A 288358-nucleotide genomic window follows, 5' to 3' on the forward strand; every position below is an offset into this window, starting at 1 on the left:
ATAGTGGTTATGTGTTATTTGTTTCAACATTACCAGTAAAATGTCGGGGAAGTCATACTATGAATCAGTTATTTCATTAAAATCTCGGAAATTCAGATGATTTTTATATACATTAACTCAATCCATTATTCATGCATTAACTAAACATCCAGAATGGCCTCTCTTTTAGGTTGTAAAAGCTCCCCTGGGTTGTTTCCTTTTCAAAGAGGAGGATCACTTCTTCATCCCATAGTACAGTCGACACCACTGCTCTGATGGACTGAGGGAAGTAACACCAGCTGTGTGGACGCTGGATCCAGTAACCACGGAATACCTGTCTCCTCTGCTGCCCAAACAGCCCAGGACAAGCGCTCCTCCCCACATACCTTCCATTCCCCTGACTGTTTTTAAGGAAATCTGAGGATGACATTTTCTCTGGTCATTGGGCTGACCCAAAGCACAGTATAATTTGCTTCAGACTCTGGAGCAAGGAAAAAAAAGGCCCCAAGACCTTAACAAGCAGCATCTGGAGGTGGATTGTCTCCACAGACAAACCAAGAAGGAGTGGGAAGTCCTTCCAGGGTAGAGAGGACATTGTGAAGAAGACATCAATCCCAAGCACATACTGGGTTTCGCAAAAATCACATTTTCAAACAGCATTACTTCATACTCATCTGCTCACTTCTTTTCATTTCCAATGATCTCTAGAAGGAAAACTGGTCAGGGAAAGATTGTCCTCCAACTAAGGTAGTTGCTGCCGGTTGAATTCTGCCCCCACAAATTTATATGTTGAAGCCATAACCCAATGTGTCTGTATTTTGAGTAAGGAAGTAATTAAGGTTAAATGAGATCATAAGAGCCCACTAGATATGACATGATTAATATCATTATTAAAGAGACATCAGAGAGCTCGCTTGCTCTCTCTCTCTCTCTCTACCCTGTGAGGACACAGGGAGAAGGTAGCTGCATGCAAGACCAAAAGGAGAAATCAAACTCTGCTGGAACCTTGGTCTTGGACTTCCAGGCTCCAGAACTGTGGAAAAATAAGTGTCTGTTGTCTCACCCCCGACTCTGTGGTATTTTGTTATGACAACCGGAGCACACTGACAGCGGCCACACCCGTCCTGTATTCTAGCTAATTTCTGGAGTCCAAACATTTACAAACCTTTCCAGTAGACTTGGAAATCAGTAGTTGGGATACATTAAAATTAATTAGAACAATGCAACCCCTCATCAAGATTATTAGCTGTTTGGGTTCTCGGAGGACCCACCCTATACATTTTCCTTCAGCTTCTCTGTAGTGTGGTTCAAGTCCAATCTTCTTAGATACATAGTCATTCCAGGGTGGAGCTTCCTCTCAATAGAGGAGGGTGTGGCCTGAAGTTCACTGATCATACAGTACAAAGATGCAACTAGTGAGTGGCAGGCATGCCATCTGTCCTATACTGTCCTATACTCAAAACTGTCCCATACTCTGGTCATACATGGACCCTCCTCCATGCCTCTCTATCCCCCAACTCACTACAGGGTTGGGGAACATTTTTCTGCCAAGGGACATTTCAATATTTATAATATCATTTGCAGGCCATATAAAATTATCAACTTAAAAATTAGCCTGCTATATTTGATCCAATATTTAACTCACCCCTAATGCCTTGGCAGGGCCAGACCAAATGATTTATCCAGCAGGACATTCCTCACCCCTGCTAAAGGTAGGAAGCTTACTAAAATCTGTTCCAAGATTACTATTTATAACATTTCTTTAGCACTTTACCTTTACTTTCTCTGAGCCTTTGCTACTCAAAGTCAGGTACAAAGAATAGCAGCACTGGCATCTTTTAGGCGCTGCTTAGAAATGCATACTTACAGGCCCCACCCCAGACAGACTGAATCAGAATCTGTTTTAACAGATCCCAGTGCTTCATATGCATGGGAAAGTTTGAGGAGCCCTACTCTGAATGACGGATAGATGACATAGTATGATGAAGACAGCACTGGGAGACAATATCAAGTGAATAGGATATGCGATTGGGCTCATCACAGCTTCTCTGAGCCTTGATTTCTCTGCATTTACAAATTGGGAGGCTGAACTAGAAGATCTCTAATGTGCCATCCAACTTAACACTTCCATATTCTATCCTCTAAATAAGATCCTGATTTGACACAGTGCTCTCTTTCAGATCTTTCTATCAGTAGAACCTGACAGACATCCCAATATAATAGTTGCTCAATAATTATCTGCTAATTGACCCACTTGAAATAAGCTTAAACTATGTTCACCCTGGGATTGTGATGTAGCTAACCATGTGTAAGAGGCTGCTGATAGTTCCAGTGGTTGGAGCAGTGACTCAGAAAGGCCTATAAGTCACAGAGAGGAAGCCTCTAGTGAGCTTTGGGAGCAGCAGACTTTGGCTACTTTGGCCTCTGTGGGAATTGCTTTCACAACAACATATAGGTCCCTCCAACATCCAGTGCCTGTCAAGCTGCCTCAAAGGCCCTGGCACTCTCCACTGTCTAGAAACTGCAGGAGCAGATGGTAAATGGAGACTAAAATAACTCCACCCACATGTTAGAGCATGAGTGTGGTGGTATGCAACACTGACCAGTAACACTGCCTCTAAGTAATAAGTGTTTATTTCTCTTTCTTGCAAAATCCTAGCTGATACAGTGGCTGTGCTTCATGGAAGCCTCAAATCCATGACCCCTCCTCTCCAGTTGCTCTTTTACCCTCATCCTCACCATGCCCCACTTCCTTACCACTACATCTGCATCCCAGCCCCCAAGGAAGAGGAAAGGAGAAAGTGAGTGGGAAGCATGGACCTTTCCCTTATATACCCAGACATCACATATATCACTTCCACACTTAACCTCTGGCCAGAGCTAAATCACATGCTGCACACAGCTGAAAGCAAGACTGGGAAATGCAGACTTGTTCTGGAAGCCATGTGCCCCTATGAAAATCCTAACACCAGTGTAAATGGGAGAATGGAAATGAAGGACCGCTAGCGGTCTCTCCCACAGTGAGCATATGTGAAAAACCCCAAGGAAGAGTTTATGGGAACTTGAAGGTGGATTCATGTTCAGAAAACATTGGTTTTGGACCTTTGTTTCTCACCCAGACTAAATATGAGTTGCAGATAATTCAAAACAAGTACAGAGAAGACGAGAGGTTACTAGGTTGACTTACTTTCTGGAAATATGAGTCTTTCCAGAACTTCTTTATTAATTGATATGAGTAAAAATTTCCCCCTTTCCTGTCCTTCAGACAGAAATAGTCACACCTCAGAATGACTAAGTGTTTTGCAGTCAACCTCAAAAGATACTAGCTTCAAGGAAGTGATTACACCATAAATGTCTGAAGTGGATTTGGATGCTTCAAATGCCAGGTCCATCATTTCTTTTCAGTCCCTGTAATCTTCTCAGAGGCAAAAGGCAATAATCAAATAGTCAACTGGGACTTTGGGAAATGGTATTTGTGCTCAGCCTTCTATTTGTGTGCTATCTTCCCAAACACCCATTATGAAAATGAGAAGCTAGCTCCTAAGAGTCACCAGGAAAGGTTGTTAAAAGCACAGAGGCCCGCCCCCTTCTCCAATGAGTCTCCAATAAGCCTGGATTAGATTCCAGGAACATGTATTTTTTTTAAAGCTTTAAAATTGTTTAATTCCACTTTTAAAATTTAAAATTTAATATATAGATTTGAAGTTTACAAGCTAATCAGGGAGATATTAGCTTGTTATAAATAATTATATTGATAAATCAACAGAGATAGGCAAACCACTATGAATTAATATTATAATATTTAGAAATATTTTTCACCAATGTTATTAAAAGCATTTTGCTATATAGATATTAAATGATTATAATCTTTAATAACTTATCTACTGGATTACTAGTAAGTAGCTCTTATTACACATAAAAAATAGTCTATAGAGTTGCATTTCATTTTCTGTAAGAACTAAAGGGAAACTTTGAATTTTTGTATTGGTCAGTGGCCCACTATTGAGAATCATGGTTATAGCAATAGATACTGTTATAGACAATCAGAGAATAAGGCAATTTGTAAGTGATTGTATCCACTAATGTTTAACCAGGAAAACAAAAGTTCTTCAAGTATTTACAACAATGGAAATTTACTGCAGGGACGTGGTTATAGGGGTGGAGAGCTGAGAAGTCAAACTGAGGCAGCCAATAACCCAGAGGTTACCAACAGCAGGAAGCCACTACTGAGGCTGGGGACAAAAGGAAGAGTCAGTGCCATCTGAGACCTGGGACCAGCACCACCTAATGAAGCTGGAACCGCCTCAGGTGTGCCTGCGGGGAGCTGGAGTGTCACAGGTGTTGCTGCTACCAGACTGGTCACCTAAGACTGTGGGGGAGAAAAGCAATGCCCTGTCTTCTCCCTTCCCTCACCCTCCAATCTCTCATCAATTAGCTTTACCCAATGGAAATCCAGTTGACAGGAAAGTCTGAGAAACACATCATTCAGAGGTCAAATACTAAGCAGAGAAGAGGCAGGGTGAGGAATGGATCTTCAGGCACCAAGTGGAAGACCACCACACTTAAAGATGCTGTGAGGATAATACATTGGTGATTAAGGATGTGACAAGGGTGAAGGGGGAGATGATTCAAAATGAAGAAGATTGCCAATGATTAATTACAGGCCAAGAAAGAATGCTTGATTACGTTTCACAGCAATGGATAGGTCCCTCCTATACAAGAATTTTGATTAAGTTCAAAATGGAACCACAGGTAGAGAGATCAGACTTTCTGCTTCTGGTATAAATTAAACTCCTAAATCTAAAAAAGTACTAGGAAACTGCAATGCATTATGTAAGGATACAGCATATACCAAGTCATATTGATTTCATCCTTTTTACAAACCATTCTTTGTTCATAAACAACTCATGACTGTCAGGTTTCAGAAATATGAATTAATCTGAGGTAACTTATACAGACTAGAAAAAAGGAAGATGAAAAAATACATCTGATTTTCTTGGAATTATTTTTTTTAAAGAGCTTGGTTTCATATGAATAATTTTTCTTATGTATAATAAACTTTCTCATTAATATCAATATTTTTCTCTTATCTGTTACAGTACATTTTAATGAACAATATCTCGGTATATAATCAATTTTATTTACTTACTCTTTGAGTTTTTTAATATGCAAAAGATGACTTCAATAAATTCTATGTTTTATAAAACTCAATTTGGAGTTAAGATATATTAGTTTTAATTCCCAAGCTTCATTTAAATGTTCAGAGTTAGAACTTGAATTTTTATTCTTTATAAATTAATACCTATGACATATTAGAAACTCCAGGTTCTGGAAGGCTTGTAGATGAAGAAAAGAAAGGAGAGAAAGAGTAAAAAAGAAGAAAACAGAAGTGAAAAGAAGAGAAGGGGGTAAAAGTTGTCAGAGCAAGAATCTGAATCATCTTACAATTTATTGAGTGAAATGCATGTAAGTAATAGCTACACTAAGAATACATTTATAATTCATTTCAAAGATATTTTTAGTTTTCAAGTCATTGGTTTACCCTTTTCTATATTGATTTTTTTTTTACTTTATAAATTAGACTTTGTATCAGATAGATTATATTCTGTTTTTACCTATATCCCTACTTTCAATAATATCTTAGTACTCTTCACAGTTTTAGTTCTAAAATTTTTCCCCATAAACATCTTAAAATATTTTAAAAACAACTTAGCCAATAGTTTCTTTAATAGTTTAGATTAAGTGGAAACATAATTCATAGATCCAACAAACTTGGTGGTCTCAGATGGATAAAAACAAAACAAACTTGATTGTAAACATATCATAGAAAAAGTAGTAAAGACCAAAGAAAACCTTGAAAGCAGACAGAGAAAAATGACACACCACAAATGGAAGACAAGAATTACAACTAACTTTTTTGTTGCTGTTTATTTTTTAAAGATTTTTTAAATCAGTTTTAGGTTCACAGAAAAGTTGAGAAGCTACAAAGATTTCCTAAATACCCTCTGCCCCCACACATGCATAGCCTTCCAGTTATCAGTATTCCCCACAGAGTGTGCCTTTGTTACAATTAATAATCTACATTGACACATCATTATCATTCAGAGTCCATATTTTACATTGGAGTACATTCTTGGGTTTTATGTTTTATAAGTTTGCATAATGATATATAACCATCATTATAGTATCATACAGAGTATTCTCACTACCCTAATGATCTTCTGTGCTCCACCTGTGATCCCACCACCATGACTAACTTTACAAAAGAAGCAGTGGAAACAAAAAGACAATGAAATGTCATATTTAAAATTCCAGGGGGGGAAAGCTGTCAAACCAGAATATTATATCCCGAGAAAATGTTGTTGTTGTTTTTCAAAGTGAAGGCAAAATAAAGACATTGCAAATAAAAGAAATCTGACAGAATTGTCACCAGCTGACCTGCACTAAAAGAAATGCTAAAGGAAGTTACGCAGACTGAAAAGAGCTGACATCATATGGAATCACAAATCTGCAAGAAAGAAAGAAAAGCACCAGAAATGTTAAATATGTGGGTAAATATAAATAACTTTTTTTAAAAAGACATATATGACTGTTCAAAGAAAAGTTAACAAAACTGACAAATCTTTAGTTTGACCAAGAAAAAAGAGGGAAGATCAAAATAAGTAAAATTATAAATTGAAGGAAAGTATACATTTGATACCACAGAAATAAAAGAAAACTTTAAAAACTACTATGAACAACTATATGCCAACAAATTAGATAATCTAGAAGGAATGGATAAATTCCTAGATGCGTAAAACCTACCAAGATTGATCATAAAGAAATGGAATATATGAACAGACCAATTACTAGCAAGGAGGTTGAATCAATAATAAAAAATCTCCCAACAAAGAAAAGCCCAGGTCAGGACTAGATGGTTTGACAGGTAAAATCTATCAAACATTTAAAGAATGAATACCAATCCTTCTCAAACTCTTCCAAATAAATTGAAGACGGAACACCCCAAATTCATTTTACAAGGCAAACATTATATTGATATGTAAGCCATATAAGTACATTACAAGAAAAGAAAACTACAGGCCAATATCCCTGATGAATATAGATACAAAAAGTCTCAGCAAAATACTAGCAAACCAACTCCAGTACATTAAAATGATGATTCACCATGACCAAGTGGGATTCACCCCTGAGATGCCAGATTGGTTCAATGTATGCAAAGCAATAAATATGATGCATCTAAAAACCATATGGTCAGCTCAATAGGTGCAGAAAAAGAATATGACAAAATTCAAAATCTATTCATGATAAAAACTATCAACAAGTTGATTATAGAAGGAATAGACCTCAAAATAATAAAGGCCTTATATGACAAGCCCACAGCTAAAATCATACTCCACAATGAAAAGATGAAAGTTTTCCTGCTAAGATCAGGAATAAGACAAGGTACCACTCCTATTCAACATAGTACTGAAAGTCCTAGCCAGAGCAATAAAGCAAGGGGGGGGAAAGTCATCCAAATTGGAAAGAAGTTTCTGTTTGCAGATGACACAATCATATCTAGAAAATCCTAAATATCACCAAAAAACTATTAGAGCTAATAAACAAATTCAAGAAGGTTGCATGACACACAATCAATATAAAAAAATCAGTTGTATTTCTTTTTTTAAAAAAATATATTTTATTGATACTTTACAGAAAGGAAGGAAGATAGATAGAGAGGTAGAAACATCGATGAGAGAGAAACATCGATCAGCTGCCTCCCGCACACCTCCCACTGGGGATGTGCCCGCAACCAAGGTACATGCCCTTGACCGGAATCGAACCCGGGACCCTTCAGTCCGCAGGCTGATGCTCTATCCACTGAGCCAAACCGGTTTTGGCAAGTTGTATTTCTTTACTCTAATGATGACCTATCTGAAAGAGTAATAAAATAATTCCACTTGCAACAGCATAAAAAAACCCACTTATGAATAAATTTAACCAAGGAGGCAAAAGATCTGTACAATGAAACTGTAAGACATTGGTGAAAGAAATTGAAGTAAATACAAATGAATGGAAAGCTATCCTGTGTTCATGTATTGGAAGAACTGACATTTTTAACATGTTCATAATACCCAACATGATTTTGAGATTCAATACAATCCTTATCAAGATTCCAATGGTACTTTTCATAGAAATAGGAAAAAAATAATACTAAAATTTGCATGGAACCACAAGAACTCTAATAGCCAACATAATCTTGAGAAAGAAGAATAAAGCTGGAAGCATTATACTTCTTGATTACAATTTATATAACAAAACTAGAGTAATCAAACCAGTATGATACTACCATAAAAATAGACACATAGAAAAGAATCAAGCCCAGAAATAAACCCATGCATATATGGTCAACTAAAATTAAACATGGGAGCCAGGAATACCCAATGAGGAAGAGATATTCTCTTTAATAATGGTGTTGGCAAAATTGGATATTCACATACAAAAAGATAAAACCACCCCCTACACAAAAATTAACGCAAAATTGAATAAAGAATTTAATGTAAGACCTGAAACCATAATTTTCCTAGAAGAAAATATAGAGAAAAAGCTTCTTGATGTTGGTCTTTGCAATGCTTTTTTTTCATATATATAACACTGAAGCACAAGCAACACAAACAAAATTAAACAAGTAGGACTAAACTTGTTTAACTAAAAAGCTGCTGCATAGCAAAGGAAAACATCAACAAAATAAAAAGGCATTCTATGGATTGGGAGAAAATATATGCAAACCATATATTTGATAAGGGGTTAATATCCAAAATACACAAGAAAGGAACTTATTTAAGTCAATAACAAAAAACACACACACAAAAACAAATACACCAATTAAAAATTGGACAGAGAAACCAAATAAAGATTTTTCCAAAGAAGACATATAAATGGCAAGCAGGTACATTAAAATGAAAAGGTGTTCAGTGTCACCAGGAAAATGCAAATTAAAACCACAATAAAACATCACCACACACCTGTTAGAAGGGTTATGATAAAAAAAAAAAAGAAGTGTTGATGAGTATATGAAGAAAAGGAAACTCTTGAACACTTTTAGTAGGATGTAAATTGGCACAGCATTTTAAAAAGCAGTATGGGGTTTCCTCTCAAATAAAAATAGAACTAGCATATTATCCAGAAATTCTACTTCTGAGTATCTCTGCACCTCCATGATCATTGCAGCATTAATTACAATAACCAAGACATGGAGAAAGCTAAGTGTTCATCAACAGATAAATGGAGGAAGAAGTTATGATATACATAGATTGTTCCTGACTTATGATGGTTTGACTTACAATTTTTTTTACTTTATGATGGTGCTAAGCAATACACACTCAGTAGAAATCATACTTTGCATTTTGAATTTTTATATTTTCCTGGGCTACTGGTATATGTTATGATACTCTCTCATGATACTGGGCAGTGGCTGCAGCTCCCAGTCAGCTCTGCAATCACAGTGATAAACAACTAATAGTCTACAGTGTGTTCATTGTGTTAGATAATTTTGCCCAATTGAAGGCTAATGTAACTGTTCTGAAAACATTTAAGGCAGGCTAAGCTAAGCTGCAATGTTTAGTAGGTTAGATGTAGTCAGTGTATTGTCAATTTATAATGTTTTCAACTTGTAATGGGCTTATCAGGACATTGTCCCATCGTAAATTAAGGAACATCTGTATGTACATGGAATATTATCTATCCTTTTTAATAAAGAGGGAATATGCTAATTGACCATCATGCCCTCACAAAGATGGCAGCGACCACAGCCACAAGATGGCGGTGCCTAGTCCCCTCAACCCCACCAGGGCAGCAGGTCACTCTGCACACCTGCCTCTACAGTCCCCCAGTCCCCTCAGCCACCCAGCCACCCAGGGCCAGCCCAAGGTGCAGGCAAGCCTCAGATGGCAGCTGCCCAGCTGAGCAGGGCTGGCCCATGGCACAGGCAAGCCTCCTATGGTGGCTGCCTAGCCACCCAGGGCTGGCCTGAGGTGCAGGCAAGCCTCCCATGGTGGCTGCCCAGCCGATGCCTGAGGCACAGGCAAGCCTCGGATGTCAGCTGCCCAGCCACCCAGGGCTGCCCCAAGGCACAGGCAAGCCTCGGATGGCTGCTGCCCAGTCGCCCAGGGCCGCCCGAAGCTCAGCTAACCAGGGCCAGCCAAGGCTTGCGCTGCCAGCAGTGGCAGCAGCAGAGATGTGATGGGGACATAGCCTTCCCCTGATCGCCAGGTCACCTCCCACCTCTGAGGGCTCCTGGACTGTGAGAGGGGGCAGGCTGAGCTGAGGGACCCCCCCCCCCTCCAGTGCATGAATTTTCATGCACCGGGCCTCTAGTCTTACCTAATAATAGACAAACATGTATTGACCATACCTCCACTACGCCTACAGCTAATCAGAGTGAGTATGCAAATTAACCCAACAAAAATGGAAGTTAATTTGCATATGTAGGTGCCTGCGGCCTGGGTCCTGGGAACATCCTCAGCACCCATGTCACTCGGAGGTAGGCCCTGCCTGGGCCCTGTGCAGCCTGGGAAGGGCCTGAGCCAGGGGGTCCCTCAGCAGGGCCGAGCCTGTGATTGGAGCCGAGGGGGAGCTCTGCCCAGGCCTAAAGCCTGGGTCAGAGGCTTTAGGCCTGGGCAGAGGCAGAGCCAGTGATCGGAGGTAGCTGGGGAGCCCATGCCTAGGCCCCGCCGAGGCTTTAGGCCTAGCCAGGGGCGGAGCTGGCGATCGGAGGAAGCTGGGGGGCCCCTGCCCAGGCCCTGAGGTTTTAGGCCTGGTCAGGGGCAGAGCCGGCCATCGGAGGAAGCTGGGGGTCCCCTGCCCAGGCCTAAAGCCTCTGGCCAAGGCTTTAGGCCTGGGCAGGGGCCGAGCTGGCAATTGGTGTGAACTACAGAGGAAACACCTTTTCTGACCACTCATTGGCTAAGCTCCCTGTATGCCACTGGTAATATTCTTAGTAACTTGGGTAATAGAATCCAAAAAGGTGATCTAGAGTTTTTCCACCATGATCCTGGAGAAAAATACAAAGGTCCACTGCTGGAGGGCTAAAAAATGTCATATTCTGCCCTAGTTGGTTTGGCTCAGTGGGTAATGCCTCAGCCTGCTGACCGCAGAGTCCAGGTTCGATTCTGATCAAGGGCATGTACCTAGGTTGCAGGCTACTCCCTGGCTGGGGCCCAGGTCAGGGCTCATGCAGGAGGCAACCAATCAAAGTGTTCCTCTCACTTTGATGTGTCTCTCTATCTTTCCCTTTCTCTTCCACATTCTCTAAAAATCAATGGAAACATATCCTCAGGTGAGGATAAAAAAAAAGAAAGAAAGAATATCATATCCTATGAAAGACACATCTTGAAAATGCCTAAAGAAAGTTTTCATTTTTTCATGGTGAAGGGACTGGAGGCCATGTTGATGAAAACACCTTGGTGGCTGCGGTGACTGGCAGTGGCTGCAGCATCAGGGTGATGGGGCTGGTGCCTTCCCCTGATCAGCCCGGTCGCCTCCCACAGAGGGAGGCCAGACTGCGGCTTAGGCCAGCTCCCCTAAGCCATCAGTAGGACATCCCCTGAGGGGTCCCAGTATGTGAGAGGGGGCAGGCTGGGCTGAGGGACCCCTCCCAGTGCACAAATTTCGTGCACTGGGCCCCTAGTACGTATGTATGTATATATTATGCAAATTAGCCAGGACGCTTTAAAGCATCACAGCTGGCTCAGGAGGAGGCTGCATCATGACCAGATCAGGAGGAGCTGTGCATGCAGATGGGCGGGAAGGGACTGCGTGCCTTCCCCAACCCCAGCGGCCAGGGGGAGGCTAGGACTGGGGGCAGGCCAGAGCGGAGACACAACACACAGGGGCGCCTGCTCCAAGCCTCCACGGCATGGCTGGAAGAAGGCTCCCAGTGGACACACACAAGGGCGCCTGCTCTGAGCCACCATAGCCAGACTGTGGCTTAGGCCTGCTCCTACTAGGGAGTGGGCCTAAACCATCAGTAGGACATCCCCTAAGGGCTCCCGGACTGTGAGAGGGGGCAGGCTGGGCTGAGGGACCCCCCCTCCAGTGCATGAATTTTGTGCACCGGGCCTCTAGTTCAGCTATAAAAAGGAAAAATCCTGCCATTTACAACAAAATTGATGATCCTTTCAGGCATTATGCTAAGTGAACTAAGTCAGACAGCTAAGACAAATACTGTATGATCTCACTTATGTGTAGAATCTTAAAAAAAACAAAAAACTGAACTCATAGAGACAGAGAATAGACTGGTGTTTGCCAAGAGCAAGGTTGGCAGGGAAGTAGGTGAAGGTGGTCAAATGGCACAAACTTCCAATTCCAAAATGTGTAAATTCTGAGGATCCAATGTACAGCATGGTAACTACAGTTAACCATAGTGTATTATATACTTAAAAGTTGCTGAGAGAATAAATCTCAAAAAAAATCATCACATTGTATACCTTAAACATACACAATGTTATATGCCAATTATATTTCAATAAAGCTGGGAGAATATTAGTAGCAAATAAGCATATAAGATGTTCCATATCATATGTCATCAGGCAAATAGAAAGTAAACAAGATGCCGCTACACATTTGTTAGAATAGCCAAATCCAGAACACTGATCATATCAAATGCTGTGGATGTGGAGCAAGAGGAGCTTTCTTTCTTTTTTTTAAATATATTTTTATTGATTTCAGAGAGGAAAGGAGGGGAGAGAAAGATAGAAACATCAATGATGAGAGAGAATCATTGATTGGCTGCCTCTTGCACACCCCCTACTGGGGATCGAGCCCACAACCCAGGCATGTGCCCTTGACCGGAATCGAACCTGGGACTCTTCAGTCCACAGGCTGACACTCTATCCACTGAGAAAATCAGCTAGGGCTAAGAGGAGCTTTCATTCATTGCTGGTGGGAATGTGAAATGGTGCAGGCATTTTGGAAGCACATTTGGCAGTTTCTTACATAACTAAGCATACTCTTACCATACAATCCAGCAATTTAACTCCCTGGTATTTATCCAAATGAGCTGAAAACTGATATAGACACAAAAATCTACCCACAAATGTTTATAGCAGCTCCATTCTTAATTGCCAAAACTTGGAAGTAACCATGATGTCCTTAAGTAGATGAATGTATAAATAAACTGTGGTGCATCTAGACAGTGATTATATTATTTAGTGCTAGAAAGAAATCATCTATGAAGCCATGAAAAGACATAAAAGGACCCTACATGCAAATTACTAAATGAAAGAAGTCGATCTGAAAAGGCCTCATTTTGTTGGTTCCAACTATATAACATTCTGGGAAAGGCAAAACAATGGAGGCAGTAGAAAGATCAGCAGTTGTCAGGGCTTGGACAAAAGAAGATATGAATATATGGAGTACAGAGGATTTTTAGGGCAATGAAAATACTCAGTATGATACTATGATACTGTAACGATGGCTGTATTACACATATGTCCAAACCAATAGAATATACAACACCAAGAGTGAACCATAATGTAAACCATCAACTTTGGGTGATAGTAATATGTCAATGTAGGTTCATCAATTGTAACAAATGCATCACTCAATTTGGAGTGATTATTTATAACTAGAGGCCCAGTGCACAAAATTAGTGCACAGGGGGTTGTCCCTCAGCCTGGCCTGCACCCACTCCAATCTGGGACCCCTCAGGGGATGTCTGACTGCTGGTTTAGGGGCATTAACTCCAGCCATTAGGAAAATCACACAGAATGTCCTTGACATACAGTGTGGTTTTATGAGTTGTTTTAATAATAATGGCCATTTCTTTAAATAATATCTGCTTACATACAATACAGCTGGTACTATGTGAATTCAGAATGTTAATATTACAAAATCATAGAAGGTTGTAGTGGAAATAACCTTGAATTGTCTAGTTCAAACTTTTATAAATATTGGAATTCCCTTTTCAAAGATTTTGAATGCTTTTTGTCCTAAGAAGCTTAACCAACTTTTAAGACAACCCATTTTCTGTGAAAGGACTGAGGGACTGTCACCCCCGGGCTGGGCTGAAAGGACTGGGGGACTCCGGCAGCAGGTGCATGGAATGGCTGAAAGGGTAGGTCCGGCTGCTCTGTGCACCTGCCACCCCCCTCCCAGGTGGGGCTGAAAGCACAGAGGGATTCTGGCAGCAAGCAAGCAGTGCAGCCTGCCGCCTCCTGGGACTGGGGGACTCCGGCAGGGCTGAGGGGACTGGGCACCACTAACTTTGTGATGGCATGACAGTCAATTTGCATATTCCCTCTTTATTATATGGGGGAGGTTGTGGGTGTATTAGGGCAGGGAATATATGGGAAATCTCTATACCTTCTGCTCAATTTTGTTGTGAACTTAAAACTACTCTAGAAATTAAATCAATTAAAAAATCTTAAGGAATATTCAATGCAACTACTATAACTAATGTGAGTTTATCAAGGTTAGAGAACACATAGTCACAAAACAAGAAAATCGTTGTTTCTTTATAGCATCCGAAATGAAAAATTTTTTAAACATTTCTGCTTATATTAGTGTCCCTTCCTGCACCCTAATTTCCACTTTTATGCTTTAAATTAGCCAATAAAGAATGAACCATAAAACCCTAGATACCCCACCATCAGCCCCTGATAAAGGCAGAGCCCCAGGTCCGTTTTCTCTCTCTCTCCCCACCCCACCCAAGACCTTGCTGTGTGATCTCTCACATGTGCCCTATACCTTCCAGGATCTGTAAATGGTAAATCTTGTTCATCAAAGTACCCACATAATCTGTAATATCTGTGTCTGAAAAAAATAAGCCTGTATCCAGAACATATTTTTAGAAATCCATCCAATTCAATAATAAAAAGACAAACTATTAAAATCATGGACAAAGCAACTTGATGGACACTCCACAAAGAAATATATATTAATAACCAATAAGCATATGAAAATGCTCAATATGTTATTGTCAATGGGAAATGCAAATTAAAATCACAAAGAGATATTACTACACACCCACTAAAATGGCTAAAATTCAAAATACTGAGCAATCGGAAATTGCATGTACTGCTGGTAGGAGTGCAAATGGCACACCTGCTTTGGAAAAAGTTTAGCAGTTTTTTAATCATGTTTTTTTCCCCATTACCTAGCAATTCCACTCCTAAGTAGGTACATGAGAGACATGAAAACATGCGCAAACAAGAGTTTATAGGAACATTATTCACAACTAGAGGCCCAGTGCATGGATTCATGCACTGGAGGGGTCCCTCGGCCTGGCCTGCAAGGATCAGGCCAAGGCTCTCCAACATCCCCCAAGGGGTCCCAGATTGCGAGAGGATGGTTCTCGGGTGACACACCCCAGAATCGGACTGCCTCCTCTCTGGTTCCAGGTGCCACTGGAAAACCACAGCTGCCAAGTCACCACAGATGCTCCTGCGTTGAGCATCTGCCCCCTGGTGGTCAATGAGCATCATAGCTACCGGTAGAACGGTCAGCCAGTTGGCTGGTTGCTTAGGCTTTTATATATATAGATAGTCCCAAACTGGAGACAACTGATAAATGAATTAATTTCAGAAAGATGAAAAGTTGGAGTATTCAATCACATATAGGTGTGCTTCAATCAAAGCAGAGAGCCTCTGGGAAGCTCAGCGGGAGGGTTGGGGAGGGTTGGGGAGGGTCTCCTTCAGCCATCTCATCAGTGCCTAAGATAGGGAAATGGTTTTCTTGAAAACATTTGAAGGTGTGGCTTTTATCAAATGGAGTGAAATCAGTAAAATTCCCTAACATCCACAAACTTCTTAAGAAAATTGTTTCAGCATAAACACTCTTAGCTTGGACTAAAAGGGACAAAGATATAGGGCAGTGGTCGGCAAACTCATTAGTCAAAAGAGCCAAATATCAACAGTACAAAGATTGAAATTTCTTTTGAGAGCCAAATTTTTTAAACTTAAACTTCTTCTAACGCCACGTCTTCAAAATAGGCTCACCCAGGCCATGGTATTTTGTAGAAGAGCCACACTCAGGGGGCCAAAGAGCCCCATGTGGCTCGCTAGCTGCAGTTTGCCCACCACGGGTATAGGGAATAAAAACAGACTAAAGGACTCCCAAAATTCTTTAGTGTAAGCAACCTAATGAAACTACTAAACTGTAAACATGAGCTACCTTTCATGAAAAAAAAAAAAAAAAGGATGATAGAACCAAGAGCCCAGGAGGAAGATCCATGAGCCAGAGAGAATTATTCCCTGTCCTTGAAATCCAATCAGGAAATTCCCATTCCTCAGCTGGATTTGGGAACTGCCTTTATTTTATTTTTATTTTATTTTATTTTTTCCATCACCATTTATCCCCTCTATGCCCTCTTCCACCTCCACCCATGCCCCTTCACCCTCACAATCACCACACTGTTGTCCATGAGTCCTCTCTCTCTTTTTTTTTCTTTTTTGATCAATCCCTCCAGCACCACCCATAATCCCTCACCCCACCCCAAGCCATTTGTCTGCTCTCTGTCCATGAGTCTGTCTCTATTTTGCTTGGTAGCTCAGTTTGTTCATTAAATTCCATATATGAGTGAAATCACGTGGTACTTGTCTTTCTCTGACTGGCTTATTTTACTTATCATAATGTTCTCCAGGTCCATCTATGTTGTTGCAAAGGGTAAAATGCTCTTCCTTTTTACAGAAGAATAGTATTCCATTCATTATATAAATATACTACAGCTTTTTTATCCACTCATCTACTCATGGACACTTGAGCTGCTTCCAAATCTTGGCTATTGTAAATAACAATGCAATTAATAAACATGTGCATATATTTTTTCAAATTAGTGTTTCAGTTTCTTTGGATAAATTCCCAGAATCACCGGGTAGTAAGGTAGTTTCATTTTTAATTTTTTGAGGAAACGCCATACTGCTTTCCACAGTGACTGCACGAATCTGCATTCCCACCAACAGAGCCCGAGGGTTCCCTTTTCTCCACATCCTTGTCAACAATTGTTTGTTGATTTATTGATGGTAGCCATTCTGACAGGTGTGAGGTGATATCTCATTGTGGTTTTAATTTGCATTTCTCTGATGATTAGTGACTTTGAGCATCCTTCCACATGTCTATTGGGCAATCTGTATATCCTCTTTGGAGAAGTGTCTATTCAGGTCATGTTGGTAGGTTTCTTACCTTCCCATTTCCCTCTTTTAAATTTTTTTTCTAACCCTAACCATAACCCTTTTCCTATTTTTTTTACCACAATATCTGCAACTGTTACACTATGCCTGTCCCACCATTGTATATTGGGAGCAAACTCTCTATATAGATAGATAGATCATGATAGATGATGATAGATGATAGATAGATAGATAGATAGATAGATAGATAGATAGATAGATAGATGAGTATTTTTATGGTTGTTCTCTACTTCAAACTTATCAAATTCCCTACTTCATTCTCTTTTTTTTTTATTATTTTCCCCCAGAAGTGATGCATTATTTGACAACACTCTGGAAATGGAAAAGACGAAGTTATAATAATTTTTTAAAAGTGTCATCACTGTGGCAACCCCATTATCTATGATATATCTGGGTTCAGAATATCCTTCAGGTCAAAATTCTGTTATTCTAATGCCATGCTTCACCACAGGGACCACTCCCATGGGTTTGTTGGTGATTCCAGACACCAATATTTTTAATTGCTTCTGGGCACTGAAGACACGGAAGATTTTGGACCCCACTGCAACACATCCCAGATGAGTGAGAGGCCTACTTTTCTTTTATAAAGTAAGAGAAGGGTAATTTTGAAGGGGAAATGGCCAAGGAAAACAGCATAAAATGTTGCCCTAACTGCATTTTCAGACAGATCACTTTTAGGAAAAGGACATGTGGAAGTCAAGAATCTGGCGATAGATTCTTTAAAAACTACCTGGTCGATACACCACCTGCAAGGTCTTCATGTAACCCACATTCCTCAATTTAGAAATTGAAATATTCCTGAATAAAAATTCTAGAAATGTAACTTTTAAAAATGTGGGCCAGGGCAAAACGTATCTTCTCCAGTTCTCTTGACTTGAAGTAGACATTAAAAAAACAATTACTGGAAATTACTATGAGAGAACTTGATTCAAAACAAGCAAGGTTTTTTACTTTCATTTTAGCTACACACCAGAAAGCCATGGTGTGTGAGTGTGTGTTTGTGTGTGTGTGTGTGTTTGTGTGTTTTCTTCAGTGTGTCTCTATACAAATATTCTGAATAAGAAAGAAAACTGGCAACTTGAACTGAACTTATAATAAAACTTTGAATATTTTTGCATTATTCAGGTCTGATGGTGCTTCTGAGCACAAGGACCCAGCTCAGGGATGGTGTTCAGTCAAATTGCCTTATAAGTAAGAATCTAAGCATAAGGTTTGATATTACTTTAGGACTCAAAATATCATAATTCAAAAAGTCAAATGAATCCAAGGAGATGACCTCTATTTTGATAAGATCTTTAAAAGTAATAACATCTTTGTCCATTTCATTGTGTTCTTTGACTTATAGTGTGATTAAAGTCAAGTTTTGGTGACTGACAGTAGGAACTAACATCTTTTTACTACCCAAAGTGAAGTTATAAGTCAACCCTTTGAGGTGCTATAGATGGAAAGAAGTGTCTATGGAATTTCACTGAACCAAAATTCTGTGAGCAGTTCATTCAACCTTCAGGGAGCTGCCACTTAATACATCCAAAGACAAAGAAAATGTCAACTCAATCTATTTCAGGAGCAGACACTGTAATGAAGACAGGTCAATTATATTTTCTTGATTCTGAACATAATATTTCAGCTCTTTGATAGAAGTAGCATAGCTGGCTGAGTGGAGTGCAGCAAGGACTATCTTTTATATATTGTGGTTACTCTCCCCTGCTTGCATGAGATGACCCACTTTCTAGTAAGCAAGTGGCAAGTCTGCTTACTTTAGAAAAGAGCCATGACCAGGAATTTTTTAGCAAATTTCAAATGCCATGTTGGGGAATGGAATCCAGCCTTAAACTTGGAAGATGTTTATCAACCAGGTTTTATTATGTTTTAACTCAAATCTATAAGTGGCTATTATACTTAGCACCAGCAATAACATTTATACTAATAGCTGCCATTTTTACTATTTTTTCTGTACCAAAGACTGTTCTTAACATACATTATTTTGTGAAATTCTCATAATAAACATATGAGACAAATTTTTTGTATTATTTCATTTTATATACAAAAGAAATGGTAGGAGAACTGGGTATCACAAGGCAGCATGCTGAAATAAAAAGAATTTGCATCATAGCAGTATTATCTTCACATTGAAAACGTTTAAAAAAACAAGTTTAATATGTCACATTATATTAATGTGGCTAATTTTATCAGTTTTATACTTTTACTTATTGTTACTAGTAAAACTAAGTTGCATACTTAAGAACCATAAATATGAGGACTTTATGCACCATTTATATTTACATAAGTTTAAACAATAACAACTAATTTAAGCCAACAACATATAATGTATTATGTTTTCTTTTATGGGATCTGCATTTTCTCAAGTTTCTGAAGCACTGGAGTACCTTTGATACTATAAGAAGATAAAAGTAAGAACTAATGATGCTTATCTTGGAGGGAAGAAATTGAAAGTAGAGAAATAAGGAAATACATCAGAAGAGTCTTCAATGATCATATATTTTTCTTCATGATCCCACATGCTAGAGTTATAATTAATGAGTGAAAGCCACACACACACACACACACAGTTGTGGAATGGGAAATGTAGAAATTTATTCCCCTTTATTGTGGCTATTTTAACATGGAATTCCATGTCTGCTTTGGGCCTTGGGTGTAGGGTAAACCAGAAGACCAGAAGATCTTGAGTGTAGGGTAGACCAGAAGATCCTTAAGGCCCTTCTTGTGCTGAGATTATCTGTCTTTTCAGGGAAAAGCATTGAAGTTAGGAAGACATAAGATAGACTTCATCCAGTCACTATTTCTCCAGGATTAGATCTGTTTGTGATAAAATCCGAAAAATATGCAATATCTCAAAGACATAAGAGGCACCAACCAGAAGGGAGTTGGGGAGAAGCAAGTAGTTGTTATCCCCAAGAAAGCTCCTTTACAACTGAAATGGGAGGAAGAAAAGCAAGGATTAAGCTGATAACATGTCTGATTGCTGTGGCTAGTACTTCCAGCACTATGTGTTTTTATTTTACTTTATTGGAGTGACATTGGTTAATAAAACCATACAGGTTTCAAGTGTACAACTTAATAAAACAACATCTGCATACTGCATCATGCACTCATCGCCCAAAGTAAAGTCTCTTTCCATCTTCATTTATCCCTCCTTTGTTCATTTCCATGTCCCCCAATGCTCCTCTCTCTCTGGCTATCACCATACTGTTATCTGTGTCTAGCTTAATCCCTTCAGCTTTTTCACCCAGTCCCCCAACCCCACTTCTCTCTGACAGCTGTCAGTCTGTTCTATGTATCTATGCTTCTGTTTCTATTTTGTTCGAATAAGAGTGGTGAGAGCAAACATCCCTGTCTTGTTCCTGATCTTAAGGAGAACACTTGTAGTTTCTGCCCATTGAATATGATGCTGGCTGTGGGTTTGTCATATATGGCCTTTATTATGTTGAGGAATGATCCTTCTATTCCCACTTTGCTGAGAGTTTTTATCATAAATGGGTCCTGGATTTCATCAAATGCTTTTTCTGCATCTATTAAAAAGCTTTTTCACAGCAAAAGTAACCATCAGCAAAATAAAAAGAGAACCCACTGAATGGGAGAACATATTCACCAATGATACATCTAATAAGGGGTTATTTTCTAAAATATATAAAGAACTTATACTATTCAAGACCAGGAACACAAAGAACCCAATTAAAATATTGGCAAAGGATCTGAATAGACACTTCTCTAAAGAGGATATACAGCCCTGGCCGATGTGACTCAGTTGAGTATCATCTCGTGCACCAAAAGGTCACTGGTTCCATTCCTGGCCAGGGCACAGGTTTGATCCTGTTAGGGGAAGCAACCAATCAATGTTTCTCTTTCACATCAATGTTTCTCTCTCTCTCTCTCCCTTTCTCTCTCTCTCTCTCTCTCTCTCCCTCTCTCTCTCTCTCTCTCTCTCTGTCTCTCTCTCTCCCTCAATAAAAAAAAGTTAATAAATGAAACATTAAAAGAGAGGACATACAAATGACAAATAGACATATGAAAAAATGTTCAAAATCACTAATCATCAGAGAGATGCAAATTAAAACCACAATGAGATATCACCTCATAATGGCTATCATCAATAAATCAAATAACAAGTGCTGGCGAGGATGTGAAGAAAAGAAAACCCTCGTTCACTGCTGGTGGGAATGCAGACCGATGCAGCCACTGTGGAAAACAGTATGAAGTTTCCTAAAAAAAGTTAATAGTGGAACTGCCTTTCGACCCAGTGATTACACTTCTGGAAATATATCCAAAGAAATACAAAACATCAATTCAAAAGAATATATCCACCCCTATGTTCATTGCAGCATTATTTACAATAACTAAGATCTGGAAACAGCCCACGTGCCTATCAGTAGATGAGTGTATAAAAAAGCTGTGGTACATTTACACAACAGAATACTATGCAGCTGTAAAAAAGAGGGATCTCTTATCCTTTGCAAGAGCATGAATAGACCTGGAGATTATTATGCTAAGTGAAATAAGCTAGTCAGAGAAAGACAGATACCATATGATATCATTCATATATGGAATATAATGAACAAAATGAACAAAATAGAACCAGAGGCATAGGTATATGGAACATATTGACAGTTATCAGAGTGGAGAGAGTTTGGGGGGATGGATGAAGAGAGTAAGCAAAAAAAAATGTGTGTATACAACACATAAACACAGACAACAGTATGGTGATAGATGGAAAGAGGTTGAGGGTAGGTGAAGGTAGCAAGGGGGGTATAATTGAGGAGTGAGAGAGACTTTGCTTTAGGCTATGGGCACATGATGCAGTGTGTAGATACTTGGTTGAGTGTACACTTGAAACCTGTAGGGTTTTGTGAACCAATGTCACCCCAATAAATGCAATTAAAAAAATAAGTTTAACTTTTTTACTTGTGTGTTTTTCATGGCATTTGGCTGATGAGTATTGACAGAATAAATAAATTACCTAATTGATGCAAGCATTTTATAAATTATCTCCCTAGAGATTTCTTAACATCTTGAACTTTATAACTTCCCAAGGTTATAGAATGAAAACAATTTTACCTCCCTGCTTCTTCAGCAAAGGAGACACTATCCCATCTCCTGGCAAACCGCAGGAGACTTATTTCAGTGGGATTTAGTCTTCTAAAAGTAAATCCATAAATCAGGAATGTGGGATGTGAAAGCCTTATGAATCATTTTTAAATTATAAAACCAGTTACATTATGCATATATTGTGTATTTATTCACAACCATGTGTCATCATTTATTAAAAAAAATCTAATTCAAATTACATCTGTGATCTGCAGCCTGTTACTTTTTCAAGGTATTAATACATCATAGGGTTCAGCAGTTCTTGGAAGTACAAAGTAAAAAGTATTGCTATAAAATCTATGTTACATAAACCCAGAGAAATTACAATAAAGGATGGATAGGGAAGAAATAGGGTTTGGAAATCATTCTGAAAGAGCATGATGTCCAAGATAAACAGTGCCTGGACACTAGTTAAAGGCAATGAAAACAGATTTTGTTGCAATAGGGAAGAGAATCCAGCACAAACCAACATTATCTTCCATCTGTGCAGAGCTGACTGGACATTTTAAAGGTAGAATGAAGGAGTAAGGATGGGGAACAAGTGGGGACTGAAGCATAGTCAGGGAAAGTAGAAATGTATAAAAAGAGGGAAAAGGGTTAGTCAATGTGAAAAGGTTGTCTGGATTTGTTAACTGGTGCTCATCTCAAGTAAGGCTCCTACCCTTCCACGAAGATTGAGGACAAGGGTTTTATCTTCAGAAATTGATGAGAGCAAACAGTAAATTATTTTGCCAGCCTTGAGCATTCCCAGAACTTAAGGTGGGCTATGGTCATTCTAGGAACCTTGAGCTGTTAGAAATTATGCTAATGTTTGTTCAAGTCTCCTGTGAGGGTTTGGATGAAATTCTTTGTGCTAAGAGTCTTCAGTCCTTATTGGCCAAGTTTGGGGCTTAATCAAGAAATGGGCTTAGAAGAGCCTGTGTTTGATCAAGAAAAGGGTCTTTGTCAATGGTAAGATTGACCAGGCAACCTGGAGCTCAGAGACCCAATACAACATTGTATATGTCTTCTGCCGGTATGGTAACTAGGTTACTGGTATAGACTGTGGTAGTCCTTAAAGTGGTCTCCACAACATCCACACTACCCTCTCTCTATGTGTAGCATCCATACAGTTTGAGTGTGTCTGATCCTGTTCTCAGCTTGTGCAGACAGAGGGTAATGGGGAGGTTAATGGGTCTGAGCTAATCAGGATTGTTCCTTCCCTCTTGGTTCAGGTGCTCCATGTCTTAGCCAGTTGGCACATATCATTCCCATAGCCACATGGGTTCATAGGTGTGCGCCAATTTGTGAGAAACTCACTATTTATGCGACATGACAGTGAGAAGTCACCACTCTCTTTTTGGGAGTCATATGGCCCAGTTATAAAAGTTAGCCATCCCCCTACAGTGAGAGAAAGCATCTGAGAATAAACTTATATACAGAGGAAGGCAAAGTAAAGAGAAACATCTGGGGCTAGAACCAGACCTCTGATCAAACATTTAATCTTATTCTGCCCTTAGCCAATAAATCTCCCTTTTTGTTTAATATAGCCTAGGTTTACTTTTTTATCACTTTTCTATCAATTAAAAGAGTCCAAAGTTAAATGTAAATTGTAATATGACCTTTAAAAAAAAAAACAATGCAAACACAATCAGACTAGAAATGATAAAGAAATGTTTTGCAATTTAATGGTTTGGTGTTTCATATATAAGATGAGGGAGAATTTCAAACTTATTGCCCCATAGGAAAAGATGCTGGGTAAGTAGAGGCCTAAGAATGATCCAAGACATCATCCTTTGTATTGGGGCACTTTTGTTCACTAGGCACTTTTTATTATCCCCAGCAAGAATTGGTTGCTACTAAGTATATGTTAAAATAAAATTAGTTAGTGAATAATGACCCCTTTTAAATTCATGTACCATAATGATGTCAATTTATTTGAATAGTTGTCTTAGAAGGCCACTGTTATGAACTTGGCATAAGTGCATTGACATGAAAGTCCTTTTATGCCCCTGTGCTCCCTACACTCTCATTATTTCCCAATAAAAAAACAAAGGTTCCCTAGAAATGCCACAGTTAACATCATTACTAAGCATTTTACCATCATTTGCTAAATTAATGTGACCTACAGCAATGAGTCAAGACCTTCGCGGAACAGTTGAAATGAGATGTACAAATCCCTTTGTAAATTGCTTTAAATAAAAGCAAGTTCATTCTTGTTGATAGACTTGATTGCTTTAAATGTCAATGCCTCTCTTTTCCTGATAGTCATTGCAGGCTCCAAAATAAGAATGGATGATTTATAACTCTTGGGAATTAACTTTCTGAAACTATATTGGATGCGTTTTCAGCTTTAAAGCAGCAAGAATTTGGGCTGGGTCAGGATACTACATATTATATTAGATCTTCTCCTCATATAGATTAGAAAAGGAATAAGAAGAAAAGACTACAAAATATACCTGACATTGTTTTTTTTGTTTGTTTGTTTTAAATATATTTTATTGGTTTTTTACAGAGATGAAGGAAGAGGGACAGAGAGTTAGAAACATTGATGAGAGAGAAACATCAATCAGCTGCCTCCTGCACACCTCCCACTGGGGATGTGCCCGCAACCAAGGTACATGCCCCTGGCCGGAATCGAACCCGGGACCTTTCAGTCCACAGGCCGACGCTCTATCCACCGAGCCAAACTGGTTAGGGCCGGACATTGTTGATAACCATTCATATCTAAAAGGATTGGAAGGGAGTCATAGTGGTTTAAATGGTGGACTCAGAGAATAAATCACCAGGGTTCAAGTCCTGGTCCTTCTCCTTCTTAGTTGTTATAACCATAGAGAAAGTTGAACTTATTAAGCCTCATTTTCCCATTCTGTAAAATATCTATAATAATAAAAGTGTAATATGCTAATTAGACTGGACAGCCAAACAGCAAAACGACCGTCGGGGGGCCTTTCGGACGACCATCCGGAGGACCATCTGGGACCACGCTATGACACCCACTGGGGCCAGGCCAACTGAGGCAGGTGCGATGCTATTGGTCAGGGGCCCGGCTATCACCCCATGATCGCCCTGCAGAGGGAGGCCAAGGCCACCAGGCGCTGGGGTGATCAATCAGGGGGTTCCACGATCGCCCCAAAGAAGGATGCCCAGGCCACTGACCAGCGGGCTGCGGCGAGTGGGTGGGACTTCCTCTGCAAGGGAAGCCCAGTCCCGGGTGCCAGAGGGAAGCTGGTGCCAGCAGCCAGGGGAAGGAAGGCCTACTCTTGCACAAATTTCGTGCATTGGGCCTCTAGTAATATAAAAGCAAATAGTACCTATCACATAATGCTGTTTTGAGAACTCAGTGCTTATAAAGTTCTCAGCCACATTGCTTAGTAATAGTCAATAAATTTAGCTTATTGTTTTACTAAGAGAGAATAATAATCTAATGTAGAAAATTAACATTAATACAAATATGTTTCGAATTTTATTTATTCTTACTGCAGTTTTAGTAGCATTCAAAGAGGAATTCAGGATATTTCTGAGATTTTGAAATCTGATTTAAGGTATGTCTTTTGATGTGGGACTTGATTAGGAATGGATAAAGACAAAGATATAATACTTCAAGAATGGTGATTACAGCAATGCAAGGGTTTCCAGACAGGGAGTTTGAATAGTCTTGGGGTATAAACTATGGCTTTATATTTTCTAAGGAGTGTTAATAGGTCTTTCATGAAAGTCTTTAAATGAGCAATAAGGTTAGTGCAATTTTTATTTTCCTAAGAGAAATATAGGAAAATTATGTTAATGAACACATTGAAATAATAAAGTCACACTAATTTGGACAATAAGCTGTTTGAATTTCTCATTTTCAATGTAAAATGAAATAGTGGTCAACCCAAAATTAATTTCCTTTTTTATGATAGTTTTGTGCTGCAAACATCAATTCTAAATTTCATTTTGTAAAAAGTGCTGCTAAATATTTTTGTTTTCATTTAGTACTTCCTATCTCTGCATAGATGAAAAGGAACCATGAAGGAAACAAGTTGTTCTCATATTACACTTTCTCTTCAGAGAATCCATATTTGCAGAATTAAGAAGCAACATACTATAATAAACAATAAAGCATTACATCAAGGGTCTGATTTCTTTATTTAGGAGGTTCTTGTTATTTGTGGGTTTTTTTTAGGAGGTTCTTGAAGATGAATTTGGGGTCAGACTACTGTAACCTTTTTCCTTTCCTTTTTTAAAAAAAATTGTTGGAGGTGAAGAAAAAAAACATTAAAGAGCATGGCAACAATTCTTTCTCCTTATCAATCTCTGATTCTACCATATTTTTCTTAGCATTTAAGCACTCTCATGGCTTCACAACCCTACTTAGGAATTTATATTCTATAGATCAATAGCACAATCCCTCACATTGCTAACACTTCAAATCTCTTGCCCCTTTCTTTCTAGGTCCCACTTATCTTGCAAAATGCCATTCATTGATGAACCTGGCTATTGCAGATCTGGATCCATGTCCACTTACTCTTGACCATGCAAAATTCTTGGTTATTTTAGATAACAGTAGTGTGAAAATTTTGAAGAGTGTTGGCAAATCCACCACTTGGTTATAATGAAATCAAGTCACAAATCAAATACCGCCACAGATATAGACATTTTGTCTATAATCATTTATTAGCAAGCTGGCTGGAAAGGTTCTGTAAGTCCAGCTCTCTGACCTTTTAGAGACCTGTCACATCTTGCATGAACCTAATTTGAAGCAGACACGACACTGCAGAAACAGGATTCTGTTACCCTTACATTTGTCATCAGATAAACAGAAAACCTTTGACCAATGTCTAGACACAGGTTCATTATACTTCTCTCCTGTAAGTATTAGTAATGTCTCCAAAATATTTTAGGCCACCCATATATCTTGAATATCACCAATTTCCACCACTAATAGCCCATTTCCCACAACTGCATTAATTTATGAGCCTCTTATTTCACAAATAAAAATGTATTCTTAACATTCTTTATGCTAATTAGAGAAAGAGCCTGATGTTGATCAGGGATTAAAAAGAGCTATTGTTTTCGTAGTAATTGCCTATGAAGTGTGGCCTTTCTGACACCCTGAAAGGTGAATTTCTGAGATGACAACTGACTGCTCCCCCAGAGCAGATTTGCTTAATCTTTTTCATCTAGAGGAGCCCTTTAGATGATTTTTAAGATACAAAAGGTTAAAGAAGAATGATAAATGTGGCATAGTATATTCAAGTGGAAATTTGATTTCCACAAAAAAATGACTTTTAAAATAATCTTTTCTGGAAAAAAGTAAAAACAGATAGTTAAGCTAAGTTTACCTTTCTCAAAATTAAGCTTTTTCCTTCCTTTAAAAATTTTTAAGCACTCATAAAGCTAACATAATGAATTTCTGCTAAATAACTAGATTAAACCAAAAGAGAATTTTGTTTTTCTAAATTTGGCTCAATAAAGTTAATTCAAAGAAAGGTTATGAATTTACTTTATCAATGTTATTTCTAGCATGAAATTTTATTGATAATCAATAAATATCAAAGCTTCCAAAATCATAAGCCAAAGCAAAATGAATAAAAATATAGCTTAAGAAATGATTTTAAATAACACTGCAAAAACAGTGTGAGTGAGGAAGGGAGGCTTTGAAACTAAGAAACAATAGTTCAATAACCAGCACAGACCACTCTTGATTACTCAGCACTCAATCATCCTGTTGTTTCTACCTATGTACTCTGGACCCTGTCTCTACTCTAAATTCAATCCCTAACTCAGTGCTTTGGCCATTCTAACTTTCTTTCAGACCCTTAAAACTACAAAAGCAACTCTTGCCTTAGGATCATCACACTTTGCCTGGACCACTCCCTACCCCCGTAGAGTTTTATACCTGAGGCGTTAATTTTCATCTTTAAGTCTTAGCTAAATTATCTCTTCCACAAAGTGGGCTTCCTTAACCCTGCAACCAAAATAGCAACCAAACCTTGTTCAGATGGTATATATTCATTATGTTCACTTACATGACTATCTGTTTTATACCTGTCTCCATCCATAGAATGTGAGCTCCCTACTTAGTTTATCATTTTATATATAACACCTAGCACAGCTCCTGACATTTAATACTGCTGAATAAATATGGGCTGAATGGATGCTGTACTGACCAACTCACTGTGTTGGCAGGAGGGTCATAGTCATCCACAAAAGAAATTCACTTTGGGTTGGGGAAGTGTTGGGTCAGTAAGTGTGAGAAGCCTAGTGGGAAGGACAGCTTTCTTGCCCTCGGGGTCAGCACAGTCACCAAGATCAGACTTACATTACTAGTCTATAAGAATGTAAGAAACAGAGCTAATCATCTAAGGGGGAGACCCTAGAAAACGGATATTTAGAAAAATTGGAAAATAAGTAAGTAAGTGTCCAGATTATGGACACTTTGCAGGACAACCATGGGATATACAGCTGTTCTATTTCCGCTTAAAACTGAGCAAAAAGGTTCACTTTCTTTGCAGTAGCACTAGTCTAGTTTAGCCATTAGGAAGATATCTGAAAGCTAACTGTCATTGAAAAATAAATTAATAAAGAGGCTGGTAACATATCAACTCAGTAGAGGGAAAATTTGGGACCTGAAAATAGAAGAGAATTCAGGAAATGTAGTCTTCCAAGTCCACTTATACTTTGTCCCTTTTCTTTCAGTTTTTTCACTCGCCTAAAACAAATCATTTTCACTACAAGATTTAGTCTCCACCAACACCCCTCCACTAGATTACATGGGAAATACATAACTTGTAATTGGGGCCAGCTTCATAGACATACCAGCTGCACTTGCACAGGACCCTATGCTCAGAAGGGCAACTCTAATGTTCTGTTGCTGTCATGAAATTAAATGAAGTTTTAAACAAGTGATCTAGCATTTTTATTTTGCACTAGATCTCACAAATTATAAAACTAGTCTTGCTTACAGTATAAGTTCTGGGCCATTTCATACTAAAAGCATAGCCATATATATGTCCTGCCCAGCCTTGGATTTTATTTAAAAACCTATTTTATTAATGTAAATTGAGAAGGTGCTATGTCCAATTGCCTGCCCCAATTCCTGAAATTTCTACCCCTGCTCTTGGCTACCACATCAGTACTGCTACATAATAAGCACAGATGAGAATTCAGATAAAGCTTACAATTAATGGGTCCTCTAAAGGTGATCTTGCACATAAGTGAATGAGAGCATGGGCATGTTGTCTGCTTGGTGAATGTTAAAGTATGTGTACTTTAATGTAAGCTGTTCCCCTCTTCCTCTACTCCCTCAAATCCCTGGCCTCACACCAGCTGGAAATACAGTGGGAATTATCAGTGCATTATTACAGATTCTAGTTTTCTTCTTAAAGGTTTGTCTTATAAAAACAAAGCTTTATATAGAAAGCATTTTCTAGTTCTCCAAGTGTTTTTACCTACTTTGTATCATTTGATTACCACAATAACTGTGAGGCAGGCAGAGTGGATCTTACAATCCCGCACGGCAATTGGGGCAATTGCGTAAAGGACAGATATCAGAAGGCAGACAATTCAAGGTCAGATCTTGTCTAGACCACTTCCTGGTGTGTTCAATGGAGTTTTATAGAGATTAAATGTGAATGTGTATAAAACTCCAAGTACAATGCCAAGCATGTAATAGGTACTCCATATGCAGGAGCTTTTGTTGTCATGGGCATGCTTTCTAGGGAATTGAGGACAAGCACCATCCTGATTAGAACCCATGTCCTCATATCATCACTGCCAAGATACCTGGCCCTGGTAGTTCCCAGAAAGCATCATGTTCCCTCATGGCTCTTTGGCCTTTTTCATCTGATGCTCTCTCCAAAATCGCTGCTGCCATTTCCATCTGGCTAATTCCACTTATCCTTTAGGACTTATCTCATGTGGCCCTTTTTCAGAAACCTTTCCCCAAAAAGCCTTTCTTCATCCTGTGAGGTGAGTGGGCACCCATTCTCCTCTCTGATCGCTATGGTTGCACAATGTTGTATTATGGCTGTCTGTTTCCTTTGTTGGTGTCCTTTGTTGTCTGTACTTACCTGTAAGGTAGGACCTGCGTCTTTACTCAGCTTCTGCAGTCCCTGGGTAGATATTCAATAAATATTTACTCCTTAAATGAATAAACACACAAATGAATAAAAGAAGGTAAAAAGGAATTACTTAATTTGCTTTGTGTCTGTGCCCCCTGGTAACAAAATTGAGATGAAAACCAGGATTTCTACTCTCCTGGAGAGAAGCCAGCACTCCCTTTTGCAGCTAAAAGCAGCCAAACATGACTTCTCTAAATAAAAGGGCTTCTTGAGTTTCCAGGAATCTGGCCTGTAGCCACAGGTATGGAAGTGATAGCCTGCTGGATCTGGGTTGGGGAAAGAGTATCACTTGATTACAAAAATCATTTTTCTTGGCACTAGTCAAAGAAGAGGACAGAGACATCTGCATGTCCCAATGACATCACTTGGCCCTGCCTTGTACAATAGAGAGAAAAAACTGTCATGGCAAATTTCCAGTTTATCTAGACACAGCTGAGTCAAAGCCAAGATCTTCCACCCCTACTGATCCCAACACTGAAAATGCCGCTGAGAACTGAACAACATTGCCTGGAAAGAGCGAAACTCTTCAGATTTGCAGCGGTGAATTTGAGGCACTCTCATCATAGCCTTCCTGTCCTGTATGCTTCCATTTACCCACCCATCTTCCACTCAGGGAAACCACTCCCTCCAATTTGAGGATTATCATCCATAAGCATTTCTTTTATACTCAAACTACACAGGCATATATTCTTAAAGCTATATCACATCGTTTTACATTTTCTAAACTTTATGTTATGTCATGTTGTATTATTCATTCATCTTTAATTTATGTAAACTTACTGTGTCCTCTCAATGTGACATTGTTAAGTTTATCCACATAGATATTTGCAGTGGCATTCCCCTGGGTGACATCAAATTTGACAGCTGGCAGCTCAAGGTGTGTTACATGTGCTATGTGAGACTGGTGCGTGGGAAGCAGAGGACAATACACACAGGTCCTTGCCTCTTCTCATCTGGGGGTAAGCGTGTATCCTGTATCCGGAATGTCACAGAGCTGGGGGTATCTGTGGTCTGTTTTACCATGTAGACTAAGCTGATCTCATTTCCTGTGCTTTGTTTGCTCTTTGAGTGAGTCTATAATCAGATAGTCCATTGTTGCTGAAGAATACTAGGCTGGAAGTCAGAAACCTAGATTCTTGTCCCAGTTCTGTAATAAGAGCCCACATGTCCTCTGCCAAGTTACTTCACCTTCCCAAGCCTTGGAATGCACATAGAATGTAGCTTGATTTCCATAAGCTGCACAGTCTTAGGGAAATGTGAGACACACTTATTGGGTCAAATGTGGTGAAATTGTTCAATTGTGTTCAGAAGGACCCAATCATAGTCTCTGCTCCCCCACTTCCCAACTGGAGATAATCAGGCATATTACTGAGCTTTCCTAAGTCTCCCTTACCTTCTCCCCACAAATTGAGAACATAATGATTAAATTATGTAATGTATGTAAAGTGCTCAGTGCAAGACTGGCACATAAAAAGTGATGGATGTTAGCTGGGAGTAAGTAGTAATATTTCTCTGGTGATAACCTTTTGCTATTCTTTTGTGTAATCTCAGTCCTCCTAAAAGTCTGTCCTACACCTATTTCTCTGAGTCTTTAGAGGGTATTTGGCCAACCTCTGCTATAAATGGAGCCCCTACAACCAGCAGTGTCACCATGAGGGCACTGAGACGCCCACCGCCACAGCAGGAGCTACGCTGGTTCCGACCACCACAGGCAGTGACATGCACTTCCTTCCCCAGCACATTTCCCAGAATTAAAAGGATATCTCTCTCAGTCTCATTGTTTTATTTTGTTTTGTTGTTTTTTCAATTTTGATTGTTGATGTGTATTTTCAACCCTTTTCTTCCGAGCACTTGTGGAAGTTGGGCCGGAAACAAGTTGCAGTGACAGAACTGCCTGCGTCTCCCAACAACTAAGGGTAGTTTGGAACATACTTATGTTTCAGGATTCCTGGGACCCCTTCTCAATGCCCTTCAGGCTCTGAGGTCTCTCCTTCAGTGCCAGTTAAAGACCCTTACCTCTCCTTAGTTAACATACCTCTCAAAGTCTTGGGGGAAGGCAAACTCTCTGGCCCCTCTCAGAGGACATAGTGAGGGGTGTGTAGAGAGAATAATTGCCCCAAAAATGTCCACATCCTGACCCCCTGACTGTGAATATGTCACCTTGCCTGGCAAAAAGGACTTTCCAGGTGTGAATAAGTTAGGGTCTTGAGATGGGAGACTATCCCGGATTACCAATTGGGCCCAATGTAATTGTGAGGGTCCTTATAAGAGGGAAGCAAGACAGTCAGAGTTGGAGAAGGAGATGTGAGGCTGAAATGTTATGTGTGTGAGAGAGATTTGAAGGTGCTGCCCTACTAGCTTTTAACATGAAGGAAGGAGACACGAGTCCAGGAATGCAGTGGCCTATAGTAGCTGGAAAAGGCAAGGAACAGATTGTCCCCACAGCTTCCAGAAGGAATGTAGCCCTGCCAACACCTTGATTTCAGAACTTCCGATTTCCAGAAGGCTAACATGATATATTTGTGTTGTTTTCAACTACTGTTTGTGGCAATTTGTTATAGCAGCAATAAGTAACCACTACAGGTGAGTAAGTTGGACATGATAAATCCACTCCAGTGTTTCTATCTCCTTAAGCCTTTTGATTCCTTCTGCCTTAAGCCAAGGCATTTCTGGCAACTCAGAGTCCTTGATTATCGATATGATTTCCTGAGTGTACATTTCAATCAACCCTACAAGCAAATGTTGAAAACCATTCTTGGGTGTTTGAATCCAGAATCTCCTGGATGTGCCTCTAGTTGATAAATTCAGCCTAATCTAAAATTATGTTTTTTTCTTCCTGGTGTATGGCCTTTAAAATCCACTCCCACATATTCTTCCCTGGTTTCTGCTGGTAGCAATTAGCAAAATCCTGCAATTCATTAAGTGTGTGAGCCTTCTCCTCTGATGTAAGACTTCGTATTTTCTTCCTGGGTCTTACTGGTGAGCCTGACTCTGGAGTTGTCAGGAATAGAGAAATGGAGAATCTTAAGGTGGCAAGAGAATAATCCTGTGAGGAGAAAGGCATCCCCTTCTTAGGTCACCAGGTGAGATTTTTACATGAAGAAACAAGGGAGGAGGGTCTGCTCCTTCTGGGGAGGAAGCTTCCTTGAGGTTTGAATCTACCCAGCATCTTCCTTCCAATCCCCTTTCCCAGAATTGCCCTATCTTCACACACACACACACACACACACACACACACACACACACACACACACACACACAGTGTAAGGCTAGAAACCCACAACCTCTGCTGCAATTCAGCAACCCACGAAGGCTGACCCTGTCTCATTTGCATTTCTACAAAACATGAAAGATGTTTTAGGAGCAACACAGATGTTCCTTGCTTCTCTGACTGTTTCTTAAAAATATAATTTAATCCCTGCATTTACCTTTTTTTTTTTTCATTAGGCTTCTGGCACAAATAAAAACAGGTAACCCATATTCTGAAGGTAGTGTATCCTTGTTGCTCTCACATCCAAACAGATAAGACTACCATCCCCAGGTTCCCCCATTTTCTTGGGAATAATGATACTGATTACTATAGGGCAACAGTTCAGTTGCTGGAGACAGACTCCATGCTGGCTGTTTTAAGAAAAGAGTCTTATCACAGACTGTTAAACACATTCCCGAATCATTAGGAAGGCTGCAGAAACAAACTCTGGGCTGTGCTTCTAAGGACAACTTTGAAATTACATTGCAGTGCCTGAAAGCCTCGAGATCCAATATCAGGAGGCTGCCAACCAAGGAAAAAAAGCTATTTTCACACTTGCTGGTTCCAGAACTACCCTGGCCCTGCTGGGACCCATACAAACAGAAAGGAGGCTCATTGCCCACCTCACATTCAAGTCCCAAGCAAATGCTTCTGTTCAGCAGAACCTGATTCATATCCAAAAAACTAACTGCAAGGGAGTTCTAGATGTAATTTTTTAAATCTTTATTATTGAAAATACTACATATGTCCCCTTCTTTTCCCTTTTGACCTCTCTAGCCTGCCCCCAACCCCCCTCCCCAGCCCTCACCACCCTTTTGTCTGTGTCCATAGGTTATGCATACTAGTATATGCATACAAGCTCTTTGGTTGATCTCTTACCATCTACCCAACCTCCCCTACCTTCCCTCTATGATTCTGTAGTCTGTTCCATGTTTCTATGTCTCTGGATCTATTTTGTTCATTAGATTCCACATATAAATGAGATCATGTGATACTTGTCTTTCTTTGACTGGCTTATTTCTCTTAGCATAATACTCTCCAGGTTCCTCTATGCTGACTCAAAGGGTAAGAGATCCTTCTTTTTTACTGCTGCATAGTATTCCATGCTATAAATGTACCACAGCTTCTTTAACCATTCATCTACTTATGGGCACTTGGGCTGTTGCCAGATCTTAGCTATTGTAAATTGTGCTGCTATAAACATACATTCTTTCTGACTGGTGTTTCAGGTTTCTTAGGATATATTCCTAGAAGTGGGATCACTGAGTCAAATGGCAGTTTCAAATTTAATTTTTTTTAGGAAACTCCATACTATTTTCCAAAATGGCTGCACCAGTCTGCATTCCCACCAGCAGTGTACTGGGGTTCACTTTTGTCCACATCCTAGCCAGCACTTGTCATTTGTTGATTTGTTGATGGTGGCCTTTCTGACAGGTGTGAGTGATACTTCATTGTCGTTTTAATTTGTATCTCTCTGATGATCAGTGACTTTAAGCATTTTTTCATGTCTCTTGGCTTTCTGTGTGTCTGCTTTGAAAAAGTGTTTATTTAGGTCCTTTGCCCATTTTTAATTGGATTGTCTTACTTTTGTTTAATTGTATGAGTTCCTTATATATTTTGGAGATTAACCCTTTATCAGATGTTCATTGCCAAATATGTTCTCCCATACAGTGGGCTCCCTTTTCATTTTGTTAATGGTTTCTTTTGCTGTGCAGAAGTTTTGTGTTTTGATGTAGTCCCATTTGCTTATTTTCTCTTTTGTTTCCTTTGCCCTAGGAGATGTATTGTTAAACATACTAGTATTACTACAAGAGATGTCTGAGATTTTGCTGCCTATAGTTTCTTCTAGGATTTTTATGGTTTCACAACTTACATTTAAGCATTTTATCCATTTTGAGTTTATTTTTGTGTATGGTATAAGTTGGTGGTATAGTTTCATTCTTTTGCATGTAACTGTCCAATTTTCCCAACACCTTGAATGATGCATCTTCTCCTCTAGGCAGGCAGATAAAGGAACCAATCCACAGTGTTGGCTCACTGCCCCTGAGAATTCCTAAATGAGGTACCATCGAGGCCCTGAGCTAACCAGCTGCAGTGATGAGTCAGAGATCTGCCAGGCATCTCTTCTCCGCAGATGAGCTGGGAGTCAGAGCACAAGTGGGGAGAAAGGCAGGACCAGTCTCCTGCCAGTGAAGAAGGCAATTCAACCTCAGCGCATCTATCACTTGGCTCAGAGATCTGAACTCTGAATGGTGTTCCATTGTTATCTTTTTGTATTTTGAATTTATCTTTATAGCTACTTTCTCTTGTTTTTAAGTTCTCCAATTTTATTTCAGGAAGGTGAAGACTTCTCTACTATATCCAAGATGTATAGTTGAAGCAATACTGAGAGAGAAATGGGTCCTACCAGAGGGGAATTCCCTCTGACAAGCTTCTCAATTTAAGATTGCTCAACTTAGGTAGAATCTGGCAAATGGGAGCCAAATATGCATTGTTTTGATTTTGAAATTTGGATCTATACAATTAACTCAGGGAAAACTAGCATGCTATATAAATGCTAATTAATTACTCCTTATTTAAATAACAACAATTAAGCCATTGTTCAAGCTGTATTGGTTTGCATATGCAAATTGTGTTTTTCTCTGCTACTGGAAACTCTCTGATCACAGCTGCATGAAAAACTGTCTGGTTTATAAAGTTTCCATCAATCTTCACATGATAAAGCCTAGTTATGCAGAATTAATTAGCATTCTTGAAATTAAAAATGTGACTTTCATTTACATCTATCTTTAACTCGTAGGATGGTACATTAATCCCTAAGAGAACTTGTAAAGAATAATCATTTAACATGAAATGAAATAATAAAACATTTAAACTGGGATGTACATATGTGAACAGGCTTGAGAATGAGTGTGAGTCTGACAAATCAAACATATGGAGCCTGTTGATTCATATAAGAGCAATGATCCTGAGAACCCCCAAGCAGTTCTCCAGTGACTAAGCCTGGTCTTGTTTTCTCTATACCTTTTTCCACTTTCCCAGAAGCATTTTTAAACTGTGTGCTGTTTTCTACACTGAAATCATCAAATTACCTCAGAATTTTACAGTAAAGCAAAAGGAAGACCATTAATTAATCATAGCAATAACAGGTGCGCAGGCTGTTTTACCATCTCCCACACTCCCTGCAACCAGAAACCTTTTGCTATCCTCTGCACTCACACTAAGGAAGACTGTCTTGGTCTCATTTATTGCACATGTATAGGAAGTTTTTTATATATTAAAAGAGAGGCTGTCTCTAAAACCCCAAACCAATCCATAGTAAGAAATCTTCCCCCTCTTCCCCAAATACTTGATCTACTAGTAGAAATCATATGTGATCTAGAAGTAAACTTGAGCATTTATAGAAATTCAATATGGATAATTCAGTAAAGAAAAAATATCTAACTTTTCTCACAACTATGCAGGTCCAGCCATAAATCACATTGTTCCTCTGGGTCTTAAGCCTTGAGTGCATCAGACTTTTTCTAGGGGAAAATAAAAGTGCAGCCTGGAGAATGGACATGGCACAGTCAAGAAGTAATTAGTCAACCAGTTTAGAAGAGAGGACATTTACAGAAATAGAAGTAGATAAATTGGGGGAGACTAGACATTGGAGAAAGGTAAAGATCAGAATATGAAATCTGGATGTTTATGTCGCAAGCAGTAGTATCGTATTGACTATTGACTCAAACTGCTATCAATAAGCCTTGAACCCCGTGGACCAGAAGTCATTAAAAAAATATCGCAGGTCATGCAGGAGAACACAGAGGAGAGCACCCTCTGCTCTGAACCATACAACTGCTGCCCCCAAATCTTAGGAAGAGTAAAAAGTGGATGTGGAGACTTTAAATAAGGCTTGAACACACAAAAAAGTCAGACCTTATAGTTTGAGCCTGAAGCCTCCCGCTTAGATACAGGTGGTTTTTCTGAACAAAGTCACTGATTTTTACAGAAATCGTGACCTGTAGATTCTAAGACTTTCAAGATGCTTCTAAGATATTTACAAAGCAATAAAGACTTAACCAACTAATATGTCAAAGAGTTAAAATGATAAAAATAATTAGGTGAGCAGGAATAGAGCAGAAAAAGGCTTTAAAATCTGCTGTAGGAGAATGGCCTCAGATAGTTCTTTTTAATTTTACTTATTTTATTTTATTTATTTCTCCCTTTTTATTTTATATTTTTAATTCTATAAAAAATTCATTTACACAATAAAGATTCTTTGAATGCTTACTGTGTGCCATCGGAAGGTTATCAGAGCACAGGCTTGGAGTCATGGTTGCCTTTAAGTCAACACTGCCATTTTCTGGCCATGGAATTTTGGCAAATTGTGTATGCTCTGTGGCCCTCAGCTACCTTTTTTTAAAAAAAATGATACCCATCTCAAAATCTGTTAAAAGATTTTGGTTTATGAAATGCCAATAATAAATGATCAATTAAAGAAGGCTTAACATTTTCAAAGTTTCATTTTTTTATATTATCAAAAAATATTAAAAGATTTACTACTGTGAGTTAGGGCATTAGCTACTTTCCTAGTTATAGACTCTGCCTATAGAAATAGCTTTGGTTAGAACTTAAATGTCTTCATTAAATCTTTAAATTTCTGTAAGAAATATAAATTATAACTTATTGGTTATTTAGGGATGGTGAAGTCAATTTCCAAGGATTAGTTTTCACTGCTTCTCCTCTAATTGAAAAAAAAATAACAAGCTAAAAGCTATTTATTTGTTTTACATGATTCTACTCAAACATTTGGGATGTATGCCTTCTATCTTCTCAAGCATTTAAAAATTGTTTCAAGCAATCATGAAATATATAATAACTTTTCTCTTGCTCTTCCCATTCTGTTTGAGTTCAATTGTTCAAGATTCAGTTATTTAAGCTTTTAGTAACTGATCATTATGATTCTATTACATCAGCAACTCAGCCTAAAATTTTTTACAACTAAACACTTAAAAAAGCATCTCATGCCCTAGTCAGTTTGGCTCTGTGGATAGAGTGTCGGCCTGCAGACTGAAGAGTCTGGAGTTCGATTCTGGTCAAGGGCACATGCCCAGGTTGAGGATTCGGTCCTCAGTAGGGGGTGTTCAGGAGGCAGCTAATCAATGATTCTCTCTCATAATTGATGGAAGGAGAGGGAGAGAGAGATAGAAACATCAATGATGAATCATTGATTGGCTACCTTCTGCATATCCCCAACGATTAAAAGTGCAACCCAGGTATGTGTCCCTGACCAGAATCAAACCTGGGACCCTTCAGTCTGCAGGCCAATGCTCTATCCACTGAGCCAAACCAGCTAGGGCAAAAAAATATATATTTTTAAAAAGCATATCAATACTTAGATTTCTTTAGACAGACATAATACAATTGATAAAAATTCAAGAAATTAGCTAAATACAAAATATTCATTAATAAGCCTGTTGTCTTTGATAGTATTGGGGTGATGTTTCTACTGAGTAAAAAGCTTTGTGCAAGTTGGAAAAATACTTAAGAGCTACATTACCAGGTATCATTTTTTACCTACAGAAAAATAACAAACACATCAGAAACTTTATAGCCTAGTTTCAAGAGCTGTTTTGTCTAGAAATAGAAAAAAATCTACCATATTTACCCATAGTTGACATGTCTCCATCAGTTAGAAAGGAAGGCAAAGGTACTAGCAAAATGTGATTTTAATCAGTTGCTTGAGGCATCCAACAGAAATGTTTTGACCTTATAATGTCTCCTTCCAAGGATGCTGTGCAAGCAAGTTCTTTTTCACAAAAACAGTGACTGTTCAAAACCAACATGGCTAGGTAAAATATCAGCAACAGCTGTGAATTTCTTTACAAACCCATCAGCAGGAACAGTCGGTAATTTAACAACCAAATAAGCGAAGTAAATGACTCTACAGAGAACTCTTTTCTACAGGATGCGGGATGGCAGTTGATGCAATCAAATTACTCAGGCTCTCCCACTGAGTTTGCATTTCTTCAAATACAGTGCCAACTATTGTTACTGCTGTTATCACCACCTAGGTCTGAATGTCCCAAACTTCTAAATGCCCATCTGCTACTCCATTCAAGTATGACATCTCCATGTTTCCCAAATACATTGGGAACTTTCACAGATTCTTATTTCTTCATGCTGTTACCTCTTCCTGGAATGACTTGTATTTACTTCTCCCCTTAGAAAAAGTCTACTCATTCTTCCAGAACCTTTCCAAAACATTATCTCTCCTTGGAAAGCTCTCTAGACACCCTGCCTCCCAGGATCACTCTCATAATCCTCCTCTTGAACTTGTTATTACAAATCACTGAAGCCTTCCATTCACTGACCATAATCTTCTGTCTTTCTAGATCACCCTTACTAATATTCTTGCTCCAACATTCCAACATAGGCTCTTCAATTCTTCTCTCATAGCACCATCTTTTTTTTCTCATACCACCATCTTTTATTGTCCCTCTTCCTCTCACATCCTCACTTATTTCTTTGCCATGCTTAAATTTCTCAATAAACTTCATTATATGTACTTTCTTACATTAACTCTTAGGTCCTTCATGCATCTTTTACTATACTGAATTACTTTGTCTAAGCCTCAACCCTGAATGTGGGAAGCAGTGGTTTTGGGATATATTTTGAAGGAATATGAGATGCAAGAAAGAGAGTCAAGGATGATTACATGATTGTGGCCTGAGGAATTCAAGAACAGAGTTGACAGTTTCAGTAATGGGGAAGTCAGGGAGAAAAACAAATATGGGTAAGTAGTATTCCAAAACTTAGTGTTGGACAGGTGCATTTTAGGTGCCTAGTTGACATGTCAGTAGATGTGTTGACAACTTGATTATTCAACTTTGAAGTTCAAGGAAAGATCTTAGATGGAGAAATAAATTTAGGATTCATTAGCATTCTAGATGGTTTTAAAACTCATAAGACAAGAAGAAATCCTTCATAAATGAATGAGTTATCCAAAGTCTCCAAGGAGAAAGCCTTGGGCACCCCAACAGTTTATGGCTGGTGGAGTCAGAAAAAGTACTGAAAAGCAAGTCGTTAGAGGAAAGGTAAGGAAAGCCTGTGTGTTTGGAGTCCTGATATCTAAGTGAAGAGATATTTCAGTAATAAGAGAGTGATTAGGTGTGTCAAATACTGATGTTCCATAAAACTTTCACTATGTTATTCAATGGTAACAAGAAATCCTCAAATTTCAGGGGCTTATATCAACAAAGGTTTATTTCTCTCTTATATTACATACTGGCTGTAGGTCAGCTATAGCTCTGCTCTATTCTGTAATACCAGGATCTGGGTTGAAGGAACAACCCCCATCTAGGAAATACCATTCTCATGACAAATGGTAGAAGAACCCACATGATACACTTAAACTTGTGCTTTAAACTGAATTCCTGATACTGCTCCCTTTAGTTACTTAGCCAAGTGGCCAAACCTAACTTGAAGAGAGCCTGGGGAAGGTAGCCTAGCTATGTGCCCTAAAAGAGAGGAAGATTTTGATTAATAATTGTCAGCCTCTGGAAAATGATGGCAACAAGATGGCATAATTGATGTTTTCTATCATCTTCCCCTTCTCCTTCTCCCAAGAACACAATTTTGGCAATCACCCATTGACAAGAGTGGAAATATGCAAGTCCAGCGGAAAAGATCCAGAACACCTTTAGAGCAAAACAATCTGAGTTTGGACACACTGAAGAGGGTAAGAAGAACAGTTTCACTTTACCTGTGTCACTCTTCCCCAAAGTGGCACAGTTCAATGACAAGAGAGACCTTCACCATGTGAGATTTCCCCCACGGGGGAAAGTGATAGCCTGTGAGTGAGCACCCAGCTTCCCCATTGTGTGGGATGCTGCCAAAGAGGCCCACTTCTTTCTCACCCTGTCCAGAATACTGAGGTGTGCTAACTGTGGGATTGGAAGGGACAGAGAAAACAGCAGCCCAGGGCTCCAAATGTATCAAAGAGATGTGAATCCTACTTACTACTTCAAGCCCCAAATAGCTAAAGTAATCTTGATCAAGAAGAGCAAATCTGAAGGCAACACAGTTCCTAATTCCAAACTGTATTATAAAACTATAGCAATCAAATCAGTATGGTGTTGGCATAAAAACAGACACACAATAAATAAAACAAGCCTATGGGACAGAATAGAGAGCCCAGCAATAAAACTAAGTATACCTGTTAAATTAATTTTCAACAAAGGCACCAAGAACACACAATGAGAAATTATGATTTCATCAATAAATGGCAGTGGGAAAGCTGGATATTCATATGCAAAAGAATGAAACTGGACTCTTAGTTTACACTATCCATACAAAAAATCAATTCAAAATGTAATAAAGAGTTAAATGTAAGACCTGCCATAAAATTCCTAAAAGAAAATATAGAGGGTAAGTTCCTTGACTTTGGTTTGGCAATGATTTTTTTTGGATTTGACACCAAAAGCAAAGGCAAAAAACTCAAATGTAAACAAGTGGGACTACATCAAACTAAAAAGTTCCTGCACAACAACAACAACAAAAAAAATTAACAAAATAAATGGGAGAGAATATTTTCTAGCCATATATCTAATAATGGATTAATGTCCAAAATATATAAAGATCTCTTACAACTCAGTATCAAAAAAATAGGCAAATAACCTTAATAGACATTTTCCAAAGAAGACATACACATGTCCAGTTGTATATGAAAAGATGTTAAGCATTACTAATCATCAGGGTTAGAAATCAAAACCATAATGAGGCATCACCTCACACCTGTTAAGATGTCTATTATCAAAAAGATAAGAGATAACAAATGTTGGCAAGGATGTAGAGAAAGGGAACTCTTGTACACTGTTAGTGGCAATGTGACTTGGCATAGCCATTATGAAAAACAGTATGGAGGTCCCTCAAGAAATTAAAAATAGAACTACCATATGACCCAATCATCTCATTTCTGACTATACGGGGTGGGGAAAAAGTAGGTTTACAGTTGTGAGTACACAAAACAGACTTTATTCTTGTATTATTATTTATTAATTATTGTATTATTTTCCATACAAACAAATTTTGCCCCACCTTGTATATCCAAAGGAAACAAAATTTCTAACTGGGAGAGATATCTGTTCTCTCATTGCAACATTATTCATATCTAAGTGTTTGTTGATGGATGAGTGGATTTTTTTAAATGTGTTGTATATACATAGTGAAATATTATTCAACTTTAGAAAAGGAAACACTGCCATTTGCAACAACATAGATGAACCTGGAGGGCAACATGCTAAGTGAAATAAGTCAGACAAAGAAAGACATACACTGTATGATCTCACTTATATGTGGAATCAAAAAGAAGAAGAAGAAGAAGAAGAAGAAGAAGAAGAAGAAGAAGAAGGAGGAGGAGGAGGAGGAGGAGGAGGAGGAGGAGGAGGAGGAGGAGGAGAAGAAGAAGAAGAGAAGAAGAAAGAAAGGTAAATTCATAGAAACAGAGAGTAGAAAATTGTTTCCCAGGGATGGGAATAGGAAAAAGGCAACAGGTTGGTCAAAGGATACATTCAGTTACAAGATGAGTAAGTTCTGAGGATCTAATACACAGCATAGTGACTATAGTTAAAAATACTATATTGCATATTTGAAATTTGCTAAGAGAGTAAATATTAAACATTCTTACAGGCACACAAAACAACTATGCAAGGTTATAGATGTGTTAGTTAACTTAATTACGGGAATCATTTCACAATGCATATGTACATCAAATCATCATATTATACACTTTAAATATATGACAATTTTATTTGTCAATAATACCTCAATAAAGCTGGAAAAATTATTTTCAGTCTCTGCCCCATCTACCATTTTAATAACATTTTTATCTATAGCTATTTATTGCTCTACTAGTGGCTGGGTGCACAAAATTCATGCACAGTGAAAGGGAATTAATTAGAGGAAATATTTTAATATTGCTATTTGCCCTTTCTCTATAATAAAAGTGTGAGAGATAAAAGGAAATGAGTACAATGAATATGAAAATAATACATAATTTTATTAATAAATAAACAATAACAAAATGATATAACAACAATAATAAACTCATGATATAAAAACAACATTGATGCAAATAATGACTGATAAAGTGATTAAACTTATTCTAATATCTCCCTGTATACCACATTAAGAGTGAAAACACTTTCAGAGTGCTTGACTAATTTCCCTTGGGATAAAGTACTTAAAACTTTAACTTTAACATCACATGCTCTTCAAACTCGAGAGAAAGCAACATATAACTGACCATGTACGAAAACGGGTTCAGGTAGGAATATTCCTACTCTGTCTAGAGTTTGTCCTTGTGATTTATTAATAGTCATTGAAAATGCTGGCATCACAGGAAACTATCACTGAATTAATTTAAATGGGAGGCCAGTGTCAGATGGGGACAAATCAATTCTTGGAATCAGAACAACCTCTCCCTCTGCAGATCCTGTTAATACTTCAGCTTCGATAATGTTAGGTCATAATCTTTTGATAATAAATCTGGTACCATTACAAATACCCCATTTACTATTAAGATTTCTCAATAGCATGATGATTGCACCCACTTTCAATCTTAATTTATGACACGGCATTCCTGAAGGAGTAATACTATTAAGAAATTCGATGGGAAATTTTTCCTTTTCAGCATCATCTGTTGAGTCAATGGAATCATCACTCAAATAGGTGTGAAAATCTCCATCAAGTATATCCAAAATTTCTTCATTTAATTTTTGAACATGCTCATTTTTTGGACAAAAAAATCACATGTTTAGATATATTTTTAATATTATCTATAGATATAGTATTTCCAAAGGTAGCTTCAATAATAGATCCGTTACAAATCATTTCACAGAGGATTTCAATAATATCCATTCCTACATTAAAACTGCTATCAAGTTTGCCATCTCCAAGTTTTACTAACCATTCACTATAAGCAGAATCCTCTGATCTCATATTTGTTTTAAGAGACAACTTTCTGAAACATCCCCAAACATCACAGTACTTTAAACTTGTTTGTACTATGGCCGATCGCATAGCATGCGGCACAACACTGAGACATTGTCGAAAATCCCCTCCGAGAAGAACTTTCCCACCAAATGCAACATTCAAATTCATAATTTCTCTTAGTAATCTGTCTATGGTGTTTATACAGGACTGTATGCCATGGTGCATTCATCAATAATAAGAAGTTGGGCCTTATTAATGGTTTTAGCAACTTCGCTCTTTATATCGAGTCTAGAAATTGAAGTTTCATTTAATGGAATTGGTAATTTATATTGGGAATGAAAGGTTTTCCACCAAGAAGTAAATTTGCAGCAATTCCTGTAGATGCTGTGGGTAAAACAATACCACCACGACCTCTAATATAATGTATTAAAACTTTATAAAGATATGTTTTTCCACTACTGCCTGGGCCATCCAAGAAAAAGCATTTGGGGTGTACAGTTTGATCTTCGATGACTGAAGTTATAGTCTGAAAAGCTGCCAACTGTTCATCATTCAGAGAATTGATCAAAACCTCTGCCTGTTGTCGCTCATACGATTCATCAAATGCATTTGCATTCATAAATAAAAGTCTGGAAATTTGAAATGTGAACATTTCATTCCATGCAATGTGAATACCTCCTGAATTTCGTTAAGGGCATGCATTTCACAGTTCACACAGGCACCTTCTCTTCGGTGCAATTTCCAACAGAAAGCTTCAATAAAATGAGATTTATTCTCATCCCATAATTTGTGTGCATCAGAAGGACATCCAAACACACATATGTATGCAAAAACTTGCCATAGTTGTTTGGGCATATTAAGGATGATTGCATCGTCAATCGCATCTTTCCATATAGTGTCGTCAAGTAGTAATCCTCGGTGTTTAGCAGCTTCATGAAATGTATTATAAGTTACACCTCCTACAGTTCACAGATCCTCAAAACTTATCGCACCTTTTACATGCAGAAGCAAAAGTCTAAGGTAATATCGTTCTGGTTCTCTAAAGCTCACAGTGAACAGTCTACCTAACACTTTATTCCCACCCTTTCGGCGTTTTGTCCACAAAGAATTATTAAACACATAATGCTGTGGAATCTTCCAATAATAATTACGTGCATCAGAGTCTTCTCTATTCAATAAGAACCAAGCCATCAAAGTTGAGTTATGTCTTTTAGCCCTATCTAAAACTTCAGCGAAATCATCAGCAATCATTTGGCAAATGAATAGCTAATCTTATGATTGCATGAGATTGGTCATGCATTCGCATTCCAAAAAGTCTCCAAACAACCTCAGGAGCACTCACATACCTGGAGTCAATGAAGTCCTGTACTTAGTCATGATTGATAATATTTTTTTCAGAAATTTGAATATTTGCACAATCATGCCCTTTATAAATGTATTTCAATAGATATTTGACACTTCTAATTGATGCACAGACTTCAACATTTATATGACAGTTATATTTGAGGCACAAATACGGGTTATAAGGGACAATCCAAGTATTATCGACAATTTTATTTCCAATAGAAATGGTACTACCAGATCTTCGTTGGTATTTGGGATATCCATCAATATTTCCAATGGTCACATTTTGAAATTCTTTTGGATACCCCTTTGAACATTTTCCATACATGGACTATTTGGATTTTGTATTCCACATGGTCCATATACCATATTTGATTTTACAATTTGAAAAAGTCGAGGACACTGGTCCTAATCTGGAATTTCTGCCTTAACTATACTGTCAATGTCATCTTCTGAACGTAATTTGGACTCACTATCTAATATCAATAATATGTGAGCATGAGGCAGTTCGCGTTTCTGAAATTCAATGACATGAATCTTAGCTATTACTTTGCCAAATAAATGGAATTTACATACACCATTTAAAAGAGCATTCAGCTTAATATTAAAAACTCTGGCTACCAAGTCAGGTCTGTTTTCAACTTTTTGCCAGCGTTGTAAATTGTTTGTAATATCTGCCCCTTTGGGGTTGCATGTCATGGTTATAAATAAATAGGGCTTGCCATACTTCTTTACCATATTGCCATAGCATCCTGATATCGCTGCTGCATATTTCTGGGACTACCCTCAAAAGATGATGGAAGTATTATCATTTTACCAATCGGCACATTGACATTTTCAGATCTAGATTTGAGATAATCCATCAAACCACTAAATTTTCCAACTCTCAACTTAGATTGGTTTACTTTAATGAAATTTATCCGATTGGCCTCCATTTTTTAATATGAATCCACAATAAACTGTTGAGTTAATTTTCCTGCATTTAAAATAGGATTGAACGTGTCCTGCACAGAGAGATGAAATCCGTAATACTGCATTTGTGTGACTCGTGTCCTTACCTTTCGTCTAGTATTATTGTCGATTACACTGTTGTCTCTGAATCTTAATGCAATATCTGTTCCCCAGCCTTTTTCACCATGTGGAAAAAGAATAGGATATGTCATTGCATCTAATGTAGGAAACAGGATACTGATCTGTTTCATTTTAGTGGCACTTGGATTATTGGGATCTGGTTTACAATGAATGAGCAAGTCCCTTTCAAAAGGAGGTTCTCCATCTTCATTTCTGAATATGACAGCAACCTCGGTTACACGGGGAAATTTAAATCTACCTGGGTCACTGTTAGGATCGTATTTAATCGCCATTGTTACTTCCATGGGAGCTATACCTTTTGCTGCTGCTTCAGATTGGGCTTCCTTTTCTACCTCATGTAACATCTTGTACGATTTTGTTAATTCATTTATTTCACGTATGAGGTTGTTGATGTTGATCATGAGTCTTTCTGAGCAGCCCTGGTTTTCTGGCATTGCTAATCTTGTAGCTTCGGCTGTATCCAAAATATAGAGTTGAGCAAACTTCTGAGAAACACCATCTGAAGGATGTAAAGTTCCAGTATGGTGATAAACTTGTCTGTGTATTCTAAAACAGTATGGCCCATACCCTGATGGCGATGCAATATTTGCACCCATAGAAGCAAAAGCAAAAGAACTATTTATGGATCAAATATTTTCCATGAAATTTTTACTGTCAGACTCTTCGTTTGTCATTAATCTTTTTGAATATGCTGGGTAATCTGGAAAATGTATATCATTTGGACAGATTTTCCCTTTGCTACAACATCGAGTAAATTTCCCATAGGATGGTTTTTCATCAGAGAAATTTAGTGATAGGCAAAATTCACATCTAACAGTCATTCCACCACAACTATGTTGGAGAATTGCATCCTCATGTACTCCATTTTCGCTGAGAAGGCAGTTCCTACCAGTATTGCTAGTACTTGTTGATGACTGTTCTCTAGACATATTCTGTCTTCACCACTGCCTTCTTTCAACTTCAAAGGCACGTTGGTCTTTAGATATTTTCTGTCGCTGGTGTTTTTTGGCTTCAGAGAGACGTTTTCCCAATAGCGGCTCTTCAGATATATTCTCTCGCAGGCGTCACCTTCTTTCAAGATCAGACGCACGTTGCTCTTCAGACATTTTCTGTCGATAACGTCGGCATCTTTCTGCTGCAGAGCTACATTGTATCAATAGTTTTTCTTTGGACATAGTCCCACCTCTCTACTGCCACGGTCTGAGATACAGGTGAATGAGAGTCCTGGCTTCCGGGCCTTTGAGAGCTGTGTGACCAACGGCTGATTCTGTGGGGGTGGGACTTCCTCCTTCCTGTTGTCAGTTTCCACAGCTGGGATGAGGAAGCTGGGGCTCCAGAGGGAGTGATGCCCTCTAAGCCTCCAGCTTTCTCACTCTGTTGGACCCCATGAGCAGGCTTTGGCAGGGGCTGCCCGGGTCCCTGATTGCGGCTTGGATCCGGCCAGCAGCGTCAGGCGCTGCCCGCACCACCTGCTTATGCAAATTTACCTACCATCTTTGTTGGTTTAATTTGCATATCACTCCTGATTGTCTGTGGGCATAGTGGAGGTACGGTCAATTAGCATCTTTCTCTTTTATTAGTGTAGATTAAAACCCATTAATTGTTATATATGAATTTTATATATAATAACCTTCTAAACTCTCAACCTTAACACTAATTATAAATTCTTTTTAATTTTCTAACTACACAATCATCTCATCTACAAATAATGACAGATGTTTTTTCTCTGTCCAATCCTTACAGGTTTATTTCTTTTCTTATTTTACTCTGCTGGCTAGAACTTCTAGCATATTGGAGAAATATGGTGAAAGCAAACATTTTTGCCTTGTTCCTTATATCAAGGGAGAAAGTTTTCACTGTTTAGCCATTAAATTGACTCTAGTTTTTTGTGTTGTTTTTTTTATATATCTTTATCATATTAAATAAGTATTCTTTAATATGATAGATTTTTTATTATGGATGGATGTCAAATTATATCAAATGTTTTTTCCTGAATTTCTTAAAATGAGGGTAATTTTTCTCTCCTAATCAGTTATTTTGATGACTTACATAGATTGGCTTTCTAATGTTAAACTAATCTCACTGTTTTAGATAAACCCAATAAATTATGATGGATTGTAGTTGTTAAATATTACTGAAATATTTTGCTGAGACTTTGCACCTATGAGTACAATTACATTATAATTTTCAGTATATCTTCTCAAAGTTGACAGATGAATTGATAAAGAAAATGTGGAATATTTATATAAGGGGATATTATTCAGCCTTGAAAAACTAGAAAATTCTGCAATATGTGACAACATGGATAAACCTGGAGCACATCATGCTGAAAAAAAATAAGCCAGTCACAGAAGCACAAATACTACATAATCCCTCTTATATGGAGAATCTAAAATAGTCAAACTCATAGAAACAGCGAATAAAGTGGTTGCCAGGCATCGGGGGTGGGGAGAGGGGAAGACAGGATGTTGCTGTTCATCTTAAAACTTCAATTACACAACATAAATAAGCTCTAGAAATCTGTTGTATAACATTGTGCCTATAATTAACAATACTGTGTTTGCATTTTTAAAATGTAACTTTATGAGAATAAAGTTCATGTTAAGTATTCTTACCACAATAAAAATATTTAAAAAGAGAAAGCTGCACTAGCCTACTAATATATATTGGGATAATATCTCCCACCACTTTTTCTGGTTAAGAATGGGTATAAGAATAGATATAAGACAAATTATTTTATTAATGGGTATAAGAATAGGTATAAGAAAAATTATTTTATTAAGCAAAATGCACTTGTTAAAATACAAATGTTAAATGTATTTTACTTGCAGCAAAAGCCAATGACTTTTGCCCAATATATATCATGTAACTATCAACAATCAATATGTAAAGAATTTCTATCTCTTCAGAAAGGTCTCTTGTGTCTCTATGTAAGTCAATCTCCATTTCCAGCTCCTACCCCAGTAAATCACTAATCTAATTTCTCCCACCGTTGGTAAGTTTACCTGTTCCAGTAGTTCATATAAATGGAGTCATACAGTATGCACTCTTGTTCTGTGGTCAGCATCTTCCATTCAGCATAATGATGAAGGGGTTCTTCCTGGACTAGATAAATGTAGGAGGTGTTTGTAATAGCAGCACCAAAGCCATGCTACAGGCTAGTAGGAATTATCCATACAATAAAATTCCTGTGCCTGGGATACAAGATGGTGGCCAGCAGGACGGCAGTGAGGAGGAGAGTTTGAGAGAGTGAGGGAGCAAAAGGGGAATGTGTAGACATGTGTGGCATGTGTGTGTGTGAGTGAGGGACAGTTAGATCCTACAAGACTTTCAGGGGCTGGCAGTCCGGGCTCTCTTAGATGGGGAGCCCCTGCTGCCACTGCAAGCACTGCTGGGCAGCTAGCACTGGCATAGAAACCATGACATCTTGAAGGGCAGAGCTGCTGTGACTAGGAGCTCAGCCACACCACCATCCAGACTGGCCTCAGATGCAAACGGGGACCCTACAGCAACCCTGGCCAAAGACCTGCTACCACAGCTGCAGACCCACAGACACCAAGACTCCAGACAACCTGGCCACAGAATCCTGTGAGTCCAGGAGAACATTCCCCTCCAACTGACCTGCTGCAGTGGCACAGGCCCCATACATCCCGGTTCCTGGACTCTCCTGTGACTTTCAGGGTACATGACCCTCCCACCAAGCCCTATGCCTCAGCCACAGGACCGGTGCAACTTGGCTCCTGGACCTTTTGGTGATAGCAAAAATGGGAAGACAAAGAAATAACCACCAAAGGAAAGAAAAAGAGGAATCGCCTGGAAAAAAACTGAATGAAATGGAGGCATTGCAGTATGTCAGAAAAATAATTCAGAGTAATGGTCATACAGTTCATAAACTGGATGGATGAGAAAATCAACAACCTATGTAAGAATCAAGAGGAAATCAAAAGTGATATAGCTACATGCCAAAACCGGTTTGGCTCAGTGGATAGAGCGTCAGCCTGCGGACTGAAAGGTCCCAGGTTCGATTCCGGTCAAGGGCATGTAACTTGGTTGCGGGCACATCCCCAGTGGGAGGTGTGCAAGAGGCAACTGATCGATGTTTCTCTCTCATCGATGTTTCTGATTATCTATCCCTCTTCCTTCCTCTCTGTAAAAAATCAATAAAAATATATTTTAAAAAAAAAGTGATATAGCTACAATAAAAAAAACACAATCGAAGATTTCAACAGTAGACTAGGAGAAGCAGAGGATCAAATTAGTGAGTTAGAAGACAGAGCAAAGAAACAAGCCCAATCTGAACAGCAACAGGAGAAAAAAAAATTAGAAAGCAGGAAGAGAGCCTTAGGGAGCTTTGAGACAACATGAAACGAAGTAACATACATATAATAGGGGTGCCAGAAGGACAAGAAAAGGAGCAAGGATTAGAGAACCTATTTGAAGAAATAATGACAGAAAACTTCCCTGATTTGGGGAAGAAAATGTCATACAAGCACAGAGAGTCCCAAAAAAAAATGAACCCAAAAAGACCCACAAAAAAACAAGTCGTAATTACAATGGCAAATGTTAATGACAAAGAGAGAATCTTTTTTTTTTTAAATATATTTTATTGATATTTTACAGAGAGGAAGGGAGAGGGATAGAGAGCTAGAAACATCGATGAGAGAGAAACATCGATCAGCTGCCCCCTGCACACCCCCCACTGAGGATGCGCCCGCAACCAAGGTACATGCCCTTGACCGGAATCGAACCCGGGACCCTCCAGTCTGCAGGCTGACGCTCTATCCACTGAGCCAAACCGGCCTCGGCAGCAAGGAGAGAATCTTAAAGGCTGCAAGAGAGAGAGAGAGAGAGGCAGTTACCTACAAAGGATCTTCCATTAGATTATCAAATGATTTTTCAACAGAAACACATCAGGCCAGAAGAGAATGGAAGGAAGTATACAAAGTAATGCAAAGCAAGAGAGTGAATCCAAGAATACTATATCCAGCAAGGCTATCATTCAAAATTGAAGGGGAAGTCAGGAGTTTCACAGACAAAAAAGGCTAAGGGAGTTTATCACTACCAAGCCAGCAATGCAAGAAATGCTAAAGGAACTGTTGCAAAAAGAAGAAATAGAAAGGGAAGAAGGAACACAGGCATAAAGAATAAAAATGGTGACAAACAAGTACCTAACAATAACTTTAAACATAATGGATTAAATGCTCCAATTAAAAGACATACAATGGCTGAATGGATAAGAAAACATAACCCATATATATACACTGTCTACAACAGATCCACCTCAGAACAAGGGACTCAAACAGACTGAAAGTGAAAGGATGGAAAAAAATATCTTTCAGGCAAATGGAAATGAAAAAATAAGCTGGGGTAGCAATATTTTTATCTGACAAAATAAACCTCAAAGTGAAGGCCATAACAAGAGACAAGGAAGGACACTTCATAATTCTAAAGGGATTAATACAACAAGAAGATATAACTCTGGTAAACATATATGCACCCAATGCAGGATCACCCAAATACATTTAAAAAAAACTTCTGTAATTATCAAGGGAGAGATCTGTGGCAATACAATCATAATAGGGGACTTTAATACCCCATTGACATCACTGAATAAATCCTCTAGACAAAAAAAAAAACAAATCAGCAAAAAAAAAAAAGAAATCATAAATGACTCACTAGATCAGATGGACTTAATCGACATCTTCAGAACATTCCACCCCAAAGCTACAGAATATACATTCTTCTCAAGTGCACATGTGACATTTTCAAAGATAGATCACATATTGGGACACAGGAAAAGTCCAAATTCAAGAAGATTGAAATCATATCAAGCATCTTCTCAGATCACAATGGCATAAAATTAGAAATCAACTACAATAAAAACAATCACAAAAATTGAAACATGTGGAGGCTAAATAGCATGTTATTAAACAATGATTGGGTTACCAAAGAGATCAAAGAAGAAATAAAAGACAACCTGGCAACAAATGACAGTGAAAACACAACAACCTAAAATCCATAGGACACAATGAAAGCAGTCCTGAGAGGGAAGTTCATAGCATTACAGGCCTACCTCAAAAAGCAAGAAAAACTGTTAATAAATTATCTAACTCTACAAGTTAAAGAATTAGAAAGAGAGCAACAAGAAAAGCCCAGAGTGAGCAGAAGGAGGGAAATAATAAAGATCAGAGCAGGAATAAATGACATAGAGATAAAAAAAAAAAAAAAGAAAAGAAAAACAATACACAAGATCAATAAAACCAAGAGCTGGTTCTTTGAAAGGATAAACAAGATTGATGAACCTCTAGCCAGGCTCACTAAGAAACAAAAAGAGAGGACCCAAATAAACAAAATCAGAAATGAAAGAGGCAAAATAACAACAGACCCCACAAAAATACAAAGGAGTGTAAAAAAAAAAAAAAAACTCTATTCCAACAAACTGGTCAACCTAGAAGAAATGGACATATTTCTAGAAAAACAGGACTTTCCAGGAAGAATAAAAAAATCTGAATAAGCCAATAGCTACGGAGGAAATTGAAGCAATAATCAAAAAACTTCCAGCAAACAAAAGCCCTGGGCCAGATAGCTTCACGGGGAGTTTTACCAAACATTCAAAGCAGAACTAAAACCTATTCTTCTCAGACTAGTCCAAAAAATTCAAGAGGAAGGAATGCTTCCAAGATCATTCTACGAAGCCAGCATTACCCTAATCCCAAAACTAGATAAAGACACTACAAAGAAAGAGAATTACAGGCCAATATCTCTGATGAACATAGATGCTAAAATCCTCAGCAAAATCCTAGCAAATAAAATCCAGCATTACATTAGAAAGATCAGACACCATAATCATGTGGGATTTATTCCAGGGATGCAAGGATGGTACAATATCTGCATATCGATAAAGGAGATACATCATATAAACACATAGAGAGATAAAAACCATATAATCATATCAATTGATACAGAAAAAGCATTTGACAAAATCCAACACACTTTCTTGATGAAAACTCTCAGCAAAGTGGGAATAGAGGGATCATACCTCAACATAATTAAAGCCATATATGACAAACCTACAGCCAACATCATACTCAATGGGAAAAAACTAAAATCATTTCCCCTAAGAACAGGAACAAGACAGGGATGCCCACTCTCACCACTCCTGTTCCACATAATACTGGAAGTGCTAGACATAGCGATTAGACAAGAAGAAGAAATAAAAGGCATCCAAATTGGAAAAGAAGAAGTAAAAGTGTCATTATTCACAGATGACATGATATTGTACATACAAAACTCTAAAGACTCCATCATAAAACTACTAGATCTAATAAATGAATCCAGCAATGTAGCAGGATACAAAATTAACACCCTATGGCTTTTTTATACACTAATAATGAACTCACAGAAAAAGAAACAAACAACAAAAAAACCAACCCCATATACCATTGCACCAAAAAAATTAAGATACCTAGGAATAAATTTAACTAAAAAGGTGAAAGACCTATACTCAGAAGACTACAGGAAGTTAAAAAAAAAGAGATAGAGGAAGACATAAACAAATGGAAGAATATACCGTGTTCATGGATTGGTGGAATCAACATTATTAAAATATCCATACTACCCAAAGCAATCTATAGATTTAATGCAATCCCTATTAAAAATACCAATGACATACTGTATTTCACAGACTTAAAAAAAACGCTCCAAATATTCATATGGAATAAAAAAAGACCCAGTAGCCGCAGCAATCTTGAGAAAGAAGAACAAAGTTGGAGGGATCACAATACCAGATATCAAGCCATTGTTCTCAAAACTGCCTGATACAGGCATAAGAACAGACATATAGAACAATGGAACAGAACAGAGAACCCAGAAATTGACCCAAGCCATTATGCTCAATTAATATTTGACAAAGGAAGCAAGAGCATATAATAGACTCAAGACAATCTCTTCAATAAATGGTGTTGGGAAAATTGGTCAGATACATGCAAAAATATGAAACGAGATCACCAACTTACACCATACACAAAAATAAACTCAAAAAAGACAGGAAAGAAAAAACAGAAACACCAATCAGAAAGGATATATGCACCCCTATGTTCATAGCAGCACAATTTACAATAGCTAAGATTTGGAAACAACCTAAGTGCCCATCAACAGATGAGTGGATTAAAAAATTGTGGTACATCTACACAATGGAATACTATGCTGCTATGAAAAGAAGGAACTTTTACCATTTGCAACAGCATGGATGGACCTGGAGAGCATTATGCTAAGCGAAATAAGCCAGTCAGAGAAAAATAAATATCACATGATCTCACTCATATGGGGAATATAATGGGAAAAAAAAATGATGAACAAAAATAGATCCAGAGATAGAGAAACCTCAGAGGGAAGGCAGGGGTGCGGGGAGGAGTAAGAGATAAACCAAAGGACTTGTATGCATGCATATTAGCATAACCAATGGAGATGGACACTGGGGCTTTGGGGTTTTGTCCTGGGGGGTGGGAGAGGCCGGGGAGGGGTTGATGGGGGAAAAAGGAGACATACATAATACTTTAAACAATAAAGAAATAAATAAATACGAAAAGACAACCTACTGAAAAGGAGAACATATTCATCAATGATACATCTGATAAGGAGTTAATATCCAAAATTTATAAAGAACTCAAACAACTCTGCACTAAAAAAGATTCAAACAACCCAATTTAAAAAATGGACAAAGGACCTAAATGTACACTTCTTTGAAGAAGACATACAGATGGCCAATAGATATGAAAAAATGCTCACTGTCACTCATCATAAGAGAAATGCAAATTAAAACCACAATGAGATATCAGGTCACACCTGTCAGAATGGCTATCATCAATAAATCAACAAACAACAAATGTTGGAGAGGATATAGAGAAAAGGGAACCCTCTTGCATTGCTTGTGGGGATGCATATTGGTGCAACCACTATGGAAAACAGGGTGGAGTTTCTTCAAAAACTTAAAAATGGAACTGCCTTATGACCCAGCAGTACCACTTCTGGGTATATATCCAAAAAAAACAAAACATTAATTTGAAAAGAAATATGCACCCCTAGTTCACTGCAGCTATATAGGCAATTGCCAATGATATTACTCATAAAAAAATAAAATCTGACCATTTGCAAAAACATGGATGAATCTAGAGGGTATTATGCTAAGTGAAATAAGTCAGACATAGAAAGATAAATGCCATATGATTTCACTTACATGAGAAATCTAAAGAACAAAACAAAGGAACAAACAAAACAGAAACAGACTATAGATACAGGGAACAAATTGATGGTTGCCAGAGAGGTGGGAGGTTGAGGGATAAGTGGAAAAGGTGAAGGGGATTAATAAATACAAATTGATAGTAACCAAATAGTCATGGGGATGTAACATAGAGCATAAGGAATACAGTCAATAATATTATAACTATATATAGTGCCAGGTGGGTACTTGAATTATTGGCAGGATCACTTTATAAATTATGTGATTGTCTAACCACTATGCTATCCACCTAAAACTAAAATAATATTAAATGTCAACTATAATTTATATATATTTATATATAAGCCTAATATGCAAAGTGTCACCTCAGGAGTTTGATCAACTGGGAGTTAGATCACTCACTATGACGTGCACTGACCACCAGGGGGGTGGCGCGGAATGAAGGAAGGCCCCAGCCAGCAGCCAGCAACCTCTAGGGACCCTACTGGTGCACAGGTTTCATGCACTGGGCCTCTAGTTGAAAAATAAAAATTACCTTTAAAAAGGGGGATTCACAACTAGTAGATCTAAAGTTGACTAGAGACCAGGTAGAACAAGTCTGGTGGTACCTTTAAGACAGCCAGTGAGCACTCAGAAAGGTTGGGTCATGTGCCTTTAAAAGGAGCTCCAGGCCCTAGCTGGCTTGGTTCAGTGGATAGAGCATCAACCTGCGGACTGAAGGGTCTCGGGTTTGATTCCGGTCAAGGGCATATGCCTGGGTTGTGGGCTCAATCCCCAGTAGGGGGCATACAGAAGGCAGCTGATCAATGATTCTCTCATCGTTGATGTTTCTATCTCTCTCTTCCTCTCCTTTCCTCTCTGAACTCAATAAAAATATTTTTTAAATAAAAATAAAACAAAAGGAACTCCAGGTGAGGAGAATTCAATCTTCTGGAATTCATTTGGACATTGTTTAAATGCCTCAGTTGTATCTGCATATTCCCAAGCTTGGTACATGTCTCAAACTCCAACTTTGTTATACACTTCTCTAAGCTACTGATATTTCCAGACATGATGCCCTGACCTGGTACTTTTGCCTCCCAGACAGGTGTGATGTTTACCAACTTATGTGGAGAGGAAAAAATGGTCTCTCAGGGACTGGTCTTTCTTGATAGATTTTGATTCAATCAAAACCATGAATATATGAAGTCGAGGGGACTTCGGTACATTGCAATATCTAGTCTAAAAAGCCACCAGTTTGTCTCTCTGACTCTCTTTCAATCCACACTGTAGTCTGATGAAAACTGAAAAGCACTCTAGTCTCAGCAGCAATCTATTTTTAAGATCCTTCATTGACAGTTACTTTTCTGGGTAACTAAACCTTTAATTTTAGGAGATAACATTTTTATGAACCTATTTCTTAATTAAAACTGTGCACCTGTGGTAGGCAGAATAACCTCTCCCAATGATGTCCATTCCAACATGTAACCAAATTTGCAGGTCTTAAAATAGGGACCTTATCCTAGATCATCTGTGTGGGCCTAATCTGATTGAAGGAGCCAGAGAACTTTCTCAGTCTGTAGGTAGAAGATGTGGTGGAAGTGGAGTCAGAGAGATTCCAAAAGTGGAAAGGACTGGACATGCCCTTGCTGGATCTTCGATGAGGGGGCCACATGCAACAACTAGAGAAAGGCTTCTAGGAATAGTGGCGGCTCCCATCTGACCACCAGAAATAAATGGTAACTTCAGGTCTACAGTTTCAAAATGGACTCTTGCCCCAATCTGAATGAGCCTGGAAGCAGAGTCTTCTGGAGCTACCCAGTAGGAGCCCAGTGAGTCAACACCCTAATCTCAGCCTGTGAAAGCTAAAGCAGGAAAACCAGCTGAGTCAACTCGACTTCTGCCTACAAACTGTGAGATAATGAATTTGTTCTGTTTGAAGCTGCTAAGTTTATGGTAATTTGTTATAGCAGCAATAGAAAACAAATATGATACCCTATTTGAAAATAATGATTCCTTGACTCTACACTATTGTTAAAATGAATAAATATTTTCATTGACTTATTACTGATTTTTATGGAGGTCATTTGATTCCCATAAATTGATGGGGGTGACATTGGTCAACACGAACATATGGATTTCATGTGTGGGTTTCTGTTATAAGATCTGTATATTGAAAGACATTCCATTTAAGGTAAAGAATTTGTTGTTTTTATTTGTAAACATATTAAATACTTCTTATGATGTGATGGGACTAATTAAATCCAGTTATGTTCAACAACGTGACTATAATTAACAATATTGTATTATATATACATATGGTATATGTCTTAAATATATACAATTTTAATTGTCAACTATACCTCAATAAAGTTGGAGAAAAAAGTAAATAAATAAAAAATAAAGCATTTGCCCTTTGTTTTTACTTGTAAATTTACTAACTACTTCATATGATATGAAAAGACACTACATCTATAGCTATTCAATGTTTTTACATAAATATAAGTGAATGTATGTCATATGTATGTAAACATATTGTGATTAGCTGTCTTTAATTAATTCATCCATTTAACAAATATTGTTTGAAGACCCGTTATGTGCCAGGTTGTTGGGGAACCAATAGGAAACATATCCCTGCTCACATGGAGCTTAGTTCCAGAAAGGAGAAACAAATTGGGAAGGGGAATAAGGAAGGGCCCTAGGAAGGGAGACACATAGGAAACGGCATGCATGGATAGGGTCTCAGGAGCTGCAATTTTAAATAGAGTGGTCAGGGATGAGAAACTAATGTCCAGGCCAAGACCCCTACCTGGTCTTGTACAGATGTTGAGCTGCGGCTTTTTTGGCATGTCAGGAGCACAATGAGGTCAGTGTGGTTGGATCTGATGAGGAAGATGAGTCAGAGGAGATCCTGGGGAGTGGGGCTGGAACACATCTTCAGTGAGAAGGGAGCCCGTAGAGTGCTGGGGCAGGGATGTGGCACATGTGACATGAGGACCAAGAGCAGAGCGGGAGCACCAGTGAGGAGGATACAAAAGCTTGTTTTACCATATGCATCTGTGCTTATGAATAAACACTACCCACTGATAACATCTCTGTGGCAGATAAGAGCTTGCCAGATGTAGAACAGCTCACTCTGCTTTCTCATTATACATGTGTTGCTGTTCCCTCTATAGCAGAACCCACGTGTGAAAAGCACTTGTATCTGTTCCTCTTGATGCACTCAAGAGCTTCACGTACCGTAGTCTCATTTGATGGTGATCAGTAAGGCAACTGGGCGAAAAAACTTAAACTACTGTGTATTCTTCCACTTGTGCATTTTTCCCTGGCACCTTGAGCAGATAGCTTCCCAAACCAATGCAAGAAATTTAGTCAGGAGTGGTTTTCCTTCACTATTAGGTAACAAACCATCTGAAAGAGGACCTCCAGAGTTATAATAACAGTATCTTATGAAAAGAAGACTTACATAAAACTTATTCCACATCTCTAATAGTTTTAGGTGGTTACATTTCAGAAAATTCAAAGGATTTTTTTGTTTTGTTTTTTTGCATTTCCTTCTGATTCACTGTAAAATTCAAACATGTGCTCACATCATGAGCTCATTTGGTGCTCTCTAAATATTTGTTGAAGAATTAATTAATTTCAGATATAGAGTGAATGATCACAGTGGATGACAGAACTTTAAAAATACCTGTGAAGCCCTAACTGGTTTGGCTCAGTGGATAGAGCGTCGGCCTGCGACTGAAAGGTCCCAGGTTCGATTCCAGTCAAGGGCATGTACTTTGGTTGCGGGCACATCCCCAGTAGGAGGTGTGCAGGAGGCGGCTGATCAATGTTTCTAACTTTCTAGCCCTCTCCCTTCCTTTCTGTAAAAAACCAATAAAATATATTTAAAAAAAAATAATAACTGTGAAGGTGAAATGCTAGAGGAAGAGTTATTTTGAGCAGGCCAGTTGCTTCAAGATGGGATCTGGTAAAGGATACTTAGAGCTAGCTCCCTGGGAAATGGGAGGGGTCACCAAGAAAGACACTTTATCCAAATTTTCCAGAATTTGCATTAAAAGAAGAAAAGAGTGGCTTGAAAACATACCAGGGGGTTGAAAATGTCCAAGATACTGAAGCCTTCACAATTATGGGACCACAACCCTACCCAAATTGTGACAACAGATGCAGTTAGGCCCTACGTTCCAACAACTTTGGAAACTTGCAACAATTAACTGTGTTCTTCTCAAGAAAAACTTCTAACATGGGTTTGCATGTTTAAAGGAACTCCCCGCAAACGCTCTTTCTGAGCTACACTTTTTCTATTTTCTAGTGGAAATTATAACCACAGGTTACCTTGTTTTCTTTCCTGTGTTTGAAAACCACATGTGTTTTAGTGAAAACATTAAAGTGAATAATGAAATGGAAGACTTTAAAATACTAGGTACCTGTCACTGGAAATGGAAATGTCTTACTTACCACTCTTTCAGTAGCCATAAATTCTAGTAAGTTGAAAATGTAACTGTTAGTTATCAATCTCAGCTGAATACAAATCACCTCTCATTTTTCCAAAGTATAAAAAAAAGAGTACAAACATATGTCAGACTTAGGTTATTTTGTACCTTGCAGATTTTTAAAATTGAAACAAGCATTATCTAGTCATCGCCTCATTCTACAACTGAGGAAACTGAGGCCCAGAGAGATGATGCTCCTCCCCTCCCCCGACACACACACACGTCTTGTCAGTAGGGAAGTCCAGACATAAATTTGGAGTTCTGATACTCTGAAGTCCATAAGCTTCCATCAGACCACTGTGCCTCTACTCTTCCCACAGCAGATAATATTAGAAAAAGGTGGGGGAGATAAATTGAGTGCTTACTTAGAAACCTCCACATGTTTTATTAAACTCATTCTTACCTGTGAGGTAGGTAAATGGAAGCAGAAGAGTGTTGTAAAGTGCACTGAGCACTTATTATGTAAGCAGGCACTTTAAATGCCATAGGGCAGTGGTCGGCAAACTCATTAGTCAACAGAGCCAAATATCAACAGTACAACGATTGAAATTTCTTTTGAGAGCCAAATTTTTTTAAACTTAAACTTCTTCTAACGCCACTTCTTCAAAATAGACTCACCCAGGCCGTGGTATTTTGTGGAAGAGCCACACTCAAGGGGCCAAAGAGCCACATGTGGCTCGTGAGCCGCGGTTTGCCGACCACTGCCATAGGGAGACTCATCATCAGGATTTCACTGCCCTTGAAGATAAAGAAGGTGATAGTGTTTCTTTGAGCTGAAGGTCAAAAACCAAATAAATTAACATTTATACCTTTCTAAAAACATAGCTTCAAAATTATCTCTATTTCTCTGACTTCCTCAACAACACCAGAAAAAAAAAAAAATCAGGATCATAGTATGAACTGGCGCTGACCTATTGCAATAGAATACGTAGCATTCCCAGGTGTGCGTGAAGGCTGAGGGAGAGCTAAACACAGATCAGCCAGGAGCTCACAGTCCATCTGAACGTGGGCCACAGGGTCCTTCCTTCTGTCCAGGCCACTTTCTCATACTATGTCTGTCTCTGCTTCCAGCACAGCTGGCCCCTTGGGGTGGCTGCTCCTTGAGGTTCCAATTCCAGCACTGAGCCTGATATGGAAGTTTCAGGAACTCAGTTTTGTCTGGGTGATCTGCACACAATGGAATAGTGTGCAATAGCCATCACGGAGGGTCCACCTCATGACATAACCAGTGTTGTCCAATCATTCAGGACAGCAAACCCCAGATTGAATCAGTTCTTCATGAGCAAAATAAATTTTGAAAAAGTGATAATAGAGGAAAGTCATGTTTTCAAAATGATATTTATATCAAGCTAATAGAGGTTTATCCTTTTGTAGTTTAGCAATATATCTTTTGAAATAAACATTTTCAGCTCCTTAAGCAAAGTACAATTAAGTACAACTGAACAATTCAAAGACAGCTAATTCTTATCATGCAGCCCTCCTTTTGAATACTCTTTATCAATCATCAGAATCTCTATCATCAAAACCTTATCTTTAATTGCCTTATTAAATTTTCTAGCTGATTCTTTATTGCTTTTATTTATATCCTATAACAGTTACTTCATGACACTTTAATCTCATAGACATGCTACCACCAAGAACAGCTGAGTAGGTCAAAACTACTCCCATTTGTACTTGGTGGATTCTTCATTAGATTCTATCTAGAAATTGGCATGAAGTGCACTTTGCTAAAGTTGGGATATTTATTTATTTATTTATTTATTTATTTATTTATTTATTTATTTTGCAGCATTTGCCCACAGACTATAATGTGGCATTTGAGCTCTTATTTACTAAACCTTTGCTTATAGAACAGATATTCTGTCCTATGTACTCTGCCCAAGGCATAGTGTTAAGAAAGCAGGGAAGTGCAGGAATGTAGAGCAAGCACAAACCATGTCGGAGGAGATGTCAATGGGCCACCACTCAGAGCAGGAGCAGCAGGGTGTGTCCTAGGATTGGGTCCTGGACACACCACCTGTCCAACTCCTTCACTCACCAAACAAGAAAAAGGAACTCCGGAAGTACTAATGACTTGTTTGAGGTCACACTGCATTAAGATTAACTTGTTGACATGTTGAGTAACACAAAAAAAGACAGAGAGAGGGAGAGGCAGAGAAACAGAGAGAGACAGAGACAGGAGAGAGACAGACACAGAAAGAGAAACAGAGACAGACACAGATATGGACAGAGAGACGGAGAGAGGGAAAGAATTGATGTGTCTGCCACATAGCCTGCACTCTCTGAACTAAAGAACTCTCTATTACCTGGGCCACCAACCCTGTTTCTGGCTACACAGGAAGGGCTCCATAAATAAGATTATACTATGTTCCACTTTCAAATAACCTCTTTCTTGGGGTTGACCCGTACAGAAAGGTACACAAGCCACAAAGGTGCAGCTGAATGAATTTTTACACAGTGGACACATTGATATAACCACATCTGCCAAGTGACAAAGTGTCACCAACTCAATATAAACCATCTGAATGCCCTGTCCCAAACACTATGCCACCCGCCTCCCTAAATGTAATCAATACTATCCTGACTTTTCACAGCATAAATTCATTTTGAACTTTACCTCAATGAAACCACACAGTTTGTATTCTTTTAGACCTGCTTTATTCACTCTGCATTATGATTGTGAGGTTTGTTCATGTTGTGGCAGCACTTTGCTCACCTTCATTGCCACATCATGTCCATGGATGACGGACCACATTTTAATTCCGCATCTACAGTGGCTAGACCATCTGGCCGTTTCCAGTGTAGGGTGCTCATGAGTATGTGGCACATGTCTTTTAGCGCATGTATGTATACGTGTCTGTGGATAATGTACGCATGGGATACCTGGTTCTCAAGGTATTCATCTGCTCAGCTTTAGTAAATACTGCCAATCAGTTTCCCAAAGTTGTACTGATTTGCATGAGAATTCTACTTTCTCCACATTCTCCCCATAATGTACATAATGGACTCACTATGGCCAGGTTGTTACAAAGAAGATCATGGAATTTTTGAAACTTACTTTCTTAAATAAGAAGTAAAAGGAAAATTTTAAGTTCAGAACCATGGAAGAGATCTCTATTCTATTCAAATGAAATTACACGGTAAAGAGAAACTGTGAATCTGCAAAAAGTAAGTAAATACATGTACAATAGATGTGTTTTTTAAAGATTTCTTTGTAATGCTTTTACACTATGGAACATGTAAAAGGCCTTAATAACCTCAAGAACCTACATTTAAACACCTTTTTATTTATTGTTCAGTTTCTTTAGCTCTGCTCCTCACCACATTCCTGGGAAAAGTGGAAGCTTGTTAATTAAGTTGTTGCACCTTGAAAGTTCTACCCAGAAGCCTTTTAAAAGTTCTTAAGGTTTTGAAGTCTTGTTAGGTACCTGGTCAGGGCAGGTCACATGACATAAAAGTTCCCAAGCAACAGCTTTCTTATCTTTTGCTCAGAGAGAAACTTTCTTAGTGTGGTTAAAGTTTAATCTGCATTTCAGCAGCCCTCCCACATGTATGGAACACACAAATATATTTATTTAATCTGACAAGTCAGTGGCAATTGCTTCAGCCTGACCAAAGGCTTTTCCTCTTGTTAAAAGTGTATAAACAGGGAGTTGGTGGTTTTCTTTCACTGCACAAAGGTAACTGCTTAAAACAAGTTATATTTGAAGAAAAAAATTAAGCCATTCTGGGAAGTTGTAAGGGCAGACTTGAACAATATCATTATTCATTTTTAAGGTTTTTTGTGTAGAAGTAATTTTTGTGCTTTAGTGGAAAAGCAAACTAGTCCTACTCAGAGCAACCAGAACATTCAAAAATCAAATTTGTATCTTATTTAAAAAAACAGAACATCAAGAAATTAAGTCAAAGTCAAACTTTTTATTTTTAATGATGCTGAGGACCGTAAAGCGCAAATTGAGTGAGTGGTTAATTTCAGCTTCAGTCTCAAGACATGTGCTCTCAGCCATGACCAGGATAAGAGAGCAAAGTATTAACAGGTCTCTTTGTATTTTCAGATTATGATTGATTTAAATTTTCTTTTATACACATTTTTATATTTTTCAAGTTTTCTGTGATGACTGCTCATTACTTTACAATCAGGCAACAAATAAAACCTATTTTTAAAATAATTCCAAAAGTTATGTAGAAATAAAAGAATGTAAGGAAATATACCAAATGTTACTTGTCTTTGGGTTATGGAATTATAGGTAATATTTCTTCTCTTTTTACTTTTCTCTAATTTCTAGATGTGTCTGTGCATGTGTGAGTGCATGCGTACAAGTGAATGCATAACTTTTACCAAAGAAGCAATAATAAACATTATCTTTCACAATCTGCATGCAGAATATGACACCTATTTTTAGCCTCTGTATTTGGTGATCAGAATTCTCTAAATACAATTCTACATAGGTCCAAATAAGATCCACCTGGCTTTTGGTTCTGGCTCCACCAGTCACATGCTATGTGATCTCAAAGTTACTTATCCACTCTGGACCTCCATGTTCTCATCTGTAAAGTGTAAATAACACCACCCATATTGCCAGGAGTGTTGTGAGGATAAATAAGATCATATAAGTAAAATAACAACAACAACAAACATGATACAAATGTCCCATAAAGGGTAGATGATTGTTCAAAATACAGCATAAAGTTTATAGAAATCAAAGAAATCCAGAGGTTTTATCTACTCAGTCTTCCCTATGAAGTTGTCAAGATGTAATAAGAACAGGAACAGCTCCCCTTTTATTAATTTTAAAGAGGAAAAGATTTGTGAAACAATGCATGACATCTGTAATCTATTTAGAAAAATATACCACATATCTTTGATGTTTTTGAGCATATCATCTCCATCAAGTTCTAATATGAGATGTGAAAAGATTAACTTGTTTTTCATTATTTTAAATGTTGCATAAATGTATAAATTTAAGCTATTAATATGATTATGTAAATATTACATATTTTTTTAATCATCAGAGTACATTTTAGTCATGTACTGGATAATCCAGGTGTCTGTATGTGTGTGTGTGTGTGTGTGTGTGTGTGTGTGTGTGTTTGTGTATGATGTAGATAAAACATCTGCTCTCCAAATGATATGCTGAATCCCAAATATAGGGCATTACTTCTTTTATTTGTGACTCTGCCTAATGACAGCAAAGCAAAAAAAAAAAAAAAAAAAAAAAAAAACCAGCTTGAATCTACTTACAACATATAAGTCAATATAAGTTTGAGGAAGTAACCAGTCTCAGGGATTACCATTTGGAGCTAAAAACTAACATTTCAGGGGTAAAATGCTAGGGATGGGGAATAAAACCTGACTTTGCAATAGAGTTCCCCTAACTGTTCACCCAACAGCCAAGTATGGTTAATGGAGTCTCATTAGGCCATTGTTCTCACGACTGAGAGAAAAAGAAATTCCTTATATTTTTGTTCCAGAAACTTTTTACTTTAAAGTGAATGGCTGACCCTAGCAGTTTTGGCTCATTGGATAGAGCAGTGGTCGACAAACTCATTACTCAACAGAGCCAAATATCAACAGCACAACGATTGAAATTTCTTTTGAGAGCCGAAAACCGAATTCTGCGCATGGGCCACGAAGTTTCAATCGCACTGTACGTGCGCGCCCGCACGTGGTATTTTGTGGAAGAGCCACACTCAAGGGGCCAAAAAGCCGCATATGGCTCACGAGCCACAGTTTGCCGACCACTGGAAGAGCGCATCAGCCCACAACTGAAGGGTCCCAGGTTCGATTTCAGTCAAGGGCATGAACCTCAGTTGTAGGCTTGATCCTCAGCCCTGGTTGGGGGAATGTGGGAGGCAACCAAACGATGTGTCTCTCTCACATCGATGTTTCCCTCTCTGTCTCTCCCACTCTCTTCCACTCTCTCTCTAAAAATCAATGGAAAAATATCCTCAGGTGAGGATTAACAAAAAAGAATAATAATAAAGTGAATAGCTGAAACTATGATGCAGTCAGGGAAACTGTACACAAAGAAGAGAGCAATGATTTTCAGTGTTTTCCTGGTTCATCAGTGTATGGCTTCCTTGAGAGTATTTGAAATTTTCATACCAGAGAACATATCAAATTATCAATGAGTTCAAGTAGAAGCAAATTATGTTACATTCCTCATTACAGACAGTTAGAACCTTCTTTTAATTAACATTTCTTCTTAGAATTTTATAGCTGGAAGAAACCTGATAGAATATCCCATGTAGTCCACCATCCATTTGTAAAATGAAAAAAAAAAATCCCCTCCCTCCGTGTGTGTGTGTGTGTGTGTGTGTGTGTGTGTGTGTGTCAGAATAAAACCATAAATAGTATATGTTTGAAGGGCATGGATTGAAGGAGAAGGGAGTAATGAGGAGCAGGTGTGATATTTGCCTTTTCAAAAAAGATTGAGATTTTACTCTAAAGTAATGTGCCTTCATTGGTAGATTTCAAAATCCATGGGCAATTGCAATAATAAAATTTGTAAATATGAAAGAACATTTTGTCTTGATTGCTTCCTCCTGGATGCTTAGATCAAATCTCAGATTTATTAATCCTTCCTGGGGAGGATTTCTCATCAAAATGTTCAGTCTTTTTAACTCAGGTTGTTCTTGCTTTTCCAATGATAGAAGAGAATCACTAAAGAGTGTAACTCTAATCATATCTCTTTAATTTCAGACAAGATTTTATATCCAGTTGGGCCATACTCATTATGCTAATATCACCGAACTCACCCAATTCTGCACTATACCTGCCAATCCTTAGAAATATTGGGCCATCCTCTTTTGTTCTGATTTTATCTACCCTTAAAACTTACAAACATACCACATGTTTATGTTAACTTGTATCTATGTTAAAACAACACTGAAAATGTTATTCACTATCTGATTCAGATACGTATGTTTTAATTAGTATCTCTTTAATTGCTAGCCATGACTTAAAAAATAATCAACATCTTTAGGATGGCAGAAGCCACAAAGTAACAATACTGTGTTTTTATAATTCCTTTAAAAAATAATAGAAGTAAGACTTTCATGCTCAATTTCATTCTTTAATAATGTAATAATAATTGGTACTCAGGAAAAAAGAGTTCTAAATGTTCAGCATCATTAAAGATTAAATTTTGTTTTATATTCTATGGTTATATTAGAAAATGGACATTTTGATACACTATACTTCACAAATTGGCTTTCTATACATGTGTTAACTCTTCTTAGAATACCTTATCAATCAGGACATTGACAAACACAAAATTATTTTACTGTTTCAAGAGTCAGGCTATAATTTCAGCTCTTATCTTTTTTCTGTGTGTATGATGACAAAAGTCACAGATCTGGGAGTCAACAGACTGGAAGTCCACCACTTACTGACTCTATGAGCCTAGTGAAGTCATTTGTTTGACCTCTAGACTCAGCTATTGCATCTATAAAATGAAGAGAATATTACCCATCTCAAGGGATTTGTTTAAGAATCAAATGAGATAATCAAAGTTAAGTGTTTAACACCATGCCCTGATACACGTCCTAAATACACAATAAATATTAGCCAGTATCAGGTTCACTCGTCATCTCTTTATTAAATGAAAATATAGTATCTACCTCCCTTACTTTGCCTACGATTTTTAAATTAGCTTAATATTACTAAGCATATGTAATAACAATGGAACTTTCAAAAACACCATATTATGAACATTTTTCTTTTTCACCTCAGAGTAAGGTTTACATTCACCTTTTACCATTCCCCCTCATGGCTTGGAAGAGTTGATACCTCATTATCAATAATAATCCAGGTTTATTTACTCCCCAAGGGAGGGCCAATTTTTGCTTCAGGTTTAGAGCTATCTCCTGGCATTAACAATTTCTAACTTTTTAATTATCTTTTTTTTTCCCCCACTTGAAAGCCTAAACTGGATTGAAGAGGAAAAAAACAAAAACTCCCTTTCCCTTATCCAAGCTGTAAATTTAAAATACCTGTGTTTTGTCTGCACCTCTGTCACTTTGACCCATAGTTTCTACGATAATTTTGACAATTTCTGAACCATTTTACACTAGACTCCAGATGTTTCTCAAGTCTTTGGTTAAGGTAGATCGCTGTCTTCTAATGCCATGCTGATTCTTCTGAGGCTTCAGGTGGCCCATTTTAAAAACAATTTCTGCCTGGTCTTTGGAAAAGTGGACAGCCAGGGAGCCAAACTCCTCATGGATAGTCCAATCTGATTTCCTCCGAGTGGTGACTTTCTGCAGAGAGAGAAATGTCCTTATTATATACTGTAATCCAGTGCTTAAATGATCTGTCATATCTTACTTCTCCCCAAGTATCATCTTTTTCCAAATTGAGGCTCATAATAAGAACATTCTCTTTTTAATTTCTATCCTAAATCCTTCATAAAAAGTCAATCCACAGAAGGGTGCAAGAGCCACTTGGTCTCTTTGGGAGCCAGGACACAATCATCAATTAGGTTTAAAATAATGGCCACGTGATGTCTGAGGCTTCCTTTTGCAAATCCCAAGTTGAAGGAAGATGGATTGTGGTATCTCCAGAGACCAGATTCCTGGGAGTCCCTTATTCCTTAGCTCTGGATCCAAAGCAGGAACCATGTCTTCCCGACTGCAGTGAGCTGGCACAGCTGCCCTATGGTCTGTGCTCAGCACGATTCCAGGAAATTCGGGCAGAAATTGAAGGAGGCAAAGAAGCACACGACTGTACGGTGTGTTTAACGTAATAGTGGAACCTCACCACCCACATGCAGTCTGCTCCAGGAAATGCCATTTCCTCTTCCAGGAAACAAAGGTGTGGAGAATTTCTGAGCAGCAGCCGTGTTTATAAAATAGAGATAATGTCTGATATAAAATGCTTTGTAACGTGGGAAAGGAGAAGGCTGGCTAAACAGGATGCTGGAGTCAAAAAGGTCCAGAGGTATCCCTCACACCTAGCATGTATCAAGAATAGATTTGGAATTTTTTTCTTTCAGATGAGATTAAAAAAAAAAAAAAGCTTTTAGACACATGATGAATATTGTTTTAAAAAATCTGGTCTTCCAATTAATGAGTTTGCAATTGCAGGACTACATGGTTATAAAATAGTAGAGTAGCAATGGTCTCTGAGACCAGCTACCACAAGAGAGAGAAGCAGAAAACGGAGGGCATGGCTGTGGAATGGAAGCAGTATTCAACAGTGCTTAGGGGCTATTTCACACCGGCTTGAGATAAATACTGGTACTTTATCAATTGTGGCATCTTGAGCAAGCTGCATGATCCTTCTAAGTCTGGTTATTCTCATCTCTAAAATAGAGGAGATGAGGATAATAATATAACATCTAACTCATAAGATTGTTATGAGAATTAAGTGAACAGTGCATCCAAAGTGCTCATACAATGACTGGTATATAGGTACTCAGCACATAATCATCATTATTTGAAATTTCTTTTTAAAGCCACTAACTAGTATTGATGAAATTAAAAGGGCATGTGAATTTCCCTTGAGCCCCAATACCTACTTAGCCTCTTTCTCAAAAGTCAATGAAAACCCAGCAATGAGGAATGAATGGGTTTACTATCTCCTAGGCACTGCAGCCATTGGCAGTCTGCCATCTCTTCTCGATATGATAGGTTGTGTAAGGATGGCTGGAGACGAGCCAGGAGGAAGGCATTTTGAATTAGGAGGTTTCTCTTTGACAGTCTGCAGAGAGGAGCTGGGTAGGAGGATGGTCATTGATCCAGCTCTGACGGCTTGTTCACAGCCATAAACACATTTTTCCTCCAAATTTTAGTAGCGAATATACAATGAAGGCCTACTACATGATGGCAGGGTAAGCCAGCACTTCTGAAGTTCCATCCACCCTCAACCCTCCTGGCTAGACTCTTCCAAGAGGTGGCAGCATCTCTGTTGGATGAGCCTAGCCTGAGGGTCAGTTCAATGCTATTAGATATTAGCAATAGGGTGAAAGGGCTCATTTTAATGGACTATTTTTTACCCTTATAAGGTGTGTGTATTTGCTTTGCTGAGTTCATATAGATTAAGAGAAAGAATCACCATATCTGGCTTCCCAGTACAAGCAGCAATGTGAATTAATCAAGTCACCAAACCTTGCTGGGCCTCGGTTTTTTGGCGGGGGGCGGGGGCGGGGAGGGGGACGGGTAAGAGGTCAACCAAAGGACTTGTATGCATGCATATAAGCATAACCCATGGACACAGACAGTAGGAGGTTGAGGGCATGTGCTGGGGGTGGGAGAGGCCAGGAAGAGGTCAATGGGAGGAAAAGGAGACTCATGTAATACTTTCAACAATAAAAAATTTTAAAAGAAAAAGAAAGAGAGAAAGGAAAAGTTGGAGTGCTGGCTGGTGTGGCTCAGTTGGTTAGAGCATTCTCCCATACACCAAAAGGTCACCTGCTCCATTCCTGGTCAGGGCACAAACCAAAGTTGCGGGTTTCCATCTTTGTGCATTTGAGAGGCAGGCAACCAATCAATACATCTCTCTCTCTCTCTCTCTCTCTCTCTCTCTCTCTCTCTCTCTCTCTCTCTCTCTTCCCCTCTCTGTAGAATCAATACAAAATATACTTAGGTGGGAATATTTTAAATGTTTTTAAAAATAATAAATAAAATTTTGGAACTAGCAGGAATCTGAGGTCCTTTTCAGCTAACACTCTATCCTTCTATGATCAGAAGTCTGCTGATCCAAGGCTTGGCTTTTTTTTTTTTTCTTTTTCCTACCTTTTTAATCTCTCTTTCTCTCTATCTATCTATCTATCTCTCATATTTTTAAAGGTATTTCTGTTTTATTGCTCACTAGTCCTAGTTTGTTAAAGCAACAAAAGCCTTAACCAAGCACATTTTAAACATTTAGTGTCATGATTGAGAGGGAATAGCTCTGTAATAGTAATACAGTATTGGTAACCAGACATGTCATTTCTAACCTGAATGAAAAAAAAATTCTATTAAGTATAGGGGGAACACCCTAATTATCTTCATTATGATCATCATTCATGTCAGAGAAGCACAAAAGTCTTAAAATGACAAATGCACTGTCACGACATTCCATTACAACTTCAAGGGCTCAGTTTAGAGAGGGCACCTTTGGACATTATAAAACAACAGTGTGCGGATAGAAAATCAAAATCCCAGGTCAGACACAACCTAGGAAAGACTATCCAAGGCACAGAATTGTACCCAAATCTTCCCAGACAGGTAATTATAAAACAAAAATACTTACAAGTCCTTTCTAGTGTGAAAACAGACAAAATAGGTGAAGTTCTTTTTACAGGGTGACCTTGATCCTTCCCACTGAAGGATCGTTTGCGCTTTTCAGTTTGTCTAGCTATAGAATCATGTGGTTTCAGTCCCCCCCGCCCCATCCTTTCCTCGCATCAGCCAGTGTGTGGCCCGAGCTCAGCGCCCCTTCGTCCCTGAACATCGCACCACAAGCGTGTCCCATCCGCCTCTTCTGGTCGCCACAGCGGGGAGAGAAGAACCTGTAAGGAGCGTGGCTGGAGGGAGGGGCGGGCACAGCAGAGGGAGAGGAGGCGCCCGCAGCTGTGCGCAGGGCTGGTTCCTGGGCGGGCGGGCGTCCAGGACCCGCTTCTGCGGTCCGAGCGCGGGGTGACGAGCGCCCCCTGGCCGGCACTGCCTGCGGGCGCACCCACCGCGCCGGCACCGCCAGTGCCCGAGCCACAGCGGGACAGCTGCGCTCGGACCGGCAGCCCACCCAGCAGGTAGGTCCCTGCGTGGCCGCTCGTCGCTGGCCAGGGGAGGGACGGGGGTCTGTCTGCGTGGGTCCAGGACCCCGGTCCAGCGGAAGCGGCTCACCCAGCTCCCGTGGTGACATGTTCCAGGAAGGGGGGTGCAGAATGATAAAGAAATCGAAGAGACAGGAGCGCAGCAAACTTTGGGTCACTGGTTTCTTGGGGGTTTCTTGCGTGCGGGTTGCACGGGATGTGAGGACCTTGGCCGCAAGGAGGCCACCGGGCTAGCTGCACCTCCTCCTTCCTTGTCGCTTTTTAAACTCTTACCTGAACTAGTGAAGGGAGGAGGGAGGAAGGGAAGAAGGTGGAAAGTTTTATGTTCTTGGCAAACATTTGTAAGGAGATATGTTTGATGCAGATGGCACCCTGTCACAGAGAGCAACTTGTGTTTTTGAAATCCATTGCTAGAGCAGCAGGAAGGGCTGCCAACACTCCCTCGTCTAAACAAACCAAGTTTCTTTTCACCGGCACGGGGTTAGGTGAGGTAGGTCTCTGCTAGATGCAAAAAGAAACTAAAAAGAAAAAACAAACATGTCTGTTGCTTAATTCAGTCGCCTTGAGGGATCCTTGTTTGTTTTTAAGCTTTGAGGGTCACAAGTATAGAGAGTTAAAATGTCTTTATTTCACTGGATTTTTAAGAGCCCCAGGTTATCCTTGTGAAATGGACTGTTCATGCTAAAGGCTCGGGCACTACCGTGGGCATGAACAGAGAGAGAGCCAAAGGCTGGCTCAACTGGGTTGTGTCTGCAAAGTGAGTGTCACCGAGCTGCCTTGTCCTTGAGGGCTGTCCTGCTCAAAGTTGCTAATAAAAGATGATTCAGTAATGGTAAGGGCTGTCAAGGAGGGGTGGTGACCTGGAGAGAAGAATGCGCACTCACTGCTTCTCCGGGTCAGTGGTGAGAGCTATCATCCCTGGGGCGTGTGCAGGTCCCGCGGGGGCCAGCGCCCTTTCTGAACACAAGTCTGGCAGCCCCACTGGTTGCTGCCCCCCTTGCATTGTTTTCTAGAGCTGTGACCACCACAGGCCCTTTCTTGGCTGGGATGCTTCATAGACAAGCCCTATTTGTAAGGCCCTGGGGTGCCCCACTCCCAGCACACACCCCAACCTTCTGAATCACCATCTTCATTTTCCCCCCTTAACTTATCTTAGGCAACTCATAAAATGGCAGGCCTACCCGCAGATGCCTGATCTCTTTTAAAAATGCTGTGTCTAGTGGGAAGGAGGGTGACATTTGCTAATTTGGTTGCAATTACTTTTGAAGTTTATGCACAGCTGTTTAAAATCCTCTGAGATTATTGCCATTGTTTGAGGCAGGTGTCTGCCTCCGAATGCTCTTGTTATCTCTTTCTTCTGCTGATTGTACATACATATATTTATTTATTGTTTTAGGGTATTTTTGTGTTTTGTTTTAAGCAAAAAAAAAAAAATAAAAATGAATGTACATACATTTAAAGACACAGCATTGGAAGAGCTTTTAAAACCTTCAAAGCATCATTTGTAAAACTCCCAACTTATAAATGAAATGTAATTTAAGTGTTTGTGGTTTGGTTTTGGTTTTGGGAATTTTTTTTTGAGAGGAACCTATTTTATTTTTTAAAATATCTTTATTGTTGAAAGTATTGCATATGTCCTCCTTTTTCCCCCGCTGACCCCTCTAGCTCTCCCCCTCACCCTCCTCCCCACCCCCCGCTCCAGACCTTCACCACCTTATTGTCTGTGTCCATGGGTTATGCATATATGCATACAAGTTCTTTGGTTGATCTCTTCCCAACCACCCACCCCTGCCTGGGCTCATCAACTCTTATTTCTGATGTCAAGAGTAACCTGTTCCGCATCACTAGCCTCCTGTGATTTTCTGTAAACTTGTAAAATGTAAACTTCCAGGGGAAACTCTTGTCACCACCCTCTGCTTTGTCATGTTCACTTCCGTCACTGTCTTGTACTATGGTGGCTCAGGATGGCAAGGAGCTCTTGTGAGACTTCTTTACCTTCTCTCCCACAGCTCCACTCCCTTCCCTTTGTTGAGTCTGCTTGGAAAATACATGGGTTGACTACTGGAACTTTGATTCCTTTTGCTGATGTTCCTCTTCTCTTTTAGGTATGCAGGGACATTGCTCAATTATTCACAGCTCAGTTGTTCTTATGATCTCACTGATCCCCTTCAACACTAATATTTTATTTCTCTTGTTCATGGCAGGTACTGGAGGCTCCCTTGAATACCTCATTTTTCTTTGATCATTTCTATAAAGGTCCCTCATTCCATTGTAACATATTCTCTCTCTCTTTGTGGAAATGACAGAATTCTCCTCTATAATGAATTTGGTATTTCATCTAAAATTCCTTGTGCATTGGGTCTAGGATTTTGTTTTGAGAGGTTTACAGTACAAATCTGTGACTGGCACTCAGGAGTAAAGCTCCACAAATCTCCATAACCCAGCTTAATGGTAGGACATTTGCCTTCCTTTAAAATAGGAATTAGAATTAATACTTCCCTTTTTAATGCATTTTATGTTTTAGAGTTACTGATTATGTTGTTTGCCCCTGAAACTACTGCTGATATATTAATCTAATGTGACTTTTAATAAGAGTATATTTGATTGCAGGTGATTTTCTTTTTATAGAATTCAATCTTTTATTTCTTTTTTTTTCAAGTAATTTCCACAAATAATGTAAAATAAAAAGTTGTTACATGATGAAATATCCTAGAGAACACACGTGTATCATGTGATTCCATATTTATATAACTGTATTGTCCCAAGTCAAATCTGCCATTAAAAATGGAGAAATTAGTTTTGTAATGGCATGCATAGCATTAAACTCATCCTTTCTGTTTCTGTCCATTACTTTGAAATCTTAACCATCTCATTTTCAAGAAGCAACGCATCTAACTTTGCTTTTTCATACCTATTCTGGCTGTTAGGGCAAAAACTATGAAACACCCATTGAAAAACATAATGCTGGGGCAGAAAGGTGAATTAAAAGGCATTTCTTTGCAGTAATGGAAACAAATTTTAACATGTAAAGCATTTATACACAAATTTCATATTGTCCTCTCATCTAAGATTATCCTTCAAGCAAATGAGAATCAGAGGTTTCAGGAATTAGGATAGCTCAACCCAAGCCCAGAATCTTAGATTTCTGCTCTGGGATTAAACTAGCAGATATTTAAAGGCACTCATTTTGGCAGCACATACTTTTACAGGTTGATAGAGGGTAATGTTAACTTTGAATTAAGCTGATAATATTGATGATGATAATAATCAGAGCCAACAAAAACAGTAAAACATAGTTTTATTGAGTCATTATTATTTATAATTTATGCACCAGATCATATACTCCCAACTTTATTTATATTTGACAAACATTCCTATCTCATTTAATCTTTGCAAAGCTTTCATAAATTAGATATTATTATTACCATAATCATCCTCATTTTACAGATGAGGAGATGGAGGCCCAGGGAGGTTAAGTCACTTGTCCGGCTTTTATAGCCGGTAAGTGGTAGTAGTGTCAGGTTTATCTGACCACCAAGCACTTGCCATAGACCACAGAGCTGAACAACCCACAAATTAATTTTTAATGGTGGTAAAATATACATAACATTTAAGTGTACAGTTCATTGGCATTAAATACAGAATGGAACAAATTAGTTTTACAGTTGTTCTAATGGAAAATAATGCAAGAATTAATAAATACTAATACAAGAATAAACTCTATGTTTTGTGTACTCACAGCTATAAACCTACTTTTGCCTCCACTCTATATTCACAATGTTGTCCAACCAGCACTACCATCCACCCAACAGAACTCTTTCGACTTGCAAAACTGAAACTCTATGTCCATTACATAATAACTTCCAATTCCTCACTTCCCCCTGCTCCTGGAAACCAGCATTCTACTTGCTGTTACTATGAGTTTGACTACTTTGGTACCTCATATAACTTGAATCATACAGTATTTGTCTTATTTCACTTAGCATAATGTCCTCAAGGTTCACATTGTAATATGAATCAGAATTTCCTTCGTGTTTAAGGCTGAATAATAATCCATTGTATGTATAGACCACATTTTGTTTATTCATCTGTTGATGGATACTTGGGTTGCTTCCACATTTTGGCTATTATGAATAATGCTGCTATGAACATGGGTGTACAAATATCTCTTCAAAGTCTTTTGGCCATATACCCAAAAATGGAATTGCTGGGTTAAATGTTTAATTTTTAAGGAACCATCATACTATTTTCCATAGCAGCTTCACCATTTTACATTCCCACCAACAGTGCACAAGGGTTCCAGTTTCTCCACATCCTCACCAACACCTGTAATGTTCTGTTTTTATGACAGTGGTCATCCTAATGGGTGTGAGGGGGTAACCAATGAGTTCTTTACCAAGTTATTTGATGCCTGATGTCAGGAGTCTCTGGGCTTATGGTACTCCTGAATTCATTGCTTTTCCTTTCTCACTTTGTGCTTATATACCTTTCTGTAGTGCAGAATCATTGTAATTACTACCCAAGCATTCCCTGAAGGACAAGGGAAACCATGGATAGGAGGGCTCCTAAAAGGTAAAAAAAAAAAAAAAAAAAAAAGGTCCCTCTAGATAGGGTAGCCCCTACATACATGATTTAGAAGTGATTGTTTAAGGAGAAATAGTACTAATAGTACTAATGATACAGACTAGGCATGATTCAACCAGAAGTTGACAAAGATGAAAATGGCCTCTCTTTCCTCTCCCAAAGCTTTCCCCTTGTTGCTAGGAGAAGACAAGCATTGGTGGTACCATGTGAGATGATGTGCTTTCCTTTTTAAAGCTGGGGTCCCTGGGATCAGAGCTGAATCCAACTGCCTACTTTTTCCAGTGTGTTTACAGAGGTTGATGAGTTCTCTGCAGAAAAAAAAAGAAAAAAGAAAAAAGAAACTATGCCAATTCACGATGATATAACTCCATAATTTCCAACTCCAGCCAGGCTCTCAGACTTTCCCTGGTCCCTGGTCAGCCCTCTTTTGCTTCCTATAGCAGTATTTCAGACCTTCTCTTGTTGCCACCATCCCTGCCCTCTCAGAACTTTGCCTTGCTTCCTTCGCAAGCTCCTCCTCTGCTTTCTGTCCCTTGGAAGATTAATATTCCTCAATTTTCTCATTCCATAAGCAACTTCATTCCTCATTGCCCTCAAGAGCCATCTCCTTGTTGACCACCAACCAAGCATTACCTATGCAAAGTCTTACTGATCCTCTTCCACATATAGCTGATAGGCACATCCAGCACCACAAAGTCCCAAACTGAATGTATTATCTTCCTCCTCCCTCTTTCCATAAATTTTCCCTCTCTTTCTTTCCTGTCCCTGACTTTGGCATCATCTGTTCTTGTATAACCGGAAATCTGAATGTTTTTGCCTGATGTCTCACCTCCAGGCTTACCCCAAACCAAGTTCTTTTAGTTCCACCCCCTGAATTTCTCCTATTCCATCCACCCTTTCTGCTTCTGCTCTGATTAGAGGCCACCAGTAGTTTTATTCTAGATTACTGCCAGAATCTCCTAACTGGTCTCTGTTACTATGGATTATTCTCCACGCCACAGCTGAAAGGATCTTTCTGGATCCCAGACCTTAGTGTGTCATTCCCTTGTTCTAAGTTCTCCAGGGACTACCCAATGCCCTTGGAATGAAACTCAGACGCTGTGACATGAAGTGGAAGGTGCTAGCTGATCTACATTCCCCTGTCCTCTTCAGCCTCACACAGATCACGCTCCTCCAAGTCCAGCCTCTTTGGGCTCCTTAACAGTCCCAAGGATCCCCTGCCTCATCAACTTTCTGCCCAACCTCTAAACCTTTCCTTCCTTTGGCTAGTTCTACATATCTTCAGTCCCAACCTTACATGTCATCCTCTGGAAAGCTTGTCCTAATCCTCCAAATTAGGAATTTATCTCCTCCCACATGTTCTTAAAGTACATATGAGATCATCTATATAAAGTACTTAGCACCATGTGTGGCATATAGTAATCAATCAATAACTGTTAGCTACCACTACACTTAGAATATATTGCCATTGTTTGTTTACTTTTTTACTTCCCCAGAACATTATAAATTCCTTGGGGGTAGAAGCCACATTCTTCCTTATTATCTGTTGAATCCCTAGTATCTATCACCGTATCTGACATATATTAGGTGTTCAATAAATATTAGTGGAGTAAATAAATAAACCATGAATATTACAACCTGTAATTTTTAAGGAACTGTGTGCTGTAGGAGAAAAGAACCCCAATCTAGCCATTTAAATGTTCATACAAGTAGAATCGCTATTATCTTGGGCAGTTTTTGCCTGTGGTTCTCTAGAATTATCTAGAAAAATTCTACTAGGAAGTCAAAGTTGAGGAAAATGGGAAACATTTTTAAATGCTAAGAGACAACTTGCTATAGGGGAAAAACTCCATCTCCCCCTGCCTATGATGTGATTTTCTCCCTCTATTATCCTTAGTTTTTTATTTTGCTGACTATTATAATTCCAGTAATAAAAGAAAAAAAACCAACCTACAAATGATGAGGAAATAAAAGGTAATATCAAAATACTCTGAAATATCCCACAAGCAAAAGAATGAGGTAAAAGGTAGACATTAAGTGTAGATATACTGAGAAATTAATTATATAATTTTATTAAAGTTAATTATTTTAATAAAAAGAAAATATTAGATATTAAAAGAGGTAAGAAAATTTTATTTTTTTCATTCTTAATATTTTTTATTAAGTAGTATTCATTCTTAATAAAAATAAATATACCCATATGAAATAACAGGGAATAATAATTCTTTTTTTAATTTCTTTATTGATTAAGGTATCACATATTTGTCCTCATCCCCCCATTCCCATCCCAAACCCACCCCACGCATACCCCCACCCCCCTGTTGTCTGTGACCACTGGTTAGGTTTATATGCATGCATACAAGTCCTTTGGTTGATCTCTTTTCCTTACCTCCACCCTCCCCTACCTTCCCTCTGAGGTTTGACAGTCTGATTGATGCTTCCCTGTCTCCGGGTCTGTTTTTGTTCATCGGTTTATGTTGTTCATTATTTCCCGTAGATGAGTGAGATCACGTGATACTAGAAATACACATATAAGAACAGAAAATGAGACAAGCAATAATGGTTATGCTGAGGGGCAAATGAATCAGTCTGTAGTGAGTCTCTTTCTGGGCCAACAGTTCTTTTGAGTCCCAATTTCAATGTCAAACAGTTGCTTATGTGTACATGTCAGCAATGATATTTCAGTTCTGGATGGTGGACAAATGGTGGTAATGCAGGTCCGACCCTCTCTGGTTTGGTCCTGGGCAACCTGCCATGACGCACAGCTGCTGACTGCTAGTATGGCAAGGCGTCATCAGCATCTTCCATCTCTGGACTGTTTCTCCTTTGTCTTCATGGCTGGAGCAGTCCTGTCAATTCCTCTCTGTTGCAGGAATCCACATGGTCTTAGAGTTGTTTTCTGAAAATATACAAACATATTCTCGACCAAAAGTTAATAAAGGAATCTTTTCTATAAATTTGACTTGGGATCCTTTTTCATTTTTTTGCCCAAACGATTTTCCTTTGGCTTGTTTTGACACCATGTGTGTTTTTCATGGGTGTCTTGCTGTTAGCATTACAAATGAAAGTTAATTTTCTAAAGTAAAAATTTTCTAGATGTAATTAACTTACAGAATATTTTTCCTTACATTATTTTCTTCTACTATCCCCCCCTTTTTTTTATTTAAATATTAGGAGGCTTTTGGAAATTTTATAATTCAGTCTTGATAACTTTTAAATTTTAATTTTTTACACTAAAATATGACTGCTTTAGGTTCATTGCATGTTACGCAATTTTACCATGAGATGAACTACCAATAAAAATTTTAGTTAACACTTTAGGAACAGCTTTTTGTCCAGTACAATTAATTTTTCTAGAATATTCACTTATTTCAATTAGCCAATTTAAATTAGTCTGAAAACTTGACAACTATTTTACTGTCACATTTAATACTCTAACAACAATCTTATTTTACCCAGTAAATATTAGTGGGAAGGATTATTTGCCTTCTTGAGTAGGCCCTGAGCATTCCTAGTGCTAGGCTGGATTTAGATATCAAAAACCCACTTCCCCACACCATGGGCACAAGACAACTCAAACAAGTCTTGTTGCAGTGAGAGGGCAGCTGCTATCGGCCAAGTCTCTGTCTGTTACCTGGGTCCCGATTTGAGCTGGGCATGGGAATTGAAGCAGCCATGGGGGAAGGAGACCTCCCTCAGAAGGGGTGAGGGTTCAGGCCCCTGCAAAGTTGGGGGGTGAGGGTCTGTACCCCACCTCTGTTGACCCCCAAGTTCTTTCCTGATGGCCCCTCTGCGACTGTGCCTGTCTTAGGTTGTTCCTTCCCTGAGGAATATTGAGGTAAGAAAATTTTAATGAAATGACAAAAAACTTCAAGGATTCTTCAAAACAAAACCATAATTATCTTAAAAGTCATTAAAGCAGGAAGAATAGGAAAGGTAAAAAGTAAAAGACTAGATTCAAGAATTTGGGTGATAAAAGAATCCCAAAGATAAAATAATTGAAAGCATTTAAAGAAAAAATGTTTTAAAAATAAAGAGTAATGAATTATTTAGGAGATTCACTTGAAGATAGAATAACAAAAAAAATATGAAACCAAAGGGGAAAAAAACACAATCTTTTAAATGAAATTAAAAATAAATACCAGCAATAATCAAATAAAATGGACACCAGTACGCGTTCCTAACAAGAAAGCCAGAGCTAAAATGATGTTAAAATGGTAGCTTGGATATCTGGCTTGTACCACAAAAGCCCACATAACCCCTGTGGGATTTCAGAGTTTTCAGAGTGCACTTTACTTCATGAGTGGCTTTGAGTTTCATGAGTGGCTTTGAGTTTCAGGAGAAATGAACTGTGAGTTCCACTGATACTTCCCTCCTGGGGAGTGTCAGCATAGGCTCAGGTAGTTATGCTCACCTTTGCCTGCAAATAAGGGAGATACTTCTTGCATCCTCTGCATTCCAACCCTTACTGGGTTCTCCATTCAAGGTATCTTGTTCTCCTTTAGCAAATAAGGAACTCAAGTGGCCCCTAAATCCTAAGTGTATTTCTCCCTTTGTTCATGAAAAGCTCTTCTCAACCAGGGTCCCTTTTAGCAATTAGGAGGGTAAAAAGTGTCCTTTTGTGTTATACCTTTTCCATGTAGTTTGTCCTGTGTTTACCCTCCCTCTTATGTTTTCATATCTCTAAGGACTTGAGGTTTCTATCCAGCTCATGACTGAAGCTCAGTAATGATATTTTATTCAATTATTATCTCCTGAGTAAGCTAGCCTAAGGACATGTGCCAAGTTTTCTATTTCCTTCCTTTTCTTTAACTCTTGGCACAGAGCTCAGACCACAGACTTGAGGAAGCTCATGAAGCCTCTCAGAGTGAAGGGAAATATTTGATTTTCCTCCATTTACCAACGTGAAGGATTCTGAGTATGATGTACATTTGTCAGACCCTATAATTAGTATAAAGAGCCCTAAGCACTCCAATGTTTGTCTACATCCTCGAGGTGAATTTTAGGGGTCTGACTGAGAGTGGTTTATAGGGCCATGTATACAGTTACCCTTTGGTGTGTTGACTTCGGATAAGCCAGTCTCTATACTGTATCACCCATTGCTTCCAGGTTCTAAGGTGCCAGTTTCTCCATCTCACTGTTCTCCAATTTCCCTACAGTAAACAGGGAACTATGGGAGTTCGCACACAAGGGAATTGAGAATGCAAAATAGTATCTTTCAGCAGAAGGGACTGGAGAGAGGCTATACATCTTGTGGCATCATTCCCCGGCCTTAGTCCTGCTCTTCAATGGCCCTGCCAGTCTTGCAGAGCCATCCAACAATGATGGCGGGAAGAAAGGTCACAGAAGTGGGAGCCAGGAGACCAAGGTTCTCATTCCACTTTTGCCATATTGACCATAGCATGAGTGAGTTGGATAAGGGGCTCTCTCGGACTCCTCCTGGTCCTATCATTTTGTAGCTGTTTCTCAGATAGTCTTTTGGTATCCACATGTTCCTGGGTACCTGGGGTGGTACAGTACTGGATAAATTTTAAGGATTCCAGACAATAGCACCTTCATAAGTGTTGGTGAATAGCCCATATAGATTAGAGAATATAATCAATAGTGGAATGGGTATCCCTTCAGCAATAAAGTGAAGTGCAGTCACCCAATCACTGAAGTCATTCAAATATACCAAGCATGTCAAACCCAAAGGCTAACATGGGCCAAATAAACAAGGTTTAAATTTATGAGAGCTGCAAAAAAACAAAAGCTTCAATTTTCATAAAAACGTAGGTTTATTTCGATAGAGACATGCTGAATATAAAGGGCTGAAATAAATGAGTATCCTATATAATAAAATAGTAATATGCAAATTAACCATCACTCCGCTACACCCACCAGCCACGCCCACCAGCCAATCAGGAGCAAATATGCAAATAAACCCAACCAAGATGGCTATGGCCACAGAGAGCAGGAGGGAGGCTTGGGTTTCCCCGGCGATGGAGGAAGCCAAGCTTTCCACCTGCCCTTGCCGGCCTAGGCCTCCACTCAAGGCTACAAAGTTTCAATAATAGAAGATAGATAAATCTAAACAGAAATGGCAGCAGCCACGGAGCTGGAAAGAGCAGGAGGCTAGGGTTGCCCCGGGCGATGGAGGAAGCCAAGCTTTCCGCACACCCTGGCTGGCCCAGGCCTCTGCTTAAGGCTACAAAGTTTCAATTATAGAAGATACATAAATCCCAACAAAAATGGCTGCCGCCACAGAGCAAGCAGAAGGCTTGGCTCCGTCCGCTCCAGGCTACAAAGTTTTAATTGTAGAAGATAAATAAACCCTAGATACCAGGGCCTCCGCCTGGGTCACCAGGGGGCGAGGCCGGCCTGCAAACCACCATAGGCCCCTCTCCCAGGCCGCCTCACGCCCCAAGGGAACCCCCACCCTGATCCGGGACACCCTTCAGGGTGAACCAGCTGGCCCCCACCCATGCTCCAGGCCTCTATTCTATCTAATAAAAGAGTAATATGCAGATTGACCATCACTCCAACACACAAGATGGCTGCCCCCATGTGGTCAAAGATCCTGCCCTCATGTGGACACAAGATGGCCACCACAAGATGGCCAGCAGAGGAGGGCAGTTGGGAGGGACCAGGCCTGCAAGGGAGGGCAGTTGAGGGTGATCAAGCCTGCAGGGGAGGGCAGTTAGGGGTGACCAAGCCGGCAGAGGAGGGAAGTTGGGGGCGACCAGACCTGCAGGGAAAGGCAGTTGGGAGGGACCCAGGCCTGCAGGGGAGAGCAGTGGGGGCGACCAGGCCTGCAGGGGAGGGCAGTTATGGGTGACCAGGCCTGCAGGGGAGGGCAGTTAGGGGTGACCAGGCTGGCAGGGGAGGGCAGTTAGGGGCAAACAGGCTGGCAGGGGAGCAGTTAGGCATCAATCAGGCTGGCAGGGGAGTGGTTAGGGGGTGATCAGGCTGGCAGGCAGAAGCAGTTAGGGGCAATCAGGAAGGCAGGCAGGCGAGCGGTTGGGAGCCAGCAGTCCTGGATTGTGAGAGGGATGTCCAACTGCCTGTTTAGGCCTGATCCCTCCAAGATCGGGCCTAAACGGGCAGTCAGATATCCCTCGAGGGGTCCCAGATTGGAGAGGGTGCAGGCTGGGCTGAGGGACACCCCCCTCCCCCGTGCACGAATTTCGTGCACCGGGCCTCTAGTTGTTAACATAAAATAATAGAACATTTTAATAAAAATTAATATTTTTGCTTGAACATTAACTTACCAGACTCTGGATAACTGCACAAATTAACAAGCATAACGCAAGTAAACCTATTTTTCTTATTCTCTGAAAGCAAAGTTATTCCTGTTGCATGCACCAAAGAAGTCAGTCCAAGACTAATGACGTGACAATTGGCTGCTAAAATATTCGCTGCTAGTATTAGTGGAGAGAAATGGTGCACCCGCATGTAAGGCACGTAAGGGAAATTAATGCAGCACCATTATTGTAATCAGTCATTAGCGAACGTTGTAGTTCGTTATTCATAATTATGTATAACAGGATATTGTAAAAATTAAGTTACAAAATGTTTATTAGAACATTTCTTATTCTTACATACTGTTTTATTAGCTGGGCCTCAAAAATATTCATTATGGGCCACACGTGGCCCACAGGCTGCAAGTTTGACATGCTTGAACTACATTGTCTTGATTTTGCAAAAACAAAATTTCATATGATAATAACATAATATTTTTCCTGTACTGTGTTGTTGGTGGTGGTAACACAAGGAATGTTATAACAACCAAGTTTTATCAAAATGGTGATTCTCCCAAAAGAGATTTCCTCAGTGAACTTTGTTTCTGGGAGATAAGATAATGATGAATAATAGCCAGATGGGATCTTCTCTCCTCTAGGGTTGGGACTCTTTCAATTCTTCTTCATTAGTCATTCATAAAGAAAAATACATTGGCATATATTTATTTTCCAGGACATATTCAGGCTGTACAAAAGGGGTAATAGTAAAAGTAGCCATAAATAAACTCTTTCTTAAGAAGAACTTGAATTACTCTACCCCTTACATACAACTGAGATCATCCTAGAGTTTGATGAAATCCTTTTAATGTTGATGAAATAATCCAATCAGATATAACTTGCATAATTCCATGTTCTGAAGCAGAGGCATCTTAAATATTTGCCAAAGGCATAGAACAAGGTTCTGTAACCTTTCCTCCATTCCAATAAAAAGAAGGATTTTCTACTGGGACTCTTTCCTAGTTCCTGTGCATTGAGGTTTGTTAATATTTATAGTACACTTGAGATCTGTGGCTAAAGGCACTTTAGTAAGGCATGTGAGCAATAGGAAAATGCTTTTTGTTACTTATTAAAATCAAATAAATGCAACATACTTGACCAAAAAAAAATTTTCCAATGTTGCTAAACATAAATTAGCACATATTTTTAGAAATTAATGAAGCAAAACTCATCTGTTAACAGTTTCCCATAGGTGGAGCTGATAGAAAGAAATGCTAACACATATTTGAATGTTATTTATTTTAAAAAAAAATGAAAGGAAGATGAGTCCCTTCTCTTCACAGAAAGATTACAAGTATTCAGAACAGAGAGAACATATGTTTATTTAAATATGCAAAAATCAATTTTCTCCTGAAAAATATTGTAAGTATTTTCTCATGGAAAAATAACCTAGACCTCTGGATGTAAAAAGCTAGACCTCGAGAGAGATCACACTACTGATTGAAGTACTGTTCTATCTCGAGACACAGCTATACAGCAAAGATAGCCAATTATGGAGAATCAGCAAACATTCTGCAGCTCCAAAAAGTGAAACATGTATTTGTTTGGATATTTGTCTTAAAACTACCAACAGGAAAGTTCAGTCTGAACTCTGGGGAATTTTAATCCACACACCACATTTTCTTAGCCTTTTGCAAGACAGAATCAGAGGATTACATTTTCTGAGAACCCCTTTTAAAAAAACTTAAGTGCTAATCAGTGAAGTCTGACATATGCTCAAAATGAGATTTGCTAATAAGTAATCAAGAATGAAGTACACCTTGGCACATATTGGCAGTAGAGCAATGCTATTGCCCTGAAATTGTCAAGGCTGCAGTTTATTATTTATTTGATATGCATTTATTTGACCCAGAGTATTGCTTTGCATATGAATCACCGTGTAACAAACTGCCCCAAAATTCAGTGGCTTAAAATGACACCATTTTAAGGATCAGGAATTTTGGCTGACTTTGCTTCTCATGATGTCACCTGGGGTCTCTCATGAGGTTGCGGTCAGATCTGAGATGGGATCACTCACATATATTAGTATGTTGCTCAGTGGGTATGGCTAGAACACTAGGACCACCTCATGTCCCCTCTTTTTCTCTTTAACTTGGGCTTCTTTTCATGGTGATTAGATACAAAAAGTGAGTGTTCCAAACACAAGAAGGCAAAAACTCAGGTCTCTAAGGCCTAAACTAGGAAGTCACAGAGCAGCACTTCTGTCATGTTCTGCCGGTCAAAACATGCTAAGCTCGTGAGGAGGGCAGTAGATGGCACCCTTCCATGGGGAGCAGCCGAGTGGTATTGCAGAAGAGTAGGAAGAGTAGGAAGTGGTGGATGCTGTGACAGCCATCTTTGGAAACATGGGCTACCACAAATATGTAAGCTGTTGATATGATAATAGGTTGTAAAGGCAATCTCAAGTTTATTTTCTGAGATGGAGCCTCTAGTCTCACTCTTCTCACCAACTCTTCACTCTGCTGACAGAAGGTTCTGTCTAAAACAAAAAATCTAACCATCACTCTCTACTTTGAGAACTCTTTGTTTTCTCCATCCACTGCAAAATGAAATCCAGCCTCTCACATGGCTTGCTGAGCACTTCCTAGCTGGTCCCCTGACTGCCTCTCCAGCCTCCCATCTCTGGAGGCCCTGAGCACCTGTAGTTCTTATCTTCTCCTGGTTGGCACAGCTCCATGTGGGACCACAGGCTTGAGATCCGCCTCTTCCTGTCCTCACTTTGCTGAGCCCTCAGACATCATCTCCTCTTGTGAAGCTCACTCCTCCACCCCCCAAAGGGCATCCTGGGGGAAACTGTCTCAGTAGTGATAACACCCCTCTTCTCATCCCAACTGCATCAGGAGCTCCTCTAGGGCAGGGATCTGTGTCCCTTTCTCTCCAGTCTGCCCTTCCCCACAAAGTCCCCCACACAGTGACCGTAAATGTTTCTTAAATATCAGCTTAGTACAGGCAGATGACAGAGTGGTGGAGTACCTGGGGGAAGGAAGAAGGCAGGTGTGAAGAAGAGAAGGGTCAGAGCTCAGGAGAGTGAGTTGTGTGAGGGAACCAACGTTGTGGGTGCAAAGCTGCAAAAGTGCAGAAAGAGAATGCACTAGATTAATGAACAAGAAACCAGCACAGTAAGTCAAACAGAAAATTCAATTAGATGAGAGAAAAAGTGTGTGTCGTGGTTAAGGACAAAGAATCAGTGAGAAGAAATGACTGCCTCACATCAGACCCAGCCACAGAGATACAGGAAAAGCACACCCTAAGAGCACCCCTGACTGGAAATTACAAGGAGGAACACCCAGAATTCGAACAAGACAGACCCTCCCTCCTCCAGACACCAAGCGGCTCTCACCAGATGACTGACTGCCCAAACCAGGAAGGCAGGAGAGGAGATGGGCAAAGTGCAGGGAACCTGATGCTACAGGAAAATGCCAAGTCACTGTCACTCCCAAATCCGAGATGTTGCTTATTTCACTTAGATGGCTATCTTTACTCCTGACCAAAATTGACTGAATAACATGAAAGTGAAACTGACTGTGATGCTCTTGACTATAGTGACAAGGGACAGGGCAAATGGTGTGACTGGGGACACGAGGGGTGGTAGCTGGACACCAACAGAGAACACCCACCTTAAAAGAACCTGTAGCCTTCTTTTCACAATGCACTGTAAAGGAAGTATTCGTCGTGAGGAAATAGTTTTCCTGCTAAATAGTGGAAGGACATGACCATCATTCTTTTGACTCTACTGAGCATATAAACTAAGTACTAATTATTATAGCTGATATTGGGCTTTTTTCTGTATACCAGGTGCTGCTCTGATCACTTTACATCCATTAACTCATTTCAGGTAGATCCTCTTATTGTCCTCATTTTTCAGATGAGGTAGAGTAGCTTGTTCAAAGGCACAGAGTTACTAAACAAAATGACAGGACTGGGGTTTGAGCACCAGCAGCGTGATGCTGTAGCCCATGTTCTTAACACTCTCCTAAGTCTGAAATTCACAGTATACTGTGTCTACTGACTTTTTTTAAAATACTACCTGACATTGGTAGTAATTCTAAGAAGTGAGTTTTGACACTTCCTTCCCTCTTTATATCTCAATTACTGTTTGGGCATATTTCCTTGTTTTGCTATGTAATACATTACTCATTTTAGTAACAGAGAAAATACTCAGGTTCAGCTTCATACATCATGTCAGGAGCCCTGCTTAGACCTATACTACTTTTCTAGTCCTTCCCAGGCATTTGCCACTGGCCCTGGAGGGTGGATCTCCGTACTCCACACAGCTTGCAAATCCTTCCAGGTGTTTCGAGAGATGTTTTAAAATGGCAAAAAAAGCTGCATGGAACTCTTGCAACTTCTGCTTCTCCAGTAAATGGTGAGGGAGGGGACTGCCCAGTTCTTTGCTTTGGCTCCCAGCACTGACCTGGCCACTCCCGAGTTCCCACGGAGGCAGCAGCACATAGATGAGGCCCACAGACAGCTAAACTCCTGTGCCTGGTCCTCCTTTCTTCCTCAACATTGAACATCTACCTGGATTCCGATTTCTTCCCTGCCTGCATTTTTCCTTTCCAGTAACGTCAGATACTAGATTTATTGTGTTGTGTTTCCTTCCTGACAGCTATCCTTCAAACCTACAATATTATAATGGAAAAATACATTTTAATAAACATGAAAAATGTATTTTAGAATCCTAATTTATTCATTTATTCTCCTGGTCTTTTATTAATCTCAATCTCAAATTCTCATGGCACCCTACTTGGATTTTCCTCTTATATCTTTATTCTTTTTTCATCAGTTCTTTCACGTGTTTAACAATTAGAAATGAAAAATTCTATCATATATGGACACATACACACACACACACACACACACACAGGGACTATTGTAAGTTGCAAAGAGCTGCTAAGAAGAAAGTTTGTTTAATTAAAAATGAGTGAGAAATGCAGCCCGATTAACATTCTTTAGCAATAACTTTGAAGTTTAAAATTCAACTTTATGGGGTTGTTCTGGAAATTATAAGAGTAATATATTGTTATACTGTGAGATATATTGTTTTTAAATATATATGTCTGATATAATTTTATAAGTTGCAGAATAGTCCATATGTTTTTATATTTGTGACTCACAAACAAGGTTCACATTAAGTTTCTGATCATTTTTATGTCTATTATTTATTCATTGTTATTATTTGACAAGTTTCTGAATCACAATTCCAGAAAGTTCAAAGAGATATTCTTAGTCACGAAAACATTTTTTTGCCAGTATTTTCCAAAGAATTATTTTTTAAAATCTCAAGAAGTCTTTACTTTATTATTTTTGGTTGGTTTGCAAAATAACATTCAAAATACAATAGATGCTTCAGATTTGAGCAAATGGACAATTTTCAGAGGTTGAGCAATTTATTGAATATATAAATATTAGCCCTGAAAATGAATAAATAGGAAAATAATAATAACCACCAAGGCACAGAACATCCATGATGCACTCACTCAGGGCAAAAACAAAGCATCTACACTTCCATTTTAACCTTGTCCTTCTGTCCCTCGTGTACCGCCGATGGCAGCTGCCCCATGGCCAGCACCTTTAGAGGATATATGAACTCAGCCAAAGAGGAAGGAATGAAGGTGTGAAAAACCAGAGCAGTACAGAGGCAGTCTCTTTTCTTGGAGTAGACTTCCCAGCAAATCAAAGGGTGACCACCTTCGGAATGCTACTTCCTGCCTGATCTCAAAATACCCTTCATTATACTGCCAGAAAGTTCTTACTTCACTTTATTCCCGTACCAGAAACTCTGCCAACCAGAAGTTTAAGGAACACAGATCCTCTTAAAAATGCAAGCACCGCTAAGATTTCCTTCACATGTTAGAGTGGCTTAATTAGTAACCTACCGAAAATAGGACATTTTATGGAAAAAAGAAAGGCTTGGATTGATTCATTACACAAATATTTATTGATCAAGTATGACATTGATCATTAGTCAGTGATTGATCTGAAGATTGCAAGTACAAGGGAGGAAAGAGGGTCAGTGTCCCGGCCCTCATGAAGCCTACTTTCTTTCAGAGGATGAAGACAATAAAAATGTAAACAGATTATAAAGAAGATAATTTAGATCATGGCAACTGTTATAAAATAGCAGCAATGGAAGAGAAGAACTGAAGAGACAGATTTCTGGAACCTAGTCTGTGCTTACATTACTAAATGTTCTCTTTATGGAGAGTGAAGAAGAGGTAAAATATCTGATATGTACTCACTGCCCCAAAATCACGGTTACCAAAAAAAAAAAAAAAAAGGAGCATGCAGACAAGTTACCGGGTGATAGAGAAAAGGCATATTCTGTCCTTTCCTGATTCCAAATAATGCATAACCGTTGTCTTCTCCATTCCTCCATGAGAATGAGGCCCAGAGCCATGGATCCTTTATCGCCACTATGTTCCTTTGCTAGTACATACCTGGCACTTAGTAGGTGGTCAGTAAATACATGTTGATGAATATATGGAATCTGACTATTTACTATGGTTATTCCTATTAGTAATGAGGATCAATATATTTTATTTTAAAATCCTTAACTTTGTATTGCCTGTTGTTGACATGAGTAGAAGGAATCCTGGGCTCATAGGAGCTAAGCAAGATGTGTAGGGTATCACAGCTGGTTGGTAGTAGAGTCAAGACCACTCTGAAATCTCTTGGCATCGGCTATTTAACTCTGGCTCTAAAATAACCTGATAAACACCAATACTCTTCCACATCAACTTCAAAAATTCAACTTCAACCTAAAAGTCTTATCTCTTCTCCTGTATTAAGGTGACCAGATCTTCACAAGTGAATGGGACATGGTCCAGTAGGTGACACTATTCCAGCAGGCAGGGATTCCCCTAAGAATATTATGTTGCCAGGGGCTCTGTGGAGTCAATCCATCAGCTTCCTAGTCCAAAGCAATTTCCTACACCTTCATGATGGTTTGCTTGCTAAAGTTATTTACCCCATAATCTTTAATCTCAGTTTTCTGGTTGTGTTTTATCTAAGTCATCTTTACTTTAGTTGAGCTAAAGCTGCGGTTTTGCAAGTTTAAATCAGTTGTGGGTTTCTGCATATTTCTCCTCCATGTGTTTATGAAGCTGTTTCTTTTTTCATTAGATGTCTGTTTTCACCTTTATAGTTGTGTGAGGGGAGATTTGTTTTGCTTAAGGTTCTTTTAAACAAATTAAAGACTACTGGAAAGAACACATTTTAAGAAACCAAAATACTTTTTAAAATGCCTTGTTTAAGCTATATCTTTAGCCACAATTGAGTTTCCTTAAAGTTTTGAAGTTTTTCCATAACGAAGACTTTCTACTTTAGGCAAAAAGAAGGTTTCATTTGTTTTTAACATGGAAGAGATATGAAAACACAGCTCTTGTGTGTAGTGTGGAGGAGAAATAGACAGCATTCAAGACAAGGGGGACTATACTAATTAGGTATTCATTGTAATAATCTAGAGAAGATATCTGAAGTTCTCAAGCCAAAAGACTGAATATTAGAGATCAATACAAAAGAAATAACCACATAAAATCCATAAGACTTTTTGCATAATTGGATGTAAGGGATGAAAATAAAGGAGTATTCTCAGTTGACTCCAATATTTGAAGCTTGGAAGACCCAGTAGATGGTAATCCCATTGTTCAAGACAGGAAAAAGAAGAGAGGCATGGGCATTGAGGAAAAGGTAGAATTCATAGTTGTTTTGGTTGTGCTTGAGGAGCTGGTGGAATACCACTTGGAAAGGTCTGATATGCAGTTGAAAATATAGCACTGACAGAAATGCAACTATAAGTCGAGGAAAGTGTACTTTTTGGAGTTATCATTAAGTAGAGGATCGTTGAAGCCATCAGTACGGATGGGATTGACCAGAAAGTAGTCAAATCAAAACCTAGACATATTCCATATTTATTTATATTTAAAAAGCTGAACAAAAAGGCTAAAGAGTGATCAAAGAGGTGGAAGGACAGCAGGAGAGAAGAAGGGGAGTCATCAAGGAAGAAGACCAAAAATGAACCAGTGGATCTGGAAATTGGCATCATCAGTGATTTCTGAGAGAGCAAGATTGGCGGGGTGGTGGGCAGCAGACACCAGAAGGCAGAGGAAGTGGAAGGAAAGGTGATAGAACCACAACTTCAGGAAAAGAAGCGAAAAATGGCATCATTGGTACATTTGGCCCTTCTAGATACCCCATATCATTTGTTGCTTTGAAAACATGATCCATAAAATAAGAACAAAGGGAATAATGAGAAGGTAATAATCTATTTATATAAAGAGCCAGGGTCCATAATGCCTGAACAGACAACTTGTCCATCCCCCCCCCCACCCCCACCCCCACCCCGTCAGGCTCCATTGATCAGGGGATGGCTAATGGGGGAGCCAGGTCCCTCAGGCTCCAATGAATCCATGGCAGCAGTGACTGGTGAGTGGGTGGAAGGCAGACCGCTTGGTCCCTCCCCTGGCCCGCAGGCTCCCATTGATCAGGGATGGCTAATAGGGAACCAGAGTGAGTGGTGCAACGGGGATTGGTGAGCAGCTGAAAGGCAGGCCTCTTGGTCCCTCCTCCCGGCCCTCAGACTCCAATCAATTGGTGGTGGAGGCGGGGCAGAACTGGGGACTGGCTTCCTTAGTAGGCCTGCAGGTACAATCTCCAGAGGACAGGCCAGGAACCAAAGAACCAGCGCCACCAGCATGATCCTGACAGAGCTGCTGGCCTCCTGGAACTCGGCCTCGGGCACTGCAGCTGCTTCCCCTCCCTAGATGCTCCACAAGGAAGAAAGGATACCACCAGCAGTGCCAGGGGCAACCAGCAGTGGCTGACTGCTCTCCCCATGCTTCCTCCATGTCACTCGAACCGGCCCCCACCCGCCCCGCTCCAGATGAAGTGTGAGCACTGCACATGGGAAGGAATGTAGTAAAAAAACAAAAACCGATGACCAAGAGAATGCCGCAGTCAACGTCCGGAGTCCGGCTCAGGAGAACGGAGAGCAGGGAGAATTCCATAAGCTGGCCGATTCCAAGATATTTCTGAGTGACTGCCTGACGTGTGACAGTTGTGTGACTGCAGAGGAAGGAGTCCAAGTTTCTCAACAACACACCAAGGACTTCTTCCGTGTTCTGAACCTTAATAAGAAATGTGATACCTCATAGCACAAGGTGCTGGCAGTGTCCATGTGTTCTCAGTCTCTGCCTTATTTTGCTGCTAAATTCAGCCTCAGTGTCACTGATGCATCCAGAAGACTCTGTGGCTTTCTCAAAAGCCCTGGGGTGCACTGTCTTTGACATGAAGGTAGCTGTGGACTTCAGCATTCTGAAGACTCAGAAGGAATTTGTGCGTCGATACTGCCAGCACCGTGAGGAAGAGTCCTGGCTACCCATGCTGACCTCCGCTTGCCCCGGCGGGGACCAATATGCAGAGTGTGTGCTGGGTCACCCCATCACCCCCACCTCTGCATGGCCAAGTCTCCCCAGCAGATCATGGGCTCTCTGGTGAAGGAGTACTTCACCAGACAGCAGAACCTGTCCCCAGACAAGATTTTCCACATCATTGTGGCCCCGTGTTATGACAAGAAGCTGGAGGCCCTTTGAAAAGATGTTCCCACAGCTTTACATAGTTCCCAGGGTGCTGACTGCGTGTTAACTTCAGGTAAAATTGTCCAGGTAATGGAGCAAAGTGACCTCACCTCGAATGACACCGCTGTGGACACTCTGTTTGGAGACATGAAGAAGAAGGAGGTAAGGCTCCATGAAGGTGCCAGCTCTGACGGGTACCTGGCACACATCTTCAGGCACATGGCCAAGGTGCTGTTCAACAAGGACATGGGAGTGCTCACCTACCACACCCTGAGGAACAAAGACTTCCAGGAGGTCACACTTAAAAGGGACGGAGAGGTTCTGCTACACTTTGAGGATGCTTACGGCTTTTGCAACATCCATAAGTGGTCCTGAAGCTGTAGAGGGGCAAGTTCCCCTGTCACTTCGTGGAGGTCCTGGTCTGCGGCAGGGATGCCTAAGCGGCAGGGGACAGGTCCAGGCGGAGGAGGATGGGCGTGCAGACAGGGCATTGCTGTGGCAGATGGAAGGCATCTATGCTGCCATCCTGGTGTGGCCCCCGGAGACCAGCGCCCACGTGCAGGAGCTATTCCAGGAGTGGCTGGGGCTGGGAGGCGACTCCACCCGGGCCCAGGAGACCCTGCACACCACCTAGCAAGGCCCAGGGCAGCCTGCCAGGGCATCAAATGGTAAAGGTCCAGCAGACGCCTGGCCTGCAGGCCACCTGAAGAGGGTGTCAGACAGGTGAAGGAAAGGCTTAGCATCTCTGTCATAACTTTGGTTTTCAGAATTCCCTGCTCCCCATCTGTCGGCTCACTCCCTCTGAGGGGCACAGTCGTCGTCACATGGGTGCAACTGGAATATTGTATCTCAAGAGGATTGCCCCAGTGTATGTATCCTTTTATCTGACGATGAAAAAATCCCAAAAAAACAAGAATGGAGACAGACTACTGTCCTTTAGGCTTAAAAAAACCCCAGGAGTGTCCTGCAAAGAGCTGAGACTTGGTTTTGCCCACGTGCCACAGAGAGATTGGATGAGGAAATGGCCCAGTTTGGCCCTGACTTTACCCACTTGTGTTACTCTTGAAGGTGTCTTTGCCACAATGTGAATAAACTGCCACCTTTTGGAATAGGGGCTCATACGAAAGTCTGCATTCCCAACTTTTTTTGAAACAGATCTATGTTCTGCAGCTGTGGCCACCGTCCTGAGATCAGGTCCTGTCACTGGGAATCAGGGGGCACTGGAGTGGAGTACCCCCCCCCCCCCCGTGCCCTTTTACATTCAGGGATTGAGCTGAACTCACTTTGGGGGAGGCCTGGCAAGGGTAACAGGGGTCACAGATGGAAGGATGGAGAATGGAGAGGCGGACACGCTGCTCAGTCCCTCCCTGGCTGGGGTCAGGCAGATGAAGGCCAGCCAGCCCACCCCACAATTGGGTGAGATAGCGTCCTCTGTGTCCACCTCTCACCCCATGGGCCCGGCCACTCCCCTCAGCTCTAGGCAGCCTTCTGCGTTCCACAACAGTGCACTCTGCCCTCACATGCTGCTTGCCCTAAGTGAGAAGAAAGAGAGCAGTTGGCCCACAGACAACTACACAGAAAGATAGGACTCACGGCTGGCGAGCGCAGTGGCAGTGCTGGGAGCCTCTCCTGCCTCTGTGGCAGCACTAAGGAGCAGTGAGCTTAGTGGTAAGGAGCAGTGAGCAGGCAGGCAGTAAGGAGCGAGAGGTCCTGGACTGCGAGAGTGTGCAGGCCAGGTTGAGGGAACCACCCCCAGTGCATGAATTTCGTGCACTGGGCCTCTAGTTCTTACTATAATCGTCTATAGATGAAAAGATCATTCTTAGCCATAACCTATTTTTCAATCCACCTTATGATATCCACTTATAAAAACTCACTATAACATTATAAAATTGGTATTGCATTACCCTTAAAGTAATTCAAATTAGTGGCAGCCTTTGAAACCCCTTACATTCTACTTTGATACTTATTTAAAACTAGAGGCCTGGTGCATGAAATTCGTGTATGGGGGGTTGTCCCTCAGCCCAGCCTGCACCCTTTCCAATCTGGGACCCCTCAAGGGATGTCTTACTGCCCATTTAGGTCCGATCCCGGTAGGATCGGCCTTAAATGGGCAGTCGGACATCCCTCTCACAATCCAGGACTGTTGGATCGCAACTGCTCACCTGCCTGCCTTCCTGATGGCCCCTAACCACTTCTGCCTGCCAGCCTGATCACCCCCTAACCACTCCTCTGCCAGCCTGATTGATGCCTAACTGCTCCCCTGCCAGCCTGTTTGCCCCTAACTGCCCTCCCCTGCAGGCCTGGTCACCCCTAACTGCCTTCCCCTGCAGGCTTGATCCCCCCCATCTGCCCTCCTTTGCAGGCCTGGTCCCTCCCAACTGCTCTCCCCTACTGGCCTGATCACCCACAACTGCCCTCCCTTGCAGACCTGGTCCCTCCCAACTGCCCTCCCCTGCTGGTCTTCTTGTGGTGGCCATCTTGTGTCCACATGGGGGCAGTCATCTTTGACCACATGGGAGCAGCCATCTTGTGTGCTGGAGTGATGGTCAATTTGCATATTATTCTTTTATTAGATAGGATTAGATAGGATAGAGGCCTGGTGCATGGGTGGGGGCTGGCTCGTTTGCCCTGAAGGGTGCTCCGGATCAGGGTGGGGGTTCCCTTGAGGCATAGGGCAGCCTGGGCGAGGGGCCTGTGGTGGTTTGCAGGCCAGCCACACCCCCCGGTGACCCAAGAGGAGGCCCTGGGATCTGGGATTTATTTATCTTCTATAATTGAAACTTTGTAGCCTTAAGCGGAGGCCAAGGCAGGCCAGGGCAGACAGAAAGCTTGGCTTCCTCCATTGCTGGGGAAACCCAAACCTCCTGCTCACTCCGTGGCCACAGCCATCTTGGTAGGGTTAATTTGCATACTCACTCCTGATTGGCTGGTGGGCATGGCTTATGAGTGTAGCGGAGGTACGGTCAATTTGCATATTACTCTTTTATTAGATAGGATATATATACACAGCAATGGATGTCTTTTCCCCCCTCCAATGATAGCACGGAATTACAGTTTAGTAAATATTTTTGTTTAGCAGTCTGTTCCAAAGAATTGCTTTATTCATCTGAATTTCTACTGTCTGAAATAGAAATTCCTAAAAATGGCTTGTGTATGCACCATTTAGAAATATGAGAGGTTTTACTACTAAGCTCTGCAAACAACCACTCTGCTTTCATACCAATTAAAGGTGACACTAACAAATCCTTGCTTCTCATGAGGAGATTCAAATGAGTCATCATAGGATTGGACTCAGTTATTTTGAATAGAAGTAATTTTTCCCAATAAAAGTAAGTTATAAAAAGAGACTTATTGGAAGAGATATCTGATATTACAATAATTTTTTAAATATAACTTCCATTTTCATTTTCTGGGGAAAGAGTTGACAGAATTCCTGCTGTAGAGATGAGTGAGATGTTTGCCTCTTCTCAGAGCAATATATAGTGGATGTGGCCTTACCAGGTGCCATCTAAATGGAGGGCTCTTAATAGAAATGTCAACAGCCACAGTATTTTCTGGGACCCTGAAGCTAGCTAGCTACTGTCCTCTACATGCTGCTGACCAAGCTATCAAAATAGGGGACTATTTTTCATACTGTTTTTCTTCCCCAACCTTATTCCCCTCATTCAATTCCAGTGCCCGCCCATTGATTCCGAGCTCTGAGCCCCATTTTGCTCCTAAAGCAACTGCTACAGAGTTTTCTGTCTTCAGAAATGTAATTCCTTCAGAAATCAGTGTGGATTTTAACACCCACTGACCTTCATTGCTTTTTGAGTGAGTCCTGTGTCTTGAAGAGACTATACCTTTTTTTTTTTTTTTTAAGAGAGAGGAAGGAGAGAGAGAGTGATAGGGAGAGAGAGAGAGAGAGAAACATCAATTTGTTGTTCCATTTATTTATGCATTCTTTGGTTGATTCTTTTATGTGCTCTGACCTGGGATCGAACCTGCAACCTTGGTGTATCCAAATGATGCTCTAACCAACTGAGCTACCCAGCCAGGGCAAGACTATATCTTTGAAAATAGTGTGTTTTAATCCATACAATCATGAAATATTAACGTTTTACAGATGAGTACACTGTAAGTGAAGTAACTACTTAAGGTCACTCAGCTGAATTCAGCAGATAGCTGGTTGAACTGGCATTTAAGAGGATAGGGAGGGAGATGGGTGTGTTTTTCCCTAGAAATACTTGAAGGAGCTCTGCCAGAGTCTGTCTCTGGGGATCTGTTTTTGCCATTGCCATGGCTAATCAGCACCTTTTTGTTTGGGAGACCTTTCTCCACACAAGATACAATTTCACACTGTTAAGTATAGTTCTGTTTTAAAAATTATAATCACATTTCATGCCTCCCAGAGATAATCTTCATTTAAGTTTTAGGTGCTCAAAGACTATTTATTGGTGCTTTTACAGATCTTAAATTTTAGAGAGCAATTTGGCAATGAGTACGAAAGTGAACACATGTATACACCAAAACCTACTGTGCACCTATTCTAAAAACCTCTACAAGAATGTTCAAACAGCATGGTTTATAAAAGAAAAAAATAAGAACAATTGAAGAATAGATATTTTTTAGACTGTAATATATTTATCTCAATGGACTACTAAGGAGCAGTTCTCAAAGTGGGGTCCAGGGAACCCTGGAGATCCTCAGGACACAGGTCAAAACTAATTTGATAGTAATACTCAGTCCTTCTTGACCTTTCACTCTTATTCTGTACTGTGGAGTTTTCAGAGACCACATATTAGGAGCAACAGACTGTGTGCAGACATAGATAATGAGAAGCCAGCTGTCTTCTGTTAGGCCAGACATTAAAGAGATTTGCAAAAATGTAAAAAAAATAAAGGACACTTTTCTCATTAATTCTTTTGCTTTGAAAAATATTAGTTATCATAAAATATGGTATTACATACAATGGATTTTTATTGTTATTTTTAATTAATAAAGAAGTGTTTTAAAATTTTCTCAGTGTTTTTTTCCAATATGGCAAATATTGATAGATTTAATCTACATAAACCAAAGCTCTTCAACATTTTCAATAATTTTTCAGAAGGGAAAGGAATCCTAAGACCAAAAAGTTTGAGAACCACTACTATAGAGCAGTGAAAAATGAGTAAATTGAGACTACATGTATGAACAAGAACTACATGTGAGACTACATGTATTAATCTCACAAACATGATAAATGCAATTGTGGAAGAATATAAGCAATTTTTATATTGAATTTGAAAGCCAGCAAAATATACTACATATATACTTCATATATAATATATATATATATGTACATATATATATATATATGTGTGTATATATATATATATATATATATATATATATACATACACACACACGCACACTGAGTGGCCAGATTATTATGATCTCTGAACACATAATAATCTGGCCACTCAGTATATGTATGTGTGCATATATAAATATAGATATATATAATATATGTATATATATATATATATATATATATATATATATTTTATTAGAGGCCCGGTGCATGAATTCGTGCATGGGTAGGGTCTGGCCAGCCTGGCCAGGGGGAGGGGACATGGGCGGTTGGCCAGCCTGCCTGCTGGTCGAACTCCTGGTCAAGGGGACAATTTGCATATTAGCCTTTTATTATATAGGATATACACTGAGTGGCCAGATTATTATGCGTTCAGAGATCATAATAATCTGGCCACTTGGTGTATATATTTCATATATATATATATATATATATATATATATATATATACATATATATATATATATATATACACACACATACATATATATATATTTCATGTATATATATGTTTCATATATATATTTCATGTATAAAAGTGGTGGGAATAATAAACTTCAAAGTCTGGATAGTAATTCTGTTGGTGGGTACTGGGTATATGAAAGGACATAAAATCAGTGGGAGGACATTGGCAAATTCAAATATATTGGTAATGTGTTCTTTTTTTAGGTTGGACTATTGGTATAAAGGTGTCTATTAAGTTATTTTTTATATTTTTGTACACCTGAAGTGTTTTTAATACAATTTAATTTGTAAAACTAATATCTATATATAACTCAACAACAAAACAAAATAAAAAACAATTGAAAAAGTGGTCAAAGGACTTAAATAGACATGTCTCCAAAGATGATATACAGGTGCCAAAAAAAATATGAAATGGTGTTCGACATCACTAAGCATTAGAAAAATGCAAATTAATACCACATGAGATATGACCTCATATCCATTAAGATGGCTACTATGAAAAAACAAAATAACTTTTGGTGAGGATATGAAGAAATTGGAACCCTTGTGCACTATTGTTGAGAATGTAAAATGGTACAGCAACTATGGAAAATAATATGGAAATTTCTCAAAAAAAATTAAAAATAGAATTATAGTATGATCCCAATAGTCCCACTAGTGGGTATACATCGAAAAGAATTGAAAAAAAAGTCTCACAACAGTATGGTGATTACCAGAGGGAAGGGAGAGTGAGAGGCAGATAGAAGAGGGTAAACAGGGGATACATTTTAACAGAAGGAGACTAGACTTTGGATGATGATTGCACAAGGCAATGTGCAGATAATGTATGATAGAATTACATCCTTTAAACCTATATAATTTTATTGACAAATGTAACCTCAATAAATTCAATAAAAAAGAAAGAAAACTGTCTCAAAGAGATATTTGCATACCTATATTCATAACAGCATTATTCCCAATAGCCAATAGGTGGCAACAACCCAAATATCCATTGATAGATGAATGGATAAACAAAATGTGGTATAACCAATTAATGGAATATTACTCATCCTTCAAAAGGAAATAAATTCTGACATATGCTATGACAAGTGAAATAAGCCAGTCATACACACAAAATAAATAAATAAATAAATAAATAAATAAATAAATAAATAAATAAATAAATAAATACGAGTTGATCTCATTTACATGAGATATCAAAGTAGTCAAATTCCTAGAAACAGAAAACAAAATGGTGGCCACCAGGGGCTACAGGGAGGCAAAAAAAATGGGGAATTGTTTAATGAGTAGAGAGTTTCCGTTTTGCTTAATGAAAAGTTGAAGAACTGTTGCCCAATAATGTGGAATATACCTAATACTACAGAACTCCATACTTAAAAATGGTTAAGAGGATAAGTTTTATGGTGGGGTTTTTTTTACCACAATTAAAAAAATAAAAACTAATAGCTTTTTAACAAGTTTTTTTTCTGAGCTAGAGATTTTCAGGTTCCTTGCTTTCACTCCAGTTATCATAAAAATAAGTTAACTATATTTGACTTACCTAGTTGAAACTCCTGCTCAGAATCCCTGCTTCAATCCAGTCTTTGACATTGGCTCATACTGAGCATTCTGCCCTTCCAGAATGCCCTCAATTCCCTCTCACCTACCTAAGTCCTACCCGCAAAAATTCTGATGACTCCCACTGGAAGATGCTCACTAAGCTCTGCTTTCTCCCTGATACAGCCAGGAACCACCCTAAGCCACTTGGATCCCTCTTGCCTTGAGGACCCGGTACAGTTATTTTTTATACAACCTATTGTCTATACACATTAGTCCCATGTATTGCTTCTTAATTTTTCAAAGGTATTTGATCACCCTAAATGGAATTTAGGCCTTTGGAAGAGAGGATCAATAACAGTTGTTTATGCATGCCTATAAGTAAGCTTTGCATATAGCTGACACACAATAAGTGTGAGTGAATGAATGAATAAACAGATAAATAAATGGATGGATCAGTAAGATCTTTAAGATGTAGCTGAGCTGAATGTGGTAAGAATTAAATAGAATGTATTTTCAGAGCTAGTGTACCTCTGGCTTCCCTATGCTTTACTTAGATTCCTTGCACCAAGCCCCCTATTTCCTCTCAACAGCCCCATCTTGCTTTATCTGAAGAGGCACATCTACCCCATGCGGGGATGGAGAGCGAGTGAGGCAGTCCTTACTCCCCTACCTTGCTCACACTGCTACCCCTTGCTCACACTGCCACTGCATTTTACCATCCTTTTGTTTTAATGGGTTTACTATTAATGATATGTAAAAACAGATAGCAGGTAACAAAAATAATAATCAGGACTTGTACAACATCATTTGGTATTTGATGTTAGATACCTCTGAGCTCAATTCCTCACTCCACTTACTAACTGTGAGTCCTTGGACAATTTATCTTAACCCTTTTTCAAACTGTGGTAAAATATACATAGCATAAAATTGACCATTTTAACCATTTTTCAGTGTACAGTGCAGTGGCATTAAATACACCCACATTGTTGTGCTATGATCACGACCATCCATCTCCAGAACTTTTTCATCTTCCAAACAGAAACTCTGTGCCCACTAAATAGTAACACCCTTTCCCCCAACCATTGGTAACAACTATGTATTCTACTTTCTGTCTCTATGGATTTGAGTATTTTAGAAGCCTCATATAAGTGGAATCATATGGCATTTGTCCTTTTGTGACAGCTTATTTCTTTTTTTGAAAAATTTTTTAATTGATTTGCTAGAGAGAGGAAGGGAGAGGGAGAGAGAGAAACACCAATGAGAGAGAGAAACATTGGTTGGCTGCCTCCTGCACGTCCCCTAATGGGGATTGAGCCCAAAACCCTGGCATGTGCCCTGACCTGGAATTGAACCAGCTACCTTTGGGTACATGGAACAATGCCCAACCAACTGAGCAACACCGGCCAGGACATGACTGGCTTATTTCACTCAGCATATGTCCTCATGGTTCATCCATGTTATAGCATGTGTCAGAATGTTGTTCCTTTTGGGGCTAGATACTACTCTATTTTAACCCTTTAGACCTCAGTTGCCTCTTCCATAAAATGAGATGGGTAACCCATTCTTCAAAGGCTGCTGTGAAGACTTAAGGAGGCCATGAAAAATGATGCCATGATAGATACTAATTCAGTTTCCTTCTCTTTCCTGTCTAAACCCTAAATTTCATGAGGACCAGGTGAAAGAAATATTCCTTTCTCATTTCCCTAGTTCCTGATTCACATATTAGTGAGTATGCAGTAATTATTATGTTTAATTGAATGGAAAAGTATCTCTTTATTTAGTAAATTAAAGATCCACTCCCAGGGTCCAAGCATTATAAAAGCAGTCATTTGTTTCAAAGTTCCTGATACTCCCTTCCCCCATTGATTAATAACTTAAGGGGGGAGATAACAGACCCTCTGCCCTAGCCAATGAAAAGAGCGTTGGCTTGTGGACTGAAGGGGCCAGGTGTGATTCTGGTCAAGGGCATGTACCTTGGTTGCAGGCTCAATCCCTGGCCCTGGTAGGGGCGTGTGCGAAGGCAACCAATAGATGTGTCTCTCTCACGTCAATGTTTCTCCCTCTGTGTTCTCTCTCTCCCTTCCACTCTCTCTAAAAATCAATGGAAAAATATCTTCAGGTGAGAATTTACTAAAATCAAATAATAAAATTTCAGATCCCTGCCACTCAGGAAAACAAAGTTAATATAACCCACTATGCAACTGGGTAAGAGAGAAGGTTGAACAGCTATCTGATAAATTCAGATACTGAGGACAGACAGAATGAACCAAACCACAAGCAAAGTCCCAGTTGTTTTTTTTTTTTGGTTTTTTTTTTGTTTTTAAATATATTTTATTGACTTTTTTACAGAGAGGAAGGGAGAGGGATAGAGAGTCAGAAACATCGATGAGAGACATCGATCAGCTGCCTCCTGCACACCCCCTACTGGGGATGTGCCCGCAACCAAGGTACATGCCCTTGACCGGAATCGAACCTGGGACCCTTCAGTCCGCAGACCGACGCTCTATCCACTGAGCCAAACCGGTTAGGGCAAAGTCCCAGTTTTATTTATCTTAATTTGTAATCATCCTTTGGCCTAAATCAGTGGTCGGCAAACTCATTAGTCAACAGAGCCAAATATCAACAGTTTAGATTGAAATTTCTTTTGAAAGCCAAATTTTTTAAACTTAAACTTCTTCTAATGCCACTTCTTCAAAATAGACTCACCCAGGCCATGGTATTTTGTGGAAGAGCCACAGTCAAGGGGCCAAAGAGCCGCATGTGGCTCGCGAGCCGCAGTTTGCCGACCACGGGCCTAAATCAATGTGAGGTGATCACTGTGGATTTAATAATAGTCCCACTTCTCCCATGGGCACTGCATTATTAAAATGGGCAAGTTGCTACTTCAGCTGACAGTGTGACTGGGTCCTCAGAGAGGAAAATCTGATGAAGAACCTTGAGTGATGTTGATTTTAGTGGAAACATAAAGCCATTCATGAACTTTCCAGAATGGATGTAAAGTGGCAGGAATTAAACTCAAAAATGACTTTGTGACAGAGTTTAACTTCTATTAGATTGGTTTTCCCCACTGGTAAAATTTCTGTGAAAAAATTTACTTCACACTCTCTTTGATTCTTGAAACATTGTTTTCCCCAAAACTCTCTCTCTCTAGAGCTCCTCAAAAGGTGGTAATTTAATACATAAATTGTTTGCCTTGAGAAGTTCTTTTTCTTTAATATGAAAGAATGTAGAAGTATGCTCAGTGAGAAAAGTCAACTTTTTGAAATCCTACATTCTACTAAATGAATCTTGCCTATATAAATTGAGAAAACAATGAGCTTAAGTTTATTATGTAGAAAATAATGTCAAGTCTATTTGTTTTATTATCGCTTAGGAGAAATTAAACTGGTGCAAGTTTGTGTATATCAGGCACTGAAAATAATATAGCTTTCCCAATCTGCTGAAAGTATGTGTATCATATTCCTCAAAAAATTAGGAATGTTTTAGAAACATATGCTACATATCTCAGGGAGGCCAAGCCCATAATTGATTGGAAAATAAAGGAATGCTTTATTTATGTTATAGCAAACCCAGAAAGAAATTTGTAGATCTTACAGAGTTGGGAGTTTGTCTAAAAATAAAGAAAAGGCAAAACATAATATTTTACAAACAAATATCATACTCCTCCTTTTCTTGCCAGGATCTCATCTGTAAGAGTTACACAGGGCCTTCCCAAAGAACAGAATGGCTTAGCAATTAGGCAACAGTGCTTTGGAGACAAATACAGCAGGCTAGGCCCCTGGGCAGGGGCAGGGACAGGGTGCGGTGCAAAAGTGACTCAGATTTTTCCATTAGCCCTGCACATAACAATAAAATAAAAATTAATGTGGCACTGATATTTTTATTCTCTGTTTTGTCTCAAAATATACAGAATACTGTGACTTCTTTGTATTTCAGACAAATTAAAAGAAAAGTTAATGGAATTTTAGAATTGTTTTAATTATGTTTGGTTAATTCTATGGTATATAAAGTAATTTAAATAGTTAAAAATAGGTTGTCTGCCTGGCCAGCATGGCTCAGTCATTGAACATCGACCTATAACCAGGAGGTTATGGTTCGATTCCAGATCAGGGTACATGGCCGGGTTGCAGGGTCAATCTCCAGTGTGGGGCATGCAGGAGACAGCCAATTGATGATTCTCTGTCAACATTGATGTTTCTATCTCTTTCTCCCTCTCCTTTCCTCTCTAAAATCAATAAAAATATATTTTTAAACAAAATAGGTTGTCTAGTAGCACCCACCTTTAAAAATAGAAACTGGCCCTGGCCGATGGCTCACTTGGTTGGATCATCATCCTATACATTAAAAGGTTGTGGATTCGATTCCTGGTCAGGGCACATATCTAGGTTGCAGGTTTCATTCCCAGTCGGGGTGTGTATGGAAGGCAACAAATCAATGTGAGGATTGATATTTCTCTCTCCCATCAATGTTTCTCCACTCCTCCTTCTTCCCCCCCACCTCTCTCTCTCTCTCTCTCTCTCTCTCTCTCTCTCTCTCTCCTTCTTTCTCTCTCTCTCCTTCTCTCTCTTTCTCTAAGATCAATGAAATAGCCTCAGTGAGGATAAAAAGAGAAAAGAAACTGACTGCCATGGTAGTAGAAAGAGCCTCAGATGCTGAATCCTTTTCTTTTCAGCTGCAAATCCTTGTACAAGATATTTAATCTCTGCTCAGTTTCTTCATTTGTAAAATAAGGGTGACAGTTTCTACCTTGCAGAGCTACCGTGGGCATGTTTTTAAAGATGGGTATAAAGCTCAATCAATAGTAGCTAATAATATTTCTTTTTTTTTTCTGGGTTCCTTTTGTGTGTTTTTTTTTTTGTTTGTTTTTTAAAATTTATTTATTTTTTTAATTGTTTGAAGTATTACAAATAGTAGTACATATGTCTCTTTTTTTTTCCCCATTGACCTCCCCCCAGCCTCCCCTTGCCCCCAGTACATGCCTTTACCCGCCCCCCCCCAGTGTTTTTTATCCATTGGTTATGCTTATATCACGCTTAAAAGTCCTTCAGTTGATTTTTTACAGCCCCCCCCCAAAATCTCCTCTGCCTTCCTACTGTAGTTTGACAGTCTGTTCAATGCTTCTTTGCCTCTGTATCTATTTTTTCCCCTTTTCTTTCCTTTAAAAATTATTGCCTCTGCAGACTAGAAATAAACATATAATAACAAAAAATGTTTGAGTCCCAATTTCAATGTCCAACAGTTCTGAGTCCCCGTTTCAATGTCAAACAGTTCCTTAAGTGTACATGTCAGCAATGATATCTGGATAATGGGCACATGGTGGCAATGCAGGTCCGACCCTCTCTGGTTTGGTCCCAGGCAACCTGCTGCGATGCACAGCTGCTGACTGCTAGCGTCTCCCATCTCTGGACTGTTTCTCCTCTTGTCTTCGTGGTTGGAGCAGACCTGTCAATTCCTCTCTGTTGCAGGAATCCACATGGTCTTGGAGTTGTTTTCTGAAAAATATACAAACATATTCTCGACCAAAAGTTAATAAAGGAATCTTTTCTATATAATTGATTTGGGATCCCTTGCATTTTCATTATAAATACCTGCAACTTACACACTAAACACCCCCCCCCTTAAGACATAAAATAGTCTTGGTATAGGACTTAGCAAAACCTTCCCCAAAACATGTTTCCCACAATTAAATTTTAATCCATCACTTCCTCGTGACGTTTAACACATATTCCAAATTAATCAGGAATGAGAGGTAGATTAAATTAATGAGTTTCTCCATTTACTGTAGTAAGATAAATGATATAATCAATTTCGCTTACCTGACGGGGAAATGGCACTCTCCTTGGAAGCTACATGCAAGCTATCTGAAAAATGTGTTACCCTCTGAGCATTAAGCGGACTAGAGATGACTTCTTTTCTTCCCATAAGGCTCTGTGGTTTCCATTCTGACAGCTGCCTACACAAAGCCTAAGTCAAACAAGATCACTGTAAGGGGTGAGTTTATTTCATCATCCATGACAGTGTTTAAGTGTCTGGAGGTGTGTGTTTGCTTTTCTGATGTAACCACAAAGTAGCGGTTAGTTTCTCTCTAATAGATAAGAGTGGCAGAAGTCGCTGTTGGCTTTTAGATGATGTATGAACTCTTATTCTGAGAATGAACTTGGTACATTTACCATGTCATGACAGGCCTAGTGCTTACTTTTTCCTCTCTCACCTTTTTCCCACCAGCACCCTTCCTTCCCCTTTTCGTTTTTCTCCTCCATTTGGAGAGAGAAAGAAACCAGGCAAGCTCAGCAGAAAGTGTTAGGAACCACGTGCCACACGGACAGGATTTCAAATGTGTGGGCTCCACCTGTGTGACTTTTGCTTCTTTTCTTTTTGAAAGTAAACACAGCAGGATGTGCACACAGCAAGTACTGAGCACATAGAAATAGGGGAAGTGCTGGCTGAGGAACAGCTTTAAAGGACCGTGGTGGGAGCTGGCTGCCTCCCTGCGGGGCATTGGAAGGGCTGCTCTCTCGCTCTCCCCCCCAGAAGGAGTTGACTTCCTAGCCCTGGACTTTTCTTAGAGCCCCACAGAAGGAGCTCTGCATAGGGAAAGGACACGTTGGCAGTGGGGGTTTGCTCTAGCTTTGAGACTTTCTGAACACAAGCAGAAAAATAAACCTTTATTTAAAAAAAGAAAAGAAAAAGGAAACCTTCATTTTTATTTATTTGGCAGAAACAATGAAAAGAATATGAACTTGACTTGGAAATACCTTATACCTTATGAATTACGTATTTTCCCAGTGAGTATATATATATATATATATATATATATATATATATATATATATATACACACACACACACACACACACACACACATATATATATATATTCCTAGAAATACCTAATGAAGCTATAATGTAGGTAACCTTTATTACCTCCATTCCTTTTAGATAAGGAATTTGAAGCACAAAGTAGGTGAGTGACCCTTACCATCTAATTTGACGTTAAGCTGATTTTCTGACTTCCCCTATGTGCTACTACCTAACATCACAAGATGGGTGGCAAAGCGCACCTGCAATCCAGATGCTGAATTCTGTTCTGCCTTAGAGTGAGAACTGTTAACTCTGAAATTATCTGTTCCGTTATTCACATCATGGCTTCCATAAATACTGCTATATTCATGTCTTGCTGCCTCCACTAAAATGCAAGTGTTCAAGGATAAAATACCAATAATCCATGCTCAATGAGTATTCATTGTGTGAGTGTTTATATATATATACTAGAGGCCCAGTGCACGAAATTCTTGCACGGGGGAGGGGGGTGTCCCTCAGCCCAGCCTGCACCCTCTCCAATCTGGGACCCCTCGAGGGATGTCCAACTGTCTGTTTAGGCCCAATCCTGGTAGAATCAGGCCTAAACAGGCAGTCGGACATCCCTCTCACAATCTAGGACTGCTGGCTCCAAACTGCTCGCCTGCTTGCCTTCCTGATTGCCCCTAACCACTTCTGCCTGCCGGCCTGATCACCCCCTAACCACTCCCCTGCCAGCCTGATTGATGCTTAACTGCTCCCCTGCCAGCCTGTTTGCCCCTAACTGCCCTTCCCTGCAGGCCTGGTCCCCCCGCAACTGCTCTCCCCTGCAGGCCTGGGTCATCCCCAACTGCCCTTCCCTGCAGGCCCAGTTGCCCCCAACTTCCCTCCTCTGCCAGCCTGGTCACCCCTAACTGCCCTCCCCTGCAGGCTTGATCACCCCCAACTGCCCTCCCTTGCAGGCCTGGTCCCTCCCAACTGCCCTGCCCTGCTGGCCTTCTTGTAGCAGCCATCTTGTGTCCACATGGGGGCAGTCATCTTTGACCACATGGGAGCAGCCATCTTGTGTGCTGGAGTGATGGTCAATTTGCATATTATTCTTTTATTAGATAGGATTAGATAGGATAGAGGCCTCGTGCACAAGTGGGGGCCGGCTGGTTTACCCTGAAGGGTGTCCTGGATCAGGGTGGGGGTTCCCTTAGGGCATGGGGCAGCCTAGGGAGGGGCCTATGGTGGTTTGCAGGCTGGCCACACCCCCTGGCAACCCAAGCAGAGGCCCTGGGATCTGGAATTTATTTATCTTCTATAATTGAAACTTTGTAGCCTTCAGCGGAGCCAAGCCTCCTGCTCACTCCGTGACCACAGCCATTTTTGTTGGGATTTATTTATCTTCTATAATTGAAACTTTGTAGCCTTAAGCGGAGGTCAAGGCAGGCCAGGGCAGGCAGAAAGCTTGGTTTCCTCCACCGCCGGGGGCAACTCAAGCCTCTTGCTCTCTCCAGCTCCATGGTTGCTGCCATTTTTGTTGGGATTTATTTATTCTATCTAATAAAAGAGTAATATGCAAATTGACCGTACCTCCACTACAACCACAAGCCACGCCCAAAAGCCACACCCACCAGCCAATCAGGAGCAAATATGCAAATAAACCCAACCAAGATGGCTGCAGCCATGGAGAGCAGGAGGGAGGCTTCGGTTTCCCTGGCAATGGAGGAAGCCAAGTTTTCCACCTGCCCTTGCCAGCCTTGGCCGAAGGCAGAGCCAGGCGATCGGAGCAAGCTGGGGGTCCCCTGCCCAGGGCTCAAGCCTGGGCCAGAGGCTTGTGGCCTTGGCCGGGTGTGGAGCCAGGTGATCGGAGTGAGCTGGGGGTCCCCTGCCCAGGGCCCGAGTCTGGGCCAGAGGCTTGTGGCCTTGGCCGGGTGTGGAGCCAGGTGATCGGAGTGAGCTGGGGGTCCCCTGCCCAGGGCCCGAGTCTGGGCCAGAGGCTTGTGGCCTTGGCCGGGGGCAGAGCCGAGCGATGGGAGTGAGCTGGGGGTCCCCCGCCCAAGGCCCGAGCCTTGGCCGGGGGCAGAGCCAGGCAATCGGAGCAAGCTGGGGGTCCCTTGCCCAGGGCCAGAGGCTTTAGGTCTTATCAGGGGTGGAGCCAGAGATCGGAGGAGATAGGTGTGAACTAAAGAGGAAACACCTTTTCTGACCGTTCATTGGCTAAGCTCCCTCTATGCCACTGGTAATATTCTTACTAACTTGGGTATAAGAATCCAAAAAGATGATCTAGGGCTTTTCCACCACACTCCTGGAGAAAAAAAAGAAGGTCCACTGCTGGAGGGCTAAGAAATGTCATATCCTGCCCTAGGCGGATTGGCTCAGCGGATAATGCCTAGGTTTGCCAACCACAGGGTCCTGGTTAGATTCTCATCAAGGGCATGTACCTAGGTTGCAGGCTACTCCCTGGCTGGGGCCCAGGTCAGGGCTCATGCAGGAGGCAACCAATCAAAGTGTTTCTCTCACTTTGATGTTTCTGTCTTTCCCTTTCTCTTCCATATTCTCTAAAAATCAATGGAAACATATCCTCAGGTGAGGAAAGAAAAAGAAAGAAAGAAAGAAAGAAAGAAAGAAAGAAAGAAAGAAAGAAAGAAAGAAAGAAAGAAAGAAAGAAAGAAAGAAAGAAAGGTCATATCCTATGAAAGACACATCTTGAAAATGCCTAAAGAAAGTTGTCATTTTTTCATGGTGAAGAGACTAGAGTCCATGTTGATGAAAACACCTTGGTGGCTGTGGTGACTGGCAGTGGCTGCAGCAGTGGGGTTATGGGGCTGGTGCCTTTCCCTGATCAGCCCAGTCGCCTCCCACAAAGGGAGGTCAGACTGCGGCTTAGGCCCGCTCCCTACGGGGAGCGGGCCTAAGCTATCAGTAGGACATCCCCTGAGGGCTCCCAGTATGTGAGAGGGGGCAGGCTGGGATGAGGGGACCCTCCTACACAGTGCACGAATTTTGTGCACTGGGCCCCTAGTCTTCTATAATTGAAACTTTGTAGCCTTAAGCGGAGCCTGGGCCAGCCAAGGTAGGCGGAAAGCTTGGCTTCCTCCATTGCCGGGGAAACCCAAGCCTCCTGCTCTCTCTGTGGCCACAGTCATCTTGGTTGGGTTAATTTGAATACTCACTCCTGATTGGCTGGTGGGCATGGCTTGTGGGTGTAGCGGAGGTATGGTCAATTTGCATATTACTCTTTTAATAGATAGGACTAGAGGCCTGGTGCACGAAGCTTGCACACTGGAGAGGGGTCCCTCAGCCTAGCCTGCCCCTTCTCACAGCCCAGGAGCCCTCAGGGGATGTCCTACTGACAGCTTAGGCCCACTCCCCCAGGGGAACGGGCCTAAGCCACAGTCTGGCCTCCTTCTGTGGGAGGCGACCAGCCAATCAGGGGAAGGCACTGCCCCCATCACTCCCTCACTGCTGCTGCCTCTGGCCTCCCTCTGTGGGAGGCAACCCTGCAATCAGGGGAAGGTGATGCCCCCATCAGGCTTCTGCTGCTGCCACTGCCGACTGCAAGGCTGCCTGAGCCTTGGCCATCGCAGCCACTGCAGCTTGCCTGAGCCTCACCCGGCCCTCATTGCCTGATCCTCAGCCCTCGCAGCAGCCAGCCCTGAGCAAGCAGCAGTGGCCATCGGCCACGAACTTCTCCATGCTTAACCAATCGAGTTCACTCATCCAGTGATGGGGCAGACCACGTCTTCCAGGGTTCTCCTGGCTGTGGGGAAGGGTGCAGGTCTCCCTCCAGCCCTGGGTCACTGGGTCCGGCTGCCAGAGGAAATTCCCTACATTGGTTTCCTGGACACCTGGTATCCTCCACCAATTCCCGACCTGACCCAAGGGGTATTGAGGAGTGATGGAGGTGGCCTGGGAGTTTGAGGAGCTGTAGGAAGGAGCTGCATTTCTCAGAACCCCTGATCTGCGGTGCTGGAGGCCAAGGTGTGGCATGGCTGGGTCGGGAGCTCTTACCTGTGGAGCTCAGACTTTCCCTCACCTGCCTTCACTGCTGGGCTATCCCTTACTCACCTGCCTTCGCTGCCAGTGCAGAGGTTTCCCAGCAGAGCGGCTCTGCTGCCACTTGGCAGAAGGAACCTGTGGTCCTTCTGGGCAAGCTGCAGCGGCCATTGGGAGCACTCGCAGCTGCCTCCACAGCCATGTGGGGAGTACAGGCTGCCCTCCACCAGGCCTGCCTCCCCCACCCCCATCCCTACTAATGCTTGCCCAGGGCCAGCTCTGAGCAAGGGGCAGTGGCCATTGGGAACATTCACAGCTGCCTCTGCTGCTATGTGGGGAGTACAGGCCTCCCTCCACCAGGCCCGCCTCCCCCACCCCCATCCCCACTGCCACTTGCCCAGGGTCAGCCCTGAGCAAGCAGCAGCTTCCATCGCGTCCCCAACACTGCAAGTTCCCGTCCACCCATGCCTGTTGTTACTGTGACAGCGTCCAAACCAATTTGCATATTACCCTTTTATTAGTATGGATATACACACTAGAGGCCGGGGGCATGGATTCATGCACCAGTGGGGTCCCTTGACCTGGCCTCACAATCCAGGACCCCTTGGGGATGTCAGAGAGTCAGTTTTTGGCCTGATCCCCACAGGCCAGGCTGAGGGACCTGACCGGTGCACAAATCCATGCACCAGGACTCTGGTATGCATATAAGATCTTTGGTTAATCTCTTCCCATCCTTTCCCTGCTCCCCCTCACAAGATTCATCAGTCTGTTTCATGTTTCCATGCCTGTGGTTTCCCCTCCTGCGTTGAGCATCTGCCCCCTGGTGGTCAGTGCTCATCATAGTTACTGGCTGGCTGGTTGGCCAGTTGCTTAGGCTTTTATATATATATATGTAGATATGTTATTCCCAGAATATCAGAATGCAAAGATATTTCACCAAGATGGCAGATTTCTGTCTGTAAATGTATTAGCAAAATGGTTAGCACAAATAGCAAGTCTGGAAGCTATCACACACTATAGGGTGTTGGGATTAAACTAGACTGGAAAGATTAATCTCTACTCCCTCATTTTATAGGCAAAGAAGATGAGACCCACAGAGATGAAATAATTTTCTCAATTTTACCCAGTTCCTCCTTGAGCTTTGAGTTGGCCTCCTCATTCTTAGTGAGAACAGTTAGAACCATTCACAGCCCCAGCTCCTGCCTCTGCCAGAGAATCAAGGAGCATGTTGAAAAGGTGTGGTTGCTTTCCTGGACCTTGAAGTCAATAGTATAGAAATGCCCAGCAGCTTGGCACTTTAACAAGTCCATATAGAACTCAGAGAGTAGGGGGAAATAATTTGAATTTTGAATATGAATACCTTTTGGAGAAAAGAGTAAAGAACAGATACTACTTTGTATGGAAAAGAGAAAGTTGGAGGTGAGTTTACTATATAGTATCAATATAAGAAGGATAATTGAAAAGAGTCCAAAGTAGCAATTTTCCAATCTTCACTTAAGAGAGAAATAGACTTGTAATATAGCAGGAAATTTTTTGTATATTTGTAAAAAAAAAAAAAAGAAAAGAAAAGAAAAAGGTGATAATCAGCAGGACTCATGCCAAACGCACCTAATTTCTATTTTTGTGGAGTTACCAGACTAGTGAAATACTAGTGAGAAAACCTTTTATTTCAATAAGATATTTAACACAATGTCTCATAACATTCCTGTTAAAAACATAAAAAATAACTAGCTGGTGCCTAAGGATAATTCATTTCAAATTCAAGATAGAGGGGTATTTAGTGGCAGGTCATAGGAGGCTGTACTTGATTCTGCCCTAATCATCAGCATTTGTAGGAATTATCCTGAGTGAAGACTTAGAAGTCAGGACAAACTAACATCTGACCACACAAAACTAGAAAGGTCCACAGAAGGCAGCTCAAAATGATCACATGACAGGGAAGCCAGGCCAACATCAAACTGAGATCTAACTTTGTTAAAAGCCTTCATTTAGATCCAGCAACCTAACTGGTCAAGGACAGATGGGAAAATATGGGAACATTCTGATGAAGAAGTTAAGACTTCTGTAGGAGATAACAGTAGAATATAGCTTCCACAAAAAAGTCAATTTATTCTCAGCCTGCTTTGATGGGTCTTCAGTGGATCAATCTGACAATATCTGGAGAGTATGGATTATTACAGACATACTTTAAAAGCACATGAACATGCACAAAAAGATGTTCAATACATCCATTGGGATGCAGAAAACAGAAAATAAGTGTTGTGGAGAAACATTACTGGTAAAATGTAAAATGGTACAGTTGTTGTGGAAAACAGTATGATGGCTCCTCCAAAAGTTAAACATAGAATTACCATGTAATCCAGCAATTCTACTCCTAGATATATACTCAAAAGAATTGAAAGCAGAGACTCAGATACTTATACACAAAGGTTCATGACAGTGTTATTCAGAACAGCCAAAAGATGGAAACAACCCAACTACCTATCAATAGATGAATGGTAAACAAATGGGGTCTATAGATGCAATGGAATATTATTCAGCCATAAAAAGGGAGTGTAATTCTGATACAGACTACAGTATGGATGAACTTCGATAATGTTATATAAAATAAGCCATACACAAAAGAATAAATGTGTGATTCCACTGAAGTGAGATACCTAGACTGGTCAACTTCTTAGAGACAGACTATTGAATGGTGACTACCAAGATCTAGGAAGAGGAAGGGATGGAGTCTTATTGCTTAATGGGTACAGAGTTTGTTTGGAAGATAGAAAATTCTGGAGATGGATGATGGTGATCATTGCACAACATTATGAATGTATTTAATGTCACTGAACTGTAAATTTAAAAATGGTTAAGATGGTAAATTTTATATGCAGGGTGTCCCCCCAAAAAAATGTATATACACTTTAACAGCTGATAGCTAAATTTTGAAAATAAAATGTATTTTAATAAACACTGCCTTTATAATTATTCAAAGTTTGTATATACATTTTGGGGGGATAACCTATATATTTCACCATAATAGAAATGTTATTAAATATGGATTAATTATTCTGCCAACAACAAAGCATATTGACAAACTTCACTGTGTCCCTGCAAAGGTGATCAAGACCAAGGGTCTCTAGAAGCTCTGACAAAGAAAAGATAACTAAAAGATCTGAGGGTATTTCCTACCAAGAAGAAAAGGCAGAGGAGCATGTCAGCTGTCCTTGGCTAGCTGCAAGGATCTGTGGCAGAGGCTGCACACTTATTCAACTGACGGAGAGAAAACTTGGGGACAGAGCTAGGATCAATGAGGGAACTGATATCCAGGGAGGTACATTTCAGTACGGGAAAGTCTCTAAACAATTAGAACTATATTTAGCACTTCCCAATGGAACAGCTTCTGTAAGATGTTTCTTCTCTCTCTGCTGAGAGGTCACTCCTAATAAAATGCCTTCCACCTCCAATCAGACACCAGCCCTGCTTCCTTAGCTTCCCAGAGGCCCAGCAAGAAAATAACTGGAATTGGTTTCAGTCAGTCAGGCCAGACTTGCAGACCCATTTCCTGCTTCCCCAGAGTCAACCACCCCTGGACCCCAGCATTGGCAGCCCCAGTGGTTGGACACCGTAGAACAGCTACTCCTTCCTCAGAGGCTCAGATGAGAGGTGTTTCAGACAGATGCGGGGGAAGCTGGCAGGAGCCTCAGTCCCGTTCTCACTGCTCACATTCCCCCTAGAGAGCCATGGGACAGGGAAACAAAGCCCCCTCCTTCCTCTTTTCCTTCCTGTTTGCCTGAAGACTAGATGTTCTGTGTCTGTCACTTGTCTTTTTATTCCCATTCCATCACCAGGGAGGAAGCACTGAAGTGCGGAGGGCCCAGAGGTGGAAGTGTGGGGAAGGGTGGCACCCACTGTGGAAGAGGAAGCAGAAAAAGGCAGCACTGATTCTGCCCTCCCTGAACCCAGTTTGCCAAGATAAGAAGTGTGGCTTCATTATTGGGAGCAACAGAGGCAAACGTGTCTTTTGAGAGCGCTAGATGAATAATACCCCTTAATCCCATCTCTGCAGTCAAGACCAGCCGCTGAGATCTCAGTGGGAACCCAAAGGTTTCTTGACAAAGATGTCAGCATAACTCACTCAGTCAGATGTAATTAAAAATAATTACTAACAGAATAGCACTTAGCTTATTGGAGATCAAAGAACTAGAACTGTGTGTGCTCTCTCAACAGACTCTGAGAAAGGAGGAGAACATTTATGGCCGAGAGCCCCCAGGTCAGCATCTGCACACTGGAGTTCCAGTCCTCACTCCGCCATAATTAGCTGTATGACCTTGGACAAATGTCCTCACCTCTCAGAGCCTGTTTCTCTCTCTGTACAATATGGTAAAAGTATCAACTTGGGAATGTCTGTAGCATTAAAATGGAGGAAACATATTTGAAAGTACTTAGAATACATGTCAGATTTGTTACTCCTCATTCTCATGTATTTCTCTAAGAGGTAAACTGAAGTACAGGCTAACAAACTAGGTTATTGATTTCAATTCTTTTTAGAACAAGATGAAATGTTAGTTTGAAAAACAAACAGAAGTAAGAAAGAAAAAGAATGTCCGCTTTCCCTATCGCCATTCACAAGTGCCCGTAGTGAAGAACCAAGTTGACTCCATTCCTTCTCTTCCACATCCAGCAATCTATGTGTCCCCATCCCACCACCACCTCCACCACCGGAACCCCTCCCGCCCCCATGTGCTTCATTGCCTGCCTCTCTCTATCCCTCGAGCATGACAGGTTTGTTCTGGTGACAACCAGACCAGTGTGTTCACTTCACTCTGAGCTCTGAGGTTGGGAGACATTGAGGATTAGGGGCAGGGTATTCCTATTTGCTAGGCAGTTTTTTGTTTTGTTTCAAAGAGGAAGAGTTTGTGCCCCTAGAGTTCATCTTCTTTGTTCCTACAGCCCAAGCACAGGACAGATGTGCTAGATACTCTATGCATTTCCTTCTGCTTTCTCTCTGAGAATTCTTACTCTGGGCAAACAAATTTGAATTGCAAATTCTTAAACTTCAGAAAATGGTTCAGATTTGTTTTGTGCTGTCAGTTATTGGGAGGAAACAGGACATTGAGGCCGATGCCCATTTAGTTACCATTGTCATGTCTTCCTTTTTTTTTTTTTTTTTCCTGTGAGTGGGACAGGGAGAATTGGCTTGTCAGGAGGAAAGGAAGGAGGGGGAGGAAGAAGAGAGCCTTTAGAGTAAAATGATAAAATTCTATTTTTGTTATTAAGATAATTTTTTATCAGTCAGAAAATGCTTTCAGTTATATTATTTTGTATTAAAGTCTTGTGAAGTGTGGTATTTGATATTCTATGTTTGGCTGCTGTGTCCTAAACAAGATAGCTGAGAACCCAGGCTCAGGCATCACCAAGGTCACTGCCAAAGTGATTCAGTGCCACCACCTCCATATTGTAGTCGGGGGCCCAACCTGGAAGTTGCATATAGCTAGCCTCACTTGCTGTTGGCCACATCCAGCTGCCAGGAAATTGAAGGGAACAGGTCTGGGTTCAGCTCTAAGACTCTGTGTCAGTGGGAAGGTTTATACCATAGGCTGTCCAACCTTCAAATGCCCTTTGTTGGAGACCACCAGTTGCATATGTTCCTCTTCTTCCCCTCAACCTCCTTTTTCTCACCCTCTTAGTTCACCTTCCCTGGTATCAGTCCTCCCTGTCCTGTGCCTCCATTCCCACCCTCACCTGGAGTCTTTGTTGCCCTCCATCATCTTGCCCCACTTCACCTCAGCCCCCATGCTGAGCATCATCTGAGGGCACATCTCCCACACTTCTGCCTGCCTCCTCAGAGTCCTTTACCCCACTGCTTCCCACTGCTCTTGACCATGGGAGCCCCTCCAGTGACCTGGTGCTGGAGAAGGATGACCTACTCCCATTATTCAGTAGAAAGAAAGAGGGATCTTCAATTCTACTGCCATGGCTACCACAGGGTATGTTCCTAAAACACTAAATGGAGCTTGGGAGGCATCTCCCAGCAAATCTATTGTAAATCCATGGTAAGTGGTTCACAGTACCATTTAGTACTTTAAAACTGTGCATGTATGGATTCAACATCATAGGTAACATTTTTATGGGAGGGGGAATATGTGCAGATTCCTTGTCCAAACCATTATCACCAAATCTGTTTCTGAACTCATATTTTGTAAAGGTAATAAAGTTATATACACTGTATATTACAAAGTATTTCCAACAAGTTATATGTTGATGGGAAGGGTATTAAGAGTTATGATCAGTGCAATAAATAGCCCGGCCAGTGTGGCTCAGTGGTGGAGCATCAACCTCTGAATCTGGAGGTCACTGTTCGATTCCCAGTCAGGGCACATGCCTGGGTTGCAGGCTTGATCCCCAGTGTGGGTCATGCAGGAGGCATCTGATCAATGATTCTCTCTCGTCATTGATGTTTCTCTCTCTCTCTCCCTCTCCCTTACTCTCTGAAATCAATTTTTTTTAAAAATAGACCACAATGCCCTAGCCAGTTTGGCTCAGTGGATAAGCGTCGGCCTGTGGACTCAAGGGTCCCAGGTTCGATTCTGGTCAAGGGCATGTACCTTGGTTGCGGGCACATCCCCAGTAGGGGGTGTGCAGGAGGCAGCTGCTCGATGTTCTTCTCTCATCGATGTTTTTAACTCTCTATCCCTCACCTTTCCTTTCTGTAAAAAAATCAATAAAAAATATTTTTAAAAAAATAGACCACAAAAAGTCCACATCAGATTTTGCTACAAAATTAGTTTGCACTATAGAATAAAAGTCTTTTTCTATTTTCAGAGCTTTTTGGATTTTAGAATTGCAGAGAAGGGATTATGGAACTGGATAATTTCTTTTATTTCTAGTGAAACTGAATTTTTTCCTGTTTTATCAGCCTTTAGTAATATTTCCTCTGGAAAATGCTTACTCTGAATCTTTGCCTATTTTTTACTAGGCAAATAATAATTAATTATTACATTTATTATTTTTATTGATGTTTAGTCGATTTTCACATATTTATCAAATATTTTGCCACATATTTTACAATTATATCTCCTGATTTCTCATTTGTCTTAAACTTTGTTAATATTTAACCCATAAGTTTTAGTGTAAAATATTATAAAGCTGTGACCCTTTATGGAGCTTGTCTGTGGTATCATACTTGAGAAATCCTTCCTAACTCCAAAAGGATATAATCATTAATTTACATATCTACCACTTTTCTTGGTTTAGAGATTTTATTTCTACATTAATATCATCAATCTATTTGAATTTTATTTTGATGTTAGCTTTAATGTAGGCTTCATCCAGTAGGCACAGTCCCATTTACTAATCAATTCTTTCTTTTCCAGTGATTTTAAATACTGTTTTCATCATACACAAAACTTTCATAAATACCTGAATCTGTTTCAAGACATTCTATTTTGTTCTGATGATCTACTCAACCCTTCCGTCACCAGCACCATACTATTTCCATTATTACATCTTTATTTTAATGTCCATCGGGGCTAGAGAAAGGGAAGGATGAATAGAGAGAGCACAGAGGATTTTTAGGGCAGTGAAACTGCTCTATATGATACTATAATGGTGGATACATGTCATTATACATTTGTCCAAATCCATAGAATGTGCAAGTCAGTGAGTGAACCCTAATGTCAACTATGGACTCTGGCTGATATTGACATGTCAATGTAGTTCATGGATTATAACAAATGTACCATATGGTGAGGGATGATGATAGTGAGGCGGGGTGGGGGGGAGGGCTGTGCATGTGTGGGGGCAGGGGGATGTATGGGAAACTTCTGTATCTTCTGCTGAATTTTGCTGAGAATCTAAACTCAAAAACTCTTTTTTAAAAAACTAGATATTGCTCCTAAAGATATACATTCAAGCAGGAATATAAAAGATAAATAGAAAATTAAAATAGATTGTGATTTAGCAACTATTGGTATACAAGTAGGTTGTATCATTCATTTTATTTATATGGTTTGTGTCTCAAACTCTGTGATGAATGACCAATTTTTAAAAAGTGAAAGAAATTTCCATATCTATTAAGACTAGCAACCTTGCCCTGGCCAGTGTGGCTCAGTTGGTTGAGTATCGTCCTAAGTACCAAAAGGTCTCCAGTTCCATTTCTGGTCAGGGCACATACCCAAGTTGCAGATTCAGTCTGTGCAAGAAGCAACCAAGTGATATTTATCTCTCACATCAGTGTTTCTCTCTCTCTCTTCTTCTATATTTTTCTCTCTCTAAAACCAACTTTTAAAACCATATTTTTTTAATTAAAAAAAGACTAACAACCTTTTTATTAAGCCCATCTTTGAAAAGTTACTTATAAACTGTCAGTTACTCTATGCATATTAGTTGTTGTTTGCCACAAATATGTAATGGATCCCTTGTTATAATGAAGATACTTATTGATACTGCCTACCTTCTGCTCTGAATAGACAGATTAAAACTAGTGAAATTGATTCAGTAATTTAAAAAAAAAAAAAACTCCCAACAAATAAAAACCCTGGACTGGATGGCTTCATTGGGTGAGTTTTACCAAACATTCAAATAAAAACTAACACCTACCCTCCTCAAACTATTCCAAAAAATTTAAGAGGAGAGAAGAGTCCCAACCTCATTTTATGAGGCCAGCAGTATCCTAATTCCAAAACCAGATACAGACACTACAAAGAAAGAAAAGTATAGGCCAATATCCCTGGTGAACACAGATGCTAAAATCCTCAACAAAATATTAGCAAATTGGATCCAGCAATACATTAAAAAGGTCATACACCATAGTCGTATACTATTGCATCCAGAGATGCAATATTGGTACAATAGCCTCAAATCATTAATAGCCTCAAATCAATAAATGTGACACAGCACACCATATAAATAAAATGAAGGGTAAAATCCACATGATCATATTACTAGATGCAGGAAAAACATTTTATAAAATCTAGCACCCATTTATGATAAAACTCGCAGTAAAGTTGGAATAGAGGGAATATACCTCAATGTAATAAAGGCCATTTTGACAAACCCACAGCCAACACCATACTCAATGGGTGAAAAGTAAAAGTGTTTCCTTTATCATCAGGGACAAAACAGGGATATCCACTTTTACCACTCTTATTCAACATAGTACTGGAAGTCCTAGCCACAGCAATCAGACAAGAAGAAGAAATAAATGGCATCTAAATTATAAAGGAAGAAGTAAAACTGTCATTTTCAGATGACATGATACTGTACATAGAGAACCCTAAAGATTCTACAAAAAAACTACTTGAACTGATAAATGAATTTAATGAAGTAGCAGGATAGAAATTAATATCCAGAAATCAGTTGCATTTCTATATACCAATAATGAACTATCAGAAAGTGTAACTAAGAAAGCAATCACATTTATAAATGCATTTAAAAATACCTAGGAATAAATTTAACCAAAGATGTAAAACACCTGTACTCAAAAAATTATAAGACACTAAAGAAAGAAGTTGAAGAAGATACAAATAAGTGGAAGCATATACCCTATTCATGGGTAGGAAGAATTCACATCATTAAAATGTCCATACTATCTAAAGAAATCTATAGATTCAACACAATTCCTATCAAGATACCAATGGTGTATTTCACAAAACTGAAACAAATAATCTTAACATTTATATAGAACCACAAAAGATCCTGAATAGCCACAATAATCTTGAGAAAGAAGAACAAAGTTGGAGAATCACACTACCTGATATCAAACTACACTATGAGGCTACAGTGATCAAAACAGAAAGGTACTGGAATAAACACAGACATATGGATAAATGGAACAGAATAGAGACTCCAGAAATAAATCCACACCTTTATGGCCCATTAATATTTGACAAAGAAGGCAAGAACATACAATGGGGTAAAGACAGTCTGATCAATAAATGAAAATTGGGCAGATATGTGCAAAAAATGAAACTAGACCACCTTCCTACACCATACACAAGGATAAACTCAAAGTGGATTAAAGACATAAATATTAAATTCAAAACCATAAAAATTCTAGAAAACAAACATAGGTAGTAAAATCTCGGACATTTCTTGTAGCAATATTTTTTTTCTGATGTTTCTCCTTGGGCAAGGGAAACAAAAGAAAAAAAAACAAATAAATGGGATTACATCAAACTAAAAAGGTTTTGCACAGCAAAGGAAACCATCAACAAAATGAAAAGACAACCCACTGAATGGAGGAACATATTTGCCAACGATAAATCTGATAAGGGGATAATATCCAAAATTTATAAAGAACTTATACAACTCAACTCTAAACAAAACAAAAAACTCACAAACAATTCAATTGAAAAATGGGCAAAAGATCTGAATAGACACTTCTCCAAAGAGGACATACAGATGGCCAATAGACTATCTCTAATCATCAGAGAAATTCGAATTAAAACCACAATGAGATATCATCTCACACCCTGTCAGAATGGCTATCATCAAGAAATCAACAAACAATTGTTGGCAAGGATGTGAAGAAAAGGGAACCCTCATGTACTGTTAGTGGTAATGCAGATTAGTACAATCACTGTGGAAAACAGTATGGAATTACCTCAAAATATTAAAAATGGAATTGCTTTATGACCCAGCGATTCCACTTCTGGGAATATTTCTGAAGAAGCCCAAAACACTAACTCAAAAGAACATGTGCACCCTTATATTCATTGTAGCATTATTTATAATAGCCAAGATCTGGAAGCAACCCAAGTGCCCATTAGTAGATGAGCAAATAAAAATCTGTGGTGCATTTACACAATGGAATACTACTCAGTCATGAACAAGAAGGAAATCTTACCATTTGTGACAGCATAGATGGACCAGGAGAGTATTATGCTAAGTGAAATATGCCAGTCAGAGAAAGACAAGTACCATATGATTTCATGTATGTGTGGAATCTAGTGAACAAAATAAAATAATAAAATACAAACAGACTCATAGATATCGAGAACAGACTGACAGTTGTCAGATGGGAGGGGTGTTGGGGAACTGAGTGTAAAAGGTGAAGATATTAAGCAAAAATAGCAACAACTCAGAGACACAGACAACAGTATGGTGATCACCAAAGGGAAAGTGAGGTGGGGAAAGATAGAAGAGAGTAAAGGGGTAAATGGTGATGGGATAAAAGGAGACTTGACTTGGCGTGGTGAACACACACTACAATGTACAGATATTGTATTATAGAATTATACACCTGAAACCCATATAATTTTATAACCAATGTCACCCCCAATAAATTTAATTTAAAAATAAGTAAAACAAAAGACATTTATTGTGAGCATGTTATATTTCACTTACTTTGCTACTTGTGACCCTAAATGAGAAGGAAATATACAAAACAGATACATCTCCCCAATCACCTTAATCTTTTCTCATTGTGGGGCTAGAATTCACTAACTGTGGGCAAGTGATGACAGACAGAGAGAATGGATAAGTGAAGTTCTCTTGGCAGCACCACATTTAATAACTTATTCAAAACAAGGTTTCTCAGCCTCAACACTTTTGACTTATTTTTTGCATTGTAGGTTGCTGGCTTCAACCTACTACATGCGAGTGGCACCCTCTCTCCCCATTGTGACAGCTGCAAATGCCTCCAGACATTGCCAAATGTCCCCTGGAGGCAAGATCTCCCTGGTTGAGAAGCAAGTGCCAGACACTGCACTCAATGCTAAGCCAATAAAGATGAAAAAGACCTAGACCCGGTCTTGTGGGTTCACTCTAGTGCTGTGCTTCTTGAACTTCATGGTACAGTGAGGGTCTGTTAAAACTCAGATTGCTGACTACGCATAGGGAATATAGTCGGTAATCTATATATATAATGAGCCAGGATCCCTAACGACCGAGGCTCCACCGAACACCGGAAGGCAGTGCTGGGTTGCCTTCCGCTTAGTGACCCAGCATTGACTGCTGAGGGGGCTGTGGATCAGGCCCAGAGAGAGGCCTGCAGAGAGAGAGGCAGGGTCTGACCCCCAGCCTCCATGGCAGCTGTTGATTAGCCGTTGTGTCTCTCTTTCTCTCCCAGCTTCGCCAGCAACCATGCCTCTGTTTCTCTCTGGGCCTCCTCAGGGGCTGCTGATCAGCCCCGCCTCTTTGATCAGGCCCAGAGATAGGCCCGGAGACACTGACTGGCATAGAAACTGACCAATCAGAAACAAGTCTGGGTAAAGTGCAAGTTGCCAATGGCTGCCTAGGAGGAGGAGCTTTTGACCTGACTGGCATAAAAAATGACCAATCAGAACCTAATCTGGGTGAACTTCGAAGGCAGAACCTAAGGCAGGGGCTGAGGAGGGGTTTTAAGGGCAACAGCTGTTTGGTGTAAGATGTAAGAAAGCTGTTCAATTTTTTCACGACCGGTTTGGTAGTATAGTGCATATGACTGTCCTCCTGCTGAAAAAGACTTCCCCCCACCCCAATTTAAGCAATCCTATCCTATATAATCTATCTATACTACTAAAAGGATAATATGCTAATTAGACTGGGTCGACCGGCCATCTTCTGGACATCCGACTTCCTTCCAGACAAAGCCATGGTGGTGGGAGCCGAGGCAGAGGCAGTTAAGGGTGATCAGGCCAGCAGGGGAGGGTCCCCAATTGGAGATGGTGCAGGCTGGGCTGAGGGAACCCCCCACCATGCACGAATTTCGTGCATCGGGCCCCTAGTATAGTAATAACTATGTATGGTGTCAGATGAATACTACACTTATCAGGTGATCACTTCATAAGGCATATAAATGTCTAATCACTGTTGTACACCTGAAAATAATATATTTCAACTGTAATTGAAAAATATAAATAAATAAGATTGCTGAGCCCCACCCCTTGGTTTCTGACTCAGTGGGTCTGGGTGGGGCTGGAGGATTTGCCTTTCTAAGAGTTCCTGGCTGCTGCTGGTGCTGCTGGTCCCAGGAGCTGAGCTAGTGGGTTTCCATCTTGTGTGGGGGTGGTGTCCACTGCAGCTGTGGCCAAGAGTACAGATGTTCTCTTCTCACACAGTGAAACTAGTGTTCCCTGCCCAGCCAGTGTGGCTCAGTGGTTGAGCATCAACCCCATGAACCAAGAGGTCCCAAGTTTGATTCCCAGTCAGAGCACATGCCTGGATTACAGGCTCAATCCCCAATAGAGGGTGTGGGGGAGGCAGCCTATCAATGTTTCTCATCTATGTTTCCAACTCTCCATCCTTCTCCCTTCTTCTCTCTCTCTAAAAAACAAAACTAGTGTTCCCTGAGAATCATAGTCATTTGTGGTTTTTATATTGAGAAATTAGATCCAAAATGGGCTACTAAACCCATAATAAATCTAAACTGTCTCAGGAAAAAAAAAACAAAAAACAGAGGATCTAATAAGCTAGAACAGTGATTTTTAACCTTTTTCATCTCATGGCATACATAAACTAATTACTAAAATTCTGTGGCACACCAAAAATGTTATATTTTTTGCCAATTTGACAAAAAATAGGTATAATTTTGATTCTTTCACACTGGACGACTATTGTTGTGTTGGCTGTTATCATCTTTTATGTGACAACCTAAGAGAAAAGAGGTCAGTGCCTCTAAATAGTCAGATATTGCATGTTTTAAAAATTCTTGCAGCACACCGGTGTGCTGTAGCACACCAGTTGAAAATCACTGAGCTAGAACAATGACAAATGGTTGTCAGTTTTATAAATTCATTCTGAATTAACAGGTTAATAGTTAATGGGCTAATCTAGGAACCTAAATAGTACCCAATCTCACAATTCCAATGACTTCTAAGCTCCAATTATAAACACACTTGTGCAATCGACTCATTTCAAAACTGGGGATATTTCTGTGTGCAACAAGAAGATGTAGGCCACTCACCTTGACCTACACGCACACATCCACCCTAGATTGTTGGACCCTCACTCTGCCTCTTTCTTTTCCTTCTCCTGGTCCTCATCCCTGGTCTCCCTGTCTCAGCATCTACAGCACCCTTCATGTGATGGACAGTGCCACCAGCGCTGCCTGTCATGGCAAGCACAGGAAGGATTCTGTGTATATTACTCTGTACCAAACTATTAACTCATCTACAGACTGAACATTGCTATTTCCGCTTGCTGTGGTGATACTACTAAATACTGTATTTTCTTTGAAAAGTGTCATACACCCTCAGGAGGAAGTGGGGTGTGGGGTTAGATCAGCGTTGGGAAGATAAGAGTGTTTGTTACTGGTACACACAGGAGTGACAGCCCACTTTGCATGTCTTGTTTTCTCTGACTCTAACATGAAGTCCACCCAGGTTAACTGGCCGTGCCCCTTTATTCACAGGATTAGAGGACAAGAAAGTGGCATCCAGGCTCTCAAACCCTCCTGCTCTGATCCCCTCCTGACAGGACTGGTCTACCCCATTCTGAGGCCCCCAAGCTTATTAAGAACAGGGACCATGTCACACTTTTGTATCCAGCACAGTGCCTTATGCATAGTAGGTGGGTTTAGAAATGCTTATTGAGCAATGGCAAAAAATAGGTGTGTATGTTGCTTCATTCACTTAGCTAGTGCTTTATGTGAATTCTAGGCCATGTCAGATAATCCACTGAGAAAGTTACCATCATCAGTAACTAATTTTCACCAGGAGAATTTCTAAGGATACATTGGAAAAGTCCTGTATGATAATGATAGCTACCGTTTCACTAAACACTGTTGTAAGCATGTCCCAAGAATTAATTCATTAACTCCTCATGATAACTCTATGAAATGGGTCTAGTATTTTCCCCAGGTTGCAGACACATAGTCACAGAAAGCTTAGGTCACTTGACTAAGACTTTTCAGTTGGTAAAAGCTGGCTTTTCTACCATAGTAGTCTCATTTACATACCTGTGAGCTTGTCCACGTGCCCACTGACTCCTATATCTCCATGCCTCTTTGCACACTGCAATGTAAAGGCCAGAGGACAATGGACCGTGTGCCTGGGTATGTCAGCCTCACCTTCTCAGTCAGTATGCCCCGTGACCAGAGCACCTGGGTCCTGGCTTCTGGTTTGACATCCCTGGCTCAGGTGATGTGCTTCTCTCTGAGCACCTAACTGGCAGGAAGAACTCTCCCTCTGCTGTATTAGGAAGATTACAATGCACACTGTGTCTGATTTGACCTACTGGGTTGATAAGATGGTAGAGTCCCAGAGAAAACTGTCTCTTTTCCCCCTGACTTTATTGAGATACTAGAGGCCCAGTGCACGAGATTGGTGCACTGGGGGGAGGGGTGTGTCCCTCAGCCCAGCCTGCACCCTCTCACAGTCTGGGATCCCTCAGGGGATGTCCACCTGATGGCTTAGGCCCGATCCCTGGGGAGATCGGGCCTAAGCCGGCAGTCAGACATCTCTCTCGCAGTCCAAGGCTCTCACAGTCCAGGACTCCTTGCTCCTTACTGCCCACCTGCAGCGGAAGCGGGAGAGGCTCCCACCACCGCTGCTGCGCTTGCCAGCCGTGAGCCTGCTTCTGGCTAAGTGGTGCTCCTCTTGTGGGAGTGCACTGACCACCAGGGGGGACTCCTGAGTTGAGAGTCTGTCCCTGGTGGTCAGTGCATGTCGTAGCAACCAGTTGTTCCATTATTTGGTCAATTTGCATATTAGACTTTTATTATATATCATAATTGCCACTTAAAAAAACTGATTATACTTAAGGTATACAACTTGATGATTTGATATACATATACATTGTGAAATATCCATGACAACCAAGCTAATTAACATATCTTTCACCACATATAGTTCTTTATTTCTTTTCTTTTTTTCTTGTGTGTGTATGGTAAAGATTGTCTTTTAAGAGTAAATTTTGACACAATAAACAGAGTCAGAATCAAATTTGCTGCCTATAGGAGACAACCTCTTTGAACCCAGTAAGTGATTACCCACACTATGCTTAGAAAATGGTTCCAAAGAGACTGATTTGCTCCAACTGTATAGAAGCAGTTACTTTTATTCTCGAGTCTGGCCACAGAAATCCTCACTAATACAGTCAGCCACCAGCAATGGCATGAATGGAGAGAGCATAGAGGTGAGATAGCACACACTGGTGACATATTGGGAAAATTACCAAGGTCAGCAATGGTGACCTCACTTCCAGAAGAGAACTTGAGTTATTCCAAGAAACTTCAACTCTGCTTATATTACCCACTTTAGAACTCTTCAGATTACAGATATGGGATAGACAGATAGATTAAATCACATGTATTGACAAAGAGCTAGTACCTCAGGTAATTAAGCAAGTAGTCAGCACAGAGGGTGCTGAGAAAGCCTGTGCCACCAGTTGTAACAGGTCCTTTCTAGTGAGGGACTGGTGGAGCAGATGGAAATTACTTATGGGGAAATCTCCAGGCTTTCACTTCCTCTCTGACCTAACCTTAACAGGCCTTTTCTAGCAAGAAATCATTGACTAGTTTGGGTGGGACACTTAGCAACCAAGGCTGGAATTGATGTTCTGCCAGTATTAGCGGTATGACCTTCAGCAAGCTGCTTACCCACTCAAGCCTCGGGTTTCTTGTCTGTGGGATGGAGCCAATTATACCTACCTTGTGGGCTTGGTGAGAAGATTGAATACTATACATTTTCTAAAGCTCTTTGAAAAGTTTTGTGAATTGTAAGGTACCCAATAAATAACCCCCCTGGACTGTGCTTGTGCTTAAAACAAATGGATCAGGAGTCAGGGGAATGGAAAGAAAAAAAATGTTAACTTGATGAATAATAAAGGCTGGATTGGTGGATATGACCAAAGTGTTTTAAGCAAATTGGTTGGTCATCATCCAGTGTCCTAGGCAATGCTGGACAATGGCCAGGACTGAAGCAGATCGGCCCCACCATGCTTGTGGCATGCCAGAGAAGAGTGGAAAGACATACTCTCTGAAAGTCAGCAGATCCCCTCAACAGAGAGAAGGAGGCTGGGCTGGGCAGGCACAGTTTATTCTTCTAAAACTCATCCATCAGATAAATCACTCCTCCTTCCGTGGGGAGCAGGAAAGAATTTCTCAATGTGGCAGTACATAAGTGAGATTCTTGTAGGATGAGGAAGACTGCAAGGTGGCAGTTATGCACACACTGTGGAGGTGCACAGAGCATTCACAGCAGAAGGAAAGATGTAAAAACAGAGCCACTGAGGTGGAGGGTTGGGTGTATTCAGCAAACAGAGAAGTTGAGATAAGCTGAGTAAGGGGTGCTGTGTGGACAGGGCAAGTGGAAGCCAACTCACGAAGGTTTTTAAATAACAGGTTAAGAAATCCTGATTTAATTCAGTGCGGACTGGGACAGTTCTTTTGTTGTCGTTGTTGTTTGTTTTTTGTTGTTGTTTTTTTTTAGTATTTGTGTACTTTGATCAGAGCTGTGCTTTAGTGGGACTATTATCATGTCACATTAAAATTAATATCAGAATATTATTTTATAGGTGTTTTATTTTCTATATTTCAATGTTTGTTTTATTTCTATGCTGTGTTTTTGGTGGAGGAGAGGAGGGTGTTATATTAGTGGGTTTGGGCTGTCATAACAGAATACCACAGACTGATATTAAACAACAGGCTTAAACAATAGAAATTTCTTTTCTTACTGTTCTGGAGGCCGGGAAGTCCAAGATCAAGGTGCCCTCACAGTTAATTTCTGATGAGAGCTTTCTTCCTGGCTTATGTATAGAGCCTTCACACTGTGAAGCAGAGGTGGAGGCTGTCTGGTCTCTTCATCTCCATATAAGGGCAACAGTCCTATTTTGATGAGGGCCCACCCTTACAACTTCATTTAACTTTAGTTACCTCCCTAAAGACCCTGTCTCCAAATACAGTCTCATAGGGCCTTAGGGCTTCAGCATATGAATTTGGGGGGATACAATTCAGTTCATAATGAAGGGGTCTTGCTGACATTTGCAGGTAGTAGGTACCTCTGTTGATAAATCCCCCTTCCTTGCTAGTTCTGAGGTTAGGCTTGTTTTCTTTTGTCTTTACAGCACATACTTTAGCAATTATTTTAAACTACTGCCTTCAGTTCATACTTATTTTAATTCACTTTGGAGACCATATTTGTGGGCGAGAGGCTAATATTTAAGCTGACTCTTTTTATTGTACTACTTGGTAGAAGGCTCAGCCACAGGATAACACACTTCCCAATTACATAATCATTCACAAGTTACCGTCTTTCTTCTGTACACATTGCAAGGCAAATTATTTTTTTATTATAGGTTGTTTTCTACAGCAGTAGGTCATTTCATTCAGCAGTCATCTTTACCTAAGAAACCTTTTACATCTCATAAAGAAAACTAAAAGTTGTAGACAGAGCTTAATTTGTCAAAATTTACCTGATGTTTAATTTACCGAATTTTGGCTAAACTGAAGCATATGGAAATCACTGAATGCTTTTTTTCCTTATTCCCCAATTTATTATTGATTCATTTGTGTTCTCTTTGCTTCATGTTAGAGGTTTTGATATTTCTGTGAGACTATTCCTCTTGTCACCAAGGTATCTCCAGCTAAATTACAGCAATGCATGTGCAGTCCATATACACTGAGTGGCCAGATCATTATAATCTCTGAACGCATATTAATCTGGCCATTCAGTGTGTGTGTGTGTATATATATATATATACATATACATATATATATATATATATATATATATATATATATATATATATATATGAATTCGTGCATGGGTTGGGTCCGGCCAGCCTGGCCAGTGGGAGGGGACATGGGCTGTTGGCCAGCCTGCCTGCTGGTCAAACTCCTGGTCGAGGGGACAATTTGCATATTAGCCTTTTATTATATAGGCTATACACTGAGTGGCCAGATTATTATGCATTCAGAGATCATAATAATCTGGCCACTCAGTGTATTTTTTAAATAAAAAAGTATGCATTCTTATTTCATTTGCTGCAGAGGAAAAGATGTCTGGATCTTTTTTAGCTGATGAGATTACGTAGCAGTTCTATTGCTTTCTATTTTTATGTGGCATCACCTTTTGCTCTTTGGCCATGATCCTTGACATAATTGTGAAAGCATTCCGCAGGTTTGAATTGTGGCCGGTGAGTCAGTCTAGGTAAGTAGGTGAGTCAGCACCTAGGGAGTTAAGAGACCAGAATTCTCAGTTCAGTACTTAATCTTGCATGACCTTAAGCACGCCACCCCTTGAACATCAACCTGCATCATAGCTACCTGCTAAAGATAGATGAGATCACACTTACAGGTGAAAACATTGAGCTGTGAGAGTAAAGATTCTCTACAAATTTTAAGTACATATTGTAATGATATTTCACAGCTGGGATAGCAAAAGCACTGAAGATTGCATGGACCTACTGATAGTTCATCATGATAAGTGCCGCATCGAGATGATTCTAGAGGGTTATGTGCGCAATAAGAGAGACACATGTGGGTGTTATGGGAGCTCAGTGGCAGAGCACGGATGGTCACATCATGTAGCCCAGATATGTTTTCCTCTCTTCCTGCTTTTTTTTGTAATAACTAGTAAAGTCGATAAAGTCCATTAGAAAATATATCAGAGTTGCAATAATAATAATAATAATAATAATAATAATAATAATAACTAACACTTTTTGAGAGTTTACGATGTGCCACCCCATTCTAAGCACCTCCATGTATTTGCTCATTTCATCCTCATTGCCCTGTGAGATGAGTAATAGTGTTATCACCGTTTTTCAAATGAGAAAACAGGCTTAGAGGTTAAATAGCTCCTGCAGCTGAGCTGGGAATGGCATTGATTCTCTGCCTGTAACAACAACGCCAGGGACTCTTCCTTTGTATTGACTTCCTCTATAATTGTCTGCCACTTAATTGAACCATAGTGTACCCCTGCAGGTAAAAGAAATGCATAAAGATTAAGAGATTATGTAAAATGTCACTTTTGAAAATTAAGTTCCTTAATAAAAATGCATTGAGCTTAGGTTACCTGTCAGAGAGAGGGATCAGCCCTGGAGGTTCATACATGATTAAGACATGGTCCCTGCTCTCAAAGCTCACAGTCTTATGTGGGGGGACCAACATGAGCCAATAAATATAGTAAAACTAGAGGCCTGGTGCATGAAATTCGTGTGCAGGAAGGGGGGTGTCCCTCAGCCCTATCTGCACCCTCCCAATCTGGGACCCCTCAGGGGATGTCTAACTGCTGGTTTAGGCCCGATCCCACAGGACAATCCGGGACTGCTGGCTCCTAACCACTCACCTGCCTGCCTGCCTGATTGCCCCCTAACCACTCCCCTGCCAGCCCTATCACCCCCAACTGCCCTCCCCTGCCGGCCTGATGGCCCCCAACTGCCTTCTCCTGCTGGCCCAATCACCCCCAACTGCCCTTCCCTGTCAGCCCGGTTGCACCCAACTGTCCTCCCTGCTGGCCAGATCATCCCTAACTGCCTTCCCCTGCAGCCTGGTCACCCCTAACTGCCCTCCCCTCCAGGCCTTGTTCCCCTCAAACTTCCCTCCCCTGATGGCCCCCAGCTGCCCTCCCTTGCCAGCCTGGTCACCCCCAGCTGCCCTCCCCTGCTGGCCTGGCTGCCCCCAACTGCCCTCCCCTGCTGGCCTGGTTGTCCTCAACTGTCCTCCCCTGCCAGCCTGATTGCCCACAACTGCCCTACTCTGCCGGCCATCTTGTGGCGGCCATCTTCTGGCAGCCATCTTGTGGCGGCCATCTTGTGACTACATCACGCAAGGGCATGACACCACCTAGGCCAGTGGTTGGCAAACTCATTAGTCAGTGGAGCCAAATATCAACAGTACGATTGAAAGTTCTTTTGAGAACTTGTTTAAACTTAAACTTCTTCTAATGCCACTTCTTCAAAATAGACTCACCCAGGCCATGGTATTTTGTGGAAGAGCCACACTCAAGGGGCCAAAGAGCCACATGTGGCTCGTGAGCCACAGTTTGCTGACCACAGACCTAGGCTTTTATTATATAGGGTGTTATAGGGAAATATGACCACCCCATGAAGCTAATTGCAATGTCCAAAGAAATTTGATTACAGAGAAAACCCTTTATCACAACTAGGGTCTAGGAAAGTAAGGCACCCACATGCACTCACTCTGTGGGAAGGGGATTTGCTAGATGTGATGCAGATAAAATGAGAGGGACATCTATAGTTTGAGTCACTGCCTTCTTCTAAGTACTAATATATGTGGTACCCCAAGGATTAAATAGGAGAAATCTTGGTGGGGCTCTACCATATCCCCCAAATTTGGGAACTGAGAGGAGGCAAGGACAAAAAATGGGAGTGACACGATCTATCATACTCAGACTTTTGAAATGGCAGAGGTGAGGTAAATAAATTTGACAGGTGCTGTCTCACAATGTACCCAGGGACCCCTGGGAGCCTAGAAGTCCAAGTAAACTCCACCAGGATGTGTTGGAGGGAGAATGATGGAGGCTTCAAAGAAGAGGTAGATATGGTGCAGGAACTTGAAAGATTAGGATGTAGGTATGGGGCAGATGGAGGGTGGAGTGAAATAGGAGGGCATTCCAGGGAGAGGGAGCAGTATTATTACATGCCTAAATGTATGAAACAGCATGGCAGTTGGAGAAATGACAATAGTTCTGCACAATCCTAAGGAAAGTTCTTCTGGCTGCAGACCTGTCTGGGAATGAGAGATGACCAGGACTACAGAGAGAGACAAGATAAGCTGCTGTGATGAGTCAAATAAGAGAGGGTGCAGAATTGAGCTCAAGCAACAGTGAAATGGGCAGAGGAGGTAGGGAAGGAAAAAAGCAATTTGCTTGTGGTGCATGAGGGCAAAGGTGACAGCAGAGCAGAGTGCTAAGCTGAAAGTCTTGGCACCATAAGTGAAGGGCAGATTTGAAAGGCAGGACAATGAGTTCTGTTGGGAGGATCCCCAGGAGCTGTCCAGGAGAGAACTGAGTGTGTGGTTTGATTACTCAGAGGAGAGGTCTGTAGATGAAACTGGCCCTTGGGCTCTGGTACAGCCTGGCCAGAACTGTACTGTTGGTTGTATAAGTACAGCACTTTTCTTACACACGTGCTGTTTGTTGTCAATGGAAAGTAAAGAGGAGATTTATGAAATTTACACTCACAGAGAAACTGGGGGAGGACACCTGATAGATCCTATCCCATGCATGTATTTTTGCACACAAATAATTCCCCTTTCTATTTTAACACCTCGGGAAATCCCCTTTCTCACCATCAACTCTGAGCACAAGAAGCCAGCCCACAAAAGCTTTCATGTTAATTCTTCTTGTTGTGCTTATTACAGATTTTCTTGGCTCTTGAGATATACATATACATACACACACACATAGATGTGTGTATGCGTGTGTGTGCTCAAGAGAATGGTGGAAATTTACACTGCAAACCTCATTGTATAAAAGTATATGATACATGTTGTCCTTGCCATTGTGAGGTAAGGACATCTCCAAAATATTTGCTAATCATACGGGTAAAAAGTTATTATTGTTTTTTGATATTTTAAATATTTAACTCTTTTATTATTACAGGATCTATAAGCATTGAATATTTATAGATCCTTAAAGAAAATGCATTATCAAATTCTAATATTAGTTTTTTCTCAGACATTTGAACCAAAATGCAAAATTTCAAAAAATCTTAAATAATGCAGAGTAAAAGTTGTTTTGTTTATCTTTAAGACTATTTCTATCTAGTAAATTGAGGAGGCTACTCTTAATTACTTTAGGGTTTTAAATTAATATTTATTATATGAATTCGCAGTTTCCTAATGTATATTTTTGCATTTTTATCTATGTACCCTCTGGATTTATTATCCATGCCTTGAAATGCCAAAAGCATATTTTAATTTGATTTTTAAATTATCATATGGCAAAACTGACTTTTGTTTTTGGTGTATAATTCTGTGAATTTAAGTTTAGATTTCTGTGAGCACTACCATAGTCAGGTTGTAGAATAATTTGATCTTCCCCCAAAGCTTGCTCATCGATCCCTATAAAGCCATACTCTGCCCCCTTTCCCAACCACTGGTAACCACTGATATTTTTTCTCCATATTGCTTTGTCTTTCTAAAAATAGTATATTAATGCAATTATATAATATCTTGTTTTATTTAGCATTTCTTGAATTGCTGACAAGGCCAACACTTATTCATGCAACTAGTTGCAGCTATGTTTTCTGTATTTTGTATAGTTTGTGTCATTGCCACTTACTCATTCAGGTCATGGGTAGCATTTATAAAACTTGCTGTGCTTATTACGTAAGAACTAGAGGCCCAGTGCACGAAAAGGAAATTAATTAGAAGGTGGCCAGCAGGTGGGACTGGGCAAAACGGGCCAGACACGCCCTGGAGCCAACCTCCCGCGGTCCCTCCCCAGCTGGCCGCACCTGGGGCAGTGCCACTGTTTGAAGGGTGTCTGCAGAGTGAGTGGGGTCCCTCCAGTAGAGGGGGTCCCTTGGCCTGGCCTGCAGGGATCAGGCCTAAACTGCCAGTCTGACATCCCCTGAGGGGTCCCGGAGTGCAAGAGGGCACATTGCAAAGTTGCTGTCACTTGGCAGCTTCTGCATAGAGCATCTGCCCCCTAGTGGTCAGTGCGCATCATACCTACTGGCCGGTCGCTTAGGCTTTTATATATGTAGATGATGCTAACTCATTGTCTGTGGTAATTTCCATCCATATTGCCCCAGCTAAGTTGTTGGCTTTATGTTTCATTATTTTCTTGAAATATATGACCTTATAAATAGTAATATCATTGGATCTAGTAATATTATAGTACTCTAGTGATCTAGTCTGATGCAATATTCCTAATTTTTTAAAAAATTGTAAAAGGATGCTTATGACAGCATATTTCTAGTATGGAAAAGTTGGAAACAGTCTAAATGTGAAACTATAAGACTTTAGTAAAGCACATCCCAGTGCTGTCTCTCAGTAGAATGTCATGCAAGAATGAAAAGGATGCCATCAAAAATAATGTAACTTAGACTGTTTTTATGGTAAAATATTAAATTAAAAAGTCAAATATAATTTCATGCATACATATGAACACAGCATGCAAAACAAAAAAACACAAAACCTGTTCATTTAAAAAAAGACTAGAGAAAAATACATCAAAAAAATAATAGCGATTTGCTTTCATTGCTGGAACTGTGGGGTGATGTTTCAATTTTGTGTGTTTTCTTCATATTCCATACGGATCACTTTATTGTTACAGGAGGGGAAATTTTTCTGAGGAGCTCAGGAACAAAATGCTACCTTTGGCCTTTAAAAAACGCACCTCAGAGCTTGAGACTTTATTAAAAGATGTGTGAAGTTAAACACACAAATGTCAACTTGCTCTTCTGGATATCAAAACGTCAGATCCTGTCACTGGGACTAGACTTTTAGAAAGAGAGGCAGTGGCTTGGCTCTCACACAGGTGTATGCAGTAGGTAAACTGTCAAATGCTCATCGATGAGTGGACAAGGCAAGAGGATCTGGTGAAATGGCAAATGAATCTGCACTGCTAATGAAATAGGTCAGTTGCTGTCTAAGAAGCCCTGCAGGAGGAGAAGGGGTTTCGCTGCTCCTCTTTTTCATTCAGAGAAACCCTGGTTACCTTAGAGGTTTCTGTCTATTCCCAGACAGATTTTCCCAGGGGCATGCTGAGCTGTTGTCACGAAATTGTGAACCCAGCCTGGAAATGGCAGAATGACACATCCCTCTCTAAAGGTCAAAGTGCTTGAAACTCACACTTCATGAGTCAGTGATCCCTCCTGACTCAAGAAAGAATTACTTATCTTTACTTGTATTGAAGAAATCTTCAAAGAGTTCACACATGGTAAATATTCTCAAATGAGAATTGTTCCTGGTGATTTTTCCTGATTACTGGAGATACACAGATTTCTCCAAAAGACCTATGTGGCTCAGGAGAGGTAGGGAGGGGTCTCAAAGAAGTTTTCTCCAGAGAACTCTCTGTTACCAGCCTGCCTACTGCCTAAGAATTCTAAACTCAAAGGGTGAAGGGGCCCCTAAAGACAAATCCGGGGTTATCCTGCTGCTAATTCAACAGAGTGACCTACACAGCATGTGTTTCAGAGACTAAGGACACCCCAACAAATCATGATTCTGTAACCAGCTCCTCTAGTTAAACCTGCTAAACTCCGCGGGAAATTGGGACTTCCTTAAAAAATCCATGAAATTAACAACAGTTGTCAAGATCCCCTAATTTGTCTCGCTTTGGGTTCAGAAAACCCAAAAGATCCAGAGACAGCTGGCATTCCCCAGGACTGCTGAACTTTTACAACTCTGCCAGATTCAGGATTCTGGGCCCAACATTTCTAGAGAAGTCATTGATTCTCACATCTGGATTCCCATTCGTCTGAGCAGTTTACTTCCTTTATATAAGGTAGAAAAGACAGCTAAGGCTTTAATGGTGAACTTTGTTCTTGTTAACTTTAGCTACCTTTAAAAAAACTGGTAAAATTCAGGAGACAGTTCAAGAAGGCAAAAGAAGTAACTTTTTCACTGAATACCAGTTAATAGTTTCAAAGTAATGTGACCTCATAGAAAAGTGGGTTAAAAAGGAAAAAAAGAGGGCTTAGTTGAGATAAGTGGCAGCCAGAGTAAACAAGGAAAGGAAGGAACAGAAGGTGAAGATGCAGACTAGAATCCTAAAATGTGTAGTCAAGACTGTGATTTTCACCTATATCTCTAGGCAAGCATAATTATGAGTTAATTGGCTTTTATGAAATACTTTGTTTATCCTTGCACAGTAAAGCACTGTTTTATGGCAATCAATGATTTAGGGTTTTTTTAAGTCTTTCATGATGTTCAAAAGCTTATTTTATATGTATGCATATTTATATACTTGCACATATATATGACTATGAACAGAGCAACCTTTTTGAAATGTCTAAAGTACATAGGGCTCAGCTGCTAAATACCCAGAGTCAGTTCTACCACACACACAAATAGCCCATGTAAGAATTTTGTGGTGTCATATTTAACTGGTGTGACTAAAATAGACTCACTCTTTATAAACTCATTTTACTATTATTGTTAGTTGTTTCCTGGGTACCTACTTGAATAATAGAAGAAATAAAATGTTGGGAAACGTTTGCCTCTTCCTGCAAACGTTAATCAGACATAACTGCATTAAATGAAGAGTGGATTACAATTCCAACTGACGAAGTTGAATAATGCAGACTTCCAGAAAGCCTCCTTCCTTGGCAAGTCAGTCTGTGGTTTGGGATGAGCCCAATAACGTATTTTGCAGAAGAGGGAGTAAAAGCATTTGTTCAAATGGAGAGTTAAACCATTTGAAGCTGTGGCTATCGGCAATAAAACACTGGTTAGGTGGAGAGGGGACACCAAAAAGAATACATTTTACAGCCCCTCAAATAGCATTTGTCTTTTGTCACTTTACAGGAGCCACTATGTCACCATTTCTTCGAATTGGTTTGTCCAACTTTGACTGCGGATCCTGCCAGCCATGTCAAGGAGAGGCCATTAACCCTTACTGTGCTGTGCTTGTCAAAGAATATGTTGAATCAGGTAAGCTTGAGTGGGTCTTCCAAGAAGGGGCGGGAGAGGAAGTTCCTGCTATGAACTATGAGGCAATGCCTTTCCGAGTCTTCGAGGTCATCTGGTTCAACCTAATTTTCCATTCCAGGAAACTGATGCCCAGGGAAGCCCAGTACTTCCTCAAGGGTAAAGGGCTTAGTGATCACTTCTGAACTAGACCCAGATCACCGGCCTGTGTTCTATTTCACGGGACCATTTTCCCACATAAACAAAGGGAGCAAAGGAAAGGAGAAATGGGTTTGAGGACTTTAGGTGAGGAATTAATGGGACTGGGGCGGTCAGAGGGAATCTAGTGCTCTAATGTGGAACATGAGACCTATATTGTTAAGACTCATTGTTTTCAATGACTATAGGTTAAGTCTGCATAATCTTAGAATTAGCTACTAAAGACGGCTTTCTGTTTCTTTGCACATAGTTGATGAATATACAAAGAATATATGAATTAGCCATTAAAAACCAAATTTCAGAAAACTTACTTTTGCATTAAGACCCTGGACCAGTAAAATAATAGTCCGTGTTATGTCAAATTCAAATGTAGATAGGTAGTTCATGGTGAGCGAGGAAGCGTGACAGGCTTCCAAAAGCCCTTTTAGATCATTCTATTAGAATAATCCCATTCTGACAGGAACGTCTCCACAGTCACTTCCACTGTATTCTCCTCCCTGCCTCTATATTTTAAGATTCTTATGGACTTTCTTTTTTTTAATTTATCTTTATTGTTGAAAGTATTACAGATATTCCCCTCTTTTCCCCATTGACTGCCCCTCCTTCCCACTCCTGTCCCCTCCCCAGTCCTTTACCCCACTATTTTCTGTTTCCACAGGTAATGCATATAAGTTTTTCGGTTGATCTCTTCCCTCTCTTTCACCCCTTCCCTCTGAGGATCCTCAATCTTATGGACTTTCTAAAGGAAAGGATGAAGGAAGTTTACATCCCAAGGTTTTCCCAGCCCCATTACCTTCCCTGTTTCCCTCCATACATTTCTTGTTTCAGCAGACACTTTGTAGAGAAGTAAGATTACCCCACGCACGTCTGCAGTGACCATCGGAGCCATTACAGTTCATTTACATGAGAAGTATTTATGGGGCGCCTACTGTGCACTGGGACAGAAAAGGTGCCTTTGCTTTAGAGCTTCTATTCTTGCAGAGGAAGATAGGCAGGAAACAAATATATTATATGGTAAGGAATGTGGAGTAAAGAAAGGAAAAGTAGAAACAGGGAGAGAGAAGGTTTGCGGACAGAGAAATGTTATTTTATTCCGGGTAGTCCTACAAACACGTTTAAGGGGTTGGTAACTTTTACAGACACAAAGGGGAACCTGATTCTGCAGGTGAGAACCTCCAGCTAGATGTTGCTGGCTCAGCATCCTAAGGTTCCCAGTCCTCCTGTCTTGCCTTTTCTCTCCTTTAAAAGACTTAGGCTCCCAGTTGACTTCATCCCTCCTGCCACAGTGAGTGTGTCAAAGCTGAGGAGACCATTTGAATCATCCTGATTTCCCTTCTGACCAGATTTCTCTCCTGCTTAGTTTGAAGTGAGAATGGCACTTGCTCCCAATCTAAAACCTTTCAAATGTCACAGAAATCTTTGAAGTGTGAAATGTCTTGAGTTCTTCAAAGCTGCTTTGGACTTAATGGGTCTCCTGGATCCCAGTTCTCTTTACAACCACAGGTCTCCCTGACATTTGCTTCCTGGGAGCTTTTTTTTTTTCTTCTCCTTTTGGCCTTGCCTTTGAACTTGGTCTAACCAGCCATGTGGATCAAGACCTTGTCAAAAAAGAAGATGACTTTGTTTTTCCAAAGGTTAGCCTGTCGTTTTTTATTTTGCTTTGGTTTTGTTCGGAAAAGAAATCTCTCTGAACATTATCATTCAAGTATTACTTTTACAGAATTTAAACACACTTCAACCTTGGGGATGTGCGGCTGCCTTTTTCCTGGTGAATCCACAGAACAGAGACAAACAGAACACAGTGCTGAGGGCCTGGGAGCCTTTGAAACAATGATGAAACTCACTGTAACTAGACAGATGCTGAGTTCTGGTCCTCATTTTTAGATGATTACAAACCTAGTGATCAAAAGTGTGAAAAATGCCTCCCCCTAGGAACTTCTATCTTTTATCGGATGGAGAAAGGTTATGGTTAAAAAGAATTATGAAAAGGAGGGGCTTTAAGTCCATGGAAGTAAAATGTTACTATGATCGTTAATCTTGCCATTGTTTGTTTTTAAGTCCAATTCAATTTTTTTTCTCAAGATTATTACTCAGATTTAATGTTTTTAAAAAGTATTTTCAAAATTTCTCACATGATTTTTCTCCCACTTATAAGCAAACCTTAAAGCAAGGTGTGATGAAATCAGTGAGGAAAGAGCAGAAGGCGCATATGCACAAGGACTATACCCAGGCCTCAATCCCAGCTTTGTCAGCAGCAGAACCGGAGCGAGCATCAATATATACCACACCACTCCTTTAGCTCTCTATATTCTCCCTGAAAGGCAAGGGGGTGTCAGAGTGCTGGTAGAAACTTCACTACGTGTGACAAACTATTCCTTCTTCTTGGCCTCAGTTAATAATTCAGGGACTTCCTCAAACAGTGCCTTCCACTTTACTAAATCTTCATCCTCGCCCATGGTTCATTCCAGTAACATACTGATCAATGTCACTCCACTAGTTAAATTTCTTTTAAACAAGCAATAGAAATCTTCCCTTTCCTATTCTCCCCTTATCATTATCAGAGTTCATACCTCTAATAACCGGGTTTGCCTAAAAAGAGAAGTTTCAGCTTATGCACATCCTTGTATACCTCCCAAATAATAATTTAGCCTGTTCCATTCTAACAGTGTGCATTGGAGAGAAAGGGCCATCAGGAGTCAGAACTGTTTTGTTTCTCTGGTTTGAACGGACTTTACCTTTGGTTCAATCAATACCTCTGAATTGCTAAATCTGCCAGGTACTATGCTTATTATCACAAGAGTCAAACACTCAAATGCCGCTGTAGTTTTCTGCTTCTGGAATGATTAAAGAACATCTACTGCCAATAGGGAAACCCAATCTGGATGAAAGATGGGACAACACTATTTATACTCCCACTAGTGAACTCTCCCAATCACCTGGTGGCTCTGGGGAGGTTTCCCTTAAACTTCCCATCCTGACCATGGATCTTGTTAGAACCATTCCCAGAACTGCCCTTCCTCACTGCAGGTCTATGGCCTGCTCCACTGACTCACTCCATGGAGAAGGCCACCACCTCTCCGAGTTACTTGTCAGTTTTTGCTTATGGTGCATGGTGCCTGGTTCAGGTAAAATGTATCTGCATTTGAAAATTAGTGAAGGCAATAATGGCTCATTATATTTTACAGGTTTTGCCTTTACCATAAAGAATGGGGTGTAAGTCACTCTGCCCTACCAAATATACTAAGCTTAGCCCTTTAATTCTTTTTATTTGCTTAGATATTCACACTCAAAGTGAAGCAACTAACTGTTGGATAGAAAAAGAACAGTGCCACTCCAAGGCATTGTCAGATTTTTGTTGCCTGGATTATCCAGATTGACTTTATGTTTCATTACATTACCTTGCTTGCCAAACTTGGAACTGTCTCATTCTGCCCTACGTTGTCTCTAATTGTTTTATGTGTTATTTTTGTCTTCCCAGCAGGATTATGTATCTTGAAGAGCAGATGGAATGAGTGCCACTGCTGAGTTGAATTGATTTTTTTTCCGAGTGGGCTAAAGGAGTAATGAGACCATCTCTTTCTGTTCCTAGAGAACGGGCAGATGTACATCCAGAAAAAGCCAACCATGTACCCGCCCTGGGACAGCACTTTTGATGCCCATATCAACAAGGGAAGAGTAATGCAGATCATTGTGAAGGGCAAAAATGTGGACCTAATATCTGAAACTACTGTTGAACTCTACTCCCTGGCCGAGAGATGCAGGAAGAACAACGGGAGGACAGAAATATGGGTAAATATCTGAGCTGTGAGCCTTTTTAAACTGTATGTACTATTAAGTGATAAGTACCATATTAGCTAAAGACTAGCTCAAAATTTCAATGTCATCCTAAAATTATGACACAGTAGCCTTGTGTAAATAGACTCCCTACCACTTAGTCATTGGTGACTTGATAATGACAATGATCATTACTTGTGGACTATTGAACATATTATCATATTCAAATCTCTTTGATTCCTGTGTAAGGTGAAGAATGTCTCTTAGGCTATGAACAACTGTTATTGATTTATAACTAAAAGTAAGCTCAGAAATATAAAAATGCCCCCTAACTTGGGAGCACAACTGTTGTCTACTTATCAAGATAACACATAAATATCTTGATAAGATATCTTACAGATAAGATGATAGATAGGTGAGAGTAATGAGCAAAGATCTATTTAATGTTTGGTCTTCTCCATACTTTGCCAATCCCTATAAATTGTTTTAGCTATAATGTATTCACATAGCTTACTTTGTACTAAAAAGTACATCATACACAATCTATGTTACTACATCAAGTTTTTGAAAACTTATTTCAGTGTTTTGTTAACAAATGCTTAGAAATGTTCAAGGGAAGAATCCTATATAATAAAGAGCTAATATGCTAATTAGTCCAAATAGCAGAACCACAGTCCGGACAACCTTCCAGACGAAGCTGGGGCTGCAAGGGCGGGGCTCCTTGCTCGAATTTCGTGCATCAGGCCACTAGTAAAATATGAAAAGATAAAAAATTCCAAATAAAAATTGCTGGGGCCCACAAAATGGAAGTATTTATATACCAGTGAAAACTGCTTTTAAATAACATGGAACCCAGAAAATATTATCAAATGTTTATATCATTTACACAAACAGAGAGAATCTTACCTTTCTGCTTCTTACTTCTTAAAACTCAGATGTTTAATAACTTCACCCAAAATATTTTCAAGTCACAGGATTCAAAATAGGAATAAGAATGATATAAGTCTAAAAACTAGATTTTTGTGTCAGTTTTGTATTTTTGACCTCAAAATAATTCAGTACTAATTAGGGAAATGTATTTTTATATAAATCTTTTGCTAGTGTCACTAAAGTCATCTTTAAAGATAAGCATATGCCAAGATTTTTTATTTTTAAAAAATGGTTCCTATGCTTAGATGTGCTCAGATAATTTAGTTCAGCGGTATCTGTTGAGCACTTGGGGGAAGACTCATGAAAACAGAACTCCTCCTGGGTAGCTAGTTAGGCAAGTAGTATAATAATGTCACCGTAGTCTTAAAGGGTTTACATAAACCAGGTAAGTGAGGGGAGAGGCTGCAGCTGGACCTGAAGCAGGGGAGCATTAGGGTAGGGTAGGAGAAAGCAGAAATTAACTAGAGAAAGTCTTCCCTAGTTTTCATCATTTCCCATTTACTTTCTGCTTTCTGCCTCATTAAAAAAAAAAGGTCACCAAATTCCTAATTTTTAAAAGTAACATGCTATTTTATTTCCTTTTCAAATAATGAAAGGATGACTACTTTTTTAATCCTTTTGTTAAGCTTCACTGATAAACAGGTTGCTTTTCTACTTATATCTCAAAGTTGCCTTTGATTTCTTGCCTTGGCTTTTTCTGATTTTATTCTTATCAGACTTTTCACTTTTTTTTTTTTTTTTTTTTTTTTGCAATCTATGAGTATTTAGACCTAACCCTTGAGAACCTTCAGATCCTCATTTAATTAGCAACCTTTTTACATTTTCCAGCTTTTTTAAAAAGGCTATTTCTTGATTGACTTTTATTTATAGTGTTTAAGGGCCAACAGGTTGTGTGGGACTTTGTTTTGGACTTATATTTTCCCAAGGTTCTACTTTCTTAAAATTAACTTCTCTATTTTTAGAAAAATATTTTCTCACAGTTGCCTTTCACTTATGCAATTTCTAAACACCCACAGAGGCTTGCCTCCTGCTTTCCCAAGTTTTTTAGCATTTGTATGGTTACCTACTATTCACTCTCAGAAACATGATGAATTATGACTTTCTATGGATACTGTTTTGCCAGCAGCTAAGAGGTTTAACTTCCCCCATCACCACTAAGTCCTGCCTATTGATATCTATGGTTACCTGGTCCCAATCTCCCCCACTTCATTGTCTCCTGCTCTTCTAGTTCCACCTTTGCGTCCACCTTTATTACATATTCCACAAACCAGAGAATAGCAGTGTATATTCTTGATGGCAAAAGCACTTCTCTTTTCATTAATCTATTTAAGCTTACAAGAGAATTTAAAGTTGACCAAGCAGTACAGATTAATTTTATCATAAAATTCTAATAATAGTGATGCTGTGACAGAAGTGTCACTATATGGGTTTTATTTATCTTCTATAATTGAAACTTTGTAGACTTAAGCGGAGGCCAAGGCAGGCCAGGGCTGCAGAAGGTTGGCTTCCTCCATCGCCGGGGCAACTCAAGCCTCCTCCTCTCTCCAGCTCCGTGGCTGCCGCCATTTTTGTTGGCATTTATTTATCTTCTGTAATTGAAACTTTGTAGCCTTGAGTGGAGGCCTGGGCCTGCCAGAGTGTGCAGAAAGCTTGGCTTCCTCCATTATCTGGGAAACCCAAGCCTCCTGCTAGCTCCATGGCTGCAGCCATCTTTGTTGGGTTAATTTGCATACTTGCTCCTGATTGGCTGGTGGGCGTGGCTGTGGGTGTAGGGGAGTGATGATTGATTTACATATTACTCTTTTATTAGATAGGATGCATGGGTAAAATGAAAGGGAGCAATGATTGGATTCTGCCATCACCAAACTCACCAGTTATGATATCATTAACCTCAGCACTTGTTTCACATTTTGACTGATATTCCTTTCCTTCTCTCAACCAGTTAGAGCTGAAACCTCAAGGCCGAATGCTAATGAATGCAAGATACTTCTTGGAAATGAGTGGCAAGTAACATTTCTTCTTCCTGTTGGGCGGTGAGGAGGGCATATCCCTCTCCTCTTGTGCAAACCATTGGATTTTTGCAAAGCATAGAAAAGAATCAGGAGAAAAGGGAAGCCCAAGGAATGTTCTTAAAATTTCCAGTGGTGCTCAGATACTAGTTAAAAACACACTATCTGGGTTAGAGAATCATAAAAATATAAAACATTTATAGCATTAGTTTTTTAATTGTGTGGACACATATGTCCAGTGCTTTTAGTCTGTCTTTATTTTAGTTTGGGAATTTAATGTAAATTCAAAAGGCTGTTTATGTGTCATGATACTGTCTTTGTGTAAATGATGTAATATAACAAGCTGTTGCATTATCAGTAGAATACAAAATAAATATAAGAGACCAATAAATATTTTCCATAATACTAGTAGCAAAATTTTAATGACTTCAACTTAGTCACCTCAAATCCTTTCAGGAACAAGGAAGGAAAATGCATTGCTAAAGAGTTTCAGTTCCATGTAACACACAGACATTGATCACGGAAGTTACATTTACGAGTGTGTGGTTGGTGCCTGTGACAGCTTGTCAGTTCCTTCTGTTGCATTTATATTCTGTGGTCAAAGTGTTACTTAAACTAATTAAATGCTAATACTCATAAAATCCTAAACCTCAGAATGTACATGTGAACTTACTGATAATAAACTGATTTAATTATTATCTAAATTAGTTTTACTACCAAGAAACAAGTTTTAGTTTACAGAATTGTGATGCTTTGTAGGGGTTTTGCTTCACATGTGCAATTCCTTTGGGTCCAGATTCAAAAAAATACAATGGAAAAAAGTATTATGAGATAACCATGTAAAATGGAACACTAAGCAGATACTTGATGATATTGAGACATTGTTGTTAATTTTTAGGTGTGATGATATTATAGTTATATTTTTAAAGGCTCCTTATCTTTAAGATACATACTCAAATATTTATAATAAAATAATGCATTGGCACAGGGTGGGGGCAGTGGATGGATGTAGTAGAAGAGTTTCCATAGATTGGAAATTGTTGAAGCTGGATGATAGTTACTGAGAAATTGATTACAATATTTGCTCAACTTTGTATATATTTGAAATTTTCCATAATAAACCTCTTTTTGAAAAAGAAGAAAACTCTTTAAGAGTAACAGTACAATCCAAACTTTTCTTCTTTTACATCTGGTAAGATATAAACTCCAGATATATACTGCATGTCATTGTACTATTTTTGAGTCAGTCAAATGATAGTGATTGTAGGGCAGCTAAGTAATTGGGTTTGTATCAAAAGTAAAAGTACTGGATTAAATTATAATACTAGTTCTATTTAATTTCTCAAGTAAGACAAAATATACATTTCCTATTAGGTCAAAATATGGCCCAATGTAAATTAAAGAAAGTCCTCCATCAAAATGCAACTATTCTTGGTAGATGGTTTAAAGATCACTGCTTTGAAAAATAATTCTATGGAACTTAAATTTTGTCTTAGAATGAGAAATCAAATTCAGATGGACCAAAAACAATGACACTTCACAAATAATAATTACACAAGCCCAGGAAGTTTTTTTTTAGAATAAATTTTGTAGTATTTTAAATTTTTTATACTAGACCAAAATTGAGACTCCACTTTAAATTTTTATATATCAAAAAAAAACCTAATTTTTAACAAGCAATATTATGGAATAACTCAACTTTAAAATTCCTTATTGATAATGAGAAATATAGAATATCATTCAATTATGAATGTTTATTATTACATACAAGAAATCATTTTCTGAAAGATTCAGAAAACTCAAATGTGAGTTTTTACTTGGGGATCATAAACTCAAATTGGAGAGGTGGTACAGATTAAGCAGAGAATTAAATCTCAAAACATATAAATGCTGATTAACCAATGGGTTACCTTCATTCCAGAAAATTGCATGTGGCAGGCATTGAAGGGGAGGCAGAGTTGAAATTTGCAGAGAAGAAGGTTTAGCCTCTAGGATGGAAAAAAAAATGTAGGCTTGAGCAAAAATATGAATGAACAAAGGACTGTGAGAAGATGAGTCTAGGTAGATCAATGGACCCATACTAAAATCAGGATGAAGAATCAAAGACAAATCTTGAAGAGCTTGGAAGCCAGGCAAGAGAAGTGTGATTTCAAGAAGTCACCAACAAAGAGTTATAGTCACATTCTTGAGCAGGACATGATATGATGAAAGCAGTGTTTGGAGGAAATTGCTTGTGACAGAATGTGGAATAGGTTTGGGAAAGAAACTGGACTGGATATAGAGAAAACCTATAAAATTTTATTTTTGCAGTGGAGAGCTGGTGAGAATCTGGCCTAGGCATGTGCTTAAAGGAATGAAATAAAAGAAAGAGTCCAAAAGAAAATAAGATAAGAGTAAGATTTCTTGGCAGTGCAGACGAAAGGGTATGCCCATTATAAGTACACTATAGGTCCAGTGCACGAAATTCATGCATGGGGGGTTCCCCTCAGCCCAGAATGGACCATCTCCAATCCAGGACCTCTCGGGGGATGTCTGACTGCCAGTTTTGGCCTGATCCCAGGGATCAGGCCAAAGCCGGCAGTCAGACATCCTTCTCACAATCCGGGACCACTGGGTCCTAACTGCTCACCTGCCTGCCTGCTTGATCGCCCCTAACTGGCCCCCCTGCCATCCTGATCAATCCTAACCACCTCTGCCTGCCAGCCTGATCACCCTTAACTGCCCCCCTGCTGGCCTGGTCACCCCCAACTGCCCCCTCTGAGGGCCTGGTCGCCCCTCACTGTCCCCTTCTGCCAGCCTGGTCACCCCCAACTGCTCCCCCCACCAGCCTGGTCGCTCCCAACTGCCCCCCCCCCCCGCTGGCCTGGTTGCCCCCAACTGCCCCCCCCTGCTGGCCTGGTTGCCCCCAACTGCCCCCCTTGCTGGCCTGGTCACCCCTCACTGCCCCCTTGCCAGCCTGGTTGCCCCACACAGCCTGCTGGTGAATCATTTGGTTGTCCCTCGCTAACACCCCTGCCAGCCTGGTTGCCCCACGCAGCCTGCTGGTCAGTCATTTGGTCGTCCCTCACTAACCCCACTGCTGGCCTGGTCGCCCCATGCAGCCTGCTGTTCAGTTGTTACTGTGAGGGCATCGTGACCAATTTGCATATTGCCTTTTTATTAGTATAGATAGTTAAGGTGCTTTTATAATTCTTTAAAAATGAAAGTTGAATGAGGGGTAAAAATGTTGATAACATCTCTTAAAATAGCCTGGAAAATTATAATAAAAGTGCTAGAAATTGGAAGAGAAGGCAAATAAAGGGGGATAATGAATTCAATCTTGGATAACAATTAAGGTGATGTCTACTGCACCCCTCTTTAATGGAAGCCTCAATGCTAGGTACATGGGAGTTATTTAATGAATGTTTGTTGAACTGTTCAGTTGGACTTACCCTGGCATTTAGAAATTCCTTTAGTTTTCTTTTGAATCCCATAAAATTCCTATTCCAAACATTCGCATACTCCTCGGTTTCTGAGGTTATCTTATTCTTCTTACTCTTTGAGATTGGTCTGCTTCCCGCCCGCCCCCCCTCACCCTTTCCACCCCCCATATAACTGGGAGAGACTCCACCTTTGTCTGTCTCTGCACTTAGAATACAGTTGCTTCTTCCTTCATTCTCTTCCTGCTTTTCTGACTCAGAGAAAGTCCTTCCATTCTTGATCTCCTACATCTAATTCTCAGCACCTCTGTACCTTCAATCATGCTTCCTCTCTAGCATCTTCAGTTTTCTTTCTTTGGTTTCCAACTCACTGCAAAGACATCTTCTCCTGTCTTCAAAGGGAACTTTTTTTTCACTTTTTTACCTCCATGAGTTTTTCTTTCCTCTCCTTCCCTGACACATTTCTTGAAAAAGTAGCTTGTATTTATTAGTCTCTGTTTATTCACTACTTTGTCAATTCTTAAACCCTAAGAGTCTGACTTATATTTCAACCAATCTGCTAAATGGCTTTCTCCAAGACTATGAATCCTCAAAACAAATTCCTTTTTCTTAGCCTTCAATTCCCTTGACATCTCTACATCATTCCATGCTGAAAAACCCATTCTTTCTTGGCTAGCCCAATGTGATTTTTTTTTCAATTTTTATATCTTTATTGTTTTTAAAAATTATTTTTCTATTATTTGAGCTACATGCTCCTAACATGAGTTCACCTTTAACATGTGCTTAAACCTTTCTTTTCTAATCTTTTTTTAAATTCTTTATTGTTTAAAGTATTGCATATAATTCCTTTTTCTCCTATTGACCTCTCCCTGCTCATTCCCACCCCACCACCTGCACATGCCCTCACCCCCACTACTGGCTGTGTCCATAGGTTTTGCTTATATGCATGCATACAAGTCCTTTGGTTGATCTCTCCCCTCCCTTTATCCCCCCTCCCATTCCTCCCTTCCCCCTGAGGTTGGATGGTCTGTTTGATGCTTCTGTGTTGCTGGATCTATTTTAGTTCATCAGCTTATGTTGTTCATTATATTCCACATATGGGTGAGATCATGTGATATTTATGCACTGCTGGTGGGAATGCAGACTGGTGCAGCCACTGTGGAAAACAGTATGGAGTTTCCTCAAAAAATTAAAAATAGATCTCCCATTTGACCCAGTAATCCCACTCCTAGGAATATATCCCAAGAAATCAGAAACACCAATCAGAAAGGACATATGCACCTCTTTGTTCATAGCAGCACAATTTACAATAGCTAAGATTTGGAAACAGCCTAAGTGCCCATCAGCAGATGGGTGGATTAAAAAAATGGTGGTACATCTACACAATGAAATACTACACTGCTGTAAAAAAAGAAGAAACTCTTACCATTTGCAACAGCATGGATGGAACTGGAGAGCATTATGCTAAGTGAAATAAGCCAGTCGGAGAAAGATAAATATCACATGGTCTCACTCATATGTGGAATATAATGAACAACATAAACTGATGAACTAAAATAGATCCAGAGACATAGAAGCATCAAACAGACCATCCAATGTGATATTATTCAAGTTTTTCTCTTAATTTTTCAGCTGTTTCCTTATGGTCTCTTGTATAATTCCTTTCCCTACTACTCAAAAAATATGCATGTACATATCTCCAAGGTGATTTCACACCATCATATACTAGTATACAGTTCTTTGTGTGAGTGCCATGTCTCCCTGACTTGACTGTTAGCCACTCAAAGGTTACAGATAATATTTTACATTTCTTTAGAACATTCAGCATGGCGATTTCCTCAGAGCTGCCCAAGAAACATTTGTGCTCGGATTGACTGCAAACAAATGATAGATTAAATAATATAAAAGAAATAACCAAACATATAAAAGCCAATGAGCTTCTTCAAGCCAATAAATAAACAGAAGCTGAAACCGGTTTGGCTCAGTGGATAGAGCGTCGGCCTGCGGACTGAGGGGTCCCGGGTTCGATTCCGGTCAAGGGCATGTACCTTGGTTGCGGGCACATCCCCAGTGGGAGGTGTGCAGGAGGCAGCTGATCGATGTTTCTCTCTCATCGATGTTTCTGGCTCTCTATCCCTCTTCCTTCCTCTCTCTGTAAAATATCAATAAAATATATTTAAAAAAATAAAATAAAAATAAACAGAAGAGCAAATTGCTTCAGAAATAAACATCATAAATACCAGAAATTCTGAGCTTTTATAAATGTACTTCTTGTAATGACTGAAATGGTTAGAGGATAAAGGGTATCACAATAAGAAGCAAGGGAATGAATTCATTTCTAGCACTTCCTTCTTAAAAAAATTTATATTATTATAGTCTCATGTGCAGAATAGTTATAGTAATACAGTTAGAATTTCCAAAATAATTCATTTCATACCATGAATTTAAAAGTAATTTTACACTTTATTTACTTTATTTCATATTATTTCATCTGGACCAAAATAGCAATGAGTCAAATCTTACTGACACATAACCTACTACCCAGTCTTGAGTTGTAAATAGATCTCCACACTTATACCAAAGCTTGTGGAAGAAGACAATCACATCAGTGACCCTGAATTTAACCTCTCATTCTCTAAGCCTAATTTATTTTTTAATTTAAATTCTTTATTGTTTAAAGTATAACATAAGTCTCCTTTTTCCCCCATTGACCTCTCCCCGGCCACCCCCATCTCCAGCACATGCCCTCGCCACCACCACCCACACTGTCTGTGTCCATTGGTTATGCTCATATGCATGCATACAAGTCCTTTGGTTGATCTCTTACGCCCTCACCCCCACCCCTTCCCTCATAGGTTGGACAGTCTGTTCGATGCTTCTATGACTCTGGTTCTATTTTTGTTCATCAGTTTATGTTGTTCATTATATTCCACAAATGAGTGTGATCATGTGATATTTATTTTTCTCTGACTCAAGCCTAATTTATTTCCAGCTCAGTTCCAAACACAAGAGCCTCAAGGGCCTAACCTTAAAGTATTAGGCAGTATTATGCCCCCATCTGTGGAACTCTACATGGTCATTGGGGATGCTCTTTATCTGGGAGTCTGGAGTTGCCATAAAACAAACCTGTACTAGTAAACACTGTGGAGAAGACTCTAAACCTAAAATGCATCCTGGTACTTGGGTGGATTCCTGGAGGAGAGGTCTTTATCTACACAGCACCATCTTTGTCTACTCAATTGTGTTTCTCGCTGGCCACTATCAGAGATATGAAAAATACAGTATCTTAGTAGGGACATTTTCCCCAATTATGTTGTCAAGCCTCTGCCACTGCTTAGCCAGAATGGAAGTAATTTAGTTTAAATATTGTTAATTCTTTATATTTACAAAATATGAGCCCCTTACTCTCAATAAACCTCCATTTTTTGTATTTATAAAAATAGGAGATAGAATATGTAATCCAAGAATCTTCAAGCTATTTAAAATTATAATTCTAGAAGTTATAATCATTAAATTCATTATCTTTATTTTAGTGATGATGATTTTTTGTTATTTCTTTCTTGTTTACCGCATTATTCTCTCTTACATGCTATACTTTTCATCATGCTGTTTAGCCATGACTCCCTTGCTGTTGTGTGTTTTCTTTGGGCCTGGGCTTCAGCCAGGGCATTATTGGTATTCTCAAAATTCTACCAGCCTTTTGAGAAGATGTCATCTGAAAAGTGGGCATTGTAGATGGTGACTTCCTAAAGTACCTTCATCAATATCCAGAGCCCAGGGTGAACTGAAGAAATGTGAATGTGATGATTTGATGTAGATGACTAGTTTACATCGAGGACTACCTAGACATTACAAAAAAAAATCTACAGTTATCCATTAATTCCCAGCCCCTTCCACATTGACCAATGTAGTCTCTAGCTGGTGTGTCTTATTACTGTAAATATCAGGACCCCAACATAAATAACTCCCCAAGTTTGTATGCCCTCACACACAAGTCTGGTCAGCTCCCTCCTGTCTACTGTACTTTATAACCAGATGTAAAGCATCTTGGGACCTAAAAAAAAAAAAAAAAAAAAGCCATTTCCAAGTGGTGTCAGTAACCACATTATTCTCTAGAATTACTGGCAGAAAAGTACCGCTTCCTGTCTTTCTGGCTGACTCATCATTGACAGTGAATAGGAAAGGTTGTTAAATACCTTGAAAGTTCTGACCTCTGGTTTTAAGAATTGAAAGACGATAATAACTCAGCACACTCAAAGGATAGTGAAGGATTGAGCCAATAATCCAACCCCACTGTTTCAAATCCTATAATAATATACCCTATGATAAATCTGTATTAAAGATTTTTTTAAAAAGGCTTAGTACTGCACCAATCTTAATAAGTACTGGGGATTTTACTGGTCTCAACACTTGTCTAATTCCTTGTCCATCTCTGTCCCTTCCCCATCTCCCCACCCTCCCCATCCAGCTATGACAGCCGTATCAGAGAACTTCACTTTGTCCCCTATCCTCTTCTGCAGACACAAAGGACATGAGTGAATTTGAGACTGAAGGCTTCTTTGCTTTGCATCACCGTCGAGGAGCCATCAAACAGGCCAAAGTCCATCATGTCAAGTGCCATGAGTTCACCGCCACCTTTTTCCCACAACCCACGTTTTGCTCCGTCTGCCACGAGTTTGTCTGGTATGATGGCTTGACCTTTCACCCTTAGCTTTAGGTTATGCATTTTGCCACATCCTCTTAACCCTCCAGGCCCGACATACCTCTCCTTAGGGGAGTGTGCCAGAATAAATTCTACATGACAGTTTTCAGTGACCTCACCTGGATTGAGAAGGTTTAAAGAGTGTGATTCTAGAAAAGATTTCATAATCTGGCTTCTCCTATAGAGCAAGAAAGCCAGCTCCCTCAGGAAAAGGTTCCAAGGACTTTAGTTTCTGATTAAATGGGAGGCTCCTGGGGTAAGAAGGGAGAAACAGAAGCGGGTAGATATCCTCATTGTAAGCACAGCTGAAACTCCCACCACTTTACACCACCTTGATAGCCCAATTGTGCTAGCACTAATATCTACAACAGGTAACAACTTTCCCATTGGAGCTAATGTGTTTAGATGTTTACAGTGTCCTTTGGCGTTTTAACAGCCCTTGAACAGAGATTGGCTCAAGCCTCAGTAGCCACACAGTAAAGGCTATGATAGAGTAGAGATTTAAAATGACTCCTATCTCTGGGCTCAGGCTGCTCGCTTCCTAATGAGGTGTTCTTCTCTTTGGACAACAGCAGAATCCTTTCATGCACAACCCCAACTTAACCAGGGTATCCAAGGTCAAATAGACTTTTGGTGGATTTCCATCAACCTGTTTCCATCTAATGACCTGAACCTCCTTCCTTTCCCTAGTGAACGATACTCAGGAATGATACCCAGAAAGAGGAAATGAAATTTTCAGATGTCTTTGCTGATCTATATTGAGCTTAGTGAGACATGGAAATTTGCTACTAGGAGCCTGTGATGCATTTTCAGTCAGGCATTTTAACCTCTACATGCTTGCTTGGAAAATATACAAATGAGAAGGCAATCAATAGCTCCTCATTTATTTTATCATCAGACTTTCAGCAAAGCAGTTTAAAATAAAATAAGAAAAAAACATATGCTAATGCTCTTAACAAATAATAGACCAGGGCTGCTGCTGAGAAAATGCTCTGTGATCGTAGGAGGAAATGAGATCTCATCACCTTTCAGATGTTTGAGGTGCTGCTGTTGGTTTGAACCCCCATATAAATCATACCTGTGTTTTTTTTACAGGGGTCTGAACAAACAGGGCTACCAGTGTCGACGTAAGTAAGAAGGATTTCTGTTGCATTACCATCAGTCTTTTGTAGTTGTTCCTTAACTTCTGAAAATGTTAAGCTGTAATCATTTCTTTTCAGAATGTAATGCAGCAATTCACAAGAAGTGTATCGATAAAGTTATAGCCAAGTGCACAGGATCAGCTGTCAATAGCCGAGAAACCATGGTATGTAGTTAGATTCTGCTCTTTGTCTGAAATATGATGACTTTACCCTAACATGAAACTTTACAGCCCACTAATTCTTTTTAATAATGCCTGAACTTGAATCCTTAAGCTTATTGGTGATCTCCCTAAAACCCTTTCCTCTTCAATAATTGTTACTGAGATCCAAGACTAGGGTATGAATTTTAAAAAGCACAATAAGAATTTTAGTGGCTCTGTCTTTTCCAGAAAAACATAATAGAAAGTGGCCAGAAAGCATAGTTTTGATCAATTATGGTATATGAGAACAACTCCTGTGGTATCTACAGCTAGAAGTGACAGTTAAAGAGCAGAGGCAAATGACAATAAGTACAGATATAAGCATTTACAAGTGGTGATAATAGATGTATAATTCCTATATTAAGAGGCAAATATTTCTTTCTGAATGAACTTTGAGGTATATAGTTTGAGGACAAGTTAGATTTTACTCCATAGGGAAGGGAAGCTGAGCTAGAAAGTCAAGCAGCCTTCCTTCTCCTACCCTTTCCTTCTTTGTTTGACAAATATTTATTGGGTGTCTAATACATGGAAGGTACTCTGCTCTGTACAGTGTACAGCAGAGCACAAAACAGATGTGGTCCTGCCTTTATGGACTTTACCATAAATCTGGAGAAAGAGATCATTAACAAATGACTATGTGTAGTTTCCATTTATATTAGATACTATGAAAATAGCCAACAAGGTGCAATGATGGAAAATAACTGAGTGGCCCACTTAGACTGAAGGCCAGGGACTCTCCTAAGAGAGGGAGCACTTAAGCTGAGAGCTGAAGGGTGAAAGGAGGCAGTTGTGTGAACAGTGGGAGGAAGGAGCCCCCAGACAGACTGAAAGGCCCCATGAGCAGAAAGAATCAGCATGTTCTAGAAACTGAAATGAGACCATGTGACTAGAACAAGGGCAAAAATCGAATATGAAGTTGGACAACCTGGCAGGACCTTGATCAGGCAGGGATCTTCAGATCCTGAAAAAGAGGTTGGATTTTTTAAAAATATATTTCTACTGATTTCAGAGAGGAAGGGAAGGGGAGAGAAAGAGATAGAAACATCAATAGTGAGAGAGAATCATTGATCGGCTGCTTCCTACACACACCACACTGGGGATCGAGCTTGCAACCCAGGCATGTGCCCTGACCGGGAATCAAACCATGACCTCCTGGTTCATAGGCTGATGCTCAACCACTGAGCCATGCCAACCGGACGGTTGGGTGTTTTGTTTTGTTTTGTTTGTGCGTTTGTTTTTTGGGAGTTTTTTTTGTTTTTTGGTGTGTGTGTTGTTGTTGTTGTTTTGTTTGTTTTTTGCAATGGAAAGTCCATTGCAATGACTGCTATAGGGGAAAAAAGTGGATTGAGATGTGAAATTAAAAATCTGTGAAGATGGGGTCCTACCAGGGAAGAAGTGTGGTAACAGTAGAAATGGAGCAAAATAAGCAGATTTTTTAGGTGATTTCAATATTCCAAATGACTCTAATGCTAATGGACAAAATGTGGAGAATGAAAGAGATGAGTGATAACCGAGTTTCTGTCTTGAGCAGTGGGGTAGATAGCAGAATCATGAGAATGTGAATAAGACTGGAAGTAGAGATCTAGAGGGAAAAATTAATATTTCCATTTTTAGACAATGTCAGTCTGAGATGCCTAAGGACACCCAAGTGAAGTTATCAAATAGACAATTTTATGAACTTAGAATTCATATAAGCCAATGGAATAAATCTATAAATTTGGGAGTGACTTCATTGGGGTAGAATTTGAAGCTGTCAAAGAGATGACCTAGTGAGAGAGGATAGGAGGAAGGGAGTATAGGCTCAATACTGACCCCAAAGGAATCTAAAATTAGATGTAGGTAGAATGAAGGAGCTTGGGATAGAGATGAGAACAAAGGTTCAGAGAGGGCTCTTCGTATATGAAGAGTATATGAAAGGGTTGGTTGTGTTCAGTGCAGTTGAGATGTTGAGAAAAACGAGGGCCACGAGGAGATCTTTTGAGCCCTTGATCGGAGAAATTCAGAGGATTTATAGAGGCCAGCACTGGAAGATGATAACATGGAAACAACCTATGCATTAATGTTATCATGAAGATTAACTGTAAAAGAGATCATTGAAGTAGAACAGTAGCTAGAAGGAGGTGAGACACAAGAGGTAGATACTCCCATAGCTAGGGGTGATGACACATGGATGAAGTTGGAGAGAGGGATGACCAAAGCAGTCAGTCTTGGCAAGAGGGGAAGAGGTCCAAAGCACATATGGAGATGGGTCTCTGGTGGACGAATGATCATTTCGTCAATTGTAGGAAAGGAGGAGAAGTTGGTTGCAGATACAGTTTGGTTTGCAGATTTGAGGGCAAGCAATTCTGTTAGACAATTTATATCCTCAAAGTAGTCTGAGGGTTGAGAGAAGGAAGGCAATGACTGGCTTTGAGGAAAAAATATCTGTGAAATGATTATTTTAGAGATGGGAAAGCAATGGATTAGGGAAAAGCGTAGGATTGCCAAGCATAGTTGAAAGTCCCTTTAGATTTGAGGGTGTCAACCTGCCCAGGTATGTGATTTTCTCCAGCAAAGGGGCAGGAACAGAGAAGGCAAATTGGTTTAGTTTTTCCAGAGTAGAATTACTTTTAAAATTTAGAGGGGGGATAATCTCATATTAAAGTGACTCTGCTAAGGCTCAAAAAGATTAAAGTAGTTTGTCTATAGTCAATCACCTTTAAGGGACAAAGCTGGGGCTAAAATTCAGATCTCAATCTCCCAGAACAATGTTTTTGTTTGCTTAAATCAAATTGCCACCTCCCAACCCACCCTCCTGCTCCCGTTACTTGATATCTCAGCTTTCCTGGAAAATCTCAGATTGTAAGCATGGCTGTTCACCTCAAAGGCTAATGTCCAATAGAAATAGAATGAGAGCCACAGTATAATTTTAATAAATTTTCAAGTAGCCACATTAAATGAAGTAAAAAGCAACAGGTGAGATTACTCTTAACATTATATTTTTATTTAACCCAATCAGCCCAAATATTATCATTTCAATGTATAATCAGTATAAAAATTAATGAGATATTTTACATTTTTCATACAAAGTCTTCAAAATCCAGAGTGTATTTTACTCTTACAGCACATCTTTTCACCACCTTGCAAATATTCACTTGGCCCTTGTGGCTAAGTGACTATCATACTGCAAAATATAAATCTACAGTCTTTCCCAGACGAACCTTGAGCCATTTGAATTAAAGTGGAAGCTTCTAGCCTGGACCTTGACATTAATTGTTCATATTTACATGGAAATGCTTATACAAAGTCAGTTTTGAAAGTTGTTTTTCCTTTATTGAAAATGAATAGAGTAAGTGCTGGGGAGCTTTTAAGCAATTCTAAACAGCCATTATAATGACCCAGTGCTGACCAGTAGCCAAAACAGGAACATTAGCTACATCGCTTTAATAAATAAGGCTTCGTTGCTGTGCATGTTTCCAAATGAATTGTTTAATTAAAAACTGAGGCAGAGATTATAAGTCTTAAGTAATAAAACTTTTCATACTGTACAAAAATATTGGTATTCTTGGCAGAATTTAAACTGCCTGATTTTTTTTGTTGTTGTTATTCATGGATGTTTGATTAAAGGAGAGGATTAAAACTCTGGAAAACTGAAAAAAAATCTGCAATATCTTTATCACCTATCCCCTTTCTCATCTCCCCTCTCCCCATGCCCTATATCATGTTTGTTTTGAGAGAGAGAAGAGTAATAGTGAAAAAGGACAGGCTCTCATTCTGATGGCCAGGCTATAGCTATCCCAGCTCACTTGGCTGTGTGACCTAGACAAGTGTCTTGCCCTCTCTGTGCTTCGTCACCTCATCTGTTAAATAAGAATACTAATAGAGGCTACTTCAAATGGGATATTTTGAGGATGACATGAGATATCACCTGTAAAAGATAATACACATGTGATATGTGTCCACAGCACTTAGCAGAACCATCAGCTGCCTCTAGCCTCCTCTGTTTATGTATAATAGGTGTGAAGTGCTTCACACTTCAGGCCCTCATACTAATAAGCCCATGGCACTGCTGCCTCTAGAGGGGTTATTATATAACATCTTCCAAAGGTTAAAGCACTGCTTCTGGGTTGAAAGAGAAAAGGAAATATTTATATTAAAATAGGAAGGGAAGTGCAAGGTTTACTTAGCCCCTATCTAAATAAATAACCTTAGTCCCCTCTTCCTGAAATGTTAGCCCGACTGCGGAATGCCTCAGACTGCAGCTGTCTGCGGGTTACTTGATATGGGTATATCGCATACTTGCCCCTCACCCCAAAAGAGCTAATGGCTGGCTGAGTTCTTTGAACATGACTATAAAACTTGACAAGTAAAAATTGTGGTTTAAAATATACATTGTTCCAATGTTTTTATTATTCTGCTAGTTATGCTAAAGTATCTGCTAAGATATATAAAGCTGGGAACCCAGGGACACCTACTGTCATGTGGTCTCCTCTTCTTTCAGTTCCACAAGGAGAGGTTCAAAATTGACATGCCGCATAGATTTAAAGTTTACAATTACAAAAGCCCGACGTTCTGTGAGCACTGCGGGACCCTGCTGTGGGGCCTGGCCAGGCAAGGGCTGAAGTGTGACGGTGAGTCTTGTGGGAAATGCGTGTGGGCTCAGACAGAACACCTCCAGGAGGTGGATTCGCAGCTTCAATGAAGAATGAGAAGGAGGGAGGAGGGATGGAGCCGCTGACCTCTCCAAACAGCCTGGAGGAGCCTATGATCATGAATAAGAAAGGCCTGAAACTAAGCCACTGCTGATCTTTCTTTTATACTGCCCCACACACACCCTAATGCTTGAACCCAGATAAGTACAGAATCACTCAGGTTAAATAAATGCCAAGGCTCCTGGCCCATTGCCTTCTGTATGCCTCGTCCTGGGGAGAAATGAAGAAGACAGCATTTCTCCTCTGACCACTTCCCTCTCCCTGACCCGCTGTCTCTCTGGGCCTGGCCCCTAACTCTGGCAGCTTATGCGGTGCCCCTGCCGCCCTCCTTTGGATCAGCCAGTGAGATTCTCCCTGTGGCCCCATCAAGGAGCAAGCCCGGCGCGTCTGCTTGGTCGATGGAAGGTCCTGCACAGAAGAATTCCCTGACTTAAGCTGGATGGAGAGTCTATCACTCAAAATGCCCAGGGAGAGGCCAAGCGCAGCGCTGACTCCGACCTTTCCCCACAGGTCGCCAGTAGAGCAGAGCCAGAGCCTGCAGCCTCCCTGGTCAAGTTATTCAGACCGATCCTGAGAAAAAGCCAACAGGGCTTTCCTGCACTAAAACTCCAAGTTGCCAAGGCAATAACCTTTAGAAGCTGAGATGCTGTTGCACCAAGATCAGGGGGTAGAGAGGAAAACATTCCACCGAGGATGACAAAGCACTTCTGCCTTTTGAGTGGGGGTGAGAGTGGGGATGGGGCCCAGATATTCAAAAAGGAGGGCTCAGGCTGCAGCAGGGACCTTTCTGTTCTGAATTCTTAAATAGAGAAGCCACTGTTCTTGGCAGCCCAACTTTATTTTATGTCACTAACCAAAGTGTGTCTTATCTTTTAAGCGACAGAGGTGCTGACTTAAGGTGAAAGATCACCTTCAGCAGCGTCCCCCTTCCTCATCACAATTGCGTTCACGTGTCTAGGGAGCCTGGAGTGACATCTTAAGGGAGGCAGGAGGCGCTAGGCTTTTAAACCATTACCGAAGGCAAGTCCAGCATGTAGTCAGAATTCACCTGAACAGTCCCTCCTAGCCCGCAAGTGCTGCGATACACTTTCTTCTCTGTGCCTGTTCAAGAGGCATGGGAGGGCCTGGCACTGTACAGAATACCTTTACAAGCTCACCGGCAAGAAGTGATTGGATATCCTAATTGAACACACAGCACATGAATAATCAAAGCCCCATCCAAAGTCTTCGTGTTCTCATGCGGGTCTCACAGGTGACATTTCCTTTCCCTGGAGCCCGGCACCCCTCACCCCCACCCAAGCCAGACAGTGTGGTTATGCTCTGAGCTTAGAACTCCCACGAGGATTCTTGGCATTATTTCACGGCTCACATGCCTGCTTTGTTCTGTCCTTTTCTAACGTTCTTTCTCTTCCATTCCATTCTCTTCCCCACTCTCCCATCTCCTGCACTTCAAGCAGCCCCCTCCCTCTTTTCTCTGGTCCCCTCTCCTCTCCCATTACCTCCTTTCCCTCTCTTCCCCCATATGTGTCCTCTGTTCTTGCTGCCAACACCCCAAAGTCCCTGCTGCCTCACCTCCTCATGTCTTCATCTTTGTCACCTCCCATTCTCTTCCCTACATCCCTTTTCCCCTGGTCTTTTGCTGCACACTCTCTTTATCTTGCTCTCTCATAAGCTACCTTCCTAAGTAGGGCCTCCCTTCATCCTGACCTGTCTGCTTTCCCGCTCCACTACACTTCCCATGAAAATAGCCATCAAAAGGAACAATTTGCACTCACAGAGATCGACTCCTCACCTACTAGGTTAGTAACAAAGACTTATGGCATTGTCATAGTGGGAATGGGGCCTTTCTTTACAACTGCACATCAGAGACAAGCTTAGATCTGGCTACAATTTTAAGGAACAAAGTAAAACTCCCCAACCCCTTGTGCTAAATTCGCGTTGCCTGCCTCCCTATACTAAGGATGCAGAATTCAGAAGGGCATCAAGCCTTTGCAAACAGCATCTTTATTAAACATTCCACTTTAAATGGATTTTATGACTAGATCTACCCATTTATACTGGGGCAGCTTTATACTTACATAGTAAATGCTGTTTTATTGTGCTTGGTTATGAACTATCTGAGGAAGAGGGGGATAGTTAAAACTAAAGATGAAGGTGGCTAAAATTTCAACTAAATATTTCTATATATATTTCATTGTAATGTACAATGAAGGTGAAAGAAAAGTTATATCTAATGAGCGCCTATTTGATGCCAATCACAGTGCCATTTGTGGAGGGGTTTGGTTTTTTATGCACACAAATGGGCTAACAATAAGCAGATAAGATTAAAACTGATTTTTTTAGCTCCTCCTATCTAATTCCATTTTAACAATCTCTATTAATATATTTTTATAGAATTCAGTTGGACTTGAGATCAGAGTTCTTTTAGCTGGGATTTGGGAACTTTTGTGAATTTTTTTTTCATTGTAGCAGTGATGTTTCACAAGCAGAATTTTAATTTTCTAAAACTAATGACACGATATAATAGTTGTCTTCACAAAGACATAAAGGAGTGCACATCCCCCAAACCAAGGAGGCTCACATGACCACAGAAAGTGTAGGCAGACCTTTATCATGCTGTTTTCAGGACTATTAATCAGAAAACACCTGCAGAATCGTGGCTGTAAGAGCTAGAAGCCTATGTAGATGGTTTAGCTCAGCTAGCCCAACTCTCCTATATGCTGGGAATGTGGTCGCAGCCACTTTCCCTCCTCCCATCCCCAGTCCTAAGCCCACACACAGACCACCTGCCACCATCTCCATTTCAGTTCTGCAGACAGGGCTGAACCCTTGTGGGCAGAGAAGCTCTTTGCAGCCTGTGTGGGAAAGGGGAGACTTGGGCTGTGGTCTAGGGAGAGGGTCTAGGGTTAGTATGAACAAACTTCAACTCCAGCATTGCATATTTCTACCAGTAAGAGCCAATGTCAGTCTTTTTCTCTCAGGAATGGCACAGTCTAAATGCATACTGACAGCAGACCTCTGCCCCTATCAACACAGCTCTGTCCCCATCTTTAGTGGGGCTCACTTCCCAGAATCACACAGGAGCATCTGGTCTGTGTGTGTCTATTTCAGGAAGGGGAGCCCAGTGGCATCATAAAAGCACTGTCCAAATTTATTTGTATTCGGTGTCTCCTGCTGTGAAGATGGCATGGGGGTTGCCAATTGTTCCTTCACCACAGGTGTACCTAAAGAAGGTCATGTGCAAAGGCCCTGGTAGTTGGTTCTGTTGTTCTGGCTCATGGTGTCACTGTCCCCCTTTAGCATGTGGCATGAACGTGCATCACCGATGCCAGACAAAGGTGGCCAACCTATGTGGCATAAACCAGAAGCTAATGGCCGAAGCACTGGCAATGATTGAGAGCACCCAACAGGTATGTGACAAGTTCCTGCAGTTTCAACTCAGCAAGGACTACTCCAGCCCCTTTGCTCGTTGATCTTTAGCAACTGTGTGGGACAACATGGCATCTATTTCTGAGCACTTGTTTCTCCCCTTTCATCTTCATGCCCATATCCCCCTTTTGAGATATTTATTTAATGCATTTGTATTGTATGGATCTTTGTAAGATCTTAAATTTGTAGAATGAGCAGGGACAGAAACAAATAAATTCATTAAAATTATTGAGGATTCATTGCCAGCTTTATACCCATATACTAGGGTTGATTAATAGCCTGAGGAAAAACACTCATATGCTAGAATCATCCCTAGAATGCCTTCAGAAGCCCTAGTCCAGGGCAACTTTTGCCTTGCCATATGCTAGCACAGGGGTGGGCAAACTTTTTGACTCGAGGGCCACAATGGGTTCTTAAACTGGACTGGAGGGCCGGAACAAAAGCATGGATGGAGTGTTTGTGTAAACTAATATAAATTCAAAATAAACATCATTACATAAAAGGGTACAGTCTTTTTTTTTTATTTCAATAGTTTTACTCATTTCAAACATTTTAACAAGAAGAATATAAACACTAATTATTATAATTTGAAACTTCAAAAAGTGGAGGAATCATAGCACAATAACATACCTTATATTGAAGATGGCAAAGACAAAATAAAATTGCCTAACAAAGGAAAGGTACAAAAGCCTTTCAAATTAAACTTAAATATAATAAAATAATTTAAAACTAAAACAAATAGAAAAGAACAAAATGTGTAAACAGTAAATTAAACATTTTCTTTAGTGCAACTTCCAAATTATGCCCGGGACATAGATGTAGATGGCAATGCAGACTGGGTTGAAAGGTTTTTGGTCTTTAAAACATCAACTTCAGTGGGAACAGTGTTGTTGGTCTCCTTTTTAGCTAATGCTCTGATACTGTGCTCTCCAGGGGCGTGCCTCCCTACATCACCACGATAACGTGTCTACGCATTCCCAGGGTGATGTCGGGGGACACGTCCGCGGGCATTACAAGGAGCCTCTGGAAGATTGAGAGGTTGTTCCTTCTACTGAATGGGCGGTTATAAATCCACCCACTCAGAAGAAGGAGCTGCGGCCGTGTTTCCCGAGGTTGCCATGTTAACACTGCTGCTGGTGAAGGAGCGGAGGGGAGAGCAAGAGAACCCTCTGCTCTTTCAGCTCCACAGCGGATAGAACAGCTGAACGGGCCCGGATCTGGCCAGCGGGCCGTAGTTTGCCAACGGCTGTGCTAGCATGCTTAATTTGCATATCCAAGAACAAAACCTCCTTAGGACTTGGCAATGCTGTTTTTCTACCCATTGCCCTTCGATTGGTTAGCATGGGAGAAACCAATTAATTAGGTCCAGAAAAGTATGAAGGAAGTGAATATGCTCTGCTGCTGCATAAAATCCAGTAGACTCTCACAGGATATAAATCCAAAAAAGAGTGCTTAGGGAAAGAGCTTTGATTACTTTATGCATTTAGGAATCTCAAATGGCTTTCATCCCCAAGGATAGGCTGAGCTGTCCATCAGTAATGGGTGGTCTGACTCTTTGTTTGTAACCTAGGCTCGCTGCTTAAGAGATACTGAACACATCTACAGAGAAGGTCCAGTTGAAATTGGTCCCCCAAGCTCCATAAAAGGTGAAGCAAGGCTGCCCTATGTACTGGCATCAGGGAAACGAGGTAGCTATCTTGATCCCCATAGAATCAATGTCAGTAATTTATCTCAATTAACCTTAACCTGAGTCCTCTGTATATAAATTATCCATGTATCTGGTCTGGTAGGTGATTCTTTTCTATCTAAATATTACAGATATAGCCAACAACTAAGATGCTCCTACTTCTTAGAAGTGAAACTAAAACATGCCCCATTAGGAAACCTTTTTAAGACAGTGGGAGGTTTGGGGGAACGGGGGAGAAAATGGAATAAGCCTGGAGAAAACAACTGTAAATTTTTCTTTAGAATTTTAGAATGTTAGTTACTTCCTATCACTGTTAAATGGTTTTATAGAAATAAATCCAACATAAAGCTCAGTGGTGGGGATACCACAGAAGACCATCTTATTCTGTACCATCACAGACTATTCTGTGATGTTTAAGAGAAGAAAGGGGAAGAATAGCAGTGCCCAAAGTCCTTAACATTTATGACATGATAGAAGTGTATCCAGCCTTCTGTTTGAAGATCAATCATGCGAGCATATGACCACCTGACTCTGAACCGGAACAGTTTCAACATACATTACAAAATACTTATTTTCCCTGGATTTGGGGAGAATATGAAAGATAAACCTATAGATTAAAAAATAAATGTCATTATTCCAACAACAGGCAAAGAAATGATAATTATGTGATGTGCTAGTGGTACTACCGATACAATAGCAATTGTATCATAATACGCAAATGTATCAAATCAACATATTGTACATCTTAGTACAATGTGAGGTATCAAATATTTTCAATAAAAAATAAAAGAAAAATTACATTTGGGAGAGGAGGAAAGATTCCAAAAATGTTTTTCTACACCTCCTCTGGCATGGGGTGAGGAATAAATCTACTTAAAATTTTTTAAAGAGAAGTTTGGATTAGAATGGGGAAGAGTGTCCAGGCAGAGAAGTAAGCCAAGTCTTAGAGATTATCAAAATAGGTGGCACGATGACTTGAAGACTGTGACAAATGATGCGATTCAGATCTTTAACATTCTGCTATCCATTTTCTCTTCCCTCCCCTGGTAAGTCATAGAAATTGATGCCACTGTTCTTATGAGCCACAAAGCAATTGAGAATCATTTTCCCTTGAGTTTGGTTAAGATCTCTATTTGTCCATCATTTGACATTTACTAAAAGTGCTCATTTGAGTTGCATAAATGGCTTTTTGCTGATTGGAATGTTTCTCAACTTGAAATTTTTCCCAATCTCTTGAATAAAGAGATCCAGTTCATGCCCCAGTGCCAGGCTCACAGGCAGGAGGTGCCACCAGGCACAGCAAGAACCCCTTTCTGCATTATTGCAGATGGATCCTAGAATGGGAAACTGGAAAAGAATGTGAGTTCTCCAAGTAGCTAGAATAACCCTCCATTGTTCTTTGTTTCCTTTTAACCACTGGTTGCCATTCTTAGAGCCTCAGGGAATCTCCTGGGAGTCTCCCTTGGATGAGATGGAGAAAATGAGCCATCATCCAGAACCTGAGCCGAACGTAGAAAGACCATCTCTACATATGAAGTTAAAAATCGAGGATTTTATCTTGCACAAAATGTTGGGGAAAGGAAGTTTTGGCAAGGTATAGTATCATACCACAGAATCCCACAGACCAATGCCCAAAAATCGAAGAGCAGAGCTCCTGGTTAGGAGAACTAAGCTCTTGGGGTCAGAACTGCGAGTGGGTATGCAGAGAGTGCATTCCTGAGCATTCTGTGACAGGTAGAGATGTTAGAACAAATAGGGGCCTAGGGCCTCCAATAAAATCAGCCTTTGCCTCCTTGGTTGTATCCAAGCCATTTTGCTTTGAAGGTGGACGTCTCCAGCTTACGAGTTTGGCATCTCTGGACACCTCAGAAATAAGGAGGTGCCTCAGCCAGTTCCTATTTCACACTGGGTTTTTGTCTGTTTGTTTGTTTGTTGTTTTTTGTTGTTGTTTGCTCAAGTGTGGTTTTACTTCTTATGTGGTTCATTTCCTCTATCAAATGTCCTCAGCCTTATATTAGCTGGCTAGGGCTACTGTAACAAAATGCCACAGACTGACCACTTCAACAATTCGCGCAGTGCTGGCAATCCCAGATCAAGGTGTCAGCAGGGTTGTTTCTCCTAAGGCTTCTCTCCTTGGCTTGTAGATGCCTCTTCTCCCTGTGTCCTCTCATGGTTGTTTCTCTCTGCATGTCTGTGTCCTAATCCCTTTTCTTATAAGGACAGCAGTAATCTTGGATTAGGGTCCACCTCAAGGACCTCCTTTTAACTTAATCACCTCTGTAATGACTTCCACGGTGACACTCTGAGGTCATGGGGGTTAGGATTCAATATATTGATTTTTCGAAGGGACACAATCACAATTCAGCCCATAACACAGCTGTAGCTTGAGAGTCCTGGGAAAAGCTTCATGGAGAAAATGCCTCCTCTAAACTCCTCCTGCCACACACTGGAGTTATGGGCTGTCTCTGCCAGTCACAGGGGACAAGGAGAGGAAGGAGACATAATTTTAAAAATTACAATCTATTATCAGTGATGTGAGAATATTTACAAACCAGTGATAGTAAAGAGGGAAAACATGGAATATAGAATTTTGGGTTCTTTGCAATATTAAGAATACCTAATGTATTAGTTGTTTTATAGTCTTAGATTCGGTGCCCATGAACATTTTAGCCAAAGATGACTGTTCCATAAATTTGTACATACAAAGCCAGCATTATGCTAAACACCTGCTCACCAGACTTTGGCTGGAAAACTTACCCAGTTTATTTAATGATAAATGAACTAAAATGCAACTGATTTATTGTCCCAGCTGAATAATGATGTGCTGCCATTGAGGTTTGGATTTAAACAGCAGTGCTTCACCTTTGGCAAAATCTACTCTGCCCTGAAATCTATAGCTAATATCCATTAATTCTTTTAGTTCATTTCCACAATCATATGAACCACAGCAGGCCCATTTGATGTTAATCTGAGTGTAATAGGCAATTTTACAGCCAGCCCTCACTGTAATTTAGCATCAATTAATGTGTAATCATAACCTGTTACCTTTCCAGCTTCTTGCTCTATGGCTGGTTTTGGACTGTTTTATTGAAAGAAGCAATTACTAAGAAGGTAATTTTAATTGTTAATGAAATGTTTATCTTTCCTTATTCCTGTGTGAATTGCTTCACTTGAACATGGTTAATAAAAAAGACATTAAGTTGAACCTACAAGCCTTTGGTAATATCCCAAGGGACGGGTGAGAGCTTCAGGTATTGTCTGCTCTGTGCCCTGCCCCATCAGCACCGGGGGTCCCTACATCTGTGAGGAATGCACTGCGGGGCCCGTGGAGAGGAGGACGAAGCACCAGAGCAACACTGGGAATACTCCAACACTCGTTCTTCTTCCTTTGTGCTCTCTATAGGAAGAATGGTTCCTCACCAAAATGGTAGCCTCTATATCCTTGTTCTGTATCTACTTTTAGGCCCAGAAGAACAAACTGCATATTTTCTAGGGTTTTACACATTACTCATTTGCCTGACTTGTCATCTAAGCTCTTTCGCCTCTATCAAGCCAGCTATCCCATAGTTATGTGCTGCACTATATTATTTTAAACGTAGACACAACGCATTTTTCCTACTGGTTTAGCATCATTGACTTCAACACTCCCTAAAAGTCATTATAAGAAACAAATGACAAGTATTCTTAGTATCTGTCATTTAGAGAGGATTTTATAGTTCACAAATCACTTTCCCATGTGGTGTCTCATTTGATTTTCACAGTGGTCCTAAAGTTAGAGAATATGGTGACAGTTCTCTCTTTTACACATTAGGAAACTAAAGCCCAGAGAGGTTAACTGGTTTGCCCACATTCCCACAGCTAGCAAATGTCTGTGAAATTAGACCCGAGCTGGAGTTTTCTGTCTCCAAATGCCATGTCCTCGCAACTGCTAGTTGTCTGTTGCTGCATCATTTGCAAAGGCGAGAGCTGTGGAAACTCTCCATTAGGTGCCATCTGGTGTCCTTTCATGTGCAATTCACGAAATCAAGTGGAAAAAGTAAACTCTGGAATTACATTTTCCATTGAGTGGCTCCATGAATTTGAGAAACTCCAGTTACTTTTTGAACCTCGTTTTTTTTTTATTATTCTTATCTGTCTTGCAGAGTGTTCTCAGCTAAGAATTAAAAGATTATAAAATGAGAGAGCACATGGAAAGTACAAAGCAGAATACCTGACACACAGTAGGTCCTGAAAATGGGATTGGTGTCTGTGCCATCAAATAAGATGTTGTGCCTTCTCTGAGCACGCAAGGAGAGCTCTACTCTTGGATTCTCTTTTGCTGCTGCTTCCATCAATACACATTTGTCTCTGTAGTTTTTAATTATAAACTTACTCAGGTCCCTGGGCAGACAAGGCATAGGGACTGAGAATAACCCATCCAATTGCACAAGAGTTTTTTTAAACCCTTTGAAAGGTAAAAAAAAAAAGAGCGTATGAAACTGTTAGGTGATACCCTAAACCAGTGAAGTGCTCTATTGTGTCTGCATAAAGGGACCAAGAGGTTGGAGAAGGAAGCCTTCTTTCTCACCCAGCACACATCTCTCAGTCTTGTCCCTTCATGAGTGTTACTTCAAATTCTAAAATAAAGTTACCTCTTCCTTCTAGGTCTTTCTAGCAGAGTTCAAGAACACCAATCAATTTTTTGCAATCAAAGCCCTAAAGAAAGACGTGGTTTTGATGGACGACGATGTTGAGTGTACAATGGTAGAGAAGAGAGTTCTCTCCTTGGCCTGGGAGCATCCATTCCTAACGCACATGTTCTGTACGTTCCAGACCAAGGTATGGCTTCTGTGCAGACAACTGTCTGTCCACCTGTCCTTAGGAAATCTGCCTGTGCCCACATGCCCACACGGTGCCCTGGTGGCACCCTCATTGTGAGATGTGGTACATCTCCATCCTTTTCCTTTTTACCTGTCAGTCCACCTTCCATCCATCTAAACAAATTTCTTCCCCTCTAAATGTTACTTAGATTTTTTATTATTATTATTGTTGTTGTTGATCCTCACCTGAGGATTTTTTTTCCATTGATTTTTAGAGGGGTGAGGGAGAGAGAGAGACATTGATTGGTTGCCAGGGCCAGGGATGAAACATGCAACCCAGGTACCTGCCCTTGACCGAGAATCAAACCCATGACCCTTTGGTGCAAGGGCTAACACTCTATCCACTGAGCAATACCAGCCAGATCTAGATTTTTTTTAATATTTTTATTGATTTTTAGAGAGGGAGGAAGGGAGAGAGATAGAGAGATAGAAACATCAATGATGAGAGAGGAACATCATTGATCGGCTGCCTCCTGCACGCACCCCTACTCGGGATAGAGCCAGCAACCCGGGCATGTGCCCTGACTGGGAACCAAACCGGCAACCTCTTGGTTCCTGGGTGGCTGGGCCAGATTTATTTTTAATGTAGTCGGTTGGGAAAGGGCTTTACTTCTGGATATGATTTTCTGTTTGCTTGTTTTTTAGAATTTGGTTTAAATTACATAACAACTAGAATTTGTAGCAGTTTGTGACTTGTTTGACAAAGCAGTGCTTTGTGATGGGGGGGGTGGAATGTGACACCTGTTTGTTCATCTACATATATCTATTTGAAGAGACAAATGGGTCAGAATGCACGTGCACTGCTGTCTTCCTTTATGAGGCCAGCAGGAGAGCAGCCTGTACAGTGGGCTTTATCAGCGAGTGAAGACCTGAGCACTGAGGGCGAGGGTGAATTTTGTCAGAAGCCTCTCCTGTTCTGGGAGGATTCTCGTCCTGGTCTCCTTTTCCCCTAGAAAATTTAATTGCTTTTTTTTTTTTCTTGACTCAAAAGTTATCTGGTATCATTTTTAGAGACATTGGAAAATGCTTATACACTCAAAGAAGAAAATGGTTTATAATCCCACCCCTTGGGCATACTCACCATTAATACTGTGAAGTTTATCCTTCTAGATGTCCTCCCCAGTGGATTTTTAAAAATAAAAATAGCAACCTATTGTAAATATCAACTATTCTGTAACCCATATTTTTAACACATTTCCTCGCATCTGTGGATATTTGTCTACAGCATGACTAGAACATTTCTAACTTTTTGTTCTGATGTTAATAACACCCAAATGAGCATCCTTCTAGATCAATCTTCATGCACAAGCATCATGATTTTCTCTTTTCATTTTTCTATTCTCTTTCACCCTGCCCCCATACACAGCCTAAAATATTGAGCAGATTAACTTGGGACCATGTGGTTAAGGTCCAAAGAATATGAAGAGTTTTCTCTCTATTTCAAGCCTTGATGATAATGTACTACCTTACTGTAACTACGAGTGCAGAGGGCCTCTAAGCTGCCGCCAGCCATAGGAAGTAATGGCTGGGAAACTGAGACTTGATCAGAAAATGTGGACAGCAACTTCCCCAGCTCCCAGTGGGTACTCAACAGATGTTTAATGAAGGAATAAATGAATAAATACACTTAGCTAAAGTAAAGAGAAACCAGACCATGAAAAAGGACTTAATACACATACTGTGCTCAAAGCACTGTGGAGGATATGGAAATATATAATACAGTTCCTGACCTCAAGAAATTAGAGAATTTCACTCTAATAAAAGAGGCAAGAGTGTGACTAATGCTACTTTGCAGAAGGCAGACTCTAAGCACCAGAGCTGGAAACATAGACACTGGAAATTTGAATAGGCAGGCAGGGTTGGGGGCAGCAGACGCATGGGGCTACAGGAGAGGAAGCATGAAGGAATGAAGGGGCAATGAGAAGCTGTTTAAGATAAAGCAGGCTTATTTTCTGCAGCGGGAAGGAGTTTGGCATGTCTAATACTGAGTGAGAGAGATTTTCCACTAGAAATTTCCTCCTGGAGTTTATAAATATCCATCAGTCTGGGGTGGTGTGGATAGGTCTCTGAAAATGAGGAACTTCGCCGCACTCTCCAGCATGCAGTTCTGGATTTGCTGGGCACCCTGGCACTGTTTACAATCTCACTTTTCTCTTGAAACATTGTGAGGCTTGCATAATGCTAAATGCACTTCAGACCAGGTTTCTAGGGCATTATGCAATGAAGTGGAGTGTGGTACCTTTTCCCCGCTGGTTTTTGTTCTGTTTTTGATATTTGTATGCATGATTTTGTCTTTGTATCTTTGGGGAAGGCTGTTATGAATCCCACTTGGTAGAACACATGTATATTCACTTCTCTGCTTATCTCTCAGGGCGCCAGGCAGTGCTCACTTCTTTCCCTGCCAGGGACATGCTGTAGGTTCCATGCCGCAGTAGTGCTTCACTAGACCAGGCAAATCAGCGCCCGAGAAAAAGTGGCAGAGAATGTGCACAAATGTCAAACATGACTGGCTCACTGCTTAGATTTCAAGGCATTGAGTCCTTTTAGAACTAAGAATTGGGGGAGGTGGGTTTGCATTACACTCTCTGAAGGGCTCTGAGTTGCTTTTAAGATGTACTGATTTAATATTCAGATCTTGCATGTCAAACAGCATAACCAGTTAAGTATCATAGGAAAGTGTATAAAGCAACAATTGATATGAATGATGAATTGCTCTGGGAACATTTTGAAAACTACCTTTTTGAAGGGACAGTCACTTTTGCATACTAGTGAAGACATTAGATAAGATAAACGACTACTTTTCCAAGGAATTGTTATTCTTTGGAAAAACTTACTCATGTGCATGCAGTGAGCCCTCCTCTGGGCTGCCAGATTATTCAGGAGATTCTAAGGGCAGGATTCCCTTGTGATCTGTCTGTGTCTGTGGGTTAAATCATTGAAGGCTTTTAAAGTTTATGTCTGAGGGACATGTGACCTGTCGAAGTGTGAAAATACAGTCAAGTCATTTAGGAAGCTATGGAGAGTGAAAATGCCTGTGGACTGGGCTTCTGAGGACTTGAGTCCCAGTTCAACCATCTCTCAGCAGGGCTGAGGGCTCCTCCGCCCCAGCACTGGGCGGAGAGTAGGAGTCACCACGCAGAGGGGCTGTGGGTGGAGCCAGGTGGTGTGTGGAAGCACAGTGCTAGGACACAGGTGTGTGAGACAGCATCAGCTGGATCTGAACCCGAATCTGAATGAGGTTCAAAAGGAAAGAATCTTTTAAATTAATTTTCTAGGTGCCAGATCAAGATAACTTTGTACTTCCTTTAGGCTGTGACATACATCGCTGGCATCAGAGTCTAGTACAAATCACCATGGTGAGAGGTTGTCATCTTAGCAGGAGGAGGAAATGACATTTTATTCTTTTCGTTATTTTGTACTAGCATTTGTTATTTTTTAGTATTTTATTTTCTGTGTCTCACGTGAAAGCCCATATGTCTTGAATTGTGTGGTCCCTCTTAGTATCAGATTCAGCATGTATGCCAGCTACCTTTCACATACACACTGCATTGTAAACCCATATGTTCAGTACCTATTTTCCATTATTTACATTTTTAAAAAGTAGAAATAGGGAAAGTCTACAATAAAATTTTTCTGTAAAAATAATTGTCATAAATATTTTAACTGTACTAACAAGTAAAATAAAAACTGTTAGAAACAAATTGATTAATCATAAAACCTTGAAAATACATTTCACAAATTAGACGGTCACTGTTAAGTTAATTCAACAAACTTTTCTTGGGGACCTACTTTTTATACGTTCTCAATGTTTCCTCAAAAGAGGCAAGACTATAACACTACATGGCGATTACATTACAAAGCTATGTCCTTTTCCTAATTCTAATTAGTAAATAATTTTTAAATCCTACCTAACTTTGAAAAATAATATTCTGTTTTATATTGAATTTTAAGATACCATTAATAATTAGATGTATTATTGCTTTTCTTGATAAAATTATTTTTAAAACTATATTAGAAGCTATCTCCCAATTTCAGAATTGTCTAAATGTGATATAATGTGTGTCAATTAGAAAGTGCATTGGCTGCTAGTAATGAGGACAGAAAATAACAATGACCTAAATGACTCTTCATATAAAAGGAGGTAGACATGTGTGGTTCAGAGCAGGTGTGATAGTTCCATGGCATCATTCATCAGAGATCCGGGCACCATTTGCTCCTTGCTCCATTATCCACAGCACTGGGCTTCCATCCTCAAGGGTACCCCTCAGCCCAATAAGGCTGCTGGAGCCCAGCCCTCAAAACCAGGTTCCAGTCAGGAAGCAAAGCAGGAGGAACAGGGAGAGGATAAAACAAGCCCATGCCATGTTTCTCTCCTTTATTGAATCACTTTTCCATAAGGCCCACAAACAACTTCTGCTCACGTATCTCTGACTCATCTACTGCTACAGGGAAAGCTGAAAAACTAGCTTTCAGCTGGGCACTTTGCCATCCAGAATAAATGTTTTTACTAAGAAAGAAAGATAGGCAACCAGCCATCTTACTCCAACAGATGTTTTAAAATACAGAAAAATATGATTTTAAAAGCCTACCTTTATTGAGAACCTATTTTGTGCCAGATAGTTTCCTAGGAACTTTAAATATGTTATCTCATTTATTTCTGTTAACCCCAATGAAGCCGATATTATTATTCGTATTTTACCCATGAGAAAACTGAGGCTCAGAATAATGAACTTTGCCTAAGACCATTCATCTGGTCACTGGGAACAGTATTGAATTTAACCGTGTGTCTCTGTGTCCAGATATTGGCCTCCTGTATGTTCAGACCATGTAAGTATCTTAGTGGCATGGCATCTATGTAGTAACTAAATGTTGACCTACGGGGAAGACAAAACACTCCCTTTTTAATTATGCTAGATTAAAAGAAAGATCAATAATTCAAGTACCCAAAGTTTCTCTGCTTTATCTCTGATGACACTGTGGGAAAATAAGAGGATTTCGTTCCAAAATTAGTTTGGAAAGGAAAGATGCCTCAGGCACTGTGAGAACACTGTTCTGTGTTGTGTTGTTTTTTGTTTTTTGTTTTTTTTTTCTTAAATATATTTTATTGATTTTTTACAGAGAGGAAGAGAGAGGGACAGAGAGCTAGAAACATCGATGAGAGAGAGACATCGATCAGCTGCCTCCTGCACGCCCCCTACTGGGGATGTGCCCGCAACCCAGGTACATGCCCTTGACGGGAATCGAACCTGGGACCCTTCAGTGAGCCAAACCCGTTAGGGCTGTGTTGTGTTGTTTTGATTTGAATTAATTTTCCTTAAAAATTAAAAGTGAACTACGGCCTACCTTTGTGCCTGCTTTGAATTCTGAAAGGTCTTGTACTCCAGTCTGCCCTCAAGTAATCTAAGCAGTGTTACAATTCCACACCTAGCAGAAGTTTCAGAGGGCGCGAGAGCACCCCGGTCCCTCCTCAAGTTGCATGGAAGGCATCATGGTTTTGCAGAACTCTGTGAGCAGATCCCCAGCACGCGTCAGGAGCCAGGATGCTGGTGTCGATTCCCATGTCCAGCACTGCCCTGGACTTCCACACTGCCCATGTGAACCGGCCCAACCTTCTTAGTGTTACTTTGAAATGTCTCTACATGAAAAAGAAAACCGACTTTCATTTTCCATTTATAGAACGCACAAAGCTTGACTTTGGGCCAACCTCACCACGGTCATCCGTCTGCTTAAGGTTTCAGATTATGAATCTATGCCTGACACTCTGTATGACTTTCAACAAGTCGCCAACATTTCTTTGCAACCTTGTCCTCTTTTGGCCTCCAAAAAGATGTTTCCAAAAAATAGCACTTGCAGAGTACTTTGAATCCTTCATGGAGAAAGTGCCATACTAACTGCAAGATTTTATTATTTAAAATAAAATAAAATAAAAACTCCTCAACATAGCAGTCTTTTAAGAAGCATTGCCATTCTGATATTTCCATGGTTTGAAAGCAAAAAAGCCATCAAAGATGGCCAGAAGGCTTTTACTTTCAAGCATTTTATTCAGAAACTGCCTCATCTGAAGCTCTCAGCAACACTTCCTCATCCATAAACCCTCCAGTTGAGTTGGGAGTGCTGGCAATTATCACAATTTTAGCATGAAAAAGAAAAACCACATGAACCACATCCTCCAAAACACGTATCCATGGACTCAGACAAGAATTAACTTTTTGTATCATCCCCATTTGTAGTGATGGCTAAGTCTCTTTCCCTTAAAGTGCTCTGGCCGTTTCCTGATGCTGAGATGCTGGGAAACGATTATTTCACAAATTGCACATCATTCCCATGCGCTTCCAGTGCCCTTTCTGTGCAATTAAACTGCGATTCGGCAGATCTTATATTTACAGTAAATTCACAAAAATTAGTAAATTTACAGATTATGGTAAACTTATGTTGCATGCCCCCGCCAAGATATTGTAGATAATCAGCAATTAATGAACAAATATTCAGGTGTCCTTTGACTATAAGCACTGCCTGGTGAGTCTGAAATGTCAGGTCCTTTCTGCACACCTGCTTGGTAAGCTCACAGATATTTTCTCACATTTATGTGACTTTTATAATGTTTCTTCAGGGCGCACGAGGCCACACTGTCAGTCCATTTCTCTATCAGCTTTTCTCTCAAAGCCCCAAAAGTTCTGTCACCAGCTTCCCTCAAGATATGAGCATCTTGCATCTGCTTGGAGAGTATTATTATAGGAAAGGCCTGCTCTCATCTGTGAATCTGCTCCTTTGAAAGCTGGCTCAGAGATCCCTCCTCCACAACAGCTTTCAGATTCACTAAAGCCGACTTAATGACCATTATCTTCCTGCCCCTCAGGCTTCTCTGCTTACAAGACCCAGAAAGGTGGTTTGTTCCTGCGCGGCTTGGCCTTTTCTGTGCCTGCTTTCAGGGGCACTTACTTGGTTTCTCCATGTAAATAATACTTTCCTTGATACCAAGAAGCATGTTTTGTTCTTGTCCTTTTTTTCATTTCCCCACAGAATGCTAGATAATGTTCAGGGCAGGAAGAAATAAAAGGGAAAGAAACCACCCCATAGCAAATTATATTGGCTGACTATAACACACCTGCCACAATCCCCAGGCGCCAGAAAGGCTGGTCCTGGACAACCTCAGAGGAGGGGTTGTCCAGCCTCGGCATACCCTTCAGTCCTGTTACTCCCCTTCACCCCGGCTCGCGTGCCCTCTTTAGCTTCTGAGCTCTCCACCTCGAGCCCCAAATCATTCTTATCCGACTCTCCACATTAAAACTTCTGTCAAGTCAATGTCCTTTCCTCAGCTAGCAGTCTTAGAGAAACATGTGATGAACAGCACATAGCTGGTGAATACTTATTGTTCCCAGCAGTAACTTCTCCTAAAATGGGGCCCTTGGAGACGCAGTTCCATGTTAAAACCCGACCACATGGTATCTGAGGGGTCATGGCACACACCCTGAGGAGGGGACACATGTGGGACTCTGGGAATAAAGAGGCTCAAGCACCAAACCAAAGAGAAGCCCCTTCTTCAGACATAGGAGGGAGATGAGGAAAAGGAAGTAATAGAGAGATCCCTCAAGAGGTAAGGGGGGGCGGCCAGCAGAGTAGGGTCCATGGAGAGGAAAGAATTTCCAAAAAGAAGGGATAGCATGTTCAGAGTGGTGAGGAGGCCAGCTGTTGACATTTAGGAGGAGCAGAATGAAGCGCCTTAGTAGGAGGAGGAAAGCATAAGTCAGGTGACAGAGGTGTAGGAGTGAGGGGCAGGTGGGCAGACTCGGAGGTTATGCAGAGGTCTCTCAGAAAGTGTGTTTCAGAAGATGGAAGCATGCTGTCTATGATCACAGGGCTTAAGGGTTAAGAGTAGTGGAGAATGCTTGAGACAGAGGAAGAAACCAGACAATAGGGAGGAAGATTCTGGAAGAGGAGGGGCTTAGGATAAAGACTACAGCAAACTCTGACAAGGACAATAGTCACTTCTGACCATTGAAATGAAAGGAGGAGACTAAGTTAGAAGGAGAGGAAATCTGAGGCTACTCACAGTGATTGCAATCACCCTAGGAAAGTAGGACACTGCCTCGGGCTGGAAATGAGAGGGGCAGGAATGGGGCTGAGAACCTGGGCAGAAAGGCCTGAAATGTCAGCAACAGGGGCTCTAGTAAAGATTCAGTGAGAGACAGAAGCAGACATTGCAAGGTACCACCTAAGGGCCAAAGTTTGAAGAGAAAGAGTGCGATGGAAATTTCCCAGGGATGGAAACTGGCAAGATGAAACCAGCCTTCAAGACAAAGAAATAAAACTTAGTGTGTGAGTTCTAAGCCATTTCATCATTTATATTTATCCAGAATGGGAGTAAATCCTTAAAAAAACAAAAAGCTGTGGCCAGTGTGTTCAGTGCTTAGAGTGTCGGCCTGTCCACCGAAGGGTCTTGGGTTCAATTCCTGGTCAAGGTCATGTACCTGGGTTGCAGGTTCCATCCCTGGCCCAGTAGGGCTGTGTGTGGAAGGCAACCAATCTATGTCTCTCTCTGTCTCTGTCTCCCTGCCCCCTTCCTTGCTCCCTCCCACTCTCTCTAAAAATCAATGAGAAAAAATATCCTCAGGTGAGGTTTAACAGCAACAAAAAACAGGAAAAAAAAATGCAGTAGTTCTCCAGGAAACTCTATGAAGAAAAAAAGAAACTATTGCTAGAAGAGCAGTTACAAAAATTTTAAGTGGACACTGTCAACCAAAATAAATAAAAGCATGTTTCTAAAAGTCATTGTTTCAAGAAATATTTTAAATAGAATCTGCAATGCTACCTTCTTTGTATAAATTTCTACTTTTATAGGGCAAATAAACATCAAAATCTAGTAGAACTTTATTAGTTTCCATATTCTTCATTCATTTTATTGATGATATTTGTATAAATTCCATATGAGGAAGAATCTAAAGACGTTTTCTTTTCAGTCATGTATATTATCATTACTTTGAATGTATTGGCTAGCTAGCCTATAGCTACCAGTTGTTTTTCTTAATTAATAGACTTGACTTTTAGAGCAGATTTAGGTTATAGAAAAACTGAGTGGAAAGTACAGAGTTTCCACATATCCTTCCTCCCTCAGCCCCCATAGTTGGGGGAAAATAGGGGTATTTTTAGGATCTTGCTTTAGTGTGGTACATTTATTATAACTGATGAGTCAATATTGATACATTATTATTCACTAAAGTCCATGGTTTATATTACTGTTCACTTTTTGGATTGAATATTCTATAGGTTTTTACAAGTATATGACATGTATCCACCATTATGATATCAAACCCAATGACAAATATATGACATGTATCCACCATTATGGTATCACACCCAGTTTTTCACTGCCCTAAAAATCCTGTGTTCTGCCTCTTCATCCTTCCCTCCTCCAAACCATAATTTTGCCTTTTCTAGAATGTCATTTAGTTGGACTCATATAATATGAAGCCTTTTCAGAATGGCTTCTGTCACTTAGTAATAAGCATGTAAGTTTTCTCCAAGTCTTATCATGGCTTCAGAGCCCTTTTCCTTTTTTTTGCCAAATAATATTCCATTATCTGGATGTACCACCATTTGTTTATCCATTCACCTTTGGGGGACACCTTAATTGCTTATAGCTTCTAATTGGATTTGTTATACTCATTTGTTTTTCTTATGACATACTCAATAGATGTAGAATTTTTTATATGTAATAAGGCGCCAGGTCCCCTCATTTTGATGCTAAGGAAATTGAGATCCAAAGATCACCCTAGCCCCATGGCTCTCAAAAGAAATTTCATTCATTCTACTGTTGATATTTGGCTCTGTTGACTAATGAGTTTGCCGACCACTGCCCTAGCCCATCACAGTCTAGTGCTCTTTTCTAGATCATACTGTCAATCTAAATCTATTAATAAAGGTGAAATATCAAGGTACTTAAACATAAAATCCAACTCACAACTCATGTAACTGGAAAATTATCCATTGCATGTCCTAAATCTTAGACCCAAGTAAAAGGGGTCTTCCCAGCCCCTTACTTTAGAAGCCTCCTTTAGCCTTCCTCAAGCCACACATCTCCTTGTGGAGCAAGGGGTCATGCCCTCCTCAGCCCCTGTCCCCATTCCTAAACCAGGACCCTAGAATTCCATACCCAAATAGCTTGAAGCATGTGTGGCATCTTCCTAGGTTCAGTTGTGGGAAGGGATGGGGCAGGGGTGTACAAGAGTAGGAATTTGGAGGAATTCTAAATTTATCACTAGCCTTCTTGGTAAGGCATATTCATCAAGATATAAACACACACAGTATATATATGTGTGTGTATATACATACATATATACAGGTATCTATAATAATCTATAATAATAAAAGCATAATATGCTAATTAGACCGGACGTCCTTCTGGACAAAGCCAGGGCTGTGAGGGAAGCTCGGGTCTCAGGTGCCAGAGGAAAGCCTGGGTGCCAGAGGGAAGCTGGTGCTGGCAGCGGGGGAAGGAAGGCCTACTCTTGCACGAATTTTGTGCCTCAGGCCTCTAGTGTATATATGTGTGTGTATGTGTGTATATATATACAAATATATATATACACACACATAGATATATATATATATAATCTATAATTATAAAAGCATAATATGCTAATTAGACCAGACAGCTGAACCACCTTCTGGACATCATTCCGGATGTCCTTCCGGATGAAGCATCAGCAGCAGGGACCGAGGCAGAGGCGGTTAGGGGAAATCAGGCAGGCAGGCCTGCACCAGGCCTCTATCTGATTAGGGGTGATCAGGCAGGCAGGTGAGTGGTTAGGGGAGATCAAACAGGCAGGCAGAGGCAGTTAGGGGCATTCAGGCAGACAGGCCAGTGGTTAGGGGCGATCAGGCAGGCAGGCAGGCCAGCGGTTAGGAGCCAGTGGTCCTGGATTGCGAGAGGGATGTCCGACTGTCAATTTAACTGGCAATTGGACATCCCCTGAGGGGTCCCGGATTGCAATAGGGTGCAGGCTGGGCTGAGGGACCTCCCCCTTTCCCATGTATGAATTTTGTGCAACAGGCCTCTAGTCTATATATAAAAGCCTAAGCAACCAGAACAACTGGAATGACCGGAACAACCAGTCGCTATGATGCACACTGACTACCAGGGGGCAGACTGTCAATGTAGGAGCTGCCACCTGGTGGTCAGTGTACTCCCACTGCCAACCTGCCCCATCCAGCAACCTCCCACAGTCCCTCCCCCTGACCCCCAGGCTGGGACGGGGAACCAGGGGTGGGTGGCAGCAGATGTGGCCCCTTTCCCAGGGGTGCCAAGGGCCGGCTCCCTCCTCAGGGCTGGTGGCCAACCTCCCATGCTCTGTACCTATACCTACCCTGGCCAGCAGGCCCTGATTGGCCTGCCATCTGCCTGCCACAGTGGTGGCACAGCAGCAAGGGAAGGAGGAGGGGGGAGGCAGGGAACCACATGGTGGCGGAGTGCTGACGATGGTTGCGGCGGCATCCAGTGTCCGTTCCTTCCGCGCCTGGCCCGGCAACCATCGCCTCCTCTCTGGCCCAGCCCTGATCGGCCTGGCCCAATTGGCGCTGATCGCTGACCAGGCTTAGGGACCCCATCCGTGCACAAATTTTGTGCACTGGTCCTCTAGTGTGTGTGTGTATATATATATATATAGAGAGAGAGAGAGAAAGAGAGAGAGAGAGAGAGAGAGAGAGATAACATAATATAGAGCATATTTAATTTTATAATTGATGAACTTGATTTATAACACTTAAAATTTTAGACATGGTGTGGGGCATCCATTTGTATTTTTGCTCCAGGCCTTGTACATGTTGGGACCATCCTTGAGTTCTGACTCAACTAAATGCTTTCCTTCCCTGTGTGATAAAATAACAGTACACATAACAAAAGTCAAATGAACTAATGAATTCTTACTATATGTAGGCACAGGACTAAATACTGTATGTGGATTATTTCATTTAATTTTGGAATTTTTGATATGGACCAACTCTTCTTTTTCCTTCAGGTTGCCTTTTCCATTGGCTATAACAGATTATGTAAAAAATGGAGATGAATTCTACTCTCCAATTTTCATATTATCTACACTAATAAAAGAAAAACATCCCTCTGCTACGACCACCAGCCAATCAGGAGCGAGTATGCAAATTAACCCAACAAAGATGGCGGCGGCCACAGAGCTGGAGTGAGCAGGAGGCTTGGGTTGCCCATGGTGACGGAGGAAGCCAAGCTTCCTGCCTGCCCTGGCTGCCGCTGAAGGAGTGGCTGAAAAAAAAAAAAAGGAGTGGCTGGGGGCCTGGGTCGCGGGGGGGGTGTGGCCAGCCTGAAAATGGCCCTCCACCCCTTACCCAGGCTGGCCACATGCCTATGGGGTGAGGGTCCCCACTGGGGGGCTTGGCCAGCCTGAAAATAGCCATCAGCCCCTCACCCAGGCTGGCCAGGCACCCCAGCGGGGACCCTTACCCCATGGGGGCATGGCCAGCCTACAAACCACCACAGGCCCCTCGCCCGGGCTGCCCCACGCCCCAGGGGAACCCCCACCCTGATCTGGGACACCCTTCAGGGCAAACCATCCAGCTCCTACCCGTGCACCAGGCCTCTATCTATAATAATAAAAGGGTAATATGCTAATTAGACTGGGAGACCTTCCAGGTGATCTTCCAGACGTTCTTCTGGACAAAGCCATGGTGGCAGGGCCGAGGTAGAGATGATTAGAGACCAAGAGGGGAGGGCAGTTGTAGGTGATTAGGCCAGAATGGGATGGCAGTTGTGGGTGATCAGGCTGGTGGAGGGGGGCTGTTGGGGGCAAGCAGGCCATCAGTGGGGGTCAGTTGGGGGTGATCAGGACAGCGGAGGGGGGGTAGTTTGGAGTGAGCAGGCCAGCAGGGGGGCAGTTGGGGCCGAGCAGGCCAGTGGGGAGGCAAGGTGGGGACGAGCGGGCCAGCAGGGGGGGCAGTTGGGGGCAAGCAGGCCAGCAGGGGGGGGCAGTTGGGGGCGAGCACACTGACACGGGGGGCAGTTGGGGGTAATCAGGCTGGCAGGGGGGGCAGTTGGGGGTGAGCAGGCAGCATGCAGAGTGGTTAGGGGCAATCAGGCAGGCAGGCAGGTGAGCGGTTAGGAGCCAGCAGTCCTGGATTGTGAGAGGGATGTCTGACTGCCGGTTTAGGCCTGATCCCTGTAAACCGGCAGTAGGGCATCCTTTGAGGGGTCCCAGATTGGAGAGGGTGCAGGCTGGACGGAGGGACAACTCCCCCCCCCACCCCCCCGTGCACAAAATTTGTGCACCGGGCCACTAGTCACACTATAATCTTGGATGCTACAGCATTTATTATACATGCTTAATATATGATACACTTAAAGGGGTATTGTTATACTTAGATATTTATAATAAATATTTTTATTCTAATTTTATTTCTTCTTCAGGCATTGCAAATCTTCTGTATAAATTTGTCACATTAATTTACTAGGCATTGAAGAAAAAAATAGCACAGAAAAGTGGTTACAATTATTCTTTTCCTCCTTCCCCACCTTATTTTTCCTGGAGAGGGAGTATATATATGTTGGCCTCATTTGCATTACATTTGCCAAGTTTTCTGTGTATTTTCAAAATTAATTGTTATTGTTTTGATAAAATCATTAGCTAATTTCTTTACTGTTATAAAGTTCTCATTTATCCAATAATACATGAACATTTGGCAATCATTAGCTATATTGAATAGTCATCATTGCTAAATGATTTTACAAGTTCTCTATTTTCATTCTCTTATTTAAAAGGAATGTAATCATTCTAAGGGGAAAGCAATGTAGAAGTTAGATCATATAACTTCTAAAAATATATTAACTTCTGAGTCCACCATTACATTTTCTCCTTTCCTGATTCTAGAATATTCATTCACAAAAATGTTCTTTTAAAGAACTACCATATGTTTTAAATATTGATATATTTTGACAGCCTTAAGACTTTCAACTTCTCTAAATGATATCTGTGTGTGCAAGCAAAGTCCTGTGAGAACTATACAACCAGTTCTGTTTAATCTATCACTTTAATTTTGCATTTAATCATCTTTCTGTCATATTGTGAAAATAGATTTTTATTTTAATGATGCCTCTCTTTTTAGATCTTTCTGTTTTTTGGTTCTTTTTTGAAATAATTACTCTATTTGCATCACTTAGATTAAAAGTGATTTTAAAAGTATATAACCAGATGACTACTACCCTGTGCCTGGTTATACTTTCTTCATGTTTAGCCTGCCAGCTTCAACTCAGGTGAGCTGGAAAAGAGCATCTGAGTTGACATCAAACACTTATTGTGTTTGTACAGCACTACAAATAGCAGTACTCGTTTGAATCTATCAGTGACTCAGACATATTCCAGATCTCTTTGAATTTGATGTTTTGACAGAGTGCAAAGCCCTAGGTATTCCTTTTACTTTTGGGAATTTGCTCTTCAGGAGTCTAAATCTGAACAGGAATAACCTACTCCTTTGGCAAATATTGAGAATATATATCATATAATCATAAGGTGGTAGAAAAATCACTCACTTAAAATTTTTAAGTAATTCATTCTTCCTTTTTGGGGGGATCTTTTTTTCTTTGTAACAGTGATAATTTAGTAACTTTAAAATGTTGAGAAGAGTAGACCATTTTCACCTCACAATCATATTCTGTAAAACTCAGTCTGTTCCTGAGACCCCCTCTATGCTTGTGAATCTGTATTTTGTAACATGCATGGCATGTATATCATATGTAATAACTACCGTAGTCATAAATATAACAACAGCTGACATTTATAGAGCATTTACTAGTACTATGTGCCAGTCCATGTTCTAGGCACATTACATCTTTTAGGGCATTTACTATTCACAGCATCCTTATGAAGTAGATATTATTATTACTATCCCCATTTTATAGATAAGGAGAATGAGGTGACCCCTTTAAGGAAGGTGAACAATACACCAAAGGTCAAAGAGCTATGAATAGGGGAGCCAGGATTCAAACTAGGGCAGCTTGGTGGTGAAGTCCATAGACCTAACTGCTATATTGCCTCTCATTAGAGACCTAATCATGTCAGGGAAAACAGTTTAAAAATTCATGAAATGGAGTCTTGTTTGTACTTCTGTTATGAAGGAAAATAATCTATCTGTTAATGCAAGGAGACCCCATGGGACAATTAAGCCAGTAAATACAACTGAGCCTGAGTTCTTCTGAGTTCCTTTTGCAAGATACAAACTTCTAAAATCTTGAGCACATTATTTCTGATATATAGTAATGAATCTATTTGAAGGCAGTGAATTTTACTAATGAGAGTTTACAGTAGAAATATAAACAGACCCTAACAGAGCCTCTCTCTCTCTCTCTCTCTCTCTCTCTCTCTCTCTCTCTCTCTATATATATATATATATATATATATATATATATATATATATATATATACACAGGCACACACATTTAGGTATAAAAAGTACATATATGACTATCTGTTAAGATTTTTAGTGGTATATTCCTTATGACTAAGGCAAGAAAAGTGTTCTAATTTATAGCTTAATTTAGAAGAAATAAAGTCCTCCAGATCCAGAATTGCTCCAGCCTTCTAAATTACAAACATACCTAAGAAACTGAGTGCTGGTGTGACCAAACTAACATAGGTGTGTAAGTGTGCCAGTGGGACTTTTGGGTGAGCCCAGCATTCAGTGTACCCACCAGGAGTGCTGGGCAGATGCAAGTCCACCCCCACCTGAGCGCTTCTTCCAAATACACAGCTTGGGTAGCCCTGACCCCAGCTCCGTGGTCTATTTTAAGACAAGAAGCCCCTCCATGTCCTCATGACCACATTGCTGAGGATGTCAAAAAAGGCAGCTCTTACGGATTATAATTTTCAACTAAAAGCTTGTTTTGGGGGGAACACTAAGTAGAAGTAAAGATGTAAACATTGATGAAGGGGACCCCTCCTTTACTTCTGACACTATTTCAGAGTGAGTACATCAACCATCTATAATAATAAAAGCATAATATGCTAATTAGACCAGACATCCTTCCAGACAAAACCGGGGCTGTGAGGGAAGCCCGGGTCCGGGTGCCTGCTGGTGGCCGGAGAGAAGTCTGGGTCCTGGGTGCCAGAGGAAAGCCAGTGCAGGCAGCCAGGGGAAGGAAGGCCTACTTCTGCACGAATTTCGTGCATTGGGCCTCTAGTACAAGTATAAAGATTGAGACTCACAAAGGTAGAGAATCCAAGGCAATTTATTGGTTACATTTAGAATTATTTAAAAGATTTGGCCTTGAAAATCACTGAAATTAGTATATATATTATCTGAAAAATGATTTCTTCTAATTTTTAGATTAGCAAACTATTTAAATAGTCTCTTCTTGTATTCTTGTTGTCAGTGATTACCTCCCTTTCTTCATTTTACCAGTATAAATCACTTTCACAGTGAAATTTCATGTAGATATTTCACACAAAAAATGAATACAAAGGAATTTAGAGTCCCCCTGAAGTGATCTCATATTTTTATAAAAACATGGGAGGGCCTTGACCGGTTTGGATCGGTGGATAGAGCGTCGGCCTGCGGACTCAAGGGTCCCAGGTTCAATTCCGGTCAAGGGCATGTACCTTGGTTGCAGGCACATCCCCAGTAGGGGTTGTGCAGGAGGCAGCTGATCGATGTTTCTCTCTCATCGATATTTCTAACTCTCTATCCCTCTCCCTTCCTCTCTGTAAAAAATCAATAAAATATATTAAAAAAAAAAAAAACATAGGAGGGCTAGCTATGCTGTTTTTTTCAACCAAGTAATGAAAGATATTTGTGGAAACTGAAAAATTCTGTATTTTGTACACTGAATTCTTTACAAAACCACTAGACTATTTTGAATTCTTGAAAGTTTCTTCTCTCTCATATACATATATATGATTTTATTTACATATAAATAATATAAAAATATATATAAATGATTTTGCAAGACTATAATACATACCATTTTTAAAAGCTCTCAAAAATACTACCACAGAGTTTTGAATTACCATTTATTTACAGAATACCAGTATTGATTATTGCCTTCACTTGTCAGAAAATCACAGCAAAGCTATAACTCCCTTGTTTTTATGGTCTGGCATAGAGAGCAGCATGTGTACCATAGATATATTTGTAAACTGGAGAGCTTATGGATAAATACAGGTAATTGAATGATATACCCAATACTTTCTTGTTAACCAGAGGTTCTTCAGCATTATTTAATGAATCACTTCCTCCAGTGGCCCTAATGTAACCCTACTGTCAAACCCCAACTAAAACTCACTTCACCGACAGGATAGAAATAGGCTCAATTTGTTATTGTTTCATTAATAAGACCAGTGGATAAAAGAAGAACACTCATAGAACTCACTCAGAAGACCATGAATGGTATGAACATGAAACCTTAAAGGAACACTCACTTTACAGAGCAGTCCATTTTCATTTCCAATAGAGGTTGCAAGAATCCTAGTGAGTTTCCTCCTGCAGGAAACTGGCTGAGTAGGCAACCATCCTATTTTAAAATTCACTTTTCCTAGGAGCTACTAGGTAGGCAAAATGGAAAAAAAAAAACTCATCAAATGTTTGAACTGGCGCCAGGACCCTAAATGTTGAGCTCTACTCTAGTGTTTTAATTCTTTTTGCAAAATCAGGGGTAATACTCTTCTCCTAGCAGGCCTGCTGTTGTTTTTTCTTTTTTCTTTTTATTTTTTAATCTTTATTGTTGAGATTATTACAGATGTCCCCCATTTACCCACCATTGTCCTCCTCTACATGGTTCCTGCCCTACCCCAGGCTTTCATCACTCTATTGTCTGTGTCCATAGGTAATGCATATATGCATTAAGATCTTTGGTTAATCTCTGACTGTCCTCCCACTCCCCTTCTCTCTGAGATTCATCAGTCTGTTCCATGTTTTCATGTCTCTGATTCTATTTTATTCACGAGTTTATTTTGTTCATTAGATTTCTTGTTTTTTGTGGGGTTTTTTTTAGATTCAATTCTTGATAGGTATGTATTTATTGCCATTTTATTGTTCTCATTTCTTCTTCCTCTTCTTCTTCTTCTTCTTCTTCTTCTTCTTCTTCTTCTTCTTCTTCTTCTTCTTCTTCTCTCTTCTCTCTTCTCTCTTCTCTCTTCTCTCTTCTCTCTTCTCTCTTCTCTCTTCTTCCTCTTCTTAAAGAATACCGAACATTTAATGTAATACTGATTTGGTGGTGATGAATTCCTTTAGCTTTTTCTTGCCTGTGAAGCTCTTTATCTGAGCTTCAATTCTAAATGATAGCTTTGCTGAGTAGAGTAATCTTGGTTGTAGGTCCTTGCTTGTCACCACTTTGAATATTTCTTGCCCCTCCCTTCTGGCCTGTAAAGTTTCTGTTGAGAAATCAGCCGACAGTTGTATGGGTGCTCCCTTGTAGGTAACTAACTGCTTTTCTCTTCCTCCTTTTAAGATTATCTCTTTGTCTTTAACCCTTGGCATTTTAATGTTGATGTGTCTTGGTGTAGGCCTCTTTGGATGCCTCTTGTTTGGGACTCTCTGCACTTTCTGCACTTTTAAGTCTAGTATTTCTTTCACCAGATAGGGGAAGTTTTCTATCATTATTTCTTCAAATAAAATTTCATTATCTTTCTTTCTTTCTTCTCCTTCAGGTACCCCCATAATGCAAATGTTGGTACACTTGAAGTTGTCCCAGAGGCTCCTTACACTATCTTCATATTTTTTTATTCTTTTTTATTTTTGCTCTTCTGACTGGATGTTTTTTGTTTACTCATATTCCAAATTGTTGCTTTGATACTCAGAATCCTCTACTCTACTGTTGAATCCCTGTAAATTATTCTTTATTTCAGTTAGTGTATGTTTAATTTCTGACTGGTCCTTTTTCATGTCTTTGAAATTCTCACTAAGATCCTTGAAAGTCTCTTTAAGTCCTTTGATGCTCTCATTAAGTCCCTTGAACCTCTCATTAAGATTCTTGAGCAACCTTATAACCATTGTTTTAAACTCTGTATCTAATAGTTTGCTTGCTCCCATTTCATTTAGATCTTTTTCTGTTTTTTTATGTGATATGTTTCTTTGTCTCTGTATTTTGATTGCTTCCATGTCTTTCTTTCTATACAATAGGTAGACCTGTTATATCTCTTGGAATTGGTAGAGTGGCCTTGTGTAGTAGGTGTCCTATAGGGCCCAGTAGCTCAGCCTCCCCAATCACCTGAGCTAGGCATCCTAGGTGTGTCCTTGTGTGGGCTATGTGAACAGTCTTGTTGTAGTTGAGCTTTTATTGCTGTTGGTGTCACTGGGAGGAATTGACCTCTAGGCCAATTGGCTGTGAGGACCAGCTGTGACTACAATGGAAGAGCTGCTGTACAGGAGACACCCTGTAGAACAGGACTTGCTTCAGTGGGGCTTTGGTGCTCACTAAGTCTGCCCCTTGAGTGTGTCACTTGTGGATGTGTAGAGTTGTAATCTGGTAAGGTCTGAAGCTGTCCACCAGATTCACGGGCTCTAGGGCCTCCCAGGAGGTGCAATAAGCCGCTTCCTGGGGCCACCCTTCAGGAACTACAGAGCCATCTGCAGATGGCTGCTACTTGTATTGAGTTTGGATGTGCCCAGGTGAGGCCAAGCTGTGAATCAAGGCAAGCTGATGCTAGTGCCAGGTCTTGGGCCTCTTATTGATAGGTAGGGGGCATGCTGATACTGGCTGTTGCTTGTTTAAGAGATTTTAGAAAAGTCTGAAGCCTGAGCCAGAACAGGCCATTTATATGGAAAAGCCACTGCAAACAATTTGGATGGGCCTGCAAATTCGATAGGGTTGGGTCTTAGGGTGTCACCTGGGCAGAGTGAACAGTGTGAGCCAAGCTGATGGAAACTCAGACATAGCTGCCAATCAGCTCTGCAACAGGGGAGGTCTGAGCACAGGAACATGACCCCTGCAAGCATCCCCATCTGAAGAAAGCTGCCCCTGAGTTCTTTCCCTGATACCAGACAATACAGTTCCTCCCCAAATATCCCAGTTTCCTTTCAAGCCCCTGTCCCCCTCCAGCACTGGAGTGATCAAGTCCAAGTAAGTCCATGTGCTGGCCCTTTAAAAGGAACCGCTGGGACTCCCATAGTCTCCGTTTCATTCAGCCACAATCCCTGCTGGTTTTTACAGCCTGAAGTTATGGGAAATTCTCTTCCCAGCTCTGGAACCCTGGGCTGGGAGTCTTGGGTGGGACTGGAACTCCTTGCTCCTCACCAGTGGCCTCCACAGCAGAGATATCCCTCCTGATTAAAACAACTCCATACATGGGTGTCAGACCAGCCCATTCCACACTTCTGCTCCTCCTACCAGTCTCAATGTACTTTTTTCTTTACTTCTCTAGTTGTAAGACTTCCATTCAGCCAGATTTCAGGCAGTTTGCCTGGTATTCTTTCTAAAAGAATAAGACCCAAGATTCAGAAACAAAATCCAAAAACAAATCAAAAAGTCAGTCTCCTGCTACTCTTGTTGTCTACTCAAAAGAATGCTAAACCACAATCTGTTCTACCATTCTGCTTTCCAACCCGTGGCCTATGATGGGATTAATTTAAATGTTAAAGCAGTCAGGACCCTTGGAACACAGAAGAATTTTCCCCCAACCAATAATCAAGCTCTATTAGCATAACCAGAAGACTACTTAAATAGGAGGAGGTCCTCTGACCTCTACTTTTTTACCTCATTTGGGGTGTTATGGTGGGCCATCAACCCAGCCATAAAGCTTAACTCCTTTAAGAAAGGTTCAAAGGAAAGACTCAACACTACTTCTTTAATTTTACTTCAAATATGCATTGCTTCTAGACACAGACTTCCCTTAAGAATTTTGCAAGCATAACATCTTTTTACCAATATATATTTTATTATTTGGGAAATGTTACATTAGTCTTATAATGTGCTCAACAGTCACAGTTTGTTAATTTCATCACTTCCCCCAAGAAAAATGGGGGGGGAAATAAATGTGAAATATAAATGGTGAAAATCAGGGAGTCTTTAGTAAAGGGGAATATAACTTATACTTCACATTTTTCAGAGGTTGAGACTGAGGCTCAGGGATGGTGTTATTTACCTGGCTACAGGCTAGTTAGTGACAGATCAGAATCGAGAGTTTCCACTCCACAAATGCTGTGCCAACATTGTTGACAAATTGTAAGTCTAGGGCAGATGTGGAGCATCCGATCCCACACCATCACAATGTCAACTTTCATTGCCCCAAAAGAATCATTTGCATCAGTTAAAGTATTACCAGGCCTAAAGAAGAGAGGTCTACTAGTACACCAGTGAAATGGGGTCACAGCCCAGGAGATCATGCTCCCCTCTCGAGCCTGCTTTGCATTTTTTCTCAGCTCAACCAGAACAGAAAGAACAGACTGGAAGAGAACCAAGGCCCCGTTTTCCTCTTTGTGTCAAGAGCCACAGGACTGTTCAGTTCCTTCCTTTGGGAAGGAGCTGTTGTATTTTTTTGTATTTTTTTTACTGGCTTTTAAATTGTTCCCTATAATTACAATAGCACCAGATATCATGTGCATGCTGAGTGCCAACCCTGAGCCAGCTTTCCACATACATAATCTCATGTAATACTCAACGACACGCCTATGAGGTGGGAATATTATTCCCTCCATTTCACAAAGGAAGACTATTACGCTCAGGAGAAGCTAAGTAACTTCTCCAAGTTCTGAATGAGGGTCTGAATGAGGGCAAAGACCATGGTCTTAACAATTACCCTGAGTCAACTTCTTCTGGGTTTGGTCCTACCCGACCCAACCTGGAGTTTCTCCAGTGGGCAGACTTTCCTTTTTTTACAGTGTTCTGCAGAGTTCCAGGTCAGCAGCAGGTCACCTTCCTCTCTGAGCACTCCCTTTTCAGCCATTTATGAAAATTTGAGTCTACTATATTTATATTTAAATTTTATGAATAAAACTTGGGATTCAACTTTGAAAGGTTTATCCATCCTTCAAAATGTGATACTCAAAACCCAAATTCCATAACTGCATGGTTTGTATGTACATTTATTCATGCTAATTTCATCACAGAGTCATCTCATTGGGACCAGAGTGGACCTAACAGTTCCCTTGATGAGTGGTTCCCTGAAACATCCAAACAGCTATCAGAACCCCTAGAAGAGGGCAAAGATCCTCAAAACAGCATCCTCTCAAGGAAGAACAAGTTTCCCCATCCTGCCCACCCAAGCTGGACTTCCAGGCATGGACTGCCCTTATCCCCCTTTAAAAAGCCCATGTTTTCACTGGTATTCACCCAAACCAAAGGCTTAAACTGAAGCAAAATGCCATCATTAATAACCAAAAACAACCAGTGGGCTTTGTTTGGTGCCCCCAGCTTAATATAAAGATAGGACTAGAACAGATGGTTTTTGGAAGATTTATTGTGGAGCCATAATGTCTTTTAGTAGGATTAAATGTGACATCCAGCATGCTATAAATCTCCATTACTATTTAATTAGTAATCACTACATCAGTGTGATCTTCTTGGAATGCCCATGGTACTAAATTGACTGAGCCCCACAGTAAACTGACTCTCTGTCGATGCTCAAATTCAGCCCCCAAACTCCCTCCAAGGGTGAGAGTCTGATTTAGATGTAAGAACCAAGGGGACTGCCATGCCAGGGGTGTGTACAAGTGATGTCGATCTTTTCCCTAGAGTTGCCTTCCCCCACTTTCTCCAAGTCCTAACTGACAATTTGTAAATCCTGAAGTTTCAAACGTTATAGGAATTTGTAAACATCCTAACAATTAAAGGGAATCTTTCATCTGAGCACTGTAATAAATGGTCTCACTTTAAGTTTCTATACCTTTCATTCTCCTGAATACGTAGGAGATGCCACTGTGTGTGTACAGGCCATCACAGTTTTGGGTAAAAAGGTAAAGATTAGGAGCTATTCATATGGTATGTATGACAAGAAGAGCTCGAAGGAAGATATGCTAATGAGAAAGCAGGTGTGTGCAAATGAGGCAAATTATCAATCTCCAAGAATGTTTGGAATTATCAGTGTTTGGATTTATGTCAGCAGAGGACTTTGGCCTGCGCACAAGAGAACGAGTGGGTACCAGGGACCTCCCATCTAAGGTCAACTTTGGAAAAAGCAGGAGGATAACGCTTACTTTTGCCTGAATTATTGAGATAATTGCCACAATACTGGGTTTCCCCGGTTCTGTGGCATGTATAACAGGCAATTTATGTCACTGTCAGACCAGAATGCTGTTTCTACCATCACCTGGCATGCCCTGAGGCCACAGTTAGTTTCACATCAAAACTTAAAGGTTAATTCTGTTTAAAAAAATCACCCAGGTGAGGTTTTCAGGTGCAAATTCATGCACAGACACGACACATGTCTCTACACTTTGTGGATTACTAATTCTGTGATTCATGGGGACTCTGAAAAATCAGGGCAAAGTGCTATGAATACAATTATCGAGGACATATTGTCTCACGCAGTAGGAGGGGCTCAGGCTTCCTGGAATCGTTGCCACCTCTAAAACTCTGACCACACCCTGAAGATCTCAGCCTTGCCTTTGACGCTGCCACTCAAGCCCTTCCCCCACCCCCTTCCCCCAACTCTAAAAATACAGATGAAGTCTTCTGCTGGGGGCAACACACTCTTAAGCTGTGGCTTGCCTCAAGCAAAGCCTGCACTGGAGAGAAAAGGGCTATATTTGATTGTAAGCACCCTGAAGGTAGGACTGTGTCTCACCATCTTTGATGGATGAGGCAGCAATGAGCATCTCACACTCAGTCCTCCCACAGGGTTATGCCTGCAAACTATGTTCAGAACTATTTACTGAGTGTTGAATGAATGCATGCTTTCTCCCTGCCCTTGGAGTCAGAGCCCCAATGTGCGTTTACTCTCATACACACTGTCAGCTTCATAGGTATACATCAGCACTCACTACAGGCCCAACACCATCCCGTTGGGCAGGCAGGTCCAGTGGGACCCTCAGTCGTACTGTGCCCATCTGCTGAATCCTAGCATAGGTGCTTCCCAGAATGCGTTCCACGGGCACTCAGGCTTCTGGGGGTACAGGAATGCTACTAATCATCTAAATGAATTTTATCTTTTTATAAGTGATCTGAATACGGAATTGGTTCCTGTGAAATCATCTACATCCCTTTAAAAAGTAATACTGTGTGCCTTTTTTTTTTTTTTTTTTTTGAGGAAGCCAAAATTGGGACTGTTTTTATTTTTCCCCAGGAAAACCTCTTTTTTGTGATGGAATTTCTCAATGGAGGAGACTTGATGTACCACATCCAGAGCTGCCACAAGTTTGACCTTTGCAGAGCAACGTAAGAGCCCTTCGAAGGGTCTGGGGTTTTCCACTGTTCGTGGCAGTTTCTATGCCCCCACAGAGCCCACAGAATCCTTCCTTCTCTGTGGCGTTTCTGTTTCCTCACCCAGCACACCTAACTCCCAGGACAAGGTAACCCCTGAGAACATATCACACCAGGCAACCATGTTCCTAGTTTGTGAAGCTTACGTTCTTGTCAGTGTTGTTTAATTTCTCTGTGTTTTGAAATCAACTGTGTAGTTTCTCAAGGAGATGCCCCAGTTCCTCAGGCTTCTAGATGATGTGAGCATGGAAGAAAACGTTTGCCCTTTGAAAAGAAAGCAGTCCGATGGAGCACAGATTTTTAAAGGCGGTCACAGGATGAAGCTTCAGCCGAGGCCTTTTGTGGAAAGGTCAATGCGAAGCCATAAAGCATGTGGCTCCGAGCATGAGAATTGGAAACTGGGAGGGGCACTTAGTCTGAGAATAAACCTTCACCTTCCTGGGCAGCTCTCAACACAAGCAAGTCAAACAGGCTGCCTATACCCATAGGGACTGCAGCTGAGGAACCCCTTCCACTCCCACCCCTCCCCGCTGCCCCCATGGTCCCTCTTTCCTGAATGGTAAAACCACTGTGCCTTTTTTTTTTCCAATGGTATCACCAGACCCATTTTTAAGACTTTTTTCTTTTCTTTTTTTAAACGTATTTTTATTTATTTCAGAGAGGGAGGGAGAGGAAGAAAGAGCTAGAAATATCAATAATAAGAGAGAATCATCGGTCAGCTGCCTCCTGCACTGGGGATCGAGCCCACAACCTGGGCATGTGCCCTGACTGGGAATCGAACCATGACCTCCTGGTTCATAAGTCGATGTTCAACCACTAAGCCATGCCAGCCAGGCAGACTGGCCGTATTTCTTCAATAATCTTTCACTGGCTCCTAATGAGTACTCTGAGCGGTGGTGTGTGAACCAGGTTGAAAGATAGACTTGTTCCCCAGCTCCTGCAGAAACCTTGCTGAGATCCACACCACTGATCTCGTAGCCTCCAGGAGCCATCAGCACACTGCCCAGAGATCATTGTAAGGGACAGCCACCGCAGAGAAACCGTCAGGCGTTTTTCATACTAGAGAGCACGAAAAACTCAGTCCAGCACCCTTCCCAGCTTTGTGAGGCATGAGAGCCATCAAACACCTGCTATCCATGTTATCCAGCATGATTGAGCATCGACCTATGAACCGGAAGGTCACAGTTCAATTCCCGGTCAGGGCATATGCCCGGGTTGCTGGCTTTGTCCCTAGTGGGGGGAGTGCAGGAGGTAGCCATCAATGATTCTCTCTTATCATTGATGTTTCTATCTCTCCCTCTCCCTTCCTCTCTGAAATCAATAAAAATATATTTACAATAAAAGGGAACATTACTTTCCTATTATACTATACAATTGCACTTAATGTTTGTGTATGTTCTATTGGGAAAAAGGGACAGTTTGAGCATTGTCGTTTAAAATATAAGAATGAGCACCAGCTGCAGGTAGGGCTAACTTAGGATACCAGCTCTGCTTCATTCTCTCAGGGAGGACATCTTCCTTTTGTTCAGATGAAATAAAATGATGTGCTTACACAGATTAATTGTGTTCCTACAAAGGTGTGTGTACATTTAGTAGAGGACTGCACAGAGTACTCACGGGGTAAAATGGGGGTTTTATTTTGTTCTGTTAATGACTTGGTGGTGAACTCTGATTTTTCTCCCCTCAGGTTTTATGCTGCTGAAATCATTCTTGGTCTGCAGTTCCTCCATTCCAAAGGCATTGTCTACAGGTAAATGTTACCCTTTCAGACACACTGAAATATCTGTATTTCGTGGTCCCGTTAATGTAGTCGATGTGCTTTAGTGCCATGAAATGCCCAGGGTGTTTTTGTGGCCGAAAATTTCACGCCCAGCTTCCTGCCCATGGTGATAACACAGATGATGATTTAATAGTAACCAAGTAAGAAATTCCAGTCTCAAAAGCAATAAAGGTTCTGACCTTATTTTGTTCTTTATTCCAGTCCTTACTCTTATTCTTCTTCTCACCTCCATTTTTCTTGTTCTCTTCCCATACTCTGCTTTCTTTCTTTTTGATATCTTGTTGCTTTCTCACTTCTGTCTCCTGCATCTCTTGTCTTTGCCTGTATTTGCTATGGGCCACCTAAAAATGTTGACTGAATGCCCTCCTTTTGGGTGGGGGAGGCGGGAGCTCTCCCCTGAACACTCAAGCACACCTAAGGAAACTTGTAAGCCTACACCTTGTAGAAGTGCACAGACCATCACGTGTACCCTCTTTTGTGAATGGATGTCCTAAATTTCTCCATTATACACCATCATTTCACATCCTTCTTGGATGAAAGCTACTGTACTTCAATCTTCTTACTTCCTTTCTCAAAACATAATCGACACTTATTTAGCATACACATCTTCAAAAGTTCAGTTGTCTGCTTTCTGACTCACAGATTAAGCGGAGAGTAAAAATTAAAAAGAAAGGAGATGGAGGCCAGCTGACCAGCTGGAGGCCAGCACAGCCACGCAGGGAGAAGGGGCAGTTGAGAACCTGACGCAAAGGGAAGATGCAAGACAACTAAAAGGACCCAGAAGAGTGGGTTTCTGGGCTCTTCTGAGGAAATTGCACAGTCCTGACCAGAAGTCATCTGTAAGGGTTCAGGGACGGCCCATACCAGCTGTTGACAACAGCAGCTCTGTGTCATCCGGTCCAGACCCTCTCCCTCGGGGATGGTCAGTACTGAGCTGCGGTGCTTACAGGGCAGGCTGACAATCCGCTCAGGGAAGTCTCCCCATTTCAGAGGGGGCAGCCAGGCGAGGGCTGCCCTAGTTAGAGTGATGAGACCACCCTCATAGGACAATTCTATTCTAACAACATTGTAATGATTAAAGTGAGGTTTTGCTATGCTTTTGTTTTTCAGGGACCTGAAGCTAGATAATATCCTGCTAGACAAAGATGGGCATATCAAGATAGCAGACTTTGGAATGTGCAAGGAGAATATGTTAGGAGATGCCAAGACAAACACTTTCTGCGGGACCCCCGACTACATTGCCCCAGAGGTAGGGATGTGCAGTGCCCCTTCCCAACCCAGCGCGCCCAGGCCGAGCACCACTGCTTCTTCCTCCCTGAAAATCAGAAGATTTTAAGTATTCTGGTTCAGGATTGGAATTTGATTTTTGTTTTTAGTATTGCATGATTACGGCTACACATAGGGGTTGCTGTTATTATTTTACTAGAGGCCTGGTGCATGAAAATTCATGCACTGGAGTGGGGGATCCCTCAGCCCAGCCTGCCCCTCTCACAGTCCAGGAGCCCTCAGGGGCGGGAGGCGATCCAGCGATCAGGGGAAGGCAACGCCCCCACCACATCTCTGCTGCTGCCACTGCCGGCAGCGCAAGCCTCGGCTGGCCCTGGTTACCTGAGCAACAGGTGGCCCTGGATAGCTGGGCAGCCGCCATCCGAGGCTTGTCTGCACCTCAGGCCAGCTCTGGGAGATTGGGGGCTGAGGGAACTGGGGGACTCTGGAGGCAGGCACACGGAGCTGCCGGACCCGCCTGGGGGTGGGCCCGGCCATGCCGCGCACCTGCTGCCCTGGTAGGGCTGAGGGGACTGGGCACCACCATCTTGTGGCTATGAGCACTGCCATCTTTGAGGGTGTGGTAGTCAATTAGCATATTCCCTCCTTATTGGCTGTGGGTGCTTCCATCTTTGTGAGGGTGTGACAGTCAATTAGCATATTCCCTCTTTATTATATAGGATGAGGGATGGTACTCATGCTAATTAGGTCATCTCTCCAGGTCTTGAATGATGCAGCATATCCTTTCAGTCATGGATCCTCCCCACCGCAGTATTAAAATATCTTCACTCTGCTCAGACCCACCAGAGAAAAAACAATGGGGAAGAACCAGATGGACCCTGAGCAGGGTTATAAGTAAGAGTAGTCCAGTGGGTCATTTTAGGAGCAGAGAAACCTACACTGTGGTTTCTAAGCTGCCGCGAGCCTGGAGGGATTGCCGGGGTGCATTGATGTATTCCCCCTTCTGGGATAGGAGGACACAACACTGGTGTCACATGTTATTGCACAGTTTTTGGTTTGTTGTCTTGTTATTTTTTTATTTTTAAAAATAGGGAGGATATCACAATCATTACTAAGCCCCCAAAGAATGGCATTTGCTCAGAAGGGATCCATCCATCTAACTCTCCCCTCCTCTCTCCTTGTTATGGAGTCGCCCTAGCTGCCATCCCAGGGCGATCAGACACCCCCTTACCCTGTAGCCCTTCCCATAGCATCACACTTATCATCATTGCTTTTTTATCTTTGAATCTCCCTGTACTATTGGATGCTGATTGCTCTAAGTCAGGGGCTGATTTTTTACCCTTTTTAATAACTTATTATTTTGAAATAATTATAGATTCACAAGAAGTTGCAAAAATAGTACAGAAACATCACCCATATATACCCTTCATCCAGTTTGCCCCAGTGGTTACATGGTATATAACTATGATACAATCAAAACCAGGACATTAAGATTGGTACAAAGTGTGCATAGTTCTGTACCATTTTGTCACATATGTAAATTAGTGTGATCTTAATCATTTTTCTATCCAAAGACTGAGTGCAGGGATTGGCACATAAGGTAATAATAAATAATGGTTTGGAAGAATTAGTGAATAACCGTATTTATAAATATGTGGTGATGGTTGTTTGATAGACAGTGATGGGCCTCTGATTTCCTGGGTAAAACAAATTTAACAGCAAATCCCTGTCATTGCCAAAGGAACTGTGGCATCCTGACTCTACGAAATACTAGTATGTGGCTTTTCCCTGTGAGGATGTGGTATTTAGTTTTGATTTAACCTTGTTTAAATGCAAGATTGGCCTCTGGTCAACAAGAAATTACAGTTTTTAACTTTCCTGTCTACAAATACCTTATGCTACATCCTCTCCCTGAATCCTTCTTTCCTCTACATCTCCCAGAATTTGGCTTCAGTGACTTCTCTCTCTGTAACTTCAGTCTCTTTCTCTCATCTTCACACATCCTTGTCTTCACCTGATTCCATTCTTGGTCCTCTTCTCTTCTTGCTGTACATTCTCCATGAGCAACTGTATTTACCATGATGGTTTTAAAACACCAGTGTCAGTATGGCCAGCCCAAACTACTCCTTCTTGTTCTGGACCTATACGTCGATGTTCTTGTTTGAAATCTTCAACTGTCACAGATCATTCAAACAAAACAGTCCCCCAACTCCTTTCTCTGATGAACTTGCTCCACTCCCACCCAGCCTTCTCCTTTATCCCTTTGTTGTTGGTGGTGGTGTTGTTGTTGTTAATCCTCACCTAAGGGTATTTTTCCATGATTTTTAGAGTGGAAGGGCCGGGGGAGAGCGGGGGAGAGAAACTTCGATGTAAGAGAGACACATCGTTTGGTTGCCTCCTGCACACACTCTGATTGGGGCCGGGGATTGAACCTGCAACCCAGGTACATTCCATTGACCAGGAATCGAACCCGAGGCCCTGGCATTCTAACCACTGAGAAACACCAGCCAGACCTTTATCTCTTTCTTGGCAAATTGCACTACACATCTATCCATCCAGTCACCTAGCCAGAACACTAAGACTTATCCACTTTTTCTCCTTCTTTCTTACCCCTCCCAAATCCAGACACTAAGATCTTCTAAACTTAGACCTCATGGGCCTTTGAGCCTATTCTTCCCTCCCAGATCCCTAGATTCTTTCTCAGTTTGAAAAATGAATCCCTTTGCTTCAATTCCCCATACTTCTCCTATTCTTTCCCATCCTTACTGTTGGCACCCTCTCCTGGCCCTCGGCGTCTCTTGTCTGGACCCCAGTGATACCCTTTTGCCTGGCTTTCCTCTCCATCACCATCCAACTGCCAGTGCTTCTTCTTTATATATTTTCAAACTATTTTTTTAATCCTCACCCGAGGATATTTTTTAATGATTTTTATAGAGCGTAAAAGGGAGGAAGGGAGGGAGGGAGAGAGAGGGGGTGGAGAGAGCGGGAGAGAAACATTGATGTGAGAGAAACACATCGGTTGGTTGCCTCCTGCATGCACCCCAACCCGGATCAAGTATGCAACTGAGGTATGTGTCCTTGACAGGAATCAAACCCAGGACCCTCAGTCCACAGGCCAACACTCTATCCACTGAGCTAAACTGGCCAGGACTATATTTTCAAACTTTTTGACCTGCTTCCTCATCTGTTAAAAACGCATCCTCATTATACATATACTTATTATATATGAATCTCATATATTTTTGCCAATATAATCTGCATGTTATAAAACATGCATAAAATGGAACATAATTAGGTTGAACTGATGATGAAATAGTTTTAAATAACTAAATTTTATTAGAGTTATTAACAGTACAAACCTATTTATGCTTCATTAAAATATTGGGATTAAATAACAAAAAGATCAGACTTCAGATCATAGTTTTCAACATATGTAACCTCCCTCAATCCAATTACTTCTCTTGCTGGGGATAACAGGACCTACCTCAGAGGTTCTTATAAATAAAATAAAATACATTCTATATGGAAAACCCTAACACAGATCAGCAAGCATTTGCAGACATTCTGTTTTAACAGTATGTAATTGAGTATGAATCTACATTTTTCTTCTTCCTAACTTAAGACTGAAATTCTTTATTATCATCACCTAGCCTTAAATGACTTAATTTCCACCACAGCTGTCTCCTACCCTCCAAATTTCTTTTCATTTTTCCTGCCAAATGACGTTGTTTACAAAGATGTGATGTTCAAGCAGTTTCTGGTTGCTTGGGGCTCCCCCTTGTGACACATCCTAGGAATTGCGCGTGAACCGGTCCCCACTGAAGGCAAACTACTGAACTGATTGTGCGCGTCTTTATTTACCTTATCATTCTCCCTAAGTCTACTTTTAAATTTCTCCTTAAGGCAAAGTTTATTGTTAAAGTTAACTTTAAAATTTAGGCCCAGCCAGCGTGGCTCAGTGGTTGAGCATAACTTATAAACCAGCAGGTCAAGGTTCGATTCCTGGTCAGGGCACATACCAGGGTTGTGGGCTAGATCCCCAGTGTGGGGTGTACAAGAGGCAGCCGTTCAATGATTCTCTCTCATCAGTTATGTTTCTATCTCTCTCACCCTCTCTCTTCCTTTCTGAAATCAATAAAAATGCATTTTTTTAAATGTGTAAATAAAGTGAAATTTAGCATTTAAGTATTGAGTTAAGGCTAGTGGATAGCGTTTTCATACTGGAAGTCAATAGCAGATTGCAAATTTCTGTTTGCAACTTGATCTTTATTTTCACAAGTGGGTACCAGTTCATCAAGACAGATATTTACCATGTAGCATATAGTCATTTCCATATGACAAAACACTTTGTCTTTCCTACTTTTCACTGGAGCCTCACAACAACCCAATGATAAACTAACGGTAGAGGACTAAGGCAGAAGTAGAACCTGCAGTGTTTAGTATGGCCTTCACAACTATTTTCTTGTTGTTGTTTGTTTAGCAAGTCTTATATTAGAGACACTTTCACAGTATTCCTGAGCCTCACTCCCAGCTGTCTCATTTCCTAAGCCTGGGGTCAGGTAGGGGTCAGAGATGGGTGCTGTGCACATTATTTTCTGCATCAAAAGTTCACCAGCATCAAGACATAAAGCTGACCTAGAAAATACTGAAATGTCTAGAACTATAGTGTCATTTTTCTTTCCTGAGCTCATCAGTGCTACAATTCTACCATTCATTCCAAAGGCCCATTTTCAAAGGGGGAAATTCCATTTCAAATGAGGAATGCTATAGTAAAATGACCTCTGTGTGTTTGTGTGTGTGCTCACACAGGTGAGCTAAACCTTGCATTGCAGTGTGAAATGAAGGTCCCAGTCTTGCTTTTTAAATTTAGTACTTCAATACTAGTATCCCTTCTCCATTTTGCTTTGGGTAATAAAGCAGCTTCCCCCAAACCATCCTGGCAGCTTGAGTCATGAGAGATATGATGTTCTCTTCTCCATTTAAAATTAGAGAGAGAAAAATCAATGTGACATTGATCGGCTGCCTCCTGCACACCCCCTACCAGAGATTGAGCCCTCAACCCAGACATGTGCCCTGATGGGGAATCAAACCAGCACACCACACACACACACACACACACACACACACACACACACACACACACCATGCATGGGACAATGCCCAACCAACTGAGCCACACTGGCCAATGCTATGTATTTTAATTGTGGTAAAATACACGTACCATAAAGTATACCAGCTTAACCATTTTTAAGCTGTGTTAAGTACATTCACATTGTTTTGCAACTAATCTCCAGAACTTTTTCATCTTGCACAACTGAAACGCTATACCCATTAAACAACAACTCCCCATTTCCCCCAGCCCCTAGAAACCGTTCCATTTTCTCTCTCTATGAAGTTGACTACTCTAAGTACCACATATAAGTGGAATGATACAATATTTGTCCTTTGTTACTGGCTTATTTCACTTAGCACAATGTCCTCAAGGTTCACCCATGTTGTATCATGTGTCAGGATTTCTTTCCTTTGTAAGGTTGAATAATATTCTACTGTATGTATAGACTACATTGTATTTATCCATTCACCCACTGATGGGCCCTGTGTACTATTTTAGAGAAGGTTACAGCATGGTTTGTTGGGATGAAAAGCACTGAGCAGAGTGACATGTGCACTCTCTATGTTCCAACATTAAAAAGGAAGCTGCTGAAAGGCCTGAGTACAAAGAAAACTGAGCAAGAAAGTGGATTGGTAAACGGGTAGAAATCTTTTTTAAAATTAGGTGGGATTCCAGACTTTAAATCCACTACCCTTAAGAATAGACCACACCAGTTCTACTCAAAGCACCAATATCAAGGTGTACATGGTGCTTACATCCAATATCTATATTTGAATAAGTTGGTATCCTAGTCTGTCTCTTGGCATAGTCACAAAATTTTACTCTCTTAGTTGTAAACCATGACTAGTTAGAATTTAAGGAATGGACTTGTTCAGATGACCTCTCTGGATGCTTGGTCACCTATAGAAACTTTATGCAAAGACGCAGGACAGTCGAACACATGGGTTTGGTTTAGATAATCATCTCTTAGGCACTGGAGAGCTGGGATAGATACCAGCTTTCTTAGGTCTGAGTCTACTGCCCTCACATCACAGATGGAAATAAAGGCTAACGGCACACATAGTTTAGTTATTTCACTTAAGGCCAGAGGAAAAGTAGAAATTGAAACTCAAAAAACGTTTGCTCAGTTTTAGATTGCCTTACTCATTTGTATCCAATCATTAGCTTCCCAAAATATACCGTTTTCAGTGTGATCTTTGTTTAAACCACATACTACTGTCATCACCATCTATTATTTACTGAGTGGCCTTGAAAAAGCCATACAAGGTGTTCACTCGTCAACCTTACTTTTATTAATTACATTTTTGGCTACACAGATCTTGCTGGGTCAGAAATACAACCATTCTGTTGACTGGTGGTCCTTTGGTGTCCTCCTCTATGAAATGCTAATTGGTCAGTCACCTTTCCATGGGCAAGATGAAGAAGAGCTCTTCCACTCCATCCGCATGGACAACCCCTTTTACCCCCGATGGCTGGAGAAGGAGGCTAAGGACCTTTTAGTGAAGGTAAGAAATGAAGTCAAGGTTAGTATTGGGTTTTCTAATCAGTATTCCCATTCACTTCGAAGCTCAGATTTATACCTGATAGAGTAAACAATAATAGTCTTGAACTGAACTTAAATGGGATGCTCACCATCTCTGTCTTAACTGAGGCACCAATGTGATGAACATTAGACAGCAATAAACCCTTATGGGCATAATTTACAAAAAGAAATGACCAGGGACCAGTTCCATGACTCTTGGTTGCCCTCACTTGGAAATGTGATTAGTCCATTGAACAAGTACAATTTGTGGCTTAAAATTCAACTTTTTCCCCCCATAGTCCCTATTAAATCTGTTCAATACAGTCCATCTTCCTCCACTCCTGGTGGACAACTTGGACAGGATGCATGACTTTTCTGCTCATTCTTAGGTAAAAGACATAAAACACCACCTCAACTGAGAAATTAAAACTGTTCAGTCTAAGACACAAGTCCTCACATCACTATTAACCCGAAAGCAAAGACTTCTGCTCTCTCTCCTCTGCCCAAGTTCCTAACTGGTAGCACTCAGATTTGGAGAATGGAGAGTGGTCATACTTGTGTTTCTTTGTTCTCTTCCTCTCCAGCTCTGGAGTTTCTATTTCAGACCATACCAGGTTAAAAGCAGGGAGAAGGCGGAGGGATAATGAGGAGAAAGAACTGTTCTTATATGGCTGGGTGGCTTGATGCTCTTCCAGTTTGGTAGGATGTTAAAGCCAAGACTTCAGTGATGCTTTCTAGTGTGTTTTTGGAAATCCCTACCACTGGGGACATTTATCGCTGAAGCTCTTGAGATGAAGGCTATTCAATGCATTCCACTGCCCAGTTCCTTTACCAAACCCTATTTCAGCAGCACTCCATCTCCCTGGGACTCTCATTGCTGGTGCCTGCTGAGCAGCTCTCAGGCAGACCAGCTGCCTGCCACACCCCCTACCTGTGTCCACTGGAAATACTAGTATTCATGCATTTTTCACCCTAAAACTTTTAAGAGTGCAGGCTGTCACCATCTTAGCAGCAATCTTCAGAATTCACCATCAACACAGGAGTTAGACCCCCATCCTTGATAGCCCAGGATCAATTAAGAATCAGTGGACAGCCCTAACCGGTTTGGCTCAGTGGATAGAGCGTCGGCCTGCGGACTCAAGGGTCCCGGGTTCGATTCCGGTCAAGGGCATGTACCTTGGTTGCGGGCACATCCCCAGTAGGAGGTGTGCAGGAGGCAGCTGATCGATGTTTCTCTCTCATCGATGTTTCTAACTCTCTATCCCTCTCCTTTCCTCTCTGTAAAAAATCAATAAAATATATTTAAAAAAAAAAAAGAATCAGTGGACAGCCCGGCCGGCGTGGCTCAGTGGTTGAGCGTCGACCTATGAACCAGGAGGAAACAGTTCAATTCCCGGTCAGGGCACATGCCCAAGTTGTAGGCTGGGTCCCCAGTGTGGGGCATGCAGGAGGCAGCCGATCAATAATTCTCTCTCATCATTAGTGTTTCTATCTCTCCCTCTCCCTTCCTCTAAGAAATAAATAATAATATATTTTAAAAAAAAGACAACTACTTAAAAAAAAAAAGAATCAATGTACAGTGCTGCAGACATAAACTTAGAGAATCACTGGCCATAAACCAAGAACTGCCAGGGCAAACCAATGCACAGACAGAAGCAGCACCTGAAAGCCATCATTAAAGATTTGTACTTTACACAGAGTCCCAGTTTACCTTTTTTGAGGACACAAGATACTATTTACTGTGTATGACTAACAAGTTGTAAAAACTAAAACTAAATCATGGCAATACAACATGCTAATTGCATGTAATACTAATAACTACTTACACTTACTGAGCTATTCAGAACTATGTAGATCAGAAGGACCTTCCAGTGTGAGGCTAACAAATCTAAAAGAAGTGGACCAAGAATACAGGTGCTTTGAACAAAACAGTGTTTTGATTTCTGGCATCTCAGATCTTAGCTAACTTTTTAAAAATTATTTAAGCCCTAGCTGGTTTTGCTCAGTGGATAGAGTGTCAGCTTGCGGACTGAAGGGTCCTGCATTCAATTCCAGTCCAGGCATATGCCCGGGTTTCTGGCTCAATCTCCAGTAGGGGGTGTGCAGGAGGCAGCCAATCAATGCTTCTCTCTCATCATTGATGTTTCTATCTCTCTCTCCCTCTCTCTTCCTCTCTGAAATCAACAAAAATATATATTTTTTTAAAAATTATTTAAGGAAATAATTTTAGCCTTGTTCTTCCTATATTGAAAAGGGAAGTAAGACAAGATCTTTCAACATTAGAAGTTATCAATGAATTTTAAATGTAAACTTAGAAAAAGATTACCAGACCCATCTTTTTTCACTAGTCTACCTTTTTCCTCATGAAGAATACTGGGAATTAAATTTAAAGGGCAATACTTCTACCTCTCTCACACAACTGACAGCTTGTTTAAGGTATTTGATATGTTGAGGCCACTCCTGGGCTCTCCTTGAGGAATCAAGATGTGGAATCTGAAGTGCTGAGAAAGTCCCATAACATACTCCCCACCCCCAACCCCTGTCCAAGGCTGATGGTGTTTAATATCTGAGCCAGTGCAACTCAGCTTTCACTATTTCTGACTGATCCAAACAGTAGTAAACTTAGAAAGCTCCTCAAACGACCAACTAAATTCACTTTTAATGACTGAACAAAACACATATAAAATGAAAACTGATTTCAAAATTAACCATTTTTTTAAAAATAAGAGCAAGATTATAATGCAAACAATTTTCTTTACATAAAGACAAGTTCAAATGTTATTACAGTTGCTACATTTATTTTACATTGGGCTTTTTGAAGGACTTAACGTGGCTCGATACCAGTGGGGGGCATACAGGAGGCAGCCAATCAATGATTCTCTCTCATCACTGATGTTTCTATCTCTCCCTCTCCCTTCTTCTCTGAAATCAATAAAAAATATTTTTAAAAAAAGAATGAACTATTATTGAAATACAAAATAACTTGGATGGATTTCAAGGGCATTAAGCTGACTGAAAAAAAGCCAGTCTCAAAAGCTTACATACTATATTAGTCCATGTATGTAGCATCCTTGAAAGGGCAATATTATAGAAATTGAAATCAGATTAGTGTTGGGCATAGTGGAGGCACGGATATCCCAAGGGAGATCTTTGTGTTGACGAGACAATTCTGTATCTTGTTTGCTGTGGTGGTTACCCAGATCTACACTTGTGATAAAATTACATAGAACTAGACATACTATACCATATTGCATCAATGTCTGTTTCCTAGTCTTGATATTGTGCTATAATCATGTAAGATGCAAGCATTAGGGGAAACTAGGTGAAGTATACACAGAACATCTTTTTTTAACTATACTTTAACACCCTGTGATCTATATGTATAGACTTAATGTGACCCCACAATTCATAAGTTTCAGCTCTAATCCCCCAATATGATGGTTATAAGAGGTAGGTAATTAGGTATAGCTTATGTAATGGGGGTGGGACCTCCATGATGGCATTAATGCCTTTATAAAAGGAGGAAAGGAGATCTTCCCCCCTCAAATGCATGCACCAAAGAAAGATCATGTTATCACACAGCAAGAAGGTGGCCTTCTATGTCAGGAAGAGAGCCCTTACCAGAAACTTACTATGCTGGCACTTTGATCTTGAACTTCCAGACTCCAGAATTATCCTATATAATAAGAGGCTAATATGCAAATCGACCAAATGGTGGAACGACCGGTCACTATGATGCTCACTGACCACCAGGGGGCAGACGCTCAATGCAGGTGCTGCCCCTGGTGGTCAGTGCACTCCCACAGGGGGAGCACCGCACAGCTAGCGAGTGCAGCGGCAGTGGTGGGAGCCTCTCCCAACTCCACAGCAGCACTAAGGATGCCCGACTGCCTGCTTAGGCCTAAGCCATCAGTCAGACATCCCCTGAGGGCTCCTGGACTGGGAGAGAGCACAGGCTGGGCTGAGGGACCTCCCCGAGTGCACAAATATCTTGTGCCAGGCCTCTAGTGAGAAATAAATGTCTGTTGTTTAAGCCACACAGTTTATGGCATTTTGTTATAGTAGTCCAACCATACTAAGACACTATCATTATTTCAAAATAAAAAGTTTTAAAGCAAAACAAAATCTAAGGCCAAATGCCAGCAAATACCAAAAAAAAAAAAAAATCTGCAGAGTTTCAGTAGCAAGAAAAAGATTTGTGGCTAGAGTAGAAAGTAAATGTGGTTTAATAGAGCAGAAACCAAGACAATGATAAAGAAGAAAATAAAAGGGACTGTTGTTGCAAGAGTATTTAAAGCCATGTGTTAGAGTTTGGGCTTATTCTTTCCCACAGGAGTTAATGAAAATCCCATGCCCTTGCTCCATGGGGAAGGTAGCTCTTGCCCATCTTTTAGCAATTGGGCTGATAAAAATTAGTTTCCATCATGCAATTTTCTGACAGTAAGACTGGCTTCTAGTTTTTCTATAACTTTTATCCAGCAGCCACCACATCCTTGAGCTCCTTCTTTTGCAAAAACCAAAGGTAATATTTCTGAGAAACTTCCCCTAGGGAATTATGCCTAATGTTGTGAAACCCAGGAGCAGCAGGTCTTCTGGAAAAACTGAACAAAGCAGCATCTAGTGGCATCTGTCACAGCAGCAGTGTCAATGCCAGACTCTATCCCTTTTAGCCCTCATAGCACATGGGTGCATGCAGCACAGGGAGCAACTGCACACGGGGGGAAGCTGCACTCCATAAAGAACTACAGCTGGGACGCTGCAGTATAGTTGACCATTGCCAAAGACATGCCTCTTTCTTCCCCATTTATTCATCCAGGATGTCTGGTCCATTTGTTTGAAAAATGATGGAAAACTAATTGTCTCAAACAGAAATGCCTCTCCCTTTTGTAAAAGATATATCTGAGGCATGGACAAAGAGGAAGAGAAGATTTCAGTGACAGGTGCTAAGCACAGGATGGGCCATTCTTGGCAGCCCAGCACTGCTTTTTCGCCTAAATAGCTGAATTTAAACAAACTCTCCCTACATCCTGGCCATTTATGTAAACAGTGTGCTATTTTCTACCAATGTGACAGCTTTTATGAACAAAAGCAAGTATTACTACATGAACATTTATTCCCTCAATGTAAATTCCTTGCCACAGACCCAATGACTACCCGTGAGGTCACCAGTCATCTTCAGAACCTGGGAGGAGGAGGAGGTGACTTTCTGCAGGGCAGAAAAGATAGTAATTTGTTCTTGTGTGCAAAACTAGAAAGAATTTTGTGTCTTTTTTTTACAGTTATTAAAAAATATTTTATTGATTTCAGAGAGCCAGGAAGAGGGAGGGAGAGAGAGAAACATCAATGATGAGAGAGAAGCATTGATTAGCTGCCTCCTGCACGTTCCCTACCAGGGATCAAACCATGACCTCCTGTTTCATAGGTCAACACTTACCCACTGAACCACACTAGCTGGGCAGAATTTTGAGTCTTGAAACTGGAGATCATTTATATTCTCATTATACATTTTATCTTTTAAAATATTTTTTTTAATTTCACAGGTACATATAACAGGCTCATGATCCTCTTGGTACAAATGCCACATGTTACTACAAAAATCTAATGGAAAACCTAGTATGGTACACACTTGGCCTCCAGCAGTTACTTCTAACTTAATTTGCTGCAGCATTAATTATAACAACATGAGTTAGTGTTCGGCCTTTTCTTGAGGCACTTGCATCCTCTCTCTAATCTTGTTTCATCAAAATGTCCTTAAGAAGTGGCGGTCAATAATTTATTATGATCATTTCAAGGGAAGATATATAAAGCCAAGTCACTTATTCCCTCTGCTTTTAAAAAAATCAATCTGCTTTTCCATCTGGTGACTCACACTGGTGTTTGAATCTACAGAAAAATATGTTTTACTGTGAACTTTGTGCCTTTTCTATAAGCTGTCCTACATGTTGAAAACAAGAGTCTAACAGATGAGGACTGAAGACACGTAATTTGCAAATAAATAAAGTGAAAAGACAGCTTACTCATTTATTCAACAAGCATTTACTGATCATATACTTTGTGCATGGCACTGTGTTTGATTCTGTAAGAAATAGAAACATAAATGGTGTCTGCCCTCCAGAGCTTACACTCTAGAAGGAAAGATAGTCGTGTGTGTGTGTGTGTGTGTGTGTGTGTGTGTGTGCATAGCTAATTCTCTAATGGCAGGAAGACATTCTGTGGAGCACACAGGAAGACTATCTAATACCAGAAGTAGGAATGGGCTGTTGATAATTTAGGCTCTATCACTGGCTGAACCTGTGATCTTGAGCAAGTTACTTGCTATTGTGAGCCTCAGTTTTCTCACATAACAATATCTGCTGACATAACAATATCTGCTTTTATAATCTGTTTTTAAGATCAGGATAATATAGCTAAGGCATCTAGCACAATGCCTGACTCTAATTAACCATATGACAATGGATATGACTTGAAAAGGAGGGAGAACTCACTATAAGTAGAGGTGATCAATGAAAGCTTCACAAAGAATGGGGGCGGGGTATAAGCTGAACCCTGAAAGGTGGGTCAGGATTTAAAAATGAGGAAAGGGAAATTGGAAAAGAATGTGGGGAGAGGTGTCTTCTTGCAAGATGGAAATGTCATTAGCAAAAGACAGAAGTAGGAAAGGCAGGTGGCATCCTATCTAATAAAAGAGTAATATGCAAATTGACCGTACCTCCGCTACACCCATAAGCCACACCCACAAGCCACGCCCACCAGCCAATCAGGAGTGAATATGCAAACAAACCCAACTAAGATGGCTGCGGCCACAGAGAGAGCAGGAGGGAGGCTTGGTTTCCCCAGCAATGGAGGAAGCCAGGCTTTCCACTTGCGCTTGCCAGCCCAGGCCTCCACTCAATGCTACAAAGTTTCAATGATAGAAGATACATAAATCCAAACAGAAATGGTGGCAGCCACGGAGCTGGAGAGAGCAGGAGGCTAAGGTTGCCCCCAGTGATGGAGGAAGCCAAGCTTCTGCAGCCCTGGCCTGCCTTGGCCTCCGCTTAAGGCTACAAAGTTTTAATTATAGAAGATAAATAAATCCCAACAGAAATGGCTGCCGCCACAGAGTGAGCAGAAAGCTTGGCTCCGCTCCAGGCTCAAAGTTTCAATTGTAGAAGATAAATAAATCCCAGATACCAGGGCTTCTGCTTGGGTCACCAGGGGGCATGGCTGGCCTGCAAACCACCACAGACTCCTCACCCAGGCCACCTCATGCCCCAAGGGAACCCCCACCCTGATCTGGGACACCCTTCAGGGCAAACCAGCTGGCCCCCATCCATGCACCAGGCCTCTATCCTATCTAATCCTATCTACTAAAAGAATAATATGCAAATTGACCATCACTCCAACACACAAGATGGCTGCCCCATGTGGTCAAAGATGACTGCCCCCATGTGGACACAAGATGGCCACCACAAGATGGCCAGCAGGGGAGGGCAGTTGAGAGGGACCAGGCCTGCAAGGGAGGACAGTTGTGGGTGATGAGGCCAGCAGGGGAGGGCAGTTGGGAGGGACCAGGCCCTCAAGGGAGGGCAGTTGGGGGCGATCAAGCCTGCAGAGGAGGGCAGTTAGGGGTGACCAGGCCGGCAGGGGAGGGCAGTTGGGGGGGACCCAGGCCTGCAGGGAAGAGCAGTTGGGGGGGACCAGACCTGCAGGGGAGGGCAGTTAGGGGTGACCAGGCCTGCAGAGGAGGGCAGTTAAAGGCAAACGGGCTGGCAGGGGAGCAGTTAGGCATCAATCAAGCTGGCAGGAGAGTGGTTAGGGGGTGATCAGGCTGGCAGGCAGAAGCAATTAGGGGCAATCAGGAAGGTAGGCAGGCGAGCAGTTGGGAGCCAGCAGTCCTGGATTGTGAGAGGGATGTCTGACTGCCCGTTTAGGCCCAATCCTACTGGGATCAGGCCTAAATGGGCAGTCGGACATCCTTCGAGGGGTCCCAGATTGGAGAAGGTGTAGGCTGGGCTGAGGAACACCCCCCACCCCCCGTGCACAAATTTCGTGCACCGGGCCTCTAGTATTCCATAAGTAGGCATGTCTGAACAGCAGAGAGAATTATAATGGGAATTGAAGGATATGTGTTGGCATTTGGCTACAGAGAGCCTGGAATGCCCGCCCAGGGGCCTCAGAGGACATTAGGAATCACAGGAGTATAGATCATCTAGCCTCACCCTCCATTTTACAAGTAAGGAAACTGAGACTCAGAAAACTTGCCCAAGGCCTTGTGGGTAGTAAGCTTCTCAGATGACAGTTTCATGTTATTTCCACTGTGTAGTGGTTTTCTAGTGAGATGCTTTGGAACTCAAGTTTCCATTGAGAGGCCTCAGCGGCCATCATATGGCAAGAGGAAAGGAAGCTAGAACCGTGCCCAGGACTGACCACCTGCATGCACAGGGGTGATTGCATGGCATTTCACTTAGATTGCTAAAAAGACTCTCCTCATGAGAGAGAGGGGAGGGGAATCTCCTCTTTGTTATAGCATGTTATTTATTTTATTTTTTATTTATTTTATTTTATTTGGTAGAGTAGAGCCTGTGAAGCTTTTCAAGTAGTAATGTAACACAAGTAAAGCCGTGCTTTAACATATGGACTGGCTATTCTTGTAATTGATAAAAACAAGAGATCCCTGCAATTCAGTGTGAGTGGAGGTCAAGTTCTGCCAGAACCTCATGGAAAATACTGCATTTCACCATGGTTCTGTTTAAAACCTACATGCTCTTTATGACACCCTCCAACTAGCAGTTACTTTATAAATAAACATCTAATTGATGTAAGAGAGAGCAATGACTAATCCGGACACTAAGAAGACATGTGACTTTTCTAATTTCAAGTCTGGACTCTCCGGTTCCTTAATGCCCTTGACATGTTTTGCTTAAGTTTTAAGAGTTTCCAGGTTTCTTTCCTGTCCTGGCCAATGTTCATTTTGACCTCAGAGGGGAAAGTAACAAGAGAGGGGACAGAAGAAGAAAATGTCTATGTAACAGGTCAGAGATGACGAAAGATGATTTGAATGATTACTTGCCCAGCAAACTTGCAGGATTCAAGAGTGAGTCTCAATAATCAGTTGCCTTCTCCAAAACCACCTGTCAGGGACTAGTTTACATTATAGCTGCATAGCAAGGCTGTAATCCCCAGAGGACAACCTTACAAGGAATCAAATAAATTTATCACTTACTCTATGTTGTTGGGTTTTACAGACCAGGAATCAGTGTGTGTGTGTGTTATATGTGTGTGTGTGCTATTATTTTATTTAACCCTCAGAATAGCCCTGGGAGGAGGACACTTCACTCACTTTACAAGTGAGGAAATTAACTCACCTGTAACTTGCCAGAAATCCTGTAAATAACACAGGATAAAGCTGTTTCAAACCAGGTCTATACAACTCAAAAAATAGCATATCTAGGGGGTAAGAAAGCAAAATCTCAGACTCTAGAATATTCAGACGGCTTATTCGAGTGAGAGTGTTACCACCAGTTTACTCATGTCAACAGGTGATAACGGTAAGTTTAAAAAATCCTATATAATAAAGAGCTAATATGCTAATTAGACCGGATGGCGAACAACCTTCCAGAACAACCTTCCAGAACGACCAGTGGCCGAGGCAGCCAGGCCTGCGAAGGCCTACTCTTGCACTAATTTCGTGCATCCATCCTCTAGTAAGGTTAGAAAAGCAAGTGGCAAAAGGCCAGGCCTTTATCTTTATAGAGTCAAATTCATGTGACTCATACACTAAGAAATGCTACCTCCATCTGAGGCTACTTGGCTCATCCTTCAAGAAGTAACTGCTCCCTTTCTGCTCCTTTTCAGCTTTTTGTGAGGGAACCTGAAAAGAGGCTGGGAGTGAGGGGAGACATCCGCCAGCACCCTTTGTTTCGGGAGATCAATTGGGAAGAGCTTGAAAGAAAGGAGATTGACCCACCGTTCAGGCCTAAAGTGGTAAGGAGACACCCGGGGATGGGACCAGCCCTTCTCCTCTACTCCGAATCTGCCTGCCTGTCCCCTTGAGGGTGGGAGGGGCCCAACTCTCAGTTATGCTCCTATATGTAAGGGTGACTTTTGATAATCTTAGAAAGCTGAATTGTACACCATACTGAATAGAATTCATGAATAAGTGTTTATTATACATTATTTTTTTCATGGGCACAAAATGGACCAGGTGGCATGAGGAGAATCTGTCCCACTCTGGGTTGTCTTGGAAGACAGTCCAAGATGTTTAATAATAAAATTAACATAGGTGGGAGAACCAATAGCAGTGAAGGATGTTGATAAAAGAACAGGAATAGATAATCTGCAAAACTCCTTCCTTCTCCCACCTTTCACCAAGCCCCACCTCCTGCCCCTACCCACTGTTCCCTGTAGACTAAAAGGACAAAGGTCAAATTTGGGCTCACCCTTTTTTTCAAAGGTGGCCAATTCCACTTCATGTAAACTATTAGCTAGAAACATTAGATCCTATTTGAATGTTTACTATGCAAATCCTTTATATGAATTTAATTATACTATTGTTAAATTGATGCGTCAAGATATTAGAGATGTTCAACAAAAGCCATATATGATCATCTGTATTATTTCAGTTTAGTTTACCTGTAAACACCAATGCTGTCATACACAGATTATAGCCTCCATAACAAAAGTAAAGATAATTAATTTAGCGGCTGATTTTCTTTCCTTCCTCTCCCCCTCTCTCCCTTAAACTCTGATCAAGAAATCACCATATGACTGTAGCAATTTCGACAAGGAATTCTTAAATGAGAAACCCCGGCTGTCATTCGCCGACAGAGCACTGATCAACAGTATGGACCAGAACATGTTCAGAAACTTTTCTTTCATTAACCCGGGGATGGAGATGCTGATATCCTGAATCCCTTCTTCAGTCACACGAAAGAACTGGCCTTCTCTCTGTGAACTGGTTCGAGTGACACTTCTTGGGTTCCTTTTCAACTTGGGAAAGAAAAGAAACACTCAACAATAAAAGCTGAGGCCTTTCAGCTCCTCACTGACTTTGCATCTGTAACAGAAACCAACTCAACTTCACTAATGACACCACCTTTGGTTTCTCTCATCTTTCACAGCTATTCTTGAAGTTAGATCATGACTAACCATAGTTATTTACTTGAAAAATGGTTCTTCACACTGTGAAAGATGTGGAAACTTAATTCTGCTCTAAATGATGGCTCTTCACTTGCGCACCAACTGCTGATCAATGAAATACTTGATGACTCAAGGAGCAAAGTGAGAACAAATGTCTCAAGACTGAAATAGCACGTTGCCTGGTATAGTAATGGATTTCACTCAGCTGCAGACAAGTAATCACTAACCCATTTTACTCTATGTACATCTGTGGAAGTGTGAGTAGTAGTGGGGGGGAGAGCCCTGAATAAGTTTTTATGGGGACCCTTCACAATAAACATAGCTTGTAACTTGAGATTTACAAATCCATCATTCTGATTAGCCATGAAATACACAGGAAAGAGGAAAATGGAAAGTGGGAAGAGCTCATATCACTGATATGGAAGGTTTTAATAGAATGCCTACTCTGGTGACCTTGTCAACATAGATATTAAATTTAGAGTCCAACAAAAATAGAATCATGGTACTCCTGCCAATAAAACCTTTCCATCCATCCATTCTTAGTTGATTTCAATACAGTGGCAGTCACTCATTGCCATCCTCACATTTATTATAACAAGTAAAGAAATGAAGTATATAATTCTTCCAAGAGAAAAAAAAAAAAAGCAGTCCCTTATACCATCACTGATGAATTGATGATTCATAAGTCTCTCTTTAGGCATCACTCAAGAGACCCATGCATGCTAATTGTAGCAGTCAATCTTGTTAAATTACAATACTAGCTATACATTTTTAAGTATCTGTGCTGTTTGTATATTTTGATAAAATGTTGTTACTTAATGACAAAGAGGTGGATATGTAAACATGGAATAAAAGAAAGAAAGAAAGATGCCTCTTAATAGTTTTTCTAGTGCCCCCTCAAGAACTCGGTTCTGTCATGGCTATCATCAAGATATAGCTAGAATTGAGTTGATATTTTAAATTTGGGGAATCAATAAAAATCCCAAAGTGGGGAAGAAACTCAGATAACCCTAAGTCATTGGTATTTTGTTCCTCTTTCCCTTCACCACAAGATTCCTTGAAGGGGTGGTAAACACGTTTGCCTCTTCTCTCCAACCTCTCCTGCCACTGCTTTCTGGAAGGATTACCTTCTTGCCAGCCCTTGGGGAGTGTGCTAGGTCCTCATCGACCTTTCTACAGTGTTTTATACCAGGAAAGAGCCTCTCTTTTATCTCAGCCCCTCGGACACTCTGACACAGCACCTTCCTCTTCCATCCCTGTCACCTTTGATTACCTCGTTGGCAAGCCCCTTTTCCTCCTTCTGCCCCAAATCACTTCCAATGCCCCCTCCCCTCCTTGCCTTCACTTCCCTTGGTTCTCTCCTTCCACCTCCTGTCTTAAGGCTCACTCAATCCAATTAATCTCAAAAGCCACATCTCCAGCTCTAACCTCTCTGCCAGGCTTCAAATAGGCTCCATTAACTATTCTATGTTCTTGCAACCTTTATCTCTAATGCATTTCCTATTTCTGTTAATGGCACCATCACAGGCCCAGTCATCCAGGCTCAGAACCTCAGTCATTATTGACTAGTTGACTGTCCCCTCTCTCACTTTTTAATGAAATTATTATGATTCTGCTTCTGCAATCTCTCCGAAGTACATTACTCATCTCTACTTTCTTTCCTACTAATCATGCCTGGATCAATCTCCCCATCTTAAGTCTCTCTCTCTCCATTTTAATTCACATATACAACCTATATTACAAACTTTTAGGTAAAAATAACTTTTCCTCTACTCTCTTATATTAAGTTCCTGGAGCTTGCAAATTAAACTGACAAAAGACATATCAGCAAGAGAGGCATGATGTTATTTACTCATCCAGTGCACATACAGGTGGTAGTACTCAGTGATGAGTCACTCAACGGACTGGTTAGAATTAGGGGCTAAAATACCTAACTTAGCATGAAAAAGGGAAAAGAAAAAAATGCTCCTATGGGAAAAACAAATATGTTTCTTTAGGAAAGACAAGTGGCATTTCAGAAGGACGAACAGGAGATACAGTTTTTGATAATGTTTGAATGGTCTTTCCATCTTCCTCAGGGCCATAAAACTCCCTCAGAGATGGGGTTTACAGGAAGTAGGTTTACTCTTGGTCTCACTCCTGTACAGACCCACCCCAAAAAAGGAACCCAAAGAAGGAATTTATGGTGGTCCCCGTTTCTCTGAAGTTTTGGCTTGTAGTCTGATAAGAAAAACCCCAAGAAGTCCTTTTTCTGTATCTGTTGAATCTTAAATGTCTTTAGCTTAAAGTACTAGTAATCATTATTTATGGAATATAGAAATGTTATCTTTACAAATCAAAGGTTTTATTCCATCACACTCATGTTCAAAACCCTGTGTAATCTTCACTGGCCATAACCCATTCAAGACCATCCGTTCATCCCCAGACAACCTCTCCACTTTTACCTCTTATTTCTACCTTTCACTCACCTGTGTTCCAGGCAATCTGAATTTCTTAGCACTACCTGTCTACACCCATTGTTTCCCACCTCTGGGCCTCCCCGAGATGCTAGTTTTTCTGCCTCTAATGCCCATCCCCACATGTTCAATGTCTTCCTATCTCTTGAGATCCAGTTCAGTTGATGGGTCTGTCTTGAGGTATCCCTGTCTCCACGTTGTTCCCCCACCTGAGTTGGTGTATCTCCCTCTCAATTCTCTAAAGTCCCATCTTATTGCATTTCTCTGTGCTTTTCTCGTGGCACTCACCATTTTCTATCCAGTTGTAAAAGAGTATGCTTTGCCTCTCTTTCTAGGCTGTAAACCCCTGAGGCAGGATCTCTGTACAATTCATCTTCATACTTCCCACAATTCCTCTGTATATTAGTGCTTAAGAGAATTTGGGGAAAGTAAGTCAATAAATGAGTGCACTGTATAGTGTTTAAATGGTAGTCCCTCACAAGATATGTGTCCTGTGAATGGGACCTTATTTGGAAAAAGGGTCTGTGCAGGTGTCATAAAGTTAGAGTTGATCCTAAAGATATCCTGAATAAAAACAATTCTAAATTCTATATAAAGGGCATACTCTTGTGCTTCCTTCTAAAACATTGTAATAAGAGACCAGAAAACCATTCAGTCAGCCTGTTATTCATTAGACAATTTTTTGCTCTCCAATCAGAAAATCACTCAATAAATATTTAATGTGCACCTACTGGTCTGTACCGGAAGTACCTGGCTTTTCTTCAGGATCTCCCAAAGAACTCTGCAAATTTTCCTCTCTCCTCCCTAGTCCATGTAAGAGGAGTGCTACTCCAAACACCAGCCAAAGTTTGACAACTGCAGTTGACAGAAACATGATGATTTTATCCACATATTTCTCTCCCGCACACCAAAAACTTTTTTCTTAAGTTATGTCAGTGCTCCTTGAGCAGGTCCCTGGAGCTTCTTTAGGGTTAATCTTGCTGTTTCCATCTACTGTCTCCAAGGCAAGGTGGTGGATTTGTCTGAGTCAGAATCAGCTGGTTTTGTCCTAGTGACAACCTCCCACTGCACACATGGGACTTGGCCTTCAGGGGACAGTAAGCAAACCAATAGACTGGGGGAAGTCCATATAGTAACAGAAGAGAAAAGATAGAAAAGTCCATTAGAGCCAGCTTTCCAGTGCTGCAAATATTTGGATAAAGAGTTTGAATTTCATTCCATAGTCACAGTGGAGCCACTGAAATTATGCCAATAAAGCACAACAACGAGAACCCCAAACAAGAGGAATCCAAAGAGGACCACACCAAGACACATCGTAATTAAAATGCTAAGGGCAAAAGACAAAGACAGAATCTTAAAAGCAGCAAGAGAAAAGCAGTTAGTTACCTACAAGGGAGTGCTCATACAGCTGTTTTCTCAACAGAAACTATGCAGGCCAGAAGGGAGTGGCAATAAATATTCAAAGTGATGAATAGCAAGAACCTACAACCAAGATTACTCTACCCAGCAAAGCTATCATTTAGAATTGAAGGTCAGATAAAGAGCTTCACAGACAAGAAAAAGCTAAAGGAGTTCATCACCACCAAGCCAGTACTATATGAAATGCTGAAGGGTATTCTTTAAGAAGAGGAAGAGAAGAAAAAGGTAATGAAAAAAATATGAACAACAAAGTGGCAACAAATACATATCTATCAACAATTGAATCTAAAAATCAAACGAATAAAAATTTTGATGAACAAAATAAACTGGTGAATGGAATAGAATCAGGGGCATGGAAATGGGAAGACTGATGATTCTCAGAGGGAAGGGGGTGTGGGGAGGGTGTAGGAAGAGATTAGACAAAGATCTTATACGCATGTATGCATTACCTATGGACACAGACAATAGAGTGGCAAGGGTCTGGGGTGGGGTGGGAACCAGATGGAGGAGGGCTATGGAGGGAAAAAAGAGGGACCTCTGTTAATAATCTCAACAATAAAGATTAATTTTTTAAAAAAAATCATAACAAAATTCTCAAAGCTTAAGCACCAGAGATGTAAATGAAAATAAAATTTAATAAAAATAAAAGTTTTCTGCCCACCTGTAACCAAATTTTCTGGAGGGAAGATCCACTCAGATTTTTTTACATATAGGATCATTCATCAGAGGAGGAGGACATTAGCAATGAGATATCACCTCATACCTGTTAGAATGGCTATTATCAAAAAGTCAAGAAATAAGTGTCGGCAAGGATGTTGAGAAAAAGGAACCCTTGCACTTTGGTGGGCAAGTAAACTAATACAGCTGTTATAGAAAACAGTATGGAGGTTCCTCAAAAAATTAAAAACGGAACTACCATATAATCCAACAATCCCACTTCTGGGTACTTATCAAAAAAAATCCAAAACACTCATTTGAAATGCATCCTAATGCTCACTGCAGCATTACTCACATTGGCTTAGATATTGAAACAACCTAAATGCCCATAAATGGATGAATGGATGAAGAAAATATTATACATCTCTCTATATATATAACCCTAATATGCAAATAGACCGAACGGTGGAACAACCGAACAACCAGTCGCTATGACATGCGCTGACCACCAGGAGACACGCACGGAACATGGCGGGCATCGGCTGTGGCAGGATGGTGGAGGAGGTGAGCGGGGGCACCAGACCAAGGTGGCGCACCAGTCATTGTCATCAAGGCGAGCCTCTGGTGGTTACTGAAAATTCTTTGTTCCCGCACATGCCAGAGTCACACCAGGTGCTCGCACTTCTGCCGGTGCTGGCCCCGCTTGTACCTGCAGCCGGTGCTGAAGCCACTGCTCGCACCCACTGCTGGCACCCAGCACCAGTCCCAATCACTAGGCACTGTCAGCGGGTGCGAGCAGTGGCTGCCAGCCCTGATCACCCCTGAGGGCTTCACCACCTCACCCTGCTCCTGAGAGATGATCAGGGCAGCAGCTGCTGCTCACACCTGCTGACAGCACCAGCCTTGCTCTCACCCGCTGCTGGCACCAGGCCCAATTGCTCAGCGCCATCAGCAGGTGCAAGCAGGGCCTGTGCCGTCAGCATGTGGGAACAGCAGCAGTGGGAATGGGGCTGCCAGCAGACAGGGGACAGGGAACCATGGTGGGAGGGGCTGGGCAGGGGCACGGAGGATGGGCCGAGACCTGCCCCTGTGCCCACCACAGCCTCGCAGCCCACAGTTCCTTTCAAGGTGCACGAATTCGTGCACTGGGCCCCAAGTATGTGTGTGTGTGTGTGTGTGTGTGTGTGTGTGTGTGTGTGTGTAAACATATACATATACATATACATATACATATACTTATACATATATATATATTTGCAACAACATGGATGAACCTGGAAGACATTATGCTAAAGATGAATATTGTATGATCTCACTTATATGTGAAATCTAAAATAATCACACTCCTAAAAGAAGACAGTAGAATGGTGGTTGCCAGGGGCTCAGAGGAGGAGGAAATGAGTAGATACTGGTCAAGAGTACAAAGTTGCAGTTATTCAAAATGAATAAGTTCTGGGGACATAATGTACAGTATGGTGCCTACAATTAACAATACTGTATTGTACACTTGGAATTTGCTGAGAGTAGATCTTAAATATTCTCACCACAAAGAAAAAGTAAGTATGTGAGGGAATAGATTCATTAATTAGTTTAATTGTGGTAAAAATCGCACAATGTATGCACAAATCAAAACATCACGTTGTACCTGGTCGGGTGGCTCAGTTGGTTAGAGTGTCGTCTCATGCACTAAAAGGTTGCAGGTTGGTCAGGACAAATACCTAGGTTGTGGGTTCAATCCCTCAATCCCTGGTCAGAGCCTGTATAGTAGACAACCCATCAATGTTTCTCTCTCTCTCTTTCTCTCTAAAATCAATAAAAATATATCCTTAGGTGAGAATTTTTTAAAAATCAAGTTGTACACCATACATATATGTCATTTTTGTCAGTTAAGCTGGAAAAATGTTGTCAATAAAGCTGGGAAATTTTTCTTTTTAAAATATTAAGATAATGAGGTAAATAATCCATACATATTAAACTCGCCATATACTTGTTCATAAGGCTGCTCATTTTGTGTGTTTCTATTTAATGAATGGAGGAGCACATGCCTCTTCTAAGCCCTTTGCACCAATAGCTCCCTGAGGCATCAGTGCCAGAAAGGCTGATTCAGCTTTTACAGATGGAAGATGCTAAGAGAAGAAAAGCGTTGACCAGGAAGATTGAGTGACAGAGTATCGGAGCCAAATTGAAGTTCAAGCACTTGGCTTCCTCAATCTTTTGCCCTCCCCTTCCCCATGTCTGAGCTGAGGCCCTGCAGTCGAGGCGGACTATTCACAAAGAGCTCTCTGCTGTTCATTGATGGGAAGACCGCAATGCTGGATTCTGCCTGAGGAGAGCCCAGAAATCCATCTCTGCCCCAGAAGAGGCCCCCACTTCCACCACTAAGGGAAACAAAAAAGAAAGTACCCACTCCTCCCAGCAGAACAAAGATATATGGCCGCACCATGTTAATTCCACCTGGGCTGGCCAATCAGCCACAAGGGACCTCCAACTAGTTTTCAACACTTTAGTGAATTTGTTAGACTGATTTTTAGGATGGACTTGGGGCCAGTTTTAATTTTGGTCAATGCAGTATCCTTGGCCTTTACAGAAAAACTGGGGTTCCTTCTGAAGCAGGAAAGGGGTAAGACCTCTCATCTCATGCTCACAAACTTAGTCTCTGGGTCACAAGCCCACCATTTCTTTTCCAGTAAGCTCTACTTTTCCCTGACATCCACATCTTACGTTACTGTGAATCTTACACACCTTCCCTTCAGACATGTGTGGGAACTCTGAGAATAAATTTGTGTCCATGTAGGTTTTGTTCGTTTCATATCACAGCTTTTGTGACAAAAGCATACTTAAAACAAGCCTATATACTTAGAGTCTATTTATAGCAGTGGATGGTGGTCTTATGTAAAATGGAATGAGAATGTTCTGTTAATTTTATGCAGGCTCTAATTTCTGGAGACAGAACTCGTCTAGCTTTGATCCCTGGGCCTCACTTTCTTCCCTCCATCTTCTGTCTTCTTCCTAGAGAGGAGATGTGAAGGCAGATGGCCATGGTCTCCTAAAATAATAAAGGCAGTGCCTCATTAAATTGCAGAACTGGAGGAGACTCAGCCATACAAATCCCTCAGTTTGCACTGGAAGAAAGAGAAGCTTCTGGAAGAGACGTGGCACCCCCGAAGCCACAGCTGGAGAGGGAGGGAAGGAGACGCCCATTCTTGAGCTCCTTGTATGGGGTATTCATGACCATGGTTTCCTCACAATTTAGAGCGAGATAAGGATTCCAAACATTCGATGGCAGAGCTTTGGTCTAGGAAAGGGAAGCTAGTAAAAAAAGAACACTTATTAAGCATCTTATGGACCAGAAGGAAAGTAGTTACACACAATAACCCCAGGAGTTAGGCATTATAATTATAGTCCCATTTCACTGCCCCATTTTACAGCTGGAAGTCACACAGCTAGTAATTAGCCACCGCAGATTGGATCGCAGGTATCTCTAACTGCAAAGCTCCAACTTTTATCTCAGCAGCATGCTTTTCCCAGTTCTGTCTCTTGTGAAACTAAACTGTACATATTGCCTCTCTGCCTCCATGTTACAACATCAACATTCCTTTACTGCACCTACACCCCACCTTCTCAACCCATCCCACTTCACAGCGCACAGAAGAGCCATCACCACTGCTCTCGGGGGACTTAGAGTCCAATCAGTCTCTCTTCCCAGCGCCTTCTTTCATTATCCATCACTGCGCAGTGGTAGAAGCAGGACAGTAGGCGACTGTCCAGCTGCAATGTTACTCTCACTCCTCCCTCAGAGCCTCTGTACCTGTCGTCTTCACACATCGGTCTATTTACAGAGGCTGCAGCAATGAGAAAACATCAAGACCACCTTGCCTTCCCATTCCTTCCAGGCCAGACAAGGCGAGCACCGTGATTCCCTCGAGAGCAGAGCAAGTTATAACATGGAGGTGATGGAGCATCGTCGTAAAGGCAGGGCTTCCGCTCATTGGCTCTCACACCCGGCTGCTGGGGATTGACCTCACCTTATTTAAATAAGGTCCAGAACAGTGCACTTCTAAACCAGACCAGACTTGAATGTGGTAAAACAAAGAGGGAAATCCAGGTGAAATAACTTGCCAAGACAAAGCAACAGGCCCTCAAACGAGGAAACAAGCAAGTCTGCTGAGGGTAGATTACTTACCTGCAGCTTCATTTCAGAATAGTAAAGAGGATATGAGAGCAAGTTTGTTTATCCTGGTTTAGTGACTGATGCCCCTCCTCCGCCAGGAAGATGGCGTGAAATTTATCTGAGCTCGGGCTTGGGAAAGAGTAAGTGGAGAAAGCCATGTTAATTTTGCTGTGGGAGTCAAAACCTGAAAAGGTAATTAGGTAAAGATAGCATCTCAAACTTCAAATTAACCACGAGTATAAAGCTACACCTATGGTGGACTGCTCTGTTTACTTGCTGTTTATTTTTCTCACTTTGGGCACCACAATGGCCCAGAAGAGTAATCTACAAATGCATGTGAACTGAGCTTCCAGACCTGAGAAGCCTTATGAGGAAAATAACATATTGCAGTGGGCCACAGGGCTAAAGATTCATGCTCCCTTAAGGCAATTATAATGGCAAGTTGACAGTCTGACAGACTTGCGGTAATATTATCATGACTAGATTGAAGCTATTGTAATTGTTTTTTTAAATAGACATGCTGCTGAAATGAACCCTGAGAACCTCATCAAATGCAGTGGAAATAGGTGCTTGTCTTCAGAAGCATCAATTCAGATGTTAGGGTACCTTATCCTGAAAATAATATCAAGTCTGCAGATCTCCAGTTACATGGAAGGGGCTGCTTCCCCTTCCCTCGCTCCAGGTGAAAATGCATACAGATGTCTATCAAACACCCCACCTGAAGGAGGAAGAGAATGAACAAGGGCCCTGAGGGAGCGGGAACGGGTTAAGTGAAGGGAAAGACTAAAGCAGAGTATTAGAAATGTTCAGGTCCTTGGTTCTGAAACGGCTCTGCTTCTCGTTCACCATGAAACCTTGAACAAGTGATTTAATCTTTGTGGGACTCCAAATAAGGGGTCAGGGAAGATAATATCTAAAGTCCCTTCTAGCGCAAACATTTTCTTGTTCTAATCTGAGAAGCTGCAAAGGTCGATGAGCAATACTTTCCACACACAGAGACTCATTGATTCCACCCTTTGCAGACCTGAGACCAGCCTCAGGCCCCCTCTTTCTCTCTCAGCTCTCCTCTCCCTCATTCTGGGTCCCTACGTGCCCCATGCCCAGGCATCTAGTAGTCTCATGCTGCCCTAACACCCCCACCAGGACCCCCAGAAAGAGACATTTCTAAGATATTTTAAATCCCCTGGAAATAACCAGGAAAGTCTTGAAACCTATGAGATTCCAAGGTTGAAAGAATTAGCCCCACAAAACAGATTTGAATGGACAGTATTTCATTTTGTTCTGCCCTGAGAGTTCTATTTGTTTACACACACAAACATGTGTTGGAGCTATGATTATGTTTCTCTTGGTGCCACAGTATTTGAGAGAATTCGGATGCATACATCACCTGCCTTTTATCACCAATCCCACCACCCTGGCAGGTGCTCAATAAATGTTCTTGAATGAATGAATTTGACTGTGGGTAAGCACCTAACTGTGATCATCTATCAATGCATGGGACTAATTGATGAGAAGGCCTTGTGGTAAGTGCTTTGTCCAACAGTGATTAACTGAACTTTGGTATCACATTCTTTCTCTTGGGGAATTTTAGGAAGAAGCAGAAAGCTGTTGACAAAGATAGAAGTCATAAAAGCAGAGGCCACAAGGTAGCAAAAGAAAGGAAAAGCAGAAGCCAGGAGGTAGAAAGCATTCATAGAAGCCATGATAATGTAGTCTCTCACCATATGGGGAACCACTAAAATAGTGACCAAGAACTAACCAATTCTGAGAACACCTAGAGTTTCTCTCACAACCTGGAGGAGCTATCCTGACAGAGGAGGGAGCACTCCCCAATCAGAAAGCCAGCTAGGGAACTGAAGCTGCTGGACACATTCATTCTCTCAGTGACACACTCCATGAGGGTTCCATGGAGTCCAATCTCCATGAGGGTTCACAATAATCCTGACTGCCTGTTTCTCCATGTATCCTCAGAAGCCCCGAGCCCAAAGAGTCTTGTGTGTGTGTGTGTGTGTGTGTATGTGTGTGTGTGTGTGTGTATGAGAGAGAGAGAGAGAGAGAGAGAGAGAGAGAGAGAGAGAGAGAGAGAGAGAGAGAAATTAACTAAACTATTACAAAACACACCATGCAGTTATTAACATCAGACTGGTTGACTCATTGTTCCCTACATACCTGATGTATATTCCTATCCCAGAACTTTGACTCATTTTCTCCTACAAGCCTAAGAGGTCCTCCTACATCTTTTGGGGTAAACAACCCAAAACCAACCCACTCCCCAAGGCCCAGCTCCAACCTCCTGCATGAGGCCTTTGCTGACCATGCCAGCTGACAGTAGTCAGGTATGCCTCCCTTTTCATTTTGTCTTTTAAAACAACAGCAGTTAAGAGCAGACCCAAAAAACAAAGCCAACAGGCATTGGGGGATGGAGTAAGGATGTTTCTGCATAGTTCTCAACTCACGGTCAGGAAATCACCCTCAGAGGGGTTGAAGCCATTCTCATAGGGGCCTTGTCTGGGAGGTGGGGTGATATCTCATCAGGGAGAGAAGGCAGCAAAAGAGAGGAATAGCAGAAGCCAGGAGGTACAGAGCACTCATAGAAGTTGTGACAGTGTAGTCTGTCACCATACAAATGCCCAAAGGAACCCATTTCCTGCATCTCAGTTCTCTGCCCTCTATGTTACTTCTATTGCTGATAAAGTTTTGGCAATAAAATACATCGCTGTATACAAATTATTTGGTAGGGAAGAGTGGGGGCAGGCCAGCAACAGAGACACAAGTTAGCTATAATAATATTCCCAATAAATCCACACTGTTAATGCCTCCCAATAGCCATCAGCCCCCACCCCCCACACACACACACACACACACGTTCTGTTAACAGAACACTGATTTTGTTCCAGAATCATGCAGACAGCAATATCCAGGGGAAGTGGACCCTTCCTTAGAAGATGTAAAGAGAGTCATCTAAGCCAGAGTGAATAAACTTTTCTGTAAATGACCAGAGGGTACATACTTTAGGTTTTGTGGGATATATGGTTTCAGTCAGAACTTCTCAACTCTGCCATTGTGACAGAAAAGAAATAATAGACAATATGTGAATGAATTAATGTAACTGTGTTCCAATAAAACTTTACTTTACTTATGGACACTGAAAAAAAAAGACATCATTAGAATGCATTCACTTCATTAACTGAAGTGGTTTTGGGGCCAGCCTCTAGCGGGCAAGTACAGAATAAAAGGTTCTTTATGGGTAAATTTTGCCAAGTACCAGGCACTGTGTGAGGTGATTTACATGTATTACTTCACTTATTCCTCAGAACAACTCTCTAAGGACAGCATAATTGCCCCATCTTAATATAAGGACACTAAGATTTGCAAAGTTAGATATCTTGCCCAGAATCTTTTTTTAAAAAAAGCTGTTTCATTCCAACGTCTGTGCTCTTTATCACTATACAAGTATGCAAAACAGCAGCATGTTTGAGCAAGTGGGTTCTGGAGTCAGACTGGCCAGTTCACATCCTAGCTTCACCACTACATGGTGCATAACCCTGGACAAGTCATTTTAACCCTCTGTGCCTCAGTCCCCTCATTTCTAGAACTAGGACAATAACAGTGACAACCTCATAGGGGATTTAGAGGAGTTGTGAGAAGTGAATGAGATAATACATGCAAAGCACTTAGAAGATCACTTAATGTATAATAGGCACCCACTAACATTTCAGTATTGTGATTATCCTAATGAATCCCAACAGAAATCATTTGGATACCTGTTATAGGAAAAATCATTCTATCTGATCACCAAAGGAGAGGATCCAACTTAAACGTAACAAGCTAATATACAGTATATAGCATATATATAGCATGATATATAGCATATATATATATATATATATATATATATATATATGCTATAAAACCCAAGTAAGAGCATGATTTGCAAAATAATAAAATTAAAATTAACAGTATTAATTTATGTGATAACAATATTAGGAGACTTAAACTAAACCACCACTCTGATATAAATGTGTCCTACCATAATACAAATTCTTTTGAGTTTAATCATGATTAGATTATCATGTATGATGTGAGGACTCAATCCATCCATTGCTTTTCTCTATTGAAATTATCAAAGAAGAATCAGTTATGTGTCTTAATGTGTTTGATCTTCATATGTCATCAATGCTTACATGCATCTGAGCTCCTTTCTTACAACATATGAAAAATTAATTCCATTGGTGCCAACATAGTCATGAACAATGTGCACCATAAGCTCTGGATTTCAACAATATCCAATAGAACTTTCTTCAATGATAAAAAGTTACCTATGCAGTACAAAATGGTAGCCAATAGCCACATATGACTAGTGCACACTGGAAATTGGGAAACTAAATTTAAATGTTTTTCATGTTAATTACCTTATTTTAAATTTAAGCAGTCACATGTGTCTACATAAGAAAAGTCAAAAGAACTGGAGATGTTTGGCTTGGAGAAGAGAAGGAAAAGAGAAGGTTGGGTCCTTTGGACAAATATTTAAAGGCTACAATTATGTGAAAGAGGAATTACACTTGTTTATTATACTTGTTTCAATTAGCTGGAAGTTAGAAAAAAACAGAACACTGGCACAAACAAAAATTATAGCAACTGTAATTAATTAAGAAAGATATGTGAATTATCTCAACTAAAACAAAACTCTTCTAGCTATCATGTTGTCTGAGGGAACAGAGAAACACGGTACATCAAACACAGCATTTCATCCACTTCCTTCCCAACCTCACTTAATTTTCTTAAATAAAGATATATTACTTAAAAGGACAAAGTGAACAAGAAAAGATAAATCAAAAATGAGAGATGTTAACAAAATTTTGGCTAGAAAGCAGTTAAAGAAGACTTGGCCCAGTGACAAGATAGATCCTTAACCTGAGTCCTATTTGTTCCATAGAATCTCAGAAATAAGCAGAGATTTCAATTGTGCAAAATATCCTAAAGGGCAATGGTGTAAAATGGAGCTGACAATGGGATTATAGGCTAAAACTTTTTAGAGGCAGCAGCTAGACCTTCTGGTGTCACCTTCTCCATTCAGCTAAGACATTGCTGAGTCTAGTACCCACTTGAAGACAAGGGATTTGTTCCCTTGAGAAGATCTGGACTCAAGGACCCTCAATGGAGAGTGGAGTTAAGCCATTATATCAAAAGGTGAGAGATTGAGTCAAAGTCTGTATATTGAATGGGGAGACCTCCTCCTCCACCCTAGTCAACTTCCCTCACTTCATTTCCAGAATAATTATTTCTCTCAGAGCTGGAGACTATAGGATTTCTTTCTGAGGAGACTGTTCAGCCCAAGAGTAAAGGCCAATAGACCCAATCATAATTTTAGTGTCTTTTTCCAAAATGTAAACAGATAACTAAGAATCACCCAGCACTTGAAGAAAAGCTCTATCTAAACTAAAAGACAGAAACTAAAATAATGGGGCAGGGGGAAACTGAGAGAATATATGGGGAATAGGAGAAAACTAAATAATAACAATAATTATAATTTTCAGAAATACAAAGGAAATATTGCTTCCATATTACATCTGTGAAAAAGACCTGGATTCTATTAAAAATTAAAGAAGAAAAAATTATTTGGGAAATTCAAAAATTGATGAGAAATTTAAAAAAAAATAGTTTAGAAAATAGTGGTAAAGGAATCTCTCAGAAAATTGATCAAAAGGAGAGCTAGAAAATGTTAGGAAAAAAATTAAACTTTCAGTCCTGAGGTTCAATGTCCACATAATAGGAATTTCAAAAAGGGTTTTAAATAGGAATTTGAACAAACTCTTTTGATGCCCAGTAAAATTAATCTCTTAAAAAGATCCCCATCCAAACACATAATAAAGAAATTTTAGGATACTGGTAACTTGAAATGAGAGAGAGAGAGAGAGATATCCAAAAACCTTCCATAAAGAATAAAAGAGGCCACATACAGTGAATCAGGAACAGAATGATATGCAACTATTCATAGTAACACTGAAAGCTGTAAGACAATGGGACATGTCTTCAAAACCCTGAGAGAAAACAAATTTGAACATAAAATTTCATCACTAACCAAAACTATTATTCAAGTGGTAGGATATAACAAAGACATTGACACCAAAGAATGGTGTGTGGGGAAAAGAGGGCTTACACGGGGTGGGGAGGGGGACACTTAAGAAGAAAGACAAAAAAGACAAAAACAGGAATTTGGAAACAGAGGACTCAACTGAAGAGTGAATGAAGCAAAAGAAATTCCCAGAATAATTATAAAAAGAAGTTGCAAGACAGTAGCTATGCTTTAGTGTGGCCCTGGAGAGCAACCAGTTCAAACTACAGCAGGATGACAGAGAAGGTTCTCCCAAGTTCTCCCAAGGGGGACAGAAGAGGGGACATACAGAGGGAAATATCTGGTGTGTGTAAATGTATTATAAGAGATTTCAGTTCTGTCTGAGATTTGAGGGTGAATTAGTAATAGATACACAGAAAACCAAACTTATTAATAAACAAGGTAATTATTAATTCTAGATAAAATGAAAATTTATTCAAAAATGCAAAGATAATAGTCAATAATATTTGTATGGTACCAGGTGGGTAAAAGACATATCAGGGGATCATGTCTAAATTCTATAAAAGTCTAACCACTGCCCTGGACAATGTAGTTCAGTTGGTTGAGCGTCATCCCATGCACCAAGAGGTCACGGATTCAATTCCCAGTCAGGGCACATTCGGGCTCGATCCCCAGTAGGGGCCTTCAGGAGGCAGTCAATTTATGTTTCTCTCTCTCTCTCTCTAAAATCAATAGAAATAAAAACATTTTTTAAAAGTCTAACCAGTATGTTGTACACCTGAAACTAATATAAAATAGTATTGAATGTCAATTGTAATTGAAATTTTTTAAATAAAATTTTAAAAGCAAAGGTAATAATAATATATTAAATAGATCTGCTGTGGGCAAAAAGTCACATGCCAATAACTATGTAAATGAGAAATTAATCAAATTGAGAGTTATAACCTAACTAGAGGCCCGGTGCACGAAATTCGTGCGGGGGGGGGGGGGGGGGGCAGTGTCCCTTCAGCCCAGCCTGCACCCTCTCCAATCTGGGACCCCTTGAAGGATGTCTTACTGCCGGTGGGATCGGGCCTAAACAGGCAGTTGGACATCCCTCTCACAATCCAGGACTGCTGGCTCCCAACCGCTCACCTGCCTCTGCCTGATTGCCCCTAACCGCTTCTGCCTGCCAGCCTGATCATCCCTAACCACTCCCCTGCCAACCTGATCGATGCCTAACTGCTCCCCAGCCAGCCCGATTGGCACTAACTGCCCTCCCCTGGTGGCCTGGTCAACCCTAATTGCCTTCTCCTGCCAGTCTGGTCGCCCCAACTGTCCTCAGGCCTGGCCCCCCCAACTGCCCTCCCCTGCAGGCCTGGTCACCCCCAACAGCCCTCCCCTGCTGGCCCGGTCACACCTGACTGCCCTCCCCTGCTGGCCTGGTCACCCCAACTGTCCTCCCCTACAGGCCTGGTCCCCCCAACTCCCCTCCCCTGCAGGTCTGGGTCCCCCCCAACTTTCCTCCCCTGCAGGCCTGGTCCCCCCAACTGCCCTCCCCTGCTGGCCTCATTGCCCCTAACTGCCCTCCTCTGCTGGCCTGGTCACCTCTAACTGCCCTCCCTGCTGGCCTGATCACCCACAACTGCCCTCCCCTGCTGGCCTGGTCTCCCCCAACTGTTCTCCCCTGCCGGCCTGGTCCCCCCCAACTGCTCTCCCCTGCCGGCCTGGTCCCCCACAACTGCTCTCCCCTGCAGGCCTGGTCCCCCACAACTGCCCTCCCCTGCTGACCTGGTTCCCCCCCAACTCTCTTCCCCTGCTGACCTGGTCTCCCCCAACTGCCCTCCCCTGCTGACCTGGGTCCCCCCCAACTGTCTTCCCCTGCAGGCCTGGTCCCCCCCAACTGCTCTCCCCTGCAGGCCTGGTCTCCCCCAACTGCCCTCCTCTGCTGGCCCAGTCATCCCTAACTGCCCTCCCTGCTGGCCTGATCATCCACAACTGCCTTCCCCTGCAGGCCTAGTCCCCCCCAACTTCCCTGCAGGCCTGGGTCCCCCACAACTGCCCTCCCCTGCAGGCCTGGGTCCCCCCCAACTGTCCTCCACTGTAGGCCTGCCCCCCCAACTGTCTTCCCCTGCTGACCTGGTCTCCCCCAACTGCACTCCCCTGCAGGCAGGCCTGGGTCCCCCACAACTGCCCTCCCCTGCAGGCCTAGTCCCCCCCAACTGCCCTCCCCTGCTGACCTGGTCTCCCCCAACTGCCCTCCCCTGCTGACCTGGTCTCCCCCAACTGCCCTCCTCTGCCGGCCCAGTCACCCCTAACTGCCCTCCCTGCTGGCCTGATCGCCCACAACTGCCTTCCCCTGCAGGCCTAGTCCCCCCCAACTTCCCTGCAGGCCTGGGTTCCCCACAACTGCCATCCCCTGCAGGCCTGGGTCCCCCCCAACTGTCCTCCACTGCAGGCCTGGTCTCCCCCAACTGCCCTCCCCTGCTTACCTGACCACCCACAACTGCCCTCCCCTGGAGGCCTGGGTCCCCCCCAGCTGCCCTCCCTTGCTGGCTTGGTCTCCCCCAACTGCCCTCCTCTGCTGGCCTGGTCACCCCTAACTGCCCACAACTGCCTCCCCTGTTGGCCATCTTGTGGTGGCCATCTTGTGTCCACGTGGGGGCAGCCATCTTTGACCACATGGGGCAGCCATCTTGTCTCTTGGAGTGACGGTCAATTTGCATATTACTCTTTTATTAGATAGGATTGGAAGAATATGGGGAGAGCAGAGGGTATGTGTATATGGAAGTAGATAAAATAAATTTTCATCTTTATTAGTAGGAAACCTAAATATAATCTCATAATTTTAAATCAAGAAAGAGCAGTACACAAATCTACTTGAGGGATATTAAGGAGAAACACCTAAGACATTTAAGCAGACATTTAACACACACACACACACACATTACATATGTAAAGGGTGAGAGAAAAGGAAAGAGGTGGTGATAGATAGGTGATAGATAGATAAATAGGTAGGTAGATGATAGATAGATAATAGATAGATAATAGATAGCCTTTGTGAAAGTGGAATTACACTTATTAAACTTAGCCTTGCTTCCTGTCTCCTTGAGGAAGTCAGAAGCACCATGACTGATCTCTGAGAGGAAGAAGTACTTGGGTATTTACAGGGGACAGTTGTCTAAGCATTCCTGCCCATTCTTAATAGTTCATCAGCACCCTCTGGCAAGGGACATATACCAAGAAATTTTATCTAAAAAATGAACAATCTAAAAAATGTTCATACTCCAAGTCTGATTCTGCCTCACAGATTTTACAGGTGCATCTTTTTTCCTTTCTTTTTAATAAACCCAAAGGTTCTTTGAATCCACATATGATACTTTAAAATGCCACCAGTAGCATGCAATTAATTTAAAAAACAAAGATGTTGTTGTTTGGGAAAAAGTAAGTTTACAATCCAAATGAAAGGGATGGGAGTGAAGAGAATGGGGCCAGTGGGGGGGGTGGGGGGCAGAAGGGGCACATCTGTAATACTTTCAACAATAAAGATAAATTAAAGGGAAAAAATCTAAAGGAAAAGAGAATCTCTCTGCAAATACTTTTAATAATGACCACATATTTATTGGGGTTTTTCCAGTGCTGCAGGCTTTAAGAACATTGGGTGTCCAACCAAAGATGTAAATGTGAAAAACAAGTGGAAACTCTAAATCCAGCAAAGCCTACTCATATTTAGTGAGCATTTCAAATCACCAACAGATGATATCTACTCAAGAAACTACCCACTGAACTAACTGCCCCCGCTGGCACACAGATTACCCTCTCCTCAACCCCCTCCCCACCCATCCTCCAAGGACAAGACACCCACTCATTGTTGCCATGGAAATTGTTCTTTTAAGGTTTTCCAGTGATGCCATTTGTTGTATGGTAATGTGGAGACCTCTAGTGCCCCAAAATTGTATTTCCTCCAATAATAAATGATACCATCGGTGTTTATGGTGGTGAATTTATCAAGAGGAAGGTTGATCCTACTAACAAAGTTTGGTCCTAAAATGGCTGAATAAAAATAAGAATCTTGTATTTTGTGCTCATTATACATTTGGTCAATCATATGAAGAATCCAAATTGCTTTATCATGGTGAATGTTTGACTCCCCCAGGAGGCATATTTGTCAAGCAGCCTATAAACTCATTCAATCTTTTCTCAAATGAAAAAAGCATTAGGCAATTGCCAACAAAAGAGCTCCATCCATAACTTGACCCAACTATCTCAGAATCATACATGCAAACATGGTCTGGGAATTTCCACCATAAAGGGAGTTTTATGGATGGCAGTAATCCAACTTTAACCTCAGATTTACAGTATGATATGTTACCCCTCCCTCACCATGAGCTTGTCCTCATACCTTCACCTTCTTTATCTAAATTAGAGCATTCATAAATGAGCCAAAATTTCTTGAAATTTTTGAGTATGTGTGTCTATATGTCTTTCTTGGATTTAAGAATTCTTTTTCTTGCTGGTTTTTAAGATGTCCTGGTACAGTTTTCTTAATGTTTCCTCATCATATTTGGAAAATTGGGGGCTATTATTTCTTTAAATATTTTTTCTCCCTCCTTTCTTAATTTGGGAACTCCAATTGCATATATATTTGGCCAATTAAAGTTATCCAGTAGTTCACATGGATGTCCTGTTATTATTTTCCTTTGATCACTTTTCTCTCAGGGTTTTACCTTGGATGATTTCTATTACTTCATCTTCAGGTTTATAGACCTTTGTTTCTGCAACATCTAATCTGCCATTAACCTCAATCAATATATTATTCATCTCACACATTGTAGTTTCCACCTCTAGAAGTTTAATTTGTTTTTCAAAAATACCTTCCATGTCTACACTTAACATGTCCAATATTTCTTCTAGCTTGTTGAACTTATGAAATGCAGTTATAATAATATATTTAATGTCCTTGCCTATTAATTTCATCTATTTCATTTCTGGATCAGTATTGATTAAATGACTTCTTTTCTCTTCACTATAGGATTTATTTTCCTGTTTCTTTGTATGCCTGGTAGGTTTTTTATTGGGTGTCAGACATTGAAATTTTTCTTTTGGGCGGTACCAGATATTTTTGTACTACTAAAAATATTTGAGCTTTGTTCTGTGCTGCGATAAAGTTACTTGGAAACTGATTCTTACAGATCTTGCTTTAAGCTATGATAGACAAAACTAGAAAAAATGTTTAGTCTAAGGCTAGTTTTTCTGCACTACTAAGACAAGATCCCTCTTTGTACTTTATCCACTGTCCTGTGGAGTATGAAGCTTTGCACTCTAGCTGTTGTAAATAGGCATCATTTCAGGCTCTCTGTGAGCTCTGGGCACTGTTCTCCCCAGTCCTTTCTGGACATTTCTCCCGCACCAGGCACATACACTGAACAGTACTCAACTAACTACTTGAGTGGGATCCTCTACAGATCTCAGATCTTTCTCTGTGCTACCCGCTCCTCTCTGATACACTGTCCTGAGAGGTGCAACTGCCTTGGATTCTCTGGACTTCCATTTCCATCTACTCAACTCAAGGAAACTGACAGAGTCTGCTTAGTTAAGCTCCCCCTCCATTCACCATGACCCTGAAACTTTTTCTAGGCAGTAGTTGGTACAATCCTGAGGCTCACCTCATTTGTTTCCCATTCTTACCTGATGTACAATGTCTTGACAACTATCACTTCATTTATTATGTTTGGGGGGGAAGGGGTTGTGTGTTTTTTAATATACATTTTTATTGATTTCAGAGAGAAGGGAGAGAGAGATGGAAGCATCAACAATGAGAGAGAATCATTGATTTTCTGCCTCCTGCAGGCCCCACACTGGAGATGGAGCCCGTAACCAGGGCATGTGCCCTGACCAGGAATTGAACCGTGACCTTCTGGTTCATAGGTCAATGCTCAACCACTGAGCTATGCCGACAGAGCTATTATGTTGGTTTTTAATTGTTTCAGTCAGGAGGGTACATCAAGTTCCTGTTACTCCATCTTTGCCTAAAAGTGGAAAACTCAAACATTTTTAATATATATTTTATTTGGACATTTAATACAATGCTTCCTAACTATGTATGTGCATGTGTCATAATTTTTTATCTTCCTGGGTCCATATCTACCTGGGGATTAAAAATATTTAGGTTTAATATTGCAGAAAGGGCTGAGGAATTCAGAGTATGTTGTTTACTTATTCTTGACACTGATAAGAAGTTTTAATATTTACAGTTTGTTTTTGTTTTTTAAGGTAAGCCTAACCTTTTTAAAGTTATTGAAACATAAAGAAATTATGATCTTTTTACAGCAAACTAGGGTACATGAGCAATTATGCTTATGAATGTCTGTGGAAGATAGCAATAAACCTAGGAATTCTGACAATACCAGTTGTGCCTAGCTGACTGTTGAAGTGATCAATAACTCAAGCCACTTGTAACCCATTCTAGCAGTGCAGAAGTACACTGGTCATGAAGCACTGATATAATCAATCAAGGATTTCTTTAATACATGTTGTGCAGCAGGAATCTGACTTTATTGATTTTTCAAATGGATAACCAAGTGACTCAATACTTCTTATTGCATGCATAATTTATCCTTTCCCTACTGGTTTAAAATTATGTCTTTGTCATATTTTACCATACATATCTTTGAATAATCTTACTATGATCTACCAAGCTATTTATCTATTCTTCCACCAAGAAACAACTGTTTTGATTACTGTCATTTTATAAGGCAATTGCTCTCTTTCAAAAACTTCTTGTCCATTCTTATACATTTATTATCTATATATATATAAAACCTTAATATGCAAATAGACCAAACGATGGAATAACCGAACAACCGAACAATCAAACAACCAGTCACTATGACGTGCACTGACCACCAGGGGGCATGCATGGAACATGGCAGGCATCAGCAGCAGGCAGCAGAGCGTGGAACATGGTGGGCGTCGGCCGCGGCAGGATGGTGGAGCAGGTGAGCGGGGGCGCCAGACCAAGGCGGGGTGCCAGTCGCTGTCATTGGGGTGAGCCTCTGGTGGTTACTGAAAATTCTTGCTCCCACACTCTGTGGTCCCACCCAGCACTCACACCCGCTGCTGGTGCCAGAGCCGCTGCTTGCTCAATGCCATCAGTGGGTGTGAGCGGCAGCTAGGGGCTCCTCCACCTCCCCCTGCTCCTGAGGGGCAATAGGGGCAGTAGCCACCACTCACACCTGCTGCTGGCACCGGCTCCAATTGCTCTGCACCGTCAGCAGGTGCAAGTGGCAGCGGCGGGAGCAGGGCTGCCAGCAGAGAGGGAACTGGGGGGCCATGGCGGGAGGAGCCAAGCGAGGCTCAGATGATGAGCTGAGACCTGCCCCTGTGCCCACTGCAGCCTCACGGCCCACAGTTCCTTTCAAGGTGCACGAATTTGTGCACTGGGCCCCTAGTTACAAATAAACTTTAAATTAGCTTAAACTTCATTTTTAAAACTCCTACTTGATATTTTTATTGGAATTGAATTGAATTTATAAACTGACTTGAGAATAATGAATTTCTTTTACATAGTAAAGCAAATTCCAAGATAACTAAACTCTCCTTTGCTCAATTATAGTTTTCTAGATTATTCTTGCCAAGCACTAATGGCCAATGATGCTCATTACCGCCACTGCTGGGCCATTTTTTTAATACCTCTATGCATTTCTAACACCACTGCTACTTATAGCCCTGGTCATGACACTGTTTGAGGTCAATCTTGGCAGCTGTTGACCTAGAGGTAAAGCTGCACCCTCGGCCCTAGATTTCCTCTCAAGAAGGCAGCCAGCATTGAAGGAAGGTATTTCCTGGTCAGCCTCTCTCAGGCAGTGTGATGAAGAGTCCCAAACAGCAAACCAGGTGTGATCTCTGACACTTGAAATTCCAACTTAGGAGCTTTATTCATTTACTGAAGGATTTACATCAGTTTAAAAGTATATATCCTGCCAAATTGGTAACATATTAAACAATCCCATAAATATCCCTTAATAAGAACAAATTGCCCTTGCTGGTTTGGCTCAGTGGACAGAGAGAACATTGGACTGAGGACTGGAAGGTCCTGGCTTTAATTCCCGTCAAGGCCACATGCTCAGGTTGTGGGCTCGATCCCCACTAGGGGCCGTGAGGGAGGCAGCTGATCAATGATTCTCTTTCATTGTTGATGTTTCTATCTCTCTCTCCCTCTCCCTTCCTCTCTGAAATCAATAAAAATATATTTAAAAAATAAAGACCAAATTGCAAATCATCTAAAAATCAACCAATCAATAAATGAAGGCATTTATTGAGGAGTGTGTACCCAAACAGTATTAAAGGACTGGCTTGCTCTCTGTCCCCACCTTTTTCTCTACAGTTAATGGGCTACTGCCATACTTATTCAAGTGAAGGACAGTCCAAAATTAAACTATGTGTATTAAATTTTGAATTTGACATGGTATCAGCCAACCTTTTAACTCATTTCACCAAAGATATAATGAACTAATTCTTCTGCATTACAAGATTTGTAACTTTGCCATGGGGGTAATTGCATAAACAAAGAAACTTCATCTTAGTTTGCCTAATCTTATTCTTCCCATTCCATGGAAATGATAGCTTTTCAGTGTACCAACATTCTTGCTATAATATCTCCTCCATGCTACAAAATGGGAGCTACCTTTCTGTAGGTTTACTCACTTTGACCTAAATTGAGGAAAATATACTATTACTATCAAAACTGTTGTGTCTGAAAGTTCTTTCAGGAATAGTTGAAATGGAATTCCAATTAGAAATTCCAGAAAGCATATATAAAGTGAAAAAGAAATACATACTCCAACTTTAGGGGTGGGGAGGGAACCCCAGTATTAAGTCCTGTTTTATGAAGTTACAAGGAGCAGCAAACATCTGGATTTAATTCTTTATTCCATATGTCCTCTTTAAACCAACTCATATTGGATGGTGAGAAATGTCCTTGGTCACGTAAAACTTTACACCAAATTTCCTTTTACCCCTCTCCATTACTGTGAAAATAAAAACCACAGTGAAATGCCATTACACATCCAGCAGATAGGCAAACAAGTTGAACAAGGAAGTGAAACTGCAACATTAAGAACAACTGTTTTGGAAAACAGGCATTAACTCATAAAGTGAAACATAATTGTACCTTATAACTCAGCCTATCCATTTCTGGAGAAATTCTTGTTCAAGTTATTGACTAGAAGGCAGTATAAGAACATGTCAAAAGCTTCTAACATCTCCAAAAGAAAGACAACCACATTTTATTTGTCTCATGAAAGAACAGAACAATGTCTGTAGTCTTGCCAAAAAATTAATCTGAATCTGATGAAACCTCTATATCCAAATACTAATTTATAGAAAATGCAGAACAGAATAATATGCCAAGTACACTCTGCAGATAATAAGCAAGATCCAAAGTGGGTAATTCTGTAAGACAAAGGTTTTCTTCAATAAATAATTTGCAAAGAAAAAGAGGGAAGAGGTAATTTTAAGAAGACTTAAAAAGCATCAATCAATCATAGTGTATGGACCTTATCTGGATCCTAAATTTTTTTAATGTAAAAAATACAAACAAAAATGATTGCTCTGAGGTGGTTCAGTTGGTTGGAATGCTGCCCTGTACATCAAAAGGTTGTGGGTTTGACAAAGCACCAATCAGAAAGAATGTATGCACCCCTATGTTCATAGCAGCACAATTTACAATAGCTAAGATCTGGAAACAGTCCAAGTGCCCATCAGTAGATGTGTGGGGGAAAAAAGCTGTGGTACATTTATACCATGGAATACTATGCAGCAATAACAAAGAAGAATCTCTTGCCCTTTGAGACAACATGTAGGGACCTGGAGAGTATCATGCTATGTGAAATAAGTCAGTCAAAGACAAGTATCACATGATCACACTCATATGTGGAATCTAAGTAACAAAATAAACTGATGAACGGAGTGGATCCAGAGATATGGAGGCATGAAACAGAGAATGGAATCTCAGAGGGAAGGAGGGGGAGAGTGGGTAGATGGAAAGTAATCAACCAAAGACCTTGTATGTATATATGCATAACCCATGGACACAGACAATAGGGTGCTGAAGGCCTGGAGGGGGGGCAGAAACAGGCTGGAGGGGATCAATGGGCGGGGGGGTGGAAGGACACATGTAATACTTTCAACAATAAAGAATTTTAAAAAATGATTGCAAATTTGATCCCCGGTTGGGCACCTACAGATGCCAGATCGATGTTTCTCTCTCTCTCAAAATCAATAAAGAAAAATATGTCCTCTGATGAGGATTTTTTTAAATGATATAAGCCATTGGAAATATAAACAATAAAGATTTGATAGTATTAATAATTATTAATCTTCCTGATATGATAATAGTATTGTGGTTTTTTTAATTCTTTAGAAATACAATATTTTATGTAATTTGTGATACAATTAAATAATATGATATATGGGATTTGCTTCAAAATAATACTAGTGGGAATTAATTAGATTGGGACATGGATTGGCCATGAGTTGGTAATTCTTTTTTTTTTTTTTTGAGTTGGTAATTCTTGAACCTGGATAATTGGTACAGGGAGATTCATTATACAATTCCATATTTGTGTATGGTTGGAATTCTCCATGTAGTAAAAATTTACATAAAATAGATAATTATATTTCTCTCTCTCCTTCTCCTTCCGTCTCTCTCTCTCTAAAAATCAATAAAAACATATTTTAAAAAATGAAGTCCTATTGTGTTGGCACTAAGAGTCCAAAGTTCTCTTACAGCAGCTAGGTAGCATTGACTAATACCAGGGCCCACACTAAAGCATTATGCTAGGGACATACCTCACACACACACAAAAACAGACATTTGTCTCTGTCCTTATGGAACGTACAATCTGGTAAAGTAAACAGATGAATATGTAGTTAGTGATCATGTTAAGTGCTTTGTAAAGAAGAAGGAAGAGGAGGAGAAAGAAGAATTTATGAGAAAGAATAAGAAGAGGAACAGATTTTTAACAGGAGGTCAGGAAAAGCTTCTCTAAGAAAGTGACAGTTAAATTGAGACTTGATGAATAAGTAGACACATGAAAGAAAGCAGCTTCTAGTTACAGTTGAAGAGAACTCTCTTTATCTGTAACTAGTCCCCTGTCTCACACCATACACAACAATCAATTGCAGGTGAACAAAATACTTAAATGCAAATAATTTTTAAACTATCTAAAGAGCATACAGTAGATTATATTCATTTCTTAAGAGAGGGAAAGGACTGCTTAAACACAACATACACAAGGTTAAACAAACAATAAAGAAAAAACACAAATCTGGCTACATTAAAATTGAAAAATTCTGTACAATTAAAAAAAGGCATTTTAAAAGTGAAAGTCAGACAAGCCATACTTTGGAATAAAGTGGATAAAGTGTATATCCACTCAAATGTTATTATACATCTATAAAGAATTCATACAAATAAATAAGAAAAAAGACTCTCAAATCAGCAGAAAAATAGAACAAGGATTTGAACAGGCTATTCACAGAGAGAAAAATCAAATGGGAGAAGTATAAAAACATGCTTAACTATTCTAGTAAGATGAGAAAACTTAAATCATAAAATAGAATCACAACAGATTGGGGGGAAATGAGGTCAGACAATTGCAAGTATTGCTGAGTGTCTGAGGAAATGGGAACCCTCACACACTGCCAGAAAAAATGTCAATGGGTAAAACTATTTGGGAGGGTAATTTGCCTTTAAGAGATGCCTTAATGCTGTGACCTAACAGTTCCCCTCCCAGGTTGATAGATATAATTCTAGATACTTAACTTTCACTGTTGTAGAGTATTTCATGGGTCAAACATCCTACTGGGAAACATTTGGGCTGCTTCTAATTTTTTGCTTTACAATATTGCAGTTAATACACTTGTCAAGGTTTCTTTTTACACTTATGTAAATATTCCTCTGGACTATAGTGAGGACAAGCTGTACGTGGACCTAATTCCCACCATTTACTGAGGGCTTGTGTGGCCATTGTTGTACCTGCATTACTTCATTTAAAAGGGTAATCACTGTGTTACTATAGAATTTAGGTGTCTTACTGAAACCAGAAATTCCACATTGGTATACTCTGCAATTATATTTTTAGCCACTGGGGGGCAACTTAAGTCAACACTTTACAGCTAAATTCTGGAAGCATGGATTAGAGCTCAAAAGAACTTGGGGCCCCACCGTGCAAACTTATCTTTTTGGAGATGCCAAAAGAAGTGATCTGGTTAGTGGGTGGTGGAGATTGGTCTAGAACACAATTCTGGGTTTTAAAAGAATAATCTTAGAATGATATTTGATATAGGTATGCTCTGAGTTCTGTCAACGCAAACATTCAAACCTGTAGAGGATTTTTTTTTTTTTAATATATTTTATTGACTTTTTACAGAGAGGAAGGGAGAGAGAGAGTTAGAAACATCGATGAGAGAGAAACATCAATCAGCTGCATCCTGCACACTCCCCACTGGGGATATGCCCGCAACCAAGATACATGTCCTTGACCGGAATTGAACCTGGGACCCTTGAGTCCACGGGCCGACGCTCTATCCACTGAGCCAAATCGGTTAGGGCCCTGTAGAGGATTTTTATGAGTTTATTTGAGCCAAACTGATGACAATCGTCAGGAAGCAAAATCTTAACGGATTGAGAAAATGCTCCAGAAAAATGGCAGTTTTGCACCTTGTTTTATACATTACAATCAAAGGATGATGCTTAATGGGTTACATGAAATTCGTTGGTGATAGATTAGGAACGGGGGAGAAAGCCAAGTGGAGGAAACTTCTGAGATTGGATAGAAAGTAAAATCATGGACACATAGTTCTTTTACTTGGCAGGTACAGGGGAGTTAACAGTCAACACTTAACATGAAACAATAGCAATGAGAGTATTTGTGGTCTCCACAGAGCTGTGCCTGTGTTTTGAGGGGTCCGGAAATTACTTTGTTATTGCTAAGGCATATTTATCAGGTATGTTATCCTAGATGCAAAAAGACAATAGACAGGCTCAATTAAGGTAAAGATTGACTTTTGTCAGGGAAGATTCTTGCATAGGACATGCCTATCCGCCATAAACTGCCTTTTAGTTTTAATTGCATACCATCCTATGTGGTTACTTTAGGTCTCAGAATTTGTAAGGCCACCACACAGGCCTCCCCTGAGCTTGTCAGGTTTAGTATGTGGCCCCTTTTCATCCACAGTTCTACTATAAATTAATTCTAAACCAAGATACATCTAAAATGTACATTTGAAATCCACACCATGCTTTACACTTCACTCTTTTACAAACCCATCTCAAAGGGCAGACTTATCATTAGGCTTTTTCTCCACTTTCATAAAATAGGAAAAGTGTTGGTTACGAAGGCCCAAAATAAATGACTAAACTGCCCTCAAAGACAGACACTGGCTGTGTAAGCCCACGTGCCTGACCCGAAACTCCACCAAACTGAAACCATCATTCCAACCAGAGGTTCTCGTTCACAACAGACAGATGTCTTGGGTTTTGGAGCTGTTGTTGTTCCCCTGGGCAGTTTCATAAAGTAGCCAGAACCCCTGCATTCTCAGTTCAAAGCCTAACGCATCCAGTAGTAGCAGTTAGCCTCCCCTATATCCAGAATCACATGAATGTCCTTTGGGAAAGAGTAGGACAAACAACTGAGTCACCTGTGTAATAGGTGTAATTCTAGATAATTAACTTGCACTGTTGTATAGAATTTCATTGGACAAACATGCTACTGTTGGGAGGGGTTTGGAAGACACCAAATTCCCTCTTCCAGAATTTCTGCCTCCCCACCAACCTGACTTAACATTTTCTATTAAAAATCTTTTTGTTCAGAAACCAAGATGGCGGCATAGGTAAACACCTGAACTGTTGCCTCGCACAACAATTTCAAAACTACAACTAAAAGACAAAACGGACATCATCCAGAACCACAGGAAGGCTGGCTGAGTGGAAATTCTACAACTAGAAGGAAAGAGAAAAGCACACTGAGACTCAGAGGTGCGGAAGTGAAGTGTGGAGCTATGAAGGCGCGCACGGAAAGGGGCTGGCAACTGAGTATGCTGTTGTCTTTTTCAAACAGGAGGGAAACACAAGCTCCTGACTGCTCTGAACTCCAGTTCTGGGTGAGACTCTGAACAAAGTGGCAGAGTAATTTACAGCAGATACAGAAGGTCACTTCCTTTGAGATAACATCTAGGCCTCAGTTGTATTTCAGCTCCAGGCCCAGAAAAACAGCAAAACCAAGGGGGCAAACCAGAACCAGCTGCAATGACTAACCACTCCCTGCCCTAACCCTGACCAATCAGTAGAGACCACAACCCTGAAGGAGCACACCTAGAAAACTGATGAATATTCTACTGAACCCTCCCCTGAGACCTCCCCTAAGAGTCCCACCTGCAAGAAAGAGATAAAAGCCTCAAGACAAAGGATGTAGCATATGCTCTCCCTCCAGTGAGCAACCCCCCACATTCATTTTCCCCTCTTTTTCCCACACAGGCATGCATCCTCTAACCTCTAAAGGACCCCACGAAGCTTGCAACCAAGGGAGCAATGGGCAGTGCCAGCTTGTCCCAGGCTAATCCTGAACCTGTCTCCAAGGCCCCCTTTTCTCTGACTTCCCAGGGAGCTAAGGCAGCCCAGCCTAGGCTCTCCTGTTGCTTCTTCTATGCTAAGCCCTTTCTTGTTTTACTGTCCCCAAATTTAATAAATGTTCCCTCAGAGTCACCTGGACTCTTGTTGTGAAATGTTTCCTGCACGAAGTCAAGAATCCACACACTACCAGCTGGCCCTAGGCAGACCCCATGGCTAGAAACCATGATTTTTAGTTGTCAGAATCTGGGTACTTTTTATTAGCATTTGCCTTTGTGGGTTTGTTTGTTTATTTATTTAGTTTGTCTTTGTAGCCTGCTATCTTCTGGCTTTTCTTCATATGTTCCTTTATGTTGTGGATGAAAAGGGAGCCACATACTAAATCAGACAAGCTCAGGGAAGGCCTGCATGGCGGCCTTAAAAACTCAGAGACCAAGAGTAACTACATAGGATGATCTGAAATTAAAATTTTCTAAATAAAAGCAGTTCATGGCAGGTAATCATGTCCTAGGTCGATATTTTTCCTTAGCAAATGTTAATCTTTACCTAAATTGAGCCTGCCTGGCATCCTTTTTTTGCATCTCTATAACATACCTGCTAACATACCTTTGGAATATCAAAGTAATTTTCTTCTCTCCCCCACTCCCCACCCCAGCTCCTAAGCACAATCACACACCAGAGCAGAAACAACAAATCATCTTATTGTTATTATTATCATCTTAATTGTTAACTGTTAACTATCCTATATAAGAGAAGTGTCTATTCCTTTTACTTTTTAATCTAATCCCAGAGATTTCTTCCCACCAACATCCCCACCCCCCTCACCCTGACTTTGCTTTCTCCTGCCTCCCTAATCTATCATCAATGAATTATGTAACCCCTTCCATCTTCCCCTTTGATTCTGATGTACAAAATAAGTGGTTAAAACCGCAATTTTCTGGAGCTTTTTCTCAATCCGTTGAGATTTTGGATCCTGGCAATTGTCATCAGTTGGGTCAAATAAACTCATAAAAATTCTTACAGATTTGGATGTTTCTTACATGGACAATGTCTTATCTCTCCCAATAAAGATTACAAAACCAGAAAGACCTTTCTCAAATTCCTTCACATGACACATACCTGTTAGCCTAGAAACTGTAATTAGGAAAAAACATATTTGTGTGTTTGATTTGAAGGACAAAGTATTACTAAGGTGAATTGTTATTCATTCATTCACTCTTGAAAAAAGCAATTACTGAGCACCAACCATGTCCCAGGCATTAGGGGCACAAAAACAATTTTGCATAATTCAAGCCCTGTAGCTGTTTTCATTCTACCGTGTTTTCCCGAAAATAAGACAGTGTCTTATATTAATTTTTGCCCTCAAAGACATGCTAGGTCTTATTTTCAGGGGATGTCTTATTTTTCCATGAAGAAGAATACGGTACACATTTATTGTTAAATGAAAATAAAGGAAATGTATTACCTGTATACAGTACGGTAGTACGGTAGTTGTCAACAGAAACCAGACAAACTGTGAATCCTACAGTATCAAGAATTTACTCATTTATTCAATGACAATCATGTCATCATCTTCTGGAACATCATCATAACCATCCAATTTCTGAATTTCCTGGTGAATTTCTTGTGACTCCATTTCTTTCAGGATCAGTGGACCAAATCTCTCATGTTTAGCAATAGCACTGTCTTTAAATGAGTACTTCTTGTCAAGGTAGCCTGCTCGCAGTGCATTTGCAATGCAACTGTCAGTGATTTTCTCCCATGAATTCTTCACCCAAGTCACAACTTCTTGCAGTTTAAGTTTCACAAAGTTTCCATGCTGATTTCTCTCCATTCTATTTTCAATGTAGTCATTAATTTCCATGCGCAAATTGTCTTTGAATGGCTTGTTTATTGCAATATCAAGAGTCTGGAGATAGGCCGTCATTCCTGCGGGAATCATTATCTGATCTATTTTTCTTTCGTGAAGAAATGTCTTCATGTCTTTAGCGCGGTGAGTGCTGGCTGCATCCCAGACTAGCAGACCTCTTTGGCTCCCTCGCATAACAAGCAGCAGCATTAAATCGACCCACTTCCTTATAACTGCTTGTGTGGCCCAGGCTTTTTCAGTTTCAAGAATAAAAATGCCCAAAACACGTTCAAACTTTTCCTTCTTGCCCTTAGAAATGATTAAAGGTGGGATTTTAGTGCCATCCAGACGAATTGCCAAAATACAGGAAACACATGCACTTTCATATGCAGTGGAGGGAATGTATGCTAAGGAGGCACCCCGCTGTTCAATTGTTGTTTGAGATGATTGGCCCATAAACACTGCAGTTTCATCCATAGCAATCATGTTGGAAAGATTGTATTTAGAGAAATCAACATCATCAATAAAGGACTTGAATGCAAGTGCTCGCTTAATAACTTGAGTATCTTCCAACCTAAACAATGTTGTAGATCTTCTTAAAGACAGTTCACTTCGCTGAAGGAAATTATTCAGCCAGTGTTGTGATGCTTTGAAGTCTTCGGGGGCTATGTCAAACTGTGTTGCCATTGCAAGGGCAAATTCTTGAATCTGAGCCCTATTCACAACCAAAGCCTTTGCTCTCCTGTCAACAACCCATTCACAGATCAGGTCTTCCAGCTCGGAAAATAATGGTTGCCGACCTGATCCACACTTGCGCTTTTTAGCATTTCCCTTGTCCACTTGTTCAATGAGGTTACCATACTCTGCTCGCCATTTTTGAACCAATCGGATCCTCAACATTTTCTCTTTGCAGAAAGCAGTAAGATTTTGGCCCCAAGAGTCTTCCACGATTCCTTTCTTGTACTCCACGGAGTAGCTTTTTCTTTTTGCGCTCATTTCTAGGGGCAAAAAAAAAGGAATTGGGGTATCAAGGTGGGGGGAGGGGGATCACTCAAAATGACACAGGGGGGACCAGAGGGGGGAATCAGAATGGCACAGGAGAATCAGAGGGGGGATTACCATTTTAGTAACCCCCTCTGATCCTCCTGTGTCATTTTGATTGCCCCCTCTGATCCTCCTGTGTCATTTTAAGTGATCCCCCTCCCCCCACCCCTGTGCCACTGAACACCTTCACCAGACATCCCCCCTACCCCTTTATCAGACATTTACCCCCTGGGGCCTGCCTGGGGACTGTCACTGAGCTTGCTGGGGCCTGGATCTGGGCTGGAGCAGGGTCTGCCACTGACTGAGAACCTTCAGTCATCATGAAGGCGGCCGCGAGCATCAGGTAGTGTCACCAGAGACAGACCAGCACTCACCACCTTCACCACGTCCCGTCCGCTCTAATCCTCCTGTTCTACACGCATCTGCGAAAGTCCCCTCCTCTCTCCCGCCCCGCGCTCACCGCTCACTCCGACCTCCACTCCGCCTCCACACAGCAGTGACATCAGGACTCCGCATAATGTCACTGGTTGCTAGACGCCAGTCGGGGCGGCCCTAGCAACCAGTTTACGGTAAATTAATTTTCATTCTGAGACAGAGCCTGGGCCTTATTTTCAGGGGATGCCTTATATTTCACTCAGAAGGAAACCTGTAAGTAGGTCTTATTTTTGGAGGATGTTTTATTTTCGGGGAAACACGGTAGTAGGAGAGATAAACACTGTGTGCTTGGCTATAATAAGAGGTAGAGCCCAGCAGTGTGGATCAATGGTTGAGCATCGACCTATGAATCAGGAAGTCACAGTTTGATTCCCAGTCAGGACACATTTCCAGGTTGCAGGCTCTATTCCCAGTCAGGGGCGTGCAGGAGGCAGCCAATCAATGATTCTCTCTCATCATTGATGTTTCTATCTCTCTCTCCCTCTCCCTTCTTCTCTGAAATCAATAAAAAAGATTTTTTTACCCAGTATTCTATTTGAAACATCCACATAATACTTTTCCCAAGTTCTCTCAAGCCACTAGCATGGTGAGAAGCATTGTTTCTGTGGCTGTCAAAAGACTCATCTGAGACCCACCAAGGTCAGCAGTAAACTAGTGACATTGGCAGCTCTGGGAAGCAGAAGAGCAGGATGGAGAGTGGGTGCTAAGCAAGACTCCTGGTATTTTTATGGGATGAAGCAGAGGCTCCTCTTCTCACTGGGTGTTGCAGGGGTGGAGTTCTTATGATATCCTGAGAAAAAGAATTTTCTGAGACTTGTGATGACCGGAACGGTGAGCCGAAGTGTTTTCCCAGGGTCGTGTCTCACAATGCCAAAGAATGAGCTGCCAGGAACCAATTCTAGCATGTAATAATTACAAGAGTTCCATCAAAAGGTTGATGGGACTTGGGTGGACTCAACAATGGCTGAGCCACATATGTAATTTACCTGTTGGAACAGCTAAACGGCATTTCCCCCAAACCTAAATAGGATTGTTAACTGCCAGACAACTCAGGGCATTTTATTGCCTCCTGTTGGCCAAACACCTGAACAGCTGTAGGCTATTCCCCAAACTGACAATGCTTCTGTATTCTACCCTTTGAAACCCTACCCTTTGAAGTGTATATCTCAAACTTGCCTAAGGACAAATTGTGTTAAGTAAATAGCACAGGATCCTAGACAAGTAGTAGTCTTCAGTTCCTTTAGCTGAAGATCCTCTGATCCCCAATGCCTTTCAAAATTATCTTTCGTCTCCGACTCTTTAATCATCTACGCACAGCCCCTTTCTCCAGAATGCTGAACCCTTTGTAATGCTGGGACAAGAACCCCAGCAATGAGCTCCACGGACCAGAAGATTTAAGCAAAAGTGGAAAATTTATTACAAGCAGATTCAGACTCCTGCAAGGGGAGGGGGACCCAATAATGGGTTGCCTGTTAAAGCCTTGTAGTCCGGGGATATATATTTGCTACAAGCCTGCTTCTATATCTATCCATGTCATCACCTGGTTGATTACCTCAATTGTTTTTGCCCAGCAACGGACCTAAACTTTCCCTGTTTCTATGTGTCCTTTCTCTGTTCCTATGCTAAACTTTTTCTGTTTCTATGCATTCATACACCTTGTGACTGCAGGCCATCCCTTGTTTACTCATGCCTCTTGCTATGAGTCCAGAAACATTTTCTTATTTCAGCTTGCTTGGTTTCTGTGATTAGGCTTATTTAATCTGCCATGTCTGTCCCTGCCTATGTTCCACCTGCCTTTGTTTCCACTGGACCCCTGCCCTATCTGCCTGCGTTTCAAGTTAACCCTCTTACTTGCACAGGAGAATGAGTGATTTTTATTTGTGTGGCATTACATCCCTGTACTTCCCAAGTTCCAATTCCCTTTATCTAGTCATAGAAGAAGTATAGCTGGGGTTTCAGTGGAGCTAAAGGCAAAGCCAGTGTCCAGAGTTTCCTTCCCATGTTGGAGCTGGGTCCCATTCAGCCTCTGTCCATTAGTACATTGTGTGTGTGGCCCACATGACCACTGGATGCCATGGAAAGCCAGGAAGCCAAGCATGAGACATGAACCAAGCATGCCAAGAGGAACCAAAAGCCAACAGAGCATAAGAGCACAAGAGAGCATAAGAGTGAGCTTTTTCATTCAGGGAATTAATTATGCCAAATTTCCATGCACTTGTAGTGGCCAAGGCCATTCTAGCCAATGACCTTTGTTCCCAGGTATGATTGACAGTAAGCACCTTCTCTAGTCCCCCCAACTTTGAGCATGCATCTATCTTTCCTTTGCTGGTAGTGTAAAGTTGTAGCTTCCTGGTGAAGCTGTCTAAATGACATGCCTATAATATCTGGCCTTCCCTTTTCTCCTTTCCTATTATTAGTAGCTAGTTAATTACAACGGTATTGGTATAAGAATGGCAGAATCAAGCCACTGGATCCATTTATAAAGAGAACATGCCAGAACTCCTCCCTCCTTTGCTGGTTTCCAAGTAGAAGGCAGCACCTAGAATGCAGCTTGCCTTGTTTTGACTAAGTGCCTGATAGAAAATTCCTTAGTGTTTGTTTGATTGCAGTGTCATAGAGACGTATGACTACGGCCGCCTCCAAGTGTTTACCATCCACAAATTGCTGGAAGCTGTGTTCCAGCAGAGGTGAGTGATCTCTTTAGGCATGACTGCAACCTTCAGGTTGGGGTCCCGGCTTCCTTGCCTAGAAACTTGATCCTGGGAGGAAATAGCATACAAAGGAATAGAAGAGTAGGAGGAGGGGAGGGAAAGAAGGACAAAAGTGGTCAGGATATGTGCAGATACAGAATAAAAAAATAGTTCTACTCTCTTTTTTTAAAATATATTTTTACTGATTTCAGAGAGGAAAGGAGAGGGAGAGAAAGATTGAAATATCAATGATGAGAGAGAATCATTGAATGGCTGCCTCCTGCGTGCTCTCCACTGGGGATCGAGCCCACAACCCAGCATGAGCCCTTGACTGGAGTCGAACCTGGGACCCTTCAGTCCGCAGGCCGATGCTCTGTCCCCTGAGCCAAACCAGCTAGGGCCAGTTCTATTCTCTTATTCCCTGACAGGCTCAGGAAAGGCCTGTGTGGAGGCCTTGAAAACTCAGAGACCTAAAGTAACCACAAAGGACGGGCTGAAATTAAAACTTTTTTAACTAAAAGGCAGTTTATGGTGGGTAGTCATGACCTAGGCTAGAATCTTCCTTGATAAAAGTCAAACTTTATCTTAATTGAGCCTGTGTATTGTCTTTTTGCATCTAGGATAACATACCTGATAAACATGCCTTTGCAATAACAAAGCAATTTCCCTTTTTCCAGACCCCTCTAAGCACAGGCTCTGTAGAGACTACAAATCAACTCATTGTTATTGAGTTAATTGTTGACTGTTAACTATCCTGCACCTACCTAACTAAAAGAAGTATCCTATATAATAAAAAGGTAATATGCAAATAGAACGAACGACAGAACAACTGAACAACCAATCAAAGCGTAATATGCTAATGATATGCTATGGCTGCTCAACCACTTGCTATGACCTGCACTGACCACCAGGGGGCAGATGCTCCGACCAGTAGGTTAGCTTGCTTCTGGGGTCCGTCAGATCAGGACTGAGTGAGATGGGCCAGACACCCTGGAGCCCTCCCGCGGTCTCCCCAGCCCGATAGTGCACCAGTGGGGTCCCTCAGCCTGGCCTGTGCCCTCTTGCAATCCAGGACCCCTTTGGGGATATCAGAGAGCTAGTTTCAGCCCGATCCTGCAGGCCACTCCCCTTGGGAGGGCGCCAGACACAGGACTCATGGCTGGCAAGTGCTGCTACTGCAGCACAAGCCTTTCCCGATGGGGACTGATGGGACGTGAGCCTGTGGCATGCACAGTGGGGCCAGGATGAGCGGGAGAGGCAAGCAGGAGCTGCAGGCAGCATTGGACTGTGGGTTTCAGCCCTATCCCTATAGGCCAGAGGGACCCCACCTGTGCATGAATTTGGGCACCAGGCCTCTAGTGTGTCTATAATTTTACTTTTTATCCAATCCCAGAGGTGCCCCCCACCCTTGCTTTCTCCTGCCTCCCTAATCTACCACCAATGGATTTCATATAACCCACTTAGGACTCCTCTTTTGATTGTAATGTATAAAGCAAGGTGCAAAACTGCCATTCTCAGGAGCATTATCTCAATCCCTTGAGATTCTGCTTCTCAGCATTTATGGACAATTTAGCTCAAATAGACTCCCAAAAATTCTTCACAGGTTTGAATGTTTCTTACCTTGACAACCTTAATGCAAGTCTCCAATGCAACATGGTGTTTAACTTTACATAAGAAACAGGACAGAAGGAGTAGATCTGGCTTGGCTTTTTTGTGAACTTCTGTGTTCTTGCAATAAATCCCTACTGCAAAATACATATAATAGTAACATCCGATCTAATAAAAGAGTAATATGCAAATTACTGTACCTCTGCTACACCTACAAGCCACACCCACCAGCCAATCAGAAGTGGGTATGCAAATTAACCCAACCAAGATGGCTGCGGCCACAGAGAGAGCAAGAGGCTTGGGTTTCCCCAGCAATGGAGAAAGCCAAGCTTTCCGCACACCCTGGTGGGCCCTGGACTCCACTCAAGGCTACAAAGTTTCAATTATTGAAGATAAATAAATCCCAACAAAAATGGTGGCAGCCACAGAGTTGGGAAGAGCAGGAGGCTTGAGTTGCCCCGGCGATAGAGGAAGCCAAGCTTTCCGCCTGCCCTGGCCTGCCTTGGCCTCTGCTTAAGGCTTCAAAGTTTCAATTATAGAAGATAAATAAATCCAAGATACCAGGGCCTCTGCTTGGGTCGCCGGGGGGCATGGTCAGCCTGCAAACCAACACAGGCCCCTCACCCAGGCCACCCCACGCCCCAAGGGAACCCCCACCCTGATCTGGGAACACCCTTCAGGGCAAACTGTGGTGCGGTGTTTCTTCATTTTCCGCGTCCCACACGGAAAGGGAGAAAGACAGGGTCCTGAGGGGAGGAGCTGGGGGTTAAGAAATTAGAGAAAGAAAGAGACAAGAGACAGAAATAGATTCAAGCTGGGTGCCGGGTGGCTTCCTGTCCTCTGGTAGAGAGACAGTCACACTCACCTCAGACAACACAGCATATTTATTGGTTTCCAAAAGGGATTTTATGATAAAAAGGAGTTTTGGGTGTGCCCAAATCCTATTCATCAGGATCTGAGTAAGCTCCTTATTTTGGGTGAGTCAAGGTCCTTTTTGTTCCTCATTCCAAGTACATGGAATCAGTACTGATAACAGGATTCTGCCAGTGCCCTTGGGCTCAGCTGATAAGAATTAAAAAAGTATCCATGTGCCTTCCCAGACAGCTCTCTACAGCAAACCAGCCAGCCCCCACCCATGCAACAGGCCTCTATCCTATCTAATCCTCCTATCTAATAAAAGAATAATATGCAAATTGACCATCACTCCAACACACAAGATGGCTGCCCCCATGTGGTCAAAGATGGCTGCCCTCATGTGGACACAAGATGGCCACCACAAGATGGCCAGCAGGAAAGGGCAGTTGGGAGGGACCAGGTCTCCAAAGGAGAGCAGTTATGGGTGATCAGGCCAGCAGGGGAGGGCAGTTGGGAGGGACCAGGCCTGCAAGGGAGGGCAGTTGGGGGTGATCAAGCCTGCAGGGGAGGGCAGTTAGGGGTGACCAGGCTGGCAGAGGAGGGAAGTTGGGGGCGACCGGGCCTGCAGGGAAGGGCAGTTGGGGGGGACCAGGCCTGCAGGGGAGGGCAGTTAGGGGCAAACAGGCTGGCAGGGGAGCAGTTAGGCATCAATCAGGCTGGCAGGGGAGTGGTTAGGGGGTGATCAGGCTGGCAGGCAGAAGCAGTTAGGGGCAATCAGGAAGGCAGACAGGTGAACAGTTAGGAGCCCCCAGCAGTCCTGGGTTGTGAGAGGGATGTCCGACTTCCCATTTAGGCCCGATCCAGGTAGGAGATTGGAGAGGGTGCAGGCTGGGCTGAGGGACAAACCACCCCCCCTCTGTGCATGAATTTCATGCACCGGGCCTCTAGTATAAATATATTTATATAAATTATAAATACAATATAGATTATAAATATATTACTATTATATTACAAATCACTACCTGTATATATACATGTCTATAAAAATAGTAATTCTTTTTTTAAAATATATTTTTATTGATTTCAGAGAGGAAGGGAAAGAGAGAGAGAGATAGAAACACCAATGATGAGAATCACTGATTGGCTGCCTCCTGCATGTTGCCTACTGGAGATCAAGCCCGCAACCCCGGGTATGTGCCCTTGACCAGAATTGAACCTTGGACTCTTTGGTCCGTAGGCCAATGCTCTATCCACTGAGCCAGACCAGCTAGGGCAGTGGTCAGCAAGCTGCGGCTCGCGAGCCACATGCGGCTCTTTGGCCCCTTGAGTGTGGCTCTTCCACAAAATACCACGGCCTGGGCAAGTCTATTTTGAAGAAGTGGCGTTAGAAGAAATTTAAGTTTAAAAAATTTGGCTCTCAAAAAAAATTTCAGTCGTTCTACTGTTGGTATTTGGCTCTGTTGACTAATGAGTTTGCCGACCACTGAGCTAGGGCAAAAAAAAATAGTAATTCTATACTCGAGTCACTAGAGGGAGGCAGAGGAGCATGAGAAAAGCTGTAGCTCCTGCCACCACTGGCTTATTAGAGAATGGATATACTTCATTGACTTGGCAAGATTAGAAATCAAAAGAATTAGATACTTCTGCCTTGCCTTTAATTCAAAATGTATATCCTTCCTTTAATCAGTGTAATCTATATATTATTTAAGAATTAATAGGGGGAAAGCTGCTTATCATAAGGTAATGCAGAATTATTGAGTCCAAATCCTACCAGGGCTGCCAGGCCATCTGGTCGGAGCTCTCAGCAGACAGTGTTCTCAGCAGGAAAGCATGTAGGAATCAGAGCCTAAATCAGTGCTCTCTGGCTTGCACCACCACCAGGTTGTTTGTCCTCTCAGAACCTGCCTTTCCTCAGTAGAAGAGGGGTAGTAATCTTTTCCACCTTGTTGGGTTGCTGTAAAAAGTGATAAAGAACTTTTTCATAAAACAGCAAAGAACAACATGGATGCAAATGCAATTATTCTCTTTAACCATGAGGTTGTCTACTTAATCATATTCTTAAAGTTCTCCAGTGAGAGAGTCCACAGACTGTAAGTTCTATAAGGGAAGGAACTATGGCCGCTGCTCTTAGCATCAAACGTGAAAAATGGTAGGAATTGCTTTTATGTTTCTTAAATGAATGAGTAAAAACACTTACATGTAGGAAACCCATATAATTTAACACTTAAAATGAGTATTATTTTTTTTCTGAAAGGGAGTACTATTAATAATTACTGCAGGAAATGGGTCTAAAGCAGGATTGTCCCAGGCCAATTAGGATATGGGGCATATAGTCACATTACTTATGTAGCACTTACTATGTGGTGGGCACTGCCCTGAACTCATTTCATCTTCATAACAATCCAGTCGAGATTGGTACTATTATTAACCATATTCAACAAATATTTACTGAGCACCTACTATGTGTCCCAAGTCTTCTATATTCTTAGGATAAGTTTTAAAAAAGCAATAGCCACAAAGTGAAGATTTCTGTCCTTTAAAAGTGGGCATGGCTCGGTGGTTGAACATTGACCTGTCAACCAGAAGGGCAAGGCTCAGTTCCTGGTCAGGGCACCTGCCTGGTTGCAGGCTCTATCTCTAGTGGGGGGCGTGCAGCAGGCAACCGATTACTGATTCTCTTTCATCATTGATGTTTCTATATCTCTCTCTCTTCCTCTCTGAAATCAATAAAATAAATCAATAAAATATTTTTAAAAAATAAATAAATAAAGATGGGCAATGAGACAATAAACATCATAAATGAATTACATAGCATACTAAAAAGTTATAGTGCTTAGGAATATTGCATGAGAAAATTAGGACACAGAAAAAACATGTTAAGTTGTCCAGCATCCATAGCTGGTAGTAACAGAGCCCCAGTTCCAACTGAGGCAATCGGTCTCCAGTTCTTGCTTTTACCCAAGATGCCATTTTCTTTTTCAGTTCAGCTGTGCACCTCACCTTGCTCCATATGCAAATTTGTTTCCTCCATAAGTGGCAGAGAGGTGCACACAAAATCTGGTAATCCTTTCACTACCAACTCATTGTCCCCCGTATATGCTAAACATCTGCCACAACTGATGACTTGATTTGGGTTACAGCTGACTTCACACTGGACTTAGGGCCTCGGGAATTGCTGGCCTTCCCAGCAGACTGAGGCTCCATCTGAAGCACTCAGTTCACGAGTTCCCGGAAATGACCAGAGAAGCCCACCAGACAGAAGTAAACAAATGACTCTGAGAGGAAGGGCCTGGTTTTCGGAAAGTCTAAATCAGTGGTTCTCGACCTTTCTAATGCCGTGACCCTTTAATATAGTTCCTCATGTTGTGGTGACCCCCAACCATAAAATTATTTTCGTTGCTACTTCATAACTGTAGTTTTCCGATGGTCTTAGGCGACCCTGCTAGTGGTTCTCAACCTGTGGGTCGCGACCCACAGGTTGAGAGCCGCTGCTGTAGAGCCTAAGACCATCGGAAAACACAGATATTTACATTACGATTCATAACAGTAGCAAAACTACAGTTATGAAGTAGCAACGAAAATAATTTTATGGTTGGGGGTCACCACAACATGAGGAACTGTATTAAAGGGTCGCGGCATTAGAAAGGTTGAGAACCACTGGAAATTGTTTGAACGAATACTGGCAGCTAAGCATATCTGAGCCATTGAAACCACATGATGATTGTTGAACTTCCTCTGCACTGCCCCCGCCCCCACCTCCCACCCCTGCTCTTGGTCTTCTTGCCCTTCCTCATCTTGTGACACTGGCAGAACTCCAAGGTAGTTATTCAACCTGTCTCGAGACACCCGGGGCCAAAAAGAAAGAAAGGGCAAGGGCAGGCTCCAGGGCAAAGCTGACTGCCAAAAGCACCTTCAATGGCATAAAGCTGGGCAGTGAGCACAAAGGAATCTTTAACTGTGAAAGTCAGGCTGCAGACAGATTGAGCATATTCTCAGCCTTCTGAGTCTGTCCTTCCATGGCTAGGTGTCCCAGCCACAAGTCTTCACACCAATCATGGCAAATGTTTTCTTTTCTTTTTTTTCTTTTTCTTTTTTTTTGCCTGTGAGACATTTATTTTTATTTTATTTTAAATCTTTATTGTTGAAAGTATCACATATGTCCCCTTTTCCCCAGTGGCCCTTTCTAGCCCACCCCTGCCCCCTTCACCACCCTATTGTCTGTGTCCATGGGTTATGCATATATGCATTCATGCATACAAGTTCAGCGGTTGATCTCTTCCCATCCACCCACCCTCCCCCGCCTTCCCTCCAAGATTCAACAGCCTGTTCCATGCTTCTATGTCTCTGGATCTATTTTTTCATCAGTTTATGTTGTTCATTAGATTCCATATATGAGTGAGGTCATGTGATACTTGTCTTTCTGTGACTGGCTTATTTCGCTTAGCATAATACTCTCCAAGTCCATCCATGCTGTCTCAAAGGATAAAAGATCCTTCTTTTTTACTGCTGCATAGTATTTCATGGTGTAAATGTACCACAGTTTCTTTATCTACTGATGTGCACCTGGGCTATTTTCAGATCTTAGCTATTGTAAATTGTGCTGCTATGAACATAGGGGTGCATATATCCTTTCTGATTGGTGTTTCTTAGGATATATTCCTAGAAGTAGGATCACTGGGTCAAATGGCAGTTCCATTTTTAATTTTTTGAGGAAACTCCATACTGTTTTCCATAATGGCTGCACCAGTCTGCATTCCCACCAGCAGTGTACTAGGTTTCCCTTTTTTCCACATCCTCGCCAGCACTTGTCATTTGTTGATTTGTTGATAGTAGCTATCCTAACAGGTGTGAGATGACACCTCATTGTTGTTTTAATTTGCATTTCTCTGATGATCAGTGACTTTGAACATGTTTTCATATGTCTCTTGGCCTTCTGTATGTACACTTTAGAGAAGCGTCTACTTAGGACCTTTGCCCATTTTCTAATTAATTGTTTGTCTTCCTTTTGTTAAGTTGTATGAGTTCCTTATATATTTTGAATATTAACCCTTTATCAGATGTATCATTGCCAAATATATTCCCCCATACAGTGGCTTCCCTTTTCATTTTGCTATTGGCTTCTTTTGCTGTGCAGAAGCTTTCTATTTTGATGTAGTCCCATTTGTTTATTTTCTCCTTGTTTCCTTTGCCCTAGATGTATCTGTAAACATATTTCTACAAGAGATGTCTGGGATTTTGCATGACAAATATTTTCTGATGGTCTATGATGTGCAAGGCACTGTGCTCACAATTATTTATTTGTGTGGACACTATTGCTTTCACACAAATCTCTCTAGGCTTCTTTTACATATCTATAAAGTGAGGAAGTATAAGTTGACAATCTCCAGAAAGTCAGCAATCACATTCTGACTGGTTCCTTGCTACACCATGAGCATCCTGAATGCTCACGGTATAGCAAGGAGCTATGCCCCATTTATCTTTCTCACCCAGGCTTCTAGCACAGACCATGACATGTAGGAGATGCTAGCTAAATGTTAAATCAAACTTCTGAAATAAGGTTCTTCAAGGTCTCTACAACCTGCCCATGCCCATTAAAAATGTATAAGAAAACATGTTATATGATTTTCTTATTGTTAACAGCTGGGCATGTAAAAGCTTTTACCTCCACAGAAGTATATCAACTGATATCTACAAACCTTTCAAAATTTAAAAGTGTCTACAAATACATGGTCAAACCCAGCCAGTGTGGCTCAGTGGTTGAGCATCAACCTATGAACCAGGAGGTCATGGTTCGATTCCTAGTCAGGACACATGCCCTAGTTGAGGGCTCAATCTCCAGGGGCATGCAGGAGTCAGCCAATCAATGATTCTCTGTCATCATTGATGTTTCTATCTCTCTCTCCCTCTCTTTTCCTCTCTAAAAAAAAAAAAAAAAAACAAAAAAAAATACATGGTCAAACTGTATGACAAACAACCCTTTATTTAAAAATAGCATCATTTTTTAAGAACTATAAAGTTAGAGGACTTACATTCCCTGATTTCAAAACTTACTACAAAACTGCAATATCAAACAGTGTGATATTAGCATAAGGATAGACATATAAATCAATGGAATAAAGAATTCAGAAATAAGCCCTTACATTAGTGTTCACTGATTTTCAACAAAGTTGTCAAAGTAATTCAATGGAAAAAGAACAATCTTTTTAACAAATGGTGCTGGGAACAATGGATATTCCACATGCAGAAGGATGACTCTGGACCCTTACCTCATACCATATAAAAAATTAACTCAAAATGGATCACAGACCTAAATGAAAGAAATAAAACTATAAAAGTGAGGAAAAAATATGAGAATAAACGTTCATGATCTTGGGTTAGGCAATGATTTCTTAGACCTGACACCAAAAAGACAAATGATAAAAGAAAAATATTGATAAATTAGACTTCATCAAAATTAAAAATGTGCTTCAAACAACATCATCAAGAAAGTGAAAGACAACCAACAGACTTGGAAAACATATTTGCAAATTACATGTCCAATAAGAGCTTAGTATCCAGAACATATAAATAACTCTTCTGGGTGCTGAAGGCCTGGGGCAATAAGGGAGGTGCTAAAGGGAGTCTATGGGGGGGGGGGGAATAACTTATGTAATACTTTCAACAACAAAGAATTATTTAAATAAATAAAATAAAATAAAAAATAAAAATATGACAATAAATAACTCCTATGATTCAACAAAAAAAAGACAAATAACACAATTTAAAAATGAGTCCGGCTGGTGTGGCTCAGTGGTTGAGTTTCTACCCATGAACCAGATTCCCAGTCAGGGCACATGCACATGCACGGGTTGCAGGTTCGATTCCCAGTAGGAGGCGTGCAGGAGGCAGTTGATCAATGATTCTCACTCATCATTGATGTTTTTATCTCTCTCTCCCTGTCCCTTTCTCTCTGAAATCAATTAAAATATAAATAAATAAATAAATAAATAAATAAATAAATAAGCAAAGGATTTGAATAGACAGTTCTCTAAAGAATATACATGAATACTCAATAAGTACATGAAAAGACACTCAAACATTAGGTTAAGGCAAATAAAACCACAATGAGATGCCACTTCACATGTACTGTATGGTTGAAATTAAAAAGATGAACAATGGTAAGTGTTGACAAGGATGTGGAGAAATTAGAACTGCTGATAAGAATTTAAGATGGCACAACTACTTTAGAAAACATTTTGGCAGTTTAATGTTAAACATATAATTACCATATGACTCAATATCTCTCATAGGTATCTACCTAAGAGAAATGAAAACATGTCCACATGAAGATTTGTACACCAAGCTTTATTGCAGCATTATTCATAATAGCCAAAAGTTGTAAATAACCCAAATGTTCATCAACTGATGAATGAATATACAAATGTGGTATATCCATACATTGGAATACTACTTGGCAATAAAAAGGAAAGAAGAGCTGAAACATGCTACAATGTGGATGAAACTCAAAACACTATGCTTAAGTGGAGACAGCCAGTCATGAAAGACCACTTATCCTATGATTCCATTCTTATGAAAGGTCCAGCCTAAGCAAATCTATAGAGACAGATAGGTTAGTGGTTTCTTAGGACTGGGATCAGGGGAATAGGGAGAGATTGCAAATGGACACAGAGCATCTTTTGAGGGTGATAAAAATGTTCTAAAATTAGATTATGGTGGTAGTTGCTAAACTCTATACAAAAAAAATTAAATTGCATTCTTTAAAAGGGTAAATTTGGTGGTACACGAATTATATAGCTCAATAAGGTTGTTTAAAATATATTAGCTTTTGAGGAAAAATAGGCTTGATTTAGCTAAAGTATTAAAGTCTAGAAAATGATAAAGGGAACTAATTTTGAGGCTGTAGTACTTAGACATGATTTTTTTTAAATGTATTACTCAAGTATCAGAACATTAGCATTCACATTCCCAGAGCAGAAATGATATTACCATCAGTAGCTATTTGATATTAGGCAGTTTTAATATCTATTAATTTGTTTGTTCCTTGAGCTGGAAGGTCTTCTACTTGGGAAATCCATTAAGCCTGCATGTAACTTACTGATAAAGAAAATTTAGAAAACATAGTGGTTTATTCAAACCTATCATGATAGCTACAAAAAAAAAAAGTGGGAGTGGGGGAAGCAAAATGACAACTTCTGAAAAATACACTCAGCATAGTACAGACAGACAGGGTCTCAGTGATGTTGATAATAGTGGCAGCAGAACTGTCCTGGCACACGGGAGATCTTCAGGAAATCATTAGGAAGAGAAGGAACAAAAGATGTATTTCTGGAGAAGAAAATTTTCAAGTATTCAACCATTCTTATTCTAGCATACTCATCATTTATTTTTGAGAAAACAGATCCTAAAATTGCCTGTGGTCTTAAAAGTGAAAGCAGATTACTTGGTAGGTCTCTGCTGCATTTTTTAGATATCCTATATAATAAAAGGCTAATATGCAAATAGACTGAACGGCAGAACAACCTGAACAACCGAACAACCCAACAACCAGCGCTATGACATGCGCTGACCACCAGGGGGCATGCGCGGGACATGGTGGGCGTCGGGCGCAGCAGAATGGTGGAGCAGGTGAGCGGGGGTGCCAGACCAAGGCCGGTTGCTGTCATTGGGGCAAGCCTCTGGTGGTTACCAAAAATATTTTGCTCCAGCACACCGCAGTCCCACCCAGCATTCGCACCTGCTGCCGGCACCAGCCCTGCTCACACCCGCTGCTGGCACCGGCTCCAATTGCTCTACACCATCAGCAGGTGCGAGCAGGGCTGGCGCCGTCAGTGTGTGGGAGCAACAGCAGCAGGAGCAGGGCTGCCAGCAGAGAGGGTACTGGGGGTGCAGCAGGAGGGGCCAGGCAGGGGCACAAAGGATGGGCCGAGACCTATCCCTGTGCCCACTGCAGCCTCGTGGCCCACAGTTCCTTTCAAGGTGCACAAATTCATGCACTGGGCCCCTAGTTTGTGTTATAATTCTTCCCCACTCTACTCCAGGAGATAAGTGGCAAATTGGATAAATGACTAATCTAGTTCAAGGCCCCAAGCTATCAGTGGTGTGTTGTTTGCCCTATGAATCAGCAAGCAGACTGTGGAGACACAATACATCTTATCTGGAGACCAGGCCTCTAAACATAAACAATGAGGCAAACGGGGGAAGGCACAGAATGTGCCCAAGACCAAATCATTCATGTCTGTGCTTAACCCCAACTACCACCGAAGATAAGACTGAAAGGTACCTAATGAGATTTGAATAGTCCTGCATAAATGGTAGGAGCAGCTTCTTTATCATATGTATTCTAAGAAATCATTTCTCCTTGCATGTTAGTATCTGGGGAATACTAGAGGCAAAGATGAAAGGGATAGGTGGGTCTATACATATGCTGAAGCCTCGCCCCACCTTTCCCTATTTAACTCTCAGAACTCAGAATCAGATCTGTACCCCCAGACAATAGAGTTTCCTGTGAGCTCTGCTCCAAGCCAAGAAGACAGGAGAGCAAGACAACTAAGGGAATTCCCAAACTCAAGAGCTCAGCCATCCTGCCCTTCTCTAAGGCTCAGTTAACACACTCCATCCTCATGCACACAATCTCTCTCAACACTCTGGTCTTCTACTCTAAGGCATTAGAAAACAGTAATAGATGACCAGACAACTGATGAAAATCTCTAATGAGAAAAATAGAAGCCAAATCAAATAAATGGAAAAAGAACAAATGGAAAACAGAGGAGCTATCACTCACAGCTTCAGAGAGCCTAAACAAGAAAATGTCCTATGTAAAAATAACACTCAAAGAAAAAGAAAAGAATTCTTAAAAATTAAAATAGGATTGCAGAAACATAAAATTGAGGAAATATCTTATAAAGTAAATATAATAAAGAGATCGATAATAGGAAAGAAAAAAACATTAGAGGATCAATCAAGTGGACCAGATCCTATCTAATAAAGAGGGAATATGCTAACTGACCCTCATGCCATTGCAAAGATGGTGGCGCCCACAGCCAATAAGGAGGGAATATACTAATTAACTGCCATGCCCTCAAAGATGGCAGCGCCCACAGCCAATAATGAGGGAAATATGCTAATTTACTGCCACACCCTCAAAGATGGTGGTGCCCACAGCCACAAGATGGCGACACCTAGTCTCTTCAGCCCCGCCGGGGCGGCAAGGCCAGGCCCACTGGGCCTGGCCACTCCGCGCACCTGCCTCTGGAGTCCCCCAGTCCCCTCAGCCCCCCAGCCGCCCAGGGCCAGCCCGAGGCACAGGCAAGCCTTGGATGGTGGCTACCCAGCTGCCCAGAGCTGCCTGAGGCTCAGGTAACCAGGGCCGGCCGAGACTTGTGCTGCCGGCAGTGGCAGCAGCAGAGGTGTGATGGGACATCGTCTTCCCCTGATCCCCATGTTGTCTCCTGCCCCTGAGGGATCCCAGACTGTGAGAGGGGGCAGGCCGGGCTGAGGCACCCCCCCCTCCAGTGCATAAATTTTCATGCACCGGGCCTCTAGTACCTAAATAACAGGAATAGAGAAAGCAACGAGAGAAAATAGAGGAGAGGGATTCATCAGTGAAGTAATCCCAGGAAATCACTCAACCCTCTCTCTGGGATGATCCTTGTCATGACCACAGTCCCCGCCAGCTGCCTTCATGGCCTGTGAGAAAGCCTGAGTCAAATGTCCCAGCTAAGCTGTACTTGAACTTCAGAAACAGTGAGGTAAATCTTACTGTTTTAAGCTGCTGAGTTTGGGGTAATTGGTTGGGGGAAATTGATAACTGATATAGCATATTACATGACTCAGTATGTACACAGTCCAAGAAAACACTTAAAATTAATCTGGGCCGTGATGGGAACAGCATGCTGCTGGCCGCTTGACCTCTGCTTCACAGGGCTGCTTCCGAGTCAGGCCATGCGTGGTTGCATTTTGGAACCCCAGCCCCCAGGAAGCGGTGGCTGGTGGCCGGCCTGGGGAACCCCAGACTACCCGGCATGTGACATAGCATGGGGATGGCAGTGCTGGGGCAGCTGGCTCAGCAGTTGGGTGTGGCGGAGAGCTGGGCCCGTGACCTCCTTTGTGTCGCCGACCTCGCCCTGGCCGCACTCGGGGATGCCCAGCTGGTCCTGCTTCAGCCATGGTGGCTCATGAATGCCAATGGGCACAGTGTGGCCCAGGCCATTGGGGCTGACTGCTGAGGAGGTCTACCTGGTGCATGACGAACTGGACAAGCCTCTGGGAAAACTGGCTCTGAAGTTTGTTTCTGCATTAGCTGCCTCAACTCCAATGCAAAGCCACGGCTGCGGGTGGGCATCGGTGGGCATCAGGAGCCCTACACACCCTGGCGCACATGCTGGGCTGCGTCTCCCCATCGGAGCAGGAGCCTGCTGCCTCCAGTGCTGAAGTGTCCATGAGCGAAGCCACAGGGGCCCTTGTCAGGCACCTGACACCAGTAGACACAGCTGCCTGCCCACATGCCCAAATACCCATCCATGTCCGCAGAGGTGCCACGCCAACCTTGGTATCGACCTCTCTGGACTGCTCCAGGCTTCCTTGGACTAAAGGGCACTGTGGCCTGATCGGTCCATTTTTGGAATGGGGGTTGGTCTTCTCTCTATGTCTAACTTGGAAAGTAGGAAAACTTCAGGAAGACTAAACATTTTTATCTTTTTTGGAAAAATAAAAATTAATCTGACCAAAACTTGAGAGGACATGGGATGAGAAAGTTGTGGATGCACAGTGGGAAAGTGGTGGGAATGAGAGCTAAAGCCTTAGTTTCCATAGAGGGAAGTCAAAAATGGTGTTGAAATCTGTGTCTTTCACAAAGTGGAAAGACTTGGGGAGATTTCCTCTAATAAATTTCCCTTAATATTGTGTTTTGACCCTTGAGTCATTCAACCTTTTTTAGTTTTTACAATTTCAAGTTTTTTCACTCAGTATCAAAGCTTCTATTTCCCTAAATCCCTAACACTTTCATCCTTCTTTTTTTCTTCTTTCCTTTGGCTGTGTGTGTGTGTGTGTGTGTGTGTGTGTGTGTGTGTATGTCCTCCACACTGGGTCCTTTCCACTTCTGCCTTCTTCCTAATGAAATCAGAAGTCCCACAGTTGGATTTGTAGAGTCTCCACATCTAGCCAGTGCCTGGCACATAGAAGGCTCTCAATACCTGTTAAATGAATAAGCCTCCAAATTGAGCATACAACTCATCAAAGAGGCCTGGAAAGTTCAAGAATTGGTGAAGCTAAAAGAGAAGAGGGGGGCAATGGGGGCTAAGGACACATATGTACTATCCTAATCAATAAAGAAAAAAATTAATTTAAAAAATAAAAGAGAAGGAGTGAGAAAAGGCCCTTGTCTAAGAAACCCACTTAAGTGGCTGTGACTGCCTGTGGCTGTTTAGCTTAGTGGCAAGTCCCATGAGGCAGCAACAGTTTGCAACAGGCTGATGGCCAAAAAGAGCAGAGAAGAAGCCAAGATTGCAGCCAAAGAGATGTCATATTCGTGACAGGCCTCATCATCAGCTCGGCAGTGTCATGGAGGAAGAAGTACTCATCCCTAAAGATGGAATCCATTCCTCCAAAACAAACAAACAACAAACCAGGGCAAGGCAGGGAGGCCAGTGAGGTGGGGGGAGGAGCCTCCAGAATGACGGTTCTTGACTTCTGCTTAGGGGGGTACTGTTGACCAAAGGAAACTGTCCAGCAAGAATACTCTCCCCAGCGAGGCAGACAAATTCCTGTTAATGTGGGCCATTGGACTGCCAGGAATTGGTGACTCTCCTCTTCATGAGTTAGGAGGTTCAGAGACTGAAGAGAGCTATTTAATTTTAGAGAGCTGCAGGGACCTTAGAAATCATGTATCTAGTCTGGAGCCTGTCAGATTATTTGATTAGTGTCTGTTTCCCTCTAAACCACCAGCTTCAGGGGTGTAGAGGCCTTATCTGATTTTGTTCCTCATTGATTCTCCAGAATCACACTCACGACCTGAAATATCCTAAGTGCCCTATTAATATGGGATGAATGAATGAATGATGAGCGCTTGTGATCGTTAATTTTCTGATTAATTTGACTGGCCACAGATGCCCAGGTTAAACATTATTTCTGGGTAATTTTTTGAGGGTGTTTCTAGACAGGATTAGCCTTTGAATCAGTGGACTCAATAAAGTAAATGGCCCTCCCTCCCCAGCATGGGTGGACCTCATCCAATCTGTTGAGGGTCTGAATAGAACAAAAGGGGAGGAAGGAGGAATTTACCCTTTTTTTCCTGCCTCATTGTTTGAGCTGGGACATCTCATCTCATATTCTCTTGCCCTCGGACTATGACTTACCAGTACACCATCAGCTTCCCTGGTTGTCATATCTTCAGACTCTCCCTGAATCACACCACCAGCTTCCCGGGGTCTCCAGTTCCCAGATACGCAGATCTTGGGACATCTCAACCTTCCTAATTGCCTGAGCCAATTCCCCATAGTAAATCAATCCCAATCTATCTACCCAGCCCGTGTGTGTGTGTGTGTGTGTGTGTGTGTGTGTGTGTGTGTGTGTTTTACTGGTCCTGTTCTCTGGAGACCCCAGAGAAATTAGTCTAATACAGGACTGATCTGTGTTCACAGGTAGCAATCCTGGCTGACATTTTGAGTTTTGGAGAAGACTGTCTTGTTAACAATTTTTGACAGGAAGAGGGTAACATTTCACTTGTTTCCCTTGTTCAGGCATTCCACTTTTCCACCTCTATGGGATCAGATGTTGTGACCCCCACACACACCCTTTATTACCTCCAACAGAAGCCTCAGTGTGTCCTGGGCAGTGGCCTCATCATACCTCCAAGCCCATTGAAGGAATCTTTCCGTTTGCCCTCTGTTGGCCTAAACTGCACTTAGTTGTCATGAAATCAACTGTTTGTCACCAGCTTGAGATTGACCTTTCCAAAGAAAACTGACCCAATTCCCATGATGCCAGACCCAAGAGAGAATTTTTTGGAGAGAGAAAAAATTGGCAAACAAATGGCTGGTCACAGTGTGAGATAGTCCAACAGGTTCACACGCAGGACACATTTGGGACTGAAGAGGAAGCAGATGTGTCCCCTCATTTCAATAATGTGACGTGACCCTGTGGTCATCTAGTTAGGTGATAACTATACTCAGTGCAGTGACCCAACTAGTTAGTCTGGGGTTTACACAAATACTAGATTTTATTGCAACAATTCACTCTACCAAGAAGCTCTAAATAAAATAATAACTACAATTTGCACATACTAAGTGCCAGGTACAGTGTGAGCATGTTTATCATGTATGGATTATCTCTAAATCTTACTACAAGAAAAATGAAGGAGAACAGGGTTTGCTACCCAAAAATAAGCCTTTTGGGGATATTATTTTAAGCTGGTTACTTTTAAGAAATGTAAGACTCTAACTGCCTAAAAGAATTTAGATAGATGACCTGCTGTAGGAAGGGAGCTATTATCATAGATAACTATAGTTTATGTGAACTAAATATGATAGGGAGGAGCCTAGCAAGACCTGTGTGATCAAAGTCCTCTCTGTCCTATGGTTAAAGGTGGCCCAGCAAACGTTTGTTTACCAAATTTGCTTTCCTATTCCTGTGTGATTTGCCTTCTTGCCCTGTGGAATCCTAAACCAATACTACCCACCCTGCTTCTCCTGAGATCAAGAAGGCATATAGGCCTTAGCCAGTTTGGCTCAGTGGATAGAACATCAGCCTGTGGACTGAAGGGTCCCAGGTTTGATTCCAGTCAAGGGCACATGCCCAGGTTGCTGGATCGATCCCCAGTAGGGGGCATGGAAGAGGCAGCCAATCAATGATTCTTTCTCATCATTGATGTTTCTATCTCTCTCTCTCCCTCTCCCTTCCTCTCTGAAATCAATAAAAATATATTTTTTAAAAAGGCATATAAGCCTCAACTGCCATATTTGTTCTCAGGTCCCATATTCTTATGGAACCCCTGTATGTACATATGTAATTAAATTTGAATATTTGCTTGTGTTAATCTGTCTTTGTCATTTTAGTTATCAACCATCCAGAAAAACTAAGAAGGGGAAGGGGAATTTTCCTCCTTCCCCACAAAGGTATCCTTCCCATTTTATAAAGAATGGAACTGAGTCAGTGGAGTTGAGTATTTTACTGGAATCTCAGTCAGTATGTGGCAGAACTGGAATTCAAACCCAGGGGCAAGATCTGACATAGATTACCTGATTTACAGGTTCAATCCTGGATTGGCAAAATACTGCAAAATACTGGTGATATGACTAAAGCAAGGAACTCAACCTTCCCAACTCCTACCTCGAATTTGTGAGGAGCAGATAATAATGATACCTCTTCAGAGAGTTATTCCTGGAATGAGGTGAGATAATACATTAACAGCACTTCAAAAAATATCTCAGGTACAAAGTAAATTCTCCATAAATGTTAACTATCCTTATTAAAACACAGTGCTGCCCCTTTAACACACATATCCTACACACACACACACACACACACACACACACACAGTTAACTCATAGCTTTGTCCTCAAAATGCAGGCAGGCCTTCATTAACACAGGGCTGAGCTAATCTAATCATTATCCATGACCAAGTCTAGCAGTTAAACAAATGAATGCTCTGTACCTTAAAATAACTGCATTTTTAAGACTGATGCTCTTAGAAATATCACTAAATGTAACATAACTAACCATTTGTTGGAGACACAAGCTTCTTTTGACACGTCCTCCCTTAACTGTCTAGACCAGTGGTCGGCAAACTCATTAGTCAACAGAGCCAAATATCAACAGCACAACGATTGAAATTTCTTTTGAAAGCCAAATTTTTTAAACTTAAACTTCTTCTAACGCCACTTCTTCAAAATAGACTCGCCCAGGCCGTGGTATTTTGTGGAAGAGCCACACTCAAGGGGCCAAAGAGCCGCATGTCGCAGTTTGCTGACCACTGGTCTAGACTATGTTATGTGTCAATGTCTCCAGCCTCAGTAGTACATTTTAGTTCCCCTTAGCAGTGCTCAAAATTCATCTAATTGTTTGCTCAGCATCCAGCTTTCTCTCCAGACCAGCATTTTTCAATTGAAATATAATGCAAACTACATAGCTATCTTAAATTTTCAAGTAGCCACATTTAAAATGTGAAAAAGAACAAGTAATATTAATTTCAATAATGCCATCTATATAACCCATTATGTTCAATATATTATTGGTCTAACATGTAATCAATAAAAATAATTATCAGTGAGATATTTTACCATTTTTATACTGTCTTTAAAATTGGTGTATATTTTATACTTCCAATACATCTCAATAGGGACCAGCCACATATCAACCATTCAATAGTCAGAAGTGGCTGGTGACAATCCAGGGCACATCTCTAAGGGTCCATAACAGTAGGGATCTTGTCTATCCGGTTCACTGTTGTAACCTCGGGGCCCAACACAAGGTCATTATAGAACATTATATACAGAAGGAGCTCAATATGTATGAGTTGGATGATTGTATGGATGAACAAATGAATGGAATTCTAAATGCATAGTTGATACAAAACATTCAACCTCCCGTCATGCTTGTGAAACAGGTCTGCATGGATCAGCAGTATCAGCCTGCTCTAGTAAGTGGGCAATGTCATTCTGTTGTCACTGTGCCTTGTGTTTCTAAATGTCACAGGCTTCAGCGGAGAGTAAACAATAAAATGTTACTATGGTGACCTGGGAGCTCTTCACAACATATGTCAAGTTTTCCTGTGTTTGAAGGTTTGGGAGGGGTGAAGGGTAGTAGAACATGAGAAAGTTGGAATCCTGACCCAGTCTCCCTCCAGGTGTGGGATCTTAAGCAAATTACTCCACCTTTTTATGTCAGTCTCCTCATCTGTAAAACCTCATGAGGTTGCTATGGTGTCTAAATAAAGGAACCCAAATATAAAGCCCCCTGGGGGAGGTCTGAAAGAGAGTAAGTTCTCAATAAGTGTAAGCAGCTTTTATTCTACTTTTACATCCTCCAAGGCCTGCATTGCTCTTACTTTTCCACTGCTGCAAATCAGAACTTAGGCCAGTATAGCCACCAGGGCCTCTCTCCTAACCAGTTTCCTTGGCATTCGCTTCCTCCCTTCTTTATCCTCATTCAGTGTTCAACTTACTAATACTTGATCTTTTCTACTTGCTTCCTAGTTCTGGGACAACTTCTCATCCACTAGCCAGGGACCCCCAAACTACCTCCATATCATCATCTTCCTTAAGATAACTTGATTAATCATTCAAAAAAAAAAGTTTTCCCTTGATTTGCTATCATATTCTTGAGGAATAGGACAGATTAAATTCTTCCCTGCACATCAGTACACCGTAGCTCTTACTTAGGGCATAACAGATCACTGTCCAAGAGCCTAAATAATCCCTGAGAATGGGAGGTTGAACTGCATACAGAACAACATCCAAGAGGGAGTTGTGTAAGAGGCCAGGTAATTAAGGATAAACACTGTCAGCCTGTGAAAGACACCCAGATAGTCTCTAGGTGACAGCTGAAAACCCAATTCCTTTGTTTCACTGGACTTTCTACTGAACAAGCCATACCCACCTTCTCCCTCTCACCGACTCTGTCCTTCCAAAGGACTAATTTAAGGAAGTAGGGCTAATGTTCTTTGTGCCTAAGAGGGCCACAAATTCAAGAATTGCCCATCCATATGCTGGTCAGCAAACCATGAAGTGACTTGACTCTCTTTTTTGTGTGTGACTTGACTCTTTATACTTGCCTAATAATTGTGAGTCATCGGTCAAACCAAGCAGTTTGGCTCCTTAAGAGATTTAGTGTAAATTAATGGGAATGATTGGCTAATCAGGAAGAAGAGGAGGCCAAAGCAAACACATATAGAGAAGCAGATACACTATGACAGAAAAAAAAAACAGGGTATTCACTCCCTAGGGCCACTTCAGATATACATAGGCAAATTGAGTTAGAAAGAGAAACTAGGTGTGGCATGTTCATAGCTTCCTGGTTATACTTACAAACCTTTTACAACTTTACTATAATCCCCTGCATAACCTGTGCTCTACAAGGAAACTAAACTGAGGCAATAATGCTGATGCTTTATGGAGAGGTGGGTGAAATCCCAAAAGGGAATGGAAAGGAAGAGAGAACTTAGGAAAAGTAAATACAAGGTGTATGCTACCAGCTGTTGTGGCCTCAAAAGAAAACATAGCTGATTGTTCAGTCATGTGGGACATTTCTGGGATGATCAAAAGGCATCACTGTCCCAGAACAGTGCATGGGGGGGGGGGGCAGAAGGGACGAGAAGGGAAATAAGAGGGATTTACATGCCAACTGTTCCCATCTCCTGTCTCATTGGTTAGAGCTCATGGCATGGGGGCACTAAGCCTCCCCATCCCCACCCCATACCTTCACTGCATGGTGTGTGAACGCACCTACACTTCCAGGTTGAGTCTCTCCAGTTAGCAACTGGGAACCCAGATCCAACTTCCCACAGTACATCATCTCATCTGAGTCTGTATGTGGTGGGAGCAGCCAGGGCCACCATGAGATTGTCAGGTTGGGGTGAGGGATTAGGTGCCAGAGCTGCTGTAGCTCCCACATAGAGCAAGCAGCTGAGGGCCCTTGATGGAAGGCAGGTGGGACCAGGTGAAACTGAGAGGTACATGCATACATTCAGCACATTGTACCCATTTTTAGTAAGGTGAGTCTAAAAGCCCAACTCAAAATTTACAGTTATTATCACCTTCATCATGTCTCTTCACCTCATTGCCAGCTATAATCACTTCCAAAATCAGCTCAAATGGAAATCTATTGCAGCTTCACACATTCCAGATTCAAGCTGTCTTATAGCATCCCTCCCATAAACCATCAAAACTCACCTTAATCCAAAATTTTCATATCCAATGACTATATATTCCATTCAGTCATGGTCAGACATGTGCCCCAATTTTATTCCAAAAATATGAAGGCTTTCATTGGAGCATTATGGTATGCCAAAGACAAAGAATTCCCCAGTCCCAGACCCTTCTCATTCTTGTTAGGGGATGTTTATGAAAATTTTATAATGATGCTTTTTTTTTAATACTTCAAAGTACATGACCTGGGCATTGATATGTACAATTCAATATGCTTCATAACATCAAGTTGCTTGAAGACATGGCTATATAAGGGAGGCTGTGTGATGTAGCAGGGAAATTTTTACAAGTAATTCGAGTGACTGGCTTCTAGTCCCTGCTCATGCACTGACAGTCTGTGACATGGGATGTGTCAGTCAACCTTTAGGAGGTTTCAGGGTCCTCCTCCATAAAGGAGGGGGCGGAGGGTAGAACAGATCCTCACAGAGCTGGCATCCTGTGATTCTATTTTACAATGACTGAGCAAAAAATGCTCTTTACTTTCAAAGGTTATTTCTCCATCTTTCAAAATATCTAGAACTCCTTGGCTTACCACTTCTTTCCAATGAAATAAAACATTCTAACCAGGCCACAGATGGCTTGGTAATTACAGTGGTTTACCAAGTTCCATTTGATTCCAATGACTTGCACACCCATGTGATTAGAGTTTGAAAGTCTGGCTTCCCCCACAGTAACATGGGAAGCCTCTCTTCTGGGTGTCAGATTGTCTGTCCATCTGAGCAGTAACTATTGAAACCCTACAGGAGGACTCTGGTGCTTGGGGAGGCTACCCCTCAAAGTGTATGCACAAATGGTTCATCACAAAATACCTGGAATTCTGCTAGTTTTGCCCATCATCATTAGAAAATGATGCTAGCTCACCATTAGGGAAATATAACAACCACAAAGGACAAATGAAAGATAAAATAAAACAAGAAAGAGAAGATGAGGCTGCATGGACCAGAGACACAAAAGTAAGCTTGTGAGCCGTATGGTAAGGACAGAGTAGGACTTGATGCATACTATACAAAGAACATGGAAATGAAGCTCACACCACTCTTAGATTCAGGAGTTGTCAGTGAGGATCAGAATACTAAATCTGAGAGTTTCAAGTCCATCAACAACTTTGTGAAGTCCCATTTGGGAAATGTAGATAGGGAGGGTAGGTCACTAAAATGTTACTCATTTCCACATAAGATTATCAACTTTAACAAGTATTAAATAGAGTAACATAAATGGCTTGAAGAAAAGAAACATTAAACCTGGATAGAACTTAGATTTTCTTATAAGACTGGAAGGCTTTCTTGCTATTCTCTAAAGCTCTTCAAATCAAAATAACACTCACCAGTCTCTATAGATGACATAAAACTTAATATTCCATGTTATAAACTAATATGACAGCCCTGGCCAGTGTGGGTTAGTTGGTTGGGCATCATCTGTGCACCAAGAGGTCACTGGTTCAATTCCCGGTCAGGGCACATGCCTGGTTGTGGGCTTGATCCCCGGTAGGGGGCATGCAGGAGGCAGCAGATAGATGTTTCTCTTGCTCCCTCTGCCTTCCTCTCTCTCTAAAATTTCAATAAAAATATTTTTTAATAAACATGAAATAATATGACACATGGCAATGTCTTAAATATCACTAAATAGTGTTAAATTCTCAATGATGCATAGATATGTTTTGTGTGTGTTTCTATATGGAAAGTAACTTATATGTGATTCTGCTTTTCTTAACTATAGCACATATTCTATTAAGAGCCTTAAGGTGGATGGATAATTGCTTAATTGTGTTCATATTTTAAGTACTTCCATACATTTTATTTTCAATGGGTGAGAAATACTTTTTAAATCCTTCAATCACACGCTTGCAGTTATTAATACAAGTGAAGAGAACAACAGTAGCTAAAGAGCAGAGACAATGGATATTTTTTGCACCAGGAATCATGTGTGGATTGGCCAGGTATCAAGATGGCAATATGTCTAAGGTGGATTAGAGGATGATGGTTAACAACTGAAAAGACCTATGATATTTACTATAGTGGAAATATCACTGGACTACAACTCAGAAGATCTGTATTAGAGTCTTGTCTATCACTTACCTGTGTGTGACTGTCATCACTGACTTACTTCTCTGGACCTCAGTTTCCTTACATATAAAATAAGGGATTCCAGGGGTGGGCAAACTTTTTGACTCGAGGGCCACAATGGGTTCTTAAACTGGACCGGAGGGCCGGAACAAAAGCATGGATGGAGTGTTTGTGTGAACTAATATAAATTCAAAGTAAAGGAGCGAAGGGGAGAGCAAGAGAACCGGATAGAACAGCCGGATCCGGCCCGCAGGCCATAGTTTGCCCACGGCTGGATTAGACCATATGACCTCTCCACCCTCTTCCAGCTCTGAAACTCTGTTCTGTAGAACTCTGTGGCCTTCCTTGGATACAACTGACATCTTTTCAGATAGCGAAAGGCAACATTTAGCAGAAATTAGTCATAGGACACGTGTAACCCTAGAAGTAGGACAATGCACCTTGTAGAATATGTACTGACTCAGCTAACCCATTGGTCAATAGGCTCTGTAAATATAATTTTACAAACATTTTAAATAGGTTAATGATGTCATAAGAAAACATGGTTTGTGACTCAATGGAAAACAAGTTATTATCTGTGAATATTTCAGAAAAGACCTGAATTCTGGTAAAGAACCCTTTCATTAGACTCCACAATGGGCAGTCTTCCACACAGCCCTGCCTCCCTTTTTCCACAGTTGAGAGGAGCATGGAGAGTTGGAGGTCCAAAGGACTATGGCACATAGTCAACGATAGCAAAGGAGACCTGGAATGAATAGTAACGTCTGAGGAGGGAGAAGCTAGTGAGTCCCTTAGTAACAGTCTCTGGGTGTATGAGAGTCAGCACTCCCAGACTGCTGTCCTAATGCTCTCCTGACTGCAAATCAGGAGCATCTGCTGTAGTTCTCCATTGTCCCCCATGCTTTTCACAGCAAGGCAGAGCTCTGGCCACATGTGGGAATCTCTAGGAGAACTTTTAAATACAGATGGCTGGACCCTAGAAACTCTGACTCGATCAGTCTTGTGAGCTGATAGCCTTGTGGTGAGGAACTAGCTGCGGCTGGTCAGTCTGGGTGCTTGGCCTGGTTTTCCCATTCAGCATGCACACTTAGCCCAATCTGACACATAAAGCTTTCTCTGAGACTGAGTCTGGTGTTCTAGAAGGCAAAGACTTCTCAGTGATCTGAAGACTTAAGAGGCCCTCAGGGCAGCTCCCAGGGCAAAGAAGATGATGCCTCATGCCATCAATGCTGGGAGGCTGGGTGCCCATATTCTCTAAGAAATTGTCAGCAACCCACTGGCGTGGCTCAGTGGTTGAGCATCAACCTATGAAACAGGAGGTCATGTTTCAATTCCTGGTCAGGGCATGTGCCCAGGTTGTGGGCTCGATCCCCATTGTGGGGCATGCAGGAAGCATCCGATCAATGATTCTCTCTCATCATTGATGTTTCTATCTTTCTCTCCCTCTCCCTTTCTCTCTGAAATCAATTAAATTATATATATAAAAAACAATATATAGATTATTTTTATAAAAAATAAAAAACAATATATATATATATATATATATATATATATTGTTTTTTATTTTTATTTTTTTTTAAGAAATTGTCAGCAAGAGGTCTACCTCATTTTCCTTTTCTTTTTTCTTGTCTCTCTTCCTTGGTTTCCCTGTCTCAGGCAAGTCTGTACTTCAGAATGTTTACCAACTCCCCTATAGATTGGGAGTTCCTAGAAAGTCAAGACTATTCCTGTCCTCTTGCTGTGCGTGTCTAGCACAGTGCCAGGCCACTGTGTCTGCTCACTCCCAGTGGAGAAGCCTGAGGTCCGTGAAGCAGTGGGCAGTAACTGCAGCTGTCTCCCTCTCTCCATCCTCACAGCCAGAGGTTCAGCACTAGGGACAAAGCAGAGACAGTTTCCATTTCTTCTGACGAGGAAAGCTCCTTCCTGTCTAGGCTCCCAACTGAAAATGGATCTCCGCTCCCAGCATTCTCATGATGCCAGGCTCCATGCACCCTAACCCCATAAACTCAGCTGTGCAGTAATCAGTTCATAGTTAGTCTTGTAAAGCCTCCATGAGACCCCTCTAGACTCCTGCAGGCTCTCACCCTCCAGCCAGTCCTTAGTCTATCCTGTAATGGAGCAGCAATATGATAAACTAGTTCCTTCAAAGGCACTGTAGTTCGAGGGGTTGAGAAAAGGGGAACAGCCGGGCCAAGGGCTCCAACACATAAATTTCTTAGTAGAGAAAGGAGCTACATAGCTACTAGTGTAACATGTGACTGGTTCCATGGGGCTGAAAGCATCTCCTTCCCATCACGGTCATCATTCCTGATATGAGAACCAATGTTGTCACTGCATAACTGCTATACACTGTTTTCAGCTGAAACACTGTTATTTTTTTAAAGGTGCTCTAATTGGTTAGCTGACACAATGGCAAGGATCCATGATACTATGAATAATGATGTCACATTGCAAGTGCCACCTGAAGCAGGGTCTGAGGCCTAGGACAGAGAAGAGGCAAGTGTTGAGGAGGGAAGCCAGTTGTGGCTGATAAAAGCTGTCTGCCTGGGAGGGGTGGGGAACCATAGATGCATCAGGATGGCACTGGGCATCTGAAGGGGAACAGAAGGCCCTGGAAGCAGGCGTCAAGGGCCACAAGAAAAATCACAGCTGTACCCAAGAGGGCTCTGCCCCGTGGCAACAGTCCAGCTCCCCCCAATGAATGCAAAACCCTGGAGAATGAATGGGTTTTGTTTGGCTTTTCTGAGATGCATCTTAATTCAAAGGCTGTTGCCTGAGTGAGTCAGATACAGGAAAGTCTCCAACCTCACTCCAACTGGTACTTTTCCATCCTTCCCCTGGATTATATAACATGGCACATTTTTAGAAACTTGGTTCGAGCTGCAGAGACTTCTGCACTAAAATTTCAGTTTCCCAGTCCTCATACTCTCAAATTTCCAAGAAAGGAGATGCTGGGGTTTTTTGAGCTACTAAGAGTAGGAGTTAGAGAATAATATATTTTTCCTACATGTGTAAAAAAACAAAACAAAAAAACATGAGGAAGTCTCATGCAGTCATCTCAAAATAGCTCTTCCTATCCTTGTATTTAGGGATAGAGTAAGAGAACCTGCAGATGGTTGGGTTTTATATGGTTGCTCCTAGGGAAGCACCTGGGAAAGTACCCAGCTTGGAGATTTTAAATGTAGTCACATATGGAGATAGAACATCAGCTGAAATTCATACTAATATGTAGATCATTGATAGAGCATCCAGAATAGTTTTCTAGAGCAAAGAAGTTTCATGGGGACAGCTTGAGAGAACAAGGATCCTAAAATAAGGAAAGATTGAAGCCAGAGGAGAGAGATGTGCTTACAGAGATGGAGGGAGAGGGGCTCAGAGTAAAAAGGAAAACTGAGGCAGAGATTGCTTCAATGACTGTCAAGTTCATAGTTCAAGATGGCAAGTTACAAGGACCAGATTCCAGATCTCTCGTTTCTCACCTCACTTGTTAGAATGCCCAGCCTTATCGCCTTTGAGCCATTTTCCAAAGCAGCTCCTTGTCCCAAGTGACCAGGAAGAAAAAAAAGCAGCAGTCCATTGCCAACCTGTCCTCCTCTGTAGCATTTCAGGCAAAGCTGTGTGCACAGGGAGATGTATCTTCTTGTTTAATGTCTGCTTAGCCGCCAAAGGTCATGGAACCTTAGTCATAGTCTCCTAAACAGCTAAAGCTGAACAGGAATGGAAGGAAGCGAAGGAGAGAGCAGAACAAAATGGGTTGCAGCTGTGCAGACGTCCTCTGCTGGGCCGTGTCTGCTCTCCTTCTGTCTCATGCCCAAGTGCTGACATCTGGTATACATGCCATTCCCCAAGGGCCTTTAAACTGAAAAACCATAACTTTCAGCCGCACTGTAGGGTAATCTTGTCATATGAACTATGCAGAGAGCTAAAGATTAGATCTGACCTAATATGTTTATAGGCAACTCATTTGTGCAGCAAGTGGCCACTGTGGTCCTGCCTCTCCTCTCATACAACCTTTCACAGTGCCAATGGGACATGCCTGTGCCCACGGTTTCATCTGTAGCTACATTTTAGTCCTTTATGTTAATCCTAGACCCTGGAAAGCAAACTAGTGAAGAAGTGGAAAAGTCTTGGTATATAAGTCTTCTGTTTCTAACATAAGGATAACTGTGTGTATAATATTTGTCCTACATCTCACTAGGTAAAGTGGCTTTCTTTAGAGTTCCCTGTCTGTCTATTGATTGCTACAGGACAGTCACAGTTACCCCACCAAAGATTCATCCATCCAGTGGGTCCATGGAGAGACGTGGTGGCCACTTAGCTCTTTACATAAATAAAGAGATAGCAGAAATACATTGAGTGCTTGCTATATACCAAACACAGGACTGGGCACTAATCACCAAAGGTTAACAAGACATGCTCCCTGTCTCCATATCCTAAATACTTTAACAGTCCATGTGAAAACTGTACACGTCCCTTTCCAACTCCACATTCAGAAATGTCACAGTGGCAGCTTGAAATCAGCCATGGTAGGAGTATTTACACTATACAAATTGGCCATTACAGATTAGGGTTTTGTTATTGTTATTCAGATTTTGGGGTGTGTGTGTGTGTGTGTGTGTGTGTGTGTGTGTTGTGTGTCAAGCTGGTTTACCAGCACACCACGGTCTGTAACAATGGTGTGATTGAAGTGCTATAGCAAAGACCATACTTTTCTGCTTTTAAGGGATGGAGTAAGGCTTTACATATAAGATGACGTACTAATTTTGCATTTAAAGCTGAGTAAGATTTCCCAAGGCAACAAAAGAGGAACAAAGAATTCCTGAAAGAATAACATTAGTAGGGTAGTCCTCCCACTAGAGGTGGGCTCCCGCCTGGGCCCCCATTTTCCCAAATTAACTCTTTTCTAGTCTCTTTTCATTTGTGTGCGGCCTTCTCCAGAACCCGAACCCTGAACCGGAACCCTGAACCACGCGGGACGTGAAAGGGGTTCCCACACATGGGAGCACCGGGTCTCTAGTTTTTAATGATATTTTAAAAATAAAAATTATTTTAACTACAAGAAAAGCCCAGTGTAAGCAGAAGGAAGGAAATAATAAAGATCAGAGCACAGATAAACGACATAGAGACCAAAGAAACAATACAAAAGATCAACAAAACCAAGAGCTGGTTCTTTGAAAGGATAAACAAGATTGATGAACCTCTAGCCAGGCTCACCAAGAAGCAAAGGGAGAGGACCCAAATAAACAAGATCAGAAATGAAAGAGGTGAAATAACAACAGATCCCGCCGAAATACAAAGGATTGTTAAAAAATACTACGAACAACTCTATTCCAACAAACTGGACAACCTGGAGGAAATGGACATATTCCTAGAAAAATATAACCTTCCAAAACTCAATCAGGAAGAATCTAAACAGCTCAACATGCCAGTAACTATGGAAGAAATTGAAGCAGTCATCAAAGAGCTTCCGGCAAACAAAAGCCCGGGGCCAGACGGCTTCACTGGAGAGTTCTACCAAACATTCAAGGAAGAACTAAAACCTATCCTCCTCAGACTATTCCAAAAAATTCAAGAGGAAGGAACACTTCCAAGCTCCTTCTATGAAGCCAGCATCACCCTAATACCAAAACCAGATAAAGACAACACAATGAAAGAGAATTACAGGCCAATATCCCTCATGAATGTAGATGCCAAAATCCTCAACAAAATTCTAGCAAATAGGATCCAGCAGTACATCAGAAAGATCATACACCATGACCAAGTAGGGTTTATCCCAGGAATGCAAGGATGGTTCAATATCCGCAAATCAATAAATGTGATACATCACATAAACAAATTGAGAGATAAAAATCACATAGTCATATCAATTGATGCAGAAAAAGCATTTGACAAAATCCAACACCCTTTCTTGATAAAAACTCTCAACAAGGTGGGAATAGAAGGATCATACCTCAACATCATAAAAGCTATATATGATAAACCCACAGCTAACATCATACTCAATGGGCAAAAACTAAAACCATTTCCCCTAAGAACAGGAACAAGACAGGGATGCCCACTCTCACCACTCCTGTTTGACATAGTACTGGAAGTATTAGCCACTGCAATTAGACAAGAAGAAGAAATAAAAGGCATCCAAATTGGAAAAGAAGAAGTAAAGCTGTCCTTATTTGCAGATGACATGATATTGTACATAAAAAACCCGAAAGACTCCATCAAAAAACTAACAGACTTAATAAATGAATTCGGCAATGTAGCAGGATACAAAATTAACACCAAGAAATCTATGGCATTTCTATACACCAACAATGAACTTACAGAAAGAGAGACTAAAAAAGCAATCCCATTTTCCATCGCACCAAAAAAATTAAGATACTTAGGAATAAACCTAACCAAGGAGGTAAAAGACCTATATGCGGAAAACTACAGGACACTGAAAAAAGAGATAGAGGAAGATGTAAACAGATGGAAGAACATACCATGTTCATGGATTGGTAGAATCAACATCATTAAAATGTCCATACTACCCAAAGCAATCTATAGATTCAATGCACTCCCCATTAAAATACCAACAGCGTATTTCACAGACCTAGAAAGAACTCTCCAAAAATTCATCTGGAATAAAAAAAGACCCCGAATAGCCACAGCAATCCTGAGAAAGAAGAATAAAGTAGGAGGGATCTCAATACCAGATTTCAAGCTGTATTACAAAGCCACTGTCATCAAAACAGCCTGGTACTGGCACAAGAACAGACATATAGATCAATGGAACAGAATAGAGAATCCAGATATCGACCCAAACCAATATGCGCATTTAATATTTGACAAAGGAGGCATGAACATACAATGGAGTCAAGACAGTCTCTTTAATAAATGGTGTTGGGAAAATTGGACAGATACATGCAAAAAAATGAAACTAGATCACCAACTTACACCATACACAAAAATAAACTCAAAATGGGTACAGGACTTAAATATAAGACGGGAAACCATAAAAATACTAGAGGAATCCACAGGCAGCAAAATCTCAGACATATGCCAAAAGAACTTTTTCAGTGATACTGCCCCTAGGGCAATGGAAGCCAAACAGAAAATAAACAAATGGGACTACATCAAAATAAAAAGCTTTTGCACAGCAAAAGAAACCATCAACAAAACAACAAGAAACCCCACTGTATGGGAGAACATATTTGCAAATGGTATCACTGATAAAGGTTTAATTTCCAACATCTACAGGCAGCTTATACAACTTAATAAAAGGAAGATAAATGATCCAATAAAAAAATGGGCAACGGACCTAAATAGAAGCTTTTCGAAAGAAGACAGAAGGAAGGCCAAGAGACACATGAAAACATGCTCAAAGTCACTAATTATCCGAGAGATGCAAATCAAAACAACAATGCGATACCATCTCACACCTGTCAGAATGGCTATCATCAACAAATCAACAAACGACAAGTGTTGGCGAGGATGCGGAGAAAAAGGAACCCTCGTGCACTGCTGGTGGGAATGCAGACTGGTGCAGCCACTGTGGAGAACAGTATGGAGTTTCCTCAAAAAACTGAAAATGGAACTCCCATTTGACCCAGTAATCCCACTCCTAGGAATATATCCTAAGAAACCAGAAACACCAATCAGAAAGGATATATGCACCCCTATGTTCATAGCAGCACAATTTACAATAGCTAAGATTTGGAAACAGCCTAGGTGCCCATCAGCAGATGACTGGATCAGAAAACTATGGTACATCTACACAATGGACTACTATGCTGCCGTAAAAAAGAAGGAATTACTACCATTTGTAGGCACTTGGATGGAATTAGAGAACATTATGCTAAGTGAAATAAGCCAGTCAATGAAAGAAAAATACCACATGATCCCACTCATTTGGGGATAATGAAAAACATTATAAACTGATGAACAAAAAGATAGTTACAGAGGCAGTAAAGCATCAAACAGACTGTCAAATTACAGTGGTAAGGTTAGGGAGAGGTGGGGGAAATAAGAGATCAACTGAAGGACTTATATGCATGTATATAAGAGTAACCAACGGATGCAAAACTTTGGGGGGTGAGGGCATGTATGGGAGTGGGGTGGGGGTGGGGGGCAATGGTAAGATATGTACACATATAATACCTTAATAAAAATTTGAAAAAAAAAAAAAAAAAAAAAAAAAAAAGAATAACATTAGTAGAGGCACAAACGTTCCTAATTTTAAAAAGCTGTAGGGCACTAGTCAGTTTGGCTCAGTGGATAGAGCATCGGCCTGCGGACTGAAGGGTCCCGGGTTCAATTCCAATCAAGGACATGTGCCTGGGTTGTAGGCTCAATTACCAATGTGGGGCAGGCTGGAGGCAGCCAATCAATTATCCTCTCTCATCATTGATGTTTCTCTCCCTCTCTCTCTCTTACTCTCTGAAATCAATAAAAATATATTTTAAAAATAAATAAAAATTAAAAACCTCTAGGAATTCAGAGAAAGAAACCAGTACAATCTATTGTGCTGTGCAGGAAATGCTATGGTGCCTTAAAGAATAAATAGATCTTTGGCAGATGGATTTGGGGAGGAGGAAGTAGGGGAGGAAGGATGTGACAGGGTAGGACAGACACTGCCATCAGCATGAACAGCACAGTCCTAAGCTGTTCAACTTAGCTGTAGAAGAGAGAGAATGGTAGATTTTACAAGTAAATAGAACCAATGAATGAAGTTGTACAGAAAAATCGCAACTTCTGTGTGTCTGTAAATTGCAAAGATGGAGTACATGGATCTGTCTTCAGTTCAGATTCTAAGCAGAATTTCAATTTATCCAAGTTTAGCACAAGGTACTAGTATCTTCCCCAGGTGAGAAATTCCTTCCTTTAAAAGCACTTGCTTATTCCCTGCCTTCTTCCCAATAGCATAAATAGTGAGTGAAGAAATTATGTGTTTTTGTGGCTTAAAAATTAGCACAAAAGTCACTATATAACTATCAAAATGGCCAAAATCCAGAACACTGGCAACACCAAATGCTGGTGAGAATGTGGAGCAACTCTTACTCATTGCTGGTGGGTATGCAAAAGCTACAGCCTTTTTGGAAGGCAGTTGGTGGTTTCTTACAAAACTAAACATATTCTTACCTGTGATCCAATAATTGCACTCCTTGTTACTTACCCAAACAAGCTAAAAACTTATGTCTACACAAAAACCTGCTCATGGATGTTTATAGTAGCTTTATTCATAATTGTCAAAACTTGGAAGTGACTGAGATGTCCTTTAGTAGGTGAAAGGATAAACAAAATGTGGTCCATCCAGACAATCGAATATTATTCAGCACTAAAAAGAAATGAGCTGTCAAGCCATAAAAAGACATGGAGAAAACTTACAAGCATTGCTAAGGGAAAAAAAAAGTCCATTTGAAAAGGCTATATTCTGTATGATTCCAACTATATAATATTCTGGAAAAGGCAAAACTATGGAGACAGTAAAAAAAAAATCAGGGGTAAGGGATGAGGGAAGGGATGAATAGGCAGTAAAACTACTCTGTATACTACAATGGTGGATACATGTCATTAGACATGTGTCCAAATCTATAGAATTTACAACACCAAGAGTGAACCCTAACATAAACTGTGAACTTTAGGTGATAGTGATGTGTCAATGTAGGTTCATCAATTGTAACAAAGGTACCATCTGGTGAGTGGTGTTGACAGTGGAAGAAATTGTGCATGTATGAGGACAGGAAATACAAGAAATCTCAGTACTTTCCCCTCAATTTTTCTGTGAAACTAAAACTGTTCTTTAAAAATATTTTTTAAGACAAAAAAACTTAGCACAAGAGAAGAAGCCTGATTTTAAGGGGACCCTGCTCCTCCAGAGCATCTGCTTCTTGCCCCTGAAAAGGGTTTGTTCCCTCTGTGATGGCTGGAAGCCACCAGATGGCGTTGTTGCAACAATAAACTCGCCCTGAGCTTAGAGGCCAAGTTGTTGATGAGCTTCGGATCCAGCAGCAGTATGATCAAGGATTCCCATCCACAGGGACAGATTCTTTAGGAGTCCAAAGGCCTGAAGCTAGGAGAGTAAGGAGGGATTGGAGGAGGGAGGAAAAAAAAATCTGATCTTGGGAAGGAAAATGAGGATCACCTGCAACGGCTAAAGTTTAGCTCAAAATGCATCAAGCTGTTTCATCACGAAGACATCCCTGCAGACATTCTATTTAAAAGGATGGAAGAGAACAGCAAGTTGGAGAAATGCATTTCCACCCATTTTGTGCATGGCTTGTAAGACAGTTTAAGAATCCTCACTAGACTGTGAGGAAGAGATGAACACACCCGATTCAGCTCTAGGGAAATGGTTTGGTGGAGTGAACAGAGCACATGGTAAAGCACACATAATGTAAAATTTGCCATTGGTTATGGGTTGAATGTTTGTATCCCCCCAAATTTATATGTTGAAGTCCTAACCCACAGTGTGGCTATATTTGAAGACGGAACTTCAAAGGAAGTAATTAAGGTGAAATTAGGTCATCAGGGTGGGACTCTGTTCAATAGGATCATGTTCTTACAAGAAAAGACACCAGAGAGCAGAGCCCCCACCTCTCTCTCTCCACTCCCAGAGTAAAGGCCATGTGAGCACACAGCGGAGAAGGTGCTGTTCACAAGCCAGGAAAAGGGCCTTTACCAAAAAACAAATTTGCCTTAACCATGGACTACCAACCTCCAGAACTATGAGAAAATATTGTTAAGACCACCCAAACTCAGGCTCGTTATGGCAACCCAAGCAGCTGAATACACCATCTTAACCACATTTAAGCATACATTTCAATAGCATTAAGTACATTGGCATTATTGTGAAATTTTATTTTTTTAATGCTAGGAGTAAGCAAGACAATTATTTTTAAAACTGGGGATATAATCATAAAAATCTAGAAGAACTCTGCGTTCAGATTGCTTTTCAAGTACCTTTAAATTCTTCCTCCTTTATAAGGACCCACACTGGAAAATAAAACTTCCGGACTATAGTTTATGAAGAAAGTCAATGGAGAAATTAAATCAATAAACTTGTAATAAAAAAGCCTTACACCAAAGAGTCATCAAATGAATGTTCTTGATATTATAAGTGAGAATGTTTAAGTAGGTTGGTTTTCTTTTTTAATTTCCTTCTTTAACTGACTCTTTTGGTTGATCGGCCATTGCTGGTGTCAATCAAGTTAGATAAAGGGAGTATGTACAGATTCCATTTCATTTGCCTGTGCTTTAAAGGATGAACGGTTTGCACAAGGCAAAGAAGGAAGAGAAAAATAATCTGGATGGAGGAAACAGGTTGAATGAAGCCACAGAAGCATGACTGTACATGACATATTAGTGAATTGTTGAGATTTCAAGGGCAACTGTGACACTGGATCACGAAGCCATCCCGGGAAGAAAAGTCAGAAAGGTTCACAGGTCCTAGATTGCTTAAGACTGAAAATCATGCTAAGACATTTGGATTTGATCCTGTGGGCCACCACTGAAGGTTTTCCTTGGGGTTGTGTTTGGGTGCAAGCTATGGTTAAATACAGCACATGAACTAAAAATGAAGGGATGCCTGGTATCAGACATTTTCTACCAGAGTCCATAGAAAAGATAAAAAGGTTTGAAATAAGTAGTAGCAGCAAAAATGGAAACATGCAGACATGGCAGGCATTTTTAAAAATAAAATTGACTTCATAAAGAAAAAGAAGACGTTTTCAAGGCTGGTGAGAAAATTTCTAAGTTGTTTCAATAATGGTTAAGATTAAACTGGCAGGAAATTGGCCTGTGACTTTCTCCCAAGCAAATACCTTTTTACTGTGGATAAATTAATTTTAACTGACTGCCACATATTCCTCTGATACTGTCATGTGAGCAGAAAGTGAGAACAAAGCTCAAAGCAGAGAATTCAACTCCCATCTGGTTCACAGACATTAAGCAGAATAACAGTCAAGATCCCGAATGCTCCTGGAATCAGCTGCATGGCCAGATGAGAGTGGAGGTTCTGCCTCTGTTGTGATCCTTAGAGCACGATTTATTGAGAATATGGAATGTGTACCAAAACAATATGTCCTCCAAACCCTCTTCCAGTAGAGTTGGACAAAAATACCATCTTTCTTTGCACATAATAAAGTTGAAATCAATTGAGGTGTATTGGTAATGTATTCCAAGATAAACCTCATCTACTTCAATTCCTTTTCCATACAGGGGTCCTTGAAGACTTTTCCAAGAGAGTTTGAGCCTTAAACTCTTTCTCATGACCCTAGGTATTCAACAGTAGTTGCATGACCATGAATATTAACAGGTATACTTATTGGCTGCATCTTATTGTATGTTTAATAATTGGCAGCATGTCGGTATGACTCAGTGGATAGAGCTCCCGCCTGCAGACCAATGGGTCGATTCTAGTCAAGGGCACGTACCTTGGTTGCAGGCTTCTCCCAGCCCAGTCTTTGGTCAAGGCGCATGCAGGAGGCAATCAATCGATGTATTTCTTTCATATCGATATTTCTCTCTGTCTTTCCCTCTCTCTTCTACTCTCTCTAAAAGACCAATGGAAAAATATTCTCTGGTGAGGATTAACAAAAAAATAATAATAATTGGCAGCATGAATGGCCACATGAATTTGAGTTAACTCTGTGATTATGTTGATCTTGCCTATGAGTTGCTTAGAATCTAATAAGAGAGATAGCCTATTATAAATAATTATAATACTAAGTAGAAAACAGAATAAAGAGGCAAATTGTTCCTGTAATTAAGAAAAGCCAAGCCCTGGTCAGTTTAACTCAGTAGAGAGAGTGTTGGCCTGCAAACTGAAGGTCCTGGGCTCAATTCCAATCAAGGGCACATGCCTGGATTGCAAGCGTGCAGGAGGCAGCTAATCAATGATTCTCTCTCATTATTGATGTTTCTATCTCTCTCTTCCTCTCCCTCCTCTCTAAAATCAATAAAAATATACGTATTTTAAAAATAAAATAAATGCAGTTTTTGCCCGAGACCAGTGATCTCTTCTAATCCTATAATTCTGTAATCCTAAACTCAGGCAAAAAATTAAAGATTAATGAAAAGGCTACTTAAATACTTAATATATGCCAGTCTTTCATTTAATTGCTACAACACCCCTATGAGTAGATATGGATAACACCATTTTAGAGATAGAGAATTTTATTTCCCACTATAAACTCCTCAAAGATGGAAACTATCTCCTGTGCCTCTAGGTTTATGCTGCTCAGAATATCATCTAGAATAAATGAGCTGATTGTATACTTAGAATATTCACAACCACCTTGTGAAGGAGGTTGCTTTTTCTTGTCTCCATTTTGCTGATGAGGGAACTAAGGGTGAAGAAATAAGCAATCTGCCCAAGGTCACACTGGTGGTTGCCCAAATTCTGACTCTTCTCATTCTGCCACATTACCCTACCACCACCACCACCAATTGCCTGTGTCTTTTCTAAGGCCCCCCAAGAGAAGTTTTGCTGATTCTCTTCCCAAATGGAGTAGTTTGACATGTCCTGCTCCATTAAAAAATGACTTGGTCACACAGAAGCACCATGATTTACCTGAGCTTCCAGAGCTAGCCCCTGCCAGACAGCAAACAAAATCCTAGTCCCAGTCCCCATGTGTTGCCAGCATTCAGTTCGCATCTCCACCTTTACTGGGGACCAGTGTGTATAAAGGGTTCAGCTGGGTGCAATTATAGTGCTTCACCCTCATGATGACTACCCAGGGTCAACTGTCAATTTCAGAACTGGATTTTCCAAAAAAAGTGTCTATTCCTAGCTTTCAAGTGGTTTGAGTTTAGCATAAAAACACCTAAGAATGTGTACAATGTAGTATTTTCCCCTTCTTTGGCATTTTAAATTTCCATGTACTTAAGTGAAATTCAATATGTGACTAAATACAAATTAACTCATCAAAATGAAAGCAGTAAGAGATGCCAGTTATTTCCAAGACTTTTTGCCAAAGTCTCCCTTTGCTCCCTCCTGAGAGGCAGCACCAGGCTGTCTATTGATATTTAGCATTCAGGTGACATTTTACAAACCCAGCATCCATTTTTAATGAATTATTGCACATAAAAGCTCAAAGGGGAAGTTGTGGGCATAGCTCTATCCTCCCAACTCCACAAAAGACATGTAATAAAGACACACAGCCTTAACTGGTTTGGCTCAGTAGATAGAGCGTCAGCAGACTCAAGGGTCCCTGACCTGCAGACTCAAGGGTCCCAGGTTCGATTCCTGTCAAGGGCATGTACCTTGGTTGCGGCCACATACCCAGTAGGGAGTATGCAGGAGGCAGCTGATCGATGTTTCTCTCTCATCGATGTTTCTAACTCTCTATCCCTCTCCCTTCCTCTCTGTAAAAAATCAATAAAATATATTAAAAAAATAAAGACACACAATACAGCTAATTAGTAGGAATAGAAGTTGGGAAGTGAGATACTTTATATTCCTTTTTATTGTTTAATTTTTGTCTAAAACATGCATTAATTTAATATTTTTTAAAACTCAAGTAAATAAAAGAGTTCTAAAAATAAAGTTTATAGTTAACATGCCAAATAACCTGAATTAAGTCAGTCATTCAAAACTATCAGACTCTTTGCACACCTAATAACTAACGGTGATTAAGAACTACAGGTCTCATTATCCATTACCATGCTATTAGGAGAAATGTGATTCAGACAGCAAATCCCAGACCAAATTCTGCCACACACAGAAATATTTATTAGTGAGTAGGCACAAAAAGAAACATTTATGCAAGCTCAATGAAGTACCAGGGCTCAGACCTTCCGTGAAATGTGAATTTAAAAGAGATGTAACACTAGTCCAGCAACAGTACTCAGC

The 288358-nt window shown here is 41.0% G+C and overlaps 1 protein-coding gene and 1 pseudogene across 3 annotated transcripts; both read left to right on the top strand.

The window, feature by feature from the left end:
* Positions 1 to 72240: 72240 nt before the first annotated feature.
* PRKCQ (protein kinase C theta) lies at positions 72241 to 216617 on the top strand. 2 transcript variants are annotated; one of them, XM_080644085.1, is made up of 18 exons: positions 72241 to 72448; positions 138382 to 138507; positions 142292 to 142491; positions 145349 to 145409; positions 153355 to 153517; positions 154632 to 154663; positions 154757 to 154842; positions 159359 to 159488; positions 162870 to 162979; positions 164569 to 164686; positions 166119 to 166279; positions 169330 to 169503; positions 193775 to 193866; positions 195599 to 195661; positions 196802 to 196940; positions 203348 to 203536; positions 213391 to 213519; positions 214289 to 216617. In XM_080644085.1, the coding sequence occupies exons 2-18, from the start codon at positions 138390 to 138392 to the stop codon at positions 214442 to 214444; spliced, it is 2121 nt and encodes a 706-aa protein (XP_080500211.1). In that variant the 5' UTR covers positions 72241 to 72448; positions 138382 to 138389; the 3' UTR covers positions 214445 to 216617. The 2 variants fall into 2 exon arrangements, with proteins under 2 accessions (XP_080500211.1, XP_080500212.1); XM_080644086.1 differs by having other exon boundaries at positions 72242 to 72448; positions 164569 to 164644; positions 214289 to 215680.
* On the top strand, positions 93218 to 94545 carry LOC308238974 (nuclear prelamin A recognition factor-like; annotated as a pseudogene). The gene has a single exon. The product of its transcript is annotated as a nuclear prelamin A recognition factor-like (transcript).
* Positions 216618 to 288358: the final 71741 nt, after the last annotated feature.

This window comes from Plecotus auritus, assembly GCF_963455305.1.
Source record: "Plecotus auritus genome assembly, chromosome: 1".
NCBI lineage: Eukaryota > Metazoa > Chordata > Mammalia > Chiroptera > Vespertilionidae > Plecotus > Plecotus auritus.

Bases quoted from the DNA above. Each gene is read 5' to 3' on its own strand.
- PRKCQ (XM_080644085.1), top strand. From the start codon at position 138,390: ATGTCACCATTTCTTCGAATTGGTTTGTCCAACTTTGACTGCGGATCC. The intron at 154,664-154,756 runs GTAAGTAAGAAG...ATTTCTTTTCAG, and splicing joins ACAGGGCTACCAGTGTCGAC to AATGTAATGCAGCAATTCAC. The intron at 166,280-169,329 runs GTATAGTATCAT...TCTTCCTTCTAG, and splicing joins GGAAAGGAAGTTTTGGCAAG to GTCTTTCTAGCAGAGTTCAA.